General features: G+C 42.2%; 3 protein-coding genes and 1 non-coding gene across 6 annotated transcripts in view; 1 reads left to right on the top strand and 3 right to left on the bottom strand.

Annotated features, from left to right (window-relative positions):
• Positions 1 to 22,913: 22,913 nt before the first annotated feature.
• LOC126282036 (myrosinase 1-like) lies at positions 22,914 to 166,731 on the bottom strand. Its single transcript, XM_049981448.1, has 11 exons — positions 166,566 to 166,731; positions 156,258 to 156,391; positions 155,963 to 156,097; positions 155,524 to 155,646; positions 117,945 to 118,134; positions 100,292 to 100,386; positions 93,888 to 94,035; positions 62,312 to 62,427; positions 43,387 to 43,524; positions 39,395 to 39,501; positions 22,914 to 24,658 (listed from the first exon to the last, which is right to left on the bottom strand). Exons 1-11 carry the CDS (start codon positions 166,711 to 166,713, stop codon positions 24,550 to 24,552), a joined length of 1,443 nt encoding a protein of 480 aa, XP_049837405.1. The 5' UTR covers positions 166,714 to 166,731; the 3' UTR covers positions 22,914 to 24,549.
• Positions 28,797 to 28,870, top strand: Trnas-cga (transfer RNA serine (anticodon CGA)). Its single transcript has one exon. It is a non-coding gene; the product is annotated as a tRNA-Ser (tRNA).
• A 20,698-nt stretch (positions 166,732 to 187,429) lies between the features above and the next one.
• On the bottom strand, positions 187,430 to 199,430 carry LOC126282039 (nudC domain-containing protein 2-like). The gene is made up of 3 exons (XM_049981453.1): positions 198,911 to 199,430; positions 198,614 to 198,820; positions 187,430 to 188,359 (listed from the first exon to the last, which is right to left on the bottom strand). The coding sequence occupies exons 1-3, from the start codon at positions 199,109 to 199,111 to the stop codon at positions 188,210 to 188,212; spliced, it is 558 nt and encodes a 185-aa protein (XP_049837410.1). The 5' UTR covers positions 199,112 to 199,430; the 3' UTR covers positions 187,430 to 188,209.
• Positions 199,431 to 249,569: 50,139 nt separating this feature from the next.
• The window catches only part of LOC126282034 (vascular endothelial growth factor receptor kdr-like), a 329,784-nt gene continuing 316,238 nt past the window's right edge, over positions 249,570 to 263,115 (bottom strand). For all 3 annotated transcript variants that reach the window (XM_049981445.1, XM_049981444.1, XM_049981446.1), the window contains 3 exons: positions 253,201 to 253,306; positions 252,446 to 252,588; positions 249,570 to 250,594 (listed from right to left, as the gene is read on the bottom strand). In XM_049981445.1, coding sequence (XP_049837402.1) covers positions 250,021 to 250,594; positions 252,446 to 252,588; positions 253,201 to 253,306 — 823 coding nt within the window. In that variant the 3' untranslated portion in view covers positions 249,570 to 250,020. The remainder of the gene's footprint in view (positions 250,595 to 252,445; positions 252,589 to 253,200; positions 253,307 to 263,115) is intronic.

Genomic DNA, 263,115 nt, shown 5'->3' with positions numbered 1-263,115 from the left:
TGTGTAGCGGGAGCCAGTCCAAACAAATACTGCTCACCATGTCTTTCATACGACACTCAGTGTCAAAGGAAAGTGTCAGTTCAGTTTATGTTATCAATAAAATGGTTTTTAAAGTGGAATTTTATGTGCCCAGTTGATAGAGCAGTCAGAAATTAGTTGTTTTATTGATATACATTAACAGGGACATTAAAAAACGAAGTGTAATTGGTAGTGCAGCAGTGACAGCACCACCTGGCCTTTGCTGACTGCTACCATCATGCAGAAGCATTGCTCTGTCAGTATTAGAATAGTGGTTATTCTTCATGTTTATTGTCCCTGTTAATGCAAATCTATAAACTGAATATCACACTAGACTAACATGAGACCACTGTATCAACTTGGCACATAAAATTCTGCTTTAAAAATCTTCTTGATTGTAACAGGGAACAAACTGACATTTTCTGTTGACACTGATGTTGCATGAAAGACTTTATGAGCAGTATTTGTTTGGGCGAAGTGCAGCTACACATTACAAAAACGAAACAGAGAAAATGTGCCTGATGACACTTACGAAAGAGGTCTTATACATACAAGGGACAGATTTATCAAAATGTTGTAGGTTTTTGTGATAGACTGGCAGAGGCCATAGCAATGGTTGCAATAAACTGTGTTGGAGAATTTGAATGCAAAAATAAGTTGGTTGTGCAGACGTACGATGGAGCAGCTGTCATGGCAGGAGTTTCAAAAGGTGTGCAAACAAAATTTAGACAAGATATTGTGTGGTGGCAGGTTGAATAATAAGACTGTTATGAGAGCCTAAAAACTATTTTTTGCGATCAACCAGAAAGTGATGAAAAATACATTGACCATAATTGCCAATCTGCAAGTCCACATTCTTGTATTCACTGAAATAAATGTTTCTACTCTCCACTTACTCAACAGGCCCAGGAACTATGTGATCATAAATGAAAGTTTTGAGTTCTAACTGATTAATGTATTTAGTCAAAATTCACATGCACAAACATAGCAATATTCCTAATGATGATGATGATTATGATGATGATGACTCTATCAGAAACAGCACTATGAGCAGTAATGAAGCGATCTCTATGGTAAACGGTCTTTTGCCCTGACATTTAATAATCAGAGTTAACTGTTTGCCACAAAAGTGGTAAATAATATCACCACTTGCCACATGGCTTTATTGACATTTTGGGTGACACAAAAAGTTACTCCCGCGAAATCATAGTGATCCAGGTTGGTGTACAGTCTTTGTGAGTTCACTTCCTATTTGTTCCGAAAACATGTGTTAAGTAGCAAAGTAGCAGCATAACTGGACATCATCTGAGACAGTACATAAGCAGCTGTTTGACTGACGGGGACAGACTGATAGCTGGGTGCAGAAAGAGAGAGAGAGAGAGAGAGAGAGAGAGAGAGAGAGAGAGAGAGAGAGAGAGAGAGAGAGAGAGGGGGGGGGGGGGGGGGGGGGGGAGTCGGTGTATAGACAGACAGGCAGAGAGATAGATAGATGTGGCAGACAGACAGACAGACAGATGTAACACACGTGCATTCCATGCTTGATTGATGCAGTCACAGTTTAAGCAGAGCCTGCTGTTCCTGCTTCAGTGAATCACAGTTTGTTTTCTTCTCTTTTTGACTCGTCTTCTTGGTTATATTCTTATTCTCTTGCTGCTAGGTTATCATCCCAGGAGCAGATCCAACCATCTGGTAGCTGGGCACCAGTAAAGTCAGTTGCCCAGTCCACTGACCAGCAGGTTTGTCAATGTCCATGCCATTGCATAGAATTTCGATGCAAGCTCGCAGAAGCATCACTTCAATGTCAGGATACCCTGATGTCGTGTAGGTGCCTTGTGCCAAAGTCTTGAGGCAGAAGTGCCAGCCGGAGGGCTTTATTCTGCTCTCTTTGCAGTGTCTGCAGATGGGTTGCTGCCACATTTCACCACACAACAGCCACATACTTGAGCACCAGCTTGAAGAATGCTAAGTACAGTGAGATGCCACAGTGTGCGGACAGAGAAGTTGTGGGGTTGAGTAGAGGATACAGCAAGCACATCCTTCCGATTGCTCAGCCATTCAGCTCCCGGATGTGTGCTCCCCACATCAGGCGCCAGTCCAAGGTGACACAGAGGTACTTTTCAGTGCAAGACAATGGAATGGGGCCTCCCATGATCCACACATGCTGCAGCACATGAGGAATGTGCCTGCGCACAAACACCACAGCTTGGCTCTTCCTGCACTGAACTTCAGACGCCATTTGCTGGCCTAAGCTCTGCTCTCATTGCAGGTGAGTTGCAGGCAGCTGTACATCAGCTGCGCACCCATACTTCGTGTGTAAAGCCTGATGTTGTCTGTATAGAATGCAAAATGAACTCTTGGCATCATCTTCAGGACATTGGTGGTGCAAAAGAGAGTACAGCAGGGGGCCAAGCACAGACCGCTGCGGTACACCAGCTCGGATGTGGCATGCTGTTGTCACACCACCATCAGCTCGCACATGGAATGTGCACCCACTCAGATAGGGCTGAAGCTAGTGGGCGTGCAGCATGGGTACCCCCAGTACCAGCAGCTTGTACAGGAAGCCATCGGGCCCTACACTGTTGAAGGCCTTCAAAATGTCAAGGAGTACCACCCCAAGGTATTCATGATGTTCCAAGGCCTGGATTGCCTGCTCCACCAGTCACAGAAGTCGGTGTTGTGTTGAGTGACCACGTCAAAAGCCAAACTGCTTGTCAGGAAGCTACTGCCTCTCTGGCCATGTTTATATACGGGCACAGTGGGTGGCTGAAGGGAACATCTGTTGTCATCTGCTGTATGCCCAGGTAGCAGCATCTAAATGGCCGCTTCCACAGACACACTGTCATGTATCAATTTACAATCTTCATAATTTTTTAATGAATTGTGTTAGATTGGCTTTAATCACAGAAAAAGCTTTAGCTTGCCTGCATTTAAACTCTGCAGTCTAGAATTTTTAGAATGGAACTGACAGTAGAAAATGGCCTCTGAACTACATCTTTAAGAGACCTTGTATTGGTTAGTATTTGCATCAACACCTTGAAACTTGTTATAGCTCTATTATTTGATGGGTTTCAGCAGGTGCTGTAATCAAAACTTTCTATCATTAATATAAATGATACTTAATCTATTACAAATAAGGCTATTTTTGTTTCAAATTTAGTTATTAGTAAATTATTCTAAAACTGTAAGAGGTAGCTTAATGGGGTCACATAGTTAAGGTTTTTATATCATACAAATTTTCGTATTTATAATTCTAATATTTAGCACCTTCAGTTTTTCAGAAAACTGATGATTTTGACCAAAATATTGCACTGATCAAATTGAGACTTGTAACAGTTGATTTTGACATACACATGCACATTCTGAACAATTTTTGTCTTTGTAGCTTTATTATTTAGCACCACTTATTTCTTTCTTAAAACAATTTAAATAGGGAAACATGTTCATCTGATCACTCTGAGACTTAACAATTTAAACATTGATACACTAAGGGCTATATTGACAAACTTTGGGAAAGCTACTTTAATTTTTAATTTCTTCTTTAGATTATGATGCAATATTTTTATGCCACACACAGACACATTATGACGACGTGGCACCAATAGCAGTGAACTGGGTTAAGTCCCAGCACACTTGCTTGCCTCTGTACCTCTCAAGTGATACAGTGCTTGTTTCACCACAATATGCCAAATGCCATATATTTGCACTGTTACGAACACTTATTGAATTTGGTTCTATCACAGGCAGTAATGTGTATGAGTGCATTTACAGAATTTTTTGCTGATCTTGGTGGTTTTGTAACCTTTTTGCCCACTCCTCAGAAAGAAATAACTCATTAGCTACAATAGTGAAGAATAGATTTCCAAAACTTGCAGCAACAAGGTGGAGTTATTCAAGTCACTTGGTACGAACTGTGGCCCTGAAGATACATAAGTACAGTTTGGAAAATGCACAAGATTGGGTTACAACTGCTGTTAATGAAGCATGTGGATTTTTCATGATGTTACACTTTGTATTCAGCTTCCTTTCGTGTCTATTTCAAGAAATGTTTTCACTGATAAATGTTACACTGTACAGTCGGAATCCTAAGACATAACATTTTGCAGCAAAGTAGTGGAAGACTTGAAAGAAAAGCTGTGTGCTGAGAGGTACAATGGCTTTGAGAAAATATGATGCAAGTCTGAAAGAATACATGTTATTGCAAGGAAGAGAAGAGAGGGTAAACTCTACAGAAACATTTGTACTTTGCGAAAGAACATTTGCCCTGTATATAAATAATGTAGAGTATGCCTGGGATGCGCTTGGCAGATGCGTTTCTCAATGAATGCCCCCTCCCTGAATGAACGGTGCAAGAACTGAAAACTGCCTTGAGAGAGCAGTGGGACAATAAATGCAGAGAAATTCGACAATGCTCTGCTGGACATGTTCAGGCATATGCTGACATCAACTTATTTTCTGTATGGGGCCAGCATTATGAGCAGACAGAATATGTAGCCATGGCAGCCCTCTACCTCCAGTGGTTGCCTATATATTCGTGGAGAGATATGGAGAAGAGGCATTAGAAATGGCTGGATACAAACCCACATGCTTCTTCAGGTTTGTGGATGACACCTTTAAGATCTCATCTTATGATAGGAAGAGGCTGTATGTGTTTCTGGAGCATCATAACTCATGCCACCCAACTATTAAGTTCACCATGGAACTGGAAAAGGACAGCAGTTTCCATTTCTGAATATATTTGTCAAAAGAAGAGCAAATGGTCACTTGGCCACACTTTGTATCACAAACCCACACACACTGATTTACTTGTATACCTGCAAGCCAGGTAATGTCACAAACTAGTGAAGAAGAATGGAGTACTGAAGACATTGGTTCACAGGGCACACACACTGTGTGAGACCCCGATATTTTGGCAGCAGAAATAGAGCCTCTATGATTAGTTTTCTGCAAGAATGGATACACAGCCAAAAAGATCAGAAGGTCATCAACCAACCACCCCACCACACATTCTAGAAGAAGACCAAGATAAGGCAATGATTGTGATGTATTTGCACAATATAGATCTATTTGTACCAAAATCAGGAGGATTCTCAGGTAGCATAACACCATATATATGTTCTGCCCACCTACCAAAATGAGATGACTATGGGGAAACGTGAAAGATGACCTGGTACAATAAAAACCAGGCATTTATCATATATCTTGCCAGTGGGCCTTGTCACACATTGGTCAAACAACTAGGATAGTGGACATCAGCTGCAAAGAACATCAGAGGCACACCTGACAAAGATGGGTAACTAATTCAGCTGTCACTGAGCACTGTCTGGAACTCAATCATTCCATAAAGTATGATGAAATGAGGCTTTCGGCACACCCCTCATATTCTGGGACAGTATTGTAAGAGAGACTATAGAGATAAAGGTGACCAAAAATCTTATGAATCGTGACAATGGTACCAATTCAGTTTTGCCTTGGATCCTGCACTGGAGCTGTTCGAAAAACAACAACGAGGGCAGCAGCAGAGCTCAAAAGAAACTTAAGTTGTGAACATATGAAACGAACCTTTGACAGAATACCAGGCATACTGCACCGAATACAGAGCATTGCAGGATGCTTCTAGTGGGAGTGGACTGCAAAGGAAACACCTAGAGCCACAATGGACTGAAAACAGAACACAAGCACACAGATGAGTGCACCGGACTGGAAGATGTAACACCAGCACTCAGCCTCTTACACTGCACAGAAGAGGGAACGCCTAAGAACGTTGATAGCGGGAGCGGATCGCAAAAGGGACACCTGGAAACACACCAGGCAGAAAAGACAACACCAGTATACAGACAGGTGCACTGGACTGGAGAGGTAGCACCTAAGGATGCTACTAGCTGGAGATGATTGCAGACAAATCGCCTATAACTGACCACAAAGGTGTAAGGCTATAGGTATAAATATTGGAGCCGTTCCACTTGACAAGCAGTCTCAGGTAGCACATGATGAAGATAACAAGTCGCAGTGTCTAAATATTGTGTCTGGACAATGCTGATACCCAGCAGAATACCCATCATCTCAAGATGTCAGTTTTATTATAGTAATACTACCTGGGAGACAGAATGTAGTGTCTTCTACATCACAGGTTATATGATTAACTAATATCCCTCTATTTTGCAGTTCCAACTTTGTTGCACCTGTGGGCCAACCCTATTTGAAACGTTTTACAGTCGCTGCCTCTGGAGTAAACTTGGAAAAAATCGAGTGAACACTCAACCATTGAAAGCAAGGGTGAAGTGTCAGTTCATCTGTTTGGCATCCTGCTGCATCTGTTTCACCTAAAAATAATTGTATATCTTGTTCATCAGTTTGTGCCATTGTGATTGGACATAAAGTATTCCTTTTCCTTTGGCATCAATGGAGCTCACTCATCAACATCAGTGTTTAGCTACTCTTCTCCTTGAAGATTTCCAATATCTCATGCATTTTCACCTGTACACATTTTCCCATAGCGTCCCATTTTTCAGGGTTAACATAAAATGTGTGGCATCGCTTGCTACAGGGTATTGAACAATGTAATATGTGTACTTTAGCTCTGTCAGTGTTAATTTCAAATGTTGTCATATGGTAAAACAATGAAAACTTGTTCTGTTCATTTCACTATATGCTGTAGTTCAGCATTTGTTCTTGATGCACCTTTCGGAGGGCAGCTAGCAACTGCCTTGGAATTATAGTCTTTGACTCAATTTTCCATGTAATGGATGGTGCACCACCTGTAATGCTGTGACTTTCACTCTTGCTTCCCCTATGCTATCCATTTATGACTTCAGAAGTTTCACTATGTCACTTCTCACATCTAGTAGATTCAGTTGGGTTTGTATCATATGCAGATCTTGATTAGCTGTGCCCACATTTGTCTTCATGTATCCTGTTAGATCAGCAGATAATTCCTGTACCACTTGAGTTTTATTTAAGATGTCTTGCTCTATATGTGTCAGTTGTGTGATATTCCACTCTATAGCAATTCTGTTGTTATTTGCTATCTTGCACTTGTTCCAACATGTCATTCAGTTCTTGGTTATTGTCGATGTATGCTGTACCAAAAACTGTCTTCAGTAATTTTCATGTGTCTGGCCATCCTCCTCTCAGTTGCAGCAATGTGAATGGTGCTACGTCCATTACTTGGCACATCTGCTTCCATCGCTGTTCATATGAAAGCCGCTAACCATGATACTCTCTTGAAATCTGTTTTAATATTTCTTTCTTTTTGTGTTGATCATGTAATCTAGCATATCTCTCCTCTAATGTCTGTTCCTTATCTTTTACATCCCATGTGCTGTAAATTAATCTTAGTGTCCACTGGTGTCTGGTTAGTGTGACATATTCCTGCTTGGAGAACAGCACTGCTCCACCGAGTTGCAGATTCCATAGCGCAGCCGCCACTTCTGACTGGAGCAGGTGTATTATCACAAGAACTATCATACACACATCAAAAAAAAGTTTTGCATCACCTCAGTTCCGAGAGTTCCGGAACCTGTACAGAAAACTGGAATAGAGATCAACATAAACATCATTTCCGCCCTTTTTATTGCTCATGAAAACCACACATTGCTTGTTGTACAACCATACGGCGAGACCCTCAGAGGTTGTGGTCCTTTTGCATTGATGCATGCCTGTATTCGTCATGGGATACTGTTCACAAGTTCATCAAGGCACCGTTGGTACAGATTGCCCCACTCCTCAATGGCGATTTGGCGTAGATCCCTCAGAGTGGTTGGTGGATCACATTCATAAAAAGCCCTTTTCAATCTATTCCAGGCATGTGTGATAGGGTGCGTGTCTGGAGAAAATGCTGGCCACTCTAGTCGAGTGATGTCATTATCCTAAAGGAAGTCATTCACAAGATGTGCACAATGGGGGCACGAATTGTCGTCCATGAAGACGAATGCCTCGCCAATATGCTGCCGATATGGTTGCACTATTGATTGGAGAATGGCATTCAGGTATCTTACATCCGTTACGATGCCTTCCATGACCACCAGCGGCGTGCATCATCCCCACATAATGCCACCCCGAAACAGCAGGGAGCCTTCACCTTGCTGCACTCACTGGACAGTGTGTTGAAGGCGTTCAGCCTAGCTGGGTTGCCTCCAAACACATCTCCAATGATAGTCTGGGTGAAGGCTTATGCGGCACTCATCGATGAATAGAATGTTATGTCAATTTTGAGCGGTCCATTCGGCACGTTGGTGGGCCCATCTGTACCATGCTGCATGGTATCAAGGTTGCAAAGATGGACCTCGCCACATACGTCGGGAGTGAAGTTGAGCATGATGCAGCCTATTGCACACAGTTTGAGTTGTAACACGACATCTTGTGGCTGCATTAAAAGTGTGGTGGCTTTGCTGTCAGTGTTCCTCTGAGCCATAATCCGTAGATAGTGGTCATTCACTGCAGTATTAGCCTTTGCGCAGCCTGAGCAAGGGACGTCATAGGCAGTTTCTGTATCTCTTCCATGTCCAAACAACATCGCTTTGGTTCACTCCGAGATGCCTGGACACTTCCCTTGTTGAGAGGCCTTCCTGGCCGAAACTAAGAATGCGGACCCGATCAGACCGCGGTTTTGACCGTCTAGGCATGGTTGAAGTACAGACAACACGAGCTGTGTACCTCCTTCCTGGTGAAATTACTGGAACCTGATCAGCTATCGGATTCCGTCTGTCTAATAGACGCCGCTCATGCAGGGTTGTTTACATGTTTGGGTGGGTTTAGTGACATCTCTGAACATTCAAAGGGACTGTATCTGTGATACAATATCCACATTCAATGTCTATCTTCAGGAGTTCTGGAAACTGTGGTGATGCAAAACTTATTTTGGTGTGGGTATATACCTTGGTCATGTTCTGTATTCTTGTCCTTTCCATTCTCACAAGGGCAAGTGTATATGTTTCACTATGACACGATCCACTCCACTGGAATACAGGAATAGCATGCTTCCATTCATTTATTGGCTATCTATCGCCCCATTACAGATAGAAACAATACAACAAATGCAAAATAAATTTCCTTACACTGATAAATTATAACAACACCATCAAAAATAAGAGAAAGATATAACTGTAATAAACGTTTGTTCAAAGCCATTCCATCTATCTCATAAGACCCAGTACCTATTGGTGCTATTCTGAATTCATAAGGCACTTCCTGCACATCCTATGCACTAGCTTCTGTCTCCTAGTTTCCTTGTTTAGTCTTCACTTTCTTCATAACTAACGACACTGGCACCTGTGATAAAGTGACGAGGGTACAAATAAAAAGTTTAACACATCCTATATGGACAGTGGTTGCTTGCAATAGTAATTACAGGTATCCTTTTATGGGCGATGTCAGCTCTGTGGCATGGTATGGCCCTTGATAACATGTAATAAATTTTTATGTTTTTCAATTGGTGTTCAGGTACTTGCTAACATAACCCATCTGCCAATCCTGTATTCATGTAAATTAAAAGCATGTCATTCCATTCTTTCTTGCTGCTCGAGTGCTTTCATATTTTGCTGTTTTTACTCATTTCCTGACGTCCCACAAAATTCTGCAAAATTTCGCATTAATTCCCCATTTTTTTCCAATTTTAGATTAATAACTACAAAAGGTATGGTATCTTCCTACTATGTGCTACCCTGTAGAGCAGGAACTCAATGTGAAAACCTATTCACCTTTGAACTGTATGTACTGTGAACATGCTCAGTTCTCGATTGATATACACTCCTGGAATTTGAAATAAGAACACCGTGAAGTCATTGTCCCAGGAAGGGGAAACTTTATTGACACATTCATGGGGTCAGATACATCACATGATGACACTGACAGAACCACAGGCACATAGACACAGGCAACAGAGCATGCACAATGTCGGCACTAGTACAGTGTATATTGACCTTTCGCAGCAATGCAGGCTGCTATTCTCCCATGGAGACGATCATAGAGATGCTGGATGTAGTCCTGTGGAACGGCTTGCCATGCCATTTCCACCTGGCGCCTCAGTTGGACCAGCGTTCGTGCTGGACGTGCAGACCGCGTGAGACGACGCTTCATCCAGTCCCAAACATGCTCAATGGGGGACAGATCCGGAGATCATGCTGGCCAGGGTAGTTGATTTACACCTTCTAGAGCACGTTGGGTGGCACGGAATACATGCGGACGTGCATTGTCCTGTTGGAACAGCAAGTTCCCTTGCCGGTCTAGGAATGGTAGAACGATGGGTTCGATGACGGTTTGGATGTACCGTGCACTATTCAGTGTCCCCTCGACGATCAACAGAGGTGTATGGCCAGTGTAGGAGATCGCTCCCCACACCATGATGCCGGGTGTTGGCCCTGTGTGCCTCGGTCGTATGCAGTCCTGATTGTGGCGCTCACCTGCACGGCGCCAAACACGCATACGACCATCATTGGCACCAAGGCAGAAGCGACTCTCATCGCTGAAGACGACACGTCTCCATTCGTCCCTCCATTCACGCCTGTCGCGACACCACTGGAGGCGGGCTGCACGATGTTGGGGCGTGAGCGGAAGACGGCCTAACGGTGTGCGGGACCGTAGCCCAGCTTGATGGAGACGGTTGCGAATGGTCCTCGCCGATACCCCAGGAGCAACAGTGTCCCTAATTTGCTGGGAAGTGGCGGTGCGGTCCCCTACGGCACTGCGTAGGATCCTACGGTCTTGGCGTGCATCCGTGCGTCGCTGCAGTCCAGTCCCAGGTCGACGGGCACGTGCACCTTCCGCTGACCACTGGCGACAACATCGATGTACTGTGGAGACCTCACGCCCCACGTGTTGAGCAATTCCACCCGGCCTCCCGCATGCCCACTATACGCCCTCGCTCAAAGTCCGTCAACTGCACATATGGTTCACGTCCACGCTGTCGCGGCGTGCTACCAGTGTTAAAGACTGCGATGGAGCTCCGTATGCCACGGCAAACTGGCTGACACTGACGGCGGCGGTGCACAAATGCTGCGCAGCTAGCGCCATTCGACGGCCAACACCGCGGTTCCTGGTGCGTCCGTTGTGCCGTGCGTGTGATCATTGCTTGTACAGCCCTCTCGCAGTGTCCGGAGCAAGTATGTTGGGTCTGGCACACCGGTGTCAATGTGTTCTTTTTTCCATTTCCAGGAGTGTATAAGGGACTGGTTCTTAGCTTACAGGTTTGCAATAGATGACATAGTGGCTTAATTAGTTCAGACATGAAGTTGGTGCCCTGATATGTAATTACTGTTTTCGTTATGCTAAACGTAAATAATCAGTTATTCATCACCTGTTTGTTCATTCAGTATGGCAGTCATCACAACTTAATGTGAAGAGTGACCTATGATGGTTAATACATAGTGTTTATGTTCCAGTGTTAAGTAAAATGGAACCAAAATATCCATTTGCACTATTTCTAGTGGCTTGGAAGCCTCCAGTAATTTTTGAAGTGGTGACTGATGATGGTTTAGGTCAGTGCACTGTGCTCATAGCACCCATTTCCTCAAATAGTCATGAACGTCCTGTATTCATGTCCTCCACTATTTTGTGCAGCTATCCTACAACCCATGCTTTCATCCTCTGCTCCTGATAATATATGATCATGAGCTTATTTTAATACTTTGTTCTTCGATGCTGCTGGTACTATCTGACACATGGTTCTAATTCCGTGTTTCTATGTAGCAGCACATTGTGGATAGTGAACTTCAACTGAGTCCTGAATAACTGTCAGTTCACATAAGCAGTCTGCACCATTTGCCACTGTGCAACGTTCAAGCCAAGTGCTTGTATGATCCCAAACTTTGTGCTTAATCTGTGTGCACTGCATACTTTCTGCCTGATTTTTGCAAAAATTCGTAATCAAATTCGCTCAACTGTGATGTATGTAGAGTCAATCAGCCCAAAGCATCCTGCAACTTTAATTCCCTCAATGTTAATGCTCCCAGGTGCTCTTTGCCAATCGTATCCTGACTTTAGAGTGCATCCTATTGGTTGGTTGCTTGTGTCAAAGGACAGGATAATTTTTTTGTAATTTTGAAATATTAATATAGAGCTAGTTAATGCTTCTTTCAGTTTCTCGAATGTGGCTTGACAGTAAGCTGTTCACTGGAATTTTACACCCTTCTTTAATAAATACGTTAATGTTCTAGCAATTTCAGAAAGTCCTTTGACAAATTTTGTGAGGTAACTGCATGACCCTAAAAATGAGGCTGTATTTGTTTTTTAATTTGTGGTAGTAAAAAATCATGGGTTGCACACATAAATTTTGAGCCAGTCTTCACATGGTGCAGATAGTTTACTTCTGTCAGTGTAAAGTGACACTTTTCAATACTTAACGTTAAGCGAGCAGAACATAACTATTTTAACACTTCTTCCAGCAGTGGTGCATTCTCCTTCGGATCTTTAGAAAAAACAGTAATACCATCTAAGTATTTCATATACTGATTAGGTTTCCATCCCCTCAATACTGCATGTAATTATCACTGAAATGTGCATTTGTAAGTCCAAATGACATCCATTGATATTGGTAATTACCCATGGGAAGCTGAATGTGATCTTTGACTGGTCTTGAGGAACTACTTCAAACTCGTGCATTAACACAGGTTGCCCATTGTTTTCATTACATTCGGTATACAATACACATCTGTATCTTTCTTTCGTTTACATAGTGATAATCACAACAGCAGCTCATATTTTTTCATCCAGTCCAATGATCTTTTTGGCCATGATGACAACTGGTGCTTCCTAGGGGCTATTCTCTTCAATAATGCCATCATTCAGCTGCTGACTTATAAACTCCTCCATTACTGGCTGCAGATGATGAGGTATTCTGTACAGCTTCTTATAAACTGCATGGTTGTCCCCCAACGAGATTCTGTATTGTTTCACAGGTGCTGCCTGTAATGGTTATTTAAGACTGAACAAATCGACAAATTGTATTGGTAGCTCTTCCATAGCCTCCCTATCCTTCCTCTTAAAATGCCTTTTCTTTCTGTGTGACGGAGGTGCATTCACTGTTTGCATGTGGTGAAGATCCAAACTTGACCTTTCCAAATCTCCTCATCCAGGATGTCTTAACTGGCAATCAGTAAACCCTTTGGTAGAGCCACGTTTTTTCCACCAAAGTTATCCTCACTAATTGTAACCTCATAGTCTCCATTTACTTTTTGCATGCTTACTACACTCATATGTATAATACACACATCAAAAATAGTTTTTTATCACCTCGATTCTGAGAGTTCCGGAAACTGTACAGAAAATTGGAATAGTGATCAACATAAACATCATTTTCTCCCTTTTCATTGTTCATGAAAATCATACATTGCATGTTGTATCACCATTAGTGAGATCTTCAGAGGTAGTGGTCCAGATTGCTGTACACACCAGTACCTCTAATACCCAGTAGCACGTCCTCTTGCATTAATGCATGCCTGTATTCGTCATGGCATACTATCCAAAAGTTCATCAAGGCACTGTTGGTCCAGATTGTCCCACTCCTCGACGGCAGTTTCGGCATAGATCCTTCAGAGTTGTTGGTGGATCAGGTCGATAATAAACAGCCCTTCTCAATCTTCTTGCGATGTCATAACCTGAAGGAAGTCATTCATAAGATGTGCACGATGGGGGTGCGAACTGTCGTCCATGAAGACGAATGCCTCGCTAATATGCTGCTGATATGGTCGCACTATCGGTTGGAGGATGGCATTCATGTATCATACACCCATTACAGCGTCTTACGTGACCACCAGCGGCATACTTAGGTCCCACATCATACCACCCCAAAACCGCAGGGAACCTCCACCCTGCTACACTCAATGGGCAATGTGTCTAAGGCGTTGAGCCTGACCAGGTTGCCTCCAAGCACATCTCCAACGATTGTCTGGGTGAAAGCATATGCAACACTCATCGTTGAAGAGAAAGTGACTCCAGTCCTGAGTGGTCCATTCTGCATGTTGTTGGGCCCATCTGTAATCCAATGCTTGGTGTCGTGGTTGCAAAGATGGACCTCGACATGGACGTTGGGAGTGAACTTGCGCATCATGCTCCCTGTTGCACACAGTTTGAGTCGTAACACGACATCCTGTGGCTGCACAAAAAGCATTATTCAACATGGTGGCGTTGCTGTCAGGGTCCCTACGAGCCATAATTCGTAGGCAGTGGTCATCCATTGTAGTAGTAGCCCTTGGACGGTCTGAGCGAGGTATGTCATCGACAGTTCCTGTCTCCTTGTATCTCCTCCATGTCCAAACATCAGCACTTTGGTTTACTATGACACATCTGGACATTTCCCTTCACAGAGTCCTTTCTGGCATGAAGTAACAATGCGAATGCATTCGAACTGCGGTATTGACCATCTAAGCATGTTTGAACTACAGGCAAGAGGAGCCGTGTACCTACTTCCTGGCGGAATGACTGGAACTGATCGGCTGTCAGACCCCCTCCGTCTGATAGATGCGGCTCATGCATGGTTATTTACTTCTTTAGGCGAGTTTAGTGACATCTCTGAACAGTCAAATGGACTGTATCTGTGGTACAATATCCACAGTCAATGTCTGTCTTCAGAATTCTAGGAACCAGGGTGATGCAAAACCTTTTTTTGATGTGTATATAAAGCAAGATCAGCCGTAGGTTGAAATGTGAAATGTTAGTTGCGTATCAGTGATGAAGGGAGGAAAATGTAGTGCAGTGAGTGCATATAAGCAAAGAGTGAAGTGTGAGTAGACATTGACTGAAATTGAAAATAAAGTGTGGAAAATGTATAAACTGTGCTCAGTGTATTTGTTAATAAAAAGTTTATTTGATTTATATTTCAGACAATGCCCAAACGAAAAAGAGGAGGTGATCTTGCCAGTTCTGAAGCAAAATGGCGTAAACAAAGTGAGCAGCGAAGAAACGAAGCAGAATAAGAATGCAAAGCATGTTTAAGCTCCCAACGAATGAGAATGAGCACCGTGACAATCAGAGAAACCAAAGAACGATGAAATCAACACATTGAAGAATCAAACAGTGCCACACGGTCTTAAAACAAAAGACAGCGAATTCAAGACAGCCATGAAAATATCACTCTTCGAAAAGCGTCAACGAGGACAAGTAAACAGTAGAGCCTATCAAATGAATCATTCCACTATTACTTGACAAAAGAATATAAAAATCACAAAAACATCATATAGGAAAAGTGGATATCTGCCAATTCTGCAACGTGAAATAATTCTGTAGAGGAACACAAGGGCTTTGTTGCACGAATGGAAAAATTCGATTACAACCATTGGAACCACCTCCACAGGAATTTTTTTTACGTGACCTAGGAATATCTATTGTCAAAACGCTTTTTTCAAAATATAAAAGTGTACAATGTCTGCTTCCAAATGAACTCTTTTGGTGTGTGCCCCTTCAGTCAGCACTGACAGAGATGAAATCGATTACATTATTCTCCATCCAAGGACAAATCTGACAGAACATGGGATCATTACTATCACTAACCAACAAAGACCACAAATTTCTGCAAAAATATTTGATTGGAAATGAAGAAACAGAAATTGATACACAATGCACAGATATCAGTTGATTGAAATGACAATTAGTCTGAGATGTACAGAGGATCTAACACAAATACAATCAATTGATTCACACATTCAAAACAGCACTAGACCGAATGATTTCTAATAATTATAAGGTTATATTCAGAGCCGACAAAAAAAGAATGTGTAGAACACGAACAGCAGTTTAATGCACCTCAGTTAGACGAAGTTGCCATCGTAACTGTGGACAATGAGAACACAAGCCATGACATAACATAATTGTATAATGAAGAAGAGAAAGGCTACAGCGCATTGCAGAGACACACCATCCATATGATGCCCTCCAATATCCATTAATATTTCTGCATGGAGAGGACAGATATCATTTTAACGTGAAACAAATCCAACATGAAACAGGTACTGAAAGAAAACATAGGTCACTTCCAAGGACTTCTATGCTTAACGCTTAATGGTCAGAGACAATGAAACATACAATCACATTATCAACACTCGCCATTTATTCCTGGTAGATATGTAAGCGAAAATAGAAGCGGAACAGATACTTTGCGTAAGACTGAATGAGAAGAAGCTACACATGGAAGAGTACATCCGCCTGTGAGACACAATCATAAATGACTGAACATGACGACATTGTAACAATGGTAATCTGACCCTTATCAAACATAGGAAGTCCGAGACAGGCGCGCGAATACACTCAAGATGCCAGGACCTATCTAAGAACATATGGACGACCTGGCCTCTTCATAACATTCACATGCAACTCATCTTGGCCAGAAATCAAAGAACAACTAACATATGGACTAGCCCCCATCATGAGCACGACATAATAGCACAGTGTAACATAAAAGTCGCGACATTCCGTCTCTTTTTTTTTGTTACCCCAGCAAAAGCAGTGTCCCAAGCGGCCAACAAGCGAAACATCTGAACATGTTATCGGATGAGAGCGAATACTTACGTTTACATTGATTTGGAACATAGTTTTTACAATAGTATGCGTATCTAGTGCTATAAAAATCGACAATAACTAAAAATTTTAATCACATATGTGATTATTTAGTTTCCAAAGGACCCTGGGAGAGACGAAACGGTGCATTACACGACAGTTTATTCACGATATTCTCTTGTAACATACAGACGTTTACGGAATAATGTTTTCCTTTAATAACAAAAACATCGCTGGTCAACACCACAAGGCTTGATATTTTACAGAAAGACGTCATATATCTATCCAAAAAGCAGAATACTGTTCACTAATCTTCCAGCTAAATCAGTGGACATGGATCGCAGTAAACCTATATGGAATGTAATACCTGCATTATTCAACAAATCAAATAAGCCTCATAACTGTAGCTTAAGGAAAAACCACACAAATATGATAATAAATAATTAAAAGGAATAAAACTATTTCCCATCACAGGAGAAACCACTTCAACAAATGTTGCTAAATCTGAGTCACAAACAGCAAGCATCTTCAACACATTCGCTTTTGAAGCAAAACTAATTACATTTACAAATATATTTTTGTATTAGAAAGTCAAGTAAATTGTAAGAAAGGACGAATCATTGGACCTTACCAAAAAATTTTAAGTGTCAAAGCAAGTGTCACTGGCAATAACAACAGACGACAGAAATATTTACTTCTGTTGTATTAAATGTGTCTATATCATCTTGCTTTCAGCGGAATATACTGCAAATATAGACATATTCGAAAGTATTTCCTCATGAATGAGTTGTTGCTCACGTCGCTGAATCAGTATGATTCAGCTGTTTTTGGGTATATTTCACGATAATTCACGTTTCTTCGTAGCTTACTAAGACATACAACGCAAAAATATAACTACTACTCCGTTGATTAAGCGGAAAATAATGAAAAACAAACATTATCCTTGTGGCACAAGTGAGTATCAGTTTTCTTACCACCTGGAGCGCTTTTGTCGCTCCAGCTGTCAAACGGTAACAACTTTCACACCAGACAGTGTCTTGAACTGTATTTGTTAGACGTGGTAATAGCCCCAGTATTCCGAGAAAAGAAAAGATATTTGTTGAAGTCATCACAAAATACCATATCTTTGAAATAATGAGATGCTCGAGGTAGACCACTGAATGGCAAAAACGAGGACTGCCTCACTCACCCACTCATATGGCTACATGACAGAATTGATCCCACGTATATCGAAAAAATCATCCAAGCTGAATTTCCCAATCTACAAGAAGATTCAGAACTATATGAGATAATAGTGAGAAAAAAAACATGATTCACGGACCATGAGGGCCATTAATCCTCAATTCGCTATGTTTGAGTAACGTAAAAAAAAAACACAAAAAAAGCCACCATACTTGGATGACACACAAACCGGAGATGATGGCTATCCCAAATACAGCAAACGATCACACAAAAAAGGTGGCTTCACAGCAAAATTACGAATGCCAGGCAGCAACGAACTGGAAGTAAATAATCGATGGGTTGTACCTTATAACACAAAGCACACACAAACGCAGAATACTGCAATTCAATGAAAGCCATCAAATATTCTTGTAAATATGTAAACAAAGGCAGTGACATGGCAATACTTCAAATAGCCAAAGACAGTGAACAACAAAACAGAAGCGATGAGATTCCGGTGTACCAAATGGGAAGATACATAAACGGTAACGAAGCGACGTGGAAGATTTTTGATTTTCCTATGCATGAACTTGAAGCAACTGTGCAACATTTTAACAGTACGTTGGGAGAATGGAGAGAGAATTGACTTCACGAAAAACACCGCCAGAAAAATTGCAGCGAACTACCTCAGAACTCAACATTAAAAGCTTTTTACCATCTGTGCCAAACGGATTCACTCTTGAAAACATTACTACATGTCAACGTCCCTACGTATTAGACTTGGAACACAGCAAAAAAATTTTTGAACGACGAAAACAAGGAATTCCAGAAGAAGATCGTCCAGGAATCATGGAAACTGGCGCACTAGGCCGAGTATACACCATACATCCAATCAACGCCGAATGCTTTTTATCTCTGGATGTTGCTACATGAAATATGGGAACCAAAAAATTTCAGAGGTCTCACGACTGTTGACGGTTACCTATGCCAGATATACAGAGAAGCATGCCAGTGCTTAGGACTACTGGAAATCGATAACCCCTGGGGATGAATACTACAAGAAGCATCACTCACAGTCTCATCTGTACAAATGAGAGACTTATTCGCCATAATTCTAACAACATGTTACTCATAGAATCCAAAACAGCTGTGGGACTGCTTCAAAGAAAATTAAAAAAATTCCGATAAGCTCTTCCTCAACTGACCATCGAATTCATAGACGACATCTTCAATGAAACACTCATTCGCATAGAAGATAAATATTTAGCAGTAAACAACCAGAACTCAGTACAACTTGGGATGCAAGCACCACGAAATGATGCTATCAGTGTGCTAAACTTCGAAATCACAAAAGAAGAAAGCTAAAACATGAACAATCTACCTGTATTGTGTTGTATTTTTATTGATCCAGGCAATCATAGTATTGTACAGCTGTACATATGATATTGGACAGGTCAAGAGAGCTGTTTACAAGTAATTTTTACAAATAGATTTTTACATTATTTTGTAGCAAGGAAATTATCTATCTTAAACAAAACAGTTAATACAAATAATAGAATTGTAAGGTTGTACATACGATATTGGACAGATCAGGAGAATATATTTGCAAGTAATTTTTAATAAATTGATTTTGCATTATTTTGTAATGAGGAAGTTAGCTATCTTTAACAAAACAGTAAATACAAATGTTGTATGGTAAAATACAAACAGCCAATACAAATGTAATAGTAAAGTAGTCCAGTGTATTTCATAGACATGCACAGTATATAATTTTCAGACCTAATTGAACATTTATCATAAAATTGTTTGCAATTTTAAACCCTTTCAAAAAAATGATCAACTGCATAAAAGCAATGGTCCAAGACATATTTTTTTTAATTTATGTGTGAAGGCTCTTGGGTTCTTTGTTGCTTTGAGTTCATTTGGTAAATTATTATACATTTGTATCCCAACATTTGAAACACTTTTTTGGTAGCAGGTAGTTCTGGACTGAATCATATGTGCGTCAGATTCCTGCCTTGTTGCATAGTTATGAATATCTTCATTGAATTTTAGTGTGCAGTCATTGTTTAACAGTTATGACTTGACTAATGAGACGATATTATAAATGTAAGCAGAGGGCAGTGTCATAATGCCATTTGTTTTGAAATGTTGTCTGCATGATTCGTTATGTCTTAGTTTGCATATTATGCGTATTGCCTTTTTTTTGCATTTTGAAAATATATCTGCCTCCAGGTGAGTTTCTCCAAAATATGATTCCATACTGTAATGTAGAATGGAACTAAGCATAATGTACATGTATGAGAACAGATTTTGTGATAGAGTTTTTGAGCATCCTAAAAATGTAACACACACTTGATAGCTTTTTTTAAAATATAAATATAGTTTTTGTGATCCTCCCACTTAAGATTTTCTTCAAGCCATATGCCAAAAAACTTGACCTCAGTACATTGCTCACAACAAACCACTCCTCACTGACAATCGGAAGGAAATTTACAACATTATCATGGATGGGATCGACAACAACGCTGTGGTATTATCTACTTGGACATACCAAGCAACACTGGGAAAACGTTTGTAATAAGTTTCTGGCGGAAATATTTGCTAAACAATGCATTGCACTTGCATCATCCTGCATTGCAGCCACATTTATGGAATAAGGACAAACTGCCCATTTCGCCCTACAGTTACAGTTGAATGTAGCTGAAGAACAATTCCCAATATGTAAAAACTTAAGAGGATCTGACGTTCTAAAGCAGGATAAAATTATCTCCTGGGACAATGGCACATTAAAAAAAATCACTCGAAGCTATGGACAGAACAATAGAAGACTTGCGAAGAAACTTGAAAGTGATGGGAGGAGCTATTCTTATACTCTCAGGAGATTTTCAGGAAAAGTTTCCGGTTATACCCAAGTCAGCACCAGCAGACGAGATCAGTGCATACTTAAAAATATTACATCTCTGGTCACATATACAAATACTGCGACTAACAAACAATGCAAAGGTTGAACTATCGAAAGACGAAACAACAGCACATTTTGCTCAACAACTTTCATAAATAGGTGAAGGCACATATCCTACTGAACACATGACTGGCCTCGTTAAACTCAACAGTGATTTCTGCAACATAGTGGCTGCTGAAAACGAACTCCTCGACCTAATTTATACAAACGTTGTTCAAAATTATACCAATCCGGATTGGCTGTTTGAAATGGCAATTTCGGCAACTAAAAATAATATTAAGAATGAGATTTTCACTCTGCAGCAGTGTGTGCGCTGATATAAAACTTCCTGGCAGATTACAACTGTGTGCTGGACCGAGACTCGAACTCAGGACTTTGCCTTTCACGGGCAATTAATATTGTCGACGATATCAAATTTAATATTTATTTATTTAGCCAGCTGTAGACATTTTAAAATGTATGGATGTTATCAGTTCGTGTTCATTCACTTATTTATACAGTTGGTCGTTACATGTAGTTAAACATTCTGAGACATAAGTTATTTTCAATCGTTTTTGATCCTTATCAAAACATTGCATATAGTTAAACATTGTGAGACGAAAGTTATTCACAATAATTTTTCCTAAGACATTCACTTATGGTGTAAAAACAAGGTTCTTGCTAATACAATTTAAGATTTTTCCTAATGCACTATGTCTTACCCATTTCTGTGGTAGTTTATTATACAGTTTTACATTTTTGTACAAGAAACTGTTTTGAGTCTTACGTTTATTTTTCCTGTCTAGGTGAAGACAATGACATTTTCTGTATGTTCTTGATTTTCTTGGCGTATAAATTCACTAGGAATAGTTAGAATTTCTGCCGTTCTGAAAAGTTCTCTACAGTGGCCCATTTACTGCTCTGTGTTGCATTTCAAATATTGTTTGTAAATTCTGACCAGTCTTTCCCCAAAAAATTATACCATAACTGATTACTGAATGAACATAACTGACGTGTACCATTCTCAGACATTCATCATTGCATGCGGCTGAAGGACTTTAAGTGCACAACATGTTGTGAACATCTTTTCTGAGAGTTTCACAGCATGTTCACTCACTTAATTTGGCTGTCAATGTGCAACGTTAAGACCTTTGTTGCAGTTACATAATCTAAGGAGATGTTACCCAGTTTTAAATTTAAAGGACTCTGTTTCCTATTCATTCTAAAATATATTGTATTTGTTTGCTTTACGTTGAGAATTACTTTGTTTTCCTGTGACCATCTGTAGACATCCCTTAGCACTTCAGTAGAGTTTTCCAGCAGTGTGCTGGTCTCTTACTGGTGATTAATACGTTGCTGTCATTAGCAAACAATATCTTCTCTCCATGTCTAATATGTTGTGGGAAATCATATATACCAGAAACAATACTGGGCCCAAGTATTGGTATATTGTGGATCTGATATATGTTTCTCAATGTACTTGGATCCACTGGAGACATGTGTCATCGCTGCCGACTGCACTCTGACTTCTAGATATGATCTAAACCATTTGGTAACCAGTCCCCTTACTCCTAGTGCCTCTAACTTGTGCAACAGCTGTATCAAATGCCTTCGACAGGTCTAGGAAAAGGCCAGTTACATAGCTGTTCTCATCTAGTGCTTCTAAAACAGTTTTTGTGAATTGTGCTACTGAAAATAAAATTTCCAGAGTGAAAATGTGCAACTCGATCGACACAATGGTAAACGTTGAAGAAAGTGTGAACATTCCTCCAGAATTTCTAAACTCTTTGCAACTACCAGTAATGCCATTACATTACCTTCGACTTAAAACTCGATCTCCGATCATACTACTCAGGAATCTCAACTCACCAAAATTATGTAGCCTAGCTTATGACTGGAAAATATAAAGGACACTCCCTATTTATCCCCAGAATACCACTGATTTCTACTGAACTACATTCCAATTTCAAAGACCGCAATTTCCAATGAGATTAGCCTACAGTTTTAGAAATAACAAAGTACAAGGACAAACTTTAAAATATTGTGCCATCAATGTCAAAACTCCTTCTCCTCTCACGGTCTACTATACTTAACTTGCTCTCAAGTAGGAAATTCAAGGAATTTTTATATATGGATAACAAAATGAAAAATATTGTTTATAATCAAGTATTGTAGGCAATTAAAATACATTTTAAATAAAAAAGTTTTAAATCTTATACTTTAAAAAGTATTGTAAATAGTTTGAATATTTTTTCAATAATTTCTTTTACCTCGTATACGTTAAAGTTTATCCTTTTCTTCCAACTACAACACAATCTCATATCAACTCCTTAAGCAAAGCCAGTTACCCCAGTTAGAAATAAAATAAAATTGGAGTGCCGCACAGAAATATTCAAGTGTTCGTTTTTCTGCGTACGTTTCGAATCGAATAGTAGAAAAAAGCATGAAGGTGGTTCGATGAACTCTCTGCCAGGTACTTAACTGTGAATTTCAGAGTAATCATTAGATGTGAATGTAGATGGAGATGCGCATATTAAGGCTCTCTGGGTGTTTATGTGAGTAGGCTATACTATTGCCACAGTAAGCAGCTACCCAGAGATCTTTCCTCAACCTGTGTGGAACAAATCATACAAAATTATATGATATTAAGAGAAACAGAACTTGTTCTGTGTTGAATAATATAGGGATAAAAAAGGCAAATCGTGTAGGGGCATTTTCGGAAAGATTTGAAAGGACATAACTACCTGTTTATTTCGCAGCGGTTTTACTGTACATAAAAAACATTACACACTTGTTTTTGGCTGCCAAGCCTCCCTTAGCACTGAGATCAGGAGTTCACTGGAAAAGATGGATGCAGGGGATGGAGTATAGAGGTTAGAGGCTATGGTAGGAATATTGATATCTCCAGTTCTGGTAGTTAACATTTTGAGAGAAAGAGTAATGATGCTGGTGTTTGCTGTGTTCTGTTAAAAGAACATGACGATACTGGTAATAAAATTGATGACAAACTGCTTCACCTCTGATTTCCAATTAATGGGCACATTTGGCCTTACCTGTTAATTTACTGTTGTCTCGACTGCAGCCAGCATAGGACCCAACTCTTCTAGCAGAGGTTTCTAATAGCTAAATGTATAGTCCTAGTAGGTAACAGGGAATTCAACAGACCAGAAGTCCGACAAAACTGATAAATCTTGCAGAAATTGTTCCAAAGAAAACATGTGGGAAATGCGAGGTAGCCTGTTACAACTTAGATACGACTTATTCATATCCAACCTAGCCTGAAAAGTCTTTCTACAGGAAAAGAGATTTTAGGAGAGAAGCAGTTTTCTAATTCCCATTTTGCTGACAAGGTCTTTGCAGAGCAAACACACGACTATTGCAAATTTTACCATTCCTATAACACCATTACACATACATTTAACGAGACAAACACGGTAATATGAAACTGAAATAATGAAAAAAATTAAATATTGAGAGGAAAGTCGAAGAAGAGTGAAAACGCAAATGAAAAGATTTTCGAAATATGCAAGGTAAAATGTTCTCAATGAAGTTATGATAATAATAATAATAATAATTTTAAAAAAACGAAGTAACAAGACGGGATTGAAAATTTTAAATGTCAAATCACATTTTACATAAAAATAGCAGAATAATGTCATTATTTTTCAATTAGTCGTGCAAATTTAATTAGTATGGTTGAGGTAGTACATGTTGAAGGTTTAAAATTTCTTGCTTTCATTGCACTTGAAGGAGATGTCGTTATTACGCTAACAGTGACTTGTCACATTCATTCCCTGGAACTGATTGCAAATGTTTTATTTTTTACAGTGCTGAATAATTAAAAAAATTGTATGATCGCCGAATACCCCTTGAAATAGGCTTTACTGGCGTCTACAACGACACTAGAGCCCAAGTCTTCTCAGACTTGGCGACGAATGGCTTAGCTATAAACGCTTCGACTTGTACACAGTTGACAGGTACTTGGCAGAATCTCTAGCCGTTCTTGGGCGCTCTGGGTCTTCAAAATCCACGTAGTGCAGGCCTAATCTCATCCTATACAAAAGAAATTACAATTACAACATGTAACTACATTATATCGTCGACAAATTTCACGAGAAGTAAATGTGTTCAGGATGAATGTATATTATATTCATTATGCATCACTAAAGTACTTCGCAAACACAGAAACAAATAGAAAGTATTGATTTATATGTGATGAAAAATATTATTTTAAATGCAAGAAAACATTTTATTAACTTTATAATTACACCCTGGATACGAAAAAAACACATTTACTGAAAAAACACAGAAGTTACACAAAAGCAAAGAATAAAGATACTGACAGCAGAGTCATGGAACAGCACATAAACATAGCCCTCAAGGAATTTTTTTCTTTTCTTTTAACACTCCCTCCAAAAGAAAAAATCATGAAATTATTGCATTTTCTTTGAAGCAGCTACAGCCAACAGAGTTCGTATGGTTCCACATGACTAAAGGCGTCATCATAATCAATTCCTGTTTTCTAAATACAGCCTTTTGCAACCAATCTGGCTTTAAAACGAGTACCTCCATTGACAGCGACCTTTCGCCGTAGAACCCAGCGGTTTTGGAAAACTTTGGCATTCTTAGGACGGTCAACCAGCACCCACGTATTGTTTTCGTTAGTGATTGAAGTTCTTCACTGATAGCTTCTTGCATCCATTCTCCCTTCTAGTTTGACTGCAATATTGCTGAAAAACAGTTTGTATCTTTGTATTCAAGTGCATCAACTTTTGTTGCCATACAAAATTCACCACCTTTTATCCAGGGTGGTTTTCTTCGTTGTCTTTTATTCTTCTGTTTCTCTTCATTAGAAGATTCAGCAGCTTCTGCTTTTAGAAATTCTGTTAATTCTTTATTTTCATCAGATTCACTCAACTCTTGACTTTCTCTAGAATCGAGAGTGCCAATTTTTTCTTGAGTTTGACTTCATCCAGAAGTGTACAGCCTAAGAGATTTACATTGCTCATCTTTAGATGAATTCGGATCAATAAATTCTTCCTGAGGAACTTCAAATTCAACATGATCACTACGTGAATCACAAACAATTTCTGGCTTAAATTTCACATCGTGATTCGACACCACTTTTCTTTTAGATGGAATCCAAACTCTAAACCCATCCTTGTCATTAACATATCCAACAAGTCGTCCAAAAACTGCCTTATCATCAAACTTGGAACGGAATTGTTTGTTTATGTGAACATAGCAGCCTGTGCCAAAAATTCTGAGATGATCAAGTCGTCCTACTGCTCGACTAAACCATAGTTCATAAGGGGTTTTATTTTCAACTGAAGATTTTCCAGTACGATTTATTAGGTAGACTGCTGTGTTACATGCCTCTGCCCACAGCCCTTTAGGTAATTTACTCGGATTTAACATTGACCGGGCAGCTTCAACAATGGTCCTATTTTCCCGTTCAGTCACACCATTTTGTTCAGGAGTGTAAGGAGGAGGAATCAGAGGCTCTATTCTCCTGTCTGCGAGCAGTTCACTGGCATTCTTATTGTTAAATTCTTTGCCACCATAACATCTAAATTGTTTGACAACATGTCCCTTAGTTTGTGCTTCATTTAAAAACTGCTTAAGCACAGTACACACTTCACTTTTGTGTCTTAAAAAGAAAATTCGACGAAATTTACTAAAATCGTCTTTGAAACATACATAATAATGTTTACCTCCAAAAGATTTCGTGATCATTGGTCCACTGACATCCGCGTGGATTAATTCACCAGTATCAGTAGAGTGTATTGTTTGTGTTTTGAATGGTAGCCTATGCATCTTTCCAACCGCACAAAATTCACTCTTGGCATCTTCCACATTAATGTTCATTCATTTTAAAATATTCTTCACATGTTGTTTATTTTGATGACAAACCCTTTCGTGGCTCACTTGCAATGTTTCGGATGAAGTCATCAAGTTCACATGATTCATTTTTGCATTTCTCACAACACGCATGTTCAACACATAAAGTCCATTTTTTACGTAACCTGTCATAACAATATTGCCATTGACTTGTTTTCGAACACAGACATTATTACAACTAAAATTAGTACTGTAGCCTCTGCAGGCAATGGCTCTCAAAGAGAACAGATTAGCACTTGCATCAGGGACGTACAAAACATTGTCCATTCTAGTATTGTACCATTTATTGTTTCCTCGAATTTGGATGTAAACTGTTCCTTGACCGTACGCACACATTTTGACATCTTGTTTTCCTAATGAAATTACTTGAGGGGGAGCAAATTCACTATACGAAACAAAATACTGTTCGTTGGGAGTGATATGATTTGTAGCGCCACTACTGCAATACCATTTATTTCGGTCACTGTGATTACTGGTACACACACCCATAGTGTATGAAGTAAATGCAGCGTGTTCACTTTCTTGCTGCTTCTCTTTTCTTTTATTGCTGTCACGAGTGTTCTGTGGACACTCTGCTGCCCAGTGACCTAATTGTTTAGATATATTACACGGAAACTTCTGTTTTAATTATGACTTCGTCATCTTTATTTGCTGATTACTTGTTTGCCGTTTTCTTGTCTTAGAAACGACGAAAGCTGCACTTCCATTAATGTCTTGTTCCCGCAGTTCAATAGTACAGAGTTTTTCAATTAATCAATTCAAGCTTTGCTTTTCTGTCGGTATCGTATCCCAGAGATCCTTAAAATTGTCGTTGTCTTTTCCCAGTGTAGACAAAATTCGACCGTTTAAGATTATTTCAGATAGCGTATTTTCTTCATGTTTTGCTAATTCATCGTTCAGGTCCAAAAATAACTTTTGCAGTTTGGCCACATGTGCACTAATATCTTCCGTTTCATCACGTTTAACACGGGAAAATGTTTCAATCAACATATTCAAACGCTGAGTACTGCTACGTTCAAATCGGGCTCGTAATTTGTCCCAGATTTCTTTAGCATTCTTGCACGTTAAGACGAGTTCTGCAACAGGTTTACTTAGCGCACTTGCTATATAAGACTTGCTGCCTTTGCGTCGTCGTTGTGCCATTCCACATACGCATCTTTTTGTGCGCTTGCCGCATCTTGCGGCAACTCCACACGTTCACGCTACCGTTAATATCTTCTACTCCATATGAACGCAGCACCATAGAAATATGCCATTTCCATTTGGCCCAGTCCTCAGGTCCTTCAAGCTTATCAATGCTGACCTTATAATCGCTGCTAGCAATCATGTTTCTTTACAGACATAGGCTCATTTCAAATATTATTTTAATTAAACTATGTTGTTTGCCTTTACATGTGTACTGGGCCCATAACCTGATGAAAAATATTATTTTAAAGGCAAGAAAACATTTTATTAACTTTATAATTACACCCTGGATACGAAAAAAACACATTTACTGAAAAAAAAACACAGAAGTTACACAAAAGCAAAGAATAAAGATATTGACAGCAGAGTCCAGGAGCAGCACATAAACATAGACCTCAAGGAATTTTTTTCTTTTCTTTTAACAATATGTTATTGAAACAGCACTTTTAGCGGTAAAAAAGTAAATCACAGATACCGTTTTGCATATGCTCAGTAGGTAAGAAACCAATTACAATTCTGTGTGTAGGCCTACTGCTGCCTACAAGAAATAAAATATGCAGAAAATTGTGGACTATTATCCACTTCATAAAGATTGACCCCTGACTGTGAGCTCATATTCTGGTTATATCGCATGACAAACTTCGATGTGTTGTACTTTGTCGAAATTATGAGAAATTCTGCTTTTATCCAGTGTATGAATATCGCATTTTAGTTGAAATGGGGGCGACATACGCGGTAATATTTGAGAGAGAGTTTGCTTTGTCGAGCAATTTTTGGCGAGTGTCAACTTTTTAAAGAGTCAAAGAAGCCATATCGTAATAAGCACAAATATTTTCTCTGCAAAATTTAAAGATACAATCTTCTTTTATTTGCAGGCGGATTTTCGTATCTTCTGATAGTCATTTCATCCCTATAATATCAAACAAAAGAGGCTGCTTATCATTGTAGCTATTGCGGTGGATGAAGCATTGGTGCAAAACTTGAACTTTCGTTTCCAGAATGAGATTTTCACTCTGCAGCGGAGTGTGCGCTGATATGAAACTTCCTGGCAGATTAAAACTGTGTGCCCGACCGAGACTCGAACTCGGGACCTTTGCCTTTCGCGAGCTCGGTAGCTCAGTTGGTAGAGCACTTGCCCGCGAAAGGCAAAGGTCCCGAGTTCGAGTCTCGGTCGAGCACACAGTTTTAATCTGCCAGGAAGTTTCATATCAGCGCACACTCCGCTGCAGAGTGAAAATCTCATTCTGGAAACATCCCCCAGGCTGTGGCTAAGCCATGTCTCCGCAGTATCCTTTCTTTCAGGAGTGCTAGTTCTGCAAGGTTCGCAGAAGAGCTTCTGTAAAGTTTGGAAGGTAGGAGACGGATAATGGCAGAAGTAAAGCTGTGAGTACCGGGCGTGAGTCGTGCTTCGGTAGCTCACTTGGTAGAGCGCTTGCCCGTGAAAGGCAAAGGTCCCGAGTTCGAGTCTCGGTCGGGCACACAGTTTTAATCTGCCAGGAAGTTTGAACTTTCGTTGGTTATAACATATGTCATTACTAATTAATACTTCCTGTGATTGTCATTTAAGAGTCTGTAAAGTAACTGCGTTGGTAGTTGCAATGTATGCGCGATTGTGGTTAAGCGTAGTTATCATACTAGCGCACCGACGTCGTTTCTACGCACAATAAGCAGCTTCGTTGTCGCATTCCAATACAGCATTGCTGCTTCCAGTTTGTCATTGCAAGTAGAGGGCAGTAATATGGCAAATTGCAAGTGAACGATCGAAATACAAGCAGCTCTGTGTAAATGAACAATGAAATCTTTTGTGCATTTTAACAATAAATGAAAAATCGCTAACTCGAATAAATGTGTATTGCAGAGTGCAAAGGATAACCAGGTTTGTAAGGTATTGTCTTTTAGGTACAAGCACATCTCCAGCTCAGAAGATACTTACCTCACACACAATAGTTATCATCATCATCATCATCATCGTCATAATCATCATTTGTGATCCATTACATAATTGAATAGTAAACTGAATATAGGACAAGTCAAAACTGAGAAACAGAGAGAGAGAGAGAGAGAGAGAGAGAGAGAGAGAGAGAGAGAGAGAGAGAGAGAGAGAGAGAGAGAGAACAACTTTCAATTTACAAATTGTAATCATAAATCACAAGTAACAAACAACACAATTTCATTCGTAGAAATTATCAGTACTTACAAATGCAGTTCACAAAAGCTATATTTTATAATTCCAGAATTCTTTTATTGAGTGAAAACACTTTTCCATCAGAAACGAGTGAAGGTTGTATTCAAATGCACTTTTACCTCGATGTTGTTTTAAATCACTAGTTAGGTAGTTGAATAACTTAACATGTGAGACACCCCCTATTCTAGACTGACATGTGGTCACTGGTATTGGCGACGTTAATTGTGTTATGGCTATGGACATGTTTATGTTGTTGCAGCTCTCCAATTTTGTTTGAAAGACATTCATTTGCACGCAGGATACACTCACACATGTAAAGGCTTGGTGGGCTCATTATTTCCTGTTGAATGAAGTCTGGCCTTCAAGGTTCCAGTTTATTTACCTATGTTGCAGATAGCCTCAACTGCTTTTTTCTGCACCTGAAGATTTTACAGAAATTTCATAAGCCAGCGACTACATAGTCAGTGCCGCAACAATAGTGTGCGCTAGCCGATCAGAGGTTATTTCCTCTCTGCTCTTATTCGTTGTTCGATGTCCGACGTGAAACGTGGGGTTTCATGATCAACTCTGGATAGTACCAAGAAGAATCAAGTATCCACCTCGTACAGGGTGAGGCAGTTTCAAGTAATCTTGCTTTTCCGAGATTTAATTTCATCGTCGGAACGTCTCTTTTACGTGTTTTGATAATTATTCGTGGTCCACGGTCAGTCATTACAGACTCTGATTTTGAATACGATCTGGTATATCACCTTTACTAATTAATCTGTGACATGCAACGTTACTATGGTGTACACAATACAGAAAGCATTACATAGAGTTGCTGATTACCAATAAGGAAAAGACTAATTATTAAACTTCTAACTGACTTCAATTACAATTTACTTGCTTTATTGCCGGCCGCGGTGGTCTCGCGATTCTAGGCGCACAGTCCGGAACCGTGCGACTGCTACGGTCGCAGGTTCGAATCCTGCCTCGGGCATGGATATGTGTGATGTCCTTAGGTTAGTTAGGTTTAAGTAATTCTAAGTTCTAGGGGACTAATGACTACAGCAGTTGAGTCCCATAGCGCTCAGAGCCATTTGAACTTGCTTTATTGAAAGGACTAATTATTAAACATCTGACTGACTTCAATTACAATTTACTTGAAAAGACTGCTGACTATTATTTATTGATTCATAAATGATATCCCAAGGAAAGGCTACAGTAGCTGTTATTAGGTAGAACAGACTACCTACTAGAGTATACGATGACTCATATTGACATTATTTATGAGAGGGATGTTTTACAGTTAAGAGTATTACGGTCACCACTTGTTAATCTGGAGTGCTTGCATCATGCCCGGAGTGGACGAGCGCTTCTAGGTGCTACAGTCTGGAACCGCGCGAGGATGTGTGTGATGTCCTTAGGTTAGTTAGGTTTGAGTAGTTCTAAGTTCTAGGGGACTGATGACCTCAAAAGTTAGGTCCCATAGTGCTCAGAGCCATTACATCATGCATCAGAAATCTGTTACCAACTGCTGGTTGTGTGTCCGTAGTTTGCAGTGACATCAGTATTAAATTTAGAACATTATTAAACGTCAACTTGCCCCATTCCTCTCACTGCTTTCATCGCAATTAAGTAAACTCACAATTGCATGCCACTTCCCAGGTGTCCGCACCAAAAAGCGCCTGAATCTTCACAGCACGTTCGCAGGCCTGTGTGGCCGAGCGGTTCTAGGCGCTACAGTCTGGAACCGCGCGACCGCTACGGTCGCAGGTTCGAATCCTGCCTCGGGCATGGATGTGCGTAATGTCCTTAGGTTAGTTAGGTTTACGTAGTTCTAAGTTCTAGGGGACTGATGACCTCAGAAGTTAAGTCCCACAGTGCTCAGAGCCATTTGAACCATTTTTTTTCTTTTTTTTTCACAGCACGTTCATGTGGTAAGCTTGCTGCTATGCAGTTCCTGGCATTGCACAAAATGCAAACACTCAGTCATTGTCGTGACGCACTCAGAAACATCCTGTTTTATCGCTACTAAACTGCGTACAGCCCCACTCTGGCTTTGCCAGAAATTTCCAGACAGCACTTCATGCCTCTAAGAACCAACTCAGCTGAAGTGGTAGCGTAGGCTGAGATACAGCACCGCTGTGCAGATGTAAAGGACCAAGGCCTAATCCAGCACACAATTTTAGCTTTTGAGAGATATTCAACAATGCAGACATTAGACGATTGCAAGCCTTCCTGTTCCAGTACGGTATTTGTACAACCATCCAACCAATTACAAAATGATGCAACTGAAAGAGAATTTTTTTACGTGATTCCAATAACTGGGAGTTACTGTATGTATTCCAGGAAGTATATAATCAATTGTATAGCGAGTGGATCGTCTTTTAGCACCCACAGATTCTGTGCATTCCCTATCTGCCTAAGTGTCATGCCAAGTGAAAGCTTGTGTGTGTGTGTGTGTGTGTGTGTGTGTTTTTGGATCTTATGGGCACCCAACAGCAGGGTCATCAGCGCCCTTACACTTATTAAACCAAAGGGAAGTGGAGATAAACTAAATTTGTTGTACACGCATGCATGCACTCAAAATGACCACACAGTCACTATATCTCACATGGACTTCCACATACACTAAAACCAGTTAGGGGGAAAGATAGGTAATCAAGAAATTAAAACATAGTTGTTGTTGTTGTTGTGGTCTTCAGTCCTGAGACTGGTTTGATGCACCTCTCCATGCCACTCTATCCTGTGTAAGCTTCTTCATCTCCCAGTACTTACTGCAACCTACATCCTTCTGAATCTGCTTAGTGTATTCATCTCTTGGTCTCCCTCTACGATTTTTACCCTCCACGCTGCCCTCCAATACTAAATTTGTGACCCCTTGATGCCTCAGAACATGTCCTACTAACCGGTCCCTTCTTCTTGTCAAGTTGTGCCACAAACTCCTCTTCTCCCCAATTCTTTTCAATACCTCATCATTAGTTATGTGATTTACCCATCTAATCCTCATCATTATTCTGTAGCACCACATTTCGAAAGCTTCTATTCTCTTCTTGTCCAAACTACTTATCGTCCATGTTTCACTTCCATACATGGCTACACTCCATACAAATACTTTCAGAAACGAATTCCTGACACTTAAATCTATACTCGATGTTAACAAATTTCTCTTCTTCAGAAACGCTTTCCTCACTATTGCCAGTCTATATTTTATATCCTCTCTACTTCGACCGTCATCAGTTATTTTGCTCCCCAAATAGCAAAACTCCTTTACTATTTTAAGTGTCTCATTTCCTAATCTAATTCCCTCAGCATCACCTGACTTAATTCGACTGCATTCCATTAGACTCGTTTAGCTTTTGTTGATAGAGAACAAAATACAGACGAGCTAAAGGAAAAGCACAGGGAAATATGACTGGCTGACCACTTACAAAACCTTGGGTGAGCCAGCCACCCTGTTGACTCATTGAAAACATCTACCTAAAATCTTGTTAAAAATGTGGGACAATTCACAAAACTTTAAAACACGAAAAACTCGAACCACGTTAGTTTGACCATTATATAAAATATACCGCAGATCCGCCGGCAAATCCGCCGCAGTCCGTCGGTAGGTAAATAAAATGCAGTCCAATAAAATGTGGCGCACCGTGATCTGCAGGCCACAAGCACCACACACTGGAGGATTCTCTCGCTGGAGTTTGACTCCGTGCGTCATAGGGCTGTGGCCTCAGTGAAGACGAGTAAGAAGGACCTCGTCCCGTCGGCTTGGCTGGAAGGAAGTATGCCACGGCCGAGTTGTGGGTTTTACGAAATGGCGCTTTGTGTCGGTCACTTTCAGCCAATCGTCTTCCCATCAACACATGTCTTTATACCTCAACAGCGAGGTGAGAGTGTGCAGGAGGATAGCACACCCAATCACCTGAGGGTCAAGACATGGCTGCTTGGCTGCTCGATCCGCCCTTTCGTTACCTGCAGTTCCCATGTGCCCTGGTACCCAGCAGAAAGACATCCTTCCCCAGTCGTTGTAGTTGGCATCCATGGTATTCTGGGTTATTTTATCTGCTGAGTACGAACGTTGGAGAGAGTGAAAGGCGCTCAGAGAATCTGAACAGGCGAGAAATCTGACACTGCTCCAGAGCCCGAAAGATCGCATAAAATTCTGCGTCGAAGGTAGTAAATTCTGGAGGCAGTCTAACTTTGAGGACATGATCCGGGAAGACGACAGAGCACCCAGTGGAGTCCCCCTGCTTAGACCCATCTGTATAAACAGGTACATGGTTGTGGTGCTCAGATAAAATGTCAGTAAATATCGCATTAAAAACGAAAGCAGGAGTGCTCTTCAGTACCGCACCGAATCTAAAATCAGTTTGGGCCTCTCCAGTAGCCAGGGTGACAGACGGTTAAAACCCTGGAAGTGGCTGTTTTCGAAATGTTAGTGAATCATGTAACTGAGACAGGATGTAGTTGCCATACGGGTATTCATCTAGTCCGTTGGTTCCCAATCTTTCTGAGACTATTAGGCCTATTCCTGAGAGAAATAACACATTAGCTAATAACCACCCCCCTCCCCAATCATAACATTAGCGCCTAACTAAATGTTAAAATGAAAAAGAATAATATATGTACACTTTTATTTCTAAAATAACAAAATAACGAAACGTACATGATGATTGGTTTTTGTATGTGTTTCATTAAACCACAAACTAATTAGTCAATGAACCAACTGATACAGCTCATTTCGGATAGCGTTTTTTTTACACAGTTATGAAGCAATTCTCAGTTCGTAGCGAGTGATACCTACAACTCATTTTCAGAAAAGAATGCTATCGACGTTTAGTGTGGAAACTTGTTACAAAACTTGCTCCCTCTGCATCAATCCTCTCCCTAGCGACATTACTTCACCCACACCCTGCACCCCCATTTAGAATGACCAAGTTAAAATGCGTGCGCTACACTTATTGTTTGTTAATCAATTGATTCTTGGTTCCTTACTTCTGAAATGACAGAAACTGGAACATTTCAGGTTGCCAATACTTTGTGTCTGGTCACTGTCACTAATAATAACAATCGTAATAAATAACAATAATAATATTAATGTTGTGTAAGCCCGACAGCAATGCAGTTACCGTTGTAAATAAAATGTCGTGTGACTAGGGCCTGCCGTCGGGTAGACCGTTCGCCTGGTGCTCGTCTTTCGATTTGACGCCACGTCGGCGACTTGCGCGTCGATGGAGATGAAATGATGATGAGTAGCACAACACAACGCCCAGTCCCTGAGCGGAGAAAATCTCCGACCCAGCCGGGAATGAAACCCGGCCCCTTAGGATTGACATTCTGTCGCGTTGACCACTCAGCTACCGGAAGCGGACGTTACTGTTGTGTTGTGCTGTCAATTAGTTTTTTTATCTAATGAAAAATGAAGCAATTCCGGGACCATTGTGGGAACTATGCACAATTGTGAGTAGGCCTTTTCATGAGATATTTAAGCATATATCTCAATTCTACTGTCATAAATGCATCGTCCAAACTACAATGTATGTGTGTAGTGGGTGGAACATGTGAAGAAGCTGTTGTTCATGTACTCCTTTCAGAAGCTATAACCTCCACCACCATGTGTCACACGTTAATGCTAGTACTTAAAAAAAATGTAATTATTCGTAATTAATGTAATCAGTATTACCAGCTTACGCAATAGTTATAACAGTAATGATCTTTTAAAGATAATATAGTTTGGTGACCGAAACTCAGCGGCACTCTTTTTCTTAGACAATTCAGTTTTACTCCTCAGAGGGTAATTGTCCGTGGGCTAGGAGTTACTGACCTAGCCGCATGAGGGAAACCGCCTAAAAATGACATCTAGGCCGGTCGGCACACATGTCCTCGTTGTTTATCCGTCAGACGAATTCGATCCTGAGACAGCACACCATCCCGAATCCCATCGGCGACATGCTATCGCACACGGTTGTCAGGGTGGGTCCAAATTGTGCTCATGATTCAAGAAAAACCTTGTGGTAATCATCCAGATCTTCGAGGGAGTTCATATTATTTATCACGGTTACAGGCGATGTTTCCAGCGATCATTAGGGAAATAGAAAGAGAGGTGAGCGGGAATGTTAAAACGTGAATGCCTTAAGGCCAGAGCCAAAAGAAGGCTTGTCACGCAACGTGACATGCTCGTAAGCGTTCGTGTGAGGCCTCAACAAAGAAAGAAACTCCAGATAATTAAAAACCAGATACGGTATATATTATATCATACTATTAATTTTATTTCAAAGTTTCCCAAATACTAAATGCAAATTTGCCTCTGATTAAAAATCAAGAGAGAAGAGAAGTCGTAACTGAGAGTTCCCCCAACATATTGTGGAACAGTACGCCGGAATCTGAATTCAGATGAGATAAATTTGACAGGATTTGATTATTTGTTCAAGATTGTGACATCCGTTAAAGTGAAACAAAAATTCAAACGGATCTTCTTCCTCCTAAAAGAGGCGTAGAGCTACAATAACGACTATGTGTCTATGGCTGGAGTCAAGGTAAGATCTCCGTGGGCAAAAGATTTTTGTGTGTTTTCTTAAGTTTCAGAAGCTAGTTCTTGATTACCGCCCCACTCCGCAAGTTGGTACTACACCTACTTCTTTTTACTCAGAAGCTAACTCCTGTATGAGAGTTCAGAAGTCATAAAACCAGCGTAGCAACTACAGCACAGTTAGCCAGCTTCTCTTCAGATCAACACTAGCACCAATACGGCTTTGCCGCACACGCGATTAAGTTTGAACACTTGTCATCTTGAGTCAGAAAATGTTTGCCTGCTCATTAGCTTGGGCATAAGATAGAAACGGTGAATGTATACAGGGGCCACCTTTTGAAATCGGTGAGGCTGACTATGTCGCACTGGTGCAGTGAGACGACGTCCTCTTGTTATGTAGTAAGCCATCATCGAAACCTGTCACCTCGTGGGTTCACTATCTCTGTAGTATATTATGAGTCTCCTCACATGAACTCAGCTCTCTCTAGCCCTTTCAAATTCAGGGATCCTGTACGTTCGTTTGATAAATGCGTAGGAGTAAGCAGCAGGTGCGACCTTGAGTGAAACGACCACATAAAACAAACTTTAGGAAAAACAGGTGCCAGACTGATTCATAGGACGAATCTTAAGGAAATGTGGCTCATCCACGAAAGAGTCCGCATCTCGTCGTGTAGTAGCTAGCCTCTGGATCACGGGGTCCCGGATTCGATTCCCGGCCGGGTTGGGGTTTTGCTCTGTCAGGGGACTGGGTGTTTGTGTTGTCCTCATCATTTCATCATCATTCATGAAAGTGGCGAGATAGGACTGAGTAAAGATTGGGAACTTGCAAGGGCGCTGATAAGCGCGCAGTTGAGCGCCCCACAAATAAACACCATCATCATCCACGAAAGAAGTAGCTTACAAAACACTTGTTCGACCTATTCTTGTATAATGCTCCTCACATTGGGATCCTTACCAGATAGGACTAAAAAAAGGGAGAGTGTTTCACGGAAAAGTTTACTACATAAATGCAGAGAGGGTGCGTTCCAGGAAGAGTCGGACAACATATTACACGGTCCACTCACATTAATGTGACAATCTGTCAAAAATCTGAATAAGCAACTTTTCCGGCGCGGACACTCAGAAAGAGATTCAATCAGGTTCTGGAAGGTACCGACAGGGACGTGAAGCTACGACTCCAGGGCTGTGGCCAGCTGTGCTGGTTTTGACGACTGAGGATCCATGGCACGAACTGCCTGATCAAGATGGTGCCACAGATTCTCGATTGGGTTTAACTCTGGGGATTGGTCGCCTGGGGTGTACAGCAAACTCATTCTGGAGCTCTCTGAAACACACACATACACTGTGAGCTATGCGACATGTTGCATTGCCCTGATGGTAGATACCACCGCGCCAAGGAAAAACAGACAACATGCAGGGGTGCACATGGTCCCTAATGATAGAGGCACACTTGTGTCGCTCCATTCTGGTTTGTAGAATGCCGACGTCATCCAGGGTATGTCACGAAAACATTCCCTAGACCTTAACGCCCTTCCGTCCAGACTGGATTCTTCTGACGAGTATTTCAGGGGCATCTGTACGATGGAGCATAAAACCAGATTCATCTGAGAAGGTCTGCTGTCGCCAATCAGTGGGCGTCCAGTTGGGGTATTGGCATGGGAATTGCAGGTTCTGTCGCCAATAAACAGCAATCAGCATGGGTGCATGAACCAGGCGCCTACTGCAGAGGTTCATACGCAGCAACTATCGCTGAATGGTCGCTGAGCAGATACTGATGGTAGCCCCTTTGTTCATCTGGGCGTCCAGTTGCTCAACAGTTGTACATCTGTTCGTCCATACACATGCAGCAGTCGTTCAGCCCTGTCATCTATGACTCGTTGTGCACCACACTTGCCTCAGTGACAGCTTTGGGTAGTGCAGATGCGAACAGTCTACAAACTTAGCTGTTTTAGAAATAATTCCACCCTCGGCCAGAGAGCCAATGATCATACTACTGAACGTCAGATAAATCACTCCGTTTTTACATTACAACGCCGGCCGCGATGGTCGAGCGGTTCTAGGCGCTCAGTCCGGAACCGCGCGACTGCTACGGTCGCAGGTTCCAATCCTGCCTCGGGCATGGATGTGTGTGATTTCCTTAGGCTAGTTGGGTTTAAGTAGTTCTAAGTTCTAGGGGACTGATGACCACAGATGTTAAGTCCCATCAAGTCCTATAGTGCTCAGAGCCAGTTTTTCTACATTACAACAACGACTGCACAGTTTACCACGTCCCCTCGACACACTTTATACACCTCCACTGCTAGCGCTGCCACCTAATGTCTGCGAGTAGTTATCTCACATTGACGTCGAACATAAGCGGGAGTCACATTAATGTGGCTGGACCGTATAATTCCTCCCACATACGTCTCATGATATGATCACAACGAGAAAATTTGAGAATTTAGAGATAATACAGACGATTACCAACAGTTATTTTTCCTACGCACCATTCACGAACAGAACAGGGGCAGGTGGATCGGTTAGTGGTACCAAAAGTGTTCTCCGCTAAACATCGTTAAGTGGTTTGCAGAGTACTGATGTAGATGTATGTTGATCCTGCGCTCATTGATTACTGTCTGTATATGTCCGCAGCTTATCTTGTCAGTGGAGGCTGCTCTCTATTATACGTCCATAAATTCTAGGAGAATATAATCCACTGATAAAATTTAATCTGTTTTAATTAGAATTGCATACCCTCTCCAGCTTACTAAGTCTCTACTTAATTGACACTACCTGAGTACTCTGTAGTGATCTGTTTAAGAGCGCCTGCCTGGCGTTTAAAGGACACAGCAGGGGTGGTTACAACGCGTAGAACGCTTCGAAATTGACCTACTTTTCAATGTGATGTGAACAGAATGTCGCCCAGTAATACGAAACATGCCCAGAAAGTCAGTGCAGCGTTGCAGTTACAATTAATAGTGAACCAGTCGCTTCTGTTAAGCGTTCTGCGGCAATGCTGTGTATTACTTACGACAGTCCTCTGCCCCATTCGTAGTTGTCCATGAGAGTCCACGCAGTATATCCAATAACTCGACACCCATCAATGTTAATGGAATCCAGCAAGGCGGTAAGGTAATTCTGTTGACAGTAAAACAATCAATTATAAATAATTTTCAGTGGTTCGTTTTCATCTCGCAGCCTACCCGAGACCACACTGAGTGAAAGAAGACTGGGATGAAACTGCTTTCTTTTAGCTACTAAATATAATTACGTTCTATTACACACAACACTATATCGGCCAGTACTTAGTGTACTACCTTATCTATTTTTGGAACTAGCAAAGGGGCCACACGGTACATGAAGTTCAGGACTCACACATCAATTAACAAAAGCAGTTTAATTCTACTCCCAAAATTTCTCTAAAGAATCGACTTTGAAGATTTCTGACCCTCTGCAGTATGCTGAAACAAGGTCAGTTTTTCTTGACAGGTCGTGTGGCTGTGTGGTAGAATGCTAGCCTACGATGTCTGTGGCTCAGGTTTTGCCACCTTCCCTTGTTAAAATTTTAAATAAATGTGCACCTTCCATGAACATTTCCATGAAGCGTAAAATACACCAGGATAACTTAATTTGTAATGGTTTTCAATTTAAAGAACCTTTTATAAAAGATCAGTAACTTATTTTGATACGGTTGGAAAATAGCAGCCAGCCATTAACAGAATTAAAGGTTTATTAGCCCTTTACCATGATTTCGACAAATATAGGTTTGTCTTCTTCAGAAACAAACAAACTATTACAAAAGAGTTACAACTGTCAACTAGAAAAGGGAGTAAAATTGATAAACAGTAAATTACAATTTTTTTCAGAAGAGTACATTCACTCGTAGAATCACATATTCATAAAAAGTGGTGGTGTGGCAACAGGCTCTTGTCTAGTGCAATGTGCAAGTCAACCACAAATATGAACAGTTAAAAAGCAAGACTGAACCACAAATATGAACAGTTAAAAAGCAAGACTGAAGGTAGTACCTCAATGATGCAGAGCTTTGTCAAAAACTTTTAAAATAAAACACACGTGGCACTGGATTCAGCTGGCATTTAGTATGGCACAAACTTGGCTAGTGACATGACCTAACTGACTTAGGCTGTGCAGGCACCAACAATAGATAAATTATAATAGTTGGTACTTACTGCGTGAATAAGTGCGTGCACAACAGAACTGAGCAGCCAGTGGCTGATTTAGCAAATTAAATAGTTACTAGGTGAAATTAAAGCTGTATAAGACTAATGAAATAGGAAGAAAGGGGAGGGAGAGGGGGGAGGGAGGCGTTCAAGTCATCTGCCCTGTAAAGAGCAAGCAGGTTCGGGTAAGCAGTGCTAATTATTTGCATGTGAGTGCATAAAACAGCATGATAAGAATTTGCAAACATATATGGGACCGTGCCAAATAACAATGAACACTGACCAACCAGAACAATATGGGCACCTACATAATAGCCGGTATGTCCACCTTTGCCACAGATAACAGCGGCGCACGTCATGGCGTGGAAGCAATGAGGGCTTGATAGGTCGTTAGAGGGAATTGACACCACATCTGTAGACACAAGTCATCTAAATCCGTAAATTTCTGTGAGCGGAGTGATGAGCTCTGATGACACATTCAATCACATCCCATATTTGTACGATCGGTACTCGCCATTGTGTTCGTCGAAACACTCCATCACACTCCTGGTCTTATAACATGACGCATTACTTTGCTGAAAATTGCCACTACCGTTGGGAAACATGATCGTCATGAAGGGGTTCGTAACCAGTACACCATAGTCCTTGGCCGTCACATTGCACGAGCTCCACTGGACCCATATATGCTCACGTGAATGTTCCCCAGAGTATAATGGAGCCGCCACCAGCTTGTCTCTATTCCGACATACAGGTGTCAAGGAGCTGTCCTCCTGGAAGACGATGGATCTGTGCCTTCCCATCAGCATGATGAAAAAGGTATCCGGATTCATCAGACTATGTAACGCTCTGCCACTGCACCACATCTCAGATGTGTTTGATAGGATTCAGATCTGGCGAGCTGGGTCCAGCACATCAACTGGAATAAGCCAATGTGTTCCTCTAACCATTCCATCCCACTCCTGGCCCTCTGAAATGGAGCATCATTTTGTTGAAAATGCCACTACCGTCGAGAAATATGATCGTCATGAAGGGGAGTGTGTACATGGCCTGTACCCAGTGTAAGATACTCTTTGGCCTTCATGTTGACTTGCATGAACTCCACTGGACCAATGGATGTCCACGTTAAAGTTCCTCAGAGCATAATGCTACTGCCGCCAGCTTGTCTCCGTCCCGACATACAGGTGTCAAGGAGCTGTTCCCCTGGAAGGAGACAGATTCGTGCCGTCCCGTCGGTATAATGAAGAACGTGACGGAATTCATCAGACAATGTAATGCTCTGCCACTGCGCAAACATCCAGTACCGATGGTAACATGCCCATTTCAGTCGTAGTTGCCAATATCATGGTGTTAACATTGGCACATACATGGGTGTCGACTGCAGAGGCCCATCGTTAGGAATGTTGGCACTGTTTGTTCAAACACACTTGTACTCTGCCAAGCATTAAAGTCTGGTGTTAGTTTCGCCACAGTTCACCGCCTGTCCTGTTTTACCACTCTGCCCAGATTACAACATCCGAAATCCGTAATGAGGGGTAACTGACCAATCCCACGACATCTGAACATTGTTTCACCTTAGTGTCACCACGACTTGAAGACACTCGCTACAGCAGTCCTTAAACACCCGACAAGTCGCGCAGTTTCTAAAATGCCCCTACCGAACCTCTGGGCCATCACAGTCTGCCCTCGTTCAAATCCAGATGGATCGCGCGCCTTCCCTATGATACACTGTCAGCACCCTCACTGCACTGTGCCTGTGTCTGACTGGCAGACATTCCTCACCAGGTGATGCTGTTATCGCTTGCACGGATTTATACCGGTAATAGGTCAGAGGCCATAATGTTTTGGCTGATCAGTGTATAATGAGACGAACACATAAAACCTCTAAGGCAAATGGAAGATTACATTTATTGGAAGTATTCTGGGAAGTACACTACATCCACACAGGAAATCACGTGCAGGGAGCTAGTGTGACCAATTCTAGAATACTGCCTTATAGTTTGCAGTCATCAACAGACAGGCATAACAGCTGAAGTTGACCGAATTCAGCCACGCTCTGCTACCATAGTCTCGTTTTGGCATAGCCCTTACGAAAGTGTAACAGAGATGCTCGGAAACATTAAATAAGACTCTTTAGAAGAAATCTCCACGGTACTGAAAACGTGGTAAGTTTAGACAACCGATAGTCAGGAAATACTGCTCTACAATCTGCTGGCATAGCGGTATATGTCGCGCAGTGAATATGAGAAAAGGTACGAGATTGGGGCGTCTATGGAATTAAGTAGATAGTCATTTCTTACTCTCTCAATATGCCAATGGATTAAGACAGATAATAGCTAAATTATTACAATATTAGTACAAAGCACCCTCAGCCACGCTCTTAATGAGGCTTGTGGAGCGTGTGTGTATACGTAGAACTATGTTTGCCTGGTGAAGAGCTAACTATACAACTCATGCAGCTTCTGTGCTTTGTCAATGCAGCAATTAAATCTATTCATTAAAATACCTTTGTTTCTAATTTATATGCATCATAATTAGTTAAAAATGGAACTATTCGTATTATATTTTGTGACTCTTATTGGCTACTTGTTCCAGCCAAACCAGTAACTATCCCAGTTACTACTACTGCTTCGAGACGTTAAGATCATTTCCCAGACATTTTAGCTGAATAAAGAACAATGCTGACTTCATAACCCTGTTTGACCCCAGTTCACGCTTTTTGTGGAAAGAATGCATTGATCTTGGGTTAAAATACAGGTAGCTTATGATACAATTAGTAAACAAAGGCGTTTATAACATGTTACACCTTGAGAAACTGAATTACAATCTTTATTATGTAACTTACCTTGTAGTACTCAACACGAGCAGTATCGTTCAGCCCAAGGTCTGACGATTCGTGACCATTTTCAGTAATGAAGACCGGATAATCCTCGTATTCCGCTTTTATCCAGTTCAGAAGTTTACGCATTCCCCACGCCACCTCCTACAAATTAGAGATTAGATTAGATTAGTACTTGTTCCATAGATCATGAATACGACACTTCGTAATGATGTGGAACGTGTCAGGTTAATAAAAGGTGTTTATACAAGATATTACCTTAGACAAAATATTACATGACACTATATATATATATATACTCCTGGAAATTGAAATAAGAACACCGTGAATTCATTGTCCCAGGAAGGGGAAACTTTATTGACACATTCCTGGGGTCAGATACATCACATGATCACACTGACAGAACCACAGGCACATAGACACAGGCAACAGAGCATGCACAATGTCGGCACTAGTACAGTGTATATCCACCTTTCGCAGCAATGCAGGCTGCTATTCTCCCATGGAGACGATCGTAGAGATGCTGGATGTAGTCCTGTGGAACGGCTTGCCATGCCATTTCCACCTGGCGCCTCAGTTGGACCAGCGTTCGTGCTGGACGTGCAGACCGCGTGAGACGACGCTTCATCCAGTCCAAAACATGCTCAATGGGGGACAGATCCGGAGATCTTGCTGGCCAGGGTAGTTGACTTATACCTTCTAGAGCACGTTGGGTGGCACGGGATACATGCGGACGCGCATTGTCCTGTTGGAACAGCAAGTTCCCTTGCCGGTCTAGGAATGGTAGAACGATGGGTTCGATGACGGTTTGGATGTACCGTGCACTATTCAGTGGCCCCTCGACGATCACCAGATGTGTACGGCCAGTGTAGGAAATCGCTCCCTACACCATGATGCCGGGTGTTGGCCCTGTGTGCCTCGGTCGTAGGCAGTCCTGATTGTGGCGCTCACCTGCACGGCGCCAAACACGCATACGACCATCATTGGCACCAAGGAAGAAACGACTCTCATCGCTGAAGACGACACGTCTCCATTCGTCCCTCCATTGACGCCTGTCACGACACCACTGGAGGTGGGCTGCACGATTTTGGGGCGTGAGCGGAAGACGGCCTAACGGTGTGCGGGACCGTAGCCCAGCTTCATGGAGACGGTTGCGAATGGTCCTCGCCGATACCCCAGGAGCAACAGTGTCCCTAATTTGCTGGGAAGTGGCGGTGCGGTCCCCTACGGCACTGCGTAGGATCCTACGATCTTGGCGTGCATCCGTGCGTCGCTGCGGTCCGGTCCCAGGTCGACGGACACGTGCACCTTCCGCCGACCACTGGCGACAACATCGATGTACTGTGGAGACCTCACGCCCCACGTGTTGAGCAATTCGGCGGTACGTCCACCCGGCCTCCCGCATGCCCACTATACGCCCTCGCTCAAAGTCCGTCAACTGCACATACGGTTCACGTCCACGCTGTCGCGGCATGCTACCAGTGTTAAAGACTGCGATGGAGCTCCGTATGCCACGGCAAACTGGCTGACACTGACGGCGGCGGTGCACAAATGCTGCGCAGCTAGCGCCATTCGACGGCCAACAGCGCGGTTCCTGGTGTGTCCGCTGTGCCGTGCGTGTGATCATTGCTTGTACAGCCCTCTCGCAGTGTCCGGAGCAAGTATGGTGGGTCTGACACACCGGTGTCAATGTCTTCTTTTTTCCATTTCCAGGAGTGTATATATATTTTGAGGTTGGGAAATTACCCACTTACTATATCCAAAAATTCATCTAATGAGTAGAAGGAGTTGCCATTAAGAAATTCTTTTAATTTCCTTTTAAATGCTATGTGGCTTTCGGTCAGACTTTTGATGCTATTAGGTAAGTGACCAAAGACTTTTGTGGTAGCATAATTTACCCCCTTCTGAGCCAAAGTTAGATTTAACCTTGAGTAGTGAAGATCATCCTTTCTCCTAGTGTTGTAGCCATGTACAGTACTATTACTTTTGAATTAGTTCGGATTGTTAATAACAATACGATACAACAAGTAAGTAAATTAAATGAAAATTTTCGGTGGTTCTGAGCCACAAGCATACAGCATTTTTAAAAGGATATGCCGTCGTTTGACCGCATATTTCTGAATATTTCTTGTGTACAGTGTAGATTTCGGCTTTCATGCCATTATCAAGTACGATGTTCTTAGAGCATTAAGATAATGTTGCTAGATACTGAGCAGGATAACAAATACACAGTTCAACAGATTCAATGTTAAGCACATGTTAAGCAAATCTGTTGAACTGTGTGTTTGTTATCCTGCAGAACACATTGCAAAATGATGTTAATGGTCTAAGAACACTGTACTCGATAATGGCGTGGAAGACAAAATCTAGATTGTACACAACAAATTTACATAAATATACAGTCAAATGGAGATGTATTTTTTGAAAAAAAAAATAATTAAATGAAGCATAGAATGTAAGACTGGGAACTTTATAATTTGGAGACAATAGTAGCCAGTAAAAGTGAATATTTTCAGCTTTTTAAATTAACTCAGTAACCTCGACTATACACTGTAACAGTCAACTATCTAATCAAAATAATCCGAACACCTATTAGTCGCCACTGAAATGGGGTGTGTCCACCCTTCACGTTCATTAAGGCTTGAAGTCCGCTGGAAACACTGAATGTCTGAATGTCTTTGCAAGAATGGTAGTCCACTCTTCCCCAGAAGCCGAAACCAGAGGGAGTACTGATGTTGGAAGCTGAGATCTAGAGCGTAGAGACATTCTGACTCATCCCCAAGGGTTCCTTTTGGTGCAGGTTGGGATTTTGGGCAGGGCAGTTCACTTCAAGAAAGTTACGGCCCACAAACTATTGCCTCACAGATGTGACTTTATAACAGTGCGCATTAACACGCTAATAAAATCATCATCTCTGCTCTGTTCTTCTACCATTGCAGCACGCAGCGCTGTAAATGGAGGTAAGCCAGTTAGAAGGCTGATGGTGGATGAGATTTTCACTGCCAGTATTCGGCCGGCAATGGGGAGGAAGTACTGGTGTAAAGTTTCTCATCACTAGTCCTTGTGCGAGTTTCCTGGGTTGAAGTCCAAACCACTTTGCAGAGCCTTATGAAGTGATGGCAAGTAAATTGTTGATGGTCTGTCGGATGTGGACGTTAGATTCGGAGGGCCCCTTGCTGCTTTTCGAGAGGAGACGGCTAAGTGTGGTGCGGGCACTGGGTTTCAACCTCTCACTCCTCTCATCATTTCCAACACGTACATGACAGTACATTACACACACATGCCATTATGGTCATCTATACTTAACTGACTACAGCTGTATCCACAGCTTTCATTATTCGCGGTGGAAAGGTGCCTGAGGGCGCGGAGAATAGGAAAAACCTTTCCAATTAGGCGACTGAGGCAGCCCTTCGGAGTCTCCAGCTATTCATGCCATACGATTTTACTTATTTTAGGGGACCACAATGAAACCACGAAAAACACTCCTGTACCGTAAGACTATTTTCCCCATATATCACTATTGGCACTACACAAGATGGCAGGTAACGTCCTCCAGGCATTCTTCATAACCAAACCCTCCAAGCGCATTGCCACAGGGTATTGCGTGGTTCTTCACTCGTTTCCAGGCATTCGCTCTCCAGTGACGTCGCTTTTTACCGCAACTCAAGCGTCGATTTTCACTGACTACAGAAATGTGTGGTTTAAGAGGAGCTGCTCAACCACGTACTTACTTCTCTCCTGGCATTCAACAAACCCAAACCCTTCCATTGGATTGAGACTGTGTATTGCCTGAGTCATGACCCCAAATCACTCGTTTTCAGGCATTCACTGTCCAGTGGTGTCGCTATTTTCGCAACCTCCAGCCTCGCTTAGCACTGACTACAGAAATACAGTAGAGCGTCGATTTTCCGAAGTAATTGGGGGACATGGGTGTTCGGAAAACTGGTTTGTCCGGATAATCGAACTGTACATGTTTATTTGCCAAAAAGAAGTACTGTACAGTAAATTTATTCATAAAAACAGGCATCTCTTTTAGTATAACAAAGTAACATACATAGACAACTTCAGTAGGAATATATAGTATGTGGCACAGTTTATTAAACAAAAATATATACATATTACATACGCATTTTGCATGAACAATACATACAGTATACAAAATTAACGTTTAAAAAAATCCTCTATTTTGGTCTATCTAAGCAAGCCTAGACGCTTACGAGCAGCCAAGTTACGTACTTTTTTTCATTACAGATATCTTAAACTGGTCACTTTCATCTTGGGCTTCAAACCATCGCAAGGCAGTATCTAAACAAGTGAACGCCTCAGAAGCTGTTGGTATACTTTCATCTTCACTTTCTGGAGCACTGATTGATGAGATACTGGCGGCATCATCTTTATCAGTGACGACGTTTACAATCTCGCTGTCCTGCATGATTTGGTGTCCTGGATGTGCATCATCGATATTCATCCATTCATGAACATCTTCTTCATCACATTCGTGGCAATCTGTTTCTTTTAGCACACCGAGAACTGCGGACATATCATTCTGGTCGTCATTTTCAATCATACCTTTTGAATTTTCTTCTGTGTCCAAAATTTTATTCCAGGCTTTCTTCAGATTCTCTTCCTTTGCACTATTCCATGCTGCGCTGATCATGTAGGAAGCGTCTTTCAAGTCAATATTCTTATGATTTCTTAAGAGACTTTCTTCTACATCCTCTTCTCTTTCTAACAATAACTTACGCAACCATTCTTTCCTGTAATATCGTTTGAGTCTCAATAACGCCTTGATCCATGGGCCGGTCAGGAGCGCCTTGTGAAGGCCCCATTAGAAGCAGTGTTCCGCCAGCGGTCGCCCAGTGCGGCGACTATTGTGGAAAACTTGGTTTGGGAGTGAGGGGGATGATGGATGGCAGGGTGGGAGAGTAACAGGTGCGAGCGAGTACACAGTTCGGTTAAGCGGTCGTTCGGTTGACCGACGTTCAGATAATCGACGCTCTACTGTATGTGGTTTACGAGGAGCTGCTCAACTAGATACTCATTTTTCTATTATTTCCTACGCACAGTCAATTTGCTTGCTGCACTGTTGATAGCACTTTAGAACGCACGTTTGATTCCTCCCGCTGATGTGATGCGTTTTTCTACAACAGACCTCCACAATACCCAACGGTCCCTGTCCGTCAATACCTAAGGTGTGCCTGATCTTGCTTTAGTTGCAGTTGTTCCTTCGCACTTCCATCTCACAATCTTGGGGAACATTAAAAGAATGAGGTGTCCCTGATGGATCGATTACTCAGATGTCGTAAATTGACTAGCCTACGTTCGAAGTCACTAAGCTATCCTTACCGACCCACTCTGCTGTTACTGGTTCTCTCTACTGGCAATTGGACACTCCCTGCCACCTGTAATACTGACTGGTAGCCTCACGTTACGTCTAGCGGTCAATTCTCTATTGCTTTGAGTGTCCGCATTCCACACTGTGTGGGGTGTCCGCATATTCATTCTGCGGTTTCTGTATATAACAGTGTGTGGCTTATGAGGAGCTGAATACTGAAGAATTGGTTGGACAGGGAATTACTTCTCAGTTCTGAAAGCCTGTTTTCTGTGGTAATAGCAAATAGTTCACCATCTGAACGTAGTGATTTAGGTGAACTAAGTAAAAGAACGGAAAGGCTGAAATAAATTGTCCAAGAATCGCCATACCGCCCAACCTCGCACAAGATGAGAGCGCTTGTTCAGAAGCTTGTTGACCTCGTCTTGCGGTTATCGGCGAGGTATTTAGATAGACATGTACGTAATGGTATCCAGACACACACTCCACCTTTCAGTCTGCAGCTGCATTCCCCATTAACTAGACCAGTGGTTGGTGCTACAGCGGACGAAACACATAGAAGACCAGTTGTGTCCAACGCAGATCAGTTAATACTGTTGAAACTAGCAGTGCCTCTGTGGTGCGACATGTACTGAACACAGAGAGATCACACTAGCTTTACTGAAAAGGTTAAATTGCCATTTCAACTTGGGGAACTCAGTACCACAGTGCTGCATAATAACGGACGTACTCGCATAGGCGTTCACAGTCAAAAACATATAAGTTAACCTGTAAAGAAGTTTCAAACCAGCACACGCACCGTTGCAGAGTGGAAGTTCAGTATGGAAACATCTACGTGTTATGGATATTACTCCTTGTCCTTCAGCCCCCACGATCCTTCTAGAGTGGCATAACAAAAGGACTTAACGATACGAGAAAACCAGCAGAAATTTTATCACTTCACAAAACCTCTCTTTTGGTAGATTAGGGATTAGGAACAGCTAACCCTCGAATGAGAAGTTTTTTTGTTGCGTTTCAGCTGCACATTTTTAATTAGATTACATGTTTCGATCACTTTTGGTCATCTTCAGACCAAAGTATTTGCGTCAACCACCTATCTTGTCTACTCAGAACCACACACTGGAAACTCCGAAATGTGGTAGTACTCTGAGTAAACAAGACGGGTTGTGACGCAACTACTTCCATTAGAAGAAGGACCAGAGACACATGTAATCTAATTAAATATGTGCAACTGGGCTGGAACAGTAAATGAGAATTATTTTTAACATCTATACAGTTCCTGAATCTCTCAAGACGATCATATCGACTGTAGTGAACTTTTCGTGTTAGGAACAAATATTATTGGAAGAGGGGTTTATTTAAAAACACAACAAATAGGAAAGGATGAAAGGATGAACGCGTGCTTGAGGGTGTTTCGAGTTGGACTGCATGGCCAGAGTTTGCAGAATCCAAGGTTTGCATATCCAGCTTAACCAAGCACTAGAAAGTCGTCTACGCGCCATGCAGAGGCAACTGCAAAAAACATCTTCACGCACGCGTTCATACACACACAGACACATATTAGGAAAAATAGATACAAAGCGGGCTCTGTACACGTAAGTCAACAAACAAAGATTGCTTGTCCCTCCTCCAGGGGCTCTGTGTGATTGCAGCAGCGTAAAAATGGCAGAGAACCAGACACTACCCGCATATTACGACTCGAAAAACTCTTAACACTTACGAAACAGATTTAGCTGACCCATTTCAGTGTCTCCAAACTTTAATTCGTGGACTGGCAAACAATTTTTGTAACCAGCACAGCACAATATATGCCAACTCTATTACCAAGCAGAAAAGTACCTTTGTCTGCACATTTGTAAATGTGTAAACTATCTCACCTCATAACCTAAGTGATGTTTTATTAATTCAGGATTATCAAATGAATCCTCCTATGAACCATGGATCCTGCCGTTGGCGGGGAGGCTTGTGTGCCTCAGCGATACAGATAGCCGTACCGTAGGTGCAACCACAACGGAGGGATATTTATTGAGAGGCCAGACAAACCTGTGGTTCCTGAAGAGGGGCAGCAGCCTTTTCAGTAGTTGCAGGGGCAACAGTCTGGATGATTGACTGATCTGGCCTTGTAACACTAACCAAAACGGCCTTGCTGTGCTCGTACTGCGAACGGCTGAAAGCAAGGGGAAACTTCAGCCGTAATTTTTCCCGAGGACATGCACCTTTACTGTATGATTAAATGATGATGGCGTCCTCTTGGGTAAAATATTCCGGAGGTAAAATAGTCCCCCATTCGGATCTCCGGGTGGGGACTACTCAGGAGGACGTCGTTATCAGGATAAAGAAAACTGGCGTTCTACGGATCGGAGCGTGGAATGTCAGATCCCTTAATCGGGCAGGTAGGTTAGAAAATTTAAAAAGGGAAATGGATAGGTTAAAGTTAGATATAGTGGGAATTAGTGAAGTTCGGTGGCAGGAGGAACAAGACTTTTGGTCAGGTGAATACAGGGTTATAAATACAAAATCAAATAGGGGTAATGCAGGAGTAGGTTTAATAATGAATAAAAAAATAGGAGTGCGGGTAAGCTACTACAAAGAGCATAGTGAACGCATTATTGTGGCCAAGATAGACACAAAGCCCATGCCTTCTATAGTGGTACAAGTTTATATGCCAACTAGCTCAGCAGATGATGAAGAAATTGTAGAAATGTATGATGAGATAAAAAAAATTATTCAGGTAGTGAAGGGTGACGAAAATTTAATAGTCATGGGTAACTGGAATTCGTCAGTAGGAAAATGGAGATAAGGAAACATAGTAGGTGATTATGGATTGGGGCTAAGAAATGAAAGAGGAAGCCGTCTGGTAGAATTTTGCACAGAGCATAACTTAATCATAGCTAACACTTGGTTCATAAAAGAAGGTTGTATACATGGAAGAATCCTGGAGATACTAAAAGGTATCAAATAGACCATATAATGGTAAAACAGAGATTTAGGAACCAGGTTTTAAATTGTAAGACATTTCCAGGGGCAGATGTGGATTCTGAACACAATCTGTTGATTATGAACTTTAGATTAAAACTGAATAAACTGCAAAAAGGTGGGAATTTAAGGAGATGGGACCTGGATAAACTGACAGGACCAAAGGTTGTAGAGGGTTTCAGGGAGAGCATTAGTGAATAATTGACAAGAATGGGGGAAAGAATTACAGTAGAAGAAGAATGGGTAGCTTTGAGAGATGAAATAGTGAAGGTAGAAGAGGCCCAAGCACGTAAAAAAATGAGGGCCAATAGAAATTCTTGGGTAACTGAAGAGATGTTGAATTTAATTGATGGAAGGATATACACAATAATGCAGTAAATGAAGCAGGCAAAAAGGAGGAAGTGCAAAATGGCTAAACAGGGATGTCTAGAGGACGAAAGTAATGATGTAGAGGAGTATATCACTAGGGTTAAGATAGATACTGCCTACAGGAAAGTTGAAGAGAGCTTTGGAGAAATAGAACCACTTGCATGAATATCGAGAGCTCAGATGGAAACCCAATTCTAAGCAAAAAAGAGAAAGCAGAAAGGTGTAAGGAGAATATAGAGGATCCATACAAGGGCGATGTTCTTGAGGACAATATTATGGAAATGGAAGAAGATGTAGATGAAGATGAAATGGGAGATATGATACTGCGTGAAGAGTTTGACAGAGCACAGAAAGACCTAAGTCGAAACAAGGCCCAGGGAGTAGACAACATCCCATTAGAACTACTGATAGCCTTGGGAGATCCAGCACTGACAAAACTCTACCAACTAGTGAGCAAGATATATGAGACAGGCGAAATACCTTCAGACTTCAAGAAGAATATAATAATTCCAATCCCAAAGAAAGCAGGTGTTGACAGATGGGAAAATTGCCCAACTATCAGTTTAATAAGCCACGGCTGCAAGATACTAACACGAATTGTTTACAGACGAATAGAAAAACTGGTAGAAGCCGACCTCGGGGGAAGATCACTTTGGATTCCGTAGAAATATCGAAACACCTGAGGCAATACTGACCCTACGACTTATCTTAGAAAATAGATTAAGAAAAGGCAAACCTACGTTTCTAGCATTTGTAGACTTAGAGAAAGCTTTTGGCAATGTCAAATTCTGAAGGTGGCAGGGGTAAAATACAGGGAGTAAAAGGCTATTTACAATTTGTACAGAAACCAGATGGCAGAGTCGAGGGACATGAAAGGGAAGCAGTGGTTGGGAAGGGAGTGAGACAGGGTTGTAGCCTATCTCCGACGTTATTCAATCTGTATATTGAGCAAAAAGTAAAGGAAACAAAAGACAAATTTTGAGTAGGAATTAAAATCCATGGAGCAGAAATAAAGAATTTGAGGTTTGCCGACGACATTGTAATCTTATCAGAGACAGCAAAGGACCTGGCAAAGCAATTGAACGGAATGGAGAGTGTTTTGAAAAGAAGATATAAAATGAACATCAACAAAAGCAAAACGAGACATTTAAAACAGTAAATGAGTTTTTCCGTCTGTGAAGCAAAATCACTGATGTTGGTCGAAGTAGAGAGGATGTAAAATGTAGACTGGCTATGGCAAGGAAAGCGTTTCTGAATAAGAGAAATTTGTTAACATCGAGTGTAGATTTAAGTGTCAGGAAGACGTTTCTGAAAGTATTTGTATGGAGTGAAGCCATGTGTGGAAGTGAAATGTGGACGATAAATAGTTTAGACAAGAAGAGAATAGAAGCTTTAGAAATGTGATGTTATAGAAGAATGCGGAGGATTAGATTGGTAGATCACATAACTAAAGAGGAGGTATTGAATAGAATGGAGGAGAAGAGAAATTTGTGGCACAGCTTGACTAGAAGAAGGGATCGGTTGGTAGGACATATTCTGAGGCATCAAGCGATCACCAATTTAGTATTGGAGGGCAGTGTGGAGGGTAACAATCGTAGAGGGAGACCAAGAGACAAATACACTTAACAGATTCAGAAGGATGTAGGTTGCAGTAGTTACTGGGAGATTAAGTAGCTTGCACAGGATAGAGCAGCATGGAGAGCTGCATCAAACCAGTCTCTGGACTGAAGACCACAGCAACAACAATATCAAATGAACACTGGTGTTGAGCATATTAAATTATTAGGACTGTAGCTAGATTGGAAACTTTCTTCGAAGTATCACACTTAAGATCTTGTGCAGAAACTGAATGTTATTATCTTCACCATATGTGATACAGATGTAAAGCAGAGTGTATGTGTGCCTGGGATGCCCTTCCAAATCCCTGGATAGATTTCAGTCAAATTTGCCACATAAACAGCAGGCTTGATGAGTATCACTACGGTGGTGTTTATAGCGCAGATAAAGGTAAAACATGGTCTTTTTCAAGCCCCTAACAAATACACTGTCCTGCATGACAGGCATATTGTATGGGAACAATATCAACCTGCCAAATCAATCAGCTTTGCAGGGCAGCCTACATATAAGAGCACATTGTGTCGCGGTGGGGTCAGGGATTTTCTCTGCCTCGTAATGGTTCAAATGGCTCTGAGCACTATGGGACTTAACATCTATGGTCATCAGCCCCCTAGAACTTAGAACTACTTAAACCTAACTAACCTAAGAATATCACACAACACCCAGAGATCACGAGGCAGAGAAAATCCCTGACCCCGCCGGGAATCGAACCCGGGAACCCGGGTGTGGGAAGCGAGATGCGGGCCCTCGTGATGGCTGGGTGTTGTGTGTTGTCCTTCGGTTAGATAGGTTTAAGTAGTTCTAAGTTCTAGGGGACTGATGACCATAGATGTTAAGTCCCATAGTGCTCAGAGCCATTTGAACATTGTGTCAGCCTCCTCTGTATGGTGGCCTCTACCTCAGGGGCAAACAAATGATTTTCAAGTTCCCGATGTGTAGTCTGCCCCGCATCACAAATGTTTTGTGGGAGTAGATCTGCTTTATTGAACTGTACTACAGGAGCTACACATAGTGAAAATAATGGCTGGGAACAGACTGAGGTGTATAGAGGTATGGAAGATAGAGTTAGGGAAAGGAGTAAACGGACAGAGAGAGAGGGAGAGGGGGAGATGCATGAGGCAGGTGGAAGGTGTAAACCGGCAGTTGGCAGATAGAAAAGGAAGAACAGAAGGTGAAGATGGAAAGAGAAAGAGGGGAGGAGAGAACAGACAGAGTGATGGGTAGGAAGATGTGGTTAGAGAAGAGTTGGGTTAGTTCAAGACCATAGACAATGTTGCTAAAGCACGCCTGTGCTGTGGTACTTGATTCATAAATATGTGAGTTCGAAACGTGGTTGTGGATGAGATTTTTGCTGTCAGTATTTGACTAGCATGGGGAGGAGAGGTGGCAGCATAAAGTCCTGATCACTATTCTTTGCGCCAAATCTCTCTGTAGAGTCTCATGAACTGAGTGTATGTTGACATTGAATGGGGATGTTGAGCTCAATAGCCCTCTTGGTGCTACTCGAGAGGTCTAGGCTATGTGTCAGCTACAAGTTTCACCATCTCCCTTCGCTGATTATTGCAATCCAAAGTAAACATAAAACACAACCCTATTTACGCATAAATAGCACTCAGCTACACCCCACAATATACATATGACACAACTCCACATATCTGCAAGCAAAGAGGACAATGTGTGCAGAGGAAGAGTACCCTTCCCTATAAATTGCTGAACCCACCCATGGGATATCCCAGCCAACAATGCCACACAGCATTTTTATTGGAAACATACACGACACTTTACTCAGTGAACTCTTGACGGGAAAACACCTTAACCAACACAGAAAAACTGTTCACCCATGAAGAACATCTTAAACATGGTGTACAATGTGGTACACTATTCATTTTCAAGAGATTTCCTGTAACACTGATAAATTTGAATGATTATTCTAAGGTTATGACTTTCTTCTGACAGGCTCCTTTCATTATTCACAGGGGTCCCTCGTAGTAGTTTACATCCTTTCGTTGTAATTCCTTTTCTCGCATTTTCAAGTTTTTTAATAAACTTTTTGAAGCATCTTGTAACATCCATTACAAATAAAGGCAACCTTGACACTATTCGAATTCAACTGAAAACCTTTCTGATGCTCATGAATGGTCTCTGTAGGATTGCTCCCTAACAGTTTCTAGGCAAAAAGAGAACACTCTATACGTTTTCTTTACGAAAAATAGAATCAATTTGAAATGCAGCCTTTCCTTTCATTGTCACTGTTCTTATGAGATTGTTATAGAGCTTTACATTACCCGTGTTCCAAGGCTGCCTCAAATAGGCGTCACTGGTTTGAGTAAGAACGTCAAGAACGTGCATTTTCTAGTGCAACATAGTGAAATGACAACATTATGAAATATAATTTTATTACAGCGCTAATTTTACGTAATAAAATAATCTAAAATGTTAATTTTAAGACGTTCTGTCAAGACCTTTTCGTTGCCGTAGAAGACGTTCCCTAATCCAAAGCCCTTAATTTCAACCATGAGACATTTAACATGCTACAGTATTTTGTTGAACTCATGTGTGCCCACGTCTCTGCTCCCCTGTACTCAGCTTTAGCCCCTTTACGTTTTTGTGCAGATTTTTAATGGTCGTAGTATTATATTCATACTTTGAACAGTGTGTGTGTTGGGACGAGGGATATATAGTGTCACGATATACTTATGTGTTTATGTTAGTGAGATATTTCATGAGCACTAATTTCTCAAAAGGGTGAGTAGGATCTGAAAAGTCCAGTTACAATTCTTATAAATTAAAGTCATCCTTCATGTTTTCTGTCTGTATCTGAAGGTTATTATCAGAAACTACTATGGGGATTTTGATAGGATTTTCTTGAATAGACAGACTGATTCGTGAGGGCGGTTTGTATATCCTCGAAGACAAAAAAAAAGAGCCCATCACGAAGGAATTATCCGAATGTGACGGAAATTGATAGATGTGCGGCGCACGTACAGACAAACAAATGATTACGGTTTCAGAAAAATTGGATGATTTATTCAAGAGAAAGAGCTTCACAAATTGAGTGAGTCAGTAACGCGTTGGTCCACGTTTTACACTTATGCGAGTAGATATTTGGCATGGCATTGATTGATAAAATTGCTGGATGTCCTCCTGAGGGGTATCGTGCCAAATCCTGCCCAGTTGGCACGTTAGATCATCAAAATCATGAGCTGATTGGAGGGCCCTGACCATAATGTTACAAACGTTCTTAACTGGGAAGAGATACAGCGACACTCCTGGCCAGCGTAGGGTTTTGGATGAACGAAGAGATGCAATAGAAAATCTCGCCATGTGCGAGTGGGCGTTATCTTGCTGAAATGTAAGCCCAAGTTTGCTTGTCATGAAGGGCAACGAAACAGGCCATAGATTATAGTCGACGTACTGCCCTGCTGTAAGGGTGCCGCAGATGACAACCAAAGGGATCCTCCCCCAAAAGAAATGGCACCCAGACCATCACTCCTGTTTTTCAGGCCTTATGGCGGGTGACAGTCAAGTTGGTATCCCACTGCTGTCCGGGGCATCTCTAGACACATCTTTCGCCTGTAATATCATTGAATGGAAAAGAATTGTCTTTAGTCATAAGTCTCGCTTAGAACTGAGCTCAGATGACCAGAGAAGACGTGTCTGAAAACGCCTCAGACAGAGCTGGGATACCACCCTAACTGTCGCCAACGATATGGCCCGACAACCTAGAGCGATGGTCTAGTTGCTATTTCATTCCATAATCAGGACCTCTTGGGTTGTCATCCGCGGCACTCATACAGCACAGTAGTTCGTCGACGATATTCTAAGCCCCGTTTTGCTGTTCTTCACAGTAGGCCTTCCTGGGCTTATATTTCAGCCAGATAATGTCGCCCCCCCCCCCCCCACACACACACATACACACGAAGAGAGTTTTTAATGCTTGTCTTCGTGCATGCAAAGCCCTAAATTGGTCAGCAAGGTCGCAGTATCTCTCCCAAATTGAGAATGTTTGAGGAATTATGGACAGGACACACTGACCAGTTCATGATTCTGATGATCTAATGTGCCAATTGGACAGAGTTTGGTACGATACCCTCAGGAAGCCAGCCAACATCTCTGTGAGACCTGAGTTTCTCCTGGCGTATACAACTTTCAAATAACTTCCGGGAATTCAGCCAGGTAACACTTTCAGCGACCGCCGATATTTCGGCGAGAGAACACCCCGCCATTTTCAAGGCAAGGACAGGTGACGTACATGCCAATTTAAAACCTCGGTTCTCGGACTGAAGCAGTAAAGATAACACACACACTGAACACTAGTGCCACTAAAATGACCAGAGTCAGAGCGGTCGATAGTGAGACTAAGAATTCGCAGGTCAGGTAGCGTTGACTCCGTCTCTATGTTTTTTGACAAGGGAGAGAGCCGGATTCCAAACAGAGTTTAAACAAAAACTTCCATCCCTGTTAACGAGGTTGCTCGCTAATTTAATCTCAATTGCCTCCTTAATAACACTGTCCCAATAGCTGGATGTACATGCCAATATCTGGGTGTTATTATACACTCCTGGAAATTGAAATAAGAACACCGTGAATTCATTGTCCCAGGAAGGGGAAACTTTATTGACACATTCCTGGGGTCAGATTCATAACATGATCACACTGACAGAACTACAGGCACATAGACACAGGCAACAGAGCATGCACAATGTCGGCACTAGTACAGTGTATATCCACCTTTCGCAGCAATGCAGGCTGCTATTCTCCCATGGAGACGATCGTAGAGATGCTGGATGTAGTCCTGTGGAACGGCTTGCCATGCCATTTCCACCTGGCGCCTCAGTTGGACCAGCGTTCATGCTGGACGTGAGACGACGCTTCATCCAGTCCCAAACATGCTCAATGGGGGACAGATCCGGAGATCTTGCTGGCCAGGGTAGTTGACTTACACCTTCTAGAGCACGTTGGGTGGCACGGGATACATGCGGACGTGCATTGTCCTGTTGGAACAGCAAGTTCCCTTGCCGGTCTAGGAATGGTAGAACGATGGGTTCGATGACGGTTTGGATGTACTGTGCACTATTCAGTGTCCCCTCGACGATCACCAGAGGTGTGTGGCCAGTGTAGGAGATCGCTCCCCACCCCATGATGCCGGGTGTTGGCCCTGTGTGCCTCGGTCGTATGCAGTCCTGATTGTGGCGCTCACCTGCACGGCGCCAAACATGCATACGGCCATCATTGGCACCAAGGCAGAAGCGACTCTCATCGCTGAAGACGACACGTCTCCATTCGTCCCTCCATTCACGCCTGTAGCGACACCACTGGAGGCGGGCTGCACGATATTGGGGCGTGAGCGGAAGACTGCCTAGCGGTGTGCGGGACCGTAGCCCAGCTTCATGGAGACGGTAGCGAATGGTCCTCGCCGATACACCAGGAGCAACAGTGTCCCTAATTTGCTGGGAAGTGGCGGTGTGGTCCCCTACGGCACTGCGTAGGATCCTACGGTCTTGGCGTGCATCCGTGCGTCGCTGCGGTCCGGTCCCAGGTCGACGGGCACGTGCACCTTCCGCCGACCACTGGCGACAACATCGATGTACTGTGGAGACCTCACGCCCCACGTGTTGAGCAATTCGGCGGTACGTCCACCCGGCCTCCCGCATGCCCACTATACGCCCTCGCTCAAAGTCCGTCAACTGCACATACGGTTCACGTCCACGCTGTCGCGGCATGCTACCAGTGTTAAAGACTGCGATGGAGCTCCGCATGCCACGGCAAACTGGCTAACACTGACGGCGGCGGTGCACAAATGCTGCGCAGCTAGCGCCATTCGACGGCCAACACCACGGTTCCCTGTGTGTTCGCTGTGCCGTGCGTGTGATCATTGCTTGTACAGCCCTCTCGCAGTGTCCGGAGCAAGTATGGTGGGTCTGACACACCGGTGTCAATGTGTTCTTTTTTCCATTTCCAGGAGTGAATAACATGGGGTGAGCAGTATCCAAGCAATGTTAGGCAATAGCAGATCAGCTGATTTTTACGTCATTTGAAGGGACTGCGGCTGAATGGCTCTGATATTTTAGTGAGTTTCGATGTGGTTTCTCTCTCCACTCATGTTCCTCTGTCTTATTTCGTTGCGGTTAATTGAGGCCAGGTTTGGTGCTGAATTAACTACTCTCTTTGGCATGTGTTGACATCCATCTACTTTTTATTCAATGACCAGTATTACGAGCAGACAGATGGAGTTGCGATGGGTAGTCCTTTGTCTCCTGTGATCGCAAATTTGTTTATGGAAGACTTCGAGGAACGTGCATTGGAGTCGGCGCCTTTGAAAAACCCGCCTGTTTCTTTAGATACCTTTGTTGTTTGGCCTCATGGTGGGATAATTTAAATGCCTTTCTAGAACATTTGAACTCGATCCACCCGAAGATTCGTTTTACGATGGAGGTGGAAGAGGATGGTTGCCCTCCCTTTCTTGACGTGTTGGTTAGGAGGAAGGATGATGGATCATTGGGACACGCAGTCTACAGGAAACGTACCCACACCGACTTGTACTTACAGACTAATAGTTGTCACCATCCGGCTCAGCGTGAAGGGGTACTTTGCCCCTTGGTACAAAGGGAACATGTCGTTTCTGACGCTGAGACTTTGCCAGCTGAGCTGTCCCATCTTCAAGTTACATTTCGTCAAAATGGTTATAGTGATAGACAGATTGAACGTGCGTTGCGCTATCGACCAACAGAACATCGGGTGATTGATGATAATTCTGAGTCAACACCTAAGTCTACTGCCTTTTTGCCTTACGTAGGAAACACTTCCAACAAGATCGGTCGTATTTTACGGAAATACGATGCCAAATGTGTTTTTCGACCTCAATCTAAAATTAGTGATCTTTTGAGTTCTGTTAAGGACGATCTTGGTCTGCGTAAGGCGGGTGTATATCGTATTCCTTGTAGCTGCGGCATGGCATATATTGGTCAGACTATCAGGACGGATGTACTGAGCATAAACGGCACACAGGATTACAGCAGCCAAGTAGATCTGTTATTGCCGAACATTTCTTGGATACTGGGCACCCCATGTTATATAATAACACCGAGATATTGGCATGCACGTCCAGCTATAGGGAGAGTGTTATTAAGGAGGCAGTTGAGATTAAATTAGCGAGCAACCTCGTTAACAGGGATGGAGGTTTCTGTTTAAACTCTGTTTGGAATCCGGCTCTCTCCCTCGTCAAAAAGCAGATAGACAGGGTCAATGCTACCTCACTTGCGAATTCATAGTCTCACTATCGATAGCTCTGACTTTTGTCATCTTTGGTGGCACTAGTGTTCAGTGTGTGTGTTATCTTTCCTGCTTCAGTCCGAGAACCGAGGTTTTAAATTTGCATGTACATCGCCTGTCCGTTGCAGTTTGCCTTGAAAATGGCGGGGTGTTCTCCCGCCGAAATATCGGCGGTCGCTGAAAGCGTTACCTGGCTGAATTCCCGGAAGTTATTTGAAAGCCAACATCTCTGTCAGTCAATGCCACGCCGACTATCTGCTTGCATAAGTGTCAAAGATGGGCCAACACGCTACTGACTTTGTTGCTCTTTCTCTTGAACCATCCAATTTTTCTCTGATTGTAATCATTTTTTGTCTGTACATGGACATGAAACCTACTGATGTCCTTTCCATTCGGATAATGCCTTCATTGTGCGTCGTTCCTTTCTTGTCTTAGAGCATACATAATTTACAGGTACAGGTATTTCACTGAAATTGGCTGAACTATTATGACTTAAGGTTCTCTACCTCATTTTTCGGTCTGTATGTGAAGATTCATCTCAGGAGCTAGTTTAGGGACTTTGATAGGGTTTCCACCAATAGACTGATTTACGAGGAAAGTTTGCGCATATAATTTATCACTACTACACCAGAAAAGCTGTCCAGCCATAGATAATGAGCGTTACCTGTACGAAGCTGTGGTGGATCGTTAGTAAACAATGACAATGAATACTGGAGAATTTTTCACTCATATATATTTTTGTAAAATGATGTTAACGGGCAGAAAATATGTCCATTTATAAATACATTTTTTGTAGATTCCATTTTAAACCAAAAGATTTCTTCAAGGAATTGAGATATTACATTACCTTAGCAAAGCACTTATGATAACTGGTTCTTAATGCATTAAACTTCAGTAATTGATAATATCAGTAGAGTTACAAATATTATATGCTGCTGCTTTTGTATTTATATGTCTGTATTTGACAATAAAAATATTTCATTCTGTGGACAGTAAATGACTGTTTTTAAAGAGTAGCTAATTCTCAAAATAAATAAATAAAATGGAGAGAGAGAGAAACAACGCTATCAGTTGCTATTTATTCTTCTGTATTGGACTGAAATATGAGTTTTTAAATACAAGCATGTGAAATATTCCCAAAATTAAGGAGACTTAATTTTTTAAGAGGAATTACCAGAAAATAATAAGAATTAGTACGAACTAATCACAAGTGACTGAAGTTTTTTTTTAGAGTATCCTACAAATTATCAGCACAGTATGGCTTCCTGTTCAAAAACAGCCAGTGGATACCAAAATTATTCATACGTTAGTGATAATAGAAATAATAATAATAATACATAATACATAATATGTTGGTAATCTTACCCCAAGTTGTGACCTGATGACTCCAGAGTCTCTGTCTAAAGAGGGAGAGAGCCCACTTTCACCACTTGTTGTATAATACGATCTGTAGTGGTTAATGCCGAGAAAGTCAGCACTTCCTAGAGATAGAGAAGGAAATTATTGTTGTTTATATTTTACACGTATTCCCAAAATGGAGCAAATGGCTCTGACCAGTATGGGACTTAACTTCTGAGGTCATCAGTCCCCTAGAACTTAGAACTACTTAAAGCTAACTAACCTAAGGACATCACACACATCCATGCCCGAGGCAGGATTCGAACCTGCGACCGTAGCGGTCGCGTGGTTCCAGACTGTAGCGCCTAGAACCGCTCGGCCACTCCGGCCGGCGTATCCCCAAAAAACAACTTTATTATAGATGTGGATCATATGGTTTGATGCAAATCACCATACTTGCTTCTGTAGGCCTTTCCATACTGAATAGCTACACCTTGAACATACAAGTCAAAAAATAAAAAGCAGAAACAATATCGTTAGGAAACTTGCTGAGACAACATGCCGGGAGGAGGGGAGGATATTGTGCTCCCGAGTGGTTCAAAAGCGCAATCGTTAGAAAACTGGTGTACCAATTCAATAAAACCATGAGGAAAATAACTAATACTTTAACATCCATCCTACACCGAGGTTACCTGTGCTCTGCAACTCTGAACAAGATGCGAAGAGGAATTTTCGCGCTATTCGAAGAAATTTCGTGAGCTAAAAAAATTAAATGATCGTCTGCGCACTGATAGCTGGAAGTTCCTACCTGAAGAAGTTTGGTCGCCGAGTTGCACGTCTTATCAGTTGACGCTATATTGGGCGATAAAATCTCCGACCCGGCTGGGAACAGAACGAGGGCCCGCTGCATGGCGGTCAGATGCGCTGACCACTCAGCTAAGGAGGCGGACATGTCGTGACCTTATGAGCACAAGCAATGTACCTCAAGATCGATCGAAATTTCGGAAAACAAACTGGGATATCGTTCCTGGGAGGTTTCAATACCGGAAGTCTTGCATTTGTAGTAAATTCTGGGACTGAATCTTCCCAAGAACGGTTGGACAAGGCTGAACAGAATAACAGACTATGCGAGCTGCAACTCCCTGAAGAAAAAGTGGGTTGTGACTGTGCAGAGCCTAAGCACACAGCAGACTACAGACTGTAAGACTGCCCAGCTAGGAAATATCGAAGACCTATGAGAGACATGATCGAAGCAACCCATCCTGCAATTACTTAATTTACGGTATTGGACTTACAAATCTAATATAACGTTACACAACTAAAAATAATATATGTTATATTTCTGTAATTTTATAGTATATTTTCAAACTCTGCATATAGCTATTGCAGCCGGCCTGAGTGGCCGAGCGGTTCTAGGCGCTGCAGTCTGGAACCGCGCGACCGCTACAGTCGCAGGTTCGAATCCTGGCTCGGGCATGGATGTGTGTGATGTCCTTAGGTTAGTTAGGTTTAAGTAGTTCTAAGATCTAGGGGACTGATGACCTCAGATGTTAAGTCCCATAGTGCTCAGAGCCATTTGAACCATACAGCTATTGCATATTTCCATACGATAAATTAATAGATAATAAAGTGCAGTCTATGTTCATTTGAACCTGACTTTGAAGCCTCGGTCTGCAAAATGCTTTCAAGCCTCGGTCATCACCTGCAATTTTTACCTGCCTTGCTCCTCCTCCCCCAACCTCTCCGCCCCCTCCCAAACCCTCAATTAACAAATTAAATATTCCTTTATGCCTCGAGATAACTCTGTCGACCTATTCCTTTTTTAGTCAAATTGCACTTTGAAGCTGTTTTCTCTCTGATACGAATCAGCACCTTGTCGTTAGTTGCTCGATCTAACTACCAGACCTTCAGCATTACTCTGTAACATCACATTTCAAACGTTTCTATTGTTCACATTGAGTCATCGAAGATGGATATCCTTCTAATAGCAAGAAGCTGAGAGTGAACTTAAAAGAGTTAAAATAGACATAAGTGAATGTGGTGAAGGTACTAGAAGAATGGCCGAAAAACAAGCAAAAGCCTTAAATAATAGACTGAAACACACGAAATAAGCCAAAGAAGCAGAGAAACACTGAGACTGGAAAGCCAAGAAATATGAGTGTAGAATATTACGATTGCCACTGGAGAAGAGTATAACAGTCTGGGCAATATTATAAGAAGAAGCATGAAGACGAAGTAATACACGAGTAGGTACATTCATATCAAATAATAAAATTCTGAAAAACCAAGTAGACTACTTGAATACTGATTTCGTTTGCAGTGTAACATAGACTTCAGTTCACTATGGTAATGTGGCAGTTACTATATGCTTAATTTTCCGTATTGATGCTGTGCAGTGTAACATAGACCTAAGTTCACTATGGTAATGTGGCAGTTACTATATGCTAAATTTTCCGTATTGATGTTGTGCAGACAAATAATGTAGTTGCTGGGATCACAATATATGTCATCTGTTGGCGAATATGGCAACTATGACCATCTGTTTATAGGTATGACGTATAGCGGCTACAGAAATATGTAAAGAAGATTGCACTCAATTACAAACAGAATGTCAGTGTACGAAATCAGTATGTTTAACAGGCTTAGATAAGTATAACGCGCAGTATTGCTTGTGAAAATATTTATAGTAGCGTTTCAGGATGCTTTTGTAGAGGTTTAAATGACTGAGTATCTTTAGCGAGCACAGACGAACGTGTCACATGATACTACGAGTAATTAAGTGTTGATATGTGAGAGTGAACTGTCGTGGAGTCGCCCTCAAGTGCGCCGAGAAATGTGCATACGTATGGAAGTGTACAGGCGAGTTTTTATGGGGGATACTGGTACATAACCACCGAAGGACAGAGCTTTGTATTCAAGTCACAGTTGAGAAACATTAATGTACGCTACGCATGTGGGAAAGTGCTTTAAATACCAAATATTGTGCAACAGTATAGTACATTGTACATGGCTATGAAACAGTGCAGCTACGTGTGTTTCTAGCCGCCCATACCTGCACCAGTACGTGCAGTCGAAAGTTTCAGAGTAAGTGGCGTAAGACAAGCTTTCGAAAGGCGCAGAGTTTGAAAAACAAATTAGTATCAAATGTGTGACAGTGCGTTGTCTAACTCACCTAATCCAGACCACTCCAGCTACCAGTCATAAAGACATGTTGACCGGGTATTATGGTGACTCAGCTATTTTCATCTCTTATATACTAATAACAAAACTGTAAAACTGTCGTGTCTGTCTGTCTCATTCTTCGAACTCGATAATCTCCAAAACTGCTAGACGAATTGTCATGAGGATTTGACAGGTAGATTGAGCATAGCTTAAGACAATGAAAAAACTTTATTTCATCAAAATTGGATCAAGCAAGAAAAAGATGGCATTTAAAGTTTTACCTAAAAGTGTCGTGTCTTTTTGTCTGTTTGAACTCGCTAATCTCGAAAACTACTAGACGAAATTTCGTAAGCTTTTCACAGGCAACTTGAGCGTAGCTTGGGGGAACGTACAGGCTTTACTTAATCAAAATCGGGTAACGAAAACACAATGTCGTGATTTAAAGATTTATAAAAAACCATCGTGTCTATCTGTCTAGTTTTCTGCGTATTTCAATGTTTATGACGTGTTATCCTCTGAACTATGTGTCTAACAATAATATAATTTTGCTGGTACCTTCAGTGATATATGTGGCTACTCTTTGCAAATGTGTTGCGAATAGGGTTATTAGAAAGGAAGCAATAAATTAAAACATCATAGATAATGCTGAAATTTTACTGCATGAACAACTAATAAGTAGTAAGCGAAAACTTTTTTCTTTTCATAGTTTTGTGTTAAACTTTTAACAGAAGAGCATACCTCTTAACGAGTAGTTTACGATAGCATTTTAAATTTTTAAATTCGTTCAATAGTTACGTGAAATACTGAAAATCAACTTTTTGTTGCCAGTGGAAACTATTAGACAACATGGAACTGAATCTTTCAATCACGAAGCATAAAACATGAACCATGAATCGCGTTAGGCCTTTGATAATATAGATGCGGCCGCCAGTTCCACCGTTGTAAAACCGGTAACGAGTTTGTTTTGGAAACCTGCGTCTGTGTGTACCTACTGCGCACGTTGAGATCTTTACCTGATATCAATAAGGCAACTACTATTTTTAGTTGGTACACAAGAACGGCGCGGCATTAAAAGCGCTGAAATTCTCTACACACGAATAAGCGCGATCTCCCAACTGAGAACTGATCGATGCGTGACGCAGCCACAGCCGACCTTCAAACATTGGGTGCGCGCTGTTACCAGATCAACTACACAAGCTGATGAGGAGAGACACGAAGGATGAGTATTCATGTCTCGTTCTCGATGAAGTCATTACAAAAGGTGCGTAAGATTCGGATTTGAAAGCAGTGACGATGAAAAACGGTCGTTACCTTCTCACAAGAACAGACTCATAATTTGTCTCAAGTGCTTAATGCATGTATGGGACAAAAAACTCTGCCTCACCTATTTATTTCACAAGTTAATTCTGAAGCTATTTCACACAAGTTAATTTTGGTACGTATTTGCAAATGAAGGTATCCAGTGAGCAGAGACTACATAGTTTAATAACGAGATTACGGACGTTATTCTTGTAGTTTATGTAGCAAAACTCACAAACTGTTTGTGCAGGATGGGCCAGAAGTTGCGATCGGAAATGTTTAATGTTATTGCACTGAAGGAAGAAGCATCATGAAAGACAAACAGGAAAATGATACATGCAGGAATGGAATAACACAGAAACGAATGTTCTTACATACTCTTCCATATTTCGCACTCTCTCTCTGCATGCATTCTGCATTCTCGGCGCAGTGTTGGATTTGCTGCCATCTGCCACTACTTTCCTGGCACAGTATTTCCGAAGTGATCATCCTAGGGTTGTCTTTCGCCCATATATAAACATCTAGAGACCACGGACTAAGATAATCTACACATTTATATGTAACCACATCCTTAAGGCGAGTCGCTTGTATTTGAAAAGGTGCATGTAACTATTCGCATGAATCACGTCGCGTATTCATGTCGTGATCATTTAATTCTTTGATGCCACCGGGCCTTAATGAACGGTAACCTTCTTTCTTGTCCAACGACGCAAGGAAGCGGTGGGGGATCTTCATCTCCACTGCCTTCTCGATTTTGCTAGCGAACGGAATAATGACGCATTTAAGCCTTCAGTGACTTCATTATCGTTGTCATAATTCTCGGTTCTTTCAGTGCATGGTTGCGTCTGCCACAGGCTCAGCTGCAAAGGCCTTTCTTTTCAGTTTCCGAAGATTGGAGACTTATTCCTTGAGGCATTGAGGTAATTAAAAAGGATTTCCCTAATTTCATCATACGTCTCAATCGTTCGCTTCTGTCCATGCTAAGAAGAAGACGTTTTTCAATTGTAAATCTCCTTGTATCCGCCATTGTAACAAGAATATTTACAAGAGTATCACATTGGTAGCAGAAAACAAGAAAAGAAAAACACGATCACGTGGCGTAGCATTCGCCGGCAACACAAGGCGAAACAACACGAACACATGTCGTGTTTTCACGGGATGACGGTTGCATTGCAGTTTGAGTGACCTTTTCCTGAAGATAAATGTGCTAAGGACGAAGAGAATTATTTTCAACCCAGAATACATTTCCACATCCATAACCACGAAATTATATGTTAAGTTACTTGAATATCTTTCGAAATGTGACTTTTGGCCCACCCTGCAGAACTGAAATGCACAACGAAGGCGCTTCTCTACCAATAGCACTTTAATTCTTTACATCCTCGTGCATGCGCTCAAGCATTTAGCAGTCAAGGAGAGCTGGAAATAAAAAGTGGGACCTTCGAAATGGCATAACCCTTTTCCTTTTTTTCCCAACCCGATTACTACAGCCGGACAACGTGCTCTACTGGGTCAGTTCAACATAGGACGGAATAGGCAAGTCATTACACGGAAAACAACTGGGAACTGGTTAAAGTACACATCGACAAGCCAAATATTATGAGCACTACCCACCGCGACGTTGGATGCTCCCTGGTGGCTCTGAGGGCACGTGACACGGTGACAAAAGTATGAAAGCAGAGCACGAGGGACCAGCCTAGCGAAGATATGGGCTGCAAATGGAGAAATTCACTGAAGTAAGCGATTTTGACAAAGAGTTGATTATTATTACGCAGAGCCTGTGAAGGCTTATCATGGAAACGGCGAAACTGGTCGAATGTTCACGTGCTACTGTCGTGAGCATCAATGGAAAGAGGCGAAGGACGGTGAAATACCACTAGGCGCTAAATTGTTGGTAGTCCACGACTCTTCACAGAACGTGGCCTTTGGAGGCTTGTTTGCTCTGTAAAGTAGGATAGATGGTGATCTGTGGCATCTCTGCCGACAGAGCACAATACTGGTGAACGCATATGTGTTTGAAGAACAATGTTCATTGTACATTGGAGAATACGGAGCTCAGCAGCAGACCACCGCTACGTGGTCACATGTTAACCCAACAACATGGTCAATTACGATTCCAGTGGGCACGGGACCATCGAGATTCGACCGTCGATCAATGGAATCATGTCGACTCTTCAGATGAATCACATTTTTGATACAATAGGTCGATAGTCGTCTCCACAAACGTTGTGCCGGCCGTTGTGGCCTAGCGGTTCTAGGCGCTTCAAGTCTGGAACCGCGCAACCGCTACGGTAGCAGGTTCGAATCCTGCCTCGGGCATGGATGCGTGTGATGTCCTTAGGTTAGTTAGGTTTAAGTATTTCTAAGTTCTATGGGACTGATGACCTCAGAAGTTAAGTCCCATAGTGCTCAGAGCCATTTGAACAAACGCCATTATGGAGGTGAATGGGCTGTTGGAAACGAGTAGCGCGCCACTGACGCAGGCTGGTAGGATCAGTATTATGCTGTGGGAGACATTCTCCTGTGCTTGCATATGACCTGTGGTAGTAATCGAAGAGACGTTGACAGCTGCGAATCGCCTGCATCACTCCATGCTAGATGTCACTCCTGACAGCGATGTCATATTTTAGTAGTACACTGAAGAGCCAAATAAACTGGTACACCTGCCTAATATCGTGTAGGGCCCCCGCGAGCACGCAGAAGTGTCGGTACACGAAGTCGTATGGACTCAACTAATGTCTGAAGTAAAGCTGGAGTCAACTGACGTCATGAGTCCTACAGGGTAGTCCATAAATCCCCAACAGTACGACGGGGTGGGGATCTCTTCTGAACAGCACGTTGCAAGGCATCCCAGATATGCTGGATAATGTTCATGTCTGGGGAAATTTGTGGTCAGCGGAAGTGTTTAAACTCAGAAGAGTTTTCCTGGAGCCACTCTGTAGCAATTCTGAACTTGTGGTATGTCGCATTGTCCTGCTGGAATTGCCCAAGTCCGTCAGAATGCACAATGGATATGAATGGATGCAGGTGATCAGATAGGATGCTTACATATGTGTCACCTGTCAGAGTCGTATCTAGACGTATCAGGGGTCCCGTGTCTCTCCAACTGCACACGCTCCACACCACTCCATGGCCTCCACTAGCATGAACAGTCCCTTGCTGACATGCAGGGACCATGGATTCATGAGGTTGTCTCCATACCTGTACACATCCATTCACTCGATACGATTTGAAACGAGACCCGTCCGACCAGGCAACATGTTTCCAGTCATCAACAGTCCAATGTCGGTGTTGACGGGCCCAGGCGAGGCGTAAAGCTTTGTGTCGTGAAGTCATCAAGGGGACACGAGCGGGCCTTCGGCTCCGAAAGCCAATCCTGGTGATGTTTCGTTGAATGGTTCGCATGCTGCCACTTGCTGATGGCCCAGCATTGAATTCTACAGCAATTTGCGGAATGGTTGCACTTCTGTTACGTTGAACGACTCTCTTCAGTCGCCATAGGTCCCGTTCTTGCAGGGTCTTTTTATGGCCGCAGGGATGTCGGAGATTTGATGTTTTACCGGATTCAAGGTACACTCGTGAAATGGTCGTAGGGGAAAATCCCCACTTCATCGCATCGTATGCAATCCATCGGGATCACTGTCGAGCACCATCACCGCGTGCGTAAATAGCGAATGTACGACGACGTATAATGCCACAAACCTCCAAAAACCTACGAACAAATGTCGGATCCCTGATATGCCGAATCAGTGATGTATTTCGTTCCAAAGACGGACACAACAAGTTATTGAGGAGGTGTCATAATGTTTTTGTTCATCAGAGTGTTTGAGTGAATGTACCACACACACGCCAGGAAAAGTGGCAGCAGCTTGAAGGCAGAACAGCCTGAACTACCACCATTGCCCACTTACCACACTAACAGTGAAACACGTGATTTTTGCCGTTACGACTTTGCTCGTCGTGTTGCGCATGCACGTAGGGCACTTTCCTCTTACCGTAGCCATCGCCTCTCTCACAGCACACATCTCAAGGCTTGACCGTAGTATTAACTACAAGTAAAAAGCTCCCAGATTGGTTGGCTTGTGTTTAGAACGCTCAATTTCAAGGCTTAGAAGCTCCAAGATCGTTTAACGTACCGTCTGATTCCTGAATAATGTGAAGAGTGAATGAGACGAAACCTTGCCTGAAGCAATGCGTTCTGATCACTGGCATGTTCGCTCGCTGCGCATTTTAGGTAGAAGTACCCAAATGGCGAAAGAAAAAAAACGAAGAGTAGAGTTTATTGTCCCGTCGAAGTTGTTAAAAACGGAACACAAATTTGGACAGGTCAATGGTAGGGAAGAAATTCGACTGTGCTTCTTTCAAACGAACTGCCCCATGAATTTTCTTCATCGATACAGAGACACCATTGGTAACAAAAAGCTGAGTGGCCAGGCGGGGTATTGAAACTACTGATCCTGAATGCGAGTCCAGTGTCACACTATCGAGTCTAGAGTCCCGCATGTTGCAGGTTTGAGCCCGGGCAACCCGTGTGTTGTGGCCTGACCCATCCAATACACAGGCCAGCTTGTCTCGACTACCAGACTGCAGCTTTGCGCAACGCGATGGGCCAGCCCGTCGTTTCACCAGCTTGCATGGTTTCCCGTCGAGGCTACTCGCCGAGCCTGCCTGATGAGGTTTATTGTGTGTTATTTAATTTTTTGTGACCGGTCTTCTCGCTGATTTTATAAGGCCCTCCAGGAATTCTGCTCTTGTGTTAACAACCTCTTCAACTGCCAGTAGTAGTTGCACCCACAATCCCAATTATTTTCCAATCTCTGTCTTCCCCCTACAATTTTTTACCTTCTACAGCTCCCTCAACTACCATAGATGTTATTTCTTGAAGTATTCAGGCATGTCCTGCCATCCTCTGGCTTCTTCTTGTCAAAAATGTCCAATTGTTCTGCTCCTCGCCTTTTCTGCAGAGAACTTCGATGCTTCTTGTCTTATCAGTCAACTTCATTTTCATCATCCTTCTATAGTCCCACATCTCAAATGCTTCTGTTCTCTTCTTTTCACGTTTACCACAGCAGTGATTCGCTACTTTGCAATATTGTGCTCCAAACGTATAGCTTTAGAAATTTCTTCCTCAAATCTCTATACATAAAAGGAAATGTCCTGGCTGATTCATTGACGCATCACTGCCCAGACCGGACTGCTAAGGAAAGAAATTCGAAATTTGTAGAAGGTGTTGACCTTGTGCTGTAGGCATCGTTTCCCCCAGTCAGTGATTCACTTCTGTACAGTATTGTGTTCCAAGCATAAGTTCTTAGAAATTTCTTCCTCAAATCTCTATACATAAAAGGAAATGTCCTGACTGATTTACTGACCCATCACCACCCAGTCTAAACTGTTTAGGATAGGAACTTTAAATCTGGAGAGGTTGTTGGACCTTATGCTGTAGGCATCGTTTAAGAAGACATTTTTCGAAATAGGGGATGAACAGTTTTTTTAAATATTTGTCACTATTAAGAGGAATTTTAAGCTAGAACAACGAAAATTGATATTTTATTTCTCGGACAGAAATAAAACAGTATGTCTTTCAGCGTTTTTGGAAATTCTTCCCTAAGTAAGTGAAATATGAGACTAAAAGTTTGACGAAAATATTTCATTAAGAAAGAGGAATCGCTTTTTGGTTAGAAGTACTCGTACATTCGAAAAGATCACGCTACCATGCCCTTAATTAACGTGAAAAGTTTAGAAAATGTTGCAATTTGTGTGTGTGAAATCTTATGGGACTTAACTGCTAAGCTTACACACTACTTGACCTAAATTATCCTAAGGACAAACACACACTCCCATGCCCGAGGGAAGACTCGAACCTCCGCCGGGCCTAGCCGCACAGACCATGACTGTAGCGCGCCCCCGACCGCTCGGCTAATCCCGCGTGGCTTGCAATTTGTGAACTAAGTCAAAGAAAGGTGTCTAACAATCAGCTCGACAAGTCAGCTTTATCAGAATTGCCTAGAAAAAGAAATGTATCTTTAATACACTAATTTTAAGTAGACATAATATATGGCAATAAAATTATTTTTGTTCCAGTTACTACACAAACTAACCATTACTGAAGACAAGATAGATATAACGTTTAAATTCGATTCCATGTTCAAGAATGCCCGTTTGAAATGAGAGAAATCAGTACAGGCTGTACTGACGCCAATAATTACTATAGAACCACTTATTCGTTTCACCTCTTTCTTTTTTTAACTCGTTATATGAAGTTAAATTAAACCCATGGAATACTTTAATTACGCAAAGACTGGGAGCGATGTAAATGTACAGTCTTTTATAGTTTATAGATTTTCATCTGAGCAATGGGCATAATAACATACAAATTCGATTAAAGAAAAGGAAAAGAATGTCTTTGCAGTCCACGCGAGGGAAGCAGCAGGAGTTTGAGCTAGTTAAGATACATGTTTGATACTAACAGACTTCTTTTGGCCACAAATGCCCTCTTTATTTCTGACTGTCTGTTTACTATGACCTCGTTGTATGATTCATCATGTGTTATTTTGCTTCTAAGATAGAACAAGTCCTTAAATTCGATTACTTCATTGTCAACAATTTTGATGTTCAGTTTATCACTAATCTCATTTCTGCTACTCCTCATTACTTTCGTCTTTCTTCAGTTTACTCTCAATCCGTATTCTGCACTCATTACACTGTTCAATCCATTCAGCTGGTCCTACAATTCTTCTTCACTTTCACTTACCTTTAATGTCCACTTACTCTCAATTTTAATCCCACTGTTTAAACTTCCTTTCATTTCCGTTATTATTTCTTGAACAGCAAAGGCTGAAGTTGCATTCCTGTGTTACACCGTTTATAGTCCGGGCATTTCGCTCTTGATTTTTCGTTTTTATTGTTTCCTCTTGGTCTTTGTTCAGGTTGTATAGTACCCGTCTTTCCCTATGGCTTATTCCCATTTTTTCAGAATTTAGAGCTTTTTGCACCATTTTACATTCTCGTACACTTATTATAAATCGACAAATTGTATGACAGTGTCTTGATTCTTCCTAACTCTTGCTTCCGTTATGAAATGCCTCTTTTGTGTTTTTATGTTTCCTAAAGGCAAACTGACCGATCCTCAGTTTTGGTTTCCATTGTTCTGTATGATATGCTTGTTAACTACTTGAATGCATAATGTGTCTGCGTCTACTGCGTAGCTGACTGCGATATTTCTCACACTTAAGTACCCTTGCCATTTCCTGAATTCCATGAATGCTGTTTTTCCGAACGTCTGATGGTGCGTCTCCAGGCTCATAGATTCTATACATCAGCTTGAATGGAAGTTTGGTTACAGCTTCCCCCAATGTTTCGAGAAATTCCGTGGGAATGTTGTCTGTACTTTCTGCTTTATTGGATACTATTTCTTCCAAAGCTCTATTAAAGCCTGACTCTAATCCTGGAACCCCTATGTCGTCCATATCGACACCCATTTCCTCTTCAGTGACTTCATGAGACGAGCCGTCCCCCTTATAGAGGCCTTCATTGTATTCTTTCCTCCTATCCTCTCTCTCCTCTGCGTTGAATATTGGAATGTTCGCTTCGTTCTTAATGTTGACGCCATTGCTTTTAATTCCACCAAAGATTGTTTTGATTTTTCTATAAGCTGAATCAGTACTCCTGACGATAATTTCTTTTTCGATATCTTCATATTTTTCATGTAGCCATTTCGCGTTTTCTACCCTACACTTCCTGTTTATTTCATTCCTGGGCGACTTACATTGTTATAGCCTTTGTTCCCGTGGCTACACCCACTTATGCGTTTCACACATGTATGGAACACACCTCCTCCTCATCCTCTCTGTATCCACTTCTTCCTCCTTCCATCTCTCCACTTCATTCTCCCACGTCTATCTGTCTATCGCGATCTACCTCCACTCTCCCTGCCCTTTCATCTCCTTTTACGTCTCCACCCTCTCTCTCTCTGACCATATCTTCCTCCTCCTCCCTCTGACGTATATTCCTCCCTCTCTCTTTCCACCTCCACCTCTTCCTCTTCCTTCTCCACTTACCCACTACCCTCTACACCTTACACCTGCCTCATGCATTTCCCCCTCCTTCCCTCGCTCTGCCCATTCCCTCCTCCCCCTCACTCTCTCCATTCCCTCTCTGATCCATCTCAACCTGTCTCCAGCCATAATCACTGATATGTGTAGCCCTTGCATCTCCCCCTCTTCCCCTCTCTCTGTCCATTTCCTCCTCCCCATCTATCCATATTCTGTCCATCCCAACCTGCTCCAGCCATGCTCATTGGCGCATGTATCCCTTGCAATATAGTTCAATAAAGCAGGCCAATTCTACTCACGTATCACACCAGTTATGCAAAGGAGGCAACTTATTAGGGGTTTGAAAATCATTTGGCTGCCATGCAAAGCAGCTGAACAGAGCACACCAATAGTACTCAAACACACATAACACACAGGGCAGCCTGCATTTTTGGGCCCAGTAAATCGTTTCTTGACCTTTGGCATGTAGGCTGCCCTGCAAAACAGGTTGATTTGACAGGTCTATGTTCCCACGAAAAATGCCTGTCTTGCAGGGCAGCCTATATGCCAGGAGCTAGAAAAAAAACTAGTTTTGACCTGTATCTCTGCTCCTATTGGAGCTAGTTTGTTATAAATCCCCTAGTACTAATACTCATAAAGCTTGCTGTTTCTGTACCAAATCCCAGACATAAACACATACACTCCGCTTTACATATATAACAGATGTGTATTCCTGTCTTCCCCTGAACATTTTTACACTTCCTTCTTTCGTCATTCAGTTGAAGTATTTCTTCTGCTACCCACACATGTTTGTCCAATTTCTGTGATGGTCGTTTTTGATAGTGTCCATTCGTCTTCAACTGATCTTCCTGCTGTCGTATTCATTATTGCTGTATCTGTAACCTTAGATAATTTTAAATGCCTCTCATCATTCCTCAGTACCTCAGCATCTCATTTCTTTCCATATTCATTCTTCCTGACTATCACTTCAAACTTCAGACTATACTTAATCATAACTAAATTTTGGTCTGAGGAAATATCTGTTCCTGAGTATGCTTTAAAATCCAATATATGATTACAGCATCTCTGTCCATGATATAATAAAAGTACTTCCTTCCCATGTTTCCAGATCTTTTCCAAGTATGTCTCCGCCTCTTGTGATTTTTTATCGTTGTGTTCGCTGTTACTAGCTCGACATTATTGCATAACTCAAATAGTCTTTCTTATTTCAACTATGAAGCCCATATTCTCCCAATATTCTATCTCCTGTTCCTTCATTCAAGTACCCGTGTTACATCCTCCCAAATCCGTATTTTTTATTCATTACTGTTCTTAGCATATGTATGAAGGGGTAGGATGCAACGTTGTCAATGGACACTTGAGCCTCACTGTAGTGCCAGTTTTTTCATTCATGTTGCCTCCACCCAGCCACTGTATCCACAAAGGTACTTTTATGATTAGAAGAGTGCATGACAGCAATAAATGTTTATAGATTTTTAATTTCCAAATAATGCAAATCAAGTATACATTGATGGAATTAAAGAGATTGCGTTAACATACTCCTGGGCAGTGGTGCACACCTCGGAGATTAGTCGTCGTAATACTACTAGTAAAAAAATTTCTCACCACCAATATTTGGCTGGCTAGGGGAGAAGAGGTAGTGTTGTTGAGTTCCCGATCACCAGGCTTTGAGTCGAAATCCTGAATTAAATTACAAACGTTTGTACAATGTCTCATGGAGTGACGTGGCACTCTTGATGATCCATCCATCAGATGATGTCATTAAGCTAAGCAGCCCCCTTGGTGCTATTCGAGAGCAACAGATTATGTAACAGCAGAGTATTTCATGCTCTCGCTTTTCTCAGCACGAAATAACAAAAACATAAAGCCACACCTAGACTCAACATCTATATCACTGAACCATAAATCGGGAATACAGTACTAGTTGATGGTACCTATCTAATGGTCTGCAAGGAAAACAAAAAGTTGATTCATAGTATTTCGTATAACTATTGAGATATGACTCGTTTACGCTAGAGGACTGCAGCATCATTCACCCTTTCATTTGTCGAACAAACGCAAGGATGGCTGACATAGTGTTTAATGTATCTGGGATTGTAAAACAGTTAAGATCCTTAGACGCCAGCAAGGCATCTGGCCCAGACGGTATCCCTGTAAGATTATATGTTGATTATGCTACAAATATAGCACCATTCTTATCCATCGTCTGTCAGAGATCACTGGGACAGCGGAAAGTTCCACGGGACTGGAAGAAGGTCCAGGTCATAGCAATCTATAAAAAGGGTAGAAAATCGGATGCACATAATTACTGGCCAATTTCACTGACATCGATTTCTTGTAAAATCTTGGAACATACACTCCTGGAAATGGAAAAAGAACACATTGACACCGGTGTGTCAGACCCACCATACTTGCTCCGGACACTGCGAGAGGGCTGTACAAGCAATGATCACACGCACGGCACAGCGGACACACCAGGAACCGCGCTGTTGGCCGTCGAATGGCGCTAGCTGCGCAGCATTTGTGCACCGCCGCCGTCAGTGTCACCCAGTTTGCCGTGGCATACGGAGCTCCATCGCAGTCTTTAACACTGGTAGCATGCCGCGACAGCGTGGACGTGAACCGTATGTGCAGTTGACGGACTTTGAGCGAGGACGTATAGTGGGCATGCGGAAGGCCGGGTGGACGTACCGCCGAATTGCTCAGCACGTGGGGCGTGAGATCTCCACAGTACATCGATGTTGTCGCCAGTGGTCGGTGGAAGGTGCACGTGCCCGTCGACCTGGGACCGGACCGCAGCGACGCACGGATGCACGCCAAGACCGTAGGATCCTACGCAGTGTCGTAGGGGACCGCACCGCCACTTCCTAGCAAATTAGGGACACTGTTGCTCCTGGGGTATCGGCGAGGACCATTCGCAACCGTCTCCATGAAGCTGGGCTACGGTCCCGCACACCGTTAGGCCGTCTTCCGCTCACGCCCCCACATCCAGTGGTGTCGCGACAGGCGTGAATGGGGGGACGAATGGAGACGTGTCGTCTTCAGCGATGAGAGTCGCTTCTGCCTTGGTGCCAATGATGGTCGTATGCGTGTTTGGCGCCGTGCAGGTGAGCGCCACAATCAGGACTGCATACGACCGAGGCACACTGGGCCAACACCCGGCATCATGGTGTGGGGAGCGATCTCCTACACTGGCCATACACCTCTGGTGATCGTCGAGGGCACACTGAATAGTGCACGGTACATCCAAACCGTCATCGAACCCATCGTTCTACCATTCCTAGACCGGCAAGGGAACTTGCTGTTCCAACAGGACAATGCACGTCCGCATGTATTCCGTGGTCTAGAAGGTGTAAGTCAGCTACCCTGGCCAGCAAGATCTCCGGATCTGTCCCCCATTGAGCATGTCTGGGACTGGATGAAGCGTCGTCTCACGCGGTCTGCACGTCCAGCACGAACGCTGGTCCAACTGAGGCGCCAGGTGGAAATGGCATGGCAAGCCGTTCCACAGGACTACATCTAGCATCTCTACGATCGTCTCCATGGGAGAATAGCAGCCTGCATTGCTGCGAAAGGTGGATATACACTGTACTAGTGCTGACATTTTGCATGCTCTGTTGCCTGTGTCTATGTGCCTGTGGTTCTGTCAGTGTGATCATGTGATGTATCTGACCCCAGGAATGTGTCAATAAAGTTTCCCCTTCCTGGGACAAAAAATTCACGGTGTTCTTATTTCAATTTCCAGGAGTGTATTTTGTGTTCAGACTTAATGCCCTTTCTAGATTCTGAGAAGCTCATCTGCAGAAAGCAGCACGGTTTTAGGAAAAGGCGGTCATGCGAGACTCAACTGGCCCTCTTTGTGCATGATATACAACAGGCTCTAGGCTCTAGACACCGGCTCCCAGGTTGATGCCATATATCTCGACTTTCGAAAGGCGTTCGACTCAGTTCCGCACTCGCTTGCTCCAAAAAGTTCGCGCTTACGGTCTATCCGATGACATATGCGGATGGATAGAAAGTTTTATAACAGACAGAGAGCAGTATGTCGTCCTGAATGCGGTGACTTCAACAGAAATAAGCGTAACTTCAGGTGTGCCCCAGGGCAGCGTAATAGGTCCGCTTCTTTTTACGATTTACATAAACGATATGGTTGATGGTATTGGCAGCTGCATTAGACTGTTTGCCGATTATGCTGTAGCCTACAGGAAAGTAGTATAACACGAAAGTTGTGAACAAATAAATAAGGATTGCAGAAAATAAATGCCTGTTGTAATGACTAGCAGTTATCTCTATTGAGAGAGTAAGTGTAACCTACTGCGTATAACAAGGCGAAAATCCCCATTAATGTACGAGTACAAAATAAATGCCCAGTCTTTGGAAGCGGTAACAACCGTCGAGTATCTGGGTGTGACTATTCGAAATGATCTCAAATGGAATAATCATAGTACACAAGTGACGGGCAAGGCGAAATCTAGATTGTGGTTTATTGGTAGAATACTGAAGCGATGCAGTCCTTCAAGAAAGGAAATTGTTTACAATACGTTAGTTCGTCGAGTCTTAAGAGTATTGTTCGTCTGTATGGGACCCTTACCAATTGGGACTGATTCAAGAGATTGAGAGGGTCCAACGAAGACAGGAAAGATTCGTGACTGGTATATTTAGCCATCGAGATAGCGTTACAAATCTCATAGAAAGTTTGAAGTGGGACACACTTGCAGATAGACGACGCGCTAAACGGAAGGGGCTGCTCACTAAATTCCAAAATCCGATCTTCGCCGAGGATGTAGAGCATAAATTATTACCACCAACTTTCAAATCAAGCAATGAGCACCATTCAAAGATAAGGGAAATTACAGCTCGTACTCAGGCGTTCAGACAGTCGTTTTCTCCTCGCGCGATCCGCGAGTGGAACAGAGGAGGGGAAATATGACTTTGGTGCGAATTGTCTCCTCCGCCACTCACCGCTTGGTGCCTAGCGGAGTACATATGTAGAGGTAGATGTAGAATTTAAAAATTTAAAATGTTGTCATAATCTATTGATTCAACAAAATAGTACAAATGTTACAGTTAGATACTGTACGTTTGTCTTGAGACAACGAAAGTGGTAGCCCACCAATACCCAGAAAGTATTCAGGTAGTATTTGAGAATGAGAGCACTTAGCGAGTTCCAGCAGACTTTACACATAATTTCAAATCTTTACGAAACATTTTCTCGCTGAAAATTCTACAAAATAATGAAAAGAAAAAAGTTTATCGTTTACCAGAAAGGACGATCAAAAAGTTTCCAGTTGATGGTTTTGACACAGTGCATACAGGGTGTAACAAAAATGTAGGCACAAATTGCAGGACACATTCCTCACAAGTAGATGAAGAAATTATGTTAATGAACAAGGGTACGAAAACGCGTTGTTTCCATGTTACAGCACATTTTCTCCAATTCATTAATCATGGGAAACACACACAAACAGAATCCCCCCTCGATGTTTTTACTTTCGAGCCATAATAATAAATCGGTTCTCTGCCGTGGATAAGCGCCATTGTATACTGAAATAAATGTGTTAAAGACAGCGCTAGATATTGCGTAAGATTTTTTCGTTTGAGTTAATTTAAATATTGGGTCTTTCCAATTCATTCGGTATTTAATTTAGTTCTTAGTGAGTTTGAGATAATTTTAGAGAATGGTTTTTCATTTAGAACGACTTTTAGTTTTTGATTTTTGTTTGTAGGTATGAATTCCTCTATTCCCATTAATATGTAAGACTTAAAGCGGGTTTTGGGGTAGACATGATGGGAACCATTCGATTTTAGCAAATGTCTGGTCTTCTTGCTGATTACGTTCGATGTCGTGACTACGGCGAACATATGGGCCTGATAAGTTGTCTGCTCGTAGTACTCACGATTTATTCTATGGAGGCGTAGCAAGGATCGAATATGGCGCTCAATTACACGAGGAATATGGGTTGAGAAATCGAATCTGGCCTTGAGGGGTATAATAGAAATTATATACTGTTGTGTTTGATATAACCTGTGTGGTTGTGTGAGCATGAATGTCGTGTGAGTGAGCATACCATTTTAGACTGGTATTCGTTTTGTAGGGAAGTTTGTGGGGAATATATAGAGTAAAGAGGACCTTGGGGGCGGGGGAGGGGGGAGGAGCGGGGGGTTACATACTCGAAATCGATGAGTCTAATTTTGGCAAAACCAAGTACAACAGGGGGAGGAGGGGATATGTGGTGGGATTATGGGTTTGGTGGGCTGTAATTTCAGATCCATGATGTGATGATGTAGCTTTTAAAGTCTAATCGAACGAAGAAAGTTTTAGTGAAATTAATTGAAGATCATGTGCCACAGGGTTCTGTAGTTATTTCCAATAGTTTTCCTTCATGTAAGGATTTGGGGAACAGGGATTTTCAGCATCTTGTTGTCAATCATAAGGTTCTTGGTCAGTCATAAAATCTGTGGTAAGGAGGGGGAAACGACGCATTTCGACACTACAGAGCCGTTTAGATGAATATTCATGGAGGCGTAGTGTACCCGATACATACCGCTCGTTTGTTTCCTTAAACGTGTTGGGCAAATGTATCCTCCAAAATTTGTTAGTTAATTTCAAGTTGGGATAGGGAGGGGGGGGGGAGGGGATAACTGATAATTAAGGAGAAGGGTGGGTTTGCTCGGGATGAATAAAATATTGATTTGGATTTTTTGTGGTTGCTCCATCATTCTTCATTTTCAGGTAATTTCCTTCTGTGCACATTTCTTTAATTATTTTACTTCATTTAGTAGATGTGAACTTCAGGGTTTATATATTTGTACGTATGTGTGAATGTATTCTTTTGTGAAGTTGTGTTTCTTTTTATGTGGGTATGTGATTCTTCTTGACGTCTTTGAAGGCTAGCTTTGGTTTCTTGCGGAGGAGTTTGTGTACGGTAAGTTTAGTCTTTTATTTTTATGTTGTGCTGAATTTGACTATTTTCTTGCATTTATTTGTTGCATTATATCGTTCTGCGTTAAGTATGGGTTAGTCAGGTGCAGTACAGAATACAAATGCTGCAGTTGCCATAGGTCAAACGGATATCAACTGCGTTTTTCAAAATAGAAACCCCCATTTTTATTACATATTGGTGTAGTACGTAAAGAAATATGAATGTTTTAGTTGGACCACTTTTTTCGATTTCTGATAGATGGCGCTGTAATAGTCACAAACATATGTCTCACAATTTCAGACGAACAGTTGGGAACAGGTAGGTTTTTTAAATTAAAATACAGAACGTAGGTACGTATGAACATTTTATTTCGGTTGTTCCAATGTGATACATGTACCTTTGTGAACTTATCATTTCTGAGAACGCATCCCTTTACAGCGTGATTACCTGTAAATACCACATTAATGCAATAAATACTCAAAATGATGTCCGTCGACCTCAATGCATTTGGAAATACGTGAACGACATTCCTCTCAACAGCGAGTAGTTCACCTTCCGTAATGTTCGCACATTCATTGACAATGCGCTGACGCATGTTCTCAGGCGTTGTCGGCGGATCACGATAGCAAATATCCTTCAACTTCCCCAGAGAAAGAAATCCGGGGACGTCAGATCCGGTGAACGCGCGGGCCATGGTGCTTCGACGACCAATCCACCTGTCATGAAATATGCTATTCAATACGCTAAAACCATACGCGAGCTATGTGCCCGACATCCATCATGTTGGAAGTACATCGCCATTCTGTCATGCAGTGAAACATGTTGTAGTAACATCGGTAGAACATTACGTAGGAAATCAGCATACATTGCACCATTTAGATTGCCATCGATAAAATGGGGGCCAATTATCCTTCCTCCCATAATGCCGCACCATATTTTTTAACCCGCCAAGGTTGCTGATGTTCCACTTGTCACAGCCATCGTGGATTTTCCGTTGCCCAATAGTGCATATTATGCCGGTTTAGGTTACCGCGGTTGTGAAGGACGCTTCGTCGCTAAATAGAAGGCGTGCAAAAAATCTGTCATCATCCCGTAATTTCTCCTGTGCCCAGTGGCAGAACTGTACACGACGTTCAAAGTCGTCGCCATGCAATTCCTGGTGCATAGAAATATGGTACGGGTGCAATCGATGTTGATGTAGCATTCTCAATATCGACGTTTTTCAGATTCCCGATTCTCGCGCAATTTGTCTGCTACTGATGTGCGGATTAGCCGCGACAGCAGCTAAAACACCTGCTCGGGCATCATCATTTGCTGCAGGTCGTGGTTGACGTTTCACATGTGGCTGAACACTTCCTGTTTCCTTAAATAACGTGACCCGTCCGGATACTTGGATGATGTCGACCAGGACACCGAGCAGCATTCATAGCACACGCCCGTTGGGCATTTTGATCACAATAGCCATACATCAACACGACATCGGCCTTTTCCGCAAGTGGTAAACGGTCCATTTTAACACGGGTCATGTATCACGAAGCAAATACCGTCCGCACTGGCGAACGGTTACGTGATACCACGTAGTTATACGTTTGTGACTATTACAAGCGCCATCTATCACAAAGCGAAAAAAGTGGTCCAACTAAAACATTCATATTTCTTTACGTACAACACGAATATGTAATAAAAAAATTGGGGGTTCCTATTTTAAAAAACGCAGTCGATATCCGTTTGATCTATGGGAGCGCCATCTAGCGGGCCAAACATAGCTCCATCTTGTTTCTCCCTTCAAGCTAGACGAGTTTCCTTCTTTGTAGTTTTTTCGTTTGGTGCAAATGGCTCTGAGCACCATGGGACTTAACATCTATGGTCATCAGTCCCCTAGAACTTAGAACTACTTAAACCTAACTAACCTAAGGACATCACACAACACCCAGCCATCACGAGGCAGAGAAAATCCCTGACCCCGCCGGGAATCGAACCCGGGAACCCGGGCGCGGGAAGCGAGAACGCTACCGCACGACCACGAGCTGCGGGCCCGTTTGATGCTTATTTCGTGAGATACTTGGCCCGGTCACTATCAATGTACCACTCTATCTCCACCACCAGTCATCTCTCTGATGCATTCCTTTGTTTATGAACACTCGTCTTTTCTGTTAAATCTGAGTAATAACTCATCTCTTGCCAATTCTGACGTCATTGGTCAAAGCCATCGGGTTGTATCCCGTCTCTCAGTAGTCTCCAATTTTGTTACATCCTGTATGCAATGTAGCGCGTCCCTGCTGTGGGTACATAAGCACCGACTTGCAGGCAAGGGATTACTGTGCCATTTCTTTCATTCCGACGTGCATGTGAGACGTTAAGTATGACGACGTTTTTGTCAAATGCTACCAAACAAAAGCAATGTGCTGTTATCTTTTCCTTGGCTGCCGGTGGACATACACGAGTTGACATCCAAAGGAGAATGATGAATGAAGATATGTTATTCTTCTTCCTGGCCACCACAGGACAACCACCAACAGATATCCAACAGCGAGTGAAGAATGTCTATGGGGCAACATATCTGTCCAAAACCAGCGTTGTCAAGTGGTGAATCAGATTCCGTGCTGGTCGCAATTCGACACAAGACGCTGATCGATCTGGGAGGCCAACTCAAGTGGGAGACAGTCGACCGCCAGCCCTATAGTTCTACTCTCCCCCCATGTGATTACCACGCCCTCGGTCCCTCGAGAAAGGCCTTCAAAGGTCGACGATTCCTGTTGGACGAGGATGTGTAGCAGGTAGTTACGGACTTCTTCATGCAGCAGGACATAGACGTTTACTAAACGGTTGTCTTCAATCTGGTGTGTCGGTGGGATGGTTGTTTCAATGCTCGCGGCGATTTTGCCTTATCGGCGTATCGATTCTGTGCTGTACGGCCTTCGAACGGAAACGTTTTGGTTTCCCCTTGTACATTTTCACTGTTATGCTATCATACTTCATCGTCAGGCGTGACATTTTGGTTTATTACTTCTACTGCCGACTCTGTTCTCAACACAGTTTGCAGACAACATCCACATGTACCACTGTATTAATATACGACACATAATTCGGGAAATATGACGTCATACATATTGAAATGCATGAAAAAGTAGCTTTTACTTAAAATGGAGAGCAAATTACCCAGATTATACTCATCCAGTGTTTCATAATGGGAGCACTTCGCGACTTCTAACACGCACAATTTCAAAACTTTCTTAACTTTTCTCGCTTACATGCTTCATGTCAAACACATGAATTCATCTGTAATCGACGTTTGAAGCAGTTTTATACGTAAGAATTGGATTATTTTACAGAATCTGGGGTTTACTGATATACACTTGAAGCACAAAACTCACTGAGAGAAAGCCAGTTATGCGGGAATGCGGCTCAAACCGCCCATCGGGAACTCCCAGCCAACAACGCAGCACTGTTGCAGCCGCACATTGTAAACAATGTACACGGGCGTACTCTGTCAACTGAACTTAGTAAAAGTGACTTACCATGTATAGGACCGCACACAGGATTAATTTGGGGGGGTTACTTTTTGTATTATAATATACACTCCTGGAAATTGAAATAAGAACACCGTGAATTCATTGTCCCAGGAAGGGGAAACTTTATTGACACATTCCTGGGGTCAGATACATCACATGATCACACTGACAGAACCACAGGCACATAGACACAGGCAACAGAGCATGCATAATGTCGGCACTAGTACAGTGTATATCCACCTTTCGCAGCAATGCAGGCTGCTAGTCTCCCATGGAGACGATCGTAGAGATGCTGGATATAGTCCTGTGGAACGGCTTGCAATGCCATTTCCACCTGGCGCCTCAGTTGGACCAGCGTTCGTGCTGGACATGCAGACCGCGTGAGACGACGCTTCATCCAGTCCCAAACATGCTCAATGGGGGACAGATCCGGAGATCTTGCTGGCCACGGTAGTTGACTTACACCTTCTAGAGCACGTTGGGTGGCACGGGATACATGCGGACGTGCATTGTCCTGTTGGAACAGCAAGTTCCCTTGCCGGTCTAGGAATGGTAGAACGATGGGTTCGTTGACGGTTTGGATGTACCGTGCACTATTCAGTGTTCCCTCGACGATCACCAGACGTGTACGGCCAGTGTAGGACATCGCTCCCCACACCAGGATGCCGGGTGTTGGCCCTGTGTGTCTCGGTCGTATGCAGTCCTGATTGTGGCGCTCACCTGCACGGCGCCAAACACGCATACGACCATCATTGGCACCAAGGAAGAAACGACTCTCATCGCTGAAGACGACACGTCTCCATTCGTCCCTCCATTCACGCCTGTCGTGACACCACTGGAGGCGGGCTGCACGATGTTGGGGCGTGAGCGGAAGACGGCCTAACGGTGTGCGGGACCGTAGCCCAGCTTCATGGAGACGGTTGCGAATGGTCCACGCCGATACCCCAGGAGCAACAGTGTCCCTAATTTGCTGGGAAGTGGCGGTGCGGTCCCCTATGGCACTGCGTAGGATCCTACGGTCTTGGCGTGCATCCGTGCGTCGCTGGGGTCCGGTCCCAGGTCGACGGGCAAGTGCACCTTCCACCGACCACTGGCGACAACATCGATGTACTGTGGAGACCTCACGCCCCACGTGTTGAGCAATTTGGCGGTACGTCCACCCGGCCTCCCTCATGCCCACTATACGCCCTCGCTCAAAGTCCGTCAACTGCACATACGGTTCACGTCCACGCTGTCGCGGCATGCTACCAGTGTTAAAGACTGCGATGGAGCTCCTTATGCCTCGGTAAACTGGCTGACACGGACGGCGGCGGTGCACAAATGCTGCGCAGCTAGCGCCATTCGACGGCCAACACCGCGGTTCCCGGTGTGTCCGCTGTGCCGTGCGTGTGATCATTGATTGTACAGCCCTCTCGCAGTGTCCGGAGCAATTATGGTGGGTCTGACACACCGGTGTCAATGTGTTCTTTTTTCCATTTCCAGGAGTGTAAATACAGATTCGAATAAACCTTTTAATCGATCACACAGTCGGACAAGAATTGATTTGCTGTTTTCATTTGCCTTAAATGATCTACAAACTCATCACTAACTCACATTTCCGAAAACTACTACATGAATGTTTATTTAATTTACAGCATGGTTACTGAAGTATCAGTCTAACACACAATGGAGAGCCAAAGAAACTGGTACAGCTGCCTAATATCACGTAGGGCCCCCGCGAGCAGGCAGAAGTGCCGAAACACGACGTGGCATGGACTCGACTAATGCCTGAAGTAGTGCTGCAGGAAACTGAAACCATGAATCCTGCATGGCTGTGCGTAAATTCGTAAGCGTACGAGGGGGAAGAAATCTCTCCTGAACAGCACGTTGCAAGGCATCCCAGATATGCTCAATAATGTTCATGTCTTGGGAGTTTGGTGGCCATCGGAAGTGTTTAAGCTCGGAAGAGTGTTCCTGGAGCCATTCTGTGCCAATTCTGGAAGTGTGGGGTGACGCATTGTCCTGTTGGAATTGCCCAGCTCTGTCGGAACGCACAATAGACATAACTGGATTCAGGCGATCAGAGAGGATGCTTACGTATGTGTAACCTGTCAGAGTCGTATCTAGACGTATCATGAGTCACGTATCATTACAGCTGCACAAGTCCCACACCATTACAGAGCCTCCACCAGCTTGAACAGTTCCCTGCTGACATGTAGGGTCCATGGATTAATGAGGGTGTCTCCATACCCGTACACATCCATCCTCTTGATACAGTTTGAAACAAGACTCGTCCGACCTGGCAACATGTTTCCAGTCATCAACAGTCTAATGTCGGGTTGACGGGCCCAGACGAGGCGTAAAGCTTTGTGTCGCGCAGTCATCAAGAAGACACGAGTGGGCATTCGGCTCCGAAAGCCCATATCGATGATGTTTCGTTGAATGGTTCGCAGGCTGACACTTGTTGATGGCCAAACACTGAAATCTGCAGCAATTTGCGGAAGGTTGCACTTCTGTCACCTCAATGTTTCTCTTCAGGCGTCGTTGGTCCCGTTCTTGCAGCATCTTTTTCCTGCCCCAGCGGTGTCGGAGATCTGATGTTTTACCGGATTTCTAATATTCATGGTACACTCTTGTAATGACCGTACGGGAAAATCCCCATTTCATCGCTACCTCGGAGATGCTGTGTCTCATTGACCGTGCGCCGAGTATAACGCCACGGTCAAACTCACTCACATCTTCATAACCCGCCATTCTAGCAGCAATAACCGATTTGACAACTGCGCCAGGCACTCTTTGTCGTATATAGGCTTTGCCGACCGCAGTGCCGTATTCTGCCTATTTACATATCTCTGTATTTGAATACGCAAGCCCATATCAGTTTTTTATTTATTTACACGTCAAGTTTCGTAGGTCCAAATTGAGGAATAAATCTCCAAGGTCATGGAACGTGTCAGTACATGAAATTACAACATAAAAGTAATAACAGATAAAAATAAAATATTTATGAACCCAAAAAAAGTCAAGCCTTAAGTTTCAGTAAAAAGAGTCAACAATATAATATAAGAATCAGCTTAATTTTTGAAGGAACTCCTCAACAGAATAGAAGGAGTGACCCCTGAGGAAACTCTGCAGTTTAAATTTGAAAACGCGTGGATTATTGCTAAGATTTTTGAATTCTTGTGGTAGCTTATCGAAAATGGATGCAGCAGTATATTGTACAACTTTCTGCAAAGAGTTAACAAAGTTCGATCCAAATGCAGGTTGGATTTCTGCTGAGTATTAACTGAGTGAAAGCTGCTTATTCTTTGGAATAAGCTGATATTGTTAACAAGAAATGACAGTAAAGAATATATACACGGAGAGGCCAGTGTCAAAATACCCAGACTAGTGAACAGGGGTCGACAAGAGATTTGCGAACTTAACACCACTTATTGCCCGATCCGCCCTTTTCTGAGCCAAAAATATCCTTTTAAAGTGGGAAGAGTTACCCTAAAATATAATACCATACGACATAAACGAATGAAAATAAGCAAAGTAGGCAAACTTTCGCGTCGAACGACCACTTACTTCAGATATCCTTCCAATAGTAAAAATGGCACCATTAAGTCTTTGAACAAGATCCTGAACATGTGCTTTCCACGACAGTTTACTATCTATCTGAACACCTAGAAATCTGAACTGTTCAGCTTCACTAATCATATGCCCATTTTGTGAAATTAAAACGTCGGTTTTCGTTGAATTATGTGTTAGAAACTTTACAAACTAAGTCTTATGTCATTTAGCGTTAGTTTATTTTCTACAAGCCATGAACTTATGTCACGAACTGCACTGTTTGAAACCGAGCCAGCGTTGCACACAACACTCTTACTACCAAGCTAGCGTCATCAGCAAACGGAAATATTTTAGAGTTACCTGTAATACTAGAGGGCATACCGTTTATATAAATAAGGAACATGAATAGCCCCAACACTGATCCCTGGGGTACCTTCCCCCTCCCCCCGTTATTTCTTCAGCGCTTCAGTGCAAAACGCAGTAGAAAAGTAAATACTTCGAAAAATTCAATGGAAATACTAGAAGTTAACGAAGTAAAATCAGGTCATCGTGGGGGTCGAATGAAACTGTCAGTTATAGCGATGGTGTTCAAATGGTTCAAATGGCTCTGAGCACTATGAGACTTAACAGCTGAGGCCATCAGTCCCCTAGAACTTAGAACTACTTAAACCTAACTAACCTAAAGGCATCACACACACCCATGCCCAAGGCAGGATTCGAACCTGCGACCGTAACAGTCGCGCGGTTCCGGACTGAAGCGCCTAGAACCGCTCGACCACCGCGGCCGGCGATGGGGTTCATATTAATATGGTGGTTAATGGACAGGTGTGCCAATCTATGCTGCCTCTATTCTTCCATTATCGAGCGTAAGTTAGTTTTCAGTCGACACAGGCAGCTAAAACTTCCCTTTCTCTCTCTCTCTCTCTCTCTCTCTCTCTGTCTCTGTCTCTGTCTCTCTCTCTCTCTCTCTCTCTCTCTCTCTCTCTCTCATACATGCAACTGCTTGCAGAGCACTCAGATTGTCCACGCACCTGCAGGCCCCAGTCCTGCACATAACAGAAAGAATCTGGAGCAGGCTGGTTTGGGTTGGCCAGCGCTGAACTGGAGAGTAACTTGTTGCTCTGTGGCTGTTATTCCATTTTTACAAAGCTCTATAGTCCACGGCGATAGCTGTAATCTAGTTGTGACACATGGCAACTGACTCTGGTAACGTCGACTTTCCCCAGCGTCGATACTGACGGCACGCTTTAGGCCAGGCAAAGTGAAAGGAAGGGGAAGGACAACACCGACGTCCTGGCCATAGACGGGTCATTTGGCCCCGACTGACTGCCGAGTCTTCCTCAGCCAGTGGGTTAATCGAGATACGATATGTAGGGCCGAAGCGCTGCGCTCTCCCGGCCGTTGTCGAATTAGCACACTGAAGCCGCTGCTACTAGACACAGTGGTGTGTTATAAGTCCCAGTGCCCGAACAATCTCGGAGTTGAAGCCCCAACAGTCAACTGTCACGCTGACATGCTGTACGAGGTCTGACGACATCGCAGTCTCGTGAAAATGTGAACAATTTGGGGTTGAGATAGAGCAATCTCTTCGTTCTAATACGTCAGCTACGCAGTTTTATCACTCGTTAATTTATATAATGACTCCAAGCTTGTGGTATATTGTTGAGTTGATGTGGTACTCAGAATGCATACGTTTTCAAAATGATATTACTAATACCATAATTGTAATGTGTTCTCATCTGGGGGATTTCTCGGTAACTCACTGTTTAAAGAATTTCTAAGTTACGAGTTCACCTTGAAATCGTCAGTTTCTGCTGCAGACTGTGACTACAATAATTTCAGAAGCATAGGATTTTATGGGAACCACCAATTCTCTAAATCAATGTCATCAGCCTAATGACGTCTTCTTCGACGGAGCGTTAAACACTAATACCTTTGCTTGCTTCCAACTTCAATCTCACTATGTACTGCGTACGCCCATGCAAATTAGTCACAAACTTCTGGTACGAACCTTTCATATCTACAACTATATTCGCACTCCGCAGGCCACCTTATGCTGTGTAACAAGCTACTTGTGTGTACCACTAAGCATTTCCCCCTTCCCCGTTCCAGTAGCGAATGATCGCACAGGAAGATCGATTGTTGTTAAGCCTTTCTGTGAGCTCAAATCTGTCTAATATTACTTTCGTGGTATGCTCCCGAGACATACGTGGGAGGAAGTAATATATTGGTCCGCTCTTCTAGGAACGTACGCACTCGGACTTTTAACAGTAAACCACTCCTTGACGCACAACGTGTCTCTAGTAACATCAGCCACTGAAACTGGATGGCATCTGACTGATCCTTTGGCTTATCACGCTGCTTGTCTTTGGATCTTCTCCGGTGCCTCTATCAATCGTATCTAGGAGCGCTCACAGACTGAGCAGCAATACTCAAGTATCAGTCGAACGAGAGTTTTTCAGGCTACTTCCTTTGTGTGTGGATCCCTGAAAAATCCTCCCAATGAATCTCAATCTATGATGTGCCGTTCCCACGATTAGTTTGAGTGGTAGTTCCATTTTAAATCGCTCCATTTGCATACTTCTAGATATTTAATAGATTTGACTGCTAGAAACTGCTCTGCAATCGTGCAATCATGCAATAACAAGTGTTTGCTGCCTCTTAATGAGCAATACGTCACGTTTGTTATGATCTGGGTCAACTGCCCGTCCCCGCTCCAAGCGTAAATCCTCTGCATATCTTTCTGCATTTCGCTACAATTTGCTAACTCCAAGACTTGTCTATACACAACAGCGTTGACCGTCAACAGCTTCACGGGCCTTTGCCGTTATGCACTAGATTATATACATATACTGTGGACAGCAACAGTACTGTAAGACGTCCTAGGGACACACCCTAAATTAATTTTGCGTGTTACGATGTCTCCCCTTTAAGAATGATATTCTGAGTTCTATTTGCTAGAAAATCTTAATCCAATCTCAAAACTAATGCGACATACCGCACTTTGTTCATTCTGCAACGCTACAGAACTGCGTCAAACGCATTCCAGGAATTAAGGAACACAGCCTCAACCTGGGCTTTAGTAACTACCGCCTTTTGAGTTTCGTGGGTGAGTAGAGTGAACTGGGTTTCACACGATCGTTGTTTTCGGAACCCATTTGCATTCCTAGAGAAGAGAGTTTCGGTCTCCATAAAGGCCATAAGACGCAAGCATAAAGCGTTATTCAATGTTTTACAACATGATGCTGTCGGTAATATATGCCTATAGCTGTGCATGCCTGTTTGACGACCCTTCTTTAAAACGGGAATGACTTGTACCTATTTTCAGTCTGTTAAAACCTTCGTTCCTCCAACGACCTGTGGTAGACAGCTTCAAGTCGACCAATTTCTTTCGCATACTGTGTGTAGAATGGCGTGCACTACCTGACCAAAAGTATGCGGATACCCCTCTGTAATGCGGAATTGACCACTAGATGTCACGAGAGGCGAACGCGCCAGAATAAATGGAGTAGGGGAGTTGTGTGTTGTCGCTTAAGAAGCAGTAACAGCAGAATGGGTCTGTAGGAGAGCTCAGCGACTTCCAAAAAATGGCTCTGAGCACTAGGTCATCAGTCCCCTAGAACTTAGAACTACTTAAACCTAACTAACCTAAGGACATCACACACATCCATGCCCGAGGCAGGATTCGAACCTGCGACCGTAGCAGTCCCGCGGTTCCGGACTGCAGCGCTAGAACCGCACGACCACCGCGGCCGGTTCAGCGACTTCCAATCTGGAATAATCATTATATATCACTTGAATGTCCGCCACCGTAGCTCAGTGGATGGTGCACCGGCTTGTCATGCCGGGGGGGGGGGGGGGGGGGGCATGTTCGATTCCCGGCTGGTTAGAGATTTTCTCCGCTCAGGGACTGGGTTTTTGTGTCGTCTTCATCATCATCATTTGCTCCTCATCGACTTGCAAGTCGCCGAAGTGGCGTCACCTCAAAAGATTTGCACCAGGCGATAGGGTCTACCCGCTGGGAGGCCCTCGGTACACGCCATTTCATTTTCGTCACTTTAATAAGAAATTCATTTGGGACATTTCAGTCATTCTGAAATTGGTGATGTGACTGTGAAGTGGAAACACAAAGAAACAGCCAGAGCTAAACAAACCCCAGGCTGACCTCATGTACTGCCGAACAGTGAGTGTCGAACATTCTGAAGGTTGGTTGTAAAGCGGAAGGAGTCACTAGGGGTTCCAAAGTGCTACGGGCAGTCCAGATAGCACAATGACTGTGTGGACGGAATTAAAAAGAATGGAGTACGACGGTCGAGGAGCTCCTCATATCCTACACATTTCTGAAGCCAATGCTGAGCGACGTTTGAGATGGTGTAAAGTGCGACACCGCTGGACGGTAGATTTATGGAAACGAGTGAACGTGTGATTTGGAGTGAGGTGTCCCGCTATATCCTGTGGTAATCGAATGGAAGGGTGTAGGTTTGGCGAATTCCTGGAGAACGTTACTTGTCAGCATATGTAGTGCCAACAGTGAAGTACGGAGAAGGTGGCGTTATACTGTAGAGATGTTTCTTGTGGTTACGATGTCGCTTCCTTACTGTGTTTAAGAAAACACTAAATGGGGAAGGCTTCTGACACTTTTAACAGCATTGTGCACTATATACAGTAGAGGAACAGTTCGATGAATATGACTGCTTGTAGCAACATGAAAATGCGCACTGTCCTAAAGAGCTTCTGTGAAGCAATATTTGCGGACAATAACATTGCTGAAATGGACTGGCCTGTCCAGAGTCTCCACCTGAACCCAATGGAACACCTTTGGGATGCCGCGGAAAGTCGACTTTGCTCCAGATTCCGGCGTTGCGCATCACAACCTCCTCTGGTTCCGTTTCTTGAGAAATAATGGAGTTTCATTCCTCCACAGACACTCAGACACACCAAGGAAAGTAACCCAGCAGAATTCAAGATGTCATAACGGCGAAGGTTGGCTACACCCGTGTTAGTATCCACTAATAGGTGACTGGCTACTTGTAATTAGATAGCGTAGATGTGCCATGAGGTCCAGTCGCCTTTGCTCTGTTCAGCGGTCTGGCACACTTAAAGCGATGTAAACCTCACTTACCCCTTATGCTTTCAACCTCCTCCGGCGTGAAGCTGGGCAGCCTGGAGCGCGGCCTACCCTCCGCTATGCTGTTTGCGTCCACCCTCTCGCGCACCACGGCTGGGTAGTCACCAGAGGAGCTGAAGATTGGGTGCGCGAACAGCCCCAGCTGAAAACCAGGAATCCTGCTCAGTGATAAGCGCAACTTGGAAGCAACACTCGTACAGCAAGAGAACAGTGGAATCTAAAAGAAGTCAAAATTATATTGCCACTTGCCCAGCTCTCCTCTGGTGGTAAAACCTAAATTTTCACTGACAAAAATGTCAAGTTTATTATAATGTACCGAATTATTGCGTCCCGCTCGAATAAAATTCTTGGAGAAATTCTGTGTTTCCTTCCCGTCACCAGAGGGGAGAAGGGAGAGCAGGGGAGTTCCTGTAAGCAATTACTAAATGTGAAGGATATCAGTTACCATCCTCAAACGCTTCTGCATGGCGTTCTCTTCAAAATAAGAAATGGTCTTCCAGCTGAGTTAATCCAGTCTAGTACACAGTTTTAATCTGTGTAGGTATCAAATAAGCCTGCATTCGGTACAGAGCGAACATTCACTCTGTAAACAACCCCCAGATTATGGCCAAGCCGTTTCTCTGAGATGACCTTTTTATCCAAGAGTCCTAGTCCCACGAAGTATGCAGCAGAAATGTGAAGTTTGGAAAGAAGGAGATCGTATGCAGCATATCTGTGAAGTTTGAAAAGAAAGAGATGAGGTAATGTCAGAAATAAAGCAGCGTGTTGAGAGTCGTCAGCAGTGCCTGGATAGCTCAGTCAATAGAGCATTTACACGCGGAAGGCTAACGTCCTGAATGCTCTCAGGATCGTGTGCTCCGCTTACAGTCTTCAGCCTTTGGTCCTTCTGTGTACAAACTCAACGCTGCTGTTGAAAGGGACGCGTAGCAGCACGGTCTCTGCATGTTTATTCAGAAGTACCTACAGGCTTTCGGAAGACGACTGTGTGAAAACTGAAAGACAAACAGAAAACAAGCACACAACTGTGGATAGAACATCTGTACAAGTTTTTAACACACTTTACAGTTTCTCAATATTATCAGCGTTTATGTAGTGAGAATGTCAGTACGTGTGTACAAATCCAGAAGTCACTGTTGCTGTAGAGCAACGGACACGGAGAGAAGCCTGTTTTTGAATCCGTTCGAATGTTCACGATCTAATTCGGCGCTACAATACGCAGACGCTTTTTCTGCATGTTCTGACACGCCTATCCCATATTAATACGCTCTGAGACTATCTTACGGCGCGTATTACGAGTAGAAAGTTATAGATACTGTAGTCACTTATGTGCCATTCTTTTCTATGTCTTGTGGTTGTTTCGCAGTCATCATCTAAAACTATATGAATAATCTTTTATAATCTGGCTCTCCATAGCGTCCTTGGATGACGTTTCCAAATATTGCTCCTTATCTTCAATGTATTCCTCCTGACACCCCCCACAACTCTTCAGAGCTTGGCATGATTGTTTTGTTACACCCTGCATATCGTAAACAGTAACAGTCTAACGATTTCTCCCCATTAATAACACAGTTAGTAAGTCTTCAATCTATTCACAGAGAGCTGCTCAGGAATCCAGTAAGCTGACTATGTAATCCAGAACGAAATTTTCACTGTGCACGCTAATATGAAACTTTCTGACAGATTAAAACGAGACCGAGACTCAAACTGGGGACTTTTGCCTTTCGCGAACTTTTTTCCCTAGACCTCTTACACTTCACGCGTTGACTCCTAACACCCCTACTATCCCCAAAAACCTATCTAGCCTACAAACAAAAACAATAGTTAGTACCACCGCCACTTTATCCTAAAATCTTACTAGGACGGATGTTTGCCACCACTTCAGGCTCCGCTCACGAACAGAACCGAAATACGCCTTTTATAGTTTTGTTAAAAAAGAGGGATAACAGAAAGGGCACAATATTTCTATTATATCTTATTTGTTCCATTTTTATGCATTTTTTTTTAAATCTTCTTCCGGAGGATTCCACAGCAAGCAGACGGTGGGGTGTCCAGGTCGGCTTCTCCTTCAGAGAGGGTGAAACACCCTGTAATTACAGTGTCCCTCATCCGTCCATCCTGTGTCATACCTTCAATCTCTTTTCACACCTGGTACATCCTAATGGTCTGGAGGGTGCGTAAACAACGACCCCAAGTAACTCACGAAGAGCGAACCATACGACACCTTGCGCCGTAAAACCGTGTAGTTACTCGTTAAATAGTGCCAAAAATCTAAAAAACTCTGTAACGCTCTCACTAAAAAAGTATGACAACGGCATACCTTTAACCCATACCGTGCCTTATGACAAGTAGCAGGATAGCAAGTGACGGGTTGGATCAGTTTGATGGTCTCTACGGACTGAGGCGTCCGTCGCAGCAACAATGACAACGTACGACGTGTGAGGATCCAGCAGTCGGCAGCCGTATCACAAACGAAACGGTGCATGTCGACAGCGGCGCATCTGGAGCAGGGAGGGTCCTCGGCCAGACACAAAGTGTATAAACGTTGTCGGATGGAGAATTTTTCAGTCGCTGTCACATACGACAGAGCCCTCACCGCGGGGGGAAGGAAAGGTGAGTGTATGTTACTCCATACCCGCTTCCAGCCAACCGCCGGATGTCAGCGCTCAATCACATTACCAGGCAGTGTCGATTGAAAGTAACGGTAGAAGTCATTGGTTCTAGGAGCCAGCGAGGTCGGTAGGACATCCAACAGGTAACTCATGCCGACCAGATAGCTACAAATGTGACACAGTGGTGGTGCGATATATCCATTGCAGACCGAGATGCGTACTGAGGACCTTTCGCTGACAAGTGCTCTACCAACTGAGCTATCTAAGCACGACTCGGGACCCTTGCTCACAACTTCACTTACGCGAGTACCGCGCCTCCTACCTTCCAAACTTCACAGAAGCTCTCCTACGGCACTGGCGGAAATAAAGCTGTGACAAAGAGTCGTAAGTCTTGCTTGGGTAGCTCAGTCGATAGAACACTTGCCCGCGAAAGGCAAAGGTCCGGAGTTCGAGTCTCTGTCTGGCACACGGTTTTCATCAGCAAAGAAGTTTCATATCAGCGCATACTCTGCTGTAGAGTGCAAGTTTTTCAGGAGAGCTTCTGTGAAGTTTGGAAGGTAGGAACAAGGTACTGGTTGAAGTAAAACTGTGAGGACGGATCGTGAGTCGTGTTCGGGTAGGTCAGTCGGTAGAACACTTCTCCGTGAAAGACAAAGATCACGAGTTTGAGTCTCGGTCCGGCATACAGTTTTAATCTGCCAGGAAGTTTCACTATGTGGTCATTGGTTGGCAGTGAAAAACTGTATCGAACGCTTTCAGACAAGATACCAACTTGAGCGCCACTGTCCACTGCGTTCTGTATCTCGTGAGCTGAATGAGTGAGTTGAGTTGCACAAGATCGCTATTTCCAGAATTTATGTTAAAGCCTACAGAGGAGATTACAAACACATACGTGAGCATAAAAAGTGCTCCATAATAATATACGCTGACTTCAGCGACGGAAGTCTATAGTTAGGTGCATTTTTCCAAGATGTACAGCGTTAGAGTCCCTGCCAGCTGACTCTTGACAATATTTCTGTTAGATTCACTTATCGGTCAAGCTTTTGACCATTCTTTCTATCTTCATTTGTGTACGATCGATCTTCCTTATCAGTCTCGTTTGTCTGACTACCACTCAAGCATAAGCCTTACCTGTGCTTTATACACAGTTTTTCTGATGGGCATGGACAGAGAGGAATGTTATTTTCTGGAGTGAATGTACACAAAATGACGCTAACATTGTGAGAGTGGGTGGGGGAATGGGAGGGGGGTACAAACGTATTTGAAGACTGAATGGAAAAAACACAACAAGGTATCCTTACAAGTTTCACCTTCAAAGTTAATGAGACAAAATCATAAACTGAACGTCAAATCGCCAGCTCAAGTTACGTACCAGAACAAGTAAGTAGCGAACTGCTCACAATATGGATCGCGCATCCATGGATTGCGTCATTTACATTTCCTCAAAATCAGCAAAGCTGCATCCATCAGCAGCAGACTGTGACCATCTCCCTCCTCAACTTTCTACGTTCAAAATACTCTACATGCAGGGAACAATTCAGTGATGTTGCCAGTGTGACGGACGAAAATACCGCTTATTTAACGAAAGTAGAGGGGAACGCAGTAGAAACGTCCCATTCTTGACGCATTTGACTGGATACACCAAAATTTTTGGAGGAAAAGTAACTTAGTCACCCCCCCCCCCCCCCCGCTCTCGTACTAAACCTACTGAAATGTCTCAGTTTAGGCGTGGATCCGAAGATGATGGTGTAAGGGGCGTACAGTATAACTGGCAACGCTTTCCTACCCGAGTTTTGCGATAATTAAGTCAGTCTGTCCTTGAACTGACTTAGCCGGCCGCGGTGACCGTGCGGTTCTAGGCGCTTCAGTCCGGAACCGCGAGACTGCTACGGTCACTGGTTCGAATCCTGCCTCGGGCATGGATGTGTGTGATGTCCTTAGGTTAGTTAGGTTTAAGTAGTTCTATGTTCTAGGGGACTGATGACCTCAGATGTTAAATACCATAGTGCTCAGAGACATTTGAATCATTTTTTTGAACTGACTTAGTGAGACGCCGCTTAGGAATTCTTCCTATCTGCTGTGTGAAGATGCTCTCGTAGTTTTCTGTTCCCTTGCAGAGCCGTAGCAGCGGCATTGGATTCTGAAAGTGCAAAACTACAGTGCATGTTTTACGTAACGAGGCAGGAAGAAGTTTTGAGCAAATAATTTATATACGGAAAGCCATTATTGGGTGTTCGTTTGAGAAACACCGTAAAATGAACTTGTTCACACTTATTATAGGCTAACTATTAATGGCACAAGAGCACCGTCTATCACATGACTAGGTCGAAAGGCATGCTATCGACAACTGCCGACTATGACGCACAGTCTGGAACTTGAGCGTACAATCGGTATAGTTCGTATAAGATCGTACATCTTCGGTTATCTCAAAGTTATTCATTTATTTATAAATATCAACGTTTCAGGCACTTTGAAATTATTGAAATACAATACTTATGATCTGCAGACGGCTCCTAATGTCTGAGTAGCAAAAGCCAACTTTTATTAGCAAATATTTATTAATAACAATTACTTCATATAAAATAAACATTCTTTCCCTACGGAACTCATTGCTGATCTCACGAATGGTTTCTGTATCGCCATTTCCCACAGACTCTAAAATGGCCAACCTGCCGTTCGCTCCTTACTCTGTACGTAGTGCACCGCTGATACATTCACTTCACGTATGTGAAATAGCAAAAAAAAAAAAAAAAAAAAAAAGAAAAAAAGCCCTCTTATCTGCAAATAAGGGGTTGTTGTATGTTAACCGGGGACCTAGAAACGACGGAGAGGCTCCGTCCCCAATGCAGCAGCAGTGTTCCACAACCCCACGACGACTGCTGCAGTCCACTTCATCCCTCTGCCGCCCCACACCGAACCCGAGGTTATTGTGCGGTTCGGCCCCCTCTAGACCCTCCCCCCCCCCCCCCCCCCAACTGGGAACGTCTCACACCAGACGAGTGTAACCCCTATGTTTGGGTGGTAGAGTAAGGTTGGTGCACGCGTACGTGGAGAACTTGATTGCGCAGCAGTCGCCGACATAGTGTAGCAGAGGCGGAATAAGGGTAACCAGCCCGCATTGGCCGAGACATATGGAAAACAGCCTAAAAACCATCCAAAGACTGGCTGGCTCACCGGACCTCGACAGAAGCCCGCCGGGTGTATTCGTGGCGGGGACCAGGCGCTCCTTCTCGCTCCGGAAAGCCGTGCGTTACAGCGCTCGGCTAACCGGGCGGGCAAAATAAGGGGTGGCTTACATCTTTCGCACACATCCCTCAGACACAGCAGACGTTACTTCGGAGTTTAGTAGACGACTTTCCATCCGGGATAGAGTGATGCTTTCTCCCTGTGATGAAATTTTAGACCTAGTTGTAAATTCGTTCAGATATCACATAAGAATGTATTTCCTTTAGATGGTGTTCATGTGGTACTGAATGAAACGCTTTTTGAAAGTTTAGAAACCCCGAATAGATGTGATTTCCTCTTACCGTGCCACGTATGACATCATGTGGAAACAGCACGAAGTCAGTTTCTGTGAGTGATGCTTAAACTACGTTGATTTGCATGGAGAAGTTATTTTATTACAGGTAGTTCATAGTGTCTGAACTCATTTCTCTTATGCAGTCGAAACCCTGAGAAATCACTCTCTGAATGGTTAAAACAGAATCAGGATGGAGCATTTAAAACTGGAGCCTGCAGTTTAGACGCTTGTCCCAGCCGTGGTGTGGAGGTGAGGCTCGCCGCAGTTACCTGAAACTGTAGCATCCGCTCGGAGGCAGCCCGGTCTTCCTCTGAGTCGCTCAAGGGCTCGTACCAGTCTGTGTTGAGCGTGATGCCGACAGTGCCTGCAACACAGAGTAACGTCTGCAGTCGGTTTACTCAGCCTGACAACAAGAGCGATTCAGGAATTTAATGTAAGACGTTACTCAGTACCTCTTCAATACAAAAGAAACAGGATTGCTGATATTGCTTGAAGCATCTGGTTTTCTGATTTGAACTGTAACCTTACGTTGTGAGATCTTCCATCGATACCGGCATGGAATCCAGAATGGAGGAAAAATTTCTTTAAAGTCGGTATCGCCATTAGACGCTGCATAACATTAAAACTCTTGATAATGGCACTTTAAAGCCGAAATCATGATCGTGTAAATGTAACACTGCAAATAAAATGGTTCAAATGGCTCTTAGCACTATGGGACTCAATTTCTGAGGTCATCAGTCCCCTAGAACTTAGAACTACTTAAATCTAACTAACCTAAGGACATCACACACATCCATGCCCGAGGCAGGATTCGAACCTGCGACCATAGCGGTCGCGCGGTTCCAGACTGTAGCGCCTAGAATAGCTCGGCACCTTGGCCGGCCCCGAGGCAGGATTCGAACCTGCGACTATAGCGTTCGCGCGGTTCCAGACTGTAGCGCCTAGAACCTCTCGGCCACTCCGGCCAGCACTGCAGATAAAAACCAGTGTAATGGCGATACCGACTTTAAAGAAATATATTACGACCGTGGCCCCACATTATGAAGAAATTATTGAAGAAAAACTTGATGCTATCGATGGATGTTAACAATTAGTTGGGTGGATCAAGTACGAAATGAAGTAATGGAAGGAACACGCTAAGAAAGAAGTGTACAGAAGATCTTTTCCAGAACGAATGGAACATCTCCTACAGCATCGAGGAGTAGTAACTTCATACTGGATAGAGTGGGTAGAGGTTAAAAATAATAAGTACAGAGTACAGACGATAGCACTGTATCATGAAATGAAGGCTTTCACGACAGTATGTTTCGGCTGCTAAGAATTCTTCTGGGTTATACGGCCGTTGTCCATGGAACTCTTCAATCCCTGACGTTTCGTCCAAGGTTACGTTGGACGTCTCTAGAGATGCTCCTGGTTGTGCTGTCTTGTCGACTGACGAGTCGGAAGTCGAAGAGCGGCCTAAATACCGTGGAAAGTGGGTGTGGTCTGGATTCCACGTGATAGCAAAGATAAACCTTGTCAAAGATAATTTTTTTAACTTTCGATCATAGTACGTCAAAGATAAAACCTGCTCATCGATTCTGTAGCGCCACAGTCCATATATCACTGAGTTTCAAGGCTTCTTTTTTTCCACGGTATTTAGGCCGCTCTACGACGTCCGACTCGTTAGTCGACAAGACTCAGCACAACCAGGAGCACCTCCGAAGATGTCCAACGTAGCTTTGGACGAAACGTCAGGGACTGAAGAGTTCCATGGACCACGGCCATACAACCCAGAAGAATTCTCAGCAGCTATAACACTTTAATACAGATGTACAACCTAATTTATTTTTCATTTTTATACTGTAAATCAGTTTTTTGTAAATTTTAAACTGTCATCTGGAGCTGAAAATGGAATATGTTTCGTAGCTAATGCAAATATCACACTGAGTCAGTACCGACAGGAAACTAATAGGAAAACGGAAATTCTGTACTGTTTGTCAAAATGTAAAGTAAAATGCTAGCGCCGTCTCTGGACGCTGTTGTGTGGTTCAAAGAGAGTGTGCGGCACTCCAGTGTTATTTTTTGAATTGTAATTGTGTGGACGAATGAGTTGCGTACTGAATGGAAAATTAGGTCCATGTGAGACCAAATTGTTAATTACGAGGTATAACGGACGTGACAGGTGTGGGTAGATGTATAAGGCTCCAGGAACATCAACATCATGCCCCACAACTGGTCATTGCTAATCAGTATGCCCTTAATACACTCTAAGGGAAAAAAAGAAAAGAAAAGGTGCACAATAAAGGAATTATACTAATGGAACGTAATTCGATAGACGTGACATCTGTGTACAGACAGGAAATGATTACAATTTCAGAAAAACTGGATGATTTATTGAAGGGCCTGAGTTCAACAAATCGGGCAAAGTCAATAATGTATTGGCCCATCTCAGACCCTTATGCAAGCAGTTATTCGGCTTGGCGTTGATTGACGGAGTTGTTGGATGTCCTGAAGAATATCGTGCCAAATTCTGTCCAATTGCCGAGTTACATCGTCAAAACCCCTAGCTGGTTGGAGGGGCCTGCCTGTAATGCTCTAAATCAGGGGACTCCAAACTATGTCCCGCTGGCCGGACATCCCCGGTATCCGGCCCGCCAAATATTTGAGGTGGTACCTATACTGCCAACAACACACCGCGACATTGTCGGAGCTCTATCTTTACAAAGCGGAAGGTCATGGTTAAACTTGTGGCTATCCACAATAAACAGACAGACCATTCTTCGTGCGATAGCGAAAAAAAGAACGGTTAACAGACTAGTTTGGCGAAAACATTGTAAGTAAAAAAATTCTTTGTATTTGATTCTACTCAAGAGTCTGGTGCAAGTCTTTCAAATGGACGCCACTTTGGCGACTAGCCTTAGTAAGCAATCATTTGCAACATAGATACAAACACGTAGCAGAACTATCAAATATATGCTCTGGCTCTGCTACTCGCTACAACACTACATAACTAAACTTATTGTTGCGACGCTTGAAATAACAATGCGTTGACATACTCTAACTCTGCTACGTCTTGCAGTAATAGTGTTGCCAACAATGATTTTGAGATTTCGTTAACTTTGCAGGACGCTTTCGCGAAGAATGTGCAGTGACATACTTTTTTGTCGGTGAAATCCGCCAGAATAAAATACGCCAGAATTTCGGTCAAGTACGTCCACCAATCAAAATTATGTAATTAAATAAGAATCGTAGTTCGTTGCAGTGCTAGCTATTCCCACAACCTTAGATTTTTGCAATTTCATCTTTCCTTTAGCCTTACATTACGGTGAACGTAGACTTCGATCCAGGCTAGGGTGCTTTAATCCCACTAGGTAGATTTTGGCCCTTATGACTTCGTGGACGAGTCAATGTGGCCCGCAGACTAAAAAGTCTGGAGACCCCTGCTCTAAACGTTCTCCATTGGGGAGAGGTCCGGCGATCTTGCTGGCCAAGGTAGGATTTGACAAGCTCGAAGACAGGCAGTAGAAACTCTCACCGTATGAGGGCGGGCATCACCTTGCTGAAATGTGATCTAAGGATGGCTTGGCACGAAAGGCAACAAAACGATGCGTTGAATATCGTCGACGTTACTGTGTGCTGTAAGGGTGCCGCGGATGACAACCAAAGCGGTCCTGCTACAAAATGAAACGACGTCCAACACCATCACTTCTGGTTTCCAGGCTGTATGGTGGTTGACAGTCAGGTTGGTATTCCACCGCTGTCTGGGGCGTCTCCAGTCCCTTCTTCGCTGGTCATCGGGGCCTGGAATCTCATTAACTGGAGTAGATTCTCTACAGTGATGAGCCCTGCTTCGGGCTGAACTGCAATGACCAGCAAACACGTGTCCTGAGACGCTCCAGAGAGCGGTGGGATACCAACCTGTCAGCCACCCTACGGCCCAACAACCAGGACTGATGGCTCTGGAGTGCCATTTCAAGACGCTTTTGGTTGTCATCCCCAGTTTCGTTGCTCTACATGGCACGCTATCCTGGGCTTCAGCAAGATAATGCCCACCCGCACATGGCGAGAGTTTCTACTGCCTGTCATCGTGCTTGCTAAACTCTGTCTTGGCCAGCAAGGTCGTCGGATCTCTCCCCAATTAAGAACGTCTGGAGCATTATGGACAAGGCCCTTTCATCAGCTCGGGATTTTGACTAGCTAAAGTGCCAATTGGACAGAATTTGGCACAATATCCCTCAGGAGCACATCCAACAACTCTGTCAATCAGTACCAAGACTAACAACTGCTTGTATAGGGGCCAGAGGTGGATCAATGCGTTATGGACTTGCTCAATTTGTGAAGCTTTTATCTACAATAAATCATCAAATTTTTCTGAAATTGTAACTTTTTGTGTCTTCATACATGTACGTCACATCTGCTTATTTCCGCCTGATTCGAATAATTCCTTCGTGGCGCGTCTTTATCTTTCCGTAGAGTGTGTATGGAGTAAAAGGAGCATTGTCGCAGACACCTAGGACATCGTTGTAACTTCTCCGAACAACTGTGAGACTGCTCATTTTCGTCCAAACTAGATATAATGTGAGGCATGTCCGGTGACTTTCAGTGAACTTTTCGAAATAATAACAGTTGTTTGTTAGAACTTCAGCTCCCTGATTTAATTAAAAAGCGTAAAACTATCAGGTTTTATTTCTTGTTGAATATATGACTGATCATTAATAATGCGTCAAGAAGTTAGATATTCTGTTCCATAATAACCAGAGACGACGTACGCTATTACAATGTAATAGAACTTACATTGAAGTAAATTTCATTGAATTATTACTGGAAAATTAAGGCTCAAATTCAAGATATAGATAATTTTTACAGTTTTCTTTCTTGTTGTTCATCCGAGTGTTACTTTGTGCTGCCTTAACTGGTTCATATTCCAGCATTTTATCTGTGCTTAAGATTAATTATTCTTCATTCAGGCGAGCAATTTCTTAGGTATTAAAGATATTTCAGTCAGCCTCATTTGCAAAATTCATGAGTCCTGTGCATGTAAGTAAACGTCAGCGTGAGGTTACGTAATTCTCGTTATCGCAGAGAGTTGTTGCTTATCATTCATTTTAGTAATGAGCACTTACTTATTCCAAATTATTACTTTTGATTTACTAATAATTTTAAAACAATGGCTAATTATTTATAACTGTTATTTTGTGCTTTTTATGGTGGTTACGTGCGTAAGAACATTATGTATCCAGACATCTGTTTAGACAAATACGTGAAACTTCCTGGCAGATTAAAACTGTGTGCCGGGCCGAGATCCGAACTCGGGACCTTTGCCTTTCGCGGGCAAGTGCTCTACCAACTGAGCTATCCAAGCGCGACTCACGACCCGTCCTCACAGCTTTAATTCCGCCAGTACCTCGTCTCCTACCTTCCACTTGCCCGCGAAAGGCAAAGGTCCCGAGTTCGAATCTCGGTCCGGCACACAGTTTTAATCTGCCAGGAAGTTTCATATCAGCGCACACTTCGCTGCATAGTGAAAATCTCATTCTAGACAAATACGTAATTGTTATTGCTCTCAATAAAGCATTAGGCAACAACAGGTGATCTTAAGTTGGATTGATAGGTATTACATCGTTTTACAAATTATTTCATTTGATTTGCTGCGGGTTATTCAAAATTTCGTGGTACCCCCTTTCGTTTCGTACTTTACCGTGTATGGCAGCAATGTTTTACATGCGTTATTCAAAATTCATTTAAGCAGATAGTACAGGAAATCATTTCCAAGAATAACTTCTTGTACATTTCTCCCAACATATTAGCTATCCACGTCGGAAACGATTTCCCTATAATTTACTTGTTACGATTAGGCTCAAGCGATCACTATCAATATAATTGCATTAACCGATTTTAGTCGTGGGGATGGGGGGGGGGGGGGGGGGGCTACAACATAAAGAATAGGATATTCAAAACCAATTACAGAGGATATAATAATTAAATAGATTTGAAAAGGCTACCATAAAGCAGGAAAAATGGAGGACAGCATGAACACCCAGTCGAGGAATCGATCATTTAACGAAAAAAGACCAATAATTACTCTGCCTAGCAAAAAAAGGAGAGAACCCAGAAGATATGGCCGGATGTCAATGTAACTTCGTACATTTACACGCTATCGGCGGGTATGTAAATGATTAGATTTGCATTTCTCTGTGGCTAGTAGAACCGCCGCCAGAATGCGTTTGTGTAGATCGTGTCTAGTGTTGTTACAAGGCCTGGTAGGGTATGTGAGGTAACATAATCGGAAGTAGAGCAGTTACTGTGAAAGACACGGAGATGACGCGTACACGTGTGAGCCCCTCTTACCGCTACCAAACACAGTTTGAAACTGACGACCACAACAGTGAATCGCCGTATTATGCTCCAAGCAAATCGTAACATCCTCACATCTGTGCCTGTCATCCGAGAGTAAGTAATGGACTCCTTGCAAACATTCTGTATCTTCTCGCACTATTTGTCGGAGACTAGCGGCAGCTGAACCAGGGAATTGTCTTTCCATATGTAGCCTGCTGCAATACAAAAGGCTGTTGGATCGGAGCCGTGTCCGGGAAAAAATGGACTGTTGCCGAATGGCGTCGTATTTGGGGAGAGGCGTCATTCTACACTCATGCTCATAAATTAAGGATAATAATTGCAGAAAGTGGTGCCACACAACGTGGCATTACACAAAACTGGCGCTAATAGCATAGGGACATAGAGAACACACACGACACAGATCTGTAAGTCCACGGTATTGGTGATAAGTTTAGATAACTGCCCCGAAACACATGTGCTACAAAACGCCACTGTTTCCTGCGCATGTACCCCGACTTCAATATGGGGTATGATCACCATGCACACGTACGTAGGCCGCACAACGGGTTGGCATACACTGGATCAGATGGTCGAGCAGCTGCTGGGGTATAGTCTCCCATTCTTCCACCAGTGCCTGTCGGAGCTCCTGAAGTGTCCTAGGGGTTTGAAGACATGTAGCGAAACATCGACCAAGAACATCCCAGACGTGCTCGATGGAGTTTAGCTCTGGAGAACAGGCAGGCCACTCCATTCGCCTGATAACTTCTGTTTCAAGGTACTCGTCCACGATGGCAGCTCGTTGGAATCGTGCGTTATCATACATCAGGAGGAAGGTGGCACCCATTGCACCCCTGAAAATGGGGACATACTGTTGAAAAATGACGTCCTGATACACCTGACCTGTTACAGTTCCTCTGTCAAAGACATGCAGGGGTGTACGTGCACCAATCATAATCCCGCCCCACACCATCAAACCACCACCTCCATACAAGTCCCTTTCAAGGACATTAAGGGGTTGGTATCTGGTTCCTGGTTCACGACAGATGAAAACCCGGCGATAATCACTGTTCAGACTATACCTGGACTCGTCTGTGAACATAACCTGGGACCACTGTTCCAATGTCCATGTACTGTGTTCTTGATACCAGGCTTTACGGTCTCTCCTGTGACCAGGGGTCAGGCGAATGCACCTTGCAGGTCTCCGGGCGAATAAACTATGTCTGCTCAGTCTCCTGTAGACTCTGTATCTGGAGACAACCCTTCCAGTGGCTGCGGTAAGGTCCCGAGCAAGGCTACCTGCAGTACTCCGTGGCCGTCTGCGGGCACTGATGGTGAGATATCGCTCTTCGTGTGGTGTTGTGCACTGTGGACGACCCGTACTGTAGCGCCTGGACATGTTTCGTGTCTCCTGGAGTCGTTGCCATAATCTTGAGATAACACTTTGTGGCTCACAGAGGGCCCATGCTACAATCTGCTGTGTTTGACCAGCTTCTAGTCGCCCTAATATTCTACCCCTCATAACGTCATCAAAATGTGTTCTATGAGCCATTTTCAACACACAGTGACCATTAGCACGTCTGAAAACGTCTGCACACTTACTATCTGCACCGTACTCTGACATGCACCAACACACATCTGCTTATGTGGACTGCTGCCAGCGCCACCGTGCGACGACCCCAGGTCAAATGCACCGCATGCTCATACTCCGAGGTGATTTAAACCCGCAAACCGCCCACCAGAGCGTTATTTCACGATGTATCAGCATTATTCCTTCATTTATGAGCATGATTGTACCAATGTTCCGGTGAAGTACGGCGGTGTTATTCTTGGCGTCATGATATGACTTCAGGCTTGTAGTGATTAAGGGAGCTGTAAATTTTTGAAATTTATGGTAAGAACTATGGGACTAAACTGCTGAGGTCATCGGTTCCTAGGCTTACGCACTACTTAATCTAATTTAAATTAACTTACGCTAAGGACACCATACACACCCATGCCCGAGGGAGGACTGGAACCTTCGACGGGGGCAGCCGCACGAATCTTGACAAGACCCCATCAGATCGCACGGCTACCCCACGTGGCTACGAGAACTGTCGAGGCACAACAGTGCGTCTCCGACTTCATGCGTCCTTACGTGTTACTTCTCATGTGACAGTATCATATGCTCGTCCACACATGGCACGTGTCTCTATGAACTGTCTGCGTGATATTGAGGTACTCCCTTGGCCAGCAAGATCACAAGATGATTCCTTGACAGAACAGATGTTGGAAGTGATTGGACGTCAACTTTGTCTCAGTGTCAGTATCCAAGGTATCAGTGACTAATTACAACAGTAACCGGCCATCTTGCCTCAGGAGGGTATTCAACAACTGTATAACACCCTTACCAACCGAATTAGCGGCCGGCCGGTGTGGCCGAGCGGTTCTAGGCGCTTCAGTCTGGAACCGCGTGACCGCTACCGTCGCAGGTTCGAATCCTGCCTCAGGTATGGATGTGTGTGATGTCCTTAGGTTAATTAGGTTTAAGTAGTTCTAAGTTCTAGGGGAATAATGACTTCAGAGCCATTTGAACCGAATTAGCGTAAGCAGCCATGCCAGAGGGGGTGCAACGCCGTAATAAGTGGTCTTGTCGTACTGCCAAGTACTTTGTAAATGCGATTCGATTTTGGAAGCACTGACATAACATCTCATACCCTCTCAACTCGTTAAGTTCACTTCGCTTCTCCTCCTCATCCAGCTGCTTCACTTTTCATGTCAGACTGTGTATAAAGAGACTTTTTTTTATTTTCCAAATAGCACTATCCCATCAAAAAGATATAACATTACAAATAACTGGCGTTGTATTTGATATTTCGCGGAACCTCGCTGTGCCTGTTATCACGCAACATAACGAAATACTAAATGGCGCCAATTTAAAGAGGAGTTAGTATAACGAAGGGTCAAACTGTAACACTTAATATCCGACCATGGAGTACACAGTAGGTGCTGAAACGTCCCCTTAGAAAAATCTGTGAATTACTGTGCTGGTAAATCCCTTACGTTATTTGATTTTCAAACAGCTGAGCAGAACTGAACGTACTGACTTTCACTCTTTACCTATTCTGATCAACACTAAACTGACACAAAATATTTTTAGCGCAACGCAATCTGACTTTAAAAAAAATCCCTACAAAAGAATGGCCCTGACTAACATTAACCTATACCTTTCACAAATCACTTACATCACAAAAATCTTCGTTACTCGAACTACTGCAATACAGCGAGCGCCAATACTGCCAGCTAAATAAAAGATTCAAACTACTGAAGGCACTAACTACTGATAGGCATAGTTAGCAAATGAGAGATTTTGATAGAGAACAAACAATAGCCGGCCGCGGTGGTCTCGCGGTTAAGGCGCTCAGTCCGGAACTGCGTGACTGCTACGGTCGCAGGTTCGAATCCTGCCTCGGGCATAGATGTGTGTGATGTCCTTAGGTTAGTTAGGTTTAAGTAGTTCTTAGTTCTAGGAGACTGATGACCACAGCTGTTAAGTCCCATAGTGCTCAGAGCCATTTGAACCATTTTTGAACAAACAATATATTTACCTTAATAGTGGTCAAAAGACATAATATATATAGCAGTTCACGACATCCATTCTTACAAATGAACTGTTTCTGATGGACATACGTCCAGATCATCCGCTCTCAAAAATCCGCCATCTCACTTCCCCACATCCACCACTGCTGCCGGCTCACCTCCAACTACGCAACGCTACGCACTGTTAACAGCCAACTGCCCAACACTGCAATGGCGGGCAACAATGCAAACTAGCCACAGACTGCACACAGCACAGCCAGAGATTTTCATACAGAGCGCTACGTGGCGTTTCCAATAAGAAAAACTAAACAGCCTACTTACAGTGCTTCTGATTGACAGTTCGACACCGACATCTAAACAAAATAATTCGTGACGATTATTAGGTAGATTTGCGTCACAAACTATCTACACTCACGAGTTTTGCGCAGCAACATATCTACGTAACGGTGGGACGGCACTGGACTGCATACGGCAGGAACAGGATTAAAATCACCATCCCACATTCTAGATTCTTTGTAGTCGCTATTTTCCTAAACCATTTGAGGCTAATGCTGGGAAGTATAATTTAAACAGGATACAGCCATTGTCATTTTTAACCAACTGAGTTATAATACAACAGTCTGGCAATGTAACTGAAGGTCAATTTGTCTGAATCCCTTGCAGGCCACCGGTATTCTATTTTCCATACTGACAAGGAGTTTCCCTTTGTTGGAGAACTTGAGCAGGGAAGCATTCAGCTTGATGAGAGAATCATGAACCCCACCGCGATGGGGAGGTTTTCATGTCTCCGATGCAGATAATGTAGGTGCAATCACATTGGAAAGAAGAACATCTCTGCCGCTTTCAGACGAACAAGTGTTTCCTGAAGAAGGGAAGTAGATATTTCAGTAATTTCAGGAACAATGGTCTACATCCAGTCTTGTAACATTAGGCAAAGTGACTTGTCTACGTTAGTAGTGCTGCATGGGTGAAAGAAAGTGGAAATCATAGCTGTTATGTTCTCCGAAATTTCGGACCTGTACCCAGTCGTATTTAACAACACTCCATAACATTCCAGCTGGCGATCTACTATTCGTACTCAGGTGAGGTAATCGAAGACTGACAAGACTTCCCCTTTTCCGCAATTTAGCGCACTGCCTGTATTCCGTGCATTCATGAAGATCGTGGTGACGGACTGACCACATTATCTGGCGGGCCGGCCAGAGTGGACGAGCGGTTCTAGGCGCAACAGTCTGGAACCGCGTGACCGCTCCGGTCGCAGGTTCGAATCCTGCGTCGGTCATGGATGTGTGTGATGTCCTTAGGTTAGTTAGGTTTAAGTAGTTCTGAGTTCTAGGGGATTGATAACCTCATCCGTGAAGTCCCATAGTGCTCAGAGCCATTTCTAGGGGATTGATGACCTCAGTGTTAAGTCAGATAGTGCTCAGAGCAATTTGAACCATTGTTTTACCCGGCAGGCAGCCCCGACCCCCCCCCCCCCCTCCCCGCTGGTGAAATTGCAGAACAAGCTACCCTCAGTAATGTCATTCACCGCGGCCATCAACATGCTATTTCGTATTCGATTAGAGAAAATTATGGAAATGATAGGTTTCACGCATTTACCAACTGGTGGACACTATCATTATTCCTCAGATTTTCCACCATGCTGATTTACACTGATTGTTTTTGAGCCATCTGTTTTCTGACTGGTTTATTGCGACACACCACGAATTTCTTTTCTGTGCCAACCTTTTAATCTCGGAGTAGCAACTGCAACTTACATCCTCAATTACCTACTGTATGTATTCCAAGCTCTGTCTTCCTCTACAAATTTTACCCTCCACAGTTCACTCCATTGCCAAGAAAAAAGTTAATCCCTGGTGTCTCAACAGATATCCCCTCATCCTGTACCTTCTTCTTATCAGTGTTTTCCATATATTCCTTTCCTCGCCGATTCTACGCAGAATCTCCCCATTCCTTACCTTAACAGTCTATCTAATTTTCAAAATTCGTCTGAAGCACCTCTTCTCAAATGTCTTGATTCTTTTCTCTTCTGGACTCCCCGCCATCCATGTTTCATTACCATACAATGCTGTGCTCTAATCACACATTCTAAGAAACTCCAACAACCCAACCCCACGATACTGGTGACAGATGAGCTGTAACCTTAATGTAGGTCGTACAGCTCTTCTGAGATGGCCTACCTTCGCCTCGTATAGTAAATCCTCTCTATGACAGTAGCGTGTCTGGCCTTGTGTGTAATGTTTCGTGCAGCAGCAATCTGAATAAAATGTGACACTCAGACACACTTTGGTATTATTCCATGGCCACATCATCTCAATAAAAAGTTTAAAGAACTTAAAAGTCTTGCTCTCTTACCATGTAGCATGTCGCAAATTCGGATACGTGAGGCCATTTCCTCAAAGTAAAGGCGTCTGATATGTACTTAAAAATTTCCCGGTGAATTGAGTGTTCAAAGAAATTTAGAGCTTGCAGTCGATCGACGTTAATTCACTACTGCCATAGTATTCCCTGAGGATATGCAGGACATGGTTTCATGATGATGACACCCTCCCGTGTAAAATATTCCGGAGGTAAAATAGTCCCTTATCTGGATCCCCATACAGAGAGTACTCTGTAGGACATCTTTAGAACAAAGAAAAATATCTGGTGCCATTCAAATTGCAGCGAGGAATGTTGGAATCATTTTGGTAATTTAGACAACATGCCTGAATGCTGTATCCAGAGTCAAATGGATGTCGATTCTAGTAGACAGTACAGAGATGAAGAGATTTGCGTGGAAAGGGCTACTGAGCAAGGCGTTCTGGCTGACGACTAAAACCTCATTTTCGCACCACAATTAGATCTTCCAATGGTACTTGAATAGTCACTGAGACGATACCTTATGTTCATTTGGTTATTGCAGGAGTAGCCCATGATCGATAATATGAATTCCATCCACAAAAGAATTTCAAGGATGGCTGAGAGACATGCCAAAAGGCAAGAATCAGTTGTGATTAGTTTGAGAAAGCATCATTTTCTTCGCGTTAAAACATATGCATAGCAGACTGCAACCAGTATTACTGATGATGAAGTAACATCTCTGCCACAAAAGGTAACCTTTATTTCCACTATCAGTGCACACTCATACCATTTCCAAAAAAATCTGCATCGGTGAAAAATCAGTTGATGACAACTGTCAGAAGGCCGCTGTGACCGTAGCGGTTCTAGGCGTTTCAGTCCGGAACCTCGCTGCTGCTACGGTCGCAGGTTCGAATCCTGAATCGGGCATGGATGTGTGTGATGTCCCTAGGTTAGTTAGGTTTAAGTAGTTCTAAGTCTAAGGGACTGATGACCTCAGATGTTAAGTCCCATAGTGCTCAGAGCCATTTGAACCATTTTGACAACTGTCAATAAGCCACATCTACATAAATTATCAAATTCACTCTCATTAGTAACGGATCAAATGGCAAGTTGACTTACATTGCCATTTTTTGTCAAAGCTCTATCTACATTCTGAGAGATAAAACGTGTAAGTTCAAATGGTTCAAATGGCTCTGAGCACTATGGGACTCAACTGCTGTGGTCATCAGTCCCCTAGAACTTAGAACTACTTAAACCTAACTAACCTAAGGACAGCACACACATCCATGCCCGAGGCAGGATTCGAACCTGCGACCGTAGCAGTCGCACGGTTCCGGACTGCGCGCCTAGAACCGCGAGACCACCGCGGCCGGCTAAAACGTGTAAGTAATCGAGCACATATTCTACAGTGTGAACCTAACTCCACCGACAAAGTTTCGGTGGTTTTCCATGGGTATTTGTAAGTGTTTTTTTGTTGGGGGATATTTTTTGAGCGTTTCGCTATAGGGGTCCGTGGCCTCCGGTGGCTCGTTACAGAGTAGTTGCATTTCGTTTGATTTCTTATCCTCGTTTATCTGTGTGTCTCTGGTGTGCTGAAGACATTTGCACATTTCAAATGTCGACAGTATGCGCTGCGTGTCTTGTTGGAAACAAGCTTGACCCATTCACTGACAGTACTTGCTGTTGACATTAATAATGCTCATTTTACTCCTCGCTCTCAAGCTTCTACCAAGTTCTGACTTAATACTGACCTTACGACTTATCTTAGAAGGAAGATTAAGGAAAGGCAAGCCTACTTTTCTAGCATTTGTAGGTCTAGAGAAAGCTTTTGACAAAAGTTGACTGGAATACTCTCTCTCAAATTCTGAAGGTGGCAGGGGTAAAATACAGGGAGCGAAAGGCTATTTACAATTTGTACAGAAATCAGATGGCAGTTATAAGAGGCGAGTGACATGAAAGGGAAGCAGTGGTCGAGAAGGGAGTGAGACAGGGTTGTAGTCTCTCCCCGATGTTATTCAATCTGTATATTGAGCAAGCAGTAAAGGAAACAAAAGAAAAATTCGGAGTAGGTATTAAAATCCATGGAGAAGAAATAAAAATGTTGAGGTTCGCCGATGACATTGTAATTCTGTCAGACAGCAAAGAACTTGGAAGTGCAGTCGAACGGAATGGACAATGTCTTGAAAGGAGGATATAAGATGAACATCAACAAAAGCAAAACGAGGATAATGCAATGTAGTCGAATTAATTCGGGTGATGCTGAGGGAATTAGATTAGGAAATGAGACACTTAAAATAGTAAAGGAGTTCTGCTATTTGGGGAGCAAAATAACTTATGATGGTCGAAGTAGAGAGGATATAAAACGTAGACTGGCAATGGAAAGGGAAGCGTTTCTGAAGAAGAGAAATTTGTTAACACTGAGTATAGATTTAAGTGTCAGGAAGTCGTTTCTGAAAGTATTTGTATGGAGTCTAGCCATGTATGAAAGTGAAACATGGACGATAAATAGTTTGGACAAGAAGAGAATTGAAGCTTTCGAAACGTGGTGCTACAGAAGAATGCTGAAGATTACATGAGTAGATCACATAACTAATGATGAGGTATTGAATAGAATTGGAGAGAAGAGGAGTTTGTGGCACAACTTGACTAGAAAAAAGGGATCGGTTGATAGGAGATGTTCTGAGGCATCAAGGGATCACCAATTTAGTATTGGAGGGCAGTGTGGAGGGTAAAAATCGTAGAGGGAGACCGAGAGATGTATACACTAAGCAGATTCAGAAGGATGTAGGTTGCAGTAGGTGTTGGGAGATGAAGAAGCTTGCACAGGATAGAGTAGCATGAAGAGCTGCGTCAAACCAGTCTCAGGACTGAAGACCACAACAACAACAACAGTATTACCTGTGCTTTAATAGGGATACACAGCAGTTTAGGTAGTTCTACTGATGAAGGGTTGTCCGCTGCAACTTGTGGGTTCACTGAATGCAATGGAAATGCTCCAGGATGAAGCTGTGCTGGGATTTTCCCATAGTTAGGCAACCACGGCAAGCACTGTTGCATCTGTACGTATGCGTCTTAGCTGAGTTTTGGTGATTGCATATGACCACAGGTTTTTTTTTTTCTCTGTTGCGAAGGTATTTTCACAGAAACAAAGGTAACTGATTGTGTAAATTGGAGATGCATGGAGAGAATGGAAAGTAACTTATCGTAAATGCAATTTTAGACTCCCGCTGGAGGTTGAACGATATTGTGCATCCGCACTAAAGACTGTGATTCATTGCCCATCGAGGCGAATCAGTCATATAATTCCTTCAATTTACCTACTCAGTTTGCACAATCATTTCAATCATTTACATAATTGATTCGCCTCGATGGGCAATGAATCTACAACCTTCAATGCGGATTCACAATTTCGTTCAACCTCCAGCAGGAATCTACGAGGGTCACTCCAAAACAAATGCACTCTATTTTTGTAAAAGTTCAGTTTTCATTCTGCATGTGTGAAAGTTTTACAGTGTGTAGATACATCCTTCCCGCTTGTTTTCAAACTTAGTTCAACCTGTTCCCATAAGTGGCTCCGTCACAGCATATCCTCAAGGGGGCTGCTACACTTAACGTTCGTCAGAAGCAACGTGCTGTCACAGAATTCCCGGGCTGTGGAAATGAGACAGTGGGAAACATCCACAAGAAGTTGAAAAAGGTGTATGGAGATGCTGCTATCGATCTCAGTACAGTTAGTCGGTGGGCAAGCAGGTTACGTGACGAAAGCGGGCACGGCAATATTGAGGATTGTCCTCGCAGCGGCAGACCTCGTATTTCATACACTCCAGACAATGTGCAGAGAGTTAACGAATTGGTGACTGCTGACAGACGCATCACAGTGAAGGAATTGTCACACTGCGTTGGGATAGGGGAAGGAAGTATTTGCAGAATACTGAAAGTGTTGGCGTTAAGAAATGTTTGTGCCAGGTGGGTTCTCAGGATGTTGACAGTGGCTCACAAAGAAACAAGAAAAACGGTATGCAGCGGACTTTTGGGACAGTACAAGAATGGTGGAAATGAATTTCTTAGAAGAATTGTGACAGGTGATGGCACATGACTCCATCATTTTTCAACAGAGACAAAGAGGCAATCAATGGAGGGGCATCATGCAAATTCACTCAAGGAAAAAAAAAATTCAAAATCACACTTTCTGCTGGAAAAGTTATGGCTACGGTGTTCTTCGATTCCGAAGGACTCATGCTTGTGGACATCATGCCAAGTCGAACTACCATAAATTCTGATGCATATGTGACGACACTGAAGAAACTTCAAGTTCGACTGAGTCGTGTTCGACCACATCGGCAAAAGCAGGATGTTTTGCTGTTGCACGACAATGCACGGCCACATGTCAGTCAAAAAATCATGGAAGCGATCACAAAATTCGGATGGACAACACTGAAACACACGCCTTACAGTCCTAACCCGGCTCCATGTGACTATCATCTCTTTGGGAAACTGAGAGACTCTCTTCGCGGAGAAAGATTTAAAGATGATGACTCCCTTGTGCACGCTGCCAAACAGTGGCTCCAACAGGTTGGTCCAGAATTTTACCGTGCGGGTATACGGGCGCTAATTCCAAGATGGCGTAGGGCAGTTGAGAGGGACGGAAATTATGTGGAGAAACGAAAATAATGTTCCTAAAGGATGAATCTACACACTGTAAGACTTTCAAACATGTAGAATAAAAGATGGATTAAAACAAAATAGTGTGCATTTCTTTTGGAGTGACCCTCGTTAAATTAGCGAGCATGGAGCACATGGACGGTACTGCAGATAAATGGCATTTGGTGGCAATTTGGGTCGGCCAGGGAGCGTGCCTACATAGACCGTGTATTTGCGATAAACACTGTATCCAGATGGCGCAGTGATAAAGGCAACTGCCTTGTAATCAGGAGATCCCGCTTTCGTGTCCTGGTCCGGAACATATTTTCACTCATCGCCGCCGATTTCGCAAAAATTCCCAATGCAGTTGATATCACCAATACCTTACCTTTTTCCCCATTCGCCTTCAATTTACATAATATGTATCACAGCTACGGATTCCACAGAAGCCTCTTGTTCAGCCGGCCGCGGTGGTCTCGTGGTTCTAGGCGCGCAGTCCGGAGCCGTGCGACTGCTACGGTCGCAGGTTCGAATCCTGCCTCGGGCATGGATGTGTGTGATGCCCTTAGGTTAGTTAGGTTTAAGTAGTTCTAAGTTCTAGGGGACTAATGACCACAGCAGTTGAGTCCCATAGTGCTCAGAGCCATTTGAACGCCTCACGTTCATATAAAGATAACTGAAGTAACAAATCATAATTAGCCTATAACGAGTCACATGAGACCATAGAAACTTTGTGCCAAATTACTCAGAAAATAATCGTTACCAATTTCCGAAACTTTGTCTGTGGGGATCAGACTGACCGTACGTAAGCAGCGGGACACTAGCAGAAAATAATGTATCATAATTATTCTGTTAATCTGTCGTTACGGATTAAAATTATTGTAAGACATAACCTGCCGCTCCATACAGCACAACATTACGCTATGGAAGTAAGGATCCCTTCAGGATGAAATAAGTGTGTGTGTGTCGGGGGAGGGGGGACAGGAGTGAAGCTGGCTTTAGTGACACACAGAGGTGAATTCGGAAGTGAAACAGGACACTCACCGTTCTGTGTGGCTCGGTACTGCTCGTCGTACAGTCTGTAGACCAGCGCATGGGCTCTGAGGATAGTGTGACCCGTCAGGTAGTTTCCGATCCCGGAAGCGTTCTGGTTGGGTGCCGGGCCCTCCCCTATGCCGCAGCTGTAGCCCCAAGCGATCACTGGCGGCTCGTTAAATGTGGTCCACCACTTCACCTGTAAGAAAAAGTGACCTTCCATAAATGTAATCCATCTCGTCGCCGAATGCAGAACTCATCACCATGAATGTTATAAACATCTTGATCTACGAGGAGCATTCAATACGTAATACAACACATCTCTTTTCTCGGTCAATTTCAGTCCAAAAAATGCAGAAAGTGTTGTGGAATTTTCTCGCTTTAAAACTTATACACTACTGGCCATTAAAATTGCTACGCTACGAAAATGAAGTGCTAAGGATGCGAACTTTAATCAACACGAAGAAGATTCTGTGATATGCAAATGATTAGCTTTTCAGAGCATTCACACAAGGTTGGTGCCGGTGGCGACACCCACAACGTGCTGACATGAGGAAAGTTTCCAACCGATTTCTCATACACCCAACAGCAGCTGACCGGCGTTGGCTAGTGAAACGTTGTTGTGATGCCTCGTGTAAGGAGGAGAAATGCGTACCATCACGTTTCCGACTTTGATAAAGGTCAGATTGTAGCCTATCGCGATTGCGGTTCATCGTATCGCGACATTGCTGCTCGCGTTGGTCGAGATCCAATGACTGTTAGCAGAATATGGAATCGGTGGTTTCAAGAGGGTAATACGGAAAGCCGTGCTCGATCCCAAAGGCCTCGTATCACTAGCAGTCGAGATGACAGGCATCTTATCCGCAAGGCTGTAACGGATCGAGCAGCCACGTCTCGATCCCTGAGCCAACACATGGGGATTGTTTGCAAGACAACAACCATCTGTACGAACAGTTCTACGACGTTTTCAGCAGCATAAACTATCAGCTCGGAGACCGTGGCTGCGGTTACCCTTGAGGCTGCAACACAGACAGGAGCGCCTGCGATGGTGTACTCAACGACGAACCTGGGTGCACGAATGGCAAAACGTCATTTTTTCAGATGAATCCAGGTTCTGTTTACAGCATCATGATGGTCACATCCGTGTTTGGCGACATCGCTGTGAACGCACATTGGAAGCGTGTATTCATCATCGCCATACTAGCGTATCACCAGGCGTGATGGTATGGGGTGCCATTGGTTACACGTCTCGGTCACCTCTTGTTCGCATTGACGGCTCTTTCAACAGTGGACGCTACATTTCAGATGTATTACGACCCGTGGCTCTACCCTTCATTCGATCCCTGCGAAAGCCTAGATTTCGCCAGGATAATGCACGACTGCATGTTGCAGGTCTTGTACGAGCGTTTCCAGATACAGAAAATGTTCGACTGTTGCCTGGCCAGCACGTTCTCTAGATCTCTCACCAATTGAAAACGTCTGGTCTATGGTGGCCGAGCAACTAGCTCGTCACAGTACGCCAGTCACTACTTTTGATGAACTGTGGTATCGTGTTGAAGCTGCATTGGCAGCGTTACCTGTACACGCCATCCAAGCTCTGTTTGACTCAATGCCCAGGCGTATCAAGGCCGTTATTACGGCCAGGGGTGGTTGTTCTGGGTACTGATTTCTCAGGATCTATGCACCCAAATTGTGCGAAAATGTAATAACAAGTCAGTTCTGGTATAATATATTTGTCCAATGAATACCCGTTTATCATCTGCATTTCTTCTTGGTGTAGCAATTTTAATGGCCAGTAGTGTAGTTCCGATAGCCTAGTTGGCGGCTCTATACGTTGCATTCAAAATGCCGTCTGTAACGGAGTTGCGTTCCGAGCAGAGAGCTGTCATTGAGTTTCTCTTGGCGGAAAACCAGAGCATCGCAGACATTCACAGGCGCTTGCAGTATGTCTACGGAGACCCGGCAGTGAACAACAGCACAGTGAGTCGTTGGGTGAAGCGTCTGTCACTGCAACAAGTCGCGCAAACCTGTCCGATCTCCCGCACGCAGCTGTGACTACTACAGTGTTGGAACTTGTGGACACTCTCATTCGAGGTGATGGACGATCACACTCAAATACCTCGTTGCTTAACTGGACGTCTCTGCTGGTAGTGCTGACACACTCGTCCACCAGTTGGAATACTCAAAGGTGTGCACCCGCTGGGTTCCTCGTCGCCTAACAGAAGACCATGAAGAGCACCGTACGGAATTTTTTACGCGTTAAGAGGCTGATCGTGACGATTTTTTGTCGAACGTCGTCGAAGACGATGAAAAACGGGTTCATCAGTTCGAACCGGAAACAGACTGGCAATCCCTGGAGTGGCGCCGCACCACCTATCCTCCGAAGAAGAAGTTCAAAGCCGCACCCTCGGCCGGCCGGGGTGGCCGCGCGATTCTAGGCGCTACAGTCTGGAACCGCACGACCACTGCGGTCGCAGGTTCGAATCCTGCCTTGGGCATGTATGTGTGTGATGTCCTTAGGTTAGTTATGTTTGAGTAATTCTAAGTTATAGGGGACTGATGACATCATAAGTTAAGTCCCATAGTGCTCAGAGCCATTTGAACCATTTTTGAGCCGCACCCTCAGCCAGTAAAATGATGGCGACTGGCCTCTGGGACTGTGAAGGGGTTAATGTGTTTGATGTCGTCCTTCATAGTGCGACGATCAACTCTGAAATGTATCGTGCTACCTTGTCCGCTCCGATAGGTGAGTCGTCAGCGTGACGGATTGTCGTCCTACGGGGCCATGTGTGCGATTCCCGGCTGAGTCGGAGATTTTCTGCGCCCAGGGGCTGGGTGCTGTGTTGTCTTCATCATCATTTCCTCACCGTCCGGTGCGCAGGTCGCCCAATTTGGCGGCGAATGTAATAAGACCTGCATCGAGGCGGCTGGACCTACCCCGCAAGGGGGCTCCCGGCCAATGGCGCCAAACGCTCATTTCCAATTCCATTGTGCTACCTTAAGGAAACTGAAGAAACGACTCCAAGCGTGTTTTTCACTACAAAAACGAACTCCTCCTTCGTTACAACGCAAGGCTCCACAACAGTCTGTGCATCCAAGAGGAGATGACTAAACTTCATTGGACTGTCCTCCCACACCGAGCCTATAGCTCGGATCTCGTACCTTCAGTCTTCCACCTGTTTGGCCTAATGAAGGATGCACACTTCAGGAAGCAGTACGTGGATGAGGGAGAGGTTGCTGATGCGGCAAGACGTTGGCTCCGACGTCGACCGGGACAGTCGCTCCCAATAAGGTGGCATAAGAACATCGCCTGGAACGGAGATTACGCTGAAAACTAGGGTTTTGTAGCCAAAAGAGTGGGGAATAATATGGTGTATTGGAGAACTGAATAACACCAATATGCTCTCAGAAAAAAAAGTGTGTTGCATAACTTACTGAACGACCGTCGTACAATGGAAAACTTATCTACTCTGAAACTTTTTTGTCACAATTACAACTTTTAGGATGAATTTCCCGCCATGTATTCTAAATCGTATATACTTTGCAAAGATATTTTCTGTACAGGGCTTACAATCTCTGAAAAAAAGACTATCTTTGACACACTCACAATGATACGAGCAACTGATTCGGCTCATTTGTGGCACATCGCCTGCACACAGCCTAAAATAAAAGACTAAAATAGTTTGGCTCAACATCCCTCTAGTTTTTTAGTAAACCACCTGTATATTTCATGACGCACAATCGACTCAAAATTGACGAGACCGAAAGATAATTGAAAACAGAGCATTTTCATCAGTATATGTGGTTTCCACAAACGTGTATTTTCTTATAAATGGAGAAGAGAAATGTTGTGACGGCCTCTTATGTTCCTACGACGTTAATGCTGTTCAACGAAAGCGTCGCTGGTGCAGCGACCAAGGCATCTGGCGGGGGAAGAGAGAACCTGTGTTCGATTCCCAGATGCGTTCTGCAGTTTTTTATTTGTATTTTTTCGTATCGAAACTGGTAGGAAAAGGAGAGTTAATAATATAATCAGCAAGGAAAAATAACAAGGTAAGTTTTAAGCTTTAAGTTTTAAGCGTCGTTACATGAAAACAATTCCAAGGAATACTGCTGCGTATTCGTCACGAGAGACAACAAACCGCTTTTAATAAAGCTGCTGGATCTTTCGCCCTGTTACGCTTTTTTGCCCAAAATTTTTTAATTTGTTTGTTTATTTATCTACTTTTGCAAATGTCTTCGAGATTCACTTATATAGCATTTTCCACCAACACCAAGAATCTCAAGTATTAGCTCACTGCTTAGCCAGCTTAACTTTATTATCCAGTACATTCATTAGGTTACTTAGAAGTCATTGGTGTAATTAGTTTAGTACTAATAGCAAGATACACGTAATATGAAACTTCGTTATCACTGTTCGGATGTAAAATTATACCCAGTTACTAACTTTTTGATAGAGTCGATGAAAAATACAGATAAACAATTATAGCATTTACACAGGTAGTGCTGGAACTATGTTAGCAACTTTTGCACTCACTTAGTTTCATAGTAATTAACTTTTATGGTTAAAACATTGTTAATGAAATAGTAACAGACAGAATTTAATAGCATTTTTTGGATCTAAAAGTACTCATTTGGAAGAGTCTTCTCTTATTACTCATTTACTCAGAAGCGTAAATCTTTAATTGTAATTTGTAAAAAGACAGCACACAACAATAGCTGACAGTAGGTTTAATTATTGTAATCTTATGAAAGGGAGGCTTCTGGGAGCCATTTTAGTCAGTTTGCCGAAGTGTATCATGTGAGCAAGATCGGTGCCCGAAATTATCGCACAATTTATCGCAGAGGAGTTAACGCAAATTACAACTTGTGCAGTGTGGCGTGTTTTATCTAAAATCCGTTCCAAGAGTCTGTTCAGTGACTGTTTCCTATAATCGACAGTGAACTTGTAATTAGCTTTATGAAATGTGTTAATCAACTAACACTGCCGTCTGCAAACTGTGATAATACTATTAAACTGTAAACTATGTTATTCCTAAATTATTCTTAGTGTGCAAATAGTTTTCGTTTTGATACGATTATCTACTTGGAACTGTAAATCTTGTGTGGACTACTTGCACATCATTTGAAACAGCGTACTTGAGACAATCACTATTTAGCCAGTTTTATTGGAGGTGCAACTACTGATGACATATTGGCACAGATAAACAGCGTAATGTTACACACTGATTGCCCGATGCTTGTTTATAACGAGGGACAGTACAGAACTTTATTTGGAGGTTGCAAAACAGCAATGTGTTACTGGAAATTCAGCAGGAATTGCATAACCGTCCGCATACATCAACGATTCATTGTATAATTCATTATCGACTTTCACCACCGATTTTTCTGGTGAAATTATTGTATGTGGGATATGTATTAAAATTAATTCCCGAAAATAAATATTTTTGAATGTAAATCAAATCTGTTTTTCGCCAAAACTTCGGAAGGAACGAAGTACCTGCGCTAAGATCGATTCATTAGATGTTCTTGGCATCGCGGGTATACAGGGTGTCCGAAAAGCCTTTCCCTGATTACATAAACTGATAACTCAGGCTAGAAGTAAGATACAAATATGAAACATCTGTCGAATTGTTTACAAACTATGAAAGTTTTTCTTCTGTTTTAGGTTCGCAGTACGTAAGTAGTGGATGAGGTGCAGTGCCCATGAAGCCATGTTCACCAATCAGGAGAAGGCACAGTGTGTCCTGTGGTACCATGAGACACGATCACCAACCACAGTGCAGAGACACTTCCAGACAACATTTGGAAGGAATCCGTCTGATGTCAAGAACATTAAAGCCTGATATCAGAGGTTCAAGAACACAGGATCGGTTGCTGACCTTCCGAGGTCTGGTCGACCAAGTACCTCAGCAGACAGGGTGGAAGCTTTATGGCAGTCTTTCCTGCGAAGTCCGAAGAAATCGGTGCGCAGGGCCTCACGTGAATTACAGATGCCAAAAAGCTCTCTCCATGACATTTTACACAAACGTTTATTGTTTCGTCCATACAAAGTGCAAATCGTTCAGGCCTTGTTGCCCAATGACAGTACACGTCGATATGACTTTGCGGTCGATATGCTATCACGTATTGAGGACGATGATGGTTATCTCAGACGAACTGCCTTTTCGACGAAGCGACCTTTCTTGTCAGTGGAGTAGTGAATCGCCATAATGTGCGCATTTGTTATTCACAACCCCCTGGCGAGGTCATGGAGTGCACCAGAGGCAGTCCAAAGATGAATGTTTGGTGCGCGCTATTGCACGATCGATTTATCGGGCCATTCTTCTTCGCTGAGGCTACCATCACTTCTGCAGTGTATCTGGACATGTTGAAACTGTATACTGTTCCTCAGCTGATTCAGTATCACCCCGATGTCTTGTTTCAGCAAGATGGTGCACCGTCTCATTGGGGTTTGGACGTCCGTGTCTATCTCGATATGACCTTTCCTGGGCGATGGATTGGTCGTGATGAGCCAACGGTTTGGCCTCCACGCTCTCCTGACATAATCCCATTAGACATTTTTTTATGGGGTTATGTCAAGGACGAGGTCTACCGAACACGTGTACCAGATCTTGAAAGCCTGCGGCAACAGATAACCACAGTCGTTGCAACGATCCCTCCAGTGATGTTGGCTAATGTGTGGACGGGAATTGAATATCGCCTAGATGTGCTACGGGCTACCAAGGGTGCTCATGTGGAAGTTCACTGGTGTGTGAAAAAAACTTTGATAGTTTGTAAACAATTAGACACCAGTTTCATATTTGTATCTTACTTCTAGCCTGAGTTATCAATTTATGCAATCAGTGAAGGACTTTTCGGACACCCTGTATTTCCTTCGAATGATATGACAAATACCGCACATGTATTTCTTCGAAGGAAAGTGAAGGTAAATAATAGAGTGAGTGGAAGAGCTATTGTAAGACGGCTAGGATTAAAATTATAATTGTTTACTAATATAACTCTTTCAAGTAGCTTCTTTGTCCGTTTCTTTATCATTCCTTATCAATTATCATCTCGTTCCTCCTATTCCTATCAATTTCGATACGGAAAAAACGCAAATGAGAAAATCCATCACAGGTTATCCCCTCCTCAGCGATGTACCTTAGTCGCTATACCAACAGCTCTTATCTTGAACAGCGTTGACATCATGGGTGCATAAGCGTCAGTTGAACGCTTCCTTTCCTCGACTTCTAAGCAAACACACGTTTGTACACCCCACATATGATGACAAAAAATTCTCAGTTTTCAGTTATCTATTCATATGACTATAAAAAATGCTCAGTTTTCAGTTATCCATTAATCTCGTCAATTTTGAGGCAATCGTTCGTCATGAACTTTAGGGGTTGTTTTCTCAGTACTGTACAGGTGTTGGGCCAAAATATCTTACTGTTTTTCATTTTAGGTTGTGCACCAGCGACCTGCAAAATATGAGCCGAATCGGTTGGCCGTATCTGAGGCTGTGTATCATATCTGTGGTGATCAGGTAACGTTCATGACCTCATAAGCAAGTCACCTTGTGATATTTGTATCTGCGTTTGTAACTAATGCTTTCTGGCGACATTAGTCCGTAACTTGTCTTTTGGCGCAAGCGACGTCACTCATCCATTGACCAAAGTTTCGTAAACAGTTAGGTATATGCATGGAGCTTCCACTACGTGTAACTGAAATGTGTTAAGAAACAAGGTTTGAGTGTAATAAATCTTGAATGTGGCAACGGACAAATCCATAGATTTAACTGGAAAGTAATAATCTGAAGCCAATGAAAATATTTACGAATTGTTAGACGAATGACAGGCTGGTCTGTACCACGTGTCGTGATTTAGGTTATCAGCTTAATCGAAAAACTGATTAGTGTACTGTCATTATCTCCACTTCCTAGGAGCTCACAGTCACTTATTGATACTTTATTTTCGGAAAAAGCGTAATTATGATCATGACTAGTCCGCCCCGATAGCTGAGTGGCCAGTGTGACGGATTGCCGTCCTACGGGCCAGGGTTCGATTCCCGGCAGGGTCGGGGATTTTCTCCGCTCAGGGACTGGGTGTTGTGTTGTCTTCATCATCATTTCATCCCCATACGGCGCACAGGTCGCCCAATGTTGTGTCGAATGTCGTAAGACCTGCACCAAGGCGGCCGGACCTGCCCCGTAAGATGCCTCCCGGCCAAAGACGCGGAACGCTCATTTCAATCCATCATGAATAGTTGTTTAGGTGCACACACTTTAGAATCTGATAAATGAATAAAAGCTTGCCAATACATGGTCACACAATAATAATAATTAGCTCCATGTTTTGAACATATTTATTATTTTCCATTATTAAGATATAAATGCAAGTAACTGAGCCATTTGATTCTATTTTGCCAACGCACAAACAATCAACTTTCACCCAACCTACGCCTTGGGGTGCACTGAAGATCAGTATGCCATCACAATTAAGATGTTGCATTCACATTCCCTGACTTCGCTAACACGTAACTAAATTTTACTTACAGCAATTTCATCCTTGGTTTTTTAATCAGACGTAAGTCACAAAATCAATGCACTATTGTATGTAAATAACTTCGAATACTGCACAACATATTTATACCGGGTGAACATTAATAAAACAGACAAACTGCAGGGACGGATTCCTGACTGGAAATAGAAGAAAAAAGTCCTACGTACACGCGTCCGGAAATGGACGGAGTGGGTGCAACAACAAATCGTCCCAGAACACAGTTCAGAGCTGCATCGCATCCACGTCACAACATATTTCCAAAGTGGCCTCCGTGGGAAGCAATGCACTCGTTCGTCGCATCGTGGACTGCCACACTCTATCGCGCCTTTCGTTCACTCTCCGAATAACGTCACAGGTGTCGTGAAAACACTGTTGCAAGGTTGGCGCATCAAGAACTGGTTCAGCGTACATTTCGCTTTTCAGATCCTCCCCAGAGGTAAAAATCCGGGAGGTCTAAGTCCTGTGATTTAGCCTTCGCGTCCTATCACCGTGATGCAGAAAATACAAAACCTGTCGTATTGCCAAAGATACATTCTCAAGCAGCTCAGGCAATATACTGCGCAGAAAGTCCAGTTACTTTCCTCCGTTGAAGCATTCTGGAATAATAATTGGTGCAAGTATGTGGTCGCCAAAAATACCTGCCCACATATCAATGCTGAACCATAGCTGATGATATGCCTTTTTCCATCCCCTAGGATTGTCTGTAGCCCGCAGATGACGATTATGCAGTTTGATGAAGCCATTTCTGGTAAAGGTTGGCTCATCGGTAATGAGGACTGATGACAGAACTCCCATAATAATGATGGTCTGGTGCAAAAAGCATCGACAAAATCCTTCGCGTAGAGCGAAATCCGCTGCTGATAATCATTGTACTCGTTGCAAGTGATAGGGTTAACAGAGATTGTCATGCTGGAAACACATAATCGTACTTTGGCTTACACCATGTTTGCAGGCTACTTGCGTGGAGCTTGTACTGGGGTTCGTCTCAGTATCCTGTAGAACCCAGTCCTCCAAATCTGGTTTACGCTCAGTCGACCGCCTCCCTGTATGTTCGTCTGTCTGAAAGGACCTATGATCGCACAAACGCCTGAAAAGGTTTTTGTGATGTGCTTGGTGTCTGTGACGGTATTTGTGTTGGTATAGCAGTGCCCCTTCTCGGCCGTTTCCATCTGCTTGTACCCGACATGAAAACTGGACCATATTCCTGCTTACAGTACTTTGCATCAATCACGTAGCCTGCATCACACAATGAACACATGGTACATGGTCAGAGGAACTTTCATCCGTCAGCGCCGTCTACTGTGGGCATGATGCATTTCCTGACACATGTTCAAAGGACCTTTTTTCCTCCATTTCCAGTCAGGAATCCGCCCCTGCAGTTTGTCGGTTTTATTAATGTTCACGCTGTATTACACTGATAAGGAAGTCCCAAAGTGTGATACAAACACGAAGATGAAACACAGACCTACTACTTTCCACTCCAGAACCTGGCGTACCTAACCACATGACCAAAGTGAGTGCACACAACGATTAAAATATATATATATATTTCTCATGTTATGATCTGCTGAAGAGTATTACGGCTAATGTGTCTTTAACTGACATTTAATTATAAGAAATCAAACTGAAGTGATGCGTTTATGATAAATTATCAATGTACCTCTACCAGGGAATGGCGTTCTGCTATTACACGCTTTATAATACAAAAACGACGAAATCAATATGGCGTCTCCAAGCTGTCGACTGCTGTGGGCTCAGCGTCATTTTGATGCCACGTCAGGGTAAGTCGAGCGTGTCACGAACCACAGATATTGATGCACAGCCTCGCAACGGAGAGACGCTACTCATTCAGTAGCATGCTGTAGCGCCTCTTGGGTGAGAGTACCATGTGGTTCACTAGGAACGTTTGCTTTAAACACACAAATAGTGTTCGAGATCGATTCTGTCGGTTGATGTGCAGAGACACTGCTATGGTTGAGTAAGATAGGACGTAGGATCGAAATCAGATTCTGTTGTTCATTCTCAGACCCCATAGTGGAGCTGATTGCATAAGTTTTGGTTTGTATTGCAAGGTTTGGCCTAGGGCATACGCATCGGTTCGAGATTTTTAACGAATATTTACCACGACTGAGCTGACAAAAGTCATGAGATACCTCCTAATAGCGTGTTAGACCTCCTTTCGCCCTGGCGTAGTGCAGCGTCGCGATATGGTGTGGACTCAACAAGTTGTTGGAAGTCCCCTGCAGAAACATTGAGCCATGCTGCCCTATAGCCGTCCATAACTTTGAAAGTGTTGCCCGCGCAAGGTTCTGTACAAGAACTGACCTCTCGATTACGTCCTACAAATGCTCGATGGGATTCCTGTCGGGCTATCTGGGTGACCCAATCACTCGCCCGAATTGTCCAAAATGTTTTTCATACCAATCACGACCAGTTGTGGTCCGGTGACACCGCGCACTGTCATCCACGAAATTTCCATCGTTGTTTGGGAACATGACGTCCATGAAAGGCTGCAAGTGGTCTCCAAGTAACCGAACATAACCATTTCCAGCCAATAAGCGGTTTCCGAAATGGAATGTCCTATGCGTTTAGCTCCATCTACCATTCCACGTTCGAAATCTGTTAATTCTCGTTGTGCGGCCATAACCACTTCAGAAATCTTTTCATGTGAATCACCTAAGTAAAAAAGGCAAGCCCCGCCAATACACAGCCCTTTTATACCTTGTGTACGCGATACTACCGCATTCTGTATATGTGTATATCATTTAGAGGTAAGAGAAATAGACTGGGTGAAGTTCCAAGGCATGCAGACGGGTAATCAACTGAGGTGGCTCCAGTGCGTGGATGTGCTAACCACAGCTCAGCACTGCCTGCTTTGCACTTAGAAATCTGTCTCAGGGTGTTGAACTGCAGTAAGTACAGTAAGTACTGCTAACATATTTTGTATACTTTCGCTAAATACACTAGTGGCCATTAAAATTGCTACACCAAGAAGAAATGCAGATGATAAACGGGTATTCATTGGACAAACATATTCTGCTAGAACTGACATGTGATTACATTTTCACGCAATTTTGGTCAATAGATCCTGAGAAATCAGTACTCAGGACAACCACCTCTGTCCATAATAACGGCCTTGATACGCCTGGGCATTGAGTCAAACAGAGCTTGGATGGCGTGTACAGGTACAGCTGCCCATGCAGCTTCAACACGATACCACAGTTCATCAAGAGTATTAACTGGCGTATTGTGACGAGCCAGTTGCTCGGCCACCATTGACCAGACATTTTCAATTGGTGAGAGATCTCGAGAATGTGCTTGCCAGGGCAGCAGTCGAACATTTCCTGTATCCAGAAAGGCTCCTACAGGACCTGCAACATGCGGTTGTGCATTATCCTGCTGAAATGTAAGGTTTCGCAGGGATCAAATTAAGGCTAGAGCCACGGGTCGTAACATATCTGAAATGTAACGTCCACTGTTAAAAGTGCCATCAGTGCGAACAAGAGGTGACCGAGACGTGTAATCAGTGGCACCCCATACCATCACACCGAGCGAGGTGGCGCAGTGGTTAGCACACTGGACTCGCATTCGGGAGGACGACGGTTCAATCCCGCGTCTGGCCATCCTGATTTAGGTTTTCCGTGATTTCCCTAAAGCGCTCGAGGCAAATGCCGGGATGGTTCCTTTGAAAGATCACAGTCGACTTCCTTCCCTGTCCTTCCCTAATCCGATGAGACCGATGACCTGGCTGTTTGCTCTCTTCCCCCAAACAACCCAATCCATACCATCACGCCGGGTTATACAAATACACGCTTCCAATGTGCGTTCACCGCGATGTCGCCAAACACGGATGTGACCATCATGATGCTGTAAACAGAACCTGGATTCATCCGAAAAACGACGTTTTTCCATTCGTGCACCCAGGTTCGTCGTTAAGTACACCATCGCAGGCGCTCCTGTCTGTGATGCCGCGTCAAGGCTAACCGCAGCCATGGTATCCAAGCTGATAGTCCGTGCTGCTGGAAACGTCGTCGAACTGTTCGTGCAGATGGTTGTTGTCTTGCCGTTGGGGTCCAGCACGTATTACCCTCCTGAACCCACCGATTCCATATTTGCTAACAGTCATTGGATCTCGACCAACGCGAGCAGCAATGTCGCGATACGATAAACCGCAATCGCGATAGGCTACAATCCGACACTTATCAAAGTCGGAAACGTAATGGTACGCATTTCTCCTCCTTAGACAAGGCATCACAACAACGTTTCACCAGGTAACGCCAGTCAACTGCTGTTTGTGTATGACAAATCGGTTGGAAACTTTCCTCATGTCAGCACGTTGTAGGTGTCGCCATCGGCGCCAACCTTGTGTGAATGCTCTGAAAAGCTAATCATTTGCATATCACAGCATCTTCTTCCTGTCGGTTAAATTTCGCGCCTGTAGCACGTCATCTTCGTGGTGCAGCAATTTTAATGGCCAGTAGTGTACAACTCGACATCATGGGCTTCTGAGGCAGTCAGCTAAGAGGAAAAAAGTATCGATTGTGCAGAGGTGCGCAATAAGAATAGTGTGCAAAGTCAATTGTAGAAGTATCTTCAGAGGCGTAGGAGTTCTAACACCTTTGTGCCAATACTCCCTAATATTATTTCTGGTTAGCAACAAGAGTGAATTTAGGATGAACATTGCAATTCACAGCCACAATACTAGAAGTAAATATTACTTTCATATAGAGTAGCTCTCTCTAGGGTTCTGAATGCGAGTTTTATACTTTTACTATAAAGTGTATAACAGGTTTCCGGTGGACATCAGAGAGACACTGGCCATTCCTACAACCTTCAGAATATTTGGACTCGAGGATGTAAATTACGCGTAACTGAAATATTTGTATTAGACAGATTCTGACTGTGCCAGCATGTAGACAGCTGTTGGTGGTCTGTGTGGAGGTATTTAAATCTTTGTTTGAAGCAGCAAAGTTGTATAGGAGAAAGTGGAGTGGCCCTTTTTTTTCAGAGTAGCTGTTTTATCCCTAATATACCTTTATAAGCGAATCTAGAATTAGTGACCACGGTTATGGATGTGAGTCTGTTAGCACTAGTCATAATCTGTTATTAGCATACTTTACAGAAGTAGCCATCAGTGGCTACTCATGCCTGTAAACTTGATTCGTTCCACATCCCTGGGTGCTCTCTTTCGCGATGGGATTCACGAAATGCTGTGTGTGCTTGAATCAATCTATACAATTTCTCTGTTTTTTTCCTATTGCAGTGTAAAGTCATTTTTTACTATTATTGTATATAAGGTTCCCCTGTTTTGCAAAACATTTTCTTTTTCATGTGAGTCGAACACGTTTCAGCGTCTCTGTGCCATCATCAGCGGGTTTTCTTTATTGAAATCCGTGAGATGTAAACATATTTTAAGTGATAACTAATTTACGAAAATTATTCCTAAAGGATAGATTTTGTTTGTTTTTGTTATTACCTAAGTTACACAAATATCACATATCTTTTGTAGAATTTTGTTTGCAATGTACACTTCTCATTTCACCAAAACACAAGGTAAACTTCGTTACTGAGTGTTGTATCCCAAATCGGCGTTCACTTGCTCTCCAGTGAATTTGGTGCCGAACTTGAATATCTCTTTTTATTTTTATTTTTTTAACTCCGACGCGGGATAGAAAGCACAATAAAAAAGTTTAAACTGTTGTTTGATGAAGTGAAAAATGTTAGTTACAAACAAAATTTTACAAAATATTGTAGTATTTGTGTGTCTGTCAATAATTCATAAAAACACAAAAGGAAAAGGATCTGCCAATGCAAAACATAAGTAATATCAAATATATGTTGAAATATTCTGACATAACAAAGTTACGTTTAAACGTAATGTTATGTGTTAACTTGCAAACAAAATTCACATTAACATCGTTTGGCTGGAGATGACAGGCTACCAGAACATGATATTGTGCAAAGGGTAAACTAAGGTAATGACAAAAACAAACAAATCTGTTTTAGTCCTGATTTTCGTAGATATCACTTAAAATATGGTCACAGTTCACAAATTTCAATGAAGACAACGAACCGATGACGGCACAGGGGTCCTGGAACATGTTTGTATCACATGGAAGAACAGTGTTTTGCGTAACAGGCGGACCGTATATCCAATAATGTTAACTACAAACAAACCGACCGGAGTGACCGAGCGGTTCTAGGCGCTTCAGTCTGGAACCGCGCGACCGCTACGGTCGCAGGTTCAAATCCTGCCTCGGACATGGATGTGTGTGATGTCCTGCTCAGAGCCATTTGAACCATTTTAACTGCAAACACGCGAAATAGATCAGCAAGTCCAAGTGCTGAATCATTTTTAGCATACATGGTAGAAACAATATTTAAGGTGAAGGGTTTTGTTTTATTTGAGAAGTTGTCATAATGTTCACAGTAGGATGTGTAGTATCGAATGAAATGCCATTTTGTAAAATTACTGTTAACATTTACTGTTAGAAAGGTACATTTAGGAGAAGCTGACTTTGTGTTGCTTGCCAAAGGACTTAATTTTTGACTGTGTACTAGGGCGAGCAAAGCTGTAGACTTAAGAAACTGTTGTGGGCAGCTGAGGTGAGAAGATGCATGACCGGCTCGTCCTATATTAGAGTCTTTTTACAGGAGCGACTTAAAGGCCCATATAGATTAATGGTAGTGGGTGCGCGTCACATTCTAACAAAGTGACAATTAGCTCAGTGATGTCATGATTTATTGACGGGGAAAAAGAATTTTGGGCGTCAATCTGTCAAACCAAAAAGACAAAATAGGTGGACCAACATGAACAAATGGTTCAAATGGCTCTGAGCACTATGGGACTTAACATCTGAGGTCATCAGTCCCCTAGAACTTAGAACTACTTGAACCTAACTAACCTAAGGACATCACACACATCTATGCCCTAGGCAGGATTCGAACCTGCGACCGTAGCAGTTGCACGGTTCCGGACTGAAGCACCTAGAACAGCTAGGCCACCGCGGCCGGCAACATGAACAAAAGACACAAGTTTCAAGATGCTGCACTTTCATGAAGTATGGCATAGTTTTCTACTGCAGAATAACAAACTGACTTGTGAATAGCCCATAAGGTGAATACACTGTCGGAAAGAAAATGTGCACCGGGAAAGACTAAGTCGATTTTGATCTGAAGAGGCTATAGATACATTTAATTTAATTTTTTTGGAGCACAACCTCGGCTCCTCGCGAACGTCGTCGTCGTCGTCGTCGCCTACGCCGCACGCACGCAGAATACGTGTGTACACACACACACACACACACACACACACACACATGGCTGAAAGCAAGGGGAAATAAGACTTTTAGGTCAGGTGAATACAGTTTTATAAATACAAAATCAAATAGGGGTAATGCAGAAGTAGGTTTAATCATGAATAAAAAAATAGGAGTGCGGGTAAGCTACTACAAACAGCATAGTGAACGCATTGTGGCCAAGATAGACACTAAGCCCATGCCTACTACAGTAGTACAAGTTTATATGCCAACTAGCTCCGCAGATGACGAAGAAATTGATGAAATGTATGATAAGATAAAAAAAATTATTCAGGTAGTGACGGGAGACAAAAATTTAATAGTTATGGGTGACTGGAATTCAACAGTAGGAAAAGGAAGAGAAGGAAACGTAGTAGGTGGATATGGATTAGGGCTAAGAAATGAAAGAGGAAACCGCCTGGTAGAATTTTGCACAGAGCATAACTTAATCATAGCTAACACTTGGTTCAAGAATCATGAAAGGAGGTTGTATACATGGAAGAACCCTGGAGATACTAGAAGGTTTCAGATAGATAATATAATAGTACGACAGAGATTTAGGAACCAGGTTTTAAATTGTAGGACATTACCAGGGGCAGATGTGGACTCTGACCACAATCTATTGGTTATAAACTGTAGATTAAAACTTAATATACTGCAAAAAGGTAGGAATCTAAGGAGATGGAACCTGGATAAACTGAAAGAACCAGCGGATCTACAGACTTTCAGGGAGAGCATAACGGAACAATCGACAGGAATGGGGGAATTAAATGCCGTAGAAGAAGAATGAGTAGCTTTGAGGGATGAGATAGTGAAGGCAGCAGAGAATCAAGTAGGTAAAAAGACGAGGGCTAGTAGAAATCCTTGGGTAACAAAAGAGATACTGAATTTAACTGATGAAAGGAGAAAAGACAAAAATGCAGTAAATAAAGCAAGCAAAAAGGAATACAAACGTCTCAAAAATGAGATCGACAGGAAGTGCAAAATGTCTAAGCAGGGATAGCTACAGGACAAATGTAAGGATGTAGAGGCTTATCTCACTAGGGGTAAGATAGATACTGCCTACAGGAAAATTAAAGAGACCTTTGGAGAAAAGAGAGCCACTTGTATGAATATGAAGAGCTCAGATGGAAACCCAGTTCGAAACAAAGAAGGGAAAGCAGAAAGGTGGAAGTAGTATATAGAGGGTCTATTCAGGGGCGATGTTCTTGAGGACAATATTATGGAAGTGGAAGATGATATAGATGAAGATGAAATGGGAGACACGATACTGCGTGAAGACTTTGAAAGAGCACTGAAACAGCTAAGTCGAAACAAGGTCCCGGGAGTAGACAACATTCCATTGGAACTACTGATGGCCTTGGGAGAGCCAGTCCTGATAAGACTATGCCATCTGGTGAGCAAGATGTATGAGACAGGCGAAATTCCCTCAGACTTCAAGAAGAATATAATAATTCCAATCCCAAAGAAAGCAGGTGTTGACAGATGTGAAAATTACCCAACTATCAGTTTAATAAGTCACAGCTGCAAAATACTAACACGAATTCCTTACAGACAAATGGAAAAACTGGTAGAAGCCGACCTCGGGGAAGATCAGTTTGGATTCCGTAGAAATATTGGAACACGTGAAGCAATACTGACCTTACGACTTATCTTAGAAGAAAGATTAAGAAAAGGCAAACCTACGTTTGTAGCATTTGTAGACTTAGAGAAATCTTTTGACAATGTTGACTGGAATACTCTCTTTCGAATTCTAATGGTAGCAGTGGTAAAATACAGGGAGCGTAAGGCTATTTACAATTTGTACAGAAACCAGGTGGCAGTTATAAGAGTTGAGGGACATGGAAGGGAAGCAGTGGTTGGGAAGGGAGTGAGACAGGGTTGTAGCCTTTCCCCGATGCTATTTAATCTGAGTACTGAGCAAACAGTAAAGGAAACAAAAGAAAAATTTGGAGTAGGCATTAAAATCCATGGAGAAAAAATAGAAACTTTGGGTTCGCCGATGACATTGTAAATCTGTCAGAGACAGCAAAGGACTTGGAAGAGCAGCTGAACGGAATGGATAGTGTCTTGAAAGGAGGATATAAGATGAACATCAGCAAAAGCAAAACAAGGATAATGGAATGTAGTCGAATTAAATCGGATGAAGCTGACGTAATTAGATTAGGGAATGAGAGACTTAAAGTAGTAACGGAGTTTTGCTATTCGGGGAGCAAAATAACTGATGACGGTCGAAGTAGAGATGATATAAAAAGTAGACTGGCAATGGCTAGGAAAGCGTTTCTGAAGAAGAGAAACTTGTTAACATCGAGTATAGCTTTAAGTGTCAGGAAGTCCTTTCTGAAAGTATTTGTATGGAGTGTAGCCATGTATGGAAGTGAAACGTGGACGATAAATAGTTTGGACAAGAAGAGAATAGAAGCTTTCGAAATGTGGTGCTACAGAAGAATGCTGAAGATTAGATGGATAGATCACATGACTAATGAGGAAGTATTGAATAGGATTGGGTGGAAGAGAAGTTTGTGGCACAACTTGACTAGAAGAAGTGTTCGGTTAGTAGGTCATGTTCTGAGGCATCAAGGGATCACCAGTTTAGTATTGGAGGGCAGCGTGGAGGGTAAAAATCATAGAGGGAGACCAAGAGATGAATACACTAAGCAGATTCAGAAGGATGTAGGTTGCAGTAAGTACTGGGAGATGAAGACGCTTGCACAGGATAGATTAGCATGGAGAGCTGCATCAAACCAGCCTCTGGACTGAAGACCACAACAACAACTATTATAATTTGGTTACTTCAAGGAAAGCTCCGAGCCAGACGCCTTGTAGCGTGGATTCCCCTGAACCCCAAAGTAGCACCATTTGCGACTTTAGTGGTGTCAAGCGAAAGCTCACTGGAGGGCAGGGTGGAGGTCACTATGTCCCCTGATGGAAGCTGGTTCTGCCTCAGTACCAGTGGTGACCGTGTGTTGGTTAAAAGGAGGCCAGCTGAGTGCCTGCAGCCAACCTGTCTGCGCGGTAGACACACTGGACCTACACCTGGAGTTATGAATTGGGGTGCGATTTCGTTTGACAGCAGGAACACTCTCGTGGTTATCGTACGCACCCTGACTGCAAACTTGTACTGCAGTCTGGTGATTCGACCCGTTGCGCTGCCATGCATGAACAGCATTCCAGGGGGTCTTTCTCAACACGACAACGCTCTCCCACATACCTTTGTTGTAACGCAATATGTTCTACAGGGTGTCAACATGTTGCCTTGGCCTACTCGATCACCAGACCTGTCACCAATCGAGCACACATGGGTCGTCATGGGTCGAGAACTCCAGCATCGCCCACAATCAGCATTAACCGTCCCTGTATTGACCGACCAAGTGCAACAGGCGTGGAAATCCATCCCACAAACTGACATACGGTAACTATACAACACAATGCATGCACGTTCCATCCTTGAATCCAACATTCTGGTGGCTACTCCGGTTATTAATGCACCAGAATTTCCCGTTTCCAATGGCTTATCTCGGTTTTACTCTAACCTGTGGTCTTGCACTGTTAATCACTTAAAGGTGCTATACAGGCAAGTGTACTCCTGAAATTTCTATACCCTACATTAAATATTTTTTGACGTTGCTATTTTTGTTTCCGTCATTGCGGTTACCAGGGTAAATAAAGCTCTGTACATCATATAGGCTTTCACACTAGGTCGTTATAAGCCAGACAGCATGGGAATCTCATCACACTTACGCTGTTTGTAACTGCGTGATCACAACAGATACCCTGAATTGGAACACCTACTCGCATATAGGTATGGGTGACGACTTTAAATCAAAGTTTACTATGTTGAAGCAACGAATGCTCTGAGGCAGAACGATAGAGAGAGAGACCAGCACATTTCAAGTACAAACGCCGCCAAGTGGCGTGAATTTGATAAACGGGAATCGCAATAAAATTTCGGCAGACGAAAACACTTCAACTCAAGTGCAGAATGAGTTGAACTCTGTTATCAAAATTATATAATTGAAGCCGACTAAACACGACTACTAATCATCTGAATACGTGGCCTGTTGCGTGCCACTACTTCTAAACAGTCCCGTCACAAACCCATACCAGAATGCCTACAACCAACCAGCTATCCACAATGTATGAGCACACGGGCTATCTGGGCCATAAGTCCTTTGGCATCCCGTGCTATTATCCACAGCAAAGCAAAGAATTTCTACACAAGAGTTTGGAGTTACCAACCTTACAATTGTTCTGACTAAGGACACAGAAAGATTTTTCTCAAAGGTAAATTGTGTGGTGTGCGGGGGCCGTACTCACAGGGCAGCTAGATAGGTCTCCGCCAAGGCGAAAGCCCCAAAGTGGCATAAAAAGTGAGCGAAAAAAAGAAATGAATGTGGTTTAAGGCTTAATCTGAAGAGGTAGTTGAAATCTCCTAAGCCTGGTGTTCCCAAGTGCCCGTGACTACGAACACATGCTGTTGTCAGCGTAATTTCGTTTACGAATCCCAATAAAGAAAAGACAACTACCGAACAGACGTCTACCGTTAACGTAGTATAGGTGGTAAGACTGCAGTTGGTATACAGAAATGCTGGGAAAGCTACGCTCGGCTTACTGTGAAGTGATATCATAATGAGGGGTCACTCTACACGACCACGAAACTCGATAGGAGTCAACCCAAGGAGCGTGAGTGACTAGTTATGTTCATCTCACTCGCAGCAGTTTAAGCTGTTCCCTTAGGTTCCCGCCTAACCACATCCTCGCAAATGGTGGCAAATTCCGAAACAAACAGCCAAGTAAAAATATACATGGTCTCTTCCAAAATTTCCTTAACTTTGTCCACAAAATTTTCCTACGCTTACCTTTTCCTTATTGAGCATGGTGTCGAGCAGTCTTGGTACGCCTCTTCCTGCATCGCGCGAAGCGCCGACTGCGAATTTTCTTTCATCTCGTCTATAGTTGCAAATTTTCGTCCTTTCAACAGGGTTTTCAACTTCAGAAATAATAAAAGGTCTGCAGGGGCCAGGTCTGGAGAGTACGGACGATGAATGATTTCGTTTTGCGTGCAATAGTCACACACTAGAAGAGATGAATGTGCGGGTGCTTTACCGTGACGCAAGAGCCACTAATTGTCTCGCCACGTTACATGCCGTTTCCTTCTCACAGCTTCTCGCAGGCGTCGCAACACGTCCCGATAGTACCATTGATTAACAGTTTGTTCCTGTGACGCGAATTCATGATGAACTAATCCTTCAAAGTCAAAGAGAACTATCAGCATGGCTTTGACATTTGACCTGGCCTGAAGAGCTTTTGTGCTCTTAGAGAACCTTTCCCGACCCACTGTGAAAATTGAACCGTGGTATCAACATCATAACCGTAGACCCACGTCTCATCACCAGTTCTCTTAAGGAACATCTCGTTCTCATTTGCGCGACGCGAAAGTTCTTCACAGGTTGCGAAGCGTAAGTCTTTCTGGTCTCGAAGTGGGACTAACTTTGCGGCAACACGATGCATGCCAATAAATAATGCAACACCTTTTAGCGAAATCAGGCTGGCTTTACTCAGAGTCCTAATACACATATTATTCCCCAATCTTTTGGCTAGAAAATCTTGTTTCTCAACGCAATCTCAGTTCCATGCAACGGCCTAACGACACCTTACTGGGGAGGACTGTGTGTCCGCATGGCACCATTCTACTGGTCGACGTCGGAGCCAACGTAGAGCAGCATCACAGTTTGCAGTGGAGTGGATCTTTTATTACGACAAAAAGGTGAAAGTTGGAGGGTTCGTGATCCGAGTTGTACGACGGATGCGCAGACTGGTGCGCAGACTAGTGTGAGAGCTTCCATTGTCAAGGAGATGGAGAAGTTCGTTTGCATTTTCGTGGCGACGATCATGCTCAAGTCGTTTCTTCAATTTCCTGAGGGTAGCATAATACTCTTCAGAATTGATCGTTGCACCGTGTGAAAGGACATCAAACAGAATAACCCCTGTGAGTCCCAAAAGACCGTCTCCTTGACGAGGGTGCGGTTTTGAACTTTTTCTTCAGAGGCGAGATGGTGTTGTGCCACATCATGGATTGCCGTTTTCTTTCGGTTTAGGAGTGATGAATCCCTATTTCATCGTCTGTGACGTTGTTCGATAAAAGATTCCCATGATCAGCCTCGTAACACGCAAGTAGTTCCTCAAAGATAATCCTCCGTTGTTGTTCATGGTATTCTGTTAGTCGGTTAGGAACCCAGTGGCAACATAGCTTTCAGTACCCCAACTGGTGGACTAATGTGCCAGAACAAGCAGCAGAGACGCCTAACTGTGCCGCGAGGTGTTTGCTTGTGATCCTTCATTCTCCTCGTATGAGAGTGTCCGCACGTTCCTACACTGCATGAGTCACAGCTGTGCGGCAAGCGTGATATCGGACAGGTTAGAGCTATCTTGATACGATGACAGACGCCTCACCAACGACTCACCGAGCTTTTGTTCATTGTCAGGCCTCCGTAGATATTCTGCAAGCGCCTATTGATATCTCTGATGCTTTGGTTTCCCGCCAAAAGCAACTCAATGACACCTCTCTCTTCGAATGCACTTCCATTACAGAAGCCCTTTTGAAGGCTATGCATAGTGTCGCCACCTGTCGGAATTCCGTGTAACTACAGAGACTGTATAATTTTTTTCAAACGAAACTGGCCGATAAAAAAAAGTGTTGCATTACTTATTAAATGCTCCTCATATACTTCATTTGTTGAATATTTTTTTATCAGTGTGGTTTATAAAAGTATTTTTTTCAATAAAGCTTCATATTTATTAAACCTACTTATACACACACAGTCTCCTGAAGACAGATGTTGACTGTAGATATTGTATCACAGACACAGTTCCTCTGACTGTTCAGAGATGTCGCTAAATCCACCCAAAGATGTAAACAACCATGCATGACCAGCGCCTATTAGACAGAGGGGGTCCGAGAGCCGATCAGTTCCAGTCATTTCACTAGGAAGGAGCTATACGGCTCTTGTTGTCTGTGTTCAACCATTCCTAGACGGACAATACTGCGGTTCGATCGCCTCCGTATTGTTACTTTGTGCCAGGAAGGGCTCTCAACAAAGGGAAGTGTCCAGGCGTCTCGACGTCTCGGAATGAACCAAAGCGAGGTTGCTCGGACATGGAGGAGATACAGAGAGATAGGAACTGTCGAAGACATGCCTCGCTCAGGCCGCCCAAGGGCTACTACTGCAGTGGATGACCACTACCTATGGATTATAACTTGGAGGAACATTAACGGCAAAGCCACCATGTTGAATAATGCTTTTCGTGCAGCCACAGGACGTCGTTGTAATACTCAAACTGTGTACAATAGGTTGCATGATGCCCAACATCACTCCCGACATCCATGGCGAGGTCCATCTTTGCAACCATGACACCATGCAGCGCGATACAGATGGGCCTAACAACATACCGAATGGACCGCTCAGGATTAGCATCACGTTCTCTTCACTGATGAGCATCGCATATGCCTTCACCCAGAGCCGGCAGGTGTGGCCGAGCGGTTCTAGGCGCTTCAGTGTGGAACCACGCGACCGCTACGGTCGCAGGTTCGGATCCTGCCTCGGGCATGGATGTGTGTGATGTCCTTAGGTTAGTTAGGTTTAAGTAATTCTAAGTCTAGGGGACTGATGACCTCAGATGTTAAGTCCCATAGTGCTCAGAGCCATTTGAACCATTTGAACCTTCAACCAGTCAATCGTTGGGGACGTGTTTGCAGGCAACTCGGTCAGGCAGAACGCCTTAGTCACACCGTCTAGCGAGTAACGCTGCTGGTGGTCAAGGAAGGCGCCGTAATGGCTATACGATTCACGAATGTCATCCTCTGACCGATAGTGTAACCATATATTGGCGAGGCATTTGTCTTCATGGACACTAATACGCGCCGCCATCGTACACATCTTGTGAATGACTTCCTTCAGGATAATGACATCGCTTGACTAGAGTGGCCAACATGTTCTGCAGACATGAACCCTATCAAACATGCCTCGGATATATTGAAAAGGACTGTTTATGGACGATGTGACCCACCAACCACTCTGAGGCATCTAGGCCGAATCGCCATTGAGGAGTGGGACTATTTGGACCAACAGTGCCTTGATGAACTTCTGGATAGTATGCCATGACGAATACAGGCATGCATCAATGCAAGAGGACGTGCTTCTGGGTACTAAATGTACCAGTGTGTACAGCAATCTGGACCACCACCTCTGAAGGTCTCGCTGTATTGTGATACAACATGCAATGTGTGGTTTTCATGAGCAATAAAAAGGGCAGGAATGATGTTTACATTGATCTTCATTCCAGTTTTCTGTCCGGGTTCCGGAACTCTCGCAACGGACGCGATGCAAAACTTTTTTTTGATGTGTGTAGAGTTATCAAAGTTGTTAAATCTGCACACAAAGAAAAAGTATAGAAATAGTTTTGGAGAGAGAGGGGAGGAGGGGGGAGGAAGGGGCGGGTGAACTTCGGAGTTCTACCATGGGGAAATGATGACCTCGGTATATATATATATATATATATATATATATATATATGTGTGTGTGTGTGTGTGTGTGTGTGTGTGTGTGCCGGTGGGTAAGTGTATAGATGAGTGTGCACACAGCAAGAATAGATTGTGGCAAGGCAACAACATGTCTATATGTACAGTGAGAATCATCTGCCGCAAGGAATTCATCCCTAAACATTATAAATTTTCTCAGCAGTGTGGTTAGAGACTGTTTCTTCACTATCCTTATGAGACATATCAGCTGAATAAGTAATGCACATTCACAGATTAAATAAATGGATCAGGCTCAATTATGAAAATTCCTGTTACTGGTAGTTTAACTGCAGGCAAATTGTGATCGTTTTCTGTGAAGAGATCGAGCTCAGTATCAGAAATGAAATGAATCTGCTGGTCACAAGTCATGCATTACTCATCATTTAGAGCACAGCATCTTCTCATTCCACATATTTCATCCCTCTGCCAGACTGTCGTCATCAGAAAAACATATGGTGCTCCTGCCGGGTCCAGTTCCTTTAAGTAACTGTCCCGCAAATATGACGCTCCTTCATGTTTTCACATGCCATTCACTCACCTTCCAATAGCCCGCCAGTCTCTCGTACGCCAACAAACAACTTCCTTGGCCCATCTACCATCGATTCGCCTGCTTACATATCGTGCCCACCACTGTTTCATTTTCATTACAGTTTCCGACTGTGGTCTGCTCTTCGGTACACTTACTCTTTTTCCCATCTAACACAGTAATTCCTAACATGCAGCTCTTTATTTCTCGCTGAGCAACCTTCATTTTTAAAGCAGTTTTCAAACTGAAAGTGCACGTCTCACTCCGTAAGTCAGAAATCGTAACACACTGCCTGACAAAAAAATCTGAAGGATCCAGAAGAGGAGGAGGGAACGAAATGGAATTTCATAGGTTGAAAAGATATGTGATGTTATTTTAGTGATTATATTATCGAATCAAATTTGCAATGTACTTGGCAGCATGTGCACGGTATGACGTTGCACTCCTCTGGCCTGGATGCATGCACTGATTCGGTAGGGAAGTGTGTCATGAAGTCGTCGTACATTCTCCTGAGACAAGCTATTGTGACTGCTCCTTGACATCCTGGATACTGGCATTGGGACAGATTTGATGTCAGAGCAAGTCCAACACATGTTCTGTTGAGGACAGGGATCTTGATGGCCTCAGGAGTACCGCAGCATCACCCAGACGGTTCATGGAGACAAGTGGCATGTGTGGATTAGCATTATCCTGTTGAAATATGGCATCTCGATAGTCTCGCATAAGGGATAACACATGGGGAAGCAGGATGTCAGTGACATACTGTTGTGCCACCAGTGTTCTCTGAATCACTATCAGCCATGATCTGGAGTCATAAACGATGGTTTCCCAGACCACAATACCAGGAGTATCACTGCTGTGCCTTTCTGCAAGCATTGGAGACTGGGACCTCTCCACAGGTTACCACTAAACGCGCCAACAAAGGTCATTCGGGATAGTACATAACACAATGTGACATCATTCATCAGTACACCACACTTTCTGGTCTTGGCTTGACTCCAGACGCAGCCATTTATGTTGTGATGTTAACGACAACCTATGCTTGGATCGGTGATTCCCTGGTGTTGAAATATGCTTGTTGCACAATATGGCGATCCATCATTTGGTGATCATGTGTGGTGGGCTGGAACCTTGACAACAAGTATGCCTAACCTCACACTCCCATGCAGTTAAACATTGGGCCACTGTCACATTCAAATACCCCACATATCTGGATATTGCTCGATTCAACAGCCAGCAAAATGGAGACCAACAATGAGACCCCTTGAAAACGTATCAGTTACTGATAACTTCATCTCACTCAAGTCTGCAGCATATCTGTGTTCCACAGCGACCACTTAATATCTGATGCTGTTCGTGTCCATTATATTCCCTACCAGGCCTGGTAACAATAATAAACACAAACAACACTAACGCACGCTGGTGGCCATTCTACTGGTCGCAGAGAATTGTAACTCTAATCATCCATCTACCCTCCAACAATGTTGGATGGTTGGTTGGTTTGGATATTGAAGGGACCAAACTATGGGGTGATCAGTCCCTTTTTCCTCATGCAAACAGGTGTTGGGTTGAAACCATTCCCAAAAGGAGTTGGGAAGGAAAAAAGGCGGTAAACTAATTGGGAACCACACTGAAAGAGAGAAGGAAATAAGCAAACCAAAAGGGAAAATCGTGCACTAAAAGAAAAAAAGCGGAGGAGGGAATTAAAATAATGTAGCAGATGGCTTGGGCTGGCAGATCACAAGAATAAAAAAGGATGAGCCAAACACTCTGCAACACACTAAAATCTCCAGTCGAAAAATACAAGGCTAGAGAAACACAAATCGGGAACGACGAACATCAAGCAAATAAAGAGCAAACAAAGGCGAAGAAGAGTTAAAAAAAGAGGGAGGGTGAAGGCCTGGGAGAGATGATCAGATGCTCAACCTTAGACTGAGTGGTAAAAACCTCCATCTCAAGGAAAACGTAAAATGCGATCGCAGCTGAGGCATTGTCTTCCAACACCATATGGAGTGAGGCAGGAAGGTTAAGAGTCTGCCTCATGGAGGCTAAAATTGGGCAGTCCAACTACCAACAAGATTTGGACCATAGTCAAGTGGGAACCATAACACCACTGAGGTGGATCCTTATGGTGTAGGAGGTGGCGGTGAGTCTGTCAAATGTGGCTGATGTGAAGCTGGCGAAGGACAATGGCATCCTTGCATTTGGCTCACATGGATGACCTCCGCAAATTTGATGTCTTCTTGATAACACATAGTTTGTTCGGTGTACTGAGCGTGCACCATTCAGAATCCCACATCTCAAAAACTTTACAATGTAAGACCGATCGGAGATCAGTCTCCAGTTTGCCGATCTCGAGGGTCAGTGTACCAATAGCCTGTTTGGCCAGCCTGTCAGTGAGTTTATTGCCTGGGATCCTGACATGTCCTTGGGACGAAATGAAGAACACTGAACATCCATTGTTTACAAGGGCACAAAGAGACTCGTAGATAGTCATTACCAAAGGATGGCAAGGGAAGCACTGGTCGAGATCTTGTGGGCTGCTTAAGGATTCACTACAGATGATGTAGGACTCACCTGCACAGGAGCGGATATGCTCAGGAGTGCGAGAGATGGCTACCAACTCTGCAGTGAAAACACTGCAGTCATCCGGCGAGGAGCGCTGTTCAGTATGTCCCGCATGAGTGTAACAGAAGCCAACATGACCATCAACTATAGAGCAGTTGGTGGAGACTATTTCTAAAGCCTTGGAATTCGCTCAGAATAAAGAAAAATTGGCGGCAGAGGGCCTCAGGAGAAAGTGAGTCTTTTTGGACTCACGATAAGTCCACATGAAACTATGGCCAAGGCATGGACCATGGAGGTGTACTTGAGTGGCCTCTCAGGAAAGGTGGCAGATGGGAAGGAACCAGACACGGACAGCAATTAGAATCCCCAATCTAGGCTGCTGTTGAAGGAGATGGATCCCTGTGTTAGGGAAAAGGAGAGGGAAAATTGGATGTTATGGTGAAATACAAATGTGAGCAATATAATTCGCAAGCACTTGTTGTTGCCTGATCTGCAAGAGAGGCTGTACATTGGGCTCATTCAGAAATCTTTCATCGCAAGTCGAACTCCGCAGTGGTGTACAGGGTCCAGCAGTCGGAATGCTGAGGGTGATGATGAACCATACACCAGGCTCCCATAGTAAATACAGGACCGCACAAGGGCTTTGTAAAGTTGTAGCAGTGTAGGTCGACTTGCTACCCAGTCGGTGTGACTCAGGCATCAAAGAATATTAAGATACCGCCAGCACTTTTCTTTAAGCTGAGGGAGATGGGGAAGCCAAGTGAAGTGGGTATCAAAAACAGTCCTAAAAAGCGGTAAGCCTCCACTAAATAAGTAGTTTGTCATCAAGGTAAAGTTCCAGATGTGGGTGGAAAGTACGACAATGGCAGAAGTGCATGACGCAAATCTTGGTGGCTGAAAACTGAAAGCCATGAGTGAGGGCCCATGACTGTGCCTCTCATATGGCTCCTTGCAGTCGACGTTCAGCCACACCAAAGAAGAGGACCAGGACGAAATACAAAAATCGTCAGCATATAAGAAGGGGGAGACTGAAGACCTCACTACTGCTGCAGGTCCATTAATTGCCACTGAAAAAGAGGGACGCTCAGTACAGAGCACTGTGCGACCCCATTCTCTTGGATATGGGGCGAACTGGATGAAGCACCAACTCGAACTCTGAAAGTGTGGAGCGACAAAGAGTCCCATATAAAAATCAGGAGCAGCCCTGGAGACCCCACTCATGCATACTAGCGAGGATGTGGTGTCGCCAAGTGTTATCGTAGGCTTTTATTAGGTCAAAAAAGGCGGCAATAATATGCTGACAGCGGAAAAAGCCCATTCGAATGGCAGACTTGAGGTATACCAAGTTGTCAGCGGTGGAACAACCTTGGCGAAAACCGCTCTGGGACGAAGCCAGAAGGTCCCGAGACACAAGGAGCCAGCACAACCGCTGGACCACTATCTGTTCGAGCAACTTGCACAAAACGTTGGTGACCCTGACAGGACGATAGTTATCCCCATCTAGCGGTTTCTTACCAGGTGTAATCAACGGAACGACGGTACTGTCTCGCCATTGTGACGGGAATTCGCCATCACATCAGATATGATTGTAGACGACAAGGAGGTGGCGCTGGTAATCCGTTGACAGATGTTTAATCATTTGGGGCTGAATGCGGTCTGGTCCAGAGGATGTGTCAGAACAAACAGCAAGAGCACTGAGAAATTCCCACTCACTGAAGGGAGCATTATATGGTTCGGGGTGGCATGGAGCAAAAGATGGGTGTTGTCATTCCACCCACTGTTTTAGGGGACGAAAGGCAGGACAGTAATTGGCAGATACAGAGGTGCAATGAATAATGCTCGCCAATATGCTCTGCAATTATGTCTCAATCGGTATATAGAGGTCCATTTGTGGAAATTCCAGGTATACCTGCAGGGGTCTGTTAGTCCTAAAGGCGCCGTAGCTTGGTCCAAACCTGGCAAGGACAGGTATGTGTTCTAATGGTAGAGATGTATCATTCCAAAACAATTTGGCTTCTGTCATTTGATGAATTGACGGATCTGGGCACAGAACTGTTTGAAGGCTTTTAGGTGTTCCAGTGACAGGGGGCGGTTATGACATTTGAGGGCCTGCCTATGGTCTCTAATGGCTGCAGCGAACACCAAGGTACTGTCTTCCGATGGGGACAACCTGAGGAAGAAGGAAATGTCGATTCAGCTGTGGTAACAATGGAAGTAGTGATGGTCTGTATCACCACATCGATTGATGTCGCCATGCAATGGAGATTCAAGGTTGGAAGCAGAGGTGAAAGCATCCCAGTCAGCCTTGGTAAGGGCCCATCTGAGCAAGCATCCAGGTGAGTGACGCTGGGGAAGGGACACGAAGAGGGGAAAGTGGTCACCACCACACAAGTCGTCGTAAGCTCTCCAGTAGATAGATGGTAGAAGGTCAGGACTGCAAATGGAGAGATCAATGGTCGAGTATGTGGGGACACCTGTATTTAGGAGGAAAAGGTCGAGATGAGTTATAAGATACTCGACATCTTCCCCACAGCCAGTAATCTTGGATCCACCACATAAAGGATTGTGGGTGTAGAAGTCACCTGAAGTAAAAAAGGTGAGGGGAGTTGGGAAATAAGTGCAGCCAATATGTGATATAGCATGGCACCATCTGGAGGAAGGTAAATGTCACAGATAGTAATTTCTTATGTTGTGCTCGCCCTGACAGCCAGAGCTTCTAAAGGTGCTTGAAGCGGCACAGGAGCGCTTTATACAGGCGCAAGGACATAGATATAGACTCCATCTGACATCCTGTTACAGTCAAAACGATTTTTGTAATACCCCTGATAGCCACGAAGGCCAGGGATCCACATTTACTGAAACTAAGCTTCCTGAAGAGCAACTCAAAAAACAGGTGTAACAGTTAAAAGTTGCCAGCACTCAGCCAGGTATGGGAAAAAACTGCGCAATTCCACTGGAGGATCTCGCTTTCTGAAGTCTGGGAAGGCATGAAGTGACCAAGGAGGCAGTTTATGCCTCATAATCACCTGCTGCCACCGGTTGAGTATCTGTAGCCATCTCCATTGCAGTTGAGACGTCAGCAAGATATAGCTCCTTTGGGGATGCCAAAATGTCCACCTCATCCTCAGACACAGAACTGGTAGGGAGTCGTGATGTTGAGTCCATTGGAGTATCTTGTTTCTTAGCAGACTTCTTCTTCATCTCTTTGCCCTCTCACTAGTCTTTAGCGGCTTGCTGGGAGGACTTCACAGAAGTAGCTTCAGGCACTAAGGACGACTGTGAAGCCCTTCAATCAGCAGCTTGTGGCTCCTTCGCCCACTGGCTAGTGTTCAATGTTGCACAGGGGGAGACATTAGAAGGTAGAGTCCCAATGGGACCCATTTCAGGTGAGAGAAGCCAGGGAAGGTTGTTGCTTCTCCAGCTGAGCAGAGGAGACCGATGTCCCCAGTGTTTGGGAGAGTATTGCTCCCAAAGTGGGTGCTTTGAGAGCAATGGAAGAAGAGGGCATCCAACCACCAAGGTAGAGGATGAATTCGAGCAGCCCTGAGGGGACAGTGTATGAGGCAGGGGAGTGGGGAGCACCGTCACCAGTGAGGGTGACATCGATGTACCTGCAGCATATGAGGATGTGAGATGAATGAGGTGCAACCGTTCATATTTCCATTTAGCCTCTTGGTAAGTCAGCTGGTCCAGGGTCTTGTACTCCATCATTTTTCGCTTCTTTTGGGGTACTGTGCAGTCCAGCGACCAGGGGGAATGGTGCTCTCCACAGTTGACACAGGTGGGAGGAGGTGCACATCGAGTATTCAGATGCAGCAGACGTCTGCAGTTCTACGTGTGGCGCTCGAATTGCATTCGGAAGGCATGTGCCAGAATTCCAGCACTTAAAGCACTGCATAGGGGTAAGGACGTATGGTTTTACATCACATTGGTATGCCATCAACTTGACCTTGCCAGTTAACATATCATCCTCAAAGGCCAAGATGAAGGCACCTTATTATCTTTCGATCCCCTATAAATGCGCCAGATGAAGTGAACACCCTGCCATTCTAAATTGGCGCATAGGTCGTCGTCGGACTGCAAGAGCAGGTCGCGATGGAAACTAATCCCCTGGACCATGTTAAGTCTCTTATGGGGAGTGGGGGGGGGGGGGTGACGGAAACGTGAATATCGGTCAGTTTGTCACAGGCGAGTGACGCTCGGGACTGGGCTGTAGATGTTATCTGAATCGAGACTGACCCATTTTTCTTTTGGGACAGCACTGCCACTTCCCCAAACTTATTCTCCACGTGTTCTACAAGAAAGAGAGGCTTGGTAGCCAAAAATGAGTCCCATTGGTTCTGCTGCACGCTAAATAACGAGGGGAGTATGGCGCTCTTCTTTCTGTAGCCCTATGTTCCTCTCATGGTATAGTTAGCTAGGGGAATGACTTGAGGTCATATTTCTCAGCATTGTATTCTACCTTCCGTTTTTTAGAGACTGCTGGGGGCATTCATCCCCAGCAAAACAGGACTTGGTCTGCATCACTGCAGTTCATCCGCCCTTGTGCCATCCACTCTGATCAGGGGCTCTCCCCACAGGCGTCACCCAGTCAGAACAAAGGCCACCTGGCATGGTGGCCGTTACCAGGAATCCTAATCCCCAAGAAGAAGGAAATCTACTCCTTGGCATAGGTTGGGAGTTTGCAGATGAGGCATTGGTATTGTGACCCTTGTGTTCTCAGGGGGCTATGACCAAGAGGGTACATGACGACACCACCACGATAGACTGCCTATTATGCTGTATACTGGGTGTGGAGAAATCAAATATTGTCTTGGGAGTGAAAGAGGACAACAGGCAATGGAAGTAAATAATGTATCCCATTAGGCATCTTCACCTAAAGAGCTGGATTGTGGGTGGAGTCCCAGAGCCGATAATAAGGGGTGCAGAAGGTCGAATCGCACTACGGATATATGGTGCGCCATGTAAGACATCCTTCCGCAAATGGGTTGTACTTCTGTAAAATTTTGAAAGTGGGAGGACAAACCTTAACAGCTGACCACAATCTATCAGGTCGTAAAATTTTGAAAGTGGGAGGACAAACCTTAACAGGTGACCACAATCTATCAGGTCGTAAAGTAGGAGATTCCTTTTAGCTGCCTCATACAACAGGGAGGAAAACCTCAGGCCTATTCTAACCCCTGAACCTTCAGGGGATCCGATGGTATGTACATGCGCACATGTCTACTGACTGCTTCACTATTTTTGTCACACAGCGTGTACACTGATTGTAATTGGCATTAATAAGTACTCACCCTTCCTTTCCCCAGTTTAAGAATCTAATACATTCTTCTTGGCCTCCTTGATCTACTTTACATTAATCTTTTGGAGTCTAATGGAAATTACACTCCTGGAAATTGAAATAAGAACACCGCGAATTCATTGTCCCAGGAAGGGGAAACTTTATTGACACATTCCTGGGGTCAGATACATCACATGATCACACTGACAGAACCACAGGCACATAGACACAGGCAACAGAGCATGCACAATGTCGGCACTAGTACAGTGTATATCCACCTTTCGCAGCAATGCAGGCTGCTATTCTCCCATGGAGACGATCGTAGAGATGCTGGATGTAGTCCTGTGGAACGGCTTGCCATGCCATTTCCACCTGGCGCCTCAGTTGGACCAGCGTTCGTGCTGGACGTGCAGACCACGTGAGACGACGCTTCATCCAGTCCCAAACATGCTCAATGGGGGACAGATCCGGAGATCTTGCTGGCCAGGGTAGTTGACTTACACCTTCTAGAGCACGTTGGGTGGCACGGGATACATGCGGACGTGCATTGTCCTGTTGGAACAGCAAGTTCCCTTGCCGGTCTAGGAATCGTAGAACGATGGGTTCGATGACGGTTTGGATGTACCGTGCACTATTCAGTGTCCCCTCGACGATCACCAGAGGTGTATGGCCAGTGTAGGAGATCGCTCCCCACACCATGATGCCGGGTGTTGGCCCTGTGTGCCTCGGTCGTAATCAGTTCTGATTGTGACGCTCACCTGCACGGCGCCAAACACGCATACGACCATCATTGGCACCAAGGCAGAAGCGTCTCTCATCGCTGAAGACGACGCGTCTCCATTCGTCCCTCCATTCACGCCTGTCGCAACACTACTGGAGGCGGGCTGCACGATGTTGGGGCGTGAGCGGAAGACGGCCTAACGGTGTGCGGGACCGTAGCCCAGCGTCATGGAGACGGTTGCGAATGGTCCTCGCCGATACCCCAGGAGCAACAGTGTCCCTAATTTGCTGGGAAGTGGCAGTGCGGTCCCCTACGGCACTGCGTAGGATCCTACGGTCTAGGCGTGCATCCGTGCGTCGCTGCGGTCCGGTCCCAGGTCGACGGGCACGTGCACCTTCCGCCGACCACTGGCGACAACATCGATGTACTGTGGAGACCTCACGCTCCACGTGTTGAGCAATTCGGCGGTACGTCCACTCGGCCTCCCGCATGCCCACTATACGCCCTCGCTCAAAGTCCGTCAACTGCACATACGGTTCACGTCCACGCTGTCGCGGCATGCTACCAGTGTTAAAGACTGCGATCGAGCTCCGTATGCCACGGCAAACTGGCTGACACTGATGGCGGCGGTGCACAAATGCTGCGCAGCTAGCGCCATTCGACGGCCAACACCGCGGTTCCTCGTGTGTCCGCTGTGCCGTGCGTGTGATCATTGCTTGTACAGCCCTCTCGCAGTGTCCGGAGCAAGTATGGTGGGTCTGACACACCGGTGTCAATGTGTTCTTTTTTCCATTTCCAGGAGTGTATATTGTTGATATATAACAGGGTGTTCAATAAGTTGGATCCAAAACTGACAAATTTTACAATAGAACCAACAACAAATATATTTCGTTCAGCAACTGGGTTTCAGAAGCGTATATTGTGTAAGCACTAAACATGTATCAGTATGAGAGTGAAAAAGAAGATAAACAAAAAATACCTTATTCAAACATTGTTACACGTAAGTTTATTAGAAGTACTTAATAATGTGATGTCCTAACGTTCCCATTGAGCCAGTAAACAGCCTGCAGTTACGGTCGTATAGACCTATGTAACATGGAGCACTACAAGAGTGACACATGCATTTTGTTTATGGCAAGCTCAAGCCAATGATCAAAGTGTTCACCAGATATTCTGCCAAGTTTTCCCTACACAAAGATGTCGAACACTGACTGCAGTCCACTTTCGACTCGAAAAAGCCGACTCACTGATGGTACACAATCCCAATGCAGGGAGACCATGGACGATGCGTACATGTACCTTTGATAACGACATTTTGTTACACTTTGAGGATGGGTCCTAATGAGGTTCACCATAGTTTAGTATGGAATGTGATGCATGAACAGCTGCCTCATCCTTTCCTTCCACCAGAGTGTGGACTCTAGCATCAGATGGTTATCCACTTCACCTTGAGTTCGTAAATTGGTTTCTACAACAGCTAACGAAAACCCTTAGTTCCCTGGAGTTCTTCTGTTTGCAAATGAACCCCATTTTACTCAGGAAGATAAGCAAAATTGTCGTAACTCGTATGTATTGTGGAGAAGAAAACCCATATACAACAGTTATGTGAGGCCATCAGAGACAATTTGGAGTAAACATGCGGGCCAGTATAGCGGGTGCCTACTTGCTTGGGTCATACATGTTGCCTCCTCGACTGAGGTGCCCAATGTGCAGACTGTTGTTGCAAGAGAACCTGCCGACGTTACTGGTAACTATCAGTCAGCGAGAGGATGTGGTTCCAGCATGATGGGGGCCTGGCGCACGTTGATTAAACAGTGCCTGTAGCAGTAGCCCGTGCTTTTGGCAATCGGTGGATCCGCCGGAGAGAAACTGAACACTGGTGTGCAAGGTCTCTGAACCGCTCCCAATTAGACTTTCTTCTCTGGGGCTGCATGAAAACCAAAGTGTATTCTACCCTGGTGGACTGGTTGCAGTTCTTGCAGCGGCCACATACATACAAACCATGCCACATATTTTCCATCGAACATGAGACGGCCTGCTACGTCATACTGAAGTTAATGGTGCTCATTTTGAATGTTTATTGTAAACGACATCAGAACAATAAAGGATTGTAACGCACCTCACGCATGCTAAATGACGTCCTGGGTGGTATACACTTACCCAGTATGCATACAGACTCCTGGTTGCTCAACAACGGATATTTCTCGGTATCTCCGCCATCATATTTGTCAATATGAAGATTGAATTTTTGAAAACTTTTATTTTCTTCAGTATGTGAATATAGATTGAAACTATGTCTTGTTCCTCAAAGGCTGCTACATTTCGTTCATCATAAGTATACAAATGGCGAGAGACGAGTTGTACTTAATTTTTCTCCACAAGATTACAGGAAAAATCAGCTTTTGAAGTTTTTCTTTTTTTTTTTGGGGGGGGGGGGGGGGGGGAACTAGTTTTACTTAATATATGTTACTTGTGGATATGAGATGTGTGGCTGGTAACTGAGAATTCTGGGGATGGCTAGATCGCATCTCACAGTGGCCTTCCTTCTTTTTCTTTTTTAGTTCAGTTCGAATACTTACATCATTTAAATTTCAAATTCATCAAACATAGCCCTATGTCAAACACAGTCCATGCAGAGAAATTACCCTGTGTTTAAGTTAGGAATTTTTATTATTCTTCTTTTTTAACTATAGTACTATGTTAACTAAGTACAAGAGTATCTTACGTTTTGCGTCTTCTCACCTAAGCAGCGTATTTCCATTATTTCATTCTGTTTGGAAATTAAATGACACTCGAAGCGATATTGTTTCTCTGCTCATCTCTTTGTTACGTTTTTAACTGCAACTGCCCACATCACTGCAGTTTAGTTGGACCAGCTGGTTTTCCAGTGCAGTCCAAATTAAATGCGCCGGTGACACTGTTGTGCCGTATCATTTCTGAGTCAGCCGCCCGGGATTAGCCGAGCGGTCTCAGGCGCTGCAGTCATGGACTGTGCGGTTGGTCCGGCGGAGGTTAGAGTCCTCCCTCGGGCATGGGTGAGTGTGTGTGTGTGTTTGTCCTTAGGATAATTTAGGTTAAGTAGTATGTAAGCTTAGGGACTGATGACCTTAGCAGTTAAGTCCCATAAGATTTCACACACATTTGAACAACTCTGAGTCGATGATCGCGTAACGCACAGCTTTAACGACAAATGCATCCTTATTATCGCACTTGACTGTACTTCGCTCAACATGAAATGAGGCTCCAGAAAGGAGGAAGATTACACAGTGTAATGTTTACATCAGGTTTATTCTTACGATGAACGTAGATTTTACAGATTTCAACTTACTCAGCTTAATCTATGACTCCTAGGCAAAGTTCACATTCACACTCGTTGCTGCGTTTTATAATTTAATTTGCAAGCTGTACGTGATACATTGTGCTATGTATCTACTTCTGAAAGCAGTTTCTTGCTTTATTTGACTAGAATCTAATACGTTGCTTAAGCGGTTGTGGCCATTTTAGTGAAGATCTCGTACAATAGGGAGATAGTTTTTAATATCTTGTCTATCTCCTTTCTTACGAAGTAGAACAATTGCAGCATTGTTCAAGTTTTTGGAAATTATCTTCTTCCGCAGACATTTTGTAAATCGTTTTGTAAGTTTCTATTGCATTACCTTTCCTCGAGTTTTAATCATTTCTACTGAAACTCCATTACTTCCAGACGCCGTTTCGTTCTTCGTACCTCTAACAGCTTTCTACATCTCATCTGATATTACTACCGGAAAAAGGGATTAATCAGATACACAGCAGTTGATAATGAAATTAATTAACGAAGCCCTTCGATGTGTATGTCATTATCACTGTTGAAGCAATGTAGAAAGTAAAGAGTAATTTTATTTCTTTCTTCATGAAATACGACTTTTCTCCCGAAACTTCAATCTAATATCAGGTTTCGTTTTTCTGGATTATCCCCTATTGTATTGGTACCACAGTACTAAGTGTGACAGGATTGCACTATTTACAGACATTACTGGTTGTTAGGACTTACACAGTGTGGAGAATACATGTGGGAATGTAATAAATTTTGAACTCACTCGGTCACCGAAGTTGTCGAATAGTATTCGCGCGTACTCGACGAAATAGTCTGCCAATATGGGATTAGTCCAGCCACCGATGTATTGCAAAGCTAGCGGTAGATCCCAATGGTACATGGTCACCTAGAATCAAAGAAGAACACCGAAAATAATTCGTTTCTGCCCGTACGTCTACTGATTTAATAACAGTCCACATAGTCTGCATCAAATCAGAAACAGTCTTTTCAAATTATTGAAAATTTGTTCACAACCAACAAAAGTTGCAACCATTGAGCACTCTCTACATCGAAATGAATTCAAGCTGCCCAGTTAAAAAGGTGCATTGCTTTTTTTAATAAAATATACTTACACGGCGTTTGAGAGACATCTAAAATTTTGTTCAAGTTGATGAAGTTGAAGACTTGATTTGATTCCCAGTCACAAACGTTTAGTAACTTACCAAAGGTTCAATGCCATTTTCCAGCAGGAGATTGATGAGCTTGTTGTAATAATCTATTCCAGGAGCATTGATCTGTGATATATCTCCCGTTGGGAGGATTCTAGGCCAAGAAATTGAAAATCTGTAAACGTTGGCCTGCAAAACAAATTCAGTTATTTCTGTTATAAAAAATGGTAACTTAACTATTTATCTTAACTATTTTTATTTTGTTGTAATGTTCATGCATGCCATCAAATTGTTCATTTTCCCGTTGTGCACAGCAATGCTGGCACAGACATAAGCGAAATAAACTCACATTAAGTTCTTTGAGCAGCCGAACATCTTCCTCGTATTTATGGTAAGAGTCGCATGCGATGTCTCCGTTTGCACCATCAGGGTCCGATTCTGGATAATTATGAAGGTAGTAATCCCAAATGCTTTCACCTTTACCTGTTGGGGAACACACACAGGCCATCGTTACTCTTTTGTGGGAAAGTGCAATGTCATGCATTTATGCAAAACCGCTTTTTTTTTCTTTCTAACAATAAACAATACAGATAAAAGTAACAGATTTCTTTGTGTTACGTTATTGCATGACATACAAAAGCATGCATTTCACACTAGAAGATCACAGTAACAAGAGATGGAAAGATACTTCATTCTCCTCTCCAAACCTAATAGGCGTACAAAAACTCTCAACTTATAAAAGGAATCGACTCATATTGTGGCTGAACGTTTGTTGAATGGGTGCGGTGTATGTCTTTCATGCTGGGCAATTACTTGCTGCCTGCTTCATTCTCCATTCATTCATCCTCTAACCGCATCGCCCAAAGCTTGCACATATTTTATATAGGTTCATTCGTTTATGGAATGGAAATAAAAACATTCTATCCGATTTATTGCGCCACAGTAATATCTGGGGAACGAAGAGTTTTGATACTCGGAAACTGCGATGATAACTCATATACTTTCAAGACCAATCTGCAGTGGTTTACGTAATCTAAGATTTAAATTTCGTTTTTTACGTTACCTGCCGGCGTTCTCTTATTTTTATCTGTTTTGTGTGATGGTGTTGCTGGGTCTTCACCTCAGCATTTTTTTAGTATCGTGCAACCTCGGTAATCTGTACATATAAATCTTTGCCTTCCTCTTCGATTTTTACCTACTGTTGTTCGCCTGCAATAGATGCTCATGGATGCCTAAGCATGTATTCTGCTAACCTTTCTCTTCTTCTTGTAAGAGTTATACATAAGGTACCTTCCTCTCTTTCTCTACCTAGCCTCTTCTTTCAATTCTCTATCTCTCTTTTAAAAGTTTCACATGCTTCTGCAATATGGTCTTTAAGGGGGTTTCAGTTTCTTTTAGTTACCTACTTTCTATGATAGAAATTTTAGCTCTTACGAATCGTTTTCCTCAGTACTCATTCACAAGTGGACTATATAGAGCCACCTGACCCTGTCAATATTAAAATCGTTTCATTTCTCATCGTGTACACTTTTCAGTTATTTATTTTAGTGGTTGTTATCCTCATATATGACAGGCATGGTTTTTTCCAGTTTTTTTCTTTATGTTCGTGAATATTCTGTTGATCTGAGTATTCGTCGACAGAAGAATTTACAACTGTACGTATCTGGGGTTTTTTGTTGTAAGAAAATGATTTATTTTCTGCTTCATGAAAAAACTGATTAACCTGACATGTCATCTGATCCTCATATCTCTGATCAGTGCTTTCTTGAAAGGCATTCCAGTTAGGATTTGTCGCTGTTCGTAACTGAAATTGCCATTCAAGTTAACTCCTATTGTAAACTTTCCAGTTAGAGCAGCTAACTGCTCAAAAAGAACCACTGATAAAATTGTTATACATAAAGTCTACAGAACAAAATTATAGCACAGAACTAATAGTCAATGCTTTGACATGTCAGGATACAACTCAATAAGTAGTCAGTGATCCAAAAACTGATTATTTTAAAAAATAAGTCCAAGACATGAACTAGAATGGTGTACACAGTGCTCAAGGCATTTATAGAAAATACAGCATATTTATTAATAAATACCTCACCATATCTGAAGACTGTTTTCGCCAAGAAGTGACTCGGATTAGACCAGGTAACAGAAGGAGTAAACATAACACTTCACCGTATGGTTGAGGTGTTGTTAAAGAAGACAAAAAACATCAATAAGCTTTCAGATGATATCGTTCTTCAGAGTTCATTAGTACAGAGTACTCGTATATACATATACACACAGATGCAATTGTTCGACTATAATGTCCTAGCCCACTTGCAGTGGCATTGTAGCCCGACTGGGGTAAAGAGTCGTATCGGTTAAAAATAACGTGCGATGGGGAAAGGAAGGCTGATGGCATGGTAGCTTGGCACCAAGCACATGAGACAGGAACGTGGCTCGCTTTGATGCACAGTTGTGATGTGTGATGGAGCGATTAAAGATAGTAATGCCATATTCTCTTTTCACTGTGAGGTTTTGGATGGATTAAATAAAACTTTGCGAATGCTAGGTGTTTTCCTTGATTTAACGAAGGCTTTTGACTGTGTTGACCACAAAATATTACTGCGGAAGTTGGACATATTGAGAGTAGTAGTGATGCTCAGTCCCAATGGGGCACTGTTAAGTGGGGCGTTCCCCAAGGGTCAGTGCTGGGGCCACTGCTGTTTCTTATTTATATAAATGATATGCCTTCTAGTATTACAGGTGATTCAAAAATATTTCTGTTTGCTGATGACACCAGCTTGGTAGTGAAGGATCTCGTGTGTAACATTGAAATAGTATCAAATAATGTAGTTCATGAAATAAGTTCGTGGCTTGTGGAAAATAATTTGATGCTAAATCAGATTCAGTTTTTACAGTTTCTAACTCACAATTCAACAAGAACCGAGATTTTGATCAGACAGAATAGGCATATTATGAGTGCTGAAAGCAAGGGGGAACTACAGCCCTAATTTTTCCCGAGGACATGCAGCTTTACTGTATGATTAAATGATGATGAGTCCTCTTGGATAAAATATTCTGGAGGTAAAATAGTCCCCCATTCGGATTTCCGGGCGGGGACTACTCGGGAGGACGTCGTTATCAGGAGAAAGAAAAGTGGCGTTCTACTGATCGGAGCCTGGAATGTCAGATCCCTTAATCGGGCAGGTAGGTTAGAAAATTTAAAAAGGGAAATGGATAGGTTAAAGTTAGATACAGAGGGAATTAGTGAAGTTCGGTGGCAGGAGGAACAAGACTTTTGGTCAGGTGAATACAGGGTTATAAATACAAAATCAAATAGGGGTAATGCAAGAGTAGGTTTAATAATGAATAAAAAATGGGAGTGCAGGTAAGCTACTACAAACAGCATAGTGAACGCATTATTGTGGCCAAGATAGACACAAACCCCTGCCTCCTACAGTAGTACAAGTTTATATGCCAACTAGCTCTGCAGATGATGAAGAAATTGATGAAATGTATGATGAGATAAAAGAAATTATTCAGGTAGTGAAGGGAGACGAAAATTTAATAGCCATGGGTGACTGGAATTCGTCAGTAGGAAAAGGGAGAGAAGGAAACATAGTAGGTGATTATGGATTGGGGCTAAGAAATGAAAGAGGAAGCCGTCTGGTAGAATTTTGCACAGAGCATAACTTAATCACAGCTAACACTTGGTTCAAGAATCATAAAAGAAGGTTGTATACATGGAAGAATCCTGGAGATACTAAAAGGTATCAGATAGATTATATAATGGTAAGACAGAGATTTAGGAACCAGGTTTTAAATTGTAGGACATTTCCAGGGGCAGATGTGGACTCTGACCACAATCTATTGGTTATGACCTGTAGGTTAAAACTGAAGAAACTGCAAAAAGGTGGGAATTTAAGGACATGGGATCTGGATAAGCTGAAAGAACCAGAGGTTGTACTGAGTTTCAAGGAGAGCATAAGGGAACAATTGACAGGAATGGGGGAAAGAAACAAAGTAGAAGAAGAATGGGTAGCTCTGAGGGATGAAGTCGTGAAGACAGCAGAGGATAAAGTAGGTAAAAAGACGAGGGCTGCTAGAAATCCTTGGGTAACAGAAGAAATACTGAATTTAATTGATGAAAGGAGAAAATATAAAAATGTAGTAAATGAAGCAGGCAAAAAGGAATACAAACGTCTCAAACATGAGATCGACAGGAAGTGCAAAACGGCTAAGCAGGGATGGCTAGAGAACAAATGTAAGGATGTGGAAGCTTATCTCACTAGGGGTAAGATAGATACTGCCTACAGGAAAATTAAAGAGACCTATGGAGAGAAGAGAACCACATGTATGAATATCAAGAGCTCAGATGGCAACCCAGTTCTAAGCAAAGAAGGGAAGGCAGAAATGTGGAAAGAGTATATAGAAGGTTTATACAAGGGTGATGTACTTAAGGACAATATTATGGAAATGGAAGAGGATGTAGATGAAGATGAAATGGGAGATACGATACTGCGTGAAGAGTTTGACAGAGCACTGAAAGACCTGAGTCGAAACAAGGCGCCCGGAGTAGACAACATTCCATTAGAACTACTGACGGCCTTGGGAGATCCCAGTCATGACAAAACTCTACCAGCTGGTGAGCAAGATGTATGACACAGGCGAAATACCCTCAGACTTCAAGAAGAATATAATAATTCCAATCCCAAAGAAAGCAGGTGCTGACAGTTGTGAAAATTACCGAATTATCAGTTTAATAAGTCACAGCTGCAAAATACTAACACGAATTATTTACAGACGAATGGAAAAACTGGTAGATGCGGACTTCGGGGAGCATCAGTTTGGATTCCGTAGAAATGTTGGAACACGTGAGGCAATACTGACCTTACGACTTATCTTAGAAGAGAGATTAAGAAAAGGCAAACCTACGTTTCTAGCATTTGTAGACTTAGAGAAAGCTTTTGACAATGTTGACTGGAATACCCTTTTTCAAATTCTAAAGGTGGCAGGGGTAAAATACAGGGAGCGAAAGGCTATTTATAATTTGTACAGAAACCAGATGGCAGTCACAAGAGTTGAGGGGCATGAAAGGGAAGCAGTGGTTGGGAAAGGAGTGAGACAGGGTTGTAGCCTCTCCCCGATGTTATTCAATCTGTATATTGAGCAAGCAGTAAAGGAAACAAAAGAAAAATTCAGAGTAGGTATTAAAATTCATGGAGAAGAAATAAAAACTTTGAGGTTCGGCGATGACATGGTAATTCTGTCAGAGACGGCAAAGGACTTGGAAGAGCAGTTGAACGGAATGGACAGTGTCTTGAAAGGAGGATATAAGATGAACATCAACAAAAGCAAAACGAGGATAATGGAATGTAGTCAAATTAAATCGGGTGATGCTGAGGGAATTAGATTAGGAAATGAGAAAGTTAAAGTAGTAAAGGAGTTTTGCTATTTAGGAAGTAAAATAACTGATGATGGTCGAAGTAGAGAGGATATAAAATGTAGACTGGCAATGGCAAGGAAAGCGTTTCTGAAGAAGAGAAACTTGTTAACATCGAATATAGATTTATGTATCAGGAAGTCGTTTCTGAAAGTATTTGTTTGGAGCGTAGCCATGTATGGAAGTGAAACATGGACGATAACTAGTTTGGACAAGAAGAGAATAGAAGCTTTCGAAATGTGGTGCTACAGAAGAATGCTGAAGATGAAGTGGATAGATCACGTAACTAATGACGAGGTATTGAATAGGATTGGGGAGAAGAGCAGCTTGTGGCACAACTTGGCTAGAAGAAGTGATCGGTTGGTAGGACATGTTTTGAGGCATCAAGGGATCACAAATTAGGCATTGGAGCGCAGTGTGGAGGGTAAAAATCGTAGAGGGAGACCAAGAGATGAATACACTAAGCAGAATCAGAAGGATGTAGGTTGCAGTAGGTACTGGGAGATCAAGAAGCTTGCACAGGATAGAGTAGCATGGAGAGCTGCATCAAACCAGTCTCAGGACTGAAGACAACAACAAACAAAACAATGAGTGAGACAGAACAGTACAAGTTACTAGGCGTTCGGATAGATAGTAAGCTGTGTGGAAAGCCTATGTTCAGGATCTTGTTCAGAAACTAAATGCTGCATTATTTATCATTAGAACAGTATCTGAAATAAGTGACAGTTCAGCACGAAAAGGAGTCTACTTCGCATATTTTCATACACTTATGTCATATGGTATTATTTTTTGGGGTAATTCTTCGGATTCAAAATGGGTATTTTTGGCTCAAAAATGGGCTGTTTGAGCTATGTGTGGTGTAAGTTTGAGAAACTCTTGTCGACCCCTATTCAATAGTCTGGGAATTCTGACATTGCCCTCACAGTATATATTTTCTTTAATGTCGTTTGTTGTTAGCGATATTAGCTTATTCCCAAGAGTTTTCAGCTTTCACTCAGTTAATACTAGGCAGAAATCAAATCTGCATGTGGAATGCACTTCCTTGACTCTTGTGCAGAAGGGAGTGCAGTACTCTGCTGCATCCATTTTCAATAAGCTGCCACACGAACTCAAAAATCTTAGCAGTAGCCCAAACTCTTTTAAGTCTAAACTGAAGAGTTTCCTCATGGCTCACTCCTATTCTGTTGAGGAGCTCCTGGAAGAGCTAAAAAAATTAAGCAAATTCCAGTGTTACATTATTGATTTTCTTTATTTAAACTTACGACTTGTCACCTGAATAAGTTTTTTATATTTCATTTTATCTGTCTCTACTTTCATGTTGTTATTTCATGTATTGACTCGTTCCATGACCATGGAGACTTCTCCTTAATTTGGTCCCACGGAACAATAAATAAATAAATAACGGACGATTTTGAAGTAAGACGAGGATCTACGGCACAGATTGTATTTCTTCTGCACTGAAGAGCCAAAGAATCTGGTACACCTGCCTAATATCGTGCAGGGCCCCCGCGAGCACGTAGAAGTGCCGCAATACGACGTGGCATGGATTCGACTAATGTCTGAAGTAATGCTGGAGGGAACCGACACAATGAATCCTGCAGGCAAGTCCATAAATCGGTAAGAGTACGACGAGGTGCATATCTCTTCTGAACAGCACGTTGCAAGCCATCCCAGGCTTACTCAATAATGTTTATGTCTTGGGGAGTTTGGTGGCCAGCAGAAGTGTTTAAACTCAGAAGAGTGTTCCTGGAACTACTCTGTAGCAAGTCTGGACGTGTTGGATGTCGCATTGCCCTGTTTAAATTGCCCAAGTCCGTCGGAATGCCCATACCTGAATGGATGTAGGTGATCAGATAGGATGCTTACGTACATGTCACCTGTCCGAGTCATATCTAGACGTATCACGGATCTCATACCATTCCAACTCCACACGCTCCACACAATCACAAAGCCTTCTTCCGGCCGCAGCGATGTCTATGGATTCATGAGGTTGTCTCCATACCTGTACACGTCCATCCATCCGATACAATTTGAAACGAGACTCATCTGACCAAGCAATATGTTTCCAGTCATCAACAATGTCCAATTTTAGTGTTGACAGGCCCAGGTGAGGCGTAAAGCTTTGTGTTGTGCAGTAATCAAGGGTACACAAGTGGGCCTTCGGCTCCAAAAGCCAATGTTGATGATGTTTTGTTGAATGTTTCGCACGTTGACACTTATTGATGACCCAGCACTGAAATCTGCAGCAATTTGCGGAATGGTTGCACTTCTATCACGTTGAATGATTCTCCTTAGTCGTCATTGGTCCTGTTCTTGCAGGATCTTTATCCAGCCACAGCAATGTTGGAGATTTGATATTTTTCTGGAGTCCTGACATTCACGGTACACTTGTGAAATGGTCGTACAGGAAAATCCCCACTTCATCTCTACCTCGGAGATTTTGTGTCCCATCGCCATTGTAGCAAAGGTAACCGATCCAACAACTGCTGTCTTATATAGGCGTTGCCGACCGCGGCGCCGTATTCTGCCTGTTTACATATCTCTGTATTTGAATATGCATGCCTATACTAGTTCTTTGGCGCTTCAGTGTGTTTTATGAATGCCGCAAATATATTATTAGAGTTTGTAGTTTTTTAGCTACGGATCATGAGTACTGACAACTAGCATTGTCTTTCAAAACACTTCTTCAGTTGTGAAAAGTATTAGTTAACTGTTTGAATGCTAATTATTATTACTGATACAGAAAAGCACTTACTGGGCAGTGAAACCAACATACGCTACGTAATACGAGCGCTGTCAGAAAGTTACGTACGTTTTGAAACAAAAAAACTAACAATATGGAAAAACCAAAATACTTTAAAGGTTCACTGTTGAGCTATTTTTCTACATAATCGCCATTCAAAGAGGCACTTACCATACTGTGGCACAAGTTTTCTGTACCATCTCTGTAGTAATCTGCCGCCTGCGATTGCAACCACATGTTTATTTATGCCAGCGTGCAGTTCGGCGTCAGTATCAAAGTGTTGTATAGCGAGCCATGTCTTCGTTGCTGGGAAGAAGTAGTATTCGCTCGGAACCAAATGCGGGCTCTATCGTAGATGATCTAACACCACCCATCCAAAAACCCGCAGGAGGTATCGGGTATGATCAGCCGTGTGTGGAGGTACGTTGGCGTGAAAAAATAAAACTTTTGCGCTAAGTTTTCCCTAACGCTTGTGTTGTATCGCCCGCCTTAACTCTGTCAGTGTTTAGGAATACCCCTCTCAGTTAACTGCTGTCCCTCGTTCAATTAAATCAACGAGATTCCCTCCCTTAGACTCACAAAACGCAGTAACCTTGATCTTTCTTGCTGACAGCGTTTGCAAACACTTCCTTGGTTTCTTGGGAGAATTTGTGTGTCGCCATCCCATGACTGCCTTTTTGTTTCACAATTGACGTGCCTCATGCAAGTCTCACCCCAGTTACAACACAAAAAAATGGCTCAAATGGCTCTGAGCACTATGGGACTTAACTGATGAGATCATCAGTCCCCTAGAACTTAGAACTACTTAAACCTAACTAACGTAAGGACAACACACACATCCATGCCCGAGGCAGGACTCGAACCTGTGACGGGAGTGATCGCATGGTTCCAGACTGTAGCGCCTAAAACTGCTCGGCCACTCCGGCCGGCAGTTACAATACAATCGATAACCCTGTTACCATTTTTCTCGTAGTCTTCGAAGAAGGTCAGTACTGCAGCCAGCCTCTGTTTATTGTGGTCTTCTGTTAGGATTTTCGGAAACCAACTAGCACAAAATTTATGGTAACCTAACTTGTCCGCCACAATTTCATGCACCAAAGTGCGTAAAATTTGACGAAAATGTTGCGAAAGTCCCGTAATCATGAAACGACGATTTCCACAAATTTCGTCGTTGACTTTCGTCACCAATTCGCCAGTCACAAGGTTAGGCCTACTGCTGCGTTCCTCATCATGAACATTGGTACGGTGATTTCTAAAATCAATCCACCATTGCCTTACTCAACATTCTCTCATTAATCCTTTTCCATATACAACACAAAGGCCGCGATAAATTTCAGTTGATTTGCACTTTTTAGCCAACAAAAATCTAATCACAGAACGCACTTCACAAGCAGCGGGATTTTCTACTGCAGCGTAGATTTTAACACGTCACAAAAAGCAAAGTAGCGCAGGCACAGACCAGTGTCTCCCCCCCCCCCCCCCCCCCCCTCCTCCCCTTGCGGGTCGACCCTCATTGCCACCCGCGCCGCCCCCGCCAGTCAGCCCGCACGCTATTCATTCGTTTCTGCCGTCAGTCGACTCGACGTAATCGAGTTATCAGGTAGCTGTACTTTCCTATGTAGCACGCGCGTCCGCGTCATCGTGTTTTATACTTTTCTGTCTGGCACATAGATAGCTAACTCATACCTACAGGAAAAGTCGCGGCCATTATATTGATCTCGATACGGCACTTGTTCGAGAAAAGTCGCGAATGTTCTACTGTTTTCTTGTACAGAGAACCTTGGATACGTAGCATTATAAATATGGACTATTCGCCGAATAGGAAGCTGGTTTACAGTCTGGAGAAAAAATATGACGGTTAAAAGTAAAGGTAGCTCAATATATCTGTCGCTACCCCTCGTTGAAGGTTTTCTGTATCCTCCACTGCACAGACCACGCACTACCACCGCTGGATGAGTGTACGAACGTTGTGGCACCACGACGGCGGCTGTAGCCCTTCTGAATACCCCTAGTAGAAACAGCATCGACAGCAGTGGTTCTGAGCGACACACATTCGTCTCAAAGGACAAGGATGGTTATTTATTCAATAATGCGTGCATGTGTGTTTCTTTGAAAAATTTAGACTCGTTCGGTATAGTACACGGCGAGCGAAATTGCACATTGGTTAGCACTAAGGACTTGTATCTCCCAGTTGGCCATCAATATTTGGGTTTTACACGATTTCCCAAAATCGATTAATATGAATAACGTGATAGTTCTTCCCTAAAACCACGACCGATATGCTTCCCCAGCCTTGTCTATTCTAAGCTTGTGCTTTTTCCCTAACGAACTTGTTGATGACACATTCTTAACCCCCTTTTAGTCCTCCTCCCTTAGAAAGAAAATGCGTCTCTCGCTGTATACTCTTACATCATAAACCAAAGATTAAACGTCTGTCGTGTTGGAAGTGGGACTGCATCTGATTTCTAGTAAGTCATGTGGCTGTGACTCACCGTCCTCGTTCCAAGCGCCTTCCACTTGGTATGCCGAGGTCGCGGCCCCAAGAAGAAATCCATCTGGAAACTCTGACGCCGACTGACCGGCTATCGACGTCCCCAGCAGAACAACCAGTGTAACCACATAGACCTTTCGGCCTTCCATCTTCTGCCACACAACTTGACACTTATTTTTGCAACAGAGGGGCCGAACTATTTATTTGTTGATAAGTCAAGCATGCTTATCTAATCAGTTTCGATACCGACAAGTGTTCAGTTTTTCATTTAATCACGCACAGTCGTGTCGTTATACAATGGATGTTTCCTTTCTCAAGCTAAGATATGGCTCTAAATCAACACTAATTTATCAGGAAGAGTTAACGATCTACAACTGGCTATTTATCAGCCACAGCTTTGGGAACTCATTGTATGTCATCTTGTGATAAGGATTCGTGAGTTACAGAATTACCTCTCACATTTTGTTCGGCGGCATTGGTTCTTTTTGTCAAGAAAAGGTCACATACCATTGCCAGGTTTCAGACTTTCCATCTCCTCGCAACACCAGCATATTTGGAACAAAGAGCGCAACTGGATTCGAATATTTCATTTCATTTCACTTCATCTAGGCTACTTCACTGACGAAAACAAGGAGAGACTGAAAGTTGAACAGAACATTGCCCATCCACTGCATGGACATAATCCACCACAGCAACGGCTGAGATGGCGAAAGAGCTTCCTGAGAACATCCGAGAAGCTCACCATTTCACCAGGGAGGCAAGGCTGGAGTTATGGAAGAAGTCGACGCCTCACTTGCAGACGCCAGAAGCTGAAGAACTACCACCTGGACACAACGACAGCTGGCTGGTGTGGAAATCTTTAAACAGATTACGATCAGGAGTTGGACGATCCAGAGACCTGAAGAGATGGGGCTCCATAACAGAAGATACGTCCTGTGATTGTGGACAAGAACAAACCACAAGCCACTTGCTCCAGTGCCTTTTGTTCCCTACATCCTGCACAAAGATTGATCTCCTGCAAGCCACTCCAAGCGCCTTGGAGGTTGCAAAGTATTGGGCACATGTAATTGTTGTTGTTGTTGTTGTTGTGGTCTTCAGTCCTGAGACTGGTTTGATGCAGCTCTCCGTGCTACTCTTCCCTGTGCAAGCTTCTTCATCTCCCAGTACCTACCGCAACCTACATCCTTCTGAATTGCTTAGTGTATTCATCTCTTGGCCTCCCTCTACGATTTTTACCCTCCACGCTGCCCTCCAATACTAAATGGGTGATCCCTTGATGCCTCAGAACATGTCCTACAAACCGATCCCTTCTTCCAGTCAAGTTGTGCCACAAACTTCTCTTCTGCCCAATCCTATTCAATACTCCCTCATTAGTTATGTGATCCACCCATTTAATCTTCAGCATTCTTCTGTAGCACCACATTTTGAAAGCTTCTATTCTCTTCTTGTCCAAACTATTTATCGTCCATGTTTCACTTCCATACATGGCTACACTCCATACAAATACTTTCAAAAATGACTTCCTGACACTTAAATCTATACTCGATGTTAACAAATTTCTCTTCTTCAGAAACGCTTTCCTTGCCATTGCCAGTCTACATTTTGTATCCTCTCTACTTCGACTGTCATCAATTATTTTGCTCCCCAAATAGCAAAACTCTTTTACTATTTTAAGTGTCTCATTTCCTAATCTAATTCCCTCATCATCACCCGACTTAATTCGACTACATTCCATTATCCTCGTTGTGTTTTTGTTGATGTTCATCATATACCCTCCTTTCATGACACTGTCCATTCCGTTCAACTGCTCTTGCAAATCCTTTGCCGTCTCTGACAGAATTACAATGTCATCGGCGAACCTCAAAGTTTTCATTTCTTCTCCATGGATTTTAATACCTACTCCGAATTTTTCTTTTGTTTCCTTCACTGCTTGCTCAATATACAGATTGAATAACATCGGGGAGAGACTACAGCCCTGTCTCACTCCCTTCTCAACCACTGCTTCCCTTTCATGTCCCTCGACTCTTATAACTGCCATCTGGTTTCTGTACAAACTGTAAATAGCCTTTCACTCCCTGTATTTTACCCCTGCCACCTTCAGAATATGAAAGAGAGTATTCCAGTCAACATTATCAAAAGCTTTCTCTAAGTCTACAAATGCTAGAAACGTAGGTTTGCCCTTCCTTAATCTATTTTCTAATATAAGTCGTGCGGTCAGTATTGCCTCACGTGTTCCAACATTTCTACAGAATCCCAACTGATCTTCCCCGAGGTCGGCTTCAACTAGTTTTTCCATTCGTCTGTAAATTATTCACGTTAGTATTTTGCAGCTGTGACTTATTAAACTGATAGTTCGGTAATTTTCACATCTGTCAACACCTGCTTTCTTTGGGATTGGAATTATTATATTCTTCTTGAAGTCTGAGGGAATTTCGCCTGTCTCATACATCTTGCTCACCAGATGGTAGAGTTTTGTCAGGACTGGCTCTCCCGAGGCCATCAGTAGTTCTAATGGAAAGTTATCTACACCGGGGGCCTTGTTTCGACTCAGGAATTTCAGTGCTCTATCAAACTCTTCACGCCGTATCGTATCTCCCATTTCATCTTCATCTACATCCTCTTCCATTGCCATAATATTGCCCTCAAGTACATCACCCTTGTATAGACCCTCTTTATATTCCTTCCACCTTTCTGCTTTCTCTTCTTTGCTTAGAATAGGGTTGCCATCTGAGCTCTTGATATTCATACATGTGGTTCTCTTCTCTCCATACGTCTCTTTAATTTTCCTGTATTCCTTTTTGCCTGCTTCATTTATTGCATTTTTATATTTTCTCCTTTTGACAATTAAGTTCAATATTTCTTCTGTTACCCAAGGATTTCTACTAGCCCTCGTATTTTTACGTGTTTGATCCTCTGCTGCCTTCACTACTTCATCACTCAGAGCTACCCATTCTTCTTCTACTGTACTTCTTTGCCCCATTCCTGTCAATTGTTCACTTATGCTCTCCCTGAAACTCTGTACAACCTCTGGTTCTTTCAGTTTATCCAGGTCCCATCCTCTTAAATTACCACCTTTTTGCAGTTTCTTTAGTTTTAATCTACAGTTCATAACCAACAGATTGTGGTCAGAGTCCACATCTGCCCCTGGAAATGTCTTACAATTTAAAACCTGGTTCTCTAAATCTCTGTTTTACCATTATATAATCTATCTGATACCTTCAAGTATCTCCAGGATTCTTCCATGTATACAACCTTCTTTCATGATTCTTGAACCAAGTGTTAGCTATGATTAAGTTATGCTCTGTCCAAAACTCTACCAGGCAGCTTCCTCTTTCATTTCTTAACCCCAGTCCATATTAACCTACTATGTTTCCTTATCTCCCTTTTCCTGCTCTCGAATTCCAGTCACCCATGACTATTAAATTTTCGTCTCCCTTCACTACCTGAATAATTTCTTTTATCTCATCATACATTTCTTCAATTTCTTCATCATCTGCTGAGCTAGTTGGCATATAAATTTGGACTACTGTAGTAGGCGTGGGCTTCGTATCTATCTTGGCCACAATAATGCGTTCACTATGCTGTTTATATTAGCTTACCCGCACTCCTATTTTTTTTATTCATTATTAAACCTACTCCTGCATTACCCCTATTTGATTTTGTGTTTATAACCCTGTATTCACCTGACCAAAAGTCTTGTTCCTCCTGCCATTGAACTTCACTAATTCACACTATATGTAACTTTAACCTATCCATTTCCCTTTTTAAATTTTCTAACCTACCTGCCCGTTTAAGGGCATTCCATGCTCCAATCCGTAGAACGCCAATTTTCTTTTTCCTGATAACGACGTCCTTTTGAGTAGTCCCTGCCCAGAGATCCGAATGGGGGACTATTTTACCTCTGGAATATTTTACCCAAGAGGACGCCATTATTGTTTAACCATAGAGTAAAGCTGCATGCCCTCGGGAAAAATCACAGCCGTAGTTTCCCCTTGCTTTCAGCCGTTCGCAGTACCGGCACAGCAAGTCCGTTTTGGTTGATGTTGGAAGGCCTGGTCAGTCAATCATCCAGACTGTTGCCCCTGCAACTACTGAAAAGGCTGCTGCCCCTCTTCAGGAACCACACGTTTGTCTGGCCTCTCAACAGATAACCCTCCGTTGTGGTTGCACCTACGGTACGGTCATCTCTATCGATGAGGCAAGCAAGCCTCCCTACCAAGGGCAAGGTCCATGGTTCATGGGGAAGCTCAAGGCATCACTCACCACATAACTTTTCAAAGCCGGTGGATGGAATTGGAAAAAATGGTTCAAATGGCTCTAAGCACTGCAGGACTTAACATCTGAGGTCATCAGTCCCCTAGACTTAGAACTACTTAAACCTAACTAACCTAAGGACATCACACACATCCATGCCCGAGGCAGGATTCGAACCTGCGACGATAGCAGTTGCGTGGTTCCGGACTGAAGCGCCTAGAACCGCTCAGCCACATCGGACGGAGGTGGAACTGGATCGTGCACTTGTCCAAGACAGCTACACTCGAGAAACGTGACACAGAAGACGTCCGAGTGACGCACACTAAAATGGCTTAACCAGACCGCTTGCCACACGAGTTCCATACAGAGCACTACCCGCAATTTCCGAGATTTTGCATACTGCGCACAAGCAGTGAACAGTAGAAACTTCTGTCGCTAAATGCCTGTCGTTAAACGTTTCGCTAGTCTGCCATGTGGTTTTATTGTGAGTGCATCAGTGTGAACATGCTGATTTCTTTACATCGTGTTCTACTGCGACTGCGAACTACGAAATGGCTGACATGAAGAAACCAAGTTTTGTTTTAAGCTCCGCAAAACTGCAGCTGAAACCCACCACATGCTAAGGCAGGCTTTTGGTGAGCAAGCTACGAACCAAATACGATCTTTTGAGTAGTTTTAGCAATCTAAAGATGGCCGGGAGTCTGTGGGGGGTGACAAATGGGCTGGCTGCACCCACTCACAACTAAGGAAAAGATCGCGAAAGTGCATGAAGTGATCAACATGGACATGAGGCAGACAATTTATTATGTTTGCGAAATAGTTGGAATTTCATATAGAACATGTCAACACAATCTAGCTGATGAATTGGAGTTGAGATAAAGTGCAGTGAAGTTCGTTTCTCATCTTTTGAATGCCGACCACTGAAACTATCGGGTTCAGGCGTGCAATCAACTGAAAAAAAAATTCAAGATGATCCAATTTTCCTGTCCAGGGCATCATTGTCCATGAATCATGAGTGTAATGTTATGAATCTGAAGCGAAAGAGAAGTCCTTGCAAAGGCAGAGATCATTCTCTCCAATGTGCAAAAAAGGGAACCAAGTTCACGGAACCATATACACACATCCATGCCCAAGGCAGGATTCAAACCTGCGACTGTAGCGGTCACGCGGTTCCAGACTGTAGCACCTATAACTGCTTGGCTACCCTGGCCGGCTTGCGGACAGTGTTAGATACAAACGGCCTGAAGAATGGGATAACGCAGAGTTGTTGCTTGCATCGTAACATTGCCCCTTACACACAGCTTGCTCATTGTGAGGGAATTTCTGGCAAAAAAATAAAAAAAGAAGTAACGTGACAAATGTCCCCCCCCCCCCCCCCATACACCCTATTATACTGTTATAGCTCCTTATTATTTCTACCTCTCCCTGAAAATGAAACTGAAGATGAATGGGTGGAGTTTTGAGTCCACAGAAGAGATTCAAGCATTCTAAACACGATTCAATCAGCAAACTTCCAGCACTGCTTCCAGCAATGGGAAAAAGCTTGTATGTGTTGCATACAGGCTTGACGGAGCTATTGAAGTTGACAGGGGACATTAAGATGTAAGGTAAGTTTTCTGATTTTTACGGAGATATTTTCGGAAATTCAGATCTTTTGGGAAATTCTGGGTAGCGCCTCATACACTTATTAAAAAGTTTTCAATATATTCTCCATGTTGACAGAGATTCATAGTATCATTGTAACAGCTGTTTTCCTGTTTTCTCCCCTATGCAAGAAGTTCTATTTCTCATTTGTGAAGTTATTCTGATGCAGTACCCTGTAAGCCCTCTTCTGAGGAAGCCACACGATTCCACGATGCCAAGGACAACAATCGGATTGGCTCCGTATTGTGAGATATTCCAAAAGCTCCTCAGATCCATTTAGAACAAAGGAATTATTATGTCACTGCAAGAGGAGTGACGTAGTCAAGAGTTGTGACAAGATCAAGACATGACCTTTCAAACAATGCCAGTAGTCACAACCAGAGACAAAATAACATGGAGCAGTCAAATGAAAGCCTAAAACCCATCACAAAGGGACAATGGAATGATTCCATTCAAAAGTAATCACCAACCACACGTATAAACATTTATCTGACTGGGAGATTAGATGATCAATTTCTTTTTCATAGAATGCGGTCAGCTGCTGACGGATCCACTCTTGCACTTCTTCATCTGGCTGATACCATCATCCATGTATTTCTTTCTTCATGTCACCAAAGATGTGAAAATCACACAGCGAAATATCCAGATTGCACAGAGGACGTTGCTGTGTTTCCCAACGAAATCACTGAAGCATAACCTTCGTCCAACTGACAGTGTGAGGGTGGACGTTATCTTGCAACAGAGTGATTGAATCGGACAACATTTCTGGGCATTTACGGCTTTACAGTGCGTCTCAATTTCTGCAATGTGTCTCCATAGTGCTCCACAATGATTGTGGTTCCACACTCAAGGAACTTGAGCAGAGGGCCCCTTCAGTCGAAGAATGTCATAATGACCTTACTGGAACTTGTGTGAACAGGTTTGGATTTCTTCGACGGGGGAGACGGATATTTCCACTGTTGGCTTCACCATTTGCCCCGGGCTGCTGTCAAAAGGAATCATCCTGTTGCACGATAACATGTGCCCCCACACTGCCAATCGGATGAATGCTACACTTCAGTGATTTGCTTGGGAACAATGAAACATCCTCTGTACAGCTCGGATCTGTCAACGTGTAATTTTCCCATCTTTGGCAACACGACGAGCGACATGTATGGGCATCAGTTTCAGTCGGACAAGAAAGTGCAAGAGTGGGAGCGGTTGTGGATCTGTCAGTGGCCAACTGCATTCTGCGAAAGAGGAATTGGTCATCTCGTCTTTCAGTAGGACAAATATCTTAACACATGTGGTGCTTACTTTTGAATGGAACCACTCCATGGTCCCGTTGTGGCAGATGTTCCATTTTCATTTGACTGTCCCTCATACCGGAAAAAGAGGAGGCAGTGCTGGTCGTCTTCTCGTATTCTCTGGCCGTGTTCTCCTAGGATATTCCAGAAGAAATTACTCCTGATGAGTCATGTGGATACGCCACTCTGAGGACTTGGGGCTACCAGCATGACAGCAAGGAAATGCAGAGGTCATCTTACACTCCGAGAAAGCAGTAGATTTTGTGTGTTGAAGACTTCCTGTGGACCAGATAATGTGAGAGGGGATGGAGACATTCTCATTGTAGTACACCATAGTGGGTGGTTTCAGTGTGTAGTACTGACTCTAAGCAGCAGACCACCAACAGCTCCAGGAATATAAAGCTATACGAGGAGTAGCCTTACAGTTCAATTATCACCTCAAAAATTACATTATTAATTATGGTGCTGTACTTAAATTGGTAGAAATAGAACCCTTATTGGATCACTTTGACGTCCGTATGACCGCCTGTCTGACTGTTAAAACCCTTTTTATCAGGACCGGGTAGAGATATCAAGCCGAAATTTATTATTTATTTGTTTGCAATTAAATGTCTGAAATCCCTATGCCACAGTACCCTAGAACGCCGCAAGAGGCGGCAAACAAAACGGTGCATCTCAATAAGTGGAGAATCATGTGGTAATTCATCTCTTTGACTTTGCTGCAACAATTCATGGAAGTGTACAGCAACAATGCACCATCTTATGTGAGTTCTTCAGACGCTTCCAGTATGGTCAAACAAGTCCAAATGGCGAAGAACGAAGTGCAAAGTGGAATGGCAAGAGAAGTGGAGGCCCTGGTGCTCAAAGATTGGCATTTTAATATCGCGGTGAATGTACAGGAAAATTAAACATAAAACTTTCTAGTTCACGAATGTGTTCAACCATATGAACAGTTTCATTGTGCTAGAAATCGTCTTCATATTTAAAATAAACAGAGAAAAACATTGTTTGTTAGAAATTATAACTACTTGCTACAATATAAAATGAAAAAATATGACAGATCAATCCATTTCACTGCTTCATTTTTGTGAGTAATGTTATGTTTCCCCCATTACAATATAAAATGAAAAAATATGACAGATCAATCCATTTCACTGCTTCATTTTTGCGAGTAATGTTATGATTCCCCCATTACAGGATACCGACCAGTGGCCCAGGTAGCTAGGTGGTCAGGCTGCCGCACACCTGTTTTTCTTTTGGGTTTGCCCTCCCTTACATGGTTGCCTTCTTTACAGCTATGGGTACATCTCTCCAGGATTTTAGAGTGTCCTTCCCTACTCTTTATCAAGATTGTCTCCTCTAGGAGAGTTGGCTTCCCTATGTCTAAGAGCTCCTCCCCTGTCTCCCTATGCTATGGACTGTTCTTCGTTTGACTTCTGCCGAAGACTCCTGTCCAGCTATAGTGGCCCTGCCAGAAGCTTATGCTCCCACCAGCGTAGCTGCATGGATCATAACAGAGAGAACACAGTGAGGTGGCAGTCCTTGGTCGGACTCATAGGTCGCATAAAGAATGGACAAATCAGAACTGAACTGGGTGTCAGAAGCATACTACAGAAAATAGATGATGATGACAATTATTATTATTATTATTATTAAATTATTATTATTATTATTATTAAATTATTATTATTATTATTATTATTATTATTATTATTATTATTTGTGGTTTGTGAGGCGTTCAACGTCGCGGTTATCAGTGCCCATACAAATTCCCAATTTTTAGACTGTCCAGTCTCGCCATTTTCCTTAATGGGATGAGGACAACACAAAAGCCCAGTCTCTGAGTGGAGAAAACCCTGACCCAGCTGGGAATCGAACCTGGAACCCTTTGATCCATATGCAGCAATAGTAACCACCAGACCACGAGCTGCAAACAGGGAATTGAGCAGTACAGAAGGAAACGTCATGAACATATTCAAAGGATGTCAGATAAACAAAACTCCTAACCTAGTATAAAATCATACGCCTCAAAGGAAAACATGTTGCAAGAATGCCTAAACCAAAACTAGATGTGACGATAAAAGTGACAGAGAGTGTACCACAAAATTATTGTTACCATACGTAACTCGTCACATGTTGTTCAGCGAAATACTGAGCATTAAAATGATTGTGTATTCTGCGATGCTGCTATTTTTGCTATTTAAGCGTACATCTGCTAGAGAACGCAACATGTGCTGGCGGGCTTAACTGTATGCACAATTACATAAGAAAATAACCGTATTAAAACAAAAATTCAAGAAAAAGAACGTCAGCAGTTCAATGTAGGGTAGTGAAAGCATTCCACATCCAATAACAGTAAAATATGGGTAGAGTATATGGGAAGATATAACAATTATACTAATAAGGAAGCTGTTAGCTGGTAATAGAAAGTTGTCCATCAATAAATTACGAAAAAATTTAACAAACAAAATGCTAGATACAAAAGGACAGAAAGGAAGTGTTGCATCGTCGATAAGTTCATTGTGAAACTGGTCCATAATAACCCATTTCATGTTCTTTTAATTATTAGGTTTCACTGTTTCATCTGTAAGGTCTTGTAGATGACGTTTTCATGGTGTATGTTTGAATGGTGTGTACACTCATACCTCGGAATATAGTTTGCAACAACCTCGAATATTCTTTGCGACACCTAATTGGTAGATCCAATTAGAGAACAAGTTCGTTTATTTCAGTTGTGCTGTAGTGAATAATTTGGTTCAAGTTTTGAAAATATTTCAGTAAAATTCAGGAGCAACGCATGAATTGGTCACTGTGCTTTGTCTTTGGTCAAGATCTGATCATGCGTCATTAACACATACATTAGTTAGCCTTTAACTGCTTCCTCTGAACTTGCTGATTAATGCACATCATTTCACAAAGCGTAAAACTAGCTGAATAATGGACTTTGTTCTAATTTTCTTATTTGAATGCGTTTCATGACCCGTGAGTGATAGCACCCATTCTTTTGTCCATATCTTGTAAAGTCATGGAAGACACTACTTCCTAGGTGTTCATTAAACCAGTCCCCTATGGTGATTTTGCTATAATATTTGCTTGTGTTCTATGTCGGGTTTATAGTGGTTTCGTAGTTTCTTTGGTGGATTGAAACGATCCTTTATGTGAACATACAAACGCAGGCAGACAAACTTGTACAATGACAATGGATTTAACTCCATTCAAAAAAATAGAGGATTGTGATTAGAATGAACTGTTATATGTGTAGTGAATTTCTGCTTCTTAGCTACACTCCTGGAAATGGAAAAAAGAACACATTGACACTGGTGTGTCAGACCCACCATACTTGCTCCGGACACTGCGAGAGGGCTGTACAAGCAATGATCACACGCACGGCACAGCGGACACACTAGGAACCGCGGTGTTGGCCGTCGAATGGCGCTAGCTGCGCAGCATTTGTGCACCGCCGCCGTCAGTGTCAGCCAGTTTGCCGTGGCATACGGAGCTCCATCGCAGTCTTTAACACTGGTAGCATGCCGCGACAGCGTGGATGTGAACCGTATGTGCAGTTGACGGACTTTGAGCGAGGGCGTATAGTGGGCATGCGGGAGGCCGGGTGGACGTACCGCCGAATTGCTCAACACGTGGGGCGTGAGGTCTACACAGTACATCGATGTTGTCGCCACTGGTCGGCGGAAGGTGCACGTCCCCATCGACCTGGGACCGGACCGCAGCGAAGCACGGATGCACGCCAAGACCGTAGGATCCTACGCAGTGCCGTAGGGGACCGCACTGCCACTTCCCAGCAAATTAGGGACACTGTTGCTCCTGGGGTATCGGCGAGGACCATTCGCAACCGTCTCCATGAAGCTGGGCTACGGTCCCACACACCGTTAGGCTGTCTTCCGCTCACGCCCCAACATCGTGCAGCCCGCCTCCAGTGGTGTCGCGACAGGCGTGAAAGGAGGGACGAATGGAGACGTGTTCTCTTCAGCGATGAGAGTCGCTTCTGTCTTGGTGCCAATGATGGTCGTATGCGTGTTTGGCGCCGTGCAGGTGAGCGCCACAATCAGGGCTGCATACGACCGAGGCACACAGGGCCAACACCCGGCATCATGGTGTGGGGAGCGATCTCCTACACTGGCCGTAGACCTCTGGTGATCATCGAGGGGCCACTGAATAGTGCACGGTACATCCAAACCGTCATCGAACCCATCGTTCTACGATTCCTAGACCGGCAAGGGAACTTGCTGTTCCAACAGGACAATGCACGTCTGCATGTATCCCGTGCCACCCAACGTGCTCTAGAAGGTGTAAGTCAACTACCCTGGCCAGCAAGATCTCCGGATCTGTCCCCCATTGAGCATGTTTGGGACTGGATGAAGCGTCGTCTCACGCGGTCTGCATGTCCAGCACGAACGCTGGTCCAACTGAGGCGCCAGGTGGAAATGGCATGGCAAGCCGTTCCACAGGATTACATCCAGCATCTCTATGATCGCCTCCATAGGAAAATAGCAGCCTGCATTGCTGCGAAAGGTGGATATACACTGTACTAGTGCCGACATTGCGCATGCTCTGTTGCCTGTGTCTATGTGCCTGTAGTTCTGTCAGTGTGATCATGTGATGTATCGGACCCCAGGAATGTGTCAATAAAGTTTCCCCTTCCTGGGACAATGAATTCACGGTGTTCTTATTTCAATTTCCAGGAGTGTATTTTCGGAATTAAATGAGTTTTTGTGATACGACCATCCCTCTGTCCGAGTAAGTAACCACATGCAACCAAATTATTGTTCTATTAATGGAGGTTAAATGCTTTATATAGTGCAAGTAATCACAAACAAAAGGAAGCCCTACATGGCTGAAGAAATTTTCTTGGATCAGGGCTTATTGAATTTAACGTAATTTTTCTGGGAGACTGTGAACCTAGGTATCAGACTGTGAACCCACTTCCTTTTTTGTTTTATAGCTGTCTTATTGGTGTATGTGGATAGGACTTCCTTTAGGTTTACCTGTGAACGATTAATGGAATTAAAATGCAAAGCTATTCAGGTCTTGGAAACTGCTTAAGTTTGTACCATTATCTTTCTGTGAGGCATTCCTGCTAATACATAAATTAAATAACTCTATTTGCTACCCCTACGTATGTTAATGTACTGGATTTAATTAAGATTTGTTAGTGTAATAGTTGTAGTGTTTTGTGAAGCAGCCAATATACAGGGCTGATTTAGGAGGACACGTAATTTGTGAGATGATTCTACATGTGAAAATAAACCGAAAAAGTTCTATGAATATGTGTCTGATTTTTGATCGTTAAGAAACTGGAGCACAATGAAGACTGCACACATCCATGAATCGGTATGAAGACAAGTGTGAATATTTCCTACCAGAATTCTGTGTAGGCGCTGTTGTGGACAGAATAATGGTGGGACACATGACTGATGGTGTGGGGTTTTCCAACACATGGCAGTACTGTGACATCACACTGAGGCAAACGCTGCAAGCATGCCCAGTGCGCAATTGTGGGTTGGATCAGTGAGCAGTTGTGAGGCACTGTGCATGTTGTTCTTGAATGTTGTTTACTTGAACAGTTCCATGTCTGTGAATGTCAACATGCCACATACATTCACCCATGGAGAATACGCAGGCATGTTGTTAGTGTGTCGGTACTGTAATGCCAGTGCCTGATTGGCTGTGAGAGATTACCAGAGACATTTTCCTGATCGACAAGGAGGATGGGGTGCGAGTCGTGCATGTGTAGCTCAGACGGTAGAGCACTTGTCTATGAAAGGCAAAGGTCCCGAGTTCGAGTCTCGGTCTGGCACACAGTTTTAATCAGCCAGGAAGTTTCGTTACATATGGTGTTTGGGAAAGTCATTATACGGAAATACAGAAGCGTCCGATTCCACCCGTCTGATTTGACCCATGACATCACAAATATGGCAGAAACGAACATACACTACGACTCCAATATGGCGCCTATGACTTCATTATGTAAACATGACCACAAACACGAAAATACATTGAAAAACCAACATACACACGTTCCATAAAAAATCTAATGAAACTAACGGGACAAGCGTGGGAAATTGGGGGTTTTGAGTGGGGACAAAGAACATATAAACAAATTTAGACACACACCACCATACCAAACCACACAAAACAACAAAAAAAAAAAAGACAACACAAAACTCCCCAAATTCCACTAAACACAATATCCTCTGGAATCGGACATTTCCCTTGACCTATATAGCTCAACAGCAACTCACGATACCGCAACACCCACAGCAACCACACACTGGAATCGAACACTTCCCTTGACTTATATAGGTCAACATAAACCAAATCATGAAACCCAAAACTACAGCCACGTTCACAATCCTAACTACTCAAAAAACACAACAAACCAACAAAATTGGAATTGAACACTTCCGTTGAGCTATTATCCTTACGACATCTCCACATATAGCCGTCCCTGGTCTGAGATTACGGGACTTTAGTATGCCTCATTTCTTCACGACACACTGAACGCTTCACGATTTCATCCAAAAATCCGAGTAGTTGAAGAAATTTTATTAGAAATGATGCACTGTCCCCATCATCGCTGACAACCGAAAACCGCTGACCTTGTCAGTCATATCCGTACTTACCAAATACATAAACAAAGCAATTTACCAAAATTCACACACGACGAACAGAAAAAAAATTACAATAACGTCGACATAACAAAACCAAAATCGTTAACTCACCAAAAAATATGCCACTGGAAGCACGGTCACCACCAATACCACACATGTGCAATGCTACCACGCAAATGAACCCCGTACGCCACAAAACACCTACCCATAAACACACCACCAGAGAGCACCACCGTTCACATCAAAACGACACCTACAAACACACCACTCTCACAAACTAAACTCCTCGCTGTCGTGACATCACACAACACAACAGCCTTATGTCACCACAAGTCAAAGCCAACAGGTGGAATCGGACACTTCTGTTGACAGGGACAGGCTTTGTGAACTGTAACAATACCTTAGTTATCTCCGGAGTGACTAATCTTTCATTGAAGATAGTGGCCTACTTTGAAATCACGCCTGGTGATATAGTCTCTTGCACTGTAACACCTAGGCCCAGTGGTAAACAGACTGACTTTCCTTGTGGTTCCTCAAATTTTCCATGGTTTTCCCAAAAAAATGAGCCATTCATGATTTTAAAAATCCTATCAAAATTACACATCACAACATATCTCTTCACACACTAAATTATTCGCTGAACTGATGGGGCTATCACTGTTGTCATAGCGGCGGCATAAAGGAAGTCATTTGCACAGGATGGAGTTGTTCAAATTTCCTCTTAGCCTCAGTGTAGGTCAGTCAGTCACATGGTCTTGTACTCCATGACTTTTCTTTCTTTCTCTAAAATCCTGCAGTCTGCCGAGCAAGATGAATGATGCTCTCCGCAGTTGACACAGATGGGAGGTGAGGCACAGTGAGTACTGGGCTGCAAAGGACGTCCACAATCCGAACAGGTGATGCTGGAAGTACAGTGGGAAGACACATGGCCGAACTTCCAGCACTTAAAGCATCACATTGGGGGAGGGATATAAGGCTTGACGTAACAGCGGTAGACCATCGCCTTGACCTTCTCAGGCAATGTATCACCCTCGAAGGCCAAGATGAAGGCACCAGTGGCAACTTGATTACAGCTCATACTCCGATGAACGTGCCGGACGAAATGAACACCTTTTTTTTGCCACTCCAAATTGGTGCACAGTTCGTCATCAGACTGCAAAAGAAGGTCCCTGTGGAATACAATGCCCTCGACCATATTTAAGCTCTTATGGGACGTGATGGTAACAGAAACATCCCCCAACCTGTCACAAGCGAGTAATGCCCATGACTGAGTAGAGGATGCTGTTTTTATCATAACTGCCCCAGAGCGCATTTTGGACAAGCCCTCCACCTCCCCAAAACTTGTCCTCTAAATGCTCTACAAAGAACTGAGGCTTTATCATCGTGAAAGATTCCCCATCAGCTCTCGTATAAACCAGGTACCGGAGTAAGTAAGTCTCACTGCCACCCTTAGCCTTTCGCTCCTCCCATGGTGTGGTCAGGAAAGGGAACAATTTGGGGTAGTAGTTCTGCACACTGAATTGAGCCCTATAATGCTTAGAGACTGCTGGTACCTGGTCACCAGCAAGAGATGATGTACCACGCTTCATTGTGGGTCATCCGCCCTGATGCCACCCACTCCGATCAAGGGCCCTACCTACAGGCACCACCCAGCCTCAGCAAAGGCCACCTGGCAGGATGGCCATTGCCGGGAGTCCTGATGCTCCAGGGAGATAGGCATCTACTCCTTGGCATACGTGGGGAGTTAATCACACATGCATCAGCAGAGCGATCCCTGTGTTGTCAGGGGGCTACAACCAACAGGGTATATGGCATCCCTACAACAATGGACTGGCTACTGTGCTGGATATCAGGCACAAAGAAGTCCACGATTGTCGTCGGCGCAGAAAGCAACACTGCATATTGCATGGAGGGAAACCACACCCAGGAAGGTATCCTTGCTCAAAAGATGGAGAATGAGCGAGACTGCAATGCGATGGCGAGAAAGGGGGGCAAAGACATCAACGCTCTATGGACACAATGCACCATGTAAGGCACCTTTCCCCCATGGCTCGTCTTCGGAAAAATTTTGAAGAATGGAGGTCAAACCCTACAGGGGACCAACACATAAAGGATAAAGGCCGAAATGTGTGAGACTCCTTTTAGTCAACCTCTTATGACAGGCAGGAATACAGTGGACCTATTCTTACCCCCAAACCCACAAGGGGGTGGGGGGACTGGAATATCTGAGGAATTTAGACAAGTTGGGAAAGACTGCTTTGGTGAATATAGTAGTTTTGCGGGAGGCTGAGCAGAGGACGCTTGACGCATTTTTAGTAGGATTGCCTTGAAATGTTAAGGAGAGTAGGAGCAGCAGGCTCCAATTCATTTGAATGCAGCTGTCAGATTGGCATTAGAATGTGTGGAAATTGACATGTCAACCGGACTGCAAATTAGACAGTGGTTTCATCCAATATACAGTGTTGTAGATGTTGACAGATGGTGCATGCGAAGAAACACTGTCACCAGCCATGGGGCAGTGGAAGTAGCATAATGGTAACAGTAGTTTCAGCAGCAGAGGACCGGGAAGAAAGCGGATGATAAAATGCTAAAGGGAAAAAGAAGTCCACCTATGCTCATTGCCAGTAAGATTAGATCCAACAAAGTCATAAAACAAAGTGTAGGATATTGTTGGCCAAAGGAGTTCTTGTGTGTCAACCCACCATGGTATAGACTATATGGAGAAGGGGGATAGACATGTCACACCGTTGAAATCACTGAACACAGATTTTTTTGCTTTGGTACACTTCAGTTCAGGCAATGTGTCGAGATAGTGCCACACGCGAGTGAAGGCTGAAAAATGTTTCTGGGGTTGGATTTCTTGCATCAGCATTTTGCAAAAATCTTAGCAAGTGGTGGAGCTTGACGGAAAAATGTTTCAGCTGGGTGAAACTGTTCCAAGATGAGTCTGTCGCACATGACAAACCATTTAAACCCCTAGCAATCACACAAAAGACTCAGTTCACACAACTGTATATCTAAGGGTACTGGGAAATCGCTTTGGGTTAATGTTAAGTCTAACTTATCAGTAGGAGGGTTGTGTGGTGGAACAGCTGCGAGTAAATGAACTACTGGATCAGGCAGGATGCTTAGTGAAAAGACGCATTGTAAGCAAATAAGAAGTACATGGTGAAAAAATAATAGCTGTGTTTAATTTCAGTGCCGAGGATTTAAAATTAAACAGGATGTTGATCAATAACATGGATATCCTGGGACATAAGGGGTGTTGGCCATGGACAATCACCGAACACCACTGACACTACATCACGAGGAAATGTTATGCATATACAGGAAAGTCATAAGAAACGGATGGAGGAGTTACTGTTGGAACTTAGGAATGTGTTTTTTCCAAGATGGCCAATGCCAGTGACACATATTATGCAGCTCTCAGTACCAACAGGAAATTAATCACCTGCTTACCGCAAACTGTACGGGGTCCCGAGGTACTTGCAGCTGATTCTGGAGGAATTTATCAATCAGCAGATGAAGGATGGAATTATTGAGAAAAGAAATCACGCAAGGGAGGCACGCATTGCCATCGTATCCAAGAAATCAGCAGATGGAACACGAAAATATAGGTTTTGTGATTATTGACATCTAAATGCTAAGATCGTAACAAACGCCTACTCTTTGCTGAAATTAGAGACACCATAGGCTATTTAGGCCTGTACCATAATCCATTCATCATATGAATTAACCTGATGTAAACATTGCACTACAGATTCTTAGGCGTTTGCTGGAACTTCACTGGATTTCTGTTTCACTTGGGACTGCAGCCAAGCTGTCTCGAGTACTGTCAAGTACGATAATAAGGGTACATTTTGTCCAGTGCATTACGTGCATATCAACTTAATGATAATACGGCTCAACTGTTTTACCAGCACATTTAACTTTGACAGCACTGGCTGGTCATCTGGTACAGCTAGCCTGCAGAAATGCAGCCAGCTGTAGTTTACACATAAAAAGAGACGAGCAGAGGAGCAATACAGCTTCAACTGTCATTTAATTTTTAAGCAGAATGAAATAATACATTGAAAAATCTCCCACAATACGCGCCTTAGACGACTAGACAAAAGCCACAATACTATCTTTTTTAGCTCATGTACTACTGTAATTAAAAATGAGAATGATGAAAATTTCCGACTTAACCACAGTGTAATTTTTCTGCATAATCTGTGTGTAGGGTAGGTTTCACTACATAGTTAAATATTGAAGCCACTGATGGTATTACTTACAGTCAGTCATCTGGTAATCTCTTAGCTCCTTCCTTATCTGAATCCGAGAAATGCGTTTCAGTTCTGGAAGTGTCACCTGCTACATTGATAGCGAGCCTATCAACAGCAGAATCCATGAAGCCAACCAGGCGCAACATTTTCTCTTCTTCTTTTATAACGAGCCGTTCTATACCCTGCCAGCATTCAGCAGTGATGTTTGAAAAAGCTGTGTGAATTAGTTCCAGTATGTCTGGCAGCTTAACAGTCTTGTTACTTCTCAGGCCAAATCCTGCAGCTGGTCTCCAAATCAGTCCTGTTGGGTCCATATTGTAATAGTAAAGTAGCAAATGTAAAAATGCAGCATTTGTATGAAGTGCTCGAAGCTGTGAAAATGACTGTTTCTCATGTTCTATGATACTTATCTAACTTTGTGGCATAAAACTATGGACATTGTCTAGATCAAGAGGATTTGGTTTTTCATTTTTGCCTTAAAAATCAAATTGTTATGTTTTCTTAATTTAAATAACTTTTATGAATAGTCTTTTATTAAACATTGAACATTGATAATTAAGAATTTGTATTTCAAATGGAAACAGGAATTTTGCTTCCAGTATATAATTAGAAACAAGAAGACTTGCATTAGTCATAAAAAAAATGACAATGAGTTTTATAGTTATGAGATTCAGGTAGTTCAAATTGAACAATAAAAGAAACTTACGTTGGGGAGATTTGTGCCAACACAAAAATAATGGCATTTAATTCACATTCATTACGCTACCAGCTGCACTACATGTTTCATGCATCTTTGAACATCAACTGCATTTTATACAATGCTGGGAAAACTTCAAAGCCGATTATCTCTGTAAATTGATGCAAAACTTTAACAACAGCCTATTTCTTGTGCATGTTTCACTACAGAACAGAAACCAGTCCAGCCATTTTTATACCGTGCAATGACAGCTCGACAATGAGAGCACAACGCTGCAGAGGCCATGACTGTACACGCTTTTTGAAATAAAAACTATGTAGCTAAACCATGATTACGAAAAACATATTTGAATATCTAATACATAAGCAGGACCTACTTCCAAGAGCGAACAACACCAGTGTACGTGTGCTACAGCTTTTGACCAATCATTGCGGTTGTGTTTGTTTACATCAGGTTTACTCTTTATGATTATGCATGATAGCAGATTTTAACCATTGCACTTAAGGGGTGGCTAACATCATTTAGAATTCACTAAAGGGGATCAACCAAAAACAGCATTTTCTTCACCATAGGATCATTACAGATATGAGAGGACGCTTTTTGGATTAGAGAATGAACCTGCGAAGTTTCAGAGATTGTTGGATGCAGTTCTCAGAGGACTGAAATCATTTCAAGGCATGACATATTTTGACGATATAACTATCTTTGTGAGTGATACTGCCCAATACATGCAACACCTAAAGGAATTTATCATGAGACTGAGGGCTACAAATTAAACGTTAAGTACAGAGAAATGCAATTTTGTGTTAGACAAGGTATCACATCTTGAAACAAGGATGGGGTTAAGACAGACCCACGACTGCTCAAATATAGGTGAATTTTTGGTGCCCAAGCCAGTGAAATGAGTCCAGTGAGTGATGTATGAAGTTGAAGTATGTAACATTTGAAGCAGCTGGTTCGACTAAATCTGACACGTCAACTGTGGACTAGTGTGAGTGTATTTTGGGGTGGCAAGCTGTCATATGGACCATGACAGGCAAGTTGAGTAGTTGAGTGCAAGAATCACCTGCTAGCAAGCCATGAGGCCCAGTGGTCATCAGAGTTTCCCAGACAACAGAAAGTAGGGTGTGTTCTGGTGACATGGTCGACCCAAACTTCCACGTCATACTCTCTATGGCCCCATTGCTCACATCTTCATTTGGATTCCCGCCATATGGTTTCAATGAGACAAATGTATTCAATATTAGTATTATGATCGTCACTTTGCAAGTCGATGGCTGTAATACTTATTTTTAACGTCTGAAGAAACAAACACTTGGGTGATGATCTTGGAGCTGTACTAAATTTATGAAATTCATTTGTAATTGCAGAATCTTTCTACAATTAACTGTGTTAGATATGTCTTGGAAGCATGCTAGATAATCAAAGTGGTTAAGGTGACAGCTAATGACAACTGGGAAAACCGGGTTCGAATCATGGTCCAAACCAAATTTTCATATGTCGCAAATAGGTAATATCTTCATACCAAATGCAGCTAATGTCAGAAAAATTCTGCAACTGTGAATAAATTCCATTGACCTTTTTAAAGATTTTATCACAACCACACTAATACAGAATGGTTCCCATTTACTTTATGTAACTGGTACTGACACACCAAACACAAAATTACAGTCCTGGAATTGCTGGCCAGTACCTTCCCATTTCTGTAGATAAACATATGTGAAAGCGGAAACTAGCTTTTGAAAGTATTACTTTCTTCCCGAGACAGAAAACGACAGCTTGTGAAGAGTTTGAAAGAAACAACAGGTCACACTGACACCAGGATGAGAGGGACTCGCCTGTTTTAATAAGACAATCGGTTTTAACACAAATAGTAAACTTTCCTACTGATCAAGTACTGTCTGTCTGTAATTTTATAGATTTCCGAATGAATTCTGCTTTTGGTACAAATATCTGACACTGGTACAGAATGTTGGGAAATTAATTAAATTGGGGCTTTACTGAGTACTCCAATTCGTAAATTAAAAATTAAAACCAAAACTGAGGCACAAGATATAAATCTATACTCAAAAGTGATTTATAAATGCTAGTTATAGGTTTTTATTTTATTTTATTCACAATTTAAAGTTCATATTTACTTGTAAGTAGAAGTACACTGAATATTTGGCAAAACAAAATTCTACCAGAAATACAAAGCACAGAAAACAGTGAAGACAACAATGAACTTACTGCCTACATATTCTGGATGACATTTTAACTTATCACAGAGAAGTCTTATAACAGAAGTTCCTATCAAAGCTTTTACCTTTAGTCATTAATGACTTTAAACTTTCTGACAAACATATGACTACAATAATTTCTCAACTTTTCAAGAAAAAATTAACATTGCAAAAATAATTAAAATAATATTTATGGGACATTACAAATATAGTACAACAAAGACAAATCAGCAATCATGAAATAGTGTCTTAACTAAGAATAAGAGCACATACATTTACATTTCCTAACTATCATAAAATACATTTATGTAGCACATAGCTAGATTCAGTTCCTTGCGTCAGCTTTGAAATAGCTAACATCCTAACATTAGACGTTAAAGTATTTTGTACCTAATCAAAAGTATTAAAGCTACTTCTTTGCACACTGTATACTAAACAAACATTCTAAAAAAAGAACGCTGGCTCACAAAACAATGTAATCAGAAACTAACTTCATGAAGACAAATGTCATATACATAAACACTGAGTTTAGCAAAAATATACATTAGACATCTCCTAGAGTGTCGAGTGTCATTCCTCAGAGAACCAAATGAACTGAGTTAACAGTACTGTTTCCTTCTCAACCCACAAAAAACATTAAGAACACTTCCTTCAGTCTTTAATACCACTTCCCTCTGCTGCCTCAGGCTTACTTTCTCCTTCTTGCCCTTGCTGCTGCTTTTTGACAGCCTCAATGGACCATCCTGGAAGCTTATCATATGCCTTCTGAAGCTTTGCTCTGGAGAAATCAAACTGAGGGTTCTGAAAATTAAATTGTGATTGCAAGCAGGACATTTAACCTCAGAGATCTCATATTATGCCACATACAGTTACATGAACATTGAGCATAATGTACACTGCCATTTAAAATACTGTATGCCATTTCATTATATATGGATGAAGATATTTGGGGGGGAGGGAGAGGGGGAGAGGGAGGGGGGGAGAGAGACAATGAAAATAAAGTAAATAAATAAAATAATAATCATACAGGAGTTAATTGAGGTCAAGTCCAGGAGTGTGGTGGCATGTTAGGGTGTGCTGGAGAACAAGTTCCCATTTCTGGAGTTCAGGGAAACTAATACTTGGTAAAGGATCCAAACAGCACAAGTCATGCAGCTGATCTTTTAAGTTACTGCAGGTCTTCTAATAAATTCCCTGATAAATAAAGACAGTTATTTCAGTTTATAGTGTTACTTGGTCTACACTAAGTTGCACAGCAGGAGACTGAAGTAAATTGGAAAGCAATAGTATTACAATTATTATTTGAACATGAATCTTTTTTTCCAGTTCCATAATTTATTTGATCAGAGAGAATATTTCAGTAACAGCCAATGCACAATGGAGTAATAATGAGGGTAGGAAATCCATCAACTGCATAACCTGATCATCATGGGACATAATCACTAAACAGCACATAATGTGTCACTTTTTTTTAGAGCTACTATTCTTTTTTCAGTGTGTATGTGCCAAGTGACACACACGAGAGAGACTCAAACAGACCCACGCATGGTGACAATTGAGTAGCAATATTCTGTTACGTACATGTGAATGAAAAAAGAAATAGAAGGGCAAAGAAACCTGTTAGCTACAATTGCAGCCAGGAGAGAGTAAAGATACAAGGAGCCAGAATGGCCAGCCAGTACCAGGATGTCAAGTTGTGGAAGTGAATAATTGCATTTAAAAGAGTGTAAACTTCTACACTGAAAACTCCCATGTTGGAATATCAACAATGTAAAAGAAAGATAGACTGCTACTTACCATAAAGATGGCACTAAGATGCAAACAGGCATAATTAAAAGGCACTTACATATTAGCTTCCGGCCACAGCCTTCATTAGAAAGAAAGAGTATAACACACCATTCATTCACACAAGCAAGCACACCTCACGCACACGTAACTGCCAACTCTGGCAGCTAAGACCGGAATGCAACTGTCACATGGAATTTCATATGACAGTTGCATTCTGATCTGAGCTACCCAAGTTGGCGGTCATTTGTGTGTGATGGGTGCTTGCTTGTTTGAATGATTGGTGTGTGTTTTTCTTTCTTTCTAATGAAGTCTGTGATTGAAAGCTTATGTGTAAGTGTCTTACTTGTGCCTGTCTGCAACTTAGTGTCATCTTTACAGTGTGTAGCACTTCTCCTTACATTGTTGATAAAGTACTCCTACCTTCAGAACTATTAATTGTTTCCTCAGAGAGGAAATGAGGGAATGAAAGGCAGGTCACCCAGACTCTAGGTTAAGAGACAGAGTTATTGTGAAGATAAGAAGACACAAAGATGAAACTGGGGGTATAAGCTTTCACTATGTGTGTGGTGGAGCGGCATATGCACCCGCTTTCTGTGCTAGTTATCTCTGGAGGAGGACACAGTTTGAAAGCTTATCAATGTTTTCAGTCATGTTTATGTGCCTGGTGATAACTAAATGCCACAACTGTATTTTGAGCTGTTAGTTAACATTACAATTGTTATTATTATTATTATTTGTTCAGGGAACATAAATCTAAGTCGTCATTATGTATACTTCATTGTGTTTTCCTCTTCCTGTCCTCCAAATTTTCGACATCATGCACCTGTTAAGCTTTTGTCTTTTATGTCACATAACAGGAGACTTGTGAAAGTAGACTGCAGTACAAATGTATATGAACACAGAATTTATTACTTTTATAGGTTTTGACTTCTTCGAGTGAAAAATCTACTGGTACCATAACTTGAATTTTCAAATATGATTGTAGCCAGTTCAATATCGCTAAAAATGTGGCTCACCTCAATGTAACAATAGAGGTTAGAGTGCGTAAGATTTTTTTCCATGACCAATTAACTCTATACACTGTATTAAAAATTAATCAAATAATTGCTATATACCATCTGTGTTTATAAAGACTTGCCTTAACATGATGAGTTAGCATAAAATTCATTATTTTCTAGAAACAAGCTGCATCTTTTTACATTATTCTATATATCAACTGCTATTCACTTAATACTTTCAGTCCCCAATTCTTCACAAAACATCAAAAGTGCTTACACACTTTAAGACTACAGTCATTGTTTTCAACCCCTCAGTCTATTTAATAAAGTAATTTGTAAGAGTGCCTAAAATATGATTTTAATTTTCTTTTTAAATAGCCATGATTCATAGCGTTTTTACCTCAAGCCTGTGTGGAAATGATTTGTGTGCATTCCTTGTGCTTGTATAAATTACATTCACCTGAATTTGATTCTTACTAGTAACCACAAGCAACAATAAGACTTGGAGGTGAGTATTGTGGAAGACAGTTATCTACTTCACAGAATATTCTCACTGTTCATTTTTACTGGCGAAATATTTCTTTTAACCATGTTACTCCAGAGGAAAATTCCGCAGTATGACAGGGAGAAAGTACACAAAATACACTAACGAAGTTTTCACTTTACGGAGAAAGACTCAACATAAGATACCGTCTACGACTAGACAGAAGGAAACCAATCTATGATAAATTTGCTTTAAATAAAGAAAATGTGATTTTTATAATACGGCATTGAGAATATTGACTTAACAGACAGAGACACAGACAACAGAACAGATAAGCATTTACTTCTCTTATTCAAATCAGTATTCCCTGTATTATTTCATAATTTCAAGAATTCATAGAAGGAAAAGAAAAAAGTCACGTAATTAAACACTTGACATTTATGAGAAACAACTGTATTATCTCTCTTTTGTTTCTTCACCAGTGTCTCCAGAACTAACTGTGGCCCCTGGTTCAGAGTCGAGTGGAGGGCATAAATCAGATATTCCTAAGTTCTGTAATAAGTTAGGGTGTGTTCCCCTGAAGTTATGCCATCAGGTTGGGAAGTTAATTAGAATCCCTCTAAATTGATCAGGTGTGGACTACATACCAGGGCTGCTATTGAGGCAGCTGACTGCATGTTGGGTGCAAATGGGGTTTTAGATTAGGGGACTTTTCATTCAGTCCAGGAGACACTTATGCATTATAATCTTAAAAAAGGACCCACAAATGAGACCATTAAAATCCAAGTAATCAACTGCTGAAGCATTTACGACAAAGTGCCAGAGTTTGAAGTGCTCCTAAAAAACAGGTGTGATGACATAATACTTGGTACATAAAGCAGGCTGAAACCCACAATTGATAGCAGTGAGATTTCTGGGGTACATTCAAGAATGTATCAAAAAGATAAGTTAACGGGGACAGAGGTGGTGTATTTGTTGCAGAAGACAAGAAACTACAATCCATTGATATAGAATTTTAAACTACATGCTTAATTGTCAGAGGAACACTCACTCACTATATCTTTCTATTCACCACCAAACTCATCTCCAGAAAGCTTTAGAGAAAACATCAGTTCATTAGTATGTACATTCTCCAATCATGTCATTGTAAATCATTGACTCACATAACTAGTTTCACAACTGTTGGCTGTGGGAAGCCGTTCCGTGAAATAATACCAACTTTTTTCTCTGACAACTACTTGGAACAAATATTTCTGAAACTTAGTCATAATGGAAATCAATTAGTTTTAATGGGCAAAAGTAGATCTGGTCTCTTTGGAGATGATTCAGATTCAGATTCTTTATTGGTCATTCAGCATTATTACATGCAATAGACTTCGTCAGTTCACTTAACCTAATATTTTTATAAAATATATTTAACACATTTAACTTAAGTTGATATTGGGTATTTCTAAAAATTCTTCTATTGAATAGAATGGGTTCATTAACAAGAAGCTGTGTAGCTTTTCCTTAAATAATTTGATTGGCATGCTTGTGGCATATTTGTACAATTTGTTATATATTTTAATTGACATGTACTTATGGCTATTGTTTGTTTTTGCTAATCTATTCTGTGGCAAGATCAGAGAAGTACAGTTTCTTGTATTGTAGTCATGTCTTATATTCATTACACTTAAATTAGGTAGTTCCGTAAGTATGAAGTTAACACTATCAAGAATATATAGATTAATAACCGTTAAAATTCTATATTTAATGAACAATGGTTTACAATGTGTCCTATTATCTACCTTTGCTATTACTCTGATTGCTTTCTTCTGGATCACCAAAATTTCATTTATTTTTTCGCTATTTCCCCAGAGCGTTAGCCCATACCTTAAAACAGACTGAAAAAAAGCAAAGTACGCTGTCCGATGTCACACAGAACATCAGCCTGTTCAACAGGTATATAACTCTTGACAGCCTAACTGCTATGTGTTCTGCATGAGAGTCCCATGTTAGTTTGTTGTCCAGGATTATACCTAAAAATTTTGCACTTTGTTTTTCTATTTTTGTAGTCTTTGATAGACTGAACCACATGTTCTGGGTCTTTGTCTCATTTAATAGTAGCCCATTTGCATTAAACCATGATGTTGCATTTTCTTTTGCCAAATTCATACTGCTTACAAGTTTATCAAAATCATGGTTTACAGACAGCAGAGTTGTATCATCTGCATACATATATGTCTTTACATTAATATTTGCCGGTAGGTCATTTATATGTATGAGGAATAGAAGTGGTCCTAATTTAGATCCCTGTGGCACTCCGTGTTGAACCTCAAGTGTGTTTGACACATTACTTCCTGAGCTTACCACTTGCTTCCTATTATTAAGGTATGATTTGACGAGTTTTAAACTTTTGCCACATATTCCATAATATTCGAGTTTAGAGAGTAAAACAGAGTGGTCAACACAGTCAAAGGCCTTGCTCAGGTCACATAAGGTTACCTGTATGTGAGCCTGGTCCTCAAATGCTGCTAAAATGTCACTCACTAAGAGTTCTATGGCATGTATGGTTGACCTTTCTTTCCTGTAACCAAACTGTGATGTACTCAGCATATCATTTAGTTCTAGGTACTCATAGATCTGCTGATACATTATGCCTTCAAAGACTTTGGCTAGTGTTGGAATTAGTGAAATTGGCCTGTAGTTAGCAGGCTCAGCTTTGCATCCCTTCTTAAAGATTGGAGTCACCTTGGATAGTTTGAGAGAATCAGGAAAGACCCCTTCTCTAAGACACAAGTTTATAGAATATGTTAATGGTGCTGCAATGTAGGGTATTACTTCTTTCAGTAAATTGTTTGACATATCATAAATATCTGTACTATGTGAATTTTTCATTTCTTTGACAATTTTGATAACTTCGTCTTGACATACCTCTTTAAGGTGTTTCAATGAAGGTCCGGCCTGATTATGATTTCGGTTTGCAGTCTTAAGATAATCTATATGCGTCACATTGGGTTTCCTGATCAAGTTTTTTATTTCATCTGCACAGCCTACAAAATATTTGTTGAATGTATCTACTGGTATTGGGACTGTCTCATCAAAGTTACTTATTTGACCTTTAACAGTCTTAATTATTGTCCAGGCAGTTTTGCACTGGTTTCTACTACTTTTTATGAGATTAGTGTTGTATCTTTGTTTAGCCAATTGTAGCTCTTTCTTATACAATTTTTTTGCGTTGATTTCAAGATCCTTAATTTCTTTAGAATTAATTACTTTGCCTAGGCGCTTTAACAGCATCAGCTTATTTTTTAGATTCTCCAACTCTTTCGTGTACCACATTTTACCCTTTCTTGTTTTGTGATATTTCTTTGGTACAAGATGAGCTTTTAAAACCCCTATTAAGTAATTGTGGAATGTTTCATACACTAACTGCACATTAGAACCACATGTTTGAAATAATTTGTCCCAGTTAGTTATGTTTAGTTGGTGTGTTAGTTTTCCGAGATTGTTTTTTGTTAGTATAAAGGTATTGCATTTTGATATTTTTTGTGTGGCCTTGTTCCCATTCCTTTTCATAATATGTCTTAATTCTACTGTTAGGATAGAGTGGTCAGAGAAAGCAAATTCCTTTACATTGGTGGAGTAAATATCACGAGTACAGTTGACAAAAGCATTGTCCAGGCACGCTTTTAGTCTTGTCGGTTCAGAATTTACATGATGGAAGTTGTGCTGCCTTAGCATGTTTAGTAACTTATTTACACTTGGTTTGTTACATGTTACATCAAAGCCTGAATTTAAGTCTCCCCCAATTATAGTTACATATTGTTTCCTCTTTGTTATGTGGCAGAGTATACTGTCTAACTTATCTAAGAAAGTTTTTTCATGTGAGTCAGGGGTATGGTATATACATACTAAGATAAGTTTCATTACATCACATATGATTCCACATTGAAACTAAAATCAGTGACTACGACACTGTTGTAGCAGTAATGGTTACTAAAGAAGGGCAACTAAAACAAATAGATTTACATGTTCAGCAAAGTTGATAAAGAGGCAGTTGTATCAAATGAGGTACCTGAAACTTTTAGCTCAGGGCAGGTGCATACAGAAGGATGGTGGCTGAAGTTTGAAAGAGTAGTTGACCCAAGCACTGTGCACATCTGTACTACCATATGGTTAAAACGGTCAACCACACACAGTTGCAGGTTGCCTGTTTAACAGCTTCCAAGGGCAACAAAAATTTGATTTCTAGAATTTTGCACATTTATTAACCAAATTCAGAAATTTAAAATATTGTCATAATATGCTAAACTAATTATACCTCTTATGTTAACAATTTAACAATATATGACAAGTATTAAAGTTAGATATAAAAATGGCTCTGACCACTATGGGACTCAACTGCTGTGGTCATTAGTCCCCTAGAACTTAGAACTACTTAAACCTAACTAACCTAAGGACATCACACATATCCATGCCCGAGGCAGGATTCGAACCTGCGACCGTATCAGTCGCACGGTTCAGAACTGCACGCCTAGAACCGCGAGACCACCGCGGCCGGCAAAGTTAGATACTGTGACTATATCTTGAAGTAGGTAACCCACAGCACACACATTACCCATACTATATCCATACAGTATTTGGGAATGAGAGCACATAGCTACATACAAGAAAATTTACTCATAACAAACTTTATTGAAACATATTTTCACTAACCCCGCCGTCCACAAAAATAATGAAAGGATAAAATTTTATCAGGCATGATGTTTCAATTTATTACTTCTTTACTACTAACCCTACCCACAAGGAATTTTGCACACAAAATCAACATTTACCACTGAATGCACCTGCAATATTATATCACAGTACGGCACACAGCTCACAACATGACATCAAACACTGAGACGCACATGAAACTAGCCTTTCTTAAAACATAACACTAAGTTTTACTAGCAAATTATCCATTTGTATCCAGACGTTTGCAGCTGTTTTATACATGAGTATACAGTTCTTTAAAGAATTCAGTATGAAGGGTTACTGGAATGTATTCATTAGAACAAATCAGTATGAGAGGGACCACACATGGAATATAGTTTCTTCAAAGAAACTTCTAGTCTAAAGAAACGAAGACTACTGTGTAAAACGTTTAACATGAATTATAAGGCAATGATAGAGAGTAACTGTATGAAACTTGTTTGGCATCAAAAGAGTATTGTATGCACCCTTTAATGACTACTGCAGCAACTCTTATCTAAATATCTGATGAAACACAATGCAAATTTGGTAATATGTACAGGATATCAGTAACATCATAATTAGCATCCCACACTGAAAGATGATCCATTAACCAAGACAGAGAGTAATGTAATTACTGTTATAGACTGTTTTGAGACTAGTGTTCTAAATGGTTTTGTAGCTGACCACTTAATTTCATTTCAGTAACTTCCTGACCCAAGACTGACTATGGGAAAATTTTCAGAGACAAATGTTACACTTCTTAAATATAGCTCAGCTTAGAATTAAAGGCTGTCCTCATCAAATTTTGCTGATGTCACATGCGATTTCTTCTCAGGATAAGACTTTAAAGTAAACTTAAGTAAAACTGAACCAGATAATTTCGGCACAAGAAACAATGTTCGTTTTTTATCAATTGTAAATAATAGTATAAGTTTTGACAGCATGGTTCTTATGAGTTTTTAGCAATGTTTTTTGACAAAACTTTTACTTGGAACAAACATATATAGATCATGTATGCTCAAGGATGTTGAGCGGTAGCTTTCGGCAAAGGCTTTTCTTTTATTTGGACACACATACTTGAAAGATGGTATATTTTAGGATAAGCCCTACATTGTATGTGGTTTGTTATTTTGGGGAGACACTTTTCACAGTATCACAAACAAGAGTTTTTGTGACACAAAAAAGAGCAATAATGTTGTTTGCCATGGATCAAGAAGATCATGTAAAGAATGATATACTGATGATAAATTAATGACAATATATGCAGTCCATTAGATTAGATTAGTAATTGTTTCATAGATCATGAGTACGACACTTCGTAATGATGTGGAACATGTCAGGTTAATAAAAGACGTCTATACAAGATATTACATTACACAAAATGCTACATTTTTAATTGTGGGGGTTGGGGAAATTACCCACTTACTATATCCAAAAATTCATCCAATGAGTAGGAGTCGCCTTTAAGAAATTCTTTTAATTTCCTTTTAAATGCTATATGGCTATTTGTCAGACTTTTTGATGCTATTAGGTACGTGACCAAAGACTTTTGTGGCAGCATAATTTAACTCCTTCTGAGCCAAAGTTAGATTTAACCTTGAGAAGTGAAGATCATCCTTTATTGTGAGGCTACAGTAAAGATCTCTAGCTCTTTAAATAAGTGTCTGCAGGATGATCTTGGATGAGCTCCAGCAATTATTCTGATTACACAGTTTTGTGCAATGAACACTCTCTTTACTCAATGATGAGTTACCCCAGAATATGATGCCATATAAAGCAGAGAATGAAAATAGATGTGGTAAGCAAATTTACTGAGATGTATATCGCCAAAATTTGCTATGACCCTAATAGCATAAATAGCTGAACTCATACCTTCAGTGTGTTTTTTCCAGTTCAACCCATCATCAATGCATACACCTAGAAATTTTGAGTATTCTACCTTAGCTGTCGATTTCTGATCGAAGTCTATATTTATTAATGGTGTCATTCCATTTACTGTGTGAAACTGTATATACTATGTTTTATCAAAGTTTAATGAGACCGCACTTGCAGAGAACCACTTAATGATTTTCTGAAAAAAAAAACATCATTTACGATTTCACCAGTTAATTCTTGTCTGTTGGGTGTGATGGCTATACTTGTATCATCGGTAGAAAGTATCAGCTTTGGGTCTTCTTGAATATAGAATGGCAAGTCATTAATACATATTAAGAACAGCAGAGGAGCCAAGACCGAACCTTGCGGCACCCCATTCTTGATTGTCCCCCAGTTTGAAAAATCACCACTTTTTTTGCGTATTATGTGAACGGCTTATTTCAACTTTAGGCACTCTTCTAGTTAGGTATGGTTTAAACCATTTGAGCACTATTCCATTCATACCAAAGTACTTTAGCTTATCTGTAATTATTCCATGAGTTACACAATCAAAAGCCTTTGACAGATCACAAAAAATCCCAACGGGTGACTTCCGGTTACTCAGAGCATTTAATATTTCATTAGCCTAGTGAAAGTATATATAGCATGTTTATCGAAGCATTACGCTGGCGGAAGAGGACCACAAATACATTCTAGTCTATAGTGAAATAAATTACTACAAAACTACGCATAAGAATGACTGTTTTAGAATAAGAAGAAATTTTACCCATATTGTAAAAAGCTGATACATGAAAGGTACAAACTTTTATAATAAATTATGAAGATACCTGAAATACCTTGAAGGTTAGAAATTTAAAACCAACCTCACGAATTGGCTTACACTAAAATGTCCGCATTGCCTCAATGACCTTTAATTGTAAGTATTTGATACTCTGCAGATCTGGATTGTGGACTCTGTACAACTATGCTGCTTGTCTTATATAATGATTCAACTTATCTTATGGTTACCTTGGCTAATTGTAGTGTACGAACTTCATCTTTATTACAACAAAGAACAAAAAATAATAACGTCAGCTTCACAAATCTGATAGAAGAACGGGTGCTGAAGGAAGTAGCTAAATACTATATTGGTAGGGGACAAGGGTTTACATGAGGCAATTTAAAAACATCGAGACTCCACAAATCACTCACTTCAATCTGAAACCTTTCCAAGTCGAGTTTCTGCCTCATCTCATGTGCGGTTAGCATGTCTGGTCGATAACTGCCATCCTCCATCAAGGCTGTCCATGCTTCGTCGTTCACAGAATAGTCTGCCTTTGACAAAATTATCGTTAGCGTCTTCCTGTCTTCGATTGTCCACGCCGTCTCATCGCCGTGAACAGTTCGAAATAGTGTCCCCTAGTTAAAAAGTTAGTTACCGTTAATGTAACAAACATTACTCTTGAGAAGTATTTTTACTAAATGAAACATATGTTATCGGCTTATTACCTTGAAAATAGACTTTTCGTACGCGCTGCATTCGATATAGTTATTTGTTACTTTGACAGCGACGTCACGAGCCCTAGTATTTGGAGGTAGATTTACTTCAATGTGAATTTCCGCCACTGTCTGCCACCACCGGCCCCAAGGTGTAGCGCACACTACGGCACCACTTTTCTCATCAAAATGACTGAGTTGTTCGAGGGGCATGTTCAATTAAAGTTACTAAAATCTTGTGGGAGTTTGCAATTAATAGTTCATCAGTAGTATACTACCAACTCAAATTTTTGACAATGACAACAAAAACAAACAGTGTAAACAATTTACAATTCTCTGTTTAGTCCTGTCTTCTACTAGATCATATTTTATAAAACAAAGGGAAACGCTTTGGTAATAAATAGTCTTTTCTTAACACCCTCTTCACTGCCAAAACAACGTCAAAAACACTCCGTTTGCGTAATCCTTTTTATGCGGCTTCTGTAGAGCACTAAACCACGAGTGGGAAAATATCGACACTATCGACTTTGCTACCGGTCGTAAAAGCAGCAGTGTTATCGATAACGCCTACTGCGTTCCACATTGCCAGCTAGTGTTCGGAAATCAACTGTGTTAAAACTGCAGTTAACGATGTTAAACAAACTTTCATTTGGTCTATCTAATGTTTTCAATTTGTATACAAATGATGATGTAGCGATATTGCGAGGCTGGAATAAATGTTGATACAGCTACTTAGAACTTGTGCAGCCAATGGGTGGAGTTACCACAAGTTACCATCAGAAAGTTCGGCGCGGATCGACTGAAAATTAACTTCTGACGTTCACAAGGCATTTGTGTGTTACTTAATGATCAGAGGAAGAAAAGCAATATTTGCAACGACGTATCAGTGAGTTGCCAATGGTACAAGTCGTGCCAGTTCGGCCTCCTTTTATCCCGACAAAGCCACGACCCTCCAAGAATTTAATGTTTCCTGTTTGTTAATGTTGTAATATGAACATAAAGTATCTGCCCTGTAAAAATTAACGTTTGCGGATAAACATTATGCGTAAGTGAAAACAAAATGAATATCCACATCCCCTCCTCCCCCCCTCCCCCGCTCAAAAAAAAAAAAAAAAAAAAAAAAAAAAAAAAAATTCATCGTGGACTTTAATAGTTCGTGTGCGTAGGCTTAATTTGATTAATTGCATTACAGAGGTCATTAAAACTTTGGATATAGAGTGGTAACTTTTTTGTAACTTGTACTGAAACTTTTGTGTCTTCTGTGTGGCTTTGGTGAATATTCTAAAACTCTAATGATAAAAAAAATCGTGGAGTGATACTTAATTAGCTGTGTATTATCGCTATAAATACAAGTGGGAGTGATATGTGCATTGTTGTTGATGCCAGAAATTACCAGGTATTTAGATTACTAATATCAATTTATACTTATCATAATTACAGCGAAGGATACAGGCAGAAGGGAAAAAACTAAAACAGCAAGAAAAACACATAAAAACAAATACCAAACAACGTGAAAAATCGTCACTAAATTGTCATTGATTCAACCCCCCTCAATTTTATAATTTCATTAAGTATCTGTTAATTTCACTAATCCCCTCTTTGGAAACAGTCCATTGAACTGTATGCTTGAAGTTGCTTTTTTTAAAAAGACCTGCCACTTGTCCTTTGGTGCTAATATATTGAACATTCAAATGTCTTTCATTATAAAGCTGATAACGAAACTCTGTTTAATATCCACATGCTTTCGTTGTCTAGGTTTCCACGTCTATAATAGACATATGCCTGACAGATTATCTTTAGAAATTGTTGGAATTTTTACAAATCTTTTAAATTCTGCAAGAACATTCTTCAGTCTGTTGCAGCTGTTGCCAAAGCAGTATATTCTGTTTCTGTCGAAGATAGTGAAACACGTATCTATCTCTTTCTAGCACAACAAACAGTATTTCCAAAGACACGGAATACCAGAATGTATTTTGTTGATCTTCTGTTTTCTTGACTTCACCAGTAAGTATCAACGTAGCGGAGACGAGCACTGGGTTCCCCTTTTTGTAACACAGACACATATCAAGTGCCTCTTTAAGATACTGAAGAACTCATTTCAAACCTTTCAAACAGAATTACGTTGGTTTATTTTGATGTGTTATGAGGCGTATTCCGAAAGTAAGGTCTGATTTGGCGCGAAATGGTAACCACTGTGAAAACCCGGTGGCACTTTGCGCAGATATGTTGGGCAGTATCTCGGGTGTGACTGTCGATCGCTTCACGTCGCTCTTTCCAGCTCAGAGCGCAAATTGATGACGTAGAAATTCCTAAAACAAGTGTCTCCCGCCGAATATCTAGTGACAGATTCTGCCTGAAGCTATGCAACCCAAAAAACAAATACCACGCGTTTCTTTCTTCAAGACAATTCTCAGCCGCATTCTGCAGGGGGCGATGAAGATGCTCTTGAAGCATTTCGATAGGAAGTGTTTGATCACCCACAATACGGCCTTAAATTAGCTCCCTCCGATCTTCATCTCTGCTCACACGAACCGCTTGGCTACGAAGACAACATTTTGGCAAAACAACGAAAAGCAAACCTGTGTAGAGAATTGGCGGCTGCTTTCTGTGATGAGGATATTGAAAAGTTTGTACATCGCTACGACAAAAGGTCTTTGGCATGGCGACTATTTAGGGAGATAGCTGGAAGATATGGCAAACTTCTGCGAATAATTTTATTTTTTATTCACTGTTGTTTCCATTTCGCGACCCATCGGATCGGACCTTACTTTCCAAACAGCCGTCGTAACTGATGCACTTACGTCTGGCCTTTTAGCTGTCACTGCATTACTTCTCTGCGAGGTTTATTTCATACCATGTTACCACATGCACCTTCACTGGCTTTGTCTCCATCAGTTTTTTATAGGGTTTACAGTTTCCATGTGGAATCTTTTCAATAAGTTTTGAAGTTGAACACACTGACTCAGTAACATTTTGCTGTTGATCCTTTGCATATTTATTCCAAGGAATAATTCTATTTCTCCAAGTTCTTGCACTCAAAATTTTAGTTTAAATTCTTATTAATATCGCTGATTTTCCTTTTACAGTTCCTAACTATTAGAACAATAAGTATTATAATCATCAGTATTTTCAACATAGAGACATCTACCAACTTTGGATTTTCGAAATTCAGTTTTCTTCATAAAATAGTCAATGTTCAGTTCCCAGTTCTTGGTGCCTGCTTCACCTTTACTGAGTTTGCGTAGAAGGCCTTCCTTAATCGTTCCATCTTGAGAAACTTTCGTATAAATTTCTTCATCCAGTTTTACATACAGGAACGCATTTTGTATCTCTGTTGTATAAACAAATCATGTTCATTCACTACACTAAGAAAAGTTCATAGTTTTGTGAGTCGAGCAATTGGAGCATATGTCTCCTCGTAGACACATCCTTGTACCTGAGCAGAACCTTTAATAACTAAAGGTGTCTTATACCTTTCAATATTCCTACAGCTATCTCTTTTTACTTTGGAAACACACATACGGTCAATGGCTCTTTTAGCAGTTGGAAGTGGAGCAATAGTCCAAGTTCCTTCATATGACACAGAGTCCAATTCTTCCTTTAATACTTTTGTTCATTCTTCTCGATTATGCCAACCCTTTACTTCTTCAAAATTCTGTATTAAGTATTCCATAAATAATTCTGAATTCAAGGCTAACGTCACATGATCCTCCAATCATATAGGTTTTCTTTTTATTCTATTGCTTTTTCACAGAAGTTCTGCTTCCTTCAATTCTTCTGAAATCAAGGGCTCTGAGTTATCTTCAAGAGTTTGTTCAGTTTCCTCAAAGTTAGTTTAATTCTGATGTTCTTTTCTTCTGTTGTGTTCCGCATTCTGTTGTCCGTCTGAACAGCTCTTTCGAGATCCAAGCATCACTAGCTTCACTTTCAAATAGACTTTTATCATCTTCAAAAATTACGCCTCTTACCAATACAATCTTGTGTTGTTTAAGACAGTAAGCTGTAACCACTGGGACAATACCCAGTCAAGAAATATTTTAATGATCTGATGTCAAACTTACTTGTCAATAGTTTCTCTGGAATGCACAGGTACGCAACACACCCAAACACACAGTTTACTCAGTTGGCTTCCTTCTTTGCTGGAATTCCTCCATGTAAAGATGAAGTAGGACTACAGTTAATGATAGAAACAGCTGGCAATACTGCTTCTGACCCAAACTTCTTCCGAAGTGTGCACTCATGAATCATACAATTAACTTTTCCAATGATAGTACTGTAGTGGTTGCATAGTATCTGAGCAGCATGGTGCATCAAGCTGTAGGAAGTGACCTGGTATCTGGCGGCTTGAGCAACGAAAGGTACCTAACGAGTGGAAAAAAGCGCAGGTCATTCCCGTTTTTAAGAAATGCTGTAAGACAGATCCACACAATTATGGATCTGTATCGTTGACATCAATCTGTTGTACAATTATGGAACCTGTTTTATGCTCTAGAATTATGACGTTTTTGGGGAATGAATAGCTCCTCTATATAAATCAACATGGATTCCGCAAACAGAGACCCTGCGGAACTCAGATCGCTCTATTCCTCCATGAGATCCACAGCGCAGAGGACAACGGCGCTCTGGTTTATGCCGTGTTCCTTAATTTCAGTAAGGCATTTGACACCATCCCGCATTGCCGTTTAATGAAAAAAATACGAGCCTACGGAGTATCAGAGCAGACTTATGATTGGATTAAAGACTTTCTTGCAGATAGAACTCAACACGTCGCTCTTAATGGAACTAAATCGACAGATGTAAAGGTAATACCCGAACTACCACAGGGAAGTGTGATAGGACCGTTGCTGTACGCAATATATATATATATATATATATATATATATATATATATATGATCTAGTAGAAAGCGTCAGATGCTCTATAAGGCTATTCACAGATGATACAGTTGTTTATACCAAAGTAGCAACTCCAGAAGATAGTAAGAATTTGCAGAACGACCTCCAGAGAACTGATGAATGGTAGAGACTCTGGCAGTTAACCCTGAACGTAAATAAATAAGGAAAAGAAATTCACTACCATACAGCTGCACTACTGACGACAAACAGTTGGAGACAGTGTCTGCCGTAAAATATCTAGGCGTAACTATCCAGAGCGACCTTAAGCGGAATGACCATATAAAACAGTCAGTGGGAAAAGCAGACACAACACTCAGATTCATCGGAAGAATCTTAAGGAAATGTAACTCACCCACGAAAGAAGTAGCTTAGCCTTATAAGGCGCTTATTCCCCCGATTTTTGAGTATTATTCATCTATCCTGGATCCCTACGAGGTAGGACTGATAGAGGAAGTAAGAGTAGATCCAATGAAGAGCGGTGCATTTCGTCACGGGATCGTTAAGATGTCGAGAGCGTGAGGGAAATGCTAAACAAACTCCACTGGCGGACGTTACAAGTGAGACGTTGCGCATCACAGAGAGATTTACTACCGAAATTTCGGGACAGCACTTTTCAGGAGCAGTCAGACAACATATTACGTATCCCCACACACGTCTCGCATATTGACCTCGACGGGAAAATTCGAGAAATTAGAGAGAATACAAAGGCTTGCTGACAATCTTTCTTCCCACGCACTATTCGCGAGCGGAACAGGGTAGGTGGGAACAGAGTGTGGTACCAAAAGTACCCTCCGCCACACAGCAATAGGCGTCTTGCGGAGTATGATGTAGATGTATATACTCACACGATAAAACAAGGTGTAAGAGGACGAGGTTTTGTATGCGGAGAGATATAAAGCAACAACATTCAGGTAACACAAACTTCAGGGCTGGGCTGCTTGTGAATATAAACTAAAGTCAGCGTCTGAAAGCAGGCTTAACTTCACGTTATGTAAGTTGCCATAACTTCGAAAGCTTAAACAATAGGGTTCATAGATAGACAGTATGAAGATACGAGAAAATATAAAAATGCAGTAAATGAAGCAGGCAAAAGGAAATACAAACGTCTCAAAAATGAGTTCGCCAGAAAGTGCAAAATGGCCAAGCAGGGATGGCTAGAGGACAAATGTAAGAATGTAGAGGCTTATCTCACTAGGGGTGAGATAGATACTGCCAACAGGAAAATTAAAGAGACCTTTGGAGAAAACAGAACCACTTGTATGAATATCAAGGGTTCAGATGGAAACCCAGTTCTAAGCAAAGATGACAAAGCAGAAAGGTGGAAGGAGTATATAGAGGGTCTATACAAGGGCGATGTACTTGAGGGCAATATTATGGAAATGGAAGAGGATGTAGATGAAAATGAAATGGGAGATATGATAATGCATGAAGAGTTTGACAGAGCACTGACAGATGTGAAACTTACCGAACTATTAATTTATTAAGTCTCAGCTGCAAAATACTAACGCGAATTCTTTACAGACGAATGGAAAAACTGGAAGAAGCCGACCTCGGGGAAGATCACTTTGGATTCCATAGAAATGTTGGAACACGTGACGCAATACTGACCCTACGGCTTATCTTAGAAGCTAGATTAAGAAAAGGCAAACCTACGTTTCCAGCATTTGTAGACTTAGAGAAAGTTTTTGACAATGTTGACTGGAATACTCTCTTTCAAATTCTGAAGGTGGCAGGGGTAAAATACAGGGAGCGAAAGGCTATTTACAATTTGTACAGAAACCAGATGGCAGTTATGAGTGAGGGACATGAAAGGACAGCAGTGGTTGGGAAAGGAGTGAGACAGTGTTGTAGCCTATCCCCGATGTTATTCAATCTGTATATTGAGCAAGCAGTAAAGGAAACAAAAGAAAAATTCAGAGTCGGTATTAATATAAATGGAGAAGAAATAAAATCTTTGTAGATTTGCCGATGACGTAATTCTGTCAGAGACAGCAAAGGACTTGGAAGAGCAGTTGAACAGAATGGACAGTGTCTTGAAGGGAGGATATATGATGAACATCAACAAAAGCAAAACGAGGATAATGGAATGTAGTCGAATTAAATCAGGTGATTCTGAGGGAATTAGATTAGGAAGAAGAGAAATTTGTTAGCATCAAGTATAATTTAAGTGTCATGAAGTCGTTTCTGAAAGTATTTGTATGGAGTGTAGCCATGTATGTAAGTGAAACATGGACGATAAATAGTTTGGACAAGAAGAGAATAGAAGCTTTCGAAATGTGGTGCTACAGAAGAATGCCGAAGATTAGATGGGTAGATGACATAACTAATCAGGAGGTATTGAATAGAATTGGGGAGAAGAGGGGTTTGTGGCACAACTTCACTAGAAGAAGGGATCAGTTGGTAGGACATGTTCTGAGGCATCAAGGGATCACCAATTTAGTATTGGAGGGCAGCGTGAAGGGTAAAAATCGTAGAGGGAGACCAAGAAATGAATTCACTAAGCAGATACAGAATGATGTAGGCTGCAGTACGTACTGGGAGATGAAGCAGCCTGCACAGGATAGAGTAGCATGGCGAGCTGCATCAAACCAGTCTCAGGACTGAAGACCATAACAGCAACAACAGCTGGACATTATGAAGATAAAAAAAATTGTACTAAGAAAGTAAAAAGTTTGTTGTCTCCTTAATTATAAAATATCTTTTTGAACATGACATGTGTGAACAGCTATTGCAAATGTAAGCGCATGTAAACGCCAAGGAAACCATAATAATACTCTGTTTCTAATCGGTGTGTTAAAGTTTTTGTAACTGCGATTTGCGGATGGTCCCGGCAGAGGCTCGAGTCCTCCCTCGGGCATGGGTGTATGTGTTTGTCCCTAGGATAATTTAGGTCAAGTAGTGTGTAAGCTTAGGGACTGATGACCATAGCAGTTAAGTCGCATAAGGTTTCACACACATTTGAACATTTTTTGACGTCACGCGAAATATCAACGACCGCGTAATTGACTATCGTCTCTGTGACAAGGAAGAATATGATATGATATTGCGCCTTGACTCGCCCGCAGAAATTTCATCGGTCCTCTTAGGTTCCTGCCTAACTACACACTTAAAGTCGCTGCAAATTCGGAAATAAAAAGACGAATATTTGTGAGAAGCAAAACTACAAATTTTTTTGCAGCTCGTTCCAGTCGCAGAATTGAAAGGTATACTCTTAGCTTTCACTCTAACCACACACTCGGAAATCGCCACATATTCGGAAATAAAGAGCTAAATATTAGTGGAAATGCAGAACATGAATTTTATTGCTGCTCGTTTCAGTCGTAGCTATTAAATCAATATTCTTAGATTCCTGCCTAACCACACCCACTGAAAACGGCACACGTTCCTAAAGTAAACAACGAAATTTTTGAGACAAGGAAGAACATGAATATTAATGCTCCTTGTTTCTCTCGCAATTTGACCTGTCCTCTTAGATTCCTGTCTAACCACACAATCCAAAGGGGGCACATATTCGGAAATAAAGAACGAAATATTTGTGAGAAAGAAAAATATGAACTTTATCGTTGCTCGTCTCAGTCGCAGCAATTTAAGCTGTTCGCTTAGGTTCCTGCGTAACCACATATTCGGAAAACGCTAAATACTTATTTCATCCTTCGTTCTCTGGTCAGACTGAATGTGAATAACATCCAGTATTGCAGAACATACTTGTATTATATTCATAAGAAATTAACCGAACGTGTTAACAATGCTAACAGGAAAAAAATACATGATTAATCAAATCTAATCTAATCTAAATGGGATGCGAATCAACGACTTTCGACTCCACTAACCAAGACGTTATTCATTAACAATGTGTATTTTAACTTTGGTCTTCGTTATCATATGCTATCTTGAAGGCTTGTATCGTTGATGCATTATTAGGTGACATTTAATGCTAATGGTGACGTGTTTCTGATAAATTTTCAGTGCTCTGTTTCACTGAAAAGTAATACTGCAAATTATAAAAAAAAGTATGTTTCATTCTTAATTTGAAAATTGTTGACGATAATAACTCTCTCCTAAAACAGCACTCATATGCTTAGCCATCGACAAACCAGTAAGAGACATTTTCTAATAGTAATAAATATAATGAATTATTCCCGGAATGACGTGTTTTTGTAAATTCCTGAAGCGCGGGCATGAAATCTTATAAGGGACTCGTCTCGAGCGCTAGAGATAGTCGATAGTCGGTAATGCGGTCGTCGATATTGTGTGTGACTTCAAATGACGTACTGTTTGCCACAATTGTGACCCGCGCTTTGTTTGTCTGTCATTGTAATTGTATCTGTGATAACAAATGAATTGATATTACTGATTTAAATACCTGGTACATAAAGCATTAAAACAGGCAATAGTCCCAGGTGCCATGTTTTACAGTAAAACAAATAAAGGTGGAAAAACTAATTAATTAATTCAATAAATAATTCGCAGTCATGACTCAGGAGATGGAGATTTACAGGATACCACTGTTTGATGACACATTTGGTAATCTGCTGAAGTTACTGAATATTGTGGAAAATCACTACTCAGAAATGGTAGAGAGTACTCAGGATGACACAACTGAAAAAAGTACACAGAAGAAAGATCTTCTTGGAGAACTCAGCAAAAACGATACGAAGTGTAAGTCGCAAATAATCGAAAGAATTCCAGACAGTTGCTTGGAGTGTGCCAAGAACAAGGAAGCTGCCTGTTATTTGTGGAATTCGCCAACTCAAACTTTTGAATGGAAAGATATGGCTAATGAACTTTTTTTTAAGAAAGGCTCTGTTGACAGTTAAAATTTAATGCAAATGACAATTTGACCGAAAAAAGTTTTTTAAAGTCTGAAAAGCTGATCTGTGATTTGAAAGCATTGGGTGCTAATATTGAAGTAACTGATATACTCTGCAGTTCGTTGTTCCCATGTTGTTCAGACATGGAGATACAGAGAGACAGGAACTGTCAATGACACACCTCACTCAGGCCGCTCAAGGGTTACTACTGCAGTGGATGACCACTACCTATGGATTATGGCTCAGAAGAACCTTGACAGCAATGCCACCATGTTGAATAATTCTTTTCATGTAGCCACAGCAAGTCGTGTTATGACTCAAACTGTGTGCAATAGGCTGCATGATGCGTAACTTCCTTCCTGATGTCCATCTTTGCAATCATGACGCCATGTATCATGCCACAGAGGGGCCCAACGACATGCTGAATGGATCACTAAGGACTGGCATCATGTTCTCTTCACAGATGAGTGTCACATGTGCCTTTAACCAGACAATCGTCAGAGACGTGTTCGGAGGCAACTTGGTCCGGTTGAATGCCTTAGACACACTTACAAGCGAGTGCAGCTGTTTTGGGGTGGCATTATGTGGGGCCGACATATGGCACTGGTGGTCATGAAAGGCACTGTAACAGCTGTAAGATATGTGAATTCCATCCTCTGGCCGATAGTGCAACCACATTGGAGAGGCATTCGTCTTCATGGACAACGATTTGCACCCCCATCATGCACATCTTGTGAATGACTTCCATTAGGCTAACAACACTGCTTGAATAGAGTGGCCAGCATGTTCTCCAGACACAAACCCTATCTGACATGCCTGGGATAGATTTAAAAGGGCTGTTTATGAACAATGTGACCCACCAACCACTCTGAGGGATCTACACTGAATCGCTGTTGAGGAATGGGACAATCTGGACCAACAGTTCGTTCATGAACTTGTGGATAGTATGCCACAACGAATACAGGCATATGTCAATGCAAGAGGATGTTCTGGGTATTAGAAGTACCGGTGTGTACAACAATCTGGACCACCACCTCTGAAGGTGTGGCTGCATGGTGGTACAACATGCAATGTGTTGTTTTTATGAGCAATAAAAAGGGTGGAAATGATGTTTATGTTAATCTCTATCCCAATTTTCTGTGCACGTTCCGGAGCGGAGGCGATGCAAAACTTTTTTTTGATTGGGTACATTGACAGAAGACCACTGTTACTAGATACTGTGGCTGGCCTGTGTGTGTGAGACAGAGTTGAACGTGTGTGTTTGTTTCACATCACGGTCAAAAGCTAAACTGAATAACAGTCTTTTTGTTATGCTTGTCTGTGACTCAACATATTTTCCATATGATGAGTAGCAGTCTATTCTTTTTCATGATATTGTTTCTATGAAAAAAGAATTGTCATCTGGAAGATACCGATGTTAAACATGAATTTGAATATATAGGGAACCTGACAAGTTTAGACTTGACTTCTGGTTTACATTAAATATCATTTGAACTTGACTCATGAAAGTGCAATGCTTTCTTGTATGGAAGTAAAAGCTACCAATACTGTATTGTTGCATTAAGATTAAAAGTTTCTGTAGCAGAGTTTATTGGATCTTTGGATTATATTTTGGGACGTACAATGTCCTCTAAGTTAACTGTTTATGTTGATGATGATCTAGTAAATGGAAAGACTTTGGAAGAAGGTTTTGGGTCATTCAGGAGGGTTTGCTTGAGGTTAAGAAAAGGAGTATTGACAATAAAACTGGGAAAAATAAATTTGGAGTGAAGGAGTTGAAGTTTTTAATACACATAGTTTTGGAACAGGGAATTTCATCAGATCAGGATAAAATTTCAGCAACTGTAAAATTTCTGGTACTGATGAACAAAAAGCATGTGCAATCGTTTTATGGGTTTGTCGGTTTTTATAGAAAATTTATTTGTAACCAAGCTTCAAATGCCCTATATCCAAGCAATTTGTTGAGAAAGAATATTAAGTTTAGGGTTGAAGACAGGAATACCAGGATGCATTTAGTGAAAGCAAAAATCCACTTTGTCAAGGTCAAATATTGTATAGGTCAGACATATCACTTCCTTTTTGCATAATGATGGAGAGCAATGATAGTGATTTGGTTGCACATTTATTTCAGTAGAGAGAAACTGGGGAGGATATCAAACTTGATTTTACGAAAATACGAAAAAAGTGTACATTGTGATTGAAACAGAAATTTGGCAGCACATTGGTCTTTCAATAACCATTTGTAGACAACACTAGTGGGGAAGGGGAGATCAAAATTATGTCCTTCAAGAGTGTAAAATAAAAAAGGGAAAATTTGCAGCATGGCATTAGAAGGTATCAAAATCATTATGGGAATTGGAAATCGGTCCAGAACTGTGTTGGCAAGAAGAGGAAAGAAAAAGTTTGGCAATATGCAAGGTGCATAAAGGAATTTTCTTTAGAAGACCTAGTCTAGATATAGATGGCTGGAAACTATGCTGACGTGAATAATACATTAAAACTTTAATAAAACACATACAGCAGAGTTTTGGTCATTATGACCAGCCAATTGCATCCCAAAGACACAAAAGAACATCTACTTTTACAACATTAGAGAAGGTGAAAAAGAAACTTGCCACCTGCAACAGAGGTTGACACATTTATGTAACTAATCTAATGTGCAGAAGCCTAATGCAAAATATTTTGCCAAACAACCAGTTGAATTTGATAGCTTGTGACATTATGGGCCTCTGTCAAAGATCAAGGGCAAATTTACTGTGTTGGTAATGGTTGACTTCTTGTCAAAATTTATGAAATTATACCTATTTAGAAAGGCTACAAGTAGGGAAATCATTTTCAGAATTACAGATAATTATTTCCCAAATGTTTGTGTCCCTAGGGCAGTCTTTTCAGACACTAAATCTCAATTTACTTTCAGATCATGAAATGAATTATTTTCATAAAAAAATAAAAAAAAAATAAAAAAAAAAAAAAAAAACCTCACACATTCTGATTTCAGTTCACCATATCTCCTGAAATTCAGTAGCAAGGTACATGCAAGAAGAAGAACCATACCAATTGGATTGAATATATCAATAGTTTCAAGGATATAATGAATAGCTTACAGCATTCCTCTACCAATTTCTCTCCGTTCGAAATTATGTTTAACAGAAAAGCCATCCAATTTTTATATCTGAAAGTTGTGAATTTCCAGTTGAAAAGAAATGATGTGGAGGAAAGAGACCAGGAATAGAAAGGGTGAAATAAGGAAAAAGAGGCATGATGGAAATGGAAGAATAACTCAGTTTGGGATGGGAAATTTAGTTTTGGTAAAAACACAAGAGAAATCAAACCTTATGGTGTTAAAGAAGATATTCAATATCTACACAGGTCCTCTGAAGTTAAAGAAAACCCTCGTCTAAATGCCTGCAGGCTAGTATACCCAAAATCTAGAATTTATATTCATGACATAAAACTGAACAGTTTTCTGTTTGAAAAACTACTTTTAGAAAACTGTATTCTAGAAATCTGATAAATATTGGAAAACATGGAAAACTTCTCACTACCAACGGAATTTAATAACGTTACATTGAAAAATGAAGAAAAGAAACACAAAATTTAGGACATAGTTTTAAGAGAGTAAACGCATGTACAGTAGAGGTGGGTAATTCGCGAATGAATGGGTCCACTGTGCTTGCTCATTCTCATTCTGTTTCAAACCAGTCTTGAATTCTGGACTTGTGGTTCTTTATGTATTCTATTCAGCATCCATGATCAGTAACTTAAAAGTATGTTATAATTACGGAACTCACATAAAAATTATGTTGTATGTAGTACATACATTTTTTCAGGCAATAAAAAGGCAAATCAGCTTATTTCTTGGTCATTTTGACATAGTGACAGATAATTAAGCACACCATAGGTATGGAATGCAACACCACCTTCATTCAGCACAACTTGATACATTTATCAATATGCTACTGCATGATATGAAGTCACAGATCGAACTGCATAGTCAGAGAATGTCTGCCTCATTGATCTTGCTGATCAGCATTGTTGTTGTTCCCCAGAAGGTTTGTCATGGGATAGTTAAGCAGATCTTGGAGCTGCTGGTAATTATGTTGTGCCCATGCAAATTCTCTGTAATCAGTGTAGAAAGAAATAGCACCAGTGCACAAGAGGTAATCAGCTATAACTTTGTCTGCACCTTTTACATGCCATTGTCGTATATGCTATATTGCAGTGCCTGTGTTATTCTGAATTACAATGCAAAGTTCCTTCAGACTGCAGTGACTACAGCTGTTATGAAGTACATGAAATGTATTCACAGTTGCAAATATGGACAACCATGAACTGTGTAATGGAATTATGACAATGAAAATTTGTGCCAGACCAGGACTCAAACCAGCATTTCCTGGTTATCACGAGTGGTCGCCTTACCAGTTGGGTTCCCAAGCACAACTAATGGCCAGACCCAAACCTCCCTTTCCCTCAACTGTGTATGTACATGGTAGCTGTCTATATGGTGTGAGTATTGAGGGTGTGATAATGTTTGTACTTGGCTGCACGCATGCAGTGGCGAAGCATATCGCTGTAGTTCTGGAGTTGAGACTACGCCATATGAGTGTTCATGTGGAGCTGTTGGGTGTTCAGAATGTGTTCGATGAAATTGACACATTAGCACTGGTATTGGTTGACAGAACATGGTAGAGTTGCACAATCTGGTCATGGGTCACGGCACTCATGGCTTGTTGTTGATGTGGCAGGATCACAGATTTCCGTGATAGAATGTATGGGATGTTAATGTGTTAACTCAACCATGTGCAGTGAGGGAACTAGGTTGAAGGTCTGAAAAATTGGCACTGGGAACCACTCCGCTCACATCAGCGAGAATAAATGTCCAAACCATCAGTATGGAGAATTCCAGGTTGAGTGTGCGAGAATGTGAACCATGAGCAGTTATGATGGAGTTGTTGGTGGACTTTAGCTGAAGTTCTTGTGTGACAACTGTCAGTAAGGAAGGTGAAGGTAGTGAAGTGTTAACCTGAGAGCTGTTGTCTATGAGAATGAGGAGGCAGCTGTTCCATTCGAAAATATACTGTCTGTTGTTTAGAGAAGTGTTGTGTGTTTAGTAGCATGAGACATTCTAGTGATGATGCATGATGCACTTGTGCATCTGACATGGCCCACAGTGGCTCTCACTGGCCATGTAGCAAGTTGGGGTGTCGACAGGTCTGTCAACTATTACATCTACATCTACAGGACTACTCTGCAATTCACATTTAAGTGCTTGGCAGAGGGTTCATCGAACCACAATCATACTATCTCTCTACTATTCCACTCCCGAACAGCGAGTGGGAAAAACGAACACCTAAACCTTTCTGTTCGAGCTCTGATTTCTCTTATTTTATTTTGATGATCATTCCTACCTATGTAGGTTGGGCTAAACAAAATATTTTCGCATTCGCAAGAGAAAGTTGGTGACTGAAATTTCGTAAAAAGGTCTCGCCACGATGAAAAACGTCTATGCTGTAATGACTTCCATCCCAACTCGTGTATCATATCTGCCACACTCTCTCCCCTATAACGTGATAATACAAAACGAGCTGCCTTTTATTGCACCCTTTCGATGTCCTCCGTCAATCCCACGTGGTAAGGATCCCACACCGCACAGCAATATTATAACAGAGGACGAACGAGTGTAGTGTAAGCTGTCTCTTTAGTGGACTTGTTGCATCTTCTAAGTGTCCTGCCAATGAAACGCAACCTTTGGCTCCCCTTCCCGACAATATTATCTATGTGGTCCTTCCAACTGAAGTTGTTCGTAATTTTAACACCCAGGTACTTAGTTGAATTGACAGCCTTGAGAACTGTACTATTTATCGAGTAATCAAATTCCAACGGATTTCTTTTGGAACTCATGTGGATCATCTCACACTTTTCGTTATTTAGCGTCAACTGCCACCTGACACACCATACAGCAATCTTTTCTAAATCGCTTTGCAACTGATACTGGTCTTCGGATGACCTTACTAGACGGTAAATTACAGCATCATCTGCGAACAATTTAAGAGAACTGCTCAGATTGTCACCCAGGTCATTTATATAGATCAGGAACAGCAGAGGTCCCAGGACGCTTCCCTGGGGAACACCTGATATCACTTCAGTTTTACTCGATGATTTGCCGTCTATTACTACGAACTGCGACCTTCCTGACAGGAAATCACGAATCCAGTTGCACAACTGAGACGATACCCCATAGCTCCGCAGCTTGATTAGAAGTCGCTTGTGAGGAACGGTGTCAAAAGCTTTCTGGAAATCTAGAAATACACAATCAACTTGAGATCCCCTGTCGATAGTGGCCATTACTTCGTGCGAATAAAGAGCTAGCTGCGTTGCACAAGAGCGATGTTTTCTGAAGCCATGCTGATTACGTATCAATAGATTGTTCCCTTCGAGGTGATTCATAATGTTTGAATACAGTATATGCTCCAAAACCCTACTGCAAACCGACGTCAATGATATAGGTCTGTAGTTAAATGGATTACTCCTACTACCCTTCTTGAACACTGGTGCGACCTGCGCAATTTTCCAATATGTAGGTACAGATCTATCGGTGAGCGAGCAGTTGTATATGAGTGCTAAGTAGGGAGCTATAGTATCAGCGTAATCTGAAAGAAACCTAATCGATATACAATCTGGACCTGAAGACTTGCCCGTATCAAGCGATTTGAGTTGCTTCGCAACCCCTAAGGTATCTACTTCTAAGAAACTCATGCTAGCAGATGTTCGTGTTTGAAATTCTGGAATATTCCATTCGTCTTCCCTGGTGAAGGAATTTCGGAAAACTGCGTTCAATAACTCCGCTTTAGCGGCACAGTCATCGATAACAGTACCATCGGCACTGCGCAGCGAAGGTATTGACTGCGTCTTGCCGCTTGTGTACTTTACATACGACCAGAATTTCTTCGGATTTTCTATCAAATTTCGAGACAATGTTTCGTTGTGGAACCTATTAAAGGCATCTCGCATCGAAGTACATGCCAAATTTCGCGCTTCTGTAAATTTTAACCCATCTTCGGGATTTCGCGTTCTTCTGAACTTCGCATGCTTTTTCCGTTGCCTCTGCAACAGCGTTCGGACCTTTTTTGTGTACCACGGGGGATCCATTCCATCTCTTACCAATTTATGAGGTATGAATATCTCAATTGCTGTTGCTACTATATCTTTGAATTTGAGCCACATCTCGTCTACATTCGCATAGTCAGTTCGGAAGGAATGGAAATTGTCTTTTAGGAAGGCTTCTAGTGACATTTTATCCGCTTTTTTAAATAAAATTATTTTGCATTTGTTTCTAATGGATTTGGAAGAAATTGTATTGAGCCTAGCTACAACGACCTTGTGATCACTAATCCCTGTATCAGTCATGATGCTCTCTATCAGCTCTGGATTGTTTGGCATATACCAGCAATAGTGTGACTACCGACTTGTGGCATCTGGGGTGGTATGGGTGACGGTTGTGCGAGAGTGTTTTGTCAACACTCAGGCCAATGACCGTGCTGCCTACAGTGGCATCAGCATCGGGTGGGATCAGAAGTGCTCAGTGGCATTCAGGGCAGGAGGCAGACAGGTCTGTGGTGGTGTTGCTTTGCACCCAGCACCATTATTGATGGCATTGTTGATTCATTTTTCGATGTTGAGTAAGTACAAAAATTCGATAAGCCAGGTGAAAATGGGTAGCCAGCAGTTAATTTTCACTTCCATCTATCACCATTTGAAATTGCGTAGCGAGTTTTGCGACCTGAAGCATCCATAAGGCCTCTTGAGACATGAGATGCAGGTCAATCTTTATACAGAGGCGCCTCCACAATTTGGATGGAGTCTCATCCTGTAAATGTTCATTGCATTTAAACATGACAATGGAGTTCACTGCAAAGGTGCTTTCTGCAGTAGCAAATCAAAGCTGAGAGTTATCAGCGCTGAACAGCTAAAGTTTGAGATGAGATACTGCATGTTGTTCTCCTGGAAAGTGTAGCAGCAACAAGGCTGTGCAGTCTGGATGTGTTTATTGTGATTTGGTGGCCGGTGATGCAGCTGCATCGAGCCAACGCAAATGTTCACATTCATGTGAGGCTTCAGAAGTCACACCATAGGTGGGTTCTGCAGCAAAGTCAATAAAAGGATCATCCACTGTACACCACTGTTGTGTAATCACAATTGTCATCAAAACACCAGTATGCGAAGTGTCATTATCACTTTTTATCACATGTGAAGCACAAGGTACACTGTTAGTGGTCACTGTTAGCAAAGAACGTGGAACAGCATCATGATTTGTAAAGTTCACGGCACAATTGGTGCAACAAGACCTCATTGTCAGAATGGAATAAAGGAATCCGTACACATGAACAGCACACGGTACCTAAGGTCACCAATTATGAAACTCTGGTATGTAATAGTGACAGATAATAAAGCACACCATACGTATGAAGTATGACAACACCTTTATTAGCACCACACTATACATATATCAACAACATGACCATATGCTACAAAGTCAAGACCGAATGGCCTAGTCAGAGAGAATTTGTCTCATAACTCACTTGTCATCAGTATTGTGGGTCCCACATATTTATAGGAAGGCAAATATTTGATTATCCATATCTTCCTAAATTTCATCTGCTAGCTTTAATGACTGGTTTTTAAGGTAACTTGTAAACTTTTCTTAACTTTTAGTGTAAGAAAGTTCACATAATACTGACGATTTTTGTATTTCTTCCAAAAATAAAACATTATAGTTAGGGAGCTTCTAATTTTGTAAGTTTGGTTATTTCCAATTTTTTCTGCCTAACAATTTACTTCTTTTGAGAAAAAAGTGAGATGTGGACAATTTTGGCTCCGTACGAAAAGGGGAAGAGGTGCCTCTCCATTTGAAAAGAGGCAGAATGTCATAAAATCATATTTGCTCTTTATCAAAAAATATTTGTTCAGAAATAGTATGTAAACTGAAATCTTTATTACTGTCAACTTAATAATTAGTATTGCTGCATTGACTTTTAATAACACAACCTACAAACCCACTATTTACTAAGCATTTTCTTTAAAAAAAATTTATTCTTCCATAAAGTCTCTGCTGCCCCTTGAATCATCAGACAAGCCGAAGTATACACTGAGTGTAAATGACAATTGTTTACAACTTAGCACATTGGTGTACAGGAAGTAGAGACGAACAGTTTTATACAAGATACTTGTGGCTTATCAAGTCGGTAAATAGCTCAAATTAGCCTACAAGAATCACATGCAATCACCTGCAGCCCACAATTATCATGTATCATGTAACATTTTCATATTCCCTTCTCTAGGTCTCTAAACACAAAACTATTGATCATAGAGAAAAATGAATAGGACCTTTTTTGTAGGAAGGGTTTTGAACAACCTTTCAGTTACAAAGTTCTGGCTATATTCCAGCGTATTTATTTAGTTGCCACTGTTGCTGATGCAAAGCTAATTTTAGTATGCTGTTTCTCAGCTCAGAGGTCATGATTCCTCCACATGAATTTTCAATTCTTGCAGAGCTAGTGTGGCACATTGATACATAGTTAATGTATTGTGGACACCGGAATGCTGTAAGAGAAAACTATTAATGCTGATTTCATGGTTTTCTGGACAGTTATTTCATGCAAATTATTCCCACACGAATGTATATTATTTTACACAAATGGACAGAAAACAAAGATTTCTTTGCTACTATGATCTCCCCTCGAAAGCGAAAGATGACTGGGCCCTGGATTGGTCCGTGCTGGGCTGTTAATACATAGAGGTTCTGAAATCCACATTTTCATTCGCTTTCAGTCTCTCTTTCAGTATTTACCTGAACTTGTGGCACAAAAAACATCCTTATCTGTGCTTGTGGTCACTGGCATGTCACCCAACAACTATTATGGTGCTTTCCGAGAGTACATTCTCTAAACCTAAGTAAACATCCTGCCTACATTAGGTAATAAAAGAACTGATCATGCAATCATACAGAAGTAATACTTGGCACGCTTTATAATTTTTCTGGATTTTCCGATTTTTGTGGTCTAGGGGCCTCCCTTCCCCTTATCTTATTGAGCTCAAATTTCACACAGGTCGTTTTTCTACATGGAATGAAGACATTTGTGAAGAGGGGGCACAGGGTGGACCCAAGAAAAGAAATATGGATTTTAAGTGTCTTAAAAGCAACCATAATGGTGCTTTGAATTTTCAGTCATTCAGTTGGCCAACTATTCTGCTTCCTACTATTTTGATTACCTGTAATTTTACATATCGATATTTATTTTTAATGGTTTGTACAATGCATACAGAGATTATCTTTAAAACTTTTCAAGCTAACTTGTTAAGGCAAATTAGTAATGAAACTTTTATAATACTACAGATGCCAAGATTTTCATCACCTGTATTGTGGTGTCAATAGAATAAAAAAGAAAAGAAAAAAAAAGAAAAGAAAAAAAAAAGAAAAAGAAGTGGATCAAGGGGGAAAGTAAATACTGCAAAGCTACCATCAGTATTGCTGCGGGTTCTGGGGGTAACTTAAAAAAAAAAAAAACACACATTCCACAGTGCTACTGGAGAGGACAGTTTTTCGATCTAGGTCTCCATCATTAACATCTGCGGAAACAAGTTATGCATCATCAACTGCATCTTGCCAACAATCCATCCGAGTCTGTACAACCTCATCCTTTGCTTCTGCTACTGGAAGTGGAATGAGTGAATCCATCAGTGATGTTGATCCACTATCATTAAGTAATTTGATGACCTCTAGGATGTCTGCATGTGCCACCTTCGAACATATTTCGATAGGACAATCACCTCTGACAAATTTTGTCAACGATATTAAGACCTTTCCAAGTTATGAAAGCAAACAAATCGGCATTCAGTTATTTAAAATTATTTGAGAGGAACATCATCCCTTCAGAATTGTGAAGGATAAGGAACTTACGAAGTTAGGAAGTTTGTTTCCCTGCTCTACTCCAATTACTATCTTCCAAGCAGGAAACCAAGTTCGACCAGCTTGATGCCACAACTTTATAATCAATTGTGTGATAATTTATAATAAAAATTGAATTTGACAACAGCAGTTGCTTTAACAACTGAAGTGTGGACTTTCTTGAACAATCAAAGTTTTATTCCAATTAATGCACACTATTGTGATGACATGAAGCTTCATTTGAATGTATTAGATTGCCTGGAATCACTTCGGCATGCTACCGAGAATATAGTTAATTTTCTAAAAATAGACGTTAACAACTAGCAAATATATAGTAAATAGTGGCAATGATAACTGATGATGAAGCCAACGTTGTTGCTATGGTCAAAATTTGTAAATGGGCTCACAGCTCCTGCTATGTCCACACTATCAATTTAATTGCCAGATGAAGTATAAAACCAAGTGAGAGTGTTGTTCACAGGAATAAATCTCTCATTCAGCTTTTTTTAAAAAGAAATTCAGTGGCTGTGGAAAAAAAAGAAAATGCAGGTGCAAATGAACCTTCCACTATTAAAATTGAAACAAGAAATTCCTACTTGATTAAACTCATTTCTCAACATGCTGGTCCATGTTTTAGCAAACAAATTGTTCATAATTTCCAATTTTGCTGTTCTCAGAAATAATGAACATAGATCAACACTGGAGGAATGGGAAATCGTAGAACATTCAATAAAATTACTTCAACTCTTTTATGAAGTAACTAAAGAGAGGAGTGTTGAGCAAGTTGTGTCATTGCCCAAAAGGGTGGCTTTTATCTTTCACCCTTTAAATTTAATTTCTACATTTAATGACCCTTTAAATCTAATTTCTACATTTAAAAACCAGGAAGGATTGCTTCCTGTAATAACTGCTGTGTCCGAGAGGATGAAAAACATTGTGATAGCTTTCGGCCACTGAACCTTCACAGTATTTATACACACACACACACACACACACACACACACACACACACACACACGCAACTTGCTCACAAGTCTGCCGTCTCAAATAACCACACTGCAACCAGCAGCACCAGTGCATGCTGGGAGTGGTGACTGGGTGGGGTCAAGGAGGAAGCTGGGGCTGGAAGGGGGAGGGATAGTATGGTGGGGGACAGTGAAGTGCTGCAGTAACTCAGTACCACCCTGGAGTGGAGCAACTCAATTACATTCTTTGCCAGGGTTATAATCACCTCTCGTCGTACCCCGAAATGAGTAATGTCCTGCCCATTATCCTTCCCACCCCTCCTACAGTGGTATTCCGCAGTCCACTGAACCTTCACAGTATACTCTTCCATCATTACACAAACCCTAATCCCAGTCCCTCACCTCATGGCTCATATACCTGTAATAGACTTAGATGCAAGAGCTTTCCCTTACATACAGGGTGCACTCATCTGCAGGATGTCGCTCATGTCGGCACCAATGATGTGTGTCGCTATGGATCAGAGGAAATCCTCTCTGGCTTCCAGCGGCTATCTGATTCGGTGAAGACTGCCAGTCTCGCTAGCGGGATAAAAGCAGAGCTCACCATCTGCAGCATCGTCGACAGGACTGACTGCGGACCTTTGGTACAGAGCAGAGTGGAGGGTCTGAATCAGAGACTGAGACGGTTCTGCGACCGTGTGGGCTGCAGATTCCTCGACTTGCGCCATAGAGTGGTGGGGTTTCGGGTTCCGCTGGATAGGTCAGGAGCTCACTACATGCAACAAGCGGCTACACGGGTATCAGGGGTTGTGTGGCGTGGGCTGGGCGTTTTTTTTTTAGGTTAGATGGCCTTGGGCAAGTACAGAAAGGGCAACAGCCTCAACGGGTGTGCGGCAAAGTCAGGACATGCGGGGACCAAGCAGCAATCGGTATTGTAATTGTAAACTGTAGAAGCTGCATTGGTAAAGTACCGGAACTTCAAGCGCTGATAAAAAGCACCGAAGCTGAAATCGTTATAGGTACAGAAAGCTGGCTGAAGCCAGAGATAAATTCTGCCGAAATTTTTACAAAAGTACAGATGGTGTTTAGAAAGGATAGATTGCATGCAACCGGTGGTGGAGTGTTCGTCGCTGTTAGTAGTAGTTTATCCTGTAGTGAAGTAGAAGTGGCGTCGCTGTTAGTAGTAGTTTATCCTGTAGTGAAGTAGAAGTGGATAGTTCCTGTGAATTATTATGGGTGGAGGTTACACTCAACAACCGAGCTAGGTTAATAATTGGCTCCTTTTACCGAGCTCCCGACTCAGCAGCATTAGTGACAGAACAACTGAGAGAAAATTTGGAATACATTTCATATAAATTTTCTCAGCATGTTATAGTCTTAGGTGGAGATTTCAATTTACCAGATATAGACTGGGACACTCAGATGTTTAGGACGGGTGGTAGGGACAGAGCATCGAGTGACATTATACTGAGTGCACTATCCGAAAATTACCTCAAGCAATTAAACAGAGAACCGACTCGTGGAGATAACATCTTAGACCTACTGATAACAAACAGACCATTCCTGAATATGGAAGTTAATAGGAATACAAAAAAGGGAGGAAGGTTTATCTGTTTAGCAAGAGTAATGGAAGGCAGATTTCAGACTACCTAACAGATCAAAACGAAAATTTCTGTTCCGACACTGACAATGTTGAGTGTTTATGGAAAAACTACAAGGCAATCGTAAAATGCGTTTTAGACAGGTACGTGCCGAGTAAAACTGAGGGATGGGAAAAACCCACCATGGTACAACAACGAAGTTAGGAAACTACTGCGAAAGCAAAGAGAGCTTCACTCCAAGTTTAAACACAGCCAAAACCTCTCACACAAACAGAAGCTAAACGATGTCAAAGTCAGCGTAAGGAGGGCTATGCGTGAAGCGTTCAGTGAATTCGAAAGTAAAATTCTATGTACCGACTTGACAGAAAATCCTAGGAAGTTCTGGTCTTACGCTAAATCAGTAAGTGGTTCGAAACAGCATATCCAGACAACCCAGGATGATGATGGCATTGAAACAGAGGATGACACGCGTAAAGCTGAAATACTAAACACCTTTTTCCAAAGCTGTTTCACAGAGGAAAGTCCACTGGACCTGACGGGATACCAATTCGATTCTACACAGAGTACGTGAAAGAATGTGCCCACCTTCTAACAGCCATGTACCCCAAGTCTCTAGAGGAACCAAAGGTTCCAAATGATTGGAAAAGTGCACAGGTAGTCCCAGTCTTCAAGAAGGGTCGTCGAGCAGATGTGCAAAACTATAGACCTATATCTCTCACGTCGATCTGTTGTAAAATTTTAGAACATGTTTTCTACTCGAGTATCATGTCGTTTCTGAAAACCCAGAATCTACTCTGTAGGAATCAACATGGATTCCGGAAACAGTGATCGTGTGAGACACAACTCACTTTATTTGTTCATGAGACCCAGAAAATATTAGATACAGGCTCCCAGGTACATGCTATTTTTCTTGAATTCCGGAAGGCATTCGATACAGTTCCGCACTGTCATCTGATAAAGTAAGAGCCTATGGAATATCAGACCAGCTGTGTGGCTGGATTGCAGAGTTTTTAGCAAACAGAACACAGCATGTTGTTATCAATGGAGAGACGTCTACAGACGTTAAAGTAACCTCTGGCGTGCCACAGGGGAGTGTTATGGGACCATTGCTTTTCACAATATATATAAATGACCTAGTAGATAGTGTCAGAAGTTCCATGCGGCTTTTCGCAGATGATGCTGTAGTATACAGAGAAGTTGCAGCATTAGAAAATTGGAGCAAAATGCAGGAAGACCTGCAGCGGATATGTACTTGGTGCAGGGAGTGGCAACTGACCCTTAACATAGACAAATGTAATGTATTGCGAATACATAGAAAGAAGGATCCTTTATTGTACGATTATATGATAGCGGAACAAACACTGGTAGCAGTTACTTCTGTAAAATATCTGGGAGTATGTGTGCGGAATGATTTGAAGTGGAATGATAATATAAAATTAATTGTTGGTAAGGCGGGTACCAGGTTGAGATTCATTGGGAGAGTCCTTAGAAAATGTAGTCCATCAACGAAGGAGGTGGCTTACAAAACACTCATTCGACCTATACTTGAGTATTGCTCATCAGTGTGGAATCCGTACCATATCGGGTTGTGGAGGAGATAGAGAAGATCCAAAGAAGAGCGGCGCGTTTCGTCACAGGGTTATTTGGTAACCGTGATAGCGTTACGCAGATGTTTAACAAACTCAAGTGGCAGACTCTGCAAGAGAGGCGCTCTGCATCGTGGTGTAGCTTGCTCACCAGGTTTCGAGAGGGTGTGTTTCTGGATGAGGTATCGAATATATTGCTTCCCTCCGCTTATACCTCCCGTGGAGATCACAAATGTAAAATTAGAGCGCGCACGGAGGCTTTCAGACAGTCGTTCTTCCTGCGAACCATACGCGACTGGAACAGGAAAGGGAGGTAATGACAGTGGCACGTAAAGTGCCCTCCGCCACACACCGTTGGGTGGCTTGCGGAGTATAAATGTAGGTGTAGATGTAGATGTAGATGCTCCTACCACCACCTACTCCAGTCTGGTCACTAACATCACCTATCCCATCAAAGGCAAGGCTAGGGCTACCTGTGAAACCAGTCATGTGATTTACAAGCTGAGCTGCAACCACTGTGCTGCATTCTATGTAGGCATGAGAGCCAACAAGCTGTCTGTTTGCATTAATGGCCACCGACAAGCTGTGGCCAAATAACAAGTGGACCACCCTGTTGCTGAACACGTGGCCAAACATGATATTCCTCATCTCAATGACTACTTCACAGCCTGTGCCATAAGGATCCTTCCCTGCAATACATCCTACGTTACCGTAACCCTCCTGATCTCAACCTTCGTTAGTCACTGTCCTCACCCATCGAGTCCCACCCCTGTTCCCATTCCAGCACTAAACAGCTATTTCTCTCCTTTCCGCTGCTCCCCCCCCCCCCCCCCCCTCTCCCCAAAGAGGCCCTAACCTTCTCTCTTGCACTCTGTCTAAACTGCATCACCTCACTGTCTGCCACCGCCACCATACTATCTCTTCCCCTCCCCATCCCAGCCTCTTCCTTGCCCCCACCCAGTCGCCAATCCCATCATGCGTTGGTGCTGCTGCCTGCAGTGTGGTTTCAATTCCCTGAGAGTGCAGACGTATGTGCAAGTTGCGTTTTATAATTATGTGAATATCTTTGTTGTGCCTATCGCGACTCAGCATCTCTGCTATATGGCGAGTAGCAACTTTCCTTCTCTAATATTGTTACATTCCAGCCTGGATTTTCCATTGTTTGATTTTTGCCCCACGGCTTTTCTTCGATCCTAACCCTGTGGTGTTTTCTTTTGTCACTATTTTCTTTTGCATTGCTATACTCAATGTCCATCCTTCTTTCTTTTCCGTCCTGTTTCTCTCTTGTTGCCTTACAAACCACACTGCACGCTCTACTTATGAGCCACACTGTATCAACCATCTCGGCCGCACACAATAGATGGCCTCAAGACCACACTGATTACTGGTGCTGCATCTTTTGTCTCACATTACTTCTGCTGATTTAATTAATCCTATACTTTCAAACTAATCACTCTCCATGCATCAGTTCCCGTATTTTTGCATGTTATCCCCCGCACCTTCCCGGCACCATACGATCTTGTTTCCCCCCCTCCCCCACCCCCCACCCCCTCCACCTTATCCAGTCACATCTGCCATCCCCCTTATTTCTGCTTACCCGCTCTCTAACCTGCTACCCACAGTAATATTCATATGGTAGAGGGAGGGATGTTCGCCAGTGAGGGAAGTTCGCCGCATTTGTCTTTCTATTGCAATAGATCTATTAGCACTCAATGCCATCTGTTGGTGGTCATGAGAAAAACTGATTCAAAGCATGCCCATTTTGTGATGCCATTTGGTGGTAGCACAGAAAATTATGTATTGTCCTCACATTTCGTGAGAAGACTGACACAGACAAGGGACATTTTTTCCATCTCAATTTGAGGTCCGTTTTTGTTACTGTAAATATAAGTAAATTATTATTTTGACTGCTAAAGTGTATAAATATGCGCTGCGAGTGAAATAACAAAGAATTAATTTTAAATTACTTAACTATGCTGTGATATATTGTTGTATAATAAAGCGTGCTTCTGGAGGGAATTTCGCCATTAGTGTGACGAAATTCCCTCTGGTTCTTGTCTGACGCCATACATTGACATTTATTAGGCGAGACTCGTGAACAACAGAAGAGATTATTGTAGAAGAGCTACCTTACGTAATACGCTACTGGCCATTAAAATTGCTACGCCACGAAGATGACGAGCTACAGACGTGAAATTTAACCGACAGGAAGAAGATGCTATGATACGCAAATGATTAGCTTTTCAGAGCATTCACACAAGGTTGGCGCTGGTGGCGACACCTACAACGTGCTGACATCAGGAAAGGTTCCAACCATTTACTCATACACAAACAGCAGTTGACCGGCGTTGCCTGGTGAAACGTTGTTGTGATGCCTCGTGTAAGGAGGAGAAATGCATACTATCACGTTTCCGACTTTGATAAAGGTCAGATTGTAGCCTATCATGATTGCGGTTTATTGTATCGTGACATTGCTGATCGCGTTGGTCGAGATCTAATGACTGTTAGCAGAATATGGAATCAGTGGTTCAGGAGGGTAAGACGGAACACCGTGCTGGATCCCAATGGCCTTGTATCACTACCAGTCGAGATGACAGGCATCTTATCCGCTTGGCTATAACGGATCATGCAGCCACATCTCGATCCCTGAGTCAGCAGATGGGGACGTTTGCAAGACAACAACCACCTGCACAAACAGTTCGACGACGTTTTCAGCAGCATGGACTATCAGCTTGGAGACCATCGCTGTGGTTACCCTTGACACTGCATCACAGACAGGAGCACCTACAATGGCGTACTCAATGCCGAACCTGGGTGCACGAATGGCAAAAGGTCATTTTTTTTGGATGAATCCAGATTCTGTTTACAGCATCGTGATGGTCACATCTGTGTTTGGCAACATCACAGTGAACGCACATTGGAAGCACATAGCACACGCACATAGCGGAAAGGTCGGGGAAGAAGGCCAGTGTTCACTCTGTCTGCTTGCCGGGGGGTCTCATCCGAGATGTGGAGGAGGCCCTACCGGCGGCGATAGAGAGCACTGGGTGCACCCGACTGCAAATTGTTGCTCATGTCGGCACCAATGACTCTTGCCGTCTGGGTTCAGAGGTCATCCTCAGTTCGTACAGGCGGTTGGCGGAGTTGGTGAAGGTGGAAAGCCTCGCTCGCGGGGTGGAATCAGAGCTAACTATTTGTAGTATCGTTCCGAGAACCGATCGCGGTCCTCTGGTTTGGAGCCGAGTGGAAGGCTTAAACCAGAGGCTCAGACGATTCTGCGGAGAGCTGGGGTGCAAATTTCTCGACCTCCGCTATCGGGTGGAGAAATGTAGGGTCCCCCTGAATAGGTCAGGCGTGCACTACACGCCGGAAGCGGCTACGAGGGTAGCGGAGTACGTGTGGAGTGCACATGGGGTTTTTTTAGGTTAGAGAATTCCCTCCCTAGGCCCGACAAGACGCCTCCTGAGACGCGGCAAGGCAGGAGTAGGCAAAATGCAACAAGGAATAACAATATTAATGTGCTAATAGTAAACTGCAGAAGCGTCTATAGAAAGGTCCCAGAACTGCTCTCATTAATAAACGGTCACAACGCCCATATAGTACTAGGAACAGAAAGTTGGCTGAAACCAGACGTAAACAGTAATGAAATCCTAAACTCTGATTGGAATGTATACCGCAGAGATAGGCTGGACAGTGAAGGGGGAGGCGTGTTTATAGCGATAAGAAGTGCAATAGTATCGAAGGAAATTGACGGAGATTCGAATTGTGAAATGATTTGGGTGAAGGTCACGGTTAAAGCAGGCTCAGACATGGTAATTGGATGTCTCTATAGGCCCCCGGGCTCAGCAGCTGTTGTGGCTCAGCACCTGAAGAATAATTTGGAAAATATTTCGAGTAGATTTCCCCACCATGTTATAGTTCTGGGTGGAGATTTTAATTTGCCGGATATAGACTGGGAGACTCAAACGTTCATAACGGGTGGCAGGGACAAAGAATCCAGTGAAATATTTTTAAGTGCTTTATCTGAAAACTACCTTGAGCAGTTAAACAGAAAACTGACTCGTGGCGATAATATATTAGACCTTCTGGTGACAAACAGACCCGAACTATTTGAATCAGTTAATGCAGAACAGGGAATCAGCGATCATAAAGCGGTTACTGCGTCGATGATTTCAGCCGTAAATAGAAATATTAAAAAAGGTAGGAAGATTTTTCTGTTTAGCAAAAGTGACAAAAAGCAGATTACAGAGTACCTGACGGCTCAACACAAAAGTTTTGTCTCAAGTGCAGATAGTGTTGAGGATCAGTGGACAAAGTTCAAAACCATGGTACAATATGCGTTAGATGAGTATGTGCCAAGCAAGATCGTAAGAGATGGAAAAGAGCCACCGTGGTACAACAACCGAGTTAGAAAACTGCTGCGGAAGCAAAGGGAACTTCACAGCAAACATAAACATAGCCAAAGCCTTGCAGACAAACAAAAATTACGCGAAGCGAAATGTAGTGTGAGGAGGGCTATGCGAGAGGCTTTCAATGAATTCGAAAGTAACGTTCTATGTACTGACTTGGCAGAAAATCCTAAGAAATTTTGGTCCTGTGTCAAAGCGGTAGGTGGATCAAAACAAAATGTCCAGACACTCTGTGACCAAAATGGTACTGAAACAGAGGATGACAGACTAAAGGCCGAATTACTAAATGTCTTCTTCCAAAGCTGTTTCACAGAGGAAGACTGCACTGTGCTTCCTTCTCTAGATTGTCGCACAGTTGACAAAATGGTAGATATCGAAGTAGACGACAGAGGGATAGAGAAACAATTAAAATCGCTCAAAAGAGGAAAGGCCGCTGGTCCTGATGGGATACCAGTTCGATTTTACACAGAGTACGCGAAGGAACTTGCCCCCCTTCTTGCAGCGGTGTACCGTAGGTCTCTAGAAGAGCGAAGCGTTCCAAAGGATTGGAAAAGGGCACAGGTCATCCCCGTTCTCAAGAAGGGACGTCGAACAGATGTGCAGAACTATAGACCTATATCTCTAACGTCGATCAGTTGTAGAATTTTGGAACACGTATTATGTTCGAGTATAATGTCTTTTCTGGAGACTAGAAATCTACTCTGTAGGAATCAGCATGGGTTTCGAAAGAGACGATCGTGTGAAACCCAGCTCGCGCTATTCGTCCACGAGACTCAGAGGGCCTTAGACACGGGTTCACAGGTAGATGCCGTGTTTCTTGACTTCCGCAAGGCGTTTGACACAGTTCCCCATAGTCGTTTAATGAACAAAGTAAGAGCATACGGACTATCAGATCAATTGTGTGATTGGATTGAGGAGTTCCTAGATAACAGAACGCAGCACGTCATTCTCAATGGAGAGAAGTCTTCCGAAGTAAGAGTGATTTCAGGTGTGCCGCAGGGGAGTGTCATAGGACCGTTGCTATTCACAATATACATAAATGACCTGGTGGATGACATCGGAAGTTCACTGAGGCTTTTTGCAGATGATGCTGTGGTGTATCGAGAGGTTGCAACAATGGAAATTTGTACTGAAATGCAGGAGGATCTGCAGCGAATTGACGCATGGTGCACGGAATGGCAATTGAATCTCAATGTAGCGAAGTGTAATGTGATGCGAATACATAGAAAGATAGGTCCCTTATCATTTAGCTACAAAATAGCAGGTCAGCAACTGGAAGCAGTTAATTCCATAAATTATCTGGGAGTACGCATTAGGAGTGATTTAAAATGGAATGATCATATAAAGTTGATCGTCGGTAAAGCAGATGCCAGACTGAGATTCATTGGAAGAATCCTAAGGAAATGCAATCCGACAACAAAGGAAGTAGGTTACAGTACGCTTGTTCGCCCAATGCTTGAATACTGCTCAGCAGTGTGGGATCCGCACCAGGTAGGGTTGATAGAAGAGATAGAGAAGATCCAACGGAGAGCAGCGCGCTTCGTTACAGGATCATTTAGTAATTGCGAAAGCGTTACGGAGATGATAGATAAACTCCAGTGGAAGACTCTGCAGGAGAGACGCTCAGTAGCTCGGTACGGGCTTTTGTTGAAGTTTCGAGAACATACCTTCACCGAAGAGTCAAGCAGTATATTGCTCCCTCCTACGTATATCTCGCGAAGAGACCATGAGGATAAAATCAGAGAGATTAGAGCCCACACAGAAGCATACCGACAATCCTTCTTTCCACGTACAATACGAGACTGGAATAGAAGGGAGTACCGATAGAGGTACTCAGGGTACCCTCCGCCACACACCGTCAGGTGGCTTGCGGAGTACGGATGTAGATGTAGATGTAGATGTATTTGTCATCACCATACTGGCGTGTCACCCGGCGTGATGGTATGGCGTGCCATTGGTTACATGTCTCGGTAACCTCTTGTTCGCATTGATGGCACTTTGAACAGTGGACGTTACACTTCAGATGTGTTACGACCCGTGGCTCTACCCTTTATTCGATCCCTGCGAAACCCTACATTTCAGCATGATAATGCACGACCGCATGTTGCACGTCCTGTACGGGCCTTTCTGGGTACAGAAAATGTTCGACTGCTGCTCTGGCCAGCACATTCTCCAGATCTCTCACCAATTGAAAACGTCTGGTCAATGGTAGCCGTGCAACTGGCTTGTCACAATACGCAAGTCACTACGCTTGATTAATTGTCGTATCGTGTTGAAGCTGCATGGGCAGCTGTACATGTACACGCCAACCAAGCTCTGTTTGACTCAATGCCCAGGTGTATCAAGGCCGTTATTATGGTCAGAGGTGGTTGTTCTGGGTACTTATTTCTCAGGATCTATGCACCGAAATTGCGTGAAAATGTAGTCACATGTCAGTTCCAGTATAATATACTTGTTCAATGAATACCCATTTGTCATCTGCTTTTCTTCTTGGTGTAGCAATTTTAATGGGCAGTGGTGTATTTTGAGAATTTTTCTTTTAATTGACCACTTAATTAATGTTTATTAATATTCATCGATTTTAATATTGACAATAATTTTGGGGTAAATTAGAAGTTGATGCACATCTCATATTATGTTACCCTGTTTAAAATTAGCTAAATTGGCATTCTGTATTGACTTTCAAGGCAATATGGTTAGACAGTCGAAGAGTCTGTATGGTAAATGGAAAGAAGAGGATTTAAAAAGTTCTGTTACAGCTGTTCGCATTGGACAATCTGTGTATGCTGCCGCTAAATTGGATGGGATTCCGAGGAAAACTCTTTAAGGCCAAGTAAAACATGCTGGTAGCAGATCACTAAGAAAGCTGTTCGGCAGGTCACCAATACTTTCAGTGGATATAGAAAATGAACTTGTTACCCACATCATCAGATTCCAGTCTGTGGGATTTGGGATTACAAAAGAAAAACTACAGATGATGGTATCTGAATATTGTGCAAAGAGAAATATCCCAAACAAGTTTAGAAATGACCATGAGGGAAATTTTGGTTTCAAGGATTTTGTGCACGCCACCCTAAAATAGTTTTCAGTAAAGGAGAAAGTTTGAGTTGACGAAGATTGATGTATTTTAACGCTGAAAGAGTATCCCAGTTTTATAATATTCTGGGAAAAATTTATGACGACACGAATCTTTTGTTTACCCCACAGCTGATGTACAATGTTTATGAAACAAGATTGCAACTCACTCTTAATCCACAGGAGAAAATTTTAGCTTTGAAATGTTCAAGGTGTGTTCACATGGCTAGACACGGGGAAAAGGGAGAAACTGTGACAGTCTTGGCTTGTGTCAATGTGCCACTGGAACAAATTTCATCCCCCTCCCCCCATGATTCTATACAAGGGAAAGAACAGGAAGGATATTTGGGGTGATGGGTTGCCACCAGGCTTGATATTTGAAATGGCACCTAAAGGGTACATCACTGTTGATTCATTCTGCAGATTCATGGATCATTTTAAGATTCACAGACTGTCAGGAGAAGTATTCCATTCTGGATGGACACGAAAACCATTTGGACGAAGCAGTCTTGAATGTAGCGGAAAGATCCAACATCGAAATTCTCTGTCTGCCTGATCATTGTTCTCATGACCTGCAACCCCAGGATAAAAATTTATTCCGAGCGCTCAGAGTTTATTGGAACAAAGCTGTAGACAACTTTAGACAATGATACCCTGGACACCCTGTGTCAAAGATCTATTTTCCTACAATATTTACCGAGGCTTGGTTGAAGATGTCAGTCCCAACCAACAATATTTCCAGTTTTAAGGCAACTGGGATTCACCCTTTTAATCCGGAAGCCATACCAAAGGAAGCTTTTGCACCAAGCACTCTCTCAGGTAATCCAGTTCCTCTCGAACAGGGTTCTGCAAGCACATCTCAAAATGACCTGGAGAGCAACGACATTCACAATGTTTCTTTTCATGACCTGATGTCAACTCCTAACATCCAGAGAAAAAGGATAACAAATTTGATGAATTCATTGGCAGATTTGATCACTCAGAAGCTCTTCTCTTCCAACGAAGATGGGAATAATTCCATGATGAACAAAAGCAGAGTGGTACCAGTGTGTAAGTTGCCAGAACTGGTTTCACGAACACTGTGACAATCGGTCTGTGAAGAAGTGTGACTTGTGTATTGTTTGTAATGACTTGGACTCTGATACAGATTAACGTGCATGGAAATGTCACAAAAATTATCTAAAATTGTATTTATATGTACTGTAGAATTTTCAAAAGTCCTTTATAAACAGCAGAATTTAAAGTAAACAAAATTTGATTTCAGGCAAAATTCCCTTCCTGGTAGGGAAGTTTGCCAATTGCATACATTGTATGGAAGAAAAGTTCCTAGCATTTAATACGTCACTTTCAATAGTTAATGGAGTTTTTATTTTGTATATAAAAGTAAACTTACCATATTAAAAAATATTTCATCATGCTTTCATGAATGAAAACAATTTAAAATATTATTTTGCAAATTGGTGGCAAACATCCCTCCCTGTACCCTACATTTATTAGTTATTCTCTATATTGATCCTTGTGACTTCTTGCCCAATTTTAGTGAGTTGTCACCTTCCACTATTGTCATCAGATTTCATCTCATTTTTTCCCCTTGTGCATCCATTTCATCCTTTCCATGATTTTTCACACATATATGGGTGTATTTTTGCATAATTTTTCGGATGTAATTCTTCCTTTTTCACTTTTTTTTTGGCACCACCATGGATACTTGCTCCTTCCATCTGTGTCAATACAGAAAAGTTTCCTCATCCCTAGCCAGAACCCAGTCTCACATACTGTTCCTGCATTTTTGCTTGGCTCATGAAATCCCCCCCTAATGGCCTTACCATCAAATTACCCATCTCCGGTTGCCACACCTCCTTCCACAATTAGCTCCACCTGTTCAGATTCTACCAATCCTTAGCCCTCACCAACACAGTCCTGCAAAACCATATCAACCACACCCAGTCCTGCTTGCAGTACCTTCTCTCCATCCACAAAATTCTCCTGCTATGTAATCCCAAATTGGTGGAACCCATTACACACACTGAAAATCTTACCCTGCAGGAACTTGAGCAACATGCATAACGCCACCTCAAGAACCTCTCCATCCTGCTCACTTCCTATTCCTGACTCGGAGTACGACTGTCTGTCACCTCTACAACAACCTCCAAACCTCCCCCACATCCCCTCATAGCTGACAAACCCTGTCTTGCAGACCTACTAAACTAACCCCACCCTCCAAAACTCCCTCCTCCCACCACCACACAGAACACAGAACCTAAACAGACCCACAACACAGTCATGAACCTTTCCTCCAGAAGCATTAGTTCTTTCCAAAGGCCTCACCTTATGCCCCACTCCCAAATTCAATCATGCAGGACTTGTTAAAGACCTTCTCTCGCACCCTACAGCGGAAACACTTTTCCGCCACCAACCCGATCGGCCAGACTCAACCAAAGACCAATATTGAACCTTGCCTAATTCAGTTCACTCGTCTATCCAACTGTGATCCATTCCCACTGTCTCCAAACCACCCCCTGTTTACTTTCCAGAGTTTCTTAACCCCGAACCTTGCCTCACCATCATTCCCAAAATCCTTCAACATGCAAACAAACCTTACATCTGCAGAAAGTAATGTGGAACCTGCACCAGAAATGATGCCGACCTTATAATCCTACCTGCAGACAAATGGTCCACCACCTTTGTTTTGAACCACAAGGATTACTTGGTGGTAGGACTCCATCAGCTGTCAGATACTTCCACCTACAAACATTGCCACCGTGATCTCATTCCAGTAATCCAATGTGATCTCCAGTCACTACTCAAATCCTTAGGCCCATACCAGAACCTCTCACAGAGTCCATCTCCCTACTTACCCCTACCACTCCGCACAACCCCACCTTCTACATGCTTCCTAAAGTCCATAACCCCAACCACCCAGGACGACCCATTGTGGCCAGTTACTGTGCCCCAACTGAGAGAATCTCTGCTCTTGTAGACCAACACCTTCAACCTATTACCCGGAACCTATCCTCCTATATAAAAGATACCAACCATTTCCTCCACCGACTCTCCGCAGTTCCTTTCGCTTTACCACATGGTGACCTGCTCGTCACTGTTGATGCCACCTCCCTGTACACTAACATTCCTAATGACAATGGCCTTACTGCTATTGAACACTAACTTTCCAGACACCATATGGATTTCAAACCAAAAACATCCTTCCTAGTCGCAATGACCAACTATATCCTCACCCACAATTACTTCTCTTTTGAAGGCATTACCTACAATCAAATCTGGGGTACGGCTATGGGCACCTGCATGCCACCATCCTATGCCAACCTATTCATAAGCCATCTAGAGGTATCTTTCCTAAAAACCCAAAATCCTAAACTCCTCACCTGGTTCAGATTCATTGGTCACATCTTTGCTATCTGGATCAAAGGTGAGGACACCCTACCCACATTCCTCCAGGATCTCAACAACTTCTCCCCCATTTGCCTCACCTGGTCTTACTCTACCCAACAAGCCACCTTCCTAGATGTTGACCTTCACCTCAGAGATGGCTACATCAGTACCTCCATCCAATTCAAACCTACTAACCACCAGAAATACCTCCGCTTTGACATCTGCCACCCATTCCATACCAAGAAGTCCCTTCCATACAGCCTAGCCACCCATGGTCATCGCATCTACAGTGACAAGGAGTCCCACTCAAAATATACTGAGGGTCTCACTGAGCCTTCACTAACCATAATTATCCTCCCAACCTTGTACAAAAACAAATCTCCCGTGCCTTATCTTTCCAGTCTCCCACCACCTCCCAAAGTCCTACAGTCCGGCCACAGAGGAGCAGTCCCCTCATAACTCAGTAACATCTGGGACTGGAGCAACTGAATTACATTCTCCGCCAGAGTTTTTATTACCTCCCGTTGTGTGCTGAAAGGAGAAATGTCCTGCCCTCTAGTCTTCCCATCCCGCCTAAACTGGTATTTCACTGTCCACCGAACCTTCACGATATACTCGTCCATCCATAACACAAACCCTGCTCCCAATCCCTTACCTCATGGCGCATACCCATGCAATAGACCTACATGCTAGACCTGTCCCATACAGCCTCCTACCACCATCTACTCCACTCCGGTCACTAACATCACCTATCCCATCAAAGCCAGGGCTACCTGCGAAACCAGTCATGTGATTTACAAGCTAAGCTGCAACCACTGTGCTGCATTCTATGTAGGTATGACAACCAACAAGCTGTCTGTCCGCATGAATGGCGACCGACAAACTGTGGCCATAACACAAGTGGACCACCCTGTTGTTGAACACGCTGCCAAACATGATATCCCTCATCTCAACTACTGCTTCACAGCCTGTGCCATATGGGTCCTTCCCACCAGCACGAGATTTTCTGAAAATTGCGCAGGTGGGAACTTTCCCTGCAATGCATCCTATGTTCCCATAACCCTCTTGGTCTCAACCTCTGTTACATTCCATCCTGGATTTTCCATTATTTGATTTAACCATTTTTTGTTTTGTTTTTTAGGGTTCCCTATCAGCACGAAATTATGCAGGTGTATGATGAAATTGTGAATGAAGTTCATCGGTTATTAGCACAAGAAGAAGATAATGATCCTACTTCAGTAACTTCCCCTTCAAGTGGCTATTCATCATCATCACTGTCATCTTTTCCCACAATAACAAATTTTAATTTGTGGGAAGACTTGGACAATGAAGTGGAAAAACAAGAGAGATTTATGATTCCAAGTCTATGGCTGCTGTTGTATTGGACAAGTACTTGTCATTCTCGAATGAGGATGATCCTATGTTGTGATGTGAATAATTATCCCCATTTATATTCATTGGCCATAAATAGGTTATGTATACCAGCAAGTTCAGTACCTGCAGCACGAACATACCCAAGTGGGGGGGGGGGGGGGGGGGGGGGAGGTGTAAAAACTTTCTTAAACTGCCCCTACACTTGATTTGCCCTGCAAGCTTCACAAAGACATTCACACAAAACATTAGGTTTATGTAGCGTGTGGGGGGAAACACCCAAAAGTGATCCTACTTTATAGGTAGTCAAATAAATATAAATATCTTTTATTTAATTTAAGTTTCTTAACTAGGTATCTATTTTAAAAGTAATTTTCAAGGATCTTCAGCAAAACGGTTTATGGGTTCTCCTGTAGAATAATTGCCCATATTGCCTACAAGTTTTTTTATGCACACTGAGCATATGAAGCCCATTTAACCTTTCTTTGATCACTGTTGATGTCAGCCATGTTTTATGCCCATCTGAGTGTACTGAATGACCTTTCAATTGAAACTGTGGAATAAGGCATTGCCAGCAAAATTTCTGGAAATACATTTTGACAAAAAAATTCTGCTTGTTGGATTAATACTGTTATCTCTCTAAAGTTAAAAGTTCACATGTTTATTTACCAAAAATATGCACCACCGTTCAGGATCTGGCGTGATCCTAAGGCTGTGGAGAGCAGCAAGTACATTTTGAGCTGTCCACGACATTATTCATATTGCTAGTGCAATTGAGGCAAGGCAATATTGCTGACGACGTTTGGCACTTCGTGATCACTCAGTCACCTTTGTGACTGATCCCAAGTGATCCTGCTAAATTCTCTCATTATTCTCTTTTCATACTACAAGGTAATCTGATTTGGTTTTGGGTTTATATGACATCGAGATAACGAATTTATTTTTCGACCCTAACAAAGTAATTTATTTCCCTGACAAGAATAAGGGAAATGAGTTCAGTAGAAGAAGAATGGGTGGCTGTGAGAGATGGAATAGTAAAGGCAGCAGAGGATCAAGTAGGTAAAAAGACAAGGGCTATTAGAAATCCTTGGGTGACAGAAGAAATACTGAATTTAATTGATGAAAGGAGAAGATATATAAATGCAGAAAGTGAAGCAGGGAAAAAGGAATACAAACGTCTCAAAAATGAGATCGACAGGAAGTGCAAAATGGCTAAGCAGACATGGCTAGAGGACAAATGTAAGGATGTAGAGGCTTATCTCACTAGGGGTAAGACAGATACTGCCTACAGGAAAATTAAAGAGACCTTTGGAGAAAGGAGAACCACTTGCATGAATATAAAGAGCTCAGATGGAAACCCAGTTCTAAGCAAAGAAGGGAAAGCAGAAAGGTGGAAGGAGTATATAAAGAATATATACAAGGGCGATATACTTGAGGGCAATGTTATAGAAAGGGAAGAGGATGTAGATGAAATGGGAGATATGATACTGTGAGAAGAGTTCGATAGAGCACTGAAAGACCTGAGTCAAAACAAGGCCCCGGGAGTAGACAAAACTCCATTAGAACTACTGACAGCCTAGGAAGAACCAGTCCTGACTAAACTCTGCCATCTGGTGAGCAAAATGTATGAGACAGGTGAAATACCCTCAAGAAAAATATAATAATTCCAATTCCAGAGAAAGCAGGCGTTGACAGATGTGAAAATTACCGAACTATCAGTTTAATAAGTCACAGCTGCAAAATACTAACGCGAATTCTTTACAGACGAATGGAAAAACTGGTAGAAGCTGACCTCTGAGAAGATCACTTTGGATTCCATAGAAATATGGGAACACGTGAGGCAGTACTGACCTTACAACTTATCTTAGAAGCTAGATTAAGGAAAGGCAAACCTACATTTCTAGCATTTGTAGACTTAGAGAAAGCTTTTGACAATGTTGACTGGAATACTCTCTTTCAAATTCTAAAGGTGGCAGGGGTAAAATACAGGGAGCGAAAGGCTATTTACAATTTGTACAGAAACCAGATGGCAGTTATAAGAGTCGAGGGGCACGAAAGGGAAGCAGTGGTTGGGAAGGAAGTGAGACAGGGTTGTAGCCTCTGCCCAATGTTATTCAATCTGTATATTGAGCAAGCAGTAAAGGAAACAAAAGAAAAATTCGGAGTAGGTATTAAAATCCAACGAGAAGAAATAAAAACTTTAAGGTTCGCCGATGACATTGTCATTCTGTCAGACAGCAAAGGACTTGGAAGAGCAGTTGAATGGAATGGACAGTGTCTTGAAGGAAGGATATAAGATGAACATCAACAAAAGCAAAATGAGGATAATGGAATGTAGTCAAATTAAGTCGGGGATGCTGAGAGAATTAGATTAGGAAATGAGACACTTAAAGTAGTAAAGGAGTTTTGCAATTTGGGGAGCAAAATAACTGATGATGGTCGAAGTAGAGAGGATATAAAATGTAGACTGGCAATGGCGAGGAAAGTGTTTCTGAAGAAGAGAAATTTGTTAACATCGAGTATAGATTAAAGTGTTAGGAAGTCGTTTCTGAAAGTATTTGTATGGAGTGTAGCCATGAATGGAAGTGAAACTTGGTCGATTAACAGTTTGGACAAGAAGCTTTCGAAATGTGGTGCTACAGAAGAATGCTGAAGATTAGATGGGTAGATCACATAACTAATGAGGCGGTATAGAATAGGATTGGGGGGGAAGAGGAGTTTGTGGCACAACTTGACGAAGAAGAAATCGGTTGGTAGGACACGTTCCGAGGCATCAAGGGATCACCAATTTAGTATTGGGGGGGGGGGGGGGGCAGCATGGAGGGTAAAAATCGTAGAGGGAGACCAAGAGATGAACAGATTGAGAAGGATTTAGGCTGCAGTACGTACTGGGAGATGAAGCAGCTTGCACGGGATAGAGTAGCATGGAGAGCTACATCAAACCAGTCTCAGGACTGAAGACAACAACAAGGTAATTCCACATTTAAATTTCAATTAGTGTTGTATTTCATGCTGTGAATCGCTTGCATTAACTACCACCAAAGCAATGGCAGAATGCAAAATGAAGCAGTTTCATGTTTGCTCTATGGCCCCAGGTTGCTGGTTCTGATCTCTGACTACCGATGTGTCTCACTTCAATATACACACACTTCAAAATGTGCAGTAAGCCTGCGTTACTATATGAATTCCTGATGGAAATATTGCATGAAACATTCATTCTAAAATGAAAAGAAACAAGATATAAAACATTACTGATAACATTAAACAATATAGTGAGGTGTTTTGAGTGCATCACCAACTACAGAATTAATTTTGAGCCAGTCTCATATCATGCATAGCGGTGTAATACGTTGTGTTACATTATCTGGTGACTGCAACCTCAGTGCAGTAAGTAATTGGCAAGGAGCATTTTGTTGCCCAGTGAATCAGATGCCATACTGCCTCCCACCAAATTTAAAATATTTGCAGATAAATTTTGTATTCACCCATGTCATGCAAGGAGATGCTGTGACTTCCGCCCATTGTTCCCCACGCTTTTCCGACATCCACTGAAGAACTTATTCATCACACAATGTAGTTCTCTTTGAGAAACTGAATTAATTGACTCAATATATCAACAGAAACCACACACAGTTAAACTGGGACTTCAAGTGGGGGGCCAGATATTGTTGCTAATGACACTGTCAATAGGGGGGCAAAGAAAAATTGGCCCACGAGCCCTTGCTGAATCCAGTTCGAAGAATCCAGTTGGAAAAACACAGAGCTTTGTTCTCGCTCATTCATTTAATTAAGAAATGATTGTGAAATGTTTTGCACATAGAATCGACTTAACTGTGGCTTTAAAAAAAGACGGCCTATTATTAAGTCACCACTAACAGCGCACCACACTTCTGTTTCCTGATTGTGAAGAGGTCCTTCATGAAGCAGAAAAGACTAACAGTTCTTCAGTGTCGACAGTTCGGTAATAAACATACTTGCGTAAATGGAATCAAGCCTCTTACGAAAACAGAATGAGGTAAGGATCCATTTTACAGTCATGCACTTGTTTCAAAGCCCATTTGCAAAACATAACCCTGTGTCTGGGACCAGCAGGCTTAAGTCCTTGCACTACTGTTACTTTACAGGCCTTACTACACACAACTTAGCAGCTATCTGCAGAGAGATCCGAGAAATTCGAATTTGTTGTGAAAGATGTATAACAGACTTTCTTGGAGAATTTTCCAGATGGTAAGCAATGTCATCAAGATGAGCTTCTGTGAGCACCGGATGCCGTCATTTACACTTCTTGCCAAGAACACTTCTGTGTCCACAAAATTTATTCACCAATTTGTAAACTGCATCATGATGCTGAATTCAAACACCTGGGAACTTTTGTGCAAACAATCTCCAGATAGTACAAGCACATTATGTATGCAAATATGAATTTTAAACACACATTTATAGTGGAATGGACAATTTTGCCATTATTGTGTTCTCAGACATCACTGTTACACTTCTGATATTTGCTTCAGTGTTTCAATGACATAGGCCAAACGGAGCGCAGTGTACCATTAACAGGGAAATGTGGAACCCTTTTGACTGGCCAGGGCAGCCGACAAACACAATCCCACATATGTAGTTATCAGATAAATGGAACACCCTGCACACTACTCACTGTATTATTAAAATGGGTTGTATGCCTCCGTTGTTACTGAGTGTAAAAAAATCTTTAGACATTTTTTGTGGAGCATCACTCAACAACAGTAAAGCATTTTATACTATCCAAAGCAATGAGAGACAGCCGACTGTTTCGACAAAGGGCAAGGGAGCACCACTACTGCAGCTGCTGCTGGTTGCCAGAAAATGGGTTATAGAGAACTCCGGCACATTTAGCATCCAAATGCAGACAGTCTGCCAAAAATTCTTTCACAAAAATGTTGTATTGTGAATCTTTTTACCAGTGTGTCAGAAAGTTAAATATATTGTAGCTTCACTGCCATTACACTCACTGCTTCAGCATTCAGATGAAAGCCACTATAATAATTTAAGCATTGTGAGTGGTTTTGACCACTAGACATTGCATTTAAATGACATGTGGCTTACCACTAGACACTGCATGTGGACATAGCATAACAGCTCAAATGGAAGACAAGACTTCCTCCAGGAACTGCCACAGCCTACAGTGTTGCCAGTTCTTGCATAGAGCCGGACTTAAGATTATTACTAGTGTGGCCATGTCATTTGTCTCATGTAACGATTAGCATGGACTTAGGACTCTGTGGCAGCTGGCTGTCAGCCAGGTTTTACATGAAAGAGTGCACCATCATTGACAGAAACGAACAATATTACACACAACTTGCTCGCAATTTCTTTTGTATCACTTCAATACATAGTGGCTAGGTTGCTCTGTTACAGATGTGTAAGTATTTCATAGTGTGTATTATGCTGAAAAAATGTCAGAAGTCAGAAACATACTAAGAATTATTATAAACCATACAGACAATGTTTTCATGCGGCAAAATTTTGCTTTATGAAGCTCCTAATTTCATCATACAGCAAGGTTAAAGTGGCCCAACAATTAATAATGGACTGAATATTGCACAAGCATTTCACGATTTTTTTTTCTTTAGATATTTGTGCAGTTAAAGATATGGAAGAGAAACTAATAATAATAATAATAATAATAATAATAATAATAATAATAATAATAATACAATGAGACAGAGAAGGAGATTTCAGATCACCAACAATATTCTCAGTAGCCCTAGAGGAAGTCTTCAAATCTGTTATTTGATAATCGGAAAATTTTACTAAATTTTAATGGGAAGTATCTTCATTTTCTTAATGGCACTATAAGTTTGGAAATGACCTAAAGTCAATTATACAGATAATAAAGTAATGAAAATCAATGTAGAAAAATGTATAAATTAAGATCCGGTTGATGATCACTAGATCTGTCTGTACAGATGATATCTGAATTAGGATCTTAATGAAGGACCAAAATAAATAGTCATATGTAAACTTAAAGGGTTTGTTTCTACTTTAGGTCCAAAGAGCAGTTCAAGGCATTCCTTTGGTATTGCTTCCAAATGTACTTTTGCTAGTCTACTAGTTCTTGAGTGGTCTACGTAGTGTCTCAACTCCTGATTGCCAAACAAAACTGATTGGCATGGAAGAAGCAAAGTCAAACCAAGTACATGGGACAATGGAGGTAGGGGAAGGGAATGGTCACAACTTTGTCAGTCAGTCCAACACCCTTGATTCAGCTGTAAGATATTAAACAGGAAAGTGAGCCTTTAAAATGTCAGTACAGGATATATTTTCCATGAGAAAAGAAATGGTAAATTTTAGTTTCCCTTAATTATGACAGAAATAATTTTTTCCTTTCAGTATCTGAAACTATTATTACATTAGTTTTCCTTATGTTATGAATTTTCTATTACGAAGGTACTACATGCCCCGCTGATTTAGCTAAAGCAACCTCTGTCACCTTATAAAAGATTAAGTACCAATGTGATGAAAGGAAACTTAAATCCCCATATGTGTCAGACCTTTTCAGCAGGAGTAAACCAGGTATATAGCAATGTATTGCAGGAACAGTGATCTATTAATTTCAGATCCATTCATGGTATCTGAGAAAACAAACCAGCAACTAAATAACATAACGAGATTCTGTATAAAATTATAGGGATGCCATCTTCTTTGTCTGTGGAGTCCATACAAAAATTCAAAAAGGAGGAATTGGGCGACTGTTATTCCAAACACTTAACACAACTGTCGATGATTCTAAATCAGCAACATGACAGACATTGTGCCACTGTTGTTAATATTGCATTTAAACCCAGTTATTGTTGTTGTTGTTGTTGTTGTTGTTGTCTTCAGTCCTGAGACTGGTTTGATGCAGCTCTCCATGCTACTCTATCCTGTGCAAGCTGCTTCATCTCCCAGTACCTACTGCAACCTACATCCTTCTGAATCTGCTTAGTGTACTCATCTCTCGGTCTCCCTCTACGATTTTTACCCTCCACGCTGCCCTCCAATGCTAAATTTGTGATCCCTTGATGCCTCAAAACATGTCCTACCAACCGATCCCTTCTTCTAGTCAAGTTGTGCCACAAACTTCTCTTCTCCCCAATCCTATTCAATACCTCCTCATTAGTTACGTGATCTATCCACCTTATCTTCAGTATTCTTCTGTAGCACCACATTTCGAAAGCTTCTATTCTCTTCTTGTCCAAACTAGTTATCGTCCATGTTTCACTTCCATACATGGCTACACTCCAAACAAATACTTTCAGAAACGACTTCCTGATACATAAATCTATATTCGATGTTAACAAATTTCTCTTCTTCACAAACGCTTTCCTTGCCATTGCCAGTCTACATTTTATATCCTCTCTACTTCGACCATCATCAGTTATTTTACTTCCTAAATAGCAAAACTCCTTTACTACTTTAAGTTTCTCATTTCCTAATCTAATTCCCTCAGCATCACCCGATTTAATTTGACTACATTCCATTATCCTCGTTTTGCTTTTGTTAATGTTCATCTTATATCCTCCTTTCAAGACACTGTCCATTCCGTTCAACTGCTCTTCCAAGTCCTTTGCTGTCTCTGACAGAATTACAATGTCATCGGCGAACCTCAAAGTTTTTACTTCGTCTCCATGAATTTTAATACCTACTCCAAATTTTTCTTTTGTTTCCTTTACTGCTTGCTCAATATACAGATTGAATAACATCGGGGAGAGGCTACAACCCTGTCTCACTCCTTTCCCAACCACTGCTTCCCTTTCATGCCCCTCAACTCTTGTGACTGCCATCTGGTTTCTGTACAAATTATAAATAGCCTTTCGCTCCCTGTATTTTACCCCTGCCACCTTTAGAATTTGAAAAAGGGTATTCCAGTCAACATTGTCAAAAGCTTTCTCTAAGTCTACAAATGCTAGAAACGTAGGTTTGCCTTTTCTAAATCTTTCTTCTAAGATAAGTCGTAAGGTCAGTATTGCCTCACGTGTTCCAACATTTCGACAGAATCCAAACTGATCCTCCCCGAGGTCTGCATCTACCAGTTACTCCATTCGTCTGTAAAGAATTCGCGTTAGTATTTTGCAGCCGTGGCTTATTAAACTGATAGTTCGGTAATTTTCACATCTGTCAGCACCTGCTTTCTTTGGGATTGGAATTATTATATTCTTCTTGAAGTCTGAGGGTATTTCGCCTGTCTCATACATATTGCTCACCAGCTGGTAGAGTTTTGTCAGGACTGGTTGTCCCAAGGCCGTCAGTAGTTCTAATGGAATGTTGTCTACTCCGGGGGCCTTGTTTCGACTCAGGTCTTTCAGTGCTCTGTCTAACTCTTCATGCAGTATCGTATCTCCCATTTCGTCTTCATCTACATCCTCTTCCATTTCCATAATATTGTCCTCAAGTTCATCGCCCTTGTATAAACCTTCTATATACTCCTTCCACCTTTCTGCCTTCCCTTCTTTGCTTAGAACTGGGCTGCCATCTGAGCTCTTGATATTCATACACGTGGTTGTCTTCTCTCCAAAGGTCTCTAATTTTCCTGTAGGCAGTATCTATCTTACCCCTAGTGAGATAAGCTTCTACATCCTTACATTTGTCCCCTAGCCATCCCTGTTTAGCCATTTTGCACTTCCTGTCGATCTCATTTTTGAGACGTTTGTATTCCTTTTTGCCTGCTTCATTTACTGCATTTTTATATTTTCTCCTTTCATCAATTAAATTCAATATTTCTTCTGTTACCCAAGGATTTCTAGCAGCCCTCGTCTTTGTACCTACTTTATCCTCTGCTGCTTTCACTACTACATCCCTCAGAGCTACCCATTCTTCTTCTACTGTATTTCTTTCCCCTATTCCTGTCAATTGTTCCCTTATGCTCTCTCTGAAACTCTGTACAACTTCTGGTTCTTTCAGTTTATCCAGGTCCCATCTCCTTAATTTCCCACATTTTTGCAGTTTCTTCAGTTTTAATCTACAGGTCATAACCAATAGATTGTGATCAGAGTTCACATCTGCCCCTGGAAATGTCTTACAACTTAAAACCTGGTTCCTAAATCTCTGTCTTACCATTATATAATCTATCTGATACCTTTTAGTATCTCCAGGGTTCTTCCACGTATACAACTTAAAAACCCAGTATGCCAGTAAAATCTTGGTGTGTTGTAATATTCAAGGGTTTTAATTAGTGTGCCATGTCCCATTGATTACAGTGCAAACACTATGTCTATGTATTGCAGGATGGCGATATGAATCCTTTGCTCTAGTTTGATGGATTCATAATAATGAACATCTGAATCAGACCTAGCAAAGTGTGGTTTGCAAGTCTTTTCCCTCCACTGATTGCTTCCCCTTCCAACTCTACACTTGCAGTGACATCACAGCCTCCCCACAGCCTGTAGTTCGCTTGTTTATCAGCAGTAGAGTCGGACAAACACTTTTAGCTTGCTTCCATAAAAGACAGACTCTTGCACTTTCACTTCCTGTCCAACTGCGAAGAGGCATCGGTGTTTCATTAGACTGGTTAATAGCTGCGTTTTTTTCAAATTAGTTCTCATTAATATTTTGCTATTATTTAGGCTGTCATTTGTTATTACTGTTGCTATTATTCTGAGTTTGATCGTACATATTATTGTTACTATTTTTCTACCACTGTTCTCAATAATGTCAAAACTAATGAATACTGAAAACCGAGTTTTCACAGAGGAGGGGGAGATTAAAAACTTCTTTGTACACAATTCTTATGAAAAGCCTCAATGTTTAATAAGTAAAAAATGCTTGAGTCCATTCCTTGAAACAACATACAGACATTATTCTCATGACAAACAATTTGCTTCATGGGCAAGTTAAAAAAAAAGAAGAGATAAGAGTTGCCTGAACAATCACGTCTTAAAAAGTTTAATGGCATCATATGCGGTATGCTTAAAACTAGCAATAGCTCCAAAAAAATGTGACAGCATACTCATGGAAGAATGTGGAATAGATGACACGAAAGCATTTGGTTTAGATGCTGCTGCTGAGCACTTTAAAACAGTGCTTTGTCACCTAACACAGTAAATAGTAATTGATGTAAGTCATAGCATAACGAAGAAACTAAACAATTTAGTTGCAAGCTGCTGCTATTATTCTTTGTGTGGGGTTGAGAGTGCTGATCAAATAGGTCTTAGTCAACTGCTATTTTTTTTTTTCCTTCTAATAATGAATGACTTTTCTGCCGTGAAGAGTTATTTGCTTTTGTTCGGTTACTCAGAAAAACAGGTTTAGATATTTTTAACAGAGTTAAAAAGTTTGTTGACAAAATTGCCGGTTTAAATAGAGCCCTATAGTTTGCACTGATTGTGCACCAGCTACAGTCACAAGTTAAAAATGGGATCATTGTCAGTTCAGAAAGAAACTGAATAAATTGTTTAACTTCTCATTGCATTATACATCTGGAAGAACTATGTGGGAAAACTGTCAATGCCGTCCACACTGAAATATGTGACGAAAATTATTTTTCAAGGACAATGATGCTGAATATGGAGATATATTTCATTCTGAAATTTGTTGGTAGCATGCTCGAAAATGCTTTGTTCTTATTTTTGCTCTCCAGAAAGAATTTTTCATGGTTTTGAATGGAGAAGTAAAATCAGATACTGGAGAATTTGAAAATAAGCTGAAGGATTCACTACTTCTATCAAAACTGACATTTAAAACAGATTTTACTGATCATTTAAATAATTTTAATTTGTGTTTGCATGGAAAGGAACAGATTGTTTAATGGATGCAAGTGCAACTTGCTTTGTTTTTATTGCAAACCGAACAAGGAACAACGGTGTCATTTCCCAAGTTGCTGTGAACTGAAACAAGAATACATGGAAGTAAAATTTTCAAGATTTACCTCCATTATTGATTAAGTATCTAATGAGTTTTGGAATCATTTTGAAGATTTTAAATCTCATTTTCCTTATCAATACAATTAAAATAATTTTTTTGGATGAAAATACATTTGTGAATTCTTCAATGAAGTACTAAATCTGCTTAGCTTAATGCAGTGACCCATGAGTCTGAAAACCAGCTTTGTTTTGCCACTGAGGAAACTGAAGTCAGTATCACAAAACTGTTCAAGATCAAGTTAAATCAATCTAAGCCAAAAATTTAAATATCTCATTAATGTACATACGAGATGAATAAATAAAAATGAAACTTTTAGTATCTAAGTCGTGTGAGGTTTTAATGCATTGGGAATAGGTAGATCCCCCAACCCATAAGGCCGACAGTCGTTCCTGCGATTAGCCGGGATGGCTATGATGGGGTCGTAACAGCACTGCATGTATCAAGTTGCAGGGGAAGCACTCACTGGAGGTGAATGTCTCTTTGGCCACACTTTGCAAGCCCTGATTTAAATAATTCTTCCATGGTTAGATAATCACTTCCTGCACACAAAAATGAACTTAGCCAATATTGGGCATTAAATAGTTTGAGATTTGTCTGCAAGCCTTCTTGAAATCTGTGTTGTATCAGTTTAATACTCATGATATATCAGTTTAAGTTAACGATTCTCTGCACTACCTCCTACTACAGCTTGATTCCATGCTGGTTATCAGCTGCCTCTATGGCTTTATGTGGCACAGCATGGGGACTTTTTCGCACTTTATGAACATTAAGAATCATCACCTTTAACATATTCTGTAGGGCTAATATTTAGCTACGTCCTCTGACTTCAAAGGGCAACTTTCAAAAACTAAGCATACTAACAACAGCTTCATCATACAGTTATCCTCCCATGAAGTTAATTAACAGGTGGAGCATTAGGCACACCAACATATTAAAAAGAAACAGGCACAATTTGAAAACAACAGCATTCATAAATAACAGGATTCAAACTGCTGCACGTGCATGCTTAGTAGTTGTGTGTTGTGCCACTAGGGGGTGCTAGTTTGGGGTATTCTGTTGTCTGCATTCCTATTTCAACCCTTCACCGATTAATGACAAGGCTGACAAGAAGGAGCAAACAGTCTGTGTGCAATTTTGTTTTCTGTTAGGCAAAACTGCAGCCGAGACTACTGGGGTGCTTTGTCAAGGCTTTTAATGATGATGCGTTGGGGAGTGTTTTCCTCATTTGAAATCTGGCTATGTGCCAACTGATGACATGCCGTGCCCCAGTTGTGCTTCAACAGGAAGAAATAACAAAAACATTGCCACTGTCAAAAGTCCACGGACCATTGACCAAATTTATGAGGAAACAAAAGAGACATGGAGCATGGTCCAAACCGAAGATTTGCACACGAGATGGCATATGCAAAATTTACAGTATCCTGCCTCAAGAGTCCCAGAACTGGTTTCACCAGTGACAAAAGTGTTGGGACAAGCGATTTATGCACACAGACACTACTTTGAAGGTGGCTAAAGTACTGAGAATATACAGCTATAAAAATGCAATATAACAAAATTCCCTCCCTCCATATTCCTTCTCATGATAACATTGCAGATGACTAAGACAGCACCATTCGAGTATTGTGCAGTTCGGCGGTCAGTTGATGGGGAATCCACTGTGCACAGATTTTTCAAAAGTTCAAGTTTTGATACTTTATGAGGTGGGCAGTGCCCGTGCTAATACCCAGTAACTGATGGATCTTGTCCGTGGTGGTTCTTTGATTCTCCAAGATTAAAGCATTAAATTCTGCAACCATTTCCGGTGCAACACATGATGAGTCTGTCCAGAACGAGCATCGCCTGGACTCGTGCCCCTCAAGGAAGTGATTGCACCGTTCCACAACTCTTTAATGACTGAGACTGTACTCACTATACACAGCCTTCATCTGCCTATACATTTCACGGCCTCCAACTCCTTACTCTTCATCCTGCTTACTCAAGTGCATGTTCAGTGGTGGGCGATAACTTGTGTGAGTACCTTCTCTTCGGCATGAAACCACACTGGCGCTATGCAACATCAAATGAAGCACATGTGTCAGTCTCTCTACCAATATATGGTGCCACTATAACCGCAGTTATGTGGTGCCACCTTATGTGTAAGACAAAGATTGACACACTGACCAGGTTTCATTTGAGTGAACCTAATACATCAAAAACAGTTTAGAAAAACATTCGACACTGAATTTTCTGGACTACTTTTTACTCCACTGACTGCTTTCAGAAAAGATCCAGTCACTAAACGTAATATCTGTAATGTAAATGGTCAGCATACAGACATATTTTCACCAAAAAAGAGAGAGTGATTTTTTTGGAAGCAATTTACACAGTCCACATTTTAGCATGATATTGTGAATTTGATTGATAGGATACACAAATATCTAAACTTAATGTGGGGGCAATGAAGATGCTGTAACAGAGTGTCAACCAATTTTGTAAGGTCATCAGGCTTAATGCCTATGACCTGGTCAAAAACAGTATCTTGTGTAGTATTTGCATAGTATGTTGGAGATAGGTTTGGAAACACTCGTAGTATCATTTCACAATCTTATGGTTGCAAATTGTATGCTGATGAGATTCATTTCCTTCTTTTCAAATCTGAATGATTATTTTGAACCCAAGATTTTCTTTTGTTTCTTCTAGCAACCACGTACATCTGCTACAGGATTAAGCAACAATCCAAAGTCATTATATTACATAAAATGTGAATGAATGATTGTGGTTCCTTTATTAAAAATGAAAATAAATTTAACACAATTTTGGCAAAAGACCATTGTTATTAAAAATAATTACTTACATTTTGTTCAACACCTTTCTGTCAATAAAATACTTAAAACTATATACACACTGTACAGTCAATCTTAAAAATTAAAATGAAGTAAAAAACTGATGTCATAAAATGAAAATGAAGTAAAAAATTCATGACATGAAATGAAAATATGCATAAAAGCATTTAAAAAAATCTTGAAACTTTAACATGGCTTCTGTTTTCTCTCTCTGGAGAATTCTAATGTGAAAAGGTGTTTCACAGTCTATTTGTGCTTAATGTTTGGCAATTTTAAGATTTGTACCTTTATTGAGACTAGACGCATTTTGCATAAGCTGTTATCAACTGTGCAAATCTTCAGAATAATTCCTAACATTACCAAGCTTCACCTCTTTAGAAGGCAAACGAAGCAGTGTTGTTTGGAAAATTCACATAACCTTCATGTTTCACACTACCATCTGGAGAAGAGAGAAAATCATTTTCAAAACTTCCTTTTGGATCTTGACCAGATACAGACATGTGATCGAAAGTATCTAGCAGAGCCTTCTCTTTCCCTTTTAACAGACTTTTCTGTTGAGGCATATTCACATAATTGTCAGGTGAAGGATTAATGCGACCAATGTTATGGTAAGCAGGATTTGAAAAACTTGGAGTTATAGTATTTCCATTAACATACGTCCTATGTCCATTTCGTGCACCAGTATCTACACTGTCAGCAGCAGGTTGTTCTGATTCAGAGTCACTCATGCTCTTAAGCATGGGTCGAAACTCTGGACCACGAATAAGTTCCGCTTCTTTAACACGAGACTTTGCTTGAGGCGAACCATCAAAAGTGAAAACATTTCCTTCAGAACGGCTGCTGTGTGGGCTGAATACAGCACCTTCTGAAGTTGACGGACTTCCCATGCACATGTACCCTGAGCTGGCTGGACCATCTGTGGCTTCTGCACCAGAACCAGGAAGAGGACTGCATTGAAAGAAAAACAATAAAAGCATGAGATCAGTGAAGTTACTTAGAAATACTGAACAATAGTTAAATACACTGATAGAAAAAAATCCCAATGCCAAAAAGTAATTAATGTAGAGTAATGAAATTATGGAACATTTTGTCTAGGTAACATATTTAAGTGCTTAAAATTGCAAGATCACACTTAGTGTAACTGCAAGAAAAGCCACTGCAAATGCGAGAGGCTGGTATATTAATAACTAGTGCAACCACTAGACTGTTGAATGCAAGTACAATAATGTGCACATACTGTGTTGTACAGGGGCCAGATTTTAATTTATGAGATCCATGGCTGTTGCACTTGGGTCAGTCAATACAGGGACCGTTAAAGCAGTTTGTGGATGATGCTGTTATCAGATGATGTCACATATGTGTTCGACTGGAGACATATCTGGTGATCCAGCAGGCCGAGGTGACATGTTGACACTCTGAGCATGTTTGGTTACAACAGCAGTATGCAGGAGAGCATTATTCTGTTGGAAAACAGCCCCTGGAATGCTGTTCATGAAGGTCAAATCATCAGATTGACATACAATTTTGCAGTCAGGACACATGGAACAACTACAAGAGTGCTTCTGCTGTCATATGAAATCACACCACAGACCACAATTCCAGCTGTAAGTCCAGTGAGTCTTAAGATGCCAACAGGTTGGTTGCAGGCCCTCATCTGGCTGCCTCCTAACAAAAACACAGCAATTACTGGTACCAAGGCAGAACCAGTTTTCATAAGAAAATACAACAGACCTCTACTCTGAAGTCTTGCTACCTTTGTTAAAGTGTTTATCATTTCTTGAAGTTATTTTTTTTAAAGTCATCTCACACATGCCATCAACAAAAATGATGATTTTCTTTCTATTGAAGGCACAATGAACTAACTCATTTTACATAAATTCTACATGGCATATTTTTACAATATCCCTGCACATGTATTCTCATTCAGTACCAGTCTTATGAACAGTTTGGTGGTTGTTTATGTCATTTGTGATTCCTCTGAGTCAACGTACAAGAACACAGAAGTGCTTCACCTGGAGGAACATCAAACATGTTTATTAGCTTATTTTTTCAATATGATAAATTTATGATTCAGAGAATCTGCCAACAGCGAAGGGGGGGGGATTCTGAACACATTTTCTGGAGTAAACCATACTGGAAAAAATTGTTGAAATTCTGTAGAAACTTTGACGGTATTAATATACAAGCACATTCATGTCCTTGGGTCAATCCTACACTTTGAAACTGGTGTATATAATTTCTATGAATCCATTTAACTGGACTTAAAGTGTACTAGAATTATATAATAGGTATTATTTTCCACAATGCATATTAAATGCATTTTATAACACAAAATTACTTTAAATCTAAAGTGAAGTATCTCAAACATATCTCAATGACACGGTAATATTTGTGACTGTACATGTTATAATGCTAGTCCACTTTCTTGAAAATCTTAGTCACTAGAAAACTGTTTGGAAGCACACAGGTTCAATGTGCGTCACAATTCTCTACTGTCCTGGCAACACTTACTCAGAAGATCAGTGGGTTTACCTACACCTGGAAACAGGAGAACAAGAACACCTATACTGTACCTGTACCTGTGATGAATTCTGAAACCATTTTAAACCTCCAAAAACAGGTAAGTATCAATACTGACAAACTATACATGATTGTGCTTGAGTAAATGGTCTTTTAGTGGTAAGAAGTAAATGAATTTTCTCTAAATTTGATAGTGAAACTTAACTGCCTAATACAGCTGTAAGCTCAAGAAGATTTCATTTAACAGATGATTATTACAGAACATTTGCTAAATGTTACCTGTTGATGTAATCATTATCTTCAATTGGCGACACTAGATTGCCATATGTAGGAGCACTCATCATACTGAGATAATCACTTTGTGTGTTCTGCATCCATTCTGAATTCATGTCTATATATGGATCGTTCAAATCAATATAGTGCTGAAATTAAACAGAACAATGTAGAGTTCCTTACAATAAATTTCTTAATTTTTTGTCAATAAAATGTTTCATTTCAGTCAGAAGGGCATTAGAGAGCAAAAAAAGTAAAAACATGAAACTATGAAGCATGCTGCTCAGACTAAGGCCAAAAATGAATCATGAGACTGAAAGGCCACGAAGCGCTGGTAATGGTGGGGAGGTAAAATATGAAATTAATGACAGAAGTAAATTTACACAGATTGACACAAAATTGTGATTAATTAAATCAATGTTACCTAGGAAGCTAATGATATTTCACTGTAAGGTAATATGAGATGTATTTACTATAATTAATCTGTGAGTTGTTGTGACTTGGTATACAAAAGCTACTGCATGCTTCTTAAAACTAATCCAGTAGAACATAAAACATTTGACCAAATAAGACATGTTTTTTTTTTTTTTTTTTTTTTTTTTTTTTTTTTTTTTTTTTTTTTTAAAGCAAAGGATTTTAGAAACAGGTATTCAAAGTCAAATTAATGAGAAATCAATGCAGTTCCATGAAAGCAACCACTATGCTTCCTAAACAGAATAACACTGAATAAATTCTGACTGAATTTAAATGTAATTACTTACTTTCTTCACACTATCTTCGAGCATATTCCCAATTCTTTCACTTAGTTCCGTAAATGAAGGTCTTTTGTTTGGATTTAAATGCCAACAATCCAGCATTGTCTGGTGGCTGTAAAAAAACCAAAAAAACTGTAAAATTTGAAATATCTTATCCATGAGTCACTACAAATCTGCAATATATGTCAAACTTAAATAGTTTAGAGCTAGTTTTTCTTTCAAGTAGAGGGGCAATTATGGAAGCTATGAGACCACCACCACCACCACCACCACCACCACCACCCCCAGAGGTTTTCCTACATGACTCCTATTCCTTACTCTATCAATACTCCAACCAAAAAACAGGGAGGGAGGGGGTGGGGGAGACCGGGGGGGGGGGAGACCGGGGGGGGGACCGGGGGGGGAGACCGGGGGGGAGACCGGGGGGGGAGACCGGGGGGGAGACCGGGGGGGGAGACCGGGGGGGGAGACCGGGGGGGGAGACCGGGGGGGGAGACCGGGGGGGGAGACCGGGTGGGGGAGACCGGGTGGGGGAGACCGGGTGGGGGAGACCGGGTGGGGGAGACCGGGTGGGGGAGACCGGGTGGGGGAGACCGGGTGGGGGAGACCGGGTGGGGGAGACCGGGGGGGGGAGACCGGGGGGGGGAGACCGGGGGGGAGACCGGGGGGGATCTTTTAGTAGGTGCATATGTGTTACACAGATACTCAACAAACTCCGGTGGCAGATGCTATAACACAGGCGTTATGCATCACAAAGGTGCTACTATTGAATTCTTGAGAGAGCATTTTCTGGTAAGAGTCAGCCACTGCCACATACTGTTACATGGCTTGTGGAGTATGGTTTAGATGTAGATTCTCATGAAGTAATTAGTGCTGTCAACATGTGACGCCACAATGATTTCATGTTTCTAGATTTCCAGAAGGCTTTAACACCATTCTTCACAAGTCACTTCTAATCAAATTGTGTGCTAATGGAGTATTGTCTCAGTTGTATTACTGCATTCATGATTTCCTGTCAGAAATGTCACAGTACGCAGTAATTGATGGAATGTCATTGAGTATAACAGAAGTAATATCTGGCATTCCCTAAAAAAGTGTTAAAGACCCTCTGCTGTGCCTGATCTATATAAACTATTTACTAGACAATCTAAATGATTAATCGAAAATCTCATATAAAGGTGTGAAACAAATACTAACAAATTGATAGAGGGGCAGGCCAGTACCTACCTCACCTCAGTACAGCCGATAGATAACACAAAACAGAACCGAAAATTTACATTCCTAGCTTTCAGAACTTTGTTCCTTCATCAGGGTGCCGAAAGCTAGGAATGTAAATTTTTTGTTTTGTTTTGTGTTATCTATCGGCTGTACTGAGCTGAGGTAAGTACTGGCCAACCCCTCTGTCTCTTTGTTAGTATTTGTTTTACTAGACAATCTGAGTGGCCATCAGACTGTTCTCACATGACACAGTTATGTACCATGTCAAAGTCTTCAGATGATGATCAATTGCTAAATGATTTAGACAACGTATCTGCATGGTGCAAAACATGGTAACTTACTGATGAAAAGTGTGAGGTCGCCCACATGCGTCTAAAGGAAATCCACTAAACTTAAGCTACACGATAAACCACAATAACCTAAAGGCTCTGAGTGTAACTAAATACTTTGAGATTACAATTACCAAAATCTTAAATTGGAACAGACACATACATTACATTGTGGGGAAATCAAACCAAAGACTGTGAATCATTAGAAGAATAGTTAGAAAATACAACAAGTATACTAAAGGGACTGCCAACACTAAACTTTACTGTCCTCTTCTGGCGTATTGCTGTGTGGTGTGCGATCTGCATCATAGAGGATTGGAGGAGGACATCGAGAAAGTTCAAAGATGGGCAGCTCATTTTTTATTATTGCCAAATAGGGGATAGAATGTCAAGGATATGATACGTAAACTGGGTGGCAATCATTAAAACAATGGCACATTTATTTACAGCAGGATATCCTTGTGAAATTTCTTTCACTGTTTTTCTCCTCCAGATGTGAAGATATTTCGTTGGCACCCTCTGACACAGAGAGAGATCACTTCATACTGAAGTAAGAGCAATTGGTCACACGGAAAGATTTAAGTGTAAATTTTTTCTATGTGCTGATCAAGAGTGGAGTAGTAGAGAAACAGCTTTAAGATGGTTTGATGGACTGTTTGCCAGGCACTTAAATGTGAAATGCAAAGTAATCATGTCAGTGCATTTGTAGAAGGATTCCTACACTAGAACAATCCCCTAGAATTGGTCACACTTTTGTCTTGTACGTGTTCTGTCTTACAGACACATCGAAATTCCCCTGAACCCTTCCACAAACCTTCCGTTTGCCTTCTCCAATGACAGATTTTACATAATTTTCCCACTTCATATCACTTCTTAGTGTTACCCCTCAAGACATACACCATTAATTTTCTCCTAGTTATAGGTGGTACCTTGCATTTATCCATATTTGAAGAGAGCTATCATTACATCAAGTGGAAAGAAATTCAGTGCATCAGAAGAGGACTTCATAGAAGCCATACCTGAGCTATGAAGTGGATCCAAGACCTGAACATTGATGTGTAACCAGTAGCTTCTAGCCTCGCATGATACACGTCATATTTCGGTACATCATATCACATTGACAACATGTATACATAAAAATATTTTATTCACTAATTCATTATTTTAAGTATATTTGTATATATATTCCTTTGCATTGTAATGCCACTTTTTGTATATATGCTGCTGGCATGTCTTATGATAAATAAATAATAATTTGTTTAAGTCTTTCCGCAATACCTCACGATTGTCCATTCATGGATACTTTTCTGTAGTGAACTAACTACTTAAACTGCTATTCCTATCTGATAAATTGTTTATGTATTAAGAGAAGATTAAATGACCTATTAAGTTTCCTATGAGCACACTCAACATTTTTTTTTTCCTGAAAAATATTTGCAGTCCAGTATAGCATACCAGGTTCAGTCAATTCATTACTCACCAGTGCAATTTCACATCTGCAGAGACATTGCTTAAGGTAACATCTTGGTTACCCTTGATGTTGATGTGGTACAATGCTGTTGTTTTGTGCACCTACATTTTACTCTTTTTGTATACTGGAATTGGCTGCAGTGCCTGGTATTGCCTGGGATGTTTAATATCTGCCTGCCACACAAAGTGATTGGCCCTGTGCCTTGTCAATACTCGTAATGAATGCAAGCTCCATTGCAAACTGCAATCACTTTAAAACAAAGGGCATATTTGAACCACTAGGTGTCAACAGAATGTGATGAATGACTGTCTTCACCTGTGGTATTAATAAAAATCAGGGTCTAGGTTCCTGGCTATGACTTTTGCAAATAAACACCAAATCCAAACCAAAAGTTTAGTGATAACAATTACATCACAGATTATGCACTGCCTTAGTATTTGTATGGTATTGTGAACTTCAATAATAAAAATAACTACAAAATACGGACTAAAACATCATCTATGGTGTGTGTCGTATGTAACAATGGCAATTAATAAGAGTCTGTTATCATGTTTCTGTTAAATTATTAAGGTTTTGCTTGTCCTACAATCTAGTGACATCTGATGGTACTATTTCTCAGATGGGCATTCCCATTTTAATTCATTCCCACAATAGGAGTTATAGACAGTTTACGACAACTCATTTTGTTTGATAGGCATTTAATTTTTCATTAATTATCTCCATTCTTTCATTTGAATGTAGAAATTTGGAATCAGTCTGCCAAGAACTTTAAACTAAATTGATCAAGTAGTTTTCAGGATATTTGGTAACAATGTTTCTCCTTTTAGATATTTTATACATATTTATAAATTGTGTATATTAAAAAGAAAAAAGAATTCGATGTTTGGTATATTAAACATTTACAAACTGACATGGCACAATAGGCCTACAACAAGGATCGGTAATCACACAGGAATGGGGTGGGAGGTGGGGGGGGGGGGGGGGGGGTCACAAAGGCCACCTGTGGCAACTAAACTACTAAATGGTGTTGCAGTTATTTAGTCACATGCTACAAATGTGGACGCTCACTACAGGAGATGCTCAAAGTTTTGACTAGATGCCTCAAGACACACCTTACATTGATGTTGCATTGAACCGGGAGTAGTATGGGGAATAGCAGTGACATGGGATACACCTTGTGTACTTATTGAAAATAAAACACACAAACACACACACAAAATTTCTAGCTTTCGCAACCAGCAGTTGCTTCTTCAGGAACGAGGGAAGGAGAGGGAAAGACAAAAGGATGTGGGTTTTAAGGAAGAGGGTAAGGAGTCATTCCAATCCCAGGAGCGGAAAGACTTACCTTAAGAGGAAAAAAAAACACGTACTTTACAAATGTGTGCTTGCGCGCATGGACACGCGTATGTGCGCGAGTGCACACCTGTCCCCTCCCCCCCCCCACCCGGGACACAAACGACTCCCCCCTCCCCTCCCCTCCCCCTCCGAAAGCCCGATTTCCGATGCCTGTGCCCGCCCACGTATCCATTGACCCGCCAGCACTCCCGCCCGGCAAGTCACATCAACCCTGCCCTCAGACATATTTTTCCCACATGGAATGTTTCCCTCTACATATATAAGGATGATGTGACCCACCAAACAAAAGCGCTGGCAGGTCCACACACACACACACACACACACACACACACACACACACACACACACACCTTTCAGCCTTCAGATCACGAATAGCTTGGGCTTCAGCAGTGGTGATGTTGGGAGTAGGATTAAGGTTTTTTTAAGGATTGAGAGGCAAGACTGGAAGTAAGAAATTCTTGGAAGGTTTGGAGAGGGTGATTTTGAGGAAGAGGAGGCGGGACCTGCTGTGACGGAGGACGGAACTGTTCCAGGAAGGGTTCAATTTGGATAGTGTCTTGGGGAGTTGGATCATTAGGAGTAGGATTATGATCATTTTTCTTCGTGGCAAAGTGATATTTGCAGCAGAGAGTACGAGTGTAGGACAGTAGATCTTTGACGAGGGCTGTTTACTTGAATCTGGGAGTGGGGCTGAAGGTGAAGCCTTTTGCATAGGACAGAGGTTTCGGATTGGGAGAGAGGTTTGGAGGAAAGGTTAACTACTGAATTGGGGTGTTGTGGTTCCAGATTGTGTTGACTAGAATTTTGAGGTGTTGGGGGGAGTGGAGCTGGAAGTGGGAGATTGAGTACATGGGTGAGACTGGGTTTGTTTGCAATGAGAGGAGGTTGAGGTTTGCTGGAAAGGTCGTGAAGGGTGAGTGAGTTGCCCTTCCGGAGGTGGGAAACCAGCAGATTGGATAGTTTGAGGTGGAGGGTGGGATGCTGTTCTAATTTGCGGTTGCCCTGTAGGAGGATGCTCTGATCAGTTAGTGTGGATGTGGGAGAGGAAAGATTGAGGACTTTTATTAAGGATAGGAGTTGACAGGTGTGTTCATTGGCTGAGTTGATGTGAAGGTGAAGGATTAGGTAAGTGAGGGCAATGGATTGTTCAGTTTGGAACTGGTATGGGGACTGATGGAAGGAAAGGTTGCAGCCAGAGATGGGAACTTCAAGTGTGAGGCCTTTGGAGGTAATGCCAAATGTCAGACAAGCCTGAGAACATTAAATATGGGAGCGTAATCTGGCTAGGGCAAAGGCATGTTTGCGGAGGGAATGTAAATAAAACTTAATGGGGTCGTTGTGGGGGTGTTGTGAGGGTGACATGGTAGTAGAAGGTGGAAAGTGTACATGAGGCTGAAATGAAAATAAAAATATATAGGGAGAGATAATGGTGAACTAGAAAGCAACTGGAGGTCTGGTGGGGAAAAAAGGTGAAAAAGTGTTGGTTAAAGCTGGGCTATGTTGATCCTGTGGTGAACTTGGGTTGGTAGACAACGATGTGCATAAAGGTTAGATGGTTGTGTTGCCGCCAAAACACGTTAAAGGGTGGAGAAATTCAGAAAGTTTCGAAAAAAATACGTGTAACTGTATTAAAAGGAGTGGTTTTGTGGTGGCAGATTATGAAAATGAGGCTAACAATTGTCTGATGAAGAAATAATGACGTTAAAACCTGTGGGAAGCGACTAAAAATTATCAGTGATGTGGGAAAAATGGAAATGGAAATAAAGCAAAAGTTATTAGAACTAGCCGAAATTGTTGTTTAATAGGTGAAAGGAACTGTTGGTGAACTAGAAACGGTGGATTTTATAGCAGCGGTAGTGTTGAAGGGGGGGGGGGGGGGGGAATAATAATTTGGTTATGGTTTGGAAGTGGGTTATGTATTATTGAGAATATATAGGCAAGATAAAATTATATATTAGATTACGGTAAAAAGGAGAAGGTGAATACAAAGTGAAACTACTGGCAAAAACAGAAAGAGAAAATAAGACGACAAAAGATTTCGAAATGCACAGTGACAATAACAAACTTAATTGTTGGGTTCAAATTATTGATATGAATATAATAGAGGGAAACATCCTATGTGGGAAAAATATATCTAAAAACAAAGATGATGTGACCCACCAAACAAAGGGGCTGGCAGGTCGATAGACACACAAAACAAACACACACACAAAACCCAAGCCCCCGCAACCCACGGCCGCCCCACCAGGAAAGAGGGAAGGAGTTGGAAAGACGACAGGATGCGGGCCCCAAGGGAGGGGGAAAGGAGCCACCCCCAATCCCGGGAGTGGAAAGACCCACCCTAGGGCGGAAAAAAGGACACACACACACACACACACACACACACACACACACACACACACACACACACACACATTTGTAAAGGCAAAGAGTTTGGGCAGAGATGTCAGTCAAGGCGGAAGTACAGAGATAAAGATGTTGTTGAAAGAAAGGTGAGGTATGAGCAGCGGCAACTTGAAATTAGCGGAGGTTGAGGCCTGGCGGATAACGAGAAGAGAGGATATATTGAAGGGCAAGTTCCCATCTCCGGAGATCGGATAGGTTGGTGGTGGTGGGAAGTATCCAGATAACACGGACGGTGTAACACTGTGCCAAGACGCGCTGGCCGTGCACCAAGGCATGTTTGTTTAGCCACAGGGTGATCCTCATTACCAACAAACACTGTCTGCCTGTGTCCATTCATGCGAATGGACAGTTTGTTGCTGGTCATTCCTACATAGAAAGCTTCACAGTGTAGGCACGTCAGTTGGTAAATCACGTGGGTGCTTTCACACGTGGCTCTGCCTTTGATCGTGTACACCTTCCGGGTTACAGGACTGGAGTAGGTGGTGGTGGGAGGGTGCATGGGACAGGTTTTACACCGGGGCGGTTACAAGGGTAGGAGCCAGAGGGTAGGGAAGATGGTTTGGGGATATCATAGGGATGAACTAAGAGGTTACGAAGGTTAGCTGGACGGCAGAAAGACACTCTTGGTGGAGTGGGGAGGATTTTGTGAAGGATGGATCTCATTTCAGGACAGGATTTGAGGAAGTCGTATCCCTACTGGAGAGGCACATTCAGAGTCTGATCCAGTCCCATAAAGTATCCTGTCACAAGTGGGGCACTTTTGTGGTTCTTCTGTGGGAAGTTCTGGGTTTGAGGGGATGAGGAAGTAGCTTTGGTTATGGGCTAGGGAAAGGGCTAATTCTGAAGCATTTTTGGGTGGGTGGGGGGGGGGGGGGGGGGGGAGGGAGTCGTTCCGGTGCGTGTCCATCCGCACGTGCACGGGCGCGGGCAGACAATTTTGAAGTACCTGTCCTTTTTTCCCCCTTAAGGTAAGTCTTTCCACTCCTGGGATTGGAATGACTCCTTACCCTCTCTCTTAAAACCCACATCCTTTCGTCTTTCCCTCTCCTTCCCTCGTTCCTGAAGAAGCAACCGCCGGTTGCGAAAGCTCAAATTTTGTGTGTATGTTTGTATGTCTATCGACCTGCCAGCACTTGTATATCTCCTAGCCTATTGACTATTTCTGCCCAAATATCCATTAGGAGACATTGTGTGTGAACTCTTGGCTGATTTACTTCAGATTTCTACACACACACACACACACACACACACACACACACACACACACACACATTAAAAACAAAGATTCCAAGACTTACCAAGCGGGAAAGCGCCGGCAGACAGGCACATGAACAAAACACACAAACACACACACAGAATTGCTAGCTTTCGCAACCGATGGTTGCTTCTTCAGGAAGGAGAGGGAAAGACGAAAGGATGTGGGTTTTAAGGGAGAGGGTAAGGAGTCATTCCAATCCCGGGAGCGGAAAGACTTCCCTTAGGGGAAAAAAAGGACAGGTGTACACACACACACACACACACACACACACACACACACACACACACACACACACTTATCCATCCGCACATACACAGACACAAGCAGACATATTTAAAGGCAAAGATTAAGGGCAGAGATGTCAGTCGAGGCGGAAGTACAGAGGCAAAGAAGTTGTTGAAAGACAGGTGAGGTATGAGTGGCGGCAACTTGAAATTAGCGGAGGTTGAGGCCTGGCGGATATCGAGAAGAGAGGATATACTGAAGGGCGAGTTCCCATCTCCGGAGTTCGGATAGGTTGGTGTTGGTGGGAAGTATCCAGATAACTCTGACGGTGTAACACTGTGCCAAGATGTGCTGGCCGTGCATCAAGGCATGTTTAGCCACAGGGTGATCCTCATTACCAACAAACACTGTCTGCCTGTGTCCATTCATGCGAATGGACAGTTTGTTGCTGGTCATTCCCACATAGAAAGCATCACAGTGCAGGCAGGTCAGTTGGTAAATCACGTGGGTGCTTTCACATGTGGCTCTCCCTTTGATCGTGTACACCTTCCGGTTTACAGGACTGGAGTAGGTGGTGGTGGGAGGGTGCATAGGACAGGTTTTACACCGGGGCGCGGTTGCAAGGGTAGGAGCCAGAGGGTAGGGGAGGTGGTTTGGGGATTTCATAGGGATAAACCAAGAGGTTACGAAGGTTAGGTGGACGGCGGAAAGACACTCTTGGTGGAGTGGGGAGGATTTCATTAAGGATGGATCTCATTTCGGGGCAGGATTTTAGGAAGTCGTATCCCTGCTGGAGAGCCACATTCAAGGTCTGATCCAGTCCCGGGAAGTATTCTGTTACAAGTGGGGCACTTTTGGGGTTCTTCTGTGAGAGGTTCTGGGTTTGAGGGGATGAGGAAGTGGCTCTGGTTATCTGCTTCTGTACCAGTTTGGGAGGGTAGTTGCGGGATGCGAAAGCTGTTTTCAGGTTGTTGGTGTAATGGTCGAGGGATTCAGGACTGGAGCAGATTCGTTTGCCACGAAGGCCTAGGCTGTAGGGAAGGGACCGTTTGATATGGAATGGGTGGCAGCTGTCATAATGGAGGTACTGTTGCTTGTTGGTGGGTTTGATGTGGACGGATGTGTGCAGCTGACCATTGGACAGATGGAGGTCAACGTCTAGGAAAGTGGCATGGGATTTGGAGTAGGACCAGGTGAATCTGATGGAACCAAAGGAGTTGAGGTTGGAGAGGAAATTCTGGAGTTGTTCTTCACTGTGAGTCCAGATCATGAAGATGTCATCAATAAATCTGTACCAAACTTTGGGTTGGCAGGCTTTGGTAACCAAGAAGGCTTCCTCTAAGCGACCCATAAATAGGTTGGCATACGAGGGGGCCATCCTGGTACCCATGGCTGTTCCCTTTAATTGTTGGTATGTCTGGCCTTCAAAAGTGAAGAAGTTGTGGGTCAGGATGAAGCTGGCTAAGGTGACGAGGAAAGAGGTTTTAGGTAGGGTGGCAGGTGATCGGCGTGAAAGGAAGTGCTCCATTGCAGCGAGGCCCTGGACGTGCGGGATATTTGTGTATAGGGAAGTGGCATCAATGGTTACAAGGATGGTTTCCGGGGGTAACAGACTGGGTACAGATTCCAGGCATTCGAGAAAGTGGTTGGTGTCTTTG

This window comes from Schistocerca gregaria, chromosome 7 (genome assembly GCF_023897955.1).
Source record: "Schistocerca gregaria isolate iqSchGreg1 chromosome 7, iqSchGreg1.2, whole genome shotgun sequence".
In the NCBI taxonomy this organism is placed as follows: domain Eukaryota; kingdom Metazoa; phylum Arthropoda; class Insecta; order Orthoptera; family Acrididae; genus Schistocerca; species Schistocerca gregaria.
The sequence above is the reverse complement of the archived record's forward strand: the minus strand, read 5'-3'. Positions and strand labels throughout refer to the sequence as shown.

Bases quoted from the DNA above. Each gene is read 5' to 3' on its own strand.
- LOC126282039 (XM_049981453.1), bottom strand. From the start codon at position 199,111: ATGCCCCTCGAACAACTCAGTCATTTTGATGAGAAAAGTGGTGCCGTA. The intron at 198,821-198,910 runs GTAATAAGCCGA...CTTTTTAACTAG, and splicing joins ACGAAAAGTCTATTTTCAAG to GGGACACTATTTCGAACTGT. The intron at 188,360-198,613 runs GTGAGTGATTTG...TTTAATTTTCAG, and splicing joins TGGAAAGGTTTCAGATTGAA to AACCCTCAGTTTGATTTCTC.
- LOC126282036 (XM_049981448.1), bottom strand. From the start codon at position 166,713: ATGGAAGGCCGAAAGGTCTATGTGGTTACACTGGTTGTTCTGCTGGGG. The intron at 156,098-156,257 runs GTGAGTTTATTT...TTTGTTTTGCAG, and splicing joins GGCTGCTCAAAGAACTTAAT to GCCAACGTTTACAGATTTTC. The intron at 43,525-62,311 runs GTAAGATTACCA...TCTAATTTGTAG, and splicing joins TCATCAGGTCACAACTTGGG to GAGGTGGCGTGGGGAATGCG.